The 206518-nt window shown below is 35.5% G+C and overlaps 32 protein-coding genes, 1 long non-coding RNA gene, 4 other non-coding genes and 1 pseudogene across 62 annotated transcripts in view; 17 read left to right on the forward strand and 21 right to left on the reverse strand.

The window, feature by feature from the left end:
- Nucleotides 1-731, forward strand: part of LOC111790602 (UDP-glucuronate 4-epimerase 3) — a 3093-nt gene extending 2362 nt beyond the window's left edge. Inside the window, exon 2 of one of the 2 annotated variants that reach the window (XM_023671569.2) lies at nt 461-731. The gene's annotated coding sequence lies outside the window, so the exon portion shown is untranslated. The remainder of the gene's footprint in view (nt 1-460) is intronic. The other variant, XM_023671570.2, reaches the window with a different exon arrangement.
- A 3521-nt stretch (nt 732-4252) lies between these two features.
- On the forward strand, nt 4253-7482 carry LOC111790598 (proline-rich receptor-like protein kinase PERK9). The gene is made up of 4 exons (XM_023671566.2): nt 4253-5168; nt 5446-5706; nt 5795-6670; nt 6786-7482. Exons 1-4 carry the CDS (start codon nt 4739-4741, stop codon nt 7286-7288), a joined length of 2070 nt encoding a protein of 689 aa, XP_023527334.2. The 5' UTR covers nt 4253-4738; the 3' UTR covers nt 7289-7482.
- Nucleotides 7483-10815: 3333 nt separating this feature from the next.
- Nucleotides 10816-11790, forward strand: LOC111791547 (uncharacterized). The gene is made up of 2 exons (XM_023672932.2): nt 10816-10962; nt 11057-11790. Exons 1-2 carry the CDS (start codon nt 10903-10905, stop codon nt 11648-11650), a joined length of 654 nt encoding a protein of 217 aa, XP_023528700.2. The 5' UTR covers nt 10816-10902; the 3' UTR covers nt 11651-11790.
- A 979-nt stretch (nt 11791-12769) lies between these two features.
- LOC111789650 (putative protein S-acyltransferase 14) lies at nt 12770-15936 on the reverse strand. Its single transcript, XM_023670287.2, has 7 exons — nt 15393-15936; nt 14690-14909; nt 14495-14586; nt 13927-14050; nt 13771-13856; nt 13316-13381; nt 12770-13224 (listed from the first exon to the last, which is right to left on the reverse strand). Exons 1-7 carry the CDS (start codon nt 15600-15602, stop codon nt 13099-13101), a joined length of 924 nt encoding a protein of 307 aa, XP_023526055.1. The 5' UTR covers nt 15603-15936; the 3' UTR covers nt 12770-13098.
- A 3044-nt stretch (nt 15937-18980) lies between these two features.
- On the forward strand, nt 18981-26309 carry LOC111791813 (uncharacterized). The gene is made up of 10 exons (XM_023673296.2): nt 18981-19265; nt 19937-20042; nt 20988-21048; nt 21129-21424; nt 21844-21983; nt 22347-22421; nt 22814-22904; nt 23361-23564; nt 24569-24613; nt 25369-26309. Exons 1-10 carry the CDS (start codon nt 19059-19061, stop codon nt 25446-25448), a joined length of 1305 nt encoding a protein of 434 aa, XP_023529064.2. The 5' UTR covers nt 18981-19058; the 3' UTR covers nt 25449-26309.
- A 902-nt stretch (nt 26310-27211) lies between these two features.
- On the reverse strand, nt 27212-27284 carry TRNAK-CUU (transfer RNA lysine (anticodon CUU)). The gene has a single exon. It is a non-coding gene; the product is annotated as a tRNA-Lys (tRNA).
- Nucleotides 27285-27414: 130 nt separating this feature from the next.
- Nucleotides 27415-32928, reverse strand: LOC111790668 (uncharacterized). Of its 2 annotated transcripts, none has more exons than XR_015420242.1 (11): nt 32812-32928; nt 32561-32657; nt 32189-32245; nt 30857-30963; nt 30380-30486; nt 29949-30007; nt 29445-29551; nt 28837-28912; nt 28612-28677; nt 28349-28448; nt 27415-28158 (listed from the first exon to the last, which is right to left on the reverse strand). It is a non-coding gene; the product is annotated as an uncharacterized LOC111790668 (long non-coding RNA). The 2 variants fall into 2 exon arrangements; XR_015420241.1 differs by having other exon boundaries at nt 29445-29596.
- Nucleotides 29901-29973, reverse strand: TRNAK-CUU (transfer RNA lysine (anticodon CUU)). Its single transcript has one exon. It is a non-coding gene; the product is annotated as a tRNA-Lys (tRNA).
- TRNAK-CUU (transfer RNA lysine (anticodon CUU)) lies at nt 30380-30452 on the reverse strand. Its single transcript has one exon. It is a non-coding gene; the product is annotated as a tRNA-Lys (tRNA).
- On the reverse strand, nt 30857-30929 carry TRNAK-CUU (transfer RNA lysine (anticodon CUU)). The gene has a single exon. It is a non-coding gene; the product is annotated as a tRNA-Lys (tRNA).
- Nucleotides 32929-33576: 648 nt separating the features above from the next.
- Nucleotides 33577-36462, reverse strand: LOC111790667 (proteasome subunit beta type-1). The gene is made up of 7 exons (XM_023671666.2): nt 36301-36462; nt 36103-36210; nt 35502-35583; nt 34825-34954; nt 34601-34743; nt 33923-34009; nt 33577-33845 (listed from the first exon to the last, which is right to left on the reverse strand). The coding sequence occupies exons 1-7, from the start codon at nt 36345-36347 to the stop codon at nt 33771-33773; spliced, it is 672 nt and encodes a 223-aa protein (XP_023527434.1). The 5' UTR covers nt 36348-36462; the 3' UTR covers nt 33577-33770.
- Nucleotides 36463-37447: 985 nt separating this feature from the next.
- On the reverse strand, nt 37448-42561 carry LOC111790666 (AT-hook motif nuclear-localized protein 7). Of its 2 annotated transcripts, XM_023671665.2 has the most exons (7): nt 42261-42561; nt 41880-41942; nt 41362-41799; nt 39715-39782; nt 38495-38626; nt 38189-38350; nt 37448-38112 (listed from the first exon to the last, which is right to left on the reverse strand). In XM_023671665.2, exons 3-7 carry the CDS (start codon nt 41723-41725, stop codon nt 37792-37794), a joined length of 1047 nt encoding a protein of 348 aa, XP_023527433.1. In that variant the 5' UTR covers nt 41726-41799; nt 41880-41942; nt 42261-42561; the 3' UTR covers nt 37448-37791. The 2 variants fall into 2 exon arrangements, with proteins under 2 accessions (XP_023527433.1, XP_023527431.1); XM_023671663.2 differs by lacking the exon at nt 41880-41942 and having other exon boundaries at nt 42261-42560.
- A 7081-nt stretch (nt 42562-49642) lies between these two features.
- LOC111791671 (uncharacterized) lies at nt 49643-52083 on the forward strand. Its single transcript, XM_023673110.2, has one exon. It carries the CDS (start codon nt 49864-49866, stop codon nt 51784-51786), a length of 1923 nt encoding a protein of 640 aa, XP_023528878.2. The 5' UTR covers nt 49643-49863; the 3' UTR covers nt 51787-52083.
- Nucleotides 52084-55334: 3251 nt separating this feature from the next.
- On the forward strand, nt 55335-56367 carry LOC111789813 (LOB domain-containing protein 19-like). Its single transcript, XM_023670515.2, has 2 exons — nt 55335-55717; nt 55806-56367. The coding sequence occupies exons 1-2, from the start codon at nt 55352-55354 to the stop codon at nt 56169-56171; spliced, it is 732 nt and encodes a 243-aa protein (XP_023526283.2). The 5' UTR covers nt 55335-55351; the 3' UTR covers nt 56172-56367.
- Nucleotides 55793-59099, reverse strand: LOC111789812 (Tetratricopeptide repeat (TPR)-like superfamily protein). 3 transcript variants are annotated; one of them, XM_023670513.2, is made up of 3 exons: nt 58364-59099; nt 56805-57582; nt 56071-56207 (listed from the first exon to the last, which is right to left on the reverse strand). In XM_023670513.2, exons 1-2 carry the CDS (start codon nt 58820-58822, stop codon nt 56806-56808), a joined length of 1236 nt encoding a protein of 411 aa, XP_023526281.2. In that variant the 5' UTR covers nt 58823-59099; the 3' UTR covers nt 56071-56207; nt 56805. The 3 variants fall into 3 exon arrangements, with proteins under 3 accessions (XP_086978018.1, XP_023526281.2, XP_023526280.2); XM_023670512.2 differs by having other exon boundaries at nt 56072-56210; XM_087121892.1 differs by having other exon boundaries at nt 55793-57582.
- Nucleotides 59100-60070: 971 nt separating this feature from the next.
- On the forward strand, nt 60071-68622 carry LOC111790129 (brefeldin A-inhibited guanine nucleotide-exchange protein 2). Its single transcript, XM_023670956.2, has 11 exons — nt 60071-61522; nt 62510-62827; nt 62905-63250; nt 63343-63765; nt 63836-64128; nt 64357-64630; nt 65427-65929; nt 66045-66366; nt 66453-66831; nt 67005-67687; nt 67905-68622. The coding sequence occupies exons 1-11, from the start codon at nt 60327-60329 to the stop codon at nt 68520-68522; spliced, it is 5355 nt and encodes a 1784-aa protein (XP_023526724.2). The 5' UTR covers nt 60071-60326; the 3' UTR covers nt 68523-68622.
- Nucleotides 68623-69404: 782 nt separating this feature from the next.
- Nucleotides 69405-79788, reverse strand: ARK2 (armadillo repeat kinesin 2). Its single transcript, XM_023672098.2, has 19 exons — nt 79167-79788; nt 78607-78707; nt 77937-78059; nt 77542-77727; nt 77147-77368; nt 76859-77009; nt 75689-75838; nt 74232-74320; nt 73839-74042; nt 73033-73155; nt 72412-72543; nt 72181-72312; nt 71745-71883; nt 71555-71647; nt 71037-71162; nt 70793-70918; nt 70306-70449; nt 70089-70217; nt 69405-69992 (listed from the first exon to the last, which is right to left on the reverse strand). The coding sequence occupies exons 1-19, from the start codon at nt 79339-79341 to the stop codon at nt 69832-69834; spliced, it is 2706 nt and encodes a 901-aa protein (XP_023527866.2). The 5' UTR covers nt 79342-79788; the 3' UTR covers nt 69405-69831.
- Nucleotides 79789-81015: 1227 nt separating this feature from the next.
- Nucleotides 81016-83948, forward strand: LOC111791537 (4-hydroxy-tetrahydrodipicolinate synthase, chloroplastic). The gene is made up of 3 exons (XM_023672922.2): nt 81016-81355; nt 82062-82151; nt 82842-83948. The coding sequence occupies exons 1-3, from the start codon at nt 81270-81272 to the stop codon at nt 83767-83769; spliced, it is 1104 nt and encodes a 367-aa protein (XP_023528690.2). The 5' UTR covers nt 81016-81269; the 3' UTR covers nt 83770-83948.
- Nucleotides 83949-85413: 1465 nt separating this feature from the next.
- Nucleotides 85414-86370, reverse strand: LOC111790955 (protein LITTLE ZIPPER 1). The gene is made up of 2 exons (XM_023672097.2): nt 86030-86370; nt 85414-85930 (listed from the first exon to the last, which is right to left on the reverse strand). The coding sequence occupies exons 1-2, from the start codon at nt 86119-86121 to the stop codon at nt 85696-85698; spliced, it is 327 nt and encodes a 108-aa protein (XP_023527865.2). The 5' UTR covers nt 86122-86370; the 3' UTR covers nt 85414-85695.
- Nucleotides 86371-93132: 6762 nt separating this feature from the next.
- LOC111790985 (SMAD/FHA domain-containing protein) lies at nt 93133-101943 on the reverse strand. Of its 4 annotated transcripts, none has more exons than XR_015420402.1 (14): nt 101505-101943; nt 101063-101226; nt 100853-100956; nt 100494-100574; nt 100185-100288; nt 99986-100072; nt 98102-98304; nt 97363-97564; nt 96901-96951; nt 96698-96796; nt 96536-96595; nt 95322-95443; nt 93608-94858; nt 93133-93524 (listed from the first exon to the last, which is right to left on the reverse strand). XR_015420402.1 is itself a non-coding variant. In XM_023672137.2 (14 exons), exons 1-13 carry the CDS (start codon nt 101805-101807, stop codon nt 93670-93672), a joined length of 2772 nt encoding a protein of 923 aa, XP_023527905.2. In that variant the 5' UTR covers nt 101808-101943; the 3' UTR covers nt 93133-93524; nt 93640-93669. The 4 variants fall into 4 exon arrangements, 1 of the variants encoding a protein (XP_023527905.2); XR_015420401.1 differs by having other exon boundaries at nt 95322-95446; XR_015420403.1 differs by having other exon boundaries at nt 95322-95446; nt 101519-101655.
- Nucleotides 101944-102763: 820 nt separating this feature from the next.
- On the reverse strand, nt 102764-105509 carry LOC111790002 (peptidyl-prolyl cis-trans isomerase CYP18-1). Its single transcript, XM_023670757.2, has 5 exons — nt 105406-105509; nt 105212-105286; nt 104234-104395; nt 103840-103998; nt 102764-103095 (listed from the first exon to the last, which is right to left on the reverse strand). The coding sequence occupies exons 1-5, from the start codon at nt 105406-105408 to the stop codon at nt 103012-103014; spliced, it is 483 nt and encodes a 160-aa protein (XP_023526525.1). The 5' UTR covers nt 105409-105509; the 3' UTR covers nt 102764-103011.
- A 1536-nt stretch (nt 105510-107045) lies between these two features.
- Nucleotides 107046-110336, forward strand: LOC111791912 (growth-regulating factor 9). 2 transcript variants are annotated; one of them, XM_087121919.1, is made up of 4 exons: nt 107046-107282; nt 107385-107753; nt 108606-109244; nt 109706-110336. In XM_087121919.1, exons 1-4 carry the CDS (start codon nt 107240-107242, stop codon nt 110083-110085), a joined length of 1431 nt encoding a protein of 476 aa, XP_086978045.1. In that variant the 5' UTR covers nt 107046-107239; the 3' UTR covers nt 110086-110336. The 2 variants fall into 2 exon arrangements, with proteins under 2 accessions (XP_086978045.1, XP_023529192.2); XM_023673424.2 differs by having other exon boundaries at nt 107047-107282; nt 107385-107729.
- Nucleotides 110337-111696: 1360 nt separating this feature from the next.
- Nucleotides 111697-140290, forward strand: LOC111790049 (WD-40 repeat family protein / beige-like protein). 2 transcript variants are annotated; one of them, XM_023670825.2, is made up of 32 exons: nt 111697-112000; nt 112867-114948; nt 115458-116245; nt 117219-117932; nt 118579-118713; nt 119923-120027; nt 120206-120319; nt 122661-122737; nt 124368-124449; nt 124826-125158; nt 125542-126104; nt 126536-126620; nt 126810-127004; nt 128257-128802; nt 128889-129032; nt 129174-129650; nt 131038-131177; nt 132579-132648; nt 132777-132860; nt 133239-133295; nt 133434-133502; nt 133632-133718; nt 133805-133921; nt 134780-134929; nt 135028-135112; nt 135193-135313; nt 135508-135604; nt 135685-135798; nt 137297-137666; nt 138405-139177; nt 139297-139419; nt 139701-140290. In XM_023670825.2, exons 2-32 carry the CDS (start codon nt 112926-112928, stop codon nt 139776-139778), a joined length of 8916 nt encoding a protein of 2971 aa, XP_023526593.2. In that variant the 5' UTR covers nt 111697-112000; nt 112867-112925; the 3' UTR covers nt 139779-140290. The 2 variants fall into 2 exon arrangements, with proteins under 2 accessions (XP_023526593.2, XP_023526594.2); XM_023670826.2 differs by having other exon boundaries at nt 111697-111959.
- Nucleotides 140291-140431: 141 nt separating this feature from the next.
- On the reverse strand, nt 140432-144189 carry CYP704A2 (cytochrome P450, family 704, subfamily A, polypeptide 2). Of its 3 annotated transcripts, XM_087122771.1 has the most exons (7): nt 144052-144189; nt 142970-143188; nt 142402-142617; nt 142029-142331; nt 141638-141958; nt 141084-141287; nt 140432-140932 (listed from the first exon to the last, which is right to left on the reverse strand). In XM_087122771.1, the coding sequence occupies exons 1-7, from the start codon at nt 144076-144078 to the stop codon at nt 140732-140734; spliced, it is 1491 nt and encodes a 496-aa protein (XP_086978897.1). In that variant the 5' UTR covers nt 144079-144189; the 3' UTR covers nt 140432-140731. The 3 variants fall into 3 exon arrangements, with proteins under 3 accessions (XP_086978897.1, XP_086978896.1, XP_023526604.2); XM_087122770.1 differs by lacking the exon at nt 144052-144189 and having other exon boundaries at nt 142970-143370; XM_023670836.2 differs by lacking the exon at nt 144052-144189 and having other exon boundaries at nt 142041-142331; nt 142970-143366.
- On the reverse strand, nt 143157-156864 carry LOC147793330 (polygalacturonate 4-alpha-galacturonosyltransferase-like). 6 transcript variants are annotated; one of them, XM_023670827.2, is made up of 11 exons: nt 156488-156864; nt 154895-154929; nt 154548-154673; nt 154272-154472; nt 153771-154111; nt 153291-153648; nt 152562-153149; nt 152122-152425; nt 148994-149098; nt 148266-148381; nt 143164-143188 (listed from the first exon to the last, which is right to left on the reverse strand). In XM_023670827.2, the coding sequence occupies exons 1-8, from the start codon at nt 156645-156647 to the stop codon at nt 152150-152152; spliced, it is 2085 nt and encodes a 694-aa protein (XP_023526595.2). In that variant the 5' UTR covers nt 156648-156864; the 3' UTR covers nt 143164-143188; nt 148266-148381; nt 148994-149098; nt 152122-152149. The 6 variants fall into 6 exon arrangements, with proteins under 6 accessions (XP_023526603.2, XP_023526602.2, XP_023526595.2 ...); XM_023670828.2 differs by lacking the exon at nt 143164-143188 and adding an exon at nt 145153-145411; XM_023670835.2 differs by lacking the exon at nt 156488-156864 and having other exon boundaries at nt 143157-143188; nt 154802-154930.
- On the forward strand, nt 144202-145327 carry LOC111790051 (putative carboxylesterase 8). The gene has a single exon (XM_023670838.2). The coding sequence runs from the start codon at nt 144202-144204 to the stop codon at nt 145213-145215; it is 1014 nt and encodes a 337-aa protein (XP_023526606.2). The 3' UTR covers nt 145216-145327.
- Nucleotides 145462-147880, forward strand: LOC111790052 (glyoxylate/hydroxypyruvate reductase HPR3). The gene is made up of 2 exons (XM_023670839.2): nt 145462-146951; nt 147089-147880. The coding sequence occupies exons 1-2, from the start codon at nt 146490-146492 to the stop codon at nt 147608-147610; spliced, it is 984 nt and encodes a 327-aa protein (XP_023526607.1). The 5' UTR covers nt 145462-146489; the 3' UTR covers nt 147611-147880.
- Nucleotides 147847-152139, forward strand: LOC111790055 (glyoxylate/hydroxypyruvate reductase HPR3-like; annotated as a pseudogene). The gene is made up of 4 exons (XR_002814436.2): nt 147847-147921; nt 148965-149238; nt 150142-150431; nt 150593-152139. The product of XR_002814436.2 is annotated as a glyoxylate/hydroxypyruvate reductase HPR3-like (transcript).
- A 265-nt stretch (nt 156865-157129) lies between the features above and the next one.
- On the reverse strand, nt 157130-160288 carry LOC111790054 (MADS-box protein SOC1-like). Its single transcript, XM_023670840.2, has 7 exons — nt 159958-160288; nt 158768-158861; nt 158591-158643; nt 158368-158467; nt 157697-157738; nt 157552-157593; nt 157130-157361 (listed from the first exon to the last, which is right to left on the reverse strand). The coding sequence occupies exons 1-7, from the start codon at nt 160137-160139 to the stop codon at nt 157227-157229; spliced, it is 648 nt and encodes a 215-aa protein (XP_023526608.2). The 5' UTR covers nt 160140-160288; the 3' UTR covers nt 157130-157226.
- Nucleotides 160289-163353: 3065 nt separating this feature from the next.
- On the reverse strand, nt 163354-170606 carry LOC111790986 (lysophospholipid acyltransferase LPEAT2). The gene is made up of 14 exons (XM_023672141.2): nt 170064-170606; nt 169578-169758; nt 169329-169388; nt 168519-168682; nt 168370-168433; nt 168201-168269; nt 167101-167196; nt 166689-166733; nt 166479-166540; nt 165411-165477; nt 164725-164775; nt 164080-164184; nt 163939-163986; nt 163354-163778 (listed from the first exon to the last, which is right to left on the reverse strand). Exons 1-14 carry the CDS (start codon nt 170513-170515, stop codon nt 163647-163649), a joined length of 1596 nt encoding a protein of 531 aa, XP_023527909.1. The 5' UTR covers nt 170516-170606; the 3' UTR covers nt 163354-163646.
- Nucleotides 170607-172004: 1398 nt separating this feature from the next.
- On the reverse strand, nt 172005-174318 carry LOC111789791 (RNA-binding CRS1 / YhbY (CRM) domain-containing protein). The gene is made up of 5 exons (XM_023670482.2): nt 173669-174318; nt 173313-173440; nt 172912-173137; nt 172687-172814; nt 172005-172427 (listed from the first exon to the last, which is right to left on the reverse strand). The coding sequence occupies exons 1-5, from the start codon at nt 174207-174209 to the stop codon at nt 172209-172211; spliced, it is 1242 nt and encodes a 413-aa protein (XP_023526250.2). The 5' UTR covers nt 174210-174318; the 3' UTR covers nt 172005-172208.
- A 694-nt stretch (nt 174319-175012) lies between these two features.
- Nucleotides 175013-178982, forward strand: LOC111790989 (putative galactose-1-phosphate uridyltransferase). Its single transcript, XM_023672147.2, has 4 exons — nt 175013-175636; nt 175816-176106; nt 177271-177543; nt 178626-178982. Exons 1-3 carry the CDS (start codon nt 175154-175156, stop codon nt 177529-177531), a joined length of 1035 nt encoding a protein of 344 aa, XP_023527915.1. The 5' UTR covers nt 175013-175153; the 3' UTR covers nt 177532-177543; nt 178626-178982.
- Nucleotides 178277-181925, reverse strand: LOC111790988 (UDP-galactose/UDP-glucose transporter 2). 2 transcript variants are annotated; one of them, XM_023672146.2, is made up of 7 exons: nt 181534-181920; nt 181177-181205; nt 180886-181087; nt 179620-179862; nt 179437-179538; nt 179199-179306; nt 178277-178800 (listed from the first exon to the last, which is right to left on the reverse strand). In XM_023672146.2, exons 1-7 carry the CDS (start codon nt 181657-181659, stop codon nt 178552-178554), a joined length of 1059 nt encoding a protein of 352 aa, XP_023527914.1. In that variant the 5' UTR covers nt 181660-181920; the 3' UTR covers nt 178277-178551. The 2 variants fall into 2 exon arrangements, with proteins under 2 accessions (XP_023527914.1, XP_023527913.1); XM_023672145.2 differs by having other exon boundaries at nt 179437-179862; nt 181534-181925.
- Nucleotides 181926-184116: 2191 nt separating this feature from the next.
- LOC111789914 (Protein kinase superfamily protein) lies at nt 184117-188332 on the forward strand. Of its 2 annotated transcripts, XR_002814416.2 has the most exons (10): nt 184117-184251; nt 185606-185759; nt 185841-185931; nt 186060-186134; nt 186223-186311; nt 186444-186562; nt 186848-186988; nt 187307-187383; nt 187882-188112; nt 188191-188332. XR_002814416.2 is itself a non-coding variant. In XM_023670635.2 (9 exons), exons 1-9 carry the CDS (start codon nt 184155-184157, stop codon nt 188026-188028), a joined length of 990 nt encoding a protein of 329 aa, XP_023526403.2. In that variant the 5' UTR covers nt 184117-184154; the 3' UTR covers nt 188029-188172. The 2 variants fall into 2 exon arrangements, 1 of the variants encoding a protein (XP_023526403.2); XM_023670635.2 differs by lacking the exon at nt 188191-188332 and having other exon boundaries at nt 187882-188172.
- A 2359-nt stretch (nt 188333-190691) lies between these two features.
- On the forward strand, nt 190692-191558 carry LOC111790308 (uncharacterized). Its single transcript, XM_023671167.2, has one exon. The coding sequence runs from the start codon at nt 190762-190764 to the stop codon at nt 191476-191478; it is 717 nt and encodes a 238-aa protein (XP_023526935.2). The 5' UTR covers nt 190692-190761; the 3' UTR covers nt 191479-191558.
- A 2513-nt stretch (nt 191559-194071) lies between these two features.
- On the forward strand, nt 194072-197544 carry LOC111791145 (uncharacterized). 2 transcript variants are annotated; one of them, XM_023672377.2, is made up of 4 exons: nt 194072-194249; nt 194405-194533; nt 194641-194726; nt 195391-197544. In XM_023672377.2, the coding sequence occupies exon 4, from the start codon at nt 195439-195441 to the stop codon at nt 197116-197118; it is 1680 nt and encodes a 559-aa protein (XP_023528145.2). In that variant the 5' UTR covers nt 194072-194249; nt 194405-194533; nt 194641-194726; nt 195391-195438; the 3' UTR covers nt 197119-197544. The 2 variants fall into 2 exon arrangements, with proteins under 2 accessions (XP_023528145.2, XP_023528144.2); XM_023672376.2 differs by having other exon boundaries at nt 194072-194533.
- A 486-nt stretch (nt 197545-198030) lies between these two features.
- LOC111789682 (F-box protein At4g00755) lies at nt 198031-201896 on the reverse strand. Of its 4 annotated transcripts, none has more exons than XM_023670328.2 (6): nt 201745-201896; nt 201070-201243; nt 200393-200812; nt 200130-200302; nt 198747-198865; nt 198031-198526 (listed from the first exon to the last, which is right to left on the reverse strand). In XM_023670328.2, exons 2-6 carry the CDS (start codon nt 201194-201196, stop codon nt 198241-198243), a joined length of 1125 nt encoding a protein of 374 aa, XP_023526096.2. In that variant the 5' UTR covers nt 201197-201243; nt 201745-201896; the 3' UTR covers nt 198031-198240. The 4 variants fall into 4 exon arrangements, with proteins under 4 accessions (XP_023526096.2, XP_023526097.2, XP_023526098.2 ...); XM_023670329.2 differs by having other exon boundaries at nt 201729-201888; XM_023670330.2 differs by having other exon boundaries at nt 201657-201887.
- A 478-nt stretch (nt 201897-202374) lies between these two features.
- LOC111790885 (F-box protein PP2-A13) lies at nt 202375-205349 on the reverse strand. 2 transcript variants are annotated; one of them, XM_087122436.1, is made up of 4 exons: nt 204591-205349; nt 204357-204475; nt 203331-203433; nt 202984-203124 (listed from the first exon to the last, which is right to left on the reverse strand). In XM_087122436.1, the coding sequence occupies exons 1-3, from the start codon at nt 204912-204914 to the stop codon at nt 203355-203357; spliced, it is 522 nt and encodes a 173-aa protein (XP_086978562.1). In that variant the 5' UTR covers nt 204915-205349; the 3' UTR covers nt 202984-203124; nt 203331-203354. The 2 variants fall into 2 exon arrangements, with proteins under 2 accessions (XP_023527763.2, XP_086978562.1); XM_023671995.2 differs by lacking the exon at nt 203331-203433 and having other exon boundaries at nt 202375-203124; nt 204591-205344.
- Nucleotides 205350-206518: the final 1169 nt, after the last annotated feature.

Raw genomic sequence — 206518 nt, forward strand, 5'->3', positions numbered from 1 at the left:
TGGGCCCTTCAAAGGGTGTGGATTGTGAGATCCCACGTTGGTTGGAGAGAGGAACATAAGAGTGTGGAAACCTCTCCCTAGCAGATAAGTTTTAAAATTGTGACGTTGACGGCGATACGTAATAGGCTAAAGCGGACAAAATCTGCTGATGGTGGGCTTGGTTTATTATAAATACGGTTCCCATGTCACGTTTTTGATGAATATTTAACATAACTTTAGGTGCTATGCAAAGCTAACATTGTCAAACCTTGTTTCTGGTTGTGTTCTTGAGCTACCCCTTAGCAAGCACATGATTTCTTTTGGAAGGTAGCAGTTTTTATTTTTGGGTCGATTTTTCGTGCAGAAGTTGAAATGCAAATATGCTGCTTAGAAAGAACAGTTCAAAATTAGATGTTCATCAGTTTTAATCTGTTTAATGACGAACCTTATAGTCTTAACCACACCTTTTTGATACCGTAAGAATACAGCGATCGAATAGCTATTATCCGCTCGGCTGCATTTTGACTGAGGGAGCATGTGGCAAGAGTTTAGGTGGGTGGTAAGCGGAAGCTGTTCGGGCAGCAACAGCTATGTGGTTTCACAACCCTACATGTTTGATATAATTTTTAATACAATGAGCTAGATCTTTGAAATGAGATTTTGAGGATATAGGTCAGTAACTCGAGCATAGTTTAATGATTCAAACATTAACAGTATAATTTTCAATAAAAAAAAAAGTTTTTGCTTACAAATGTCGGTATCGTAAGGAAGCAAATCTGAAATAATAGAGGGTTGTTTTATCCCTCGAAGGATTCATATAATCGAAGGATTTTGTAGCTTTGGAATTAAATGATATCGAAATTCACTTTAGGATTGACTTCTTTTATAGAATTAATGTATTCCTTGAAGGTCAACGTCTTAAATTTCAATTAATAACTTCAACTAATCATGATCCATATGTTGTCTAGAGATGCTTACGGGTAAGGGGAAGCCTTCCCCGTCTCCTGCCTCCTATTTCATTTCTAATTTTCGCAAAATTTTTCATTTATTTTTGTAGGGATCGGGGCAGGGATTCTCCGCAGAAAACTGATCCCCACGGATAATTTTTCTCCGTTTATGATGTTATTTTAAAGTCTTTACTTTTTAATATAATCTTTATTAAAAATTTGTAAAACAAAATTCAAATAAATCGATATAAAATATATATAATGTTGAACCTAATTTCTTATATCCCTAGTTATTTTTTTTAACTAAAAAAGGCTTAAAATGTACATTTATAGGTTAAATCATCAAAATTCCCCCATTAAAATTTTAAATTTTTATAAATTAATTAATTTAAAATCTCCTTTAGATTTTCATTTAAAATTATTAATTTATTTTGAAAATAAACATTTATTTAATATGATAAAAAAAAAAAAAAAAAAAAAAAAAAGGAAGAAGCAAATAGACCGTAGTTTCCTTATTTATTTTTCTCTATTTATTTTTAAAAAAAAATTACGTGATAGTTTTTCAAAAAATAATTATAATTTATTAATTGAGTAGTAAATATAATTCTCCCTTATTATAACTGTAAAATAAATAAATAAATAAATAAAGAAATATATATAATTCATTTTTTACTGTGAAATAAAGTTTGGGTGTATAACCTTTGTGAGAGGATTGAACATGACAGGTTCCTAAAAACAGCCCAAAAGGAATCTGTCCCACCCACTATCCTCTAAGTGATGGATTCACATGTTGGTAACAAGGGGCAATTTCGTCCTAAAATATTATGTTCACATGAAGCACTGTTCACTTTTTTTCTTTTCTTTTTTATTTTTCTTTTTTTCTGGAGGGAAAAAATAGGAAGGTTCACATGAGCTATAAGAATGAATAATGGGACCATACTCATAAAAATAGATGCAATTAAAATTTACAACACACTACAGATTTGATTTGCCACCTACTCAATCAATCAAATTATATTTTGGTGGGTACCCCTCCTTTAAAAAAAAATCTTAATAGAATTAAAATTAAAATGATATCATATCATCATTAAAATAAATCATAATAAAGATTACCATAATCGAGTCGAAATATATGAACTATAATGATTCGACAACTTTCAACACGTTTATTAGAAAAATCTTTCATACTTATATACCCCTAATCTTCCTCTAAATTAGTCAATGTGGGACTCCAAATCCTCAATACGTTTCTCCGAGAGCTTTAACCCTAATGGGTCTTAAAACATTATTTTAATTTTTTTTTTAGTTTAATAATATATGAGAGTGAAGATTCGAACCTCCACATTTAGTTCAATATGTTTTAATTTGATTAACCATTAATTTTATTTATAAAAAAAATTGGAAAACTAAATTAATTTTGTTCCAAATATTAGTACATTATTTAAAACAGGTTCCTCAAAATTAGAAGAAAAAAAAAAGAGAATATTAAAAATATATTAATGACAAAAAAAAAAAAAATGGGTAGGCAAAAGGACAGAAGAAAAGGAGGCACACAAGGTCAATGAATGGGCTCTCCTTGTTGGGAATCACTAACCATACCCATACCCAATAAATAAATATATATATATATATATATATATATATATATATTTTTTTTTTTTTTTTTTTTTTTTTTACACTTATTTTAATCCAACAAATATGTTAGACGGGTGAAAATCGAACTTTTGAGTCTCGAGTCACATTTGAGACAATGTTTTATAAATAATTAACAATTAATCACATCTTCCATTAATGGACGAGCTAACATGGGATCTCCCCTTATCATTTGAATGATCACCGGCAAGAGTATTTGTGGATTCATTGGACCCAACTTTATATATATATATATATATATATATATATATATATATATATATATATATATATATATATATATATATATATTATCTTTATCGATACAATATGAGTTTTTTTTGTCCCTAATACTTTTGGGATTTAATTTTTTTTTAAAGAAAATAATATTTATTTCTTATTTCCATTTATAGATATACCTTAACTTTTAAATATGATTTTAAATTTCATATTTGAACTTGGAAAGTAATTTTAAATTATTTATTTTGTCTGAAATGAAAAAGGAGTTGAAATAAATATGATTAAAAAAGAGGCAAAAACAAAAAAAAAAAAATAACAAATTTTTTCTTCCATTTTCTTTATATATATTCGCGTTTTCGAAAATAAATCAATACATAAATATTTTCTTTTATTATATATAAAAATATATTTATAAAAGGAAATGTTAACTATTTTATAGAAAAATAGAAATTATATAAAATTACAGCTTCTTGTGACAAGCTGACAGACAATTGGGATATATTAAAGTAACCCGTAACGTCAATAAATACATGAAACAGACGAGTAGGATTTACTGAAAGCTATATCTAAGGTTAGGCATATTTTTTATATAAAAGGCTTTCATAAAATGACAGAAAATTATTTAAATAAATTGAGTTTAGGCAGCCAAGGGGGAGTTTAATGAAAAATAACATGGGTGCCTAGAAAATAAATAAATAAATAAAAGAGAATCTTAATATTTAAAATAATAATAATAATAATAAAACAAAAAAAAGTTTTATTATAATATATACCATTGAGTTAATATTTAAAAAGTTTTATTATAAAAGAGTTATTTGAGGTTTTGAAACATATACCATTATAATATATATATATACATGGTAATAACTCAAGCGTAACTCAAACGTACGTAAGTAATGGATATTGTCCTTTTTTAATTTTCTTTTTCGAGGTTCTCCTCAAAATTTTGAAAACATGTTTGTTAGTGAGAGATTTCTATGCCCTTATAAAAAAAAATGTTTTGTTCCTCTCTCCAACTGATCTAGATTGATTGGAGGGAGGAACAGAATGCCAATAAGGACAGCTATGAAGGGGTGGATTGTGAGATCCGTCATTGGTTGGAGACAGAAACGAAGCATTCTTTATAAGAGTACGAAAACCTCTCCCTAATAAACAAGCTTTAAAAATCTTAAGTGAAACTCAAAGAGTACAATATCTAATAGCGGTGAGCTTAGACGATATATATATTTTAACATGTTAGCTCCAAAAACTAAATAGAATTATAATTTTTTTTTAATTTAACATGTGAATAATAAAATTATATTTTTAAGTTAAATAATATGGTGAGGTAGATGATTTAATAATGTTTGAGGTATAGTTAGGTTAATAATAAAATTATAATATATACTTTGTAATTTCACTAGACTATATAATATAACGTGCATAATGCATATAAATATTGTACCAAGTATGAAGCGCCCTGTTTCACAGCTTTTACTGAGACTGAACTCTTGCATATGAATCAGTACAAGAGACAGAGGGAAAGAGAGAGAAGAAGGAATCTCAAGGCTATGGGATTGTGAGGCGTTTTGTGGCCGTAGGTTTGTCAGCGATCTCTATCGTATTCATTCACAAGATAACGCTCTTCATTTCCATTTCCATTTCCATTTTGCTCCCACTTTTCTCGCTCAATCTCTCTCTGCTCCGATTCTCTGACTCTCCCGCCACGATCAGTCCTCCATTTCCAACGCCATTGAAGACCTTTCACTGTTAACTTCAGAATCACAGACGACTGAATTGAAGATATCGTTTAATCCCTGATTTTTGAGCGCTGATTCGTCGGCAAGATAGTGATTCTAAGCACTACCTTCGAGTTCTTTCCATCGCATGCGAGAGATTGTGTATCGGTGAAATCGATTACTCATTTGTGTGAGAATTTGAGAGATTCCTCTGTTTTAGCCATGTCTGTATTCAACTCGTTCTTGATTTCCGTTTTCTTTCTGGTTTTTTCTTCCCCTTCTGCGATTTCTGAGTCCTCCGAGCTTTCCATTTTAATGGCGATTAAAGCTTCTTTAGACCCGCAGAACACTTTGTTGACGTCATGGAGTCCGTCTTCAAATCCATGTGGTGGTTATTTCGAAGGAGTTGCTTGTAACGAGCAAGGAAAAGTGGTGAATATTTCTCTGCAGGGGATGGGGCTTTCCGGCTACATTCCGGCAGCCGTCGCTGGACTTAAGAGTTTGACGGGGCTGTACTTGCATTTCAATGCTCTAATCGGCGAAATTCCTAAGGAAATTGCGAGTTTGACTGAACTGACTGATTTGTATCTCAATGTGAATCAACTCTCCGGGGAGATTCCTTTTGAGATCGGGAATATGGTAAATCTTCAAGGTGAGTTTAAGTAGTTCTTGTTCTTGTATTTGCTTGAGTGAAGAACTTGAAATCTGCTAGAACTAGAACTTATGTAGCATGAACTTCTTTTATTTGTTGCATAATGGTTAATCTGCTGAAGGGATAGATTAGATAAACTTAATGTTGAGGGCAGTGGCTGCTTGTTTTGTAAGCTTTTGGATCAGTGTATGTATATCTAAAGCTGAATTGAAAGCTTGGCTTGGGGCTTTTTTTTTGTGGTTAGTAGTTGATTTGAGTTGGGGATCTTTATTTTCAGTGCTGCAGCTTTGTTACAACAAATTAACTGGTGGGATACCGTCACAAGTGGGAAATATGAAGGTGCTCAATGTTCTTGCTGTGCAGTATAATCAGCTAACAGGAGCAATTCCTGCTAGTTTGGGGAACTTGACTGCGCTAACACGGTTGGACTTGAGTAACAACAAGTTTTTCGGTCCGATTCCGGTGATATTAGCTGATGCTCCTGCTCTTGAAGTTCTTAATGTTCAAAACAACTCGCTAACTGGTAACGTTCCTCCAGGTAACGTGTTCTTGTCTATGGCAAATCATTTGTGATCTCTCTTTGTGTTGAGTTAGTCATTGTGTAATCATTCTCAATGGAAATTCAGGTTTTAGGAGATTGAAGGAAAAGTTTGTGTACGATAACAACCCGAGTCTTTGTGGAGTGGGATTTCGGGACCTGAATCCTTGTAGTAAGTTGAAAAGTTTGAATCCAAGCCGACCCGAACCATTTCTACCCCAACTACCTACTAATCTTTCTGCAAGAGACATTCCCGAGTCAGCTAATTTACGCCACGATTGCAATGGAAGTAACTGTTCGAGACAGTCGAAATCTTCAAGAGTCGGAGTGGCTCTCGGAGTGATTGGAGTTTTTGCTGCTTTCTCGGCCATTGGTCTTGCAACGTTTTCATGGTATCGTCGTAATGAACATAAATTCGGAAGTACTTCAAATGGTATAAGTAGACGGATGATTACTAGCCAAGTCAGGGAAGTCTACAGGAGGAACGCTTCTCCTCTCATCAATCTCGAGTATTCAAATGGATGGGATCCGTTAGCCAAAGATCACGGTGGTAGTGCATCGTCACGAGAGATATTCAAGAGCTTCATGTTTAATCTCGAAGATGTCGAGCGAGCAACCCAATGCTTCTCAAAGGCTAACTTGTTGGGGAGGAACAACTTTTCTGCTCTTTACAAGGGAAAGTTGAGAGATGGATCAGTTGTTGCTATCAAGTGCATTGGCAAGACAAGCTGCAAATCTGATGAAGCTGAATTCTTGAAGGGCTTGAAGATACTTATCTCGATGAACCATGAAAATCTCGTTAAGTTCAGAGGCTTATGCTGTTCGAAAGACCGAGGAGAGTGCTATCTGATCTATGATTTCGTCACGAATGGAACTTTGATGCAATATCTTGATGACAACAATGGCAGCGGGAAGATTCTCGATTGGTCCACCCGAGTGTCGATCATTTGTGGAATCGCTAAAGGTTCGTGTTACTTTTTTCGTGAGATATGAACTCGAGTTATTCATGAACGATATAATCTGCATTGATTCACGAATGGTTTCACTCATTTTTGCTTCGAAAACGTTTTTTTCGCCAGGTATAGGATATTTGCACAGAAAGATTGGAAAGAAACCTGCATTGATTCACCAGAACATATCAGCTGATAAAGTGCTCATTGATGCAAATTACAACCCCTTGCTATCAGATTCTGGCCTGCACAAACTCCTTGCAGATGACATAATTTTCTCTATGCTAAAAGTCAGTGCTGCATTGGGATACCTCCCTCCCGAGTATACGACGACAGGTCGATTCACGGAGAAGAGCGACGTCTATGCATTTGGAATGATTGTACTTCAAATCATATCCGGGAAAACAAGCATCATGAAGTTGAACTACAACACTATCGAGTCACGTCGGTTTGAGGACTTCATCGACTCTAAGCTTGAAGGAAGATTTTTAGAATCAGAAGCAGATAAACTGGGGAAAATTGCAGTGATCTGCACCCACGAATATCCCGAGCTTCGCCCGACAATGGATGTCATCGTCCAAGAACTCGACGAAATGGGAACGTTTGGGATTTCTGTAGAGTCAATGCCTTGAAGCTTTCAGATGAAGCCATATAGAAGTTAAGCAGAGCACTGACTACTAATATATGCTGTAAATGAAGGTTTATTATAAGTATTTTTCGTGCTACTGTGCTGTTTAATGCAGAAAGGTACAAAAAAATGGCATGTCTTTGTAAAAACCAGGTTGCTTTGTTGAAGAATAATGTAAATTAGAGCAAATTACTGTCATTTTTAATAATTAAATTTGGCATAGAAAGGTTAGGAAAATCAAGATGAACTAATTTTCATCCTCGACTATGAAGCTTATTTCTTATCGTCTCATTTACCGACCTTGTCAAAAAAATATTTTAACGTCCAGTTTGTTTAATCCAAAATTTCTGTAAATTTGGAATGAATTTTGGTTAGTGTTCAATAATTTTTTTTTTCTCTAAAAAATAGCAATATTAAAAAAAAATTATGATGTTTAGTTATTCATTAAAAAATTATAGGAATTTTTTTTAAGTGGTTTGAAAAAATTAAAAAAAAACATTTTATGATGTTTTATTATTCATAAAAAAAAGTGTTTTTAACAACATTTTTTAATAAATAACCAGACATCATTAAAAAAAAAAAAAAAAAAAAAAAAAAAAAAAAAAAAAAGGGAACAAATTGTTTTAAATCAATAAATAAATTTTAAAAAAATCAAAAAGAAAAAAAAAAGTGGGAATAAGAGCAATTCATTATGGAGTGATTTGTTTAAATAATTTAGAAATCCAATAATTTTGCAACAATGGGGAATAATAAGTCCTTTGGTATTTGCCAATAAATTAAATTAAATTAAATAAATAAAAAGGTTCGAGAATTGTAAAGAAATCCAAAATTCGACAAGGGCGGTGATGTCGGAAGTCTTGTCGTTCTCTTCGGACGACAGGTGAAACGGAGTGTGTATTGTTAGACTTGTGAATATTATTTGTCGGAACCCTTAGGAGAAGGAACAAAAGAAGAAAGACAAAAGGACACTGCTTTTTCCATCTCTAATTTTGTTGCCTGTGAACAAATTTTGTCATCTCCTTTCTCAAATTTCCTATTTTTTTTTTATTTAACGATGACTCAGCCTCCTCACTCTTCGAATAATTGCATAAATGATTGGTCGTGTAATAGCATGACCTCATTCTCGGTCCCAATCTCGACTCCATCATCATTTAGCCTTTGATTTGAAAGGCACTGAAAATTATCGTCGGGGGTGATAGCAGGTCGAAATTTGATCAGAGATAGAGTGGGAAGACGGAGGGAAGAGTGAAGAGATTTTTTAATTATTATTTTAAATTGAAATGTTTAAAAATTTATTACACTTTTAAATAGTTACGGGTAAATAGAGTTTTTTAAAAAATTCAATAATAAAAATAGATATTTAAAAAGTTAAAAAAAATAATAATAAAATTGAAATAAAGGGACCTAAAATAAATAAAAATAGGAAATAATTGTTGAAATGAAAGGGTCTAATAATGTGAGTGGAATAGATGGACTTTGAAGGCCCAAATGTGAATGAATTGGTTTAGAGTCCCTTATTTATTTATTTATTTATTTTATTTATTTTTCAAAATCGGCAGCGAAACGCAATCTAACATAATGGATCAAATAGACTTTGGAAACCCTAATCAAAAAGCTGGATTTTAGCCTCATTCTCAATGCCTTCAATTTGGACGCTATTAAGACTTCTGAACCCAAGTCAACAAAGAACTACACTTTATTTTTATTAAAAATAATAATAATTTAAAATTTTAATTTTATATCTAATAAATCTGTAACGATATAAAGAAATAAAACACAGACGGTGGGAGATAATAAAATATTATAAACACTTAATTTATAGATTAAAGAATTCGTATTAGAAAAACACAAGTTGTGACATGTCTCTTCATTTGATTAATTGAAAATAAAATTAATGTCGACTTATTTAATTATTTAGCTTAATTAAGTGAAATGTTAATGTAACTTTTTTTTTAATAAATTGTCTCGGAATAAAACAAAATGTAAATTAAATCAAAATATATATGAAATTTGAATAAATATATTAAAATTAAATAAATAAATGTGATGGTTTATAATGCATTTTGTCCTTAAACAAAAATTGGAAATTCAGACACTTTTAACCTTTTAATCGAGAGTAAATACATTAACCATTTTTTTTACCGTGAATATATATATATATATATATATTATTTATAATGCTGAATTTAAAACACATGAAATTAATTAATTTATTTTAAATTAGGGTTTGTTAGATTTTGTTTATAAAAAAATGGATTTTTTATTTTTTATTATTGTTTTTTTGTTTCTTGATAAGGATTGGATCCGATGACGTAGGTTTTTTGGGCTGTGTTTTGGTTTTTGGAAGACTTTTTGGACTGTATAAACAACGGTTTTAAGTTGTTTTGTACTGCAACTAGAGACGTGTTTGACTTTACAAGAGGAATCATCATCATCATCCCCATCCCTTCGTTTCTCTCTACTTGATTTTGTAAAGAAATTATATAATTATTTTGTTTATTGAATAACTTAAAAAGTTTGTTTAGGAAACCAAAACCAACACATTCTCGTTCTCTATTTATTGATTTATTAGGAATAAAATTTTCAAATACTCGATAATCTGATCAACTTAGACTATCTAACTCAAACCATAAGGGTTAAATTCGATTAAATATTTTTTTTTTGTTTGAGTTAGATTAAATTTCAAGTTAATTTGCTGGTTTACATTTTTTTGGTCGAGTAATCTAACAAAAAAAAAATTATTATGAATATTAAGAATATTTGACGTGCGAGGTTAACAATAACTTGTGACTTGTACTAAATTAACCTATATTGTAAATAAATTGACTTTTTTTAAATAATAAAAAATAACCGGACAACCCAACCCAATAAAAAAATTGAGAGTCTTGTAAACTCTTACAGAGTTACTCGAGTCACCAACCCAACTAACTCAAAATTTAAGGTTGGTCTAAAAAAATTTCTCAACCGACACCATCTGTGAACACTCGTACTTGAAAACGTTTTTTCTCCCATTTATTATTTCAAATTATATTTAAGTAAACTTCAAATATGTTTTAACTTTTAATTTTAAATTTTTATTTATTTGATTTGTTATTTATGTGCTAAGTTTTGTAAACTAAAAAATAATATTGAAATTTATGTCTATTAAATCAATTATTTAAAAAATAATAATTAATTTATCAAAGATTAGACTCATTTTTAAAAATGCTTTTAAAATAAAATTATTCTTTCATAAATGCCTTTAAAAAAATGAATAATTTAATTTATGTTTAGTATATTTTATCGAATAATTTTAAATGTTAAAAGCAGCTTGATAAAAATATTAATAAATAAGTGATAAGAAACAAAAGTATATTTATAATATAAATAGAATCACTTTTATCAAACAATTTGTCACTTAAAATAGTTTATAAGTATTTTTTTATTGTTTTTTTTTTAAAGAAAATATATTATATTATTTTTTTGAAGAATAATCTCAGGTTTATTGCCTATCCAATATTCATATGCTTAGTGCAAATGTCAACTCCCATTATCGAAACGCCCCTTTTTCTCTCCATCTCTCTCTATATATATTATATGAAAATAAAAGCCTAAAAAAAAAAAAAAGGCTGAGAAATTATGAAGCTTGTTTGGTCGCCGGAGAGAGCTTCCAAAGCGTATATCGACACAGTCAAATCAGTAAGTTCAATTCATTTGTTCATCAATCATATAATCCTTATGCGATTTTTTTTAAAAAAAAAAACGAATAAATTTCGTTACCTTTTTGCTGTAGTGCGAGATTTACAGCGAATTCGGCGTCGCGGAACTTCTCTCCGCCATGGCCGCCGGCTGGAACGCAAAACTCATCGTCGAGACTTGGTCGTACGGAGGTCCGGTAGCCACGAGCGTCGGCCTCGCCATCGCCGCTGGCCACACCGGTGGACGTCATCTCTGCATCGTTGCCGACGAACGGTCGAGATTGAAGTACGTGGAGGCGATGCGGGAGGGCGGAGTGTCGTCGCTGCCGGAAATTGTGATTGGAGACGCTGAGGCGGTGGCGGCGGAGGTGGAGGGGGTGGATTTTCTTGTGGCGGATTGTAGGGGGAAGGATTTTGCTAGGGTTTTGAGGGTTGTGAGGGCGAGTGAAAGAGGGGCAGTTTTGGTATGTAAAAATGCATGGGAACGAAAGGTGTTGGGGTTTAGATGGCAAGGGGTGCTTCGAAAAGGGACACGTGTCGTTAAGTCTATTTTTTTGCCGGTGGGACGGGGGTTGGAAATTGCTCATATTGGAAGCGCCGGTGGAAGTTCGAACTCGGCGGCGAATGGTGGCCGTTGGATCAAACATGTTGATTTACGGTCAGGGGAGGAACACGTGTTTCGTGAATGAGATCCTTAACGACCATGAAAGCGTGGCGAAGTGGAGAGAGATATTTATTTGCCTTCTTTTTTCCTTTTTTTTATTATACAAATAATGTAAATTACATGTGTTCAAGGTTTTGAAATTGAAATAATTAGATTCAAACTTTTATACCAATTAATTGAGCAATACTCGAAAAATTGCCTAGAATATCTGGACTAAAACAAAAGGTTACAAAGAAGTGCACTTTCCCGTCGTACGACGATCTGATAGCAACTAGCGTCAACCTTATCAGTATTGCTAGCCACAATGGCAGATACCATCTCTGCATCGTCTCTTATGAGCCATCGAGATCGAAGTACGTAGAGGAGATTTGAGCAGTCAGTGTCTCATCATTATAAAAAATTGTGATTGGATATGTCGAGATGATGACAACAAAAGTTGCACCTTTCTAATTGTTGAACTGAAAAGAAAAGAAAAGAAGAAAAAAAAAAAAAACTTAATTTTATTGTGACCGTGCAGTTTATATTCAACCATAGGTTATACAAATTTAAATACAAACTATACAAAATTACACTTATTAAATACAGAACATAAAGTTTTAAATTTTGGTATCTAAAATTAAAACTCAACGTTCCTTCCCTAACAAGATTTAAACGTGTTCTAAATCTAACAGCTAATTAATTAGTAGGAATTAATGGGCAAAATAGTAGGTAATTAGTATGGGGACCAGATTCGATAATTATAGGTTTTTTTTTTTTTTTTTTTTTTCATTTGCTCCTTGGGACCTATTTAATAAGGGTAAAGTTCAAGGGTCAAATTTAATATGATAGTTGTCTGAGGGTATATATGAAAATATGAAAATTTCCCTTGCAACAATTTTGGGGTCAGGGTCCAATCCACTACTTATCATGAAACTTTAATCATAATAAATATAAATATAAAGACCTAAAAGATGAATGAAATGTTTTTTTAGTTCAATAATAGCAGAATAAAGGATCCGATCGATCGAGTTTAAGATGGTAATTTGACTTTTTTTTTCTTTTTCGGGGATTGGTGACCCGAACGGAATGCTTACAACTTCGAAAAAGAGCAAAACCAGATATCCCGACTAAAACAAAGGGTTATGGGAAAAAGAATCTAACACACTTGGAAATGTTGCTATGTACCCATTGATGATATCCTGAGGTTCTCTGACCGTCCCAAAAATATGTTATTTTAGAACAAGTAACGAACTCGAGCTAACCCTACTACTTTAAAACTTGTTCACATTACGCACATCGATCGGTCGGCGTCATTATACGACGCCGTTCTTCCTATCCCTCAGCCAAGGGGGACGAGAATGTAATTGAGCTAGAATTAGCAGTAAGATCAAGATGTAACTTTAGAGAGATGGCTAAGGATTGTGTTCGGTTTGGTTGGGGACTCTATAATTTCCTTGCACGACGACAAAGTTGCTGGGTTCGTTTGAGAGCTTACTAGAACTCCTGGGATTCTAACTCGGGCTTCGATGGGTACTCGAGACCTTGAAGCGCTGGCATCCGTCGCAAATCTTCTTCTGAATAAGCTGGGATCAACCAGTAGCGCTTGTCCATCCCAAAAACCTACATCAGATTGTTAGCAATTAAGCTTGCACAATACAAACTTTGTTATATACTTTCTTATGGATTCTTATCCTCACAATATTTAACGAACCTGTTCAAAGTTTCTTCTCCGACCAAGGTCGTACCGCCATTTAGGAGTCGTTTTTTTCTCATAAGCCTGGGAAAACAAAAACTTTCATTAGCATTCAAATGTGTTCAAATCTTCTCGATTTCGACATACAACTAACATGCTAGGAAAAACTTCGGAGCTCAACCATCCCAAAACTATAAAGAGCTCGTGCACTGTTGTTTTATCGATACTTTCTAAAGACGAGTCTTCTTACTTTCTTTACTTTGCTTTTATGGATGACATATTCATGAACAACTAAAATTCTTTTGCCATCCAAAATCGGGCACAAAAATAAAGATCCGAAAACGGTTTTGGAAACTAAAGCAGAAACGTAATCTCTAAAACAGATCCACAACGACGTCTTGCTAGCTAGCCTGTGACGGCATTTCGATTTTCAGATATTTTCTGGCCATAACTAAGTGTATGAAAGACAATACCTCAATTGTTGTAGTATTTGCAGCCACCAGAGATATGTGCATGATTAGGAACCCCATAACACTCAACGTAAATGCGAGATTCAAGACTGAACGAAGAAGCAATAGTCATAAACTCGTCGAATGGGTGAAAGTTAAGTGAATGCTCGTTAAGCTTACCGAAGGCGATAAAGGTCGTAGCGAGGGTACTGGGTGTTCCAGGTATCTCTCCTTCACTGAAGAATGCAATAAAGTGCGGTAACAACGACAAAGTCACAACGCTCGTCTCTAGAAATGTGTACAGCTGCAAGGGAATAGATGAAAGATTAAGAAATGGTCATAATAATTTAACAATTCATTCTTTCGAGATATCAAGAGAAATCGACCAGTAGCCACGCCCGTGGAAAACAGAACACTCGACCTTTTCATATACTACAAAATTGTAAAATCATGATCTTCGAGGAGCTTTAAGAACATTTCGTTAATAGAAGAAATGCAGTTGTCGGATCAGACTTCACACCGTGTTTTATAATTTGTTAAGAGATAGAAATATGATACAGTAGCCCAAAGCCAACTCGTACAAAATCCTCGAGAAATTAACATCTTATTGTATTCGAACCAATAGTCGCTTTCTAGCATTGTAATAGTCCTAATGTCCAATGGTTCACGAATAAGGCTCGTATCCGATTATCTTAGCAAATTAATAATGAAATAGCACTGCCCAGCCATATGAAGTAGACAAACATACCAGAAACAAAAGGAAGTATTTGTAATTCAGAGCTCCTACACAATTAACGACCCACACGCAGTGATGGTCCATCTTCAGCACGCATCGCCCACCTGAACAAAGAAAAGAAGAACGTAAAATTTCACATCCAAACAGGCAACAACATACAATAATTTAACAGAAACGTATGAAGTACCAAAAGCGAGCGCTACTCACAAACAGAACAGTGATGGCAGCGTGGTGGTTTCAGGTGATTGCATTTTCGACAATATCGTATTCTTTGATTCGATAGCTCGGGGTGCAAAACACTAAACTCCATTGTATTCAACGGGTCGCCTTCTGTTTGTTCTTCATCGACAGCAGGTCTCCAATTGGGCGCCACACTACCCGGATCAGTCAAAACAACAGAAAAGTAACTCCATAACAGCATCACCAACTGCATAACATCAAATACATTTACCTTCAAATTTTCTCAGCTCTATTATAACCTCAATCGAATTCCGAACACGAAAAAAATCAAACGAAAAACCTAAACTATTACCAAAATCTAAATTACAATCCACAGAACAAACGAAGAAACTAAAAAAATTCAATGATTTATGAGCAAAAGCTGTTCCAATTTCCACAGGAAAGCAATTTATATATAATAGAAAGATGAATTTGATCTTTACCCTACAAATAAAACTCCACTTTATCAAATATTAACTAAGAGAATGTGAGATAAATAAGGACAAATTGACAGTAAAATTCAGTACGACAGAGATTGTTAAAGTGGAAAAGACGACAGAAAACAAGCCAAACAAGGCGCTATGTTATTTATATAGCAGCACAAGAACAACAATCAGGTAATGATAAATTCCAAACAGAGAAATACGAATGAAAATCTTTAAAGAAACGAAGCCAAATACGAAGCACTTACCAAACCATGGAAGGAGATCAAAACGGCGAGAGCAATGAGAGAATCGAGGCCACCGTCGTAGAGGGCGGGGCCGTAGTTCGTCAAAACGACGGCGTAATAGGTGACGCCGACAACCCCAAGAACCAGAAGGATCATGATCGAACCGAGACCTCGCAAGGCCGTACAGAACTTGAAGACATTCCAAGCCATCGCCGGTCCAGATCTATGCATAACTCGGGAAAATAAGGCTAAACAACTCGCCGGAAAATTCTCGAAGCCGAAACGCTGCCGGTTCCGGCGGCGACTCCGACCGAGCCCTCGTCGTGATCCGAGAGGTCCCGAAAATCAGCTGCGCTCCTCCAGGTTTGGGGCAAAAACAAAAGGGAAACAAAAAATGAAAGTCAGTTGAAAATCAGAAGATTTTCGTGTTTCTCAGTGGATCTCTTTCGTGGAGACTGCAAATTTAAGAGCGAAGGGATCGAATTTAGCGTATCGTTTTCTCGGCATTTTGACAGAGGAGAAGTTGGGATGGGCTCTGGATTCCACGGCGAAAAAACGAAGAAAAAAAGCAAAAATAAAAAATAATAATATTTTTCTTTTTCAGGTTAGCTTTTTTTTTTTCTTTTTTTTTTCTTTTTTTTTTTTTTGTAATTTTTTTTTTTTTTTTATAAACTTGAAAATCATCCACTTTAATCTTAAATTTTAAAAATCAAATATTTGATGGTTACTTTGATTTTTCTTTTAACAAATTTCTTACCCAATGTGGTCAAACTTTCAAATTTTTAAAATTAAAATAATTATTTTACATAGTAAATTTGCTTTCATGTACAAAATATATATATATTTAAAAATTTTAAAAATACGTTCCATTTTTAATCCCAAATTTTAATTTGTATATAATAGATTCTTTTCCAATATTTTTTTAAAATTTTGAGAATTTATAATTTCATTCTATATAAAATTTAAATTTAAATTTAATTAATTAATTGATGTTAAAATTTTTAAGGGATGAGCGGGGAATTGTAGGATGGGTGCGCAGGAGGGGTGTGTAGAGGGCAACGTCCGATCGTACTCCTAACCGCATCAGGTCTCCAAGGCGAACAGCCTCAGATCGATGGAACAATGTAGATGAGGGAAGTCGGCAAAATGGATTCATAACTTCGAAATAAAGGATTGGCTCTGAGGGCGGGACAAATCCCGAACCCGTTGATTGTTGATAGACGGCTTGAGCTGGTCTCACGTCAAGATTAGGTAGATGCGGCGCGTGAAAAAAAAAATATTAAATACTTTAGAATTTATAGATTAAATAAATAACCAAAATAAAATAAAAGTTGAGTAGTAAACGTTTTTCTTTTAAATGAGTAGTTGGGAGCCTTGCTCTTATATGGAATGAACGGATCAGCTGTTAGGTCAGCTATGACATTAAAACATTTGCAATTTGCATCATGTTCTAGAAAATTAAAACAAACCCAACAAAACTGCCCTTTCTTTTCTTCCCAAAACCAATATAAAATTACGTCAATAATTTTTTATTCCCTAATTCTCCTCATGGAATTTCACCATTAATTATAATTTTCATTCTTTTTAATATTTTTTAAACTCAACCTCTGGTTCTTTCTTCAACAATTTCTGATATCTAGTCAACCTCTCAATAAAATTCGAACCCATATAGAATTTTGACCATCTGTTAGAGAATTAAGAACGAAGGGATTTTGTAGGATTTTCGAGAAATTCTTCAATTTCTTCCGAAAGCGGATGATTATTCATCTACTTCTCACCTTTCGTGAATGGTCGAGACATTGAGAAATATCCAGAAAAGCAGGATTTTAGTATACTTTAATTTGTTTTGTAATTTTATAAAATAATAAAAAAGAAAAAAAAAAGTAAAATTTGTAATATTTTTGGACTAAAAGTGTAATTGGATCAAATTAAAATTTAAGAGTAAAAATTAAAGATAAAAAAAACGATTTTTTATAAATAAATATTATTTTATATATTTAATTTATAATATAATTATACTAAAATTGAGACTTTGAACCTACCACTTAAAAAAATATATACTTAACCATCAAATTTTACTTGGGTTCCCATTAATGCTTAAATTATAAGCCATTTATTTTTAATATGAATAAGAAAAAAAAAAGTTAATATTTCGTGCAATACACGTTATTTTGAGAGAAATGATGAATAAAATTATATAATATATATAATTATTGGCTGTACATATTCAATGGATCGCTTATTTTATATTGCTTAAGCGTTGGAAGTATTAGTTGTTACAGAATTTATGGACCTTAGAGAACAAAGATTCGACTTGTTTTAATGCCTTTTCTCTAAAATAATTTATTATTTTATTTCTGAAATTGTCTTTTTTTTATCGTAGAAATATCTGTAAGAGAGAGTGATATCGAACTTTGAGTAGATGATATTATATCAATGAGGAGTTTCCTTGTTCAAAGAAGAAACAATTGTTAGCTGCATCCATGTTCTGCGGTTGAAGTTTTTTATATAATTAAAATCAATCCCGTCAATTTAAGTTTTGATAGTACAGTGAACTAAAGATATCTGTTTAACCCATGAGGTCGGGATAGAAAATGGAGGATGACCTAAAGATGTTCGTTTAACTCGTGAGATCAGGATAGAAAATGGAGGAGGGAGCGGGCTCCCCATTAGCTAAATGGGTCTCGTCTTGTCATCTGTTTAAATATATTGCTTGGTAGGGCTGATAGTAATACACTGTGTGGGATGAAGTACTAAGGGCTCTTCTCACTTTCTATGAGTCGTTTGACGGAAAATACTTTATGAATGGAGTAAAAGAACTTGAGATTGTCGATCTCTTCCTTCAAGATTGAGATGAGTTGATGTCGGTCAATGGTGTGGAAACACTTCCTGATGTCGAATTTCAAAAATCAGCAAGAGGCTCCCCACTCTTCTTTGATCCGTCTTAGGGTCGAGTGGCGGGCTCACCCTGAGTGAAAGTGCGACGTGTCTGGAAACTCAGGATCGTAAATGGAATCGATTACCATTTTGATCGCCTCTTTCATGATATTTTCTATAGGTCGAACTAAATTAGCCGATGTGGGACTTTCATCATCCAACACCTCCCCCCTCGAACAAAGTACGCCTCCTCTTAATCGAGGCTTGAGTTCTTTTTCTTTTGGAGTCTTTGTCATTTTTTACTATGCCTTCGAGGAGGAGGCTCGACTCTTTCTTTTTTTGGAGTCATTTGTTCGACATTTGAGGATTTACCAATTTATTGGCACAACTAAGTTTAGGGCATGACTCTGATACCATGTTAGATCAACACAACTCTCCACAATGTATGATATTGTCCACTTTGAGCATAAGCTATAATGACTTTGCTTTGGGCTCCCCGAGAGCCTCGTACTAATGAAGAAAGTATTCTTTCATTATAAAACCATCGTCATTTCCTAAATTAGCAGATTTCATCGTCCAACACCTCACAAATTTGAAAACATAAACTAAAAAATAGTTTTTTTTTTAAAATTTTATTTTAAATAACTTGTCTAATTTTATTTTCCTATGACTAATAATTTACCAATTTCCTATTTTCCTTCCTCTATTTATATGACCGCCTTTACTCTTACCGCCCTTTTTCCATAGTCCTCCGTGAATTTCTTCTTCTTCGTCTTCCTCTTCGTCTTCGTTGCCGCACTGCATCTGCCAATGGATTCTGCGCTGCTAATTCCGATTGCTTCAGTGATTCTCGGTGCCATAATCGCCGCTGTCTTCTTCAGAAGCTACTTTTGCAAGCGAAGATCGGAAGTCCAAACCATTTCCCATCCAGAGCTTCCATCGGATCCGAAGAAGCACCAAAAGCCGTCTCAGACTAAGAAGTCTCACTTCAAACCTCACTCTCACTCCTCTGATAAGGTACGTTTGGATCATGAGAAACTGCAGACAACGAGAACTGAATTCTCGCAATTTTGTACTGTATTGTTCGGTGCACAATTTTCGCTTAGATTACAGGTCTAGCTACTTTATATTATGCTAAGTTTCGAAGCTAAGACTAAGCCGGAGTGATTGCATTCTTCATCGATCATCGTCCTTATCGCGAATATGATCTCATTATACGCCGTGGTTAATCTTGCGCTGGATGCATGCTAATTGTTTAAAATGATCGATATCTAAATCTTTTTGAGTCGTATCTTCTTTGTTTAAAGAAATGTATCAGAATCATATCATGATTATTTGCTGATTTTTCATCGTAACCTCGCTGAAAATGTTATTCCTCTTGCTTGTTACTGGTTCATCGCGATATTCTGCTAACATTTCAGTAAAACATTCATCGATAGCTTCATAAGAACTACTCGAGCTTTGTGCTGCATTGAGTTCAATGAACGTCGTCTGTTTCCTTTTTACATTTGCTCTTTTTAGATTCAGAAGGTGCATGACAGTCGGCATGCTCTCTTTTTTATTCTATTATCATCTGTTGAGGAAGTTAGTTGTATTTGGATTGAAAATTTGCAACTCCGTATATTCTTTGCATGATGAATCGAACAGCCTTGATATTTCTCTTACACTCGGTTTTTCCTCTTTTATAGGATCAAAACAAGAAACATCACCCGTTGGACTTGAATACGTTGAAAGGTCATGGAGATTATGTGACTGGATTATGCTTCTCCTCAGACGGAAGTAGTTTGGCGACTGGTAACATGGTTATCTTACTATATCGAACAGTTTTTCACACAATATTACCGTTTGCTGTCATTGATTAAGAATGTCAGAATGTGGATCTTGCCTCTGTCTGCATTTTATTTATGCTCACGGATGAAGAATTTTCAATTGAAATTCCCTCAGTAGAATCATTTTCCATGCAAGCCTTTAATTAGACTAAATATTTCAAGGTTGCATGTGTATCCTTGTCTAGTCCATTTACTGGATTCAACGTGTTTCATTTGATAAGATATGTGTTTTCTATATTTATCAGTTAGTGATTTCAATTATTACTGCTCTCTTTTTCTAGTACGTAACATGTTCCAAGTATTTTTCTGTTCTAATGGTCTGTGTTTGAATCTTAGTGGATTTTTGTGGGTTCGTTCACATATAGAGTCTTAACAGTTTAAGTCAGACTTCATTCTGTTTTGATTTGATGCTCATTTCTCCATTTCATAGCAAATTTTCATTTCTCACTTGTTCTTAAAGCACATTTCTCACTTGTTATTAACAAAATTTCCTATGCTATTACATCCTAATACTCCAATTAGAGACTTATTTTTCCAATATGTTTTCAGCTATGACAAGCAACTTCTGTCTTAGTTTGTTGTACATTGGTTTTGTTTTCTAGACAAAGTTTTAGCTATACTGTATTCTGTTTCCTCTTGTTATTTCTCAACTTGGCAATAATTGGTGTGGGAATTGATTTCTAAATGGTGGCATCCAAATTTATATCAATTGGCGTTTTTAGTTTCTGGAAGTAGAAAGTATTTATTCTCTATTCATTAAGATGAAAATATTTCTGTATTTAACAGTTTTATCATAATTAATACACTGTTTGATCAATGTTTAGTATAAATGCATTTCAGAATAATATGTTAAAGATTTTTTTTTATCATTTTTTATTCATTGATATTGTCTTATATCATCCTATAACAGCCTGTGGTGATGGAGTGATCAGGGTATTTAAGCTGGACGATGCATCAAGTAAAAGCTTCAAGTATGTAAATCTATCTCTCAAATCTGAGTGCTAATCATGGTTTTTCATCTATTATTTATACATCATTAATATTTCTGCAGGTTTTTGCGAATTAATTTGCCTGCTGGAGGTCATCCAACTGCTGTCGCATTTGGTGACAATGCAACCTCTATCATTGTATCCTCTCAAGGTCTGTCTGGTTCTTCTTTGTACATGTATGGAGAAGAGAAACCCAAAGCTTCAGATGAAACTAAACAGCAAGCTAAGCTCCCTCTTCCTGAAATCAAGTGGGAAAATCACAAGGTGCACGATAAAAAATCTGTTCTGACCTTAGTAGGTGCAACTGCTAGTTATGGTAGTGCTGATGGGAGTACAATTGTGGCTTCTTGTTCAGAAGGTATGATAATGTCTACCATACAACAATCAAGCGCAAGGCATGTTAACAATGTTGTACTTTCTTTTATTAGACCCCTATGGTTTGTTTAACCATTTGTTTTTGAAGATTTAAAATCTACTACTCACTGTTGAATGTTTTTTTTTTTTTTTTGTCATACAATCAATTATGGAACAACATAAGGGCTGATTTTCTAATTTTCAATAGTATTCATGAGTACTAATAGAATCTCTAAAAATATTATTCTGCCGATGTGTTGAATCATGATCAAATGATTCAAAATGTTTAACTTCGTTGTGAAAACTATCTTATTGATTTCTTGTATGTGCGAACGAATCTGCTCAACAATTTACTGCATTCTTTATCATAGTTATGCCTCGAGTAGAACTTAGAAGTACTTATATAAGAAAAATACATTTCAGGGACTGATATCAGACTCTGGCATGCAAAAACGGGAAAGCTGCTGGGTGATGTTGACACTAATCAATTGAAAAATACCATGGCTACTTTGTCACCAAATGGGCGTTTTATTGCGGCAGCTGCTTTTACTGCAGATGTGAAGGTGACTAGTTCTGGCATTTGCATATTTAATACTGAGAATTTTCTTTGAAAGCAAACATTATCAAAGATCAGCCTCGAGATTCATTTCTTTGCAGTGAGACATTGTTTATGTGTACTAGTCCAGTATCATATGTTATGACCTCCTTAAAAAGGATAGACAAGTGAATATGAACTGCAATTGGTTTTAGAGTCATTCTAGCTCATGGTATATTATAACGTATTGAAGTCATTTCAATTTTACTGGGAAAAGAAGTTACTACTATCAGAATATTGGTCTTGTTTTATAAATACCTGATTGTACATATATATTCAATCAATAAGACCACTCTTTGATGTTTTTTTGTCAATATATTGATCTTGGCAGGTATGGGAGGTTGTTTACTCAAAAGATGGTTCAGTTAAGGAGGTTTTGAGGGTTATGCAGCTGAAAGGACACAAGGTTGTTGTTTAGATATTTTGTGAAATTCATGATGTGATTTAGTTGGTTAGATCTTATCAAAAACGTGCACGACTGTATCCTTTTTCATCGTTCTGCTTCCACTCTTGTTTTATCACTCTTCTATAATTCCAGCCACCCTAATTTTGTTAAAAAAGGTTTTTCAACTATGGTACTTGCACAGCTTTGATACATGAAAATATACATATGAAATCTTCTTCTTATGGAGGGCCAACAATATTCTGCTTCTGTTGTGCTTACTATGTTTTGACTTTTGAGTTTGCGTTCGATTTTCGGTAAATGCTAAAATCGTTTTGTAGGATTCCTCATCTTTAAAATTTCTTCTTGACGATTTTAACTTTCCTCTCAATTAATATGTTCTTTCTAATGTCCAGAGTGCAGTGACTTGGTTATGTTTTACCCCAAACTCAGAGCAGATCATCACTGCATCAAAGGATGGTTCAATGAGAATTTGGAATATTAATGGTATGTAGAGTGGTATCTATAATTTTCATGTGTAAACACCTTGCCTCATTTCATCTGATGGAGCTAAGATAATATTAGTAGAGTACATGAATATTGGTTTCCCCTGGTGAATACAAAATTAGTCTCTATTAAAATTGCATTGTGTTTGCTAGATATATCCTTCATCTAATTAGTTTTTATCACTTCTAATTGGCATCTTTCCCTTTCCTGAAAACTTCATGTAATTGTAAAATAAATAAATAAAAAGCACTCATCTAACATGTAAAAATAGAAATTAATGCTTAAATTTAGCAACTAGCCATTAAGTAAATGTTTGATTTATAACTGTGATGCTGTAACACTATATATTATTTTACCAATCAGATTAAAACTTCATTTGATTGATTGCTGATTTTTTTTTCTGTTTCACGACTTCTAATTGGCATCTTTCCCTTTGCATAATTTTCGTTTTTCAAGTGCGATATCATCTCGATGAGGATCCAAAAACTCTCAAGGTGTTTCCAATTCCATTACATGATTCAAATGGTGCTACATTGCATTATGATCGTCTCAATATATCCCCTGATGGGAAGATACTAGCAACAACGCATGGTTCCACACTGCAGTGGCTATGTGTTGAGACTGGAAAGGTGTTGGACACTGCTGAGAGAGCTCATGATGGTATGTATAAGTTTAAATTATTACCGTTTCTTTTCTTCCCCGCTTATAGGTTATATTAATATTAATTACTCCCTTGAGAGCAAGATTACTTCTGTTAAAATTTTTCTTAGCATCATCTATAGAGTAAACCTTTTCCTCAATACGACTAACAAAAAATACTTTTCAAAAATTTTACGGTGTTCATAGACACATTGGGAAGTGTTTAACAATACTTGTATATACATCTTTTGTAATGGCCCAAACCCACCGCTAGCAGATATTGTCCTCTTTGGCTTTCCCTTACGGGCTTCCTCTCAAGGCTTTAAAATGCGTTTGTTAGGGAAAGGTTTCCACACCCATATAAAGGGTGTTTCGTTCTCCTTCCCAACCGATGTGGGATATCACATCTTTTCTTCGTTAAAACTAGGAGATGAAAAAGTATTTTATTTAAAACACTACCCCTAAAAAAATCTGTTACACATTCTGAATCAGAGGACTACTTTTTGTAGTGAGAATTGTGATTACACTACGTTGGGTCTCATCTTCTTGTTAATAGGACAATCTAAAAGAACCTGGATCTCTTAACTTCCCTTGTTAGGATACTGACCCATTATTTATCAATCAAGTGGTTGTATCCGAGTCCACGTGTTTGCTAGTTCGAACATTTTGGGTCACCTCGTTGGGTTGTTTTTGTATACATGGTTAAGTTTTTTCTAGTTTCTATATTTTCGTTTTTTTGTATCTCAGGATGACATTTGCCGTGTCTCCATAGGGTACATTAACAATTTCCCTAACCTAACGAGATTATCTTATTTGATTTGCACAATTCGATATATAGTTAAGAACATTGTATTGATAATATTGTGTATCTTTTAACTGCCTATAGTACACGGGCTTTAGTGCATTGTCGAATTTAAGTTAAAAACTTGTGAATTAGGTCAGTTTTATTTACCCTAACGTAGTTCATTTCTTCGGAAATTTGAACTTCCAGCTGACCGAGTACTGACTCTCAATTCCTAATGCAGGTGACATCACATGGATATCGTGGGCACCTAAGCCTGTTCCATCAGGTAAAACCTCGTCCCATTTCTTCTTAATTATCTCATTTCGCTTTCTAAGATAGGGAAATATTAGAGAAATTAATTTGACAAATATAAAAACGAGAGAATTAATATATATATATATATATATATATATATATATATATATATATATAAATTAACGACAACCAAAAAGTAAAATTTGATATCTGTGATTTTATTTTTAATTTGACAAATTTTATTTTTATTAAATTATATATAAAAATTTGATGATTCTTTCAAAACTACATTATTGTATTATGTCATTTAGTTAAAAGTTTGTACAGAAAAATTACGTGAGCATGACTTGAATTGAAATGATAGGAATTAAAGTAATGAGTGGAGAATAAAATACAAAGTAAAAAAGAAACGATTCTGGTTTTGACCATATCTGTAATTTAAAAAGCTAAAAAACATTGTTCCGATTCTAGGCGCTTTTGTAACTATTCTTGTTGGTCTGTTTCAATCAACTCGAACTCCTTGTAGTATAGCTCATTTTTGTGGATTTTCACGTTTTTGTATGCCCCAGTAGTCTTTCATTTTTTTTTCTAGTCAAGTGGTTTTCATGAGTGGAAAAGAAAATTGGGATTTTATTCAACTTAAAATATATATTCATTTTTGGCACACACCAAAAATGTATTACTCAACCTTGCCTTTCTATTTTACTTTATAGGGGAAGTGGTTGATCTGTATAAAAAAATGACGTAACAATATAATAAAATATCTAATCGCTTCTTTTGGAACAGGAGATAAAAATGTATTGGTTTTGGCTACTGCGAGCGTGGACAAGAAAGTAAAACTATGGGCTGCACCCTCGCTGAGTTGAAGCACGAAATGGATTTGTTGGCTAAGATAAAAAAGTAACTTCGGCTACGAGCCTCCTGATTTGGTATGTCGAGTGGTTTTGTTGAAAAAGGGTTTTGTCTAAATTCCATACCGGAAGTCAACATTTTCAACACCTGCCGCCGAATCTAACAGGTAAGATTACTGGATCTCTTTGTCTTAACAATAGAGCGTTTTGGTAACATTATCGCTTTCAAACGTGAGAAGCTTTTTGAAACTAAAACTTTTTGGATGCATAAAAAGTGAGGAAATTAATAGGGGTTTTAGATTTCAAATTATTACTAGTTAAAAGAGATATTTGTTTGTTTACGGACGTTTGCGTTAAGGTACGGTTGATTTGAACAACTTTAAAAAGATTTGGTTGTCTTTTGTTTTTTTGTTTGTTTTTTATTCTGTGTTTTATGCTGGAACTAAGTGATTTAGGGTTTTAGGGTTTAGGAATTTTGCCACGTCTCATACCAACATTACTTTGTTGTCTGTGTAAAAATTAATGATGCCTATGAACTTTGCTCGTGCTATTTATGTATGCATTAATCAGGTTAAGTTGGAGCAAATTTGTGGACCTAATTTAATTATTTTAGAACCTAGTTGAGGTACATTTGGTCTAATTCATTAACGAAATGTTTGTGTTTGTGTGTTTGTGTTTGGTTAAATATTAGTTATTAGATCCATTAATGATTTCCTCGATGTATTATATTTAGTTTCGTTATTCACGCTAATTTCTGTGATGTCATGTACAATTTAGAACATTAGACCCTTTGTGTTAGATTTTTTTATTACCTTCAAAATTTGTTTGTTTGATAACCTTTTTCTTTTGTAATCTACTTTCAAAATTGTCATTTTACTTTTGTTCTTTCTTTCATTTATGAAAACAAGTGATGCTGAATACATCGTCAATTTTCTATTTAAAAATTTTCAAAAGTGCGTGAACTCATTTTTTCTTCTTTTTAAAAAAATGGTGACTAAATCTTGGAAGAAATTGATGAATGTTTTCAACAAGTGAATTTTTAAAAATAGAAAGAAAAACAAGGGTTTAAAACAAGCATAAAAATTATTTTTAAAAAATTGGAGAATTTAAATTTTAGAATAATTACCGGATGAGAGGTAGAAAGTTCACATCCTAAATTGTACAATGATGTCTATAATCTAATCTTGACATTTTGTAAAAACAAAATTAATATGATCCCTACGCTTACAAATTAAAATATGGTAAAGTTCAGTTAGTAGGACTATCTTTTCCTTTAAACAAATAAATATGGTTTTACATGGGATTATTTTTTGACCTAATTCATTTATTAAAAAATCTAGTAAGATAATATTGAGGATCAATTTAATCTAAATATGTTGTATTTAAATTAAATTTATTTGAGTTAGCTTGGGCCAATCACCTAAACATTGAATTAGGAGTAGTGTTTAACTATTTAAAGCATCTGTGAAAAATGGGTCCAATCTATGAAGAGCTAAGTTGATATAACCCAAATAGCCTAAGCAAACTAAGCTCAATTCAATTCAACCTATCAGATAATCTAGTCATGTAATATTTTTGACAAAATGGTTTTAAAGTATTCACTACTTAAAAGGGCAAAAATTTATATGTTTCAAGTCTTAAGTCATATGTTTTCAACCTAATTTCTAAAAAGAAGAAAAAAAAAAGAACACTAACCTCTTCGTGGTAAATTATTTCTAGACAAGTATTGTATCAATAAAAAAGCTAACACGTGACATGACAAAAGGAAAAAATAATAACGCCCACCGTGAGGTTCAAACTCACGACCACAAGGTTAAGAGCTTTGCACTCTACCAACTGAGCTAGACAGGCCTTGTTGGAAAGCAACAAGGTCAAACCTAAAATTAATTTTACTCCAATACTTTGATTAATAGTTCATATAATGTTTTCGTCACTCAACTATATTAATGGAGAAATTTGCTAAAAAATGAAGTTGCTCGGCTACAAAAACACAATATATATATATATAATAAAGTTATATCTAATGACACAGAAATCAAGTGCCAAAACAAAAAAGGCACACACAAAACTTCTAAAAAATGTGGTTGTTTAAAGAATATATCATTCACTCTGTAATTTTCTAGAATTTTGTATTGGATGTTCAGAATTTATAGAATCCAATCGCCTACTCTCTTCAAATACCGAGAACAAATCTGCCTACACTAATTCTAATGGTTTTAAATATTACGTGTTCGAAGCTTTAACCTAAATCAAAAAAGAAAAAAATCTCAACCTCTTCTTGGAATAGATTTCTTTTTATTCCGAGAATTTTTTGGCGTGGCTAATTACTTTCTTTTTCTAAATAACTATTATTTGTACTAAAAATTGTCAAAACCGAATAGAATACACAAGGTTGAGAGCCTTGTGCAAGATCAACGGACCTAAACGGGTAGAATTGCTATTTGACATTTTATTCAAAAATACATATCTTAACCAATTTATCTATTTCTAGATTTGTTTCTAATCTAATTGCATTTTTGGGGAAAAAAAAACATAATCGAGATTAGTAATCAACCTACCAAGCTTTGAGAATACCTTTTGTGAAAAACATAAAAACAGAAGAAAAAAATTACCTTTGCCCACCATGGGGTTGGAACGCACTATCTCAAGGTGAAGAGCCTTATTCCCTACCGACTTGAAGCTGTTAATGATATCACATGTTTTTGCGCCTCCGCCTTGTAGACACCTAAAAGTAGAAAATTAAATGGTTAAAGAAATAGACAGGAGAAAATATCCCGTATGAAAATTTTCAGGGAAGCATCAATGAATTAAGTCTCCATGACGAATGAGTTGAGCATCTCCATGTTTGCAAGTAAAATAATACCAAGTTCAAGTAAATGTGAAATGTCTAATAGTACAATGAGGAGACGAACGACCTAAAGAAGGGCGTTGGGTTGCTTATCTGGTGACGAGGCTAGGAATTCTCGCAACTTCTTGTAAGATCCATAAATCCTTGCTAAAGTAGGAAACTTGGAACTGCATTTTCCAACAGCAGAAATTTGTTACACGAGTGATGGATTATCTTTGCAGAGAAGTGCAATAAAAAATTTAACCCAACGTCGAGTTACAGTTTTTTCTAATCAATGTGATGCATGGTGATAATAAAGTGAGATAATAATTGGGAGGTGAGAAATAATACCATGTCATATGTACTTATCTCCAAAAGCATATTGGCCAGAAAAATCCTTCAGCAGTTTCTCACGATCTGTGATACACAACCGATGCAAAATTGAGGACCATTATACTTGCCACCTCACACAATGGGTCAGTGCATAAGTGGTTTTATTCTACACGATATTTCTTAAACGGTGTGTTTTTCACGCATAATTACTACAATGAACACCAAAATACTTCACAAACGTACCATTGAAACCTTTCTGTAGATTGGACTGAGCTCATGGTAGTTGCTATTCTGGACCAAATTTTTCCTCCATAGTTTTCTGATAAAAAATGTATATAAACATGAACTAGATTCACTTTAGAAATATAGGCAATTAGGCAACATAGCTAATACAAATACAATCTAACAGCAATTCCATCATAATAATTAATGACTGATTAACAACAAATTGTATGCTTGAGCTGACGATACTTGGCACATACAACATGATTTCCTGATCAACATATCATTTTTTATATGAGCCTATCAATAAAATGATACACAAATAACCCGACTAAATTATAAGTAAATTCTTGTGGGTAGATATTGTATCACCTAACCATGTAATATTTAACCCGACTAAATTATAAGTAAATTCTGGTCGGTAGATATTGTATCACCTAACCATGTAATATCTAACCCAACTAAATTATAAGTAAAGTCTTGTTGGTAGATATTGTATCACCTAACATGTAATATTTTTGTTAAGATGGTTTTGAAGTATTCACTACTAAGGGTAAACAAAAAGTAATAAATAGAATGTACACCAACAGTGGGATAACATGACAAAAAGACAAAGAAGAAAAGAATACACGCCCACTGTGGGTTCAAACCCACGACCACAAGGTTAAGAGCCTTGCACTCTACTAACTGAGCTAAATGGCCCTTGCTGTATGCGTAAGCTGACGATACTTGCCACCTGCAACATGATTTCCCGATCAATATATCATTTTCTATATGAGCCCTGCATAATGGTACACAAATAATCCGACTAAATTATAAGTGAATTCTCATTGACAAATAATCTATCAACCATGTAATATTTTTGTCAAAATGGTCTTAAAGTAATCACTACAATGGGCAAAAATTCATATGTTTCATGTGAGCCTTAAGTTCTCAACCTCACTTCCAAAAAAGAAAAAAAAAATACCAGCACAAATTACGTTACTTGTCAATGAAAAAGCCAACACCGAATGTAATATATAATTACGACAAAAAGTAAAAAATAAATGGAGCTACATGACAAAAAGACAAGAAGAAAAATGCACCGCCCACCATGGGGCTCGAACCCACAACCACAAGGTTAAGAGCCTTACACTCTACCAACTAAGCTAGACAGGCCTTGTTGGTTGCTTGAGCTGACGATACTTGGCACCTACAATATGATTTCTCGATCAACATATCATTTTTTATGTGAGTCTATCAACATAATGGTACAAAAATAATCCGACTAAATTATAAGTGAATTCTCATTGACAAATAATCTATCAACCATGTAATATTTTTATCAAAATGGTCTTAAAGTATTCCCTACAAAAGGCAAAAATTCATATGTTTCATGTGAGCCTTAAGTTCTCAACCTCACTTCCAAAAAAGAAAAAAAAAAATACTAGCACAAATTACGTTATGTTTCTAAACAATTATTACTTGTCAATGAAAAAGCCAACACCGAATGTAATATATAATTACGACAAAAAGTATAAAATAAATGGAGCTACGTGACAAAAAGACGAGAAGAAAAACATACCGCCCACTGTGGGGCTCAAACCCACAACCACAAGGTTAAGAGCCTTGCGCTCTACCAACTGAGCTAGACGGGCTTTGTTATTTGCTTGAGCAAACAATACTTGGCACCTACAACATGATTTCTCGATCAACATATCATTTTTTATGAGTCTATCAACATAATGGTACAAAAATAATCCGACTAAATTATAAGTGAATTCTCATCGACAGATAATCTATCAACCATGTAATATTTTTGTCAAAATGGTTTTAAAGTATTCACTACAAAGGGCAAATATACATATGTTTCGTGTGAGCCTTAAGTTCTCAACCTCACTCCCAAAAAAGAAAAAAAAAAATACTAGCACAAATTACGTTATGTTTCTAAACAATTATTACTTGTCAATGAAAAAGCCAACACCGAATGTAATATATAATTACGACAAAAAGTATAAAATAAATGGAGCTACGTGACAAAAAGACGAGAAGAAAAACATACCGCCCACCGTGGGGCTCGAACCCACGACCACAAGGTTAAGAGCCTTGCGCTCTACCAACTGAGCTAGACGGGCTTTGTTGTTTGCTTGAGCTAACGATACTTGACACCTACAACATGATTTCTCGATCAACATATCATTTTTTATGAGTCTATCAACATAATGGTACAAAAATAATCCGACTAAATTATAAGTGAATTCTCATTGACAGATAATCTATCAACAAACTATGTAATATTTTTGTCAAAATGGTTTTAAAGTATTCACTACGAAGGGCAAAAATTCATATGTTTCGTGTGAGCCTTAAGTTCTCAACCTCACTTCCAAAAAAGAAAAATAAACACTAGGCACAAATTACGTTATGTTTCTAAATAATTATTACGTGTCAATGAAAAAGCCAACACCGAGTGTAATATATAATTACGACAAAAAGTAAAAAATAAATGGGGCTACATGACAAAAAGACAAGAAGAAAAACGTAATAATAGGTGGTATGCTTGAGCAGACGATACTTGCCACCTGCAACATGATTTCCCTATTAACATATAGTTTTTTATAAGAGTAACAGCATAATGATATACAGATAACCAGACCAAATTATATGTGAATTCTCATTGGCACAGAGCTATAATTTTTGGTTTCCTTCTCTGAGAATGAGAAACCACAGATTTTATTGCTCAATTTTCACTAGAGTTCACAGCGTTCTTGCATTAACAGGTTATACACTGAAGCTAATCATTTAATTGATGCAAGCTAATCATTCTCGTATGGACTCAAAACATAGAAAGTAGGATCTCATAACATATATATGATGCAAAATAAAATGTTCCTCAAGATTTTAAAATTCAGTTGGTGGACTTGATAATCCGCAGTTCAGAGCACACGTTAAAAATGAACTGTAGGCCAGTAGGAGCACCGTAGGAACAAGTAGTTAAATGCGAGGACATTTTTCATAGATCTAGAGAGCTCTCTTTTAAACGTCTCAATTCGTAGCTAGCCATTACTGATCTTACACGAAGATTAAGAGATTTTAGATGAAGATCAGAAGGCAGCAGCGCCTTCTGCGGATGTTTCTTCTCCAGATACTTAACAATAACAAGAAGAAAAGTGTGACGGTGTTACAAGCATAATTTAGGAGAGTAAGAGAAACAGAGGTTCAAAACGAAGCAGGAGAAAAGAAGGATGACTAGTATATTCAGATCCGTGAGGATCCAAAATCTTCTGAACAGGCATTTGCTAAGCCATTGGCCAATTCAGAAGTTCAGAAGCAAAAAATTCGTTAGGCAGTTTTTGGTTCTGTCGATTCGCATAAACACGTCAATCTCAAGGTTTACCTGGAGTTAATTGTTCTCCTCTCCCAAGGTTTACTGCTCTGTACTCGTAAGAAAGCCCTAAGCAACAGTTGCAAAACATTTCAGTAAACAAAAGTATCAAGTTCCACAACTTTCATTTGTTTGATTTACTATCACAACCTTCATTTCAGCTCAGAATCAATTTAAGTAATGTCACTATGCGTTTAACACGGATCAAACTCCTAATCTTCTATACTTCAAACTCAAATCTTCTATACTACAAACACAATCTCCATATCCGCTAAAAATCGATCTAAACAAGATAACGTGTATTTTACAACAAATCAAACTCAAATTCTTCTGCACTTCAAATCGAAGATGAATTTTCCAGTAAACTCAGAGAAGAAGAAAGACCTTTAAGATTCAACGCAAAGCGTACACGCCACGAGCAGGAGCTCCGCCAGAAAGAATAAACAAGCAGCTAATACGTTGAAGAATCGTCCGAACTTTTCTGTAATGACAAAAACAGAAGTATAATCAGCATTATACTACATTGCCTAAAGATTTCGAGTAAAGAAAGTGAATCCGTCTCTACAATTATTTCATCTTCAGATCAAACGATTTCAAGAAACCGCGCGCGCTCGAGAGAGAGAGAAAGAAGATACCTGAGCCTGAGCTTCGAAGTCCATGATCATCAACGAGAAGAAGAAACAGCAGGAGACGCTGCTTGAACTAAAGCGGTTAGTAATTAAAGACTAGTGCGCTGCATTTGGCATGCGTTGTATTTATAGTCGGAATAAATACAAGAGGGAAAGAAAAAAAGGAGTAGATGATCGTGAAAGGAAAAAAAAATTAATTTTCTTTTTCTTTTTTTTTTTTTTTTAAATGAACGTGTCCAATATTTTCCCTCCAAGCCCTCCATTTCATCGGATTATATAAATTAGGTATAATCTTTTTAACTGTAAAAATGGTTTTAAAAAATTATATTATACGTCTAATGAAATATAAAATATGATATGAAATTGAAAAATATATATATACATATATATATATGGTGAGATAGAAAAATCCAAGTAATATGGAATATATTAATAACTTTATTTTATTCAACTTAATGAATTTATGTCATAATTTTTACAAAATAATAAAGATAAAATTAAAAGCAAGTTTTGCACCGTATTTAAAATCTACAAATACATAACTTCATTAAAATATAAAAAAGCCAGCACAAAATACATTAATTTATATTTTTGTTATAAAAAATTAGAACAAATTACACTTTTAATTAATGAAGTTTAAGCTTATTATCTATGTAATACCTAAAATTTAAAAAACCATTGGTCTGGTTGAATTTCTATTAATAGTTGACTTTCTATGCATTTTAAATTTAAATTCAAGTTCTCTTCTAGAAAAGGGGAGATCGATCAACATCAGCCAACAGCCCTGCAGATTTTACAATCCCATGTTCAACAGAGGTCATATTACAATGAAAAGCTAAAACTTAACCATCCGTAAATATCACAATACAATAATCACCGGGACGGGGACGGGGACGGGTATGGGTACTGTCGATGGGCAGTTCATACGGTTGTTGCAGCAACATTCGATCGAGCCAAGCACCATACTAATCTTTTCGGAGGTCCAGGTATTCGCGACGAATGCCATCAGCATTAAGAATGACAATTTCGAGCTTGTCACCCTGAAAAAAACAAATTTTCAGAATTGGAACCTACATAGATACCCATAATAAGGATATAAATGGTGGAAGAAAATTACGGTGTAGATATCCCTCTCAGTAGCAGATGCAAAAACAGTTTTCACCAGGTCAATTGCTTCAGCTTCTGAAAGAGGGGTTGCAGAATCCTGTTCATCATAATTTGTTGATTGAGATAGAGAGATACCAAATAGGAGTGCATGCCAAAATAGGAAAAACAACTCAACCCAGCCAAGTTCGAGCGATTGGTATGAATTTTGAACTACCAGATAGGCAAAGTAAACGTCATACACGCAGGGGGGCACGAGGCGGACTAACATGAGAAGAATAGACAAGTTAAGAGGGCAGAGGGAACTATCTGGTGTTATCTGTTTCGGGATGAATCGGCTCCTTTCGGCTATGCTTCATATTTACAGATTACAGGACTAGTGTATTTTCAGAGAGATCGAGCTCTCCGAATGTCCGAGTTTGTTACCTTTTCCCTTCTATAATGCCTAATAGAGCATTTCCAGTTTTCTTACTCCAATGGTTCTATCGTTATTCTTGTTCGTATCGAAAGGATAAAACTAAAATAATAATGATACTAACTATTTGGTTCAGTTTGGATATCTATTGGGTTCGGTATATTTTCGCCAAGCAGTCAGCGTTTAGTTTCCAGGAGGAAGAAAAACCATTGATACCGATTTCTGTTTTTCTCGTTTCCATTAACATTCCTCCCAAGGAAGGGTAAGAGATCATACCTGTGCAGGCAATAATAGAGGGCTGGGAGATTTCAGTTGGTTATCTAAAAAGGGCGTGATGAGGGTCGAACCAGAACCCTGAGCACTGTATCCAACTCTCTCATAAGAACCAACAGCATCATAGGTGAACACACAACCCTTTCCTATTTCAAGAAGAGAATAACTTTATAGTTAATGGGAAAGGGAAGCATAAAACTGGAACGACAAGCAGGGAAGTCACGTACCTTCATTATCAAGTCCGCCCAACACATTAAAAGCATAATAAGGAAAGAACCGTTTGAAGTACAATGTATTCGAGAGCAGTTGAGCCATCGCAGGGCAGCTCATTTGCTTGTTGTGTTGATGTTGGTAGGTCTGTAAGTAGAGCAAGTAGCATATGAGACATCAAAATAATCCTCCAACCCGAAACCTTATGTCTATAAAATACATAATAAATTTTAAAAATGAAATTGACAAAACGCTTTGTCCATCAGCTTCTCCCAAAAATCGTGCAATTGAGAGTCAAAGTACTAAATTTACACCACAAAGTTCAATTCAAAAGAAAAATGGGGTTCCATTATGAACAAAATTAGATTATGCGTGAAAGACTAGGATCAAAACTCCAACATGAAAAGGGAACACATATTAAAATAGAAGCAAATTGCAAAACTTGCTAGTCTCTTCACTCCTAAAACCATTGTAAGATCGAAACATCATTGTGACATCGAAAACAAAAAGGAGTCGTATCACTGAATAGATCAATATTCAGGTTGAAATCGTAACCCACACACTATCAAACTCGCATAAAATAAGAACAATCAGGTGCATCAAAAACTCAAAACCTTGTGAATGAAAGCTTTAAAGCATAGCATTTGGCTAATATGCATTACAGAGATCAACTTCATTAAAATGAAAGTCTCACCAAATGTCTAGCCGCCAGAACCTTTTGTAAGGCTTTTACATCAGCTTGAAAGCCAGAAGAGGCCATCACTGCTTTGTCAGCCCTGCAACATCAAGAATCATAACATGAACAAGTGCATAAGTTACACGTAAACATATGTGGATAAGTGAGCTTTTACAAGAGTGGAGTATACTAGTAATGTCACAACCATAGAATCGAAAATGCATGATGTTTCATGGAATTAACATGAATGAGATTTGATATTAGATGAAATACAATAACAAAATATGAGGAAACCTTTCTTGACCAGATTGAAGAAATCATGTAACAATCGCATAACATAACAAGAGAATACAAAACATCAAACCATTAGTTATATTAGCCACCTGAATTACATTACAAATTCAGTACTAACCATGAAAACATAAAAGAAACCTGAAGCTAAGTATGATTTGGAGGAGGAAAGAAGATTACTATAAGGGGGGAAAGAATCCATTTCTAATATCCGTGGAGAGTACAAGAAACATCAAACCAGAGATTTCGAAAAAATATTCCGAAACTCGACTAAGCTTAAGAATTCAAATTCCAGAAGAAAGTTAAATTCGATAAGAGATTGACATACAGCTTACAAATTTTGGAGTAATCGCGAGTGAGGATGTTGTAACCCGTAGACAACCGAGTATCAGCGGCGATTACACAGTAATCGGCACCGGCAATCGCAACACAGGATCTGTACAAAGTTCGTCACTGATTCATCACCGGAACAGATAATAAAAGCATCAAAACACTGCATAGAGAATGAGGGAGAAAGAGAAAGTACCCGCCATTGTTGTCGTAAGGGGACCAGTTGGCTTGCTGCTTCGTCATGGCGAATAGGTCAGATAAAAGCGAAGGCGTCTTGAGAGAAGCGGAACTTAGCAAAGCAAACCCACAAAACTTGCTCTCTGGTTAATGGCTTTCTCGCTTGTTTTCTTTAGATCTCGCGGTGTCTTTTCGCTCAAGAAAAATGAAATGGGGACAAAAACGACGGCGTTTCGTCGGCCCGACCCAAAGGCATGGGTGGGCTGTTCCAACAAATTTGGGTAACCATCAATTCATATCACAAAATGAAGCCCAAGCCTTTTTTGTTTTATTATATTATTATTTGTTAGGAAATTTTGAGAAATCCAAAAACCTAAGATAATTCACCCCTTTGGGCCTAACGGACTCGTACACCATTCGGTAACTGGCTCTTATACCATTTGTAACAACCCAAATCCACTGCTAGCAAATATTGTCGGATTTAATTCAGTACGTATCGTTGCTAGTCTCACGGCATTACGTATCGTTGCTATCCTCATGGTATTTAAAACGCGTTTGTTAAGGGGAGGTTTCTATTGGATGATGAAAGTATCACATCCGCTAATTTAGGGAATGATCATGGATTTATAATCAAGAAATGCTCTCCCCATTGGTATGAGGCCTTTTAAAAAATCTAACTTATGCTCAAATTAGACAATATCATCTCATTGTGGAGAGTCGTGTTCATCTAACATGGTATCAGAGTAATGCCCTAAACTTAATAGGCTCAATTAAGGGGAGGTGTTGAATGATGAAAGAACTTTCATTGGAGATTAATATAGGCTCCTCCCCTTCGACACTATTTCCTTCACCTGTGCTATAACAACGTAAGCTCACCACTAGCAAATATAATTCAGTTTTATATTTTCAATATATATATTCTTCTCTTTTTTTAAAGGTAATGACGATCACATGGAAGGCAATCCATTGGCAGTTGAAAAGAAGAAAAAAACCCTACTTTTCTTGTGACATAATTAGCATTTATCACAAGAAAAAACATGAAAAAAAGAGAAGAAAAAAAAGCCATTTAAGAAAATATGTAAGACAGAAAGAGAAACGCCTGGCATTTCCAAACAACATAATCCAAACAAAAAAATCCATAAAAGAAGAAAATTGTCGAAAATAGATGAAAAGAAAACAGAGGACATTCATTCATTACAGCCATCATCATCCTAATAACAGGTACAGAACAAAACCAAACTAAATCAGGCATGTCCTAATTAATCAAGATTAAGAAAAATGTGTGAATCTAACCATGGAAAGTTGGTATTAAAACCTTCCCTAATTTTCACTGTTGTGGTGGTGGTGGTGGTGGTGGTGGTGATGGCGGCGGCGGCGGTGGTGATCATAGTCAAATCTCAAATGGTAATTTGGTAAGAACAATCAGAAAGCCTAGATCATGTTCATATCAGATCAATGTGGTCAGCAAGGAGGATTATCTGATGTTTTTTTGGGTAAGCAACTAATTAGATTAGCCCGGGAGCGATATATTGATGTCGGTGGGCGAATTTCTCGGCTCCTGCAAGGAAGAACGCACGGCAGCATTGGCACCCCAATTGTCTCTCTGGAAAGCCGAAGGAGAAAAACTGGCCGGTTTTAGGGACCCGGGATTTGGTTGACCGTTTCCGTTTAAACTGTCGTCTGTATCGGCATTGGAAGTCGGCACGGTGGTGGCTGGTGTTGTGGTCGGGGCTGCAACAGGGGCTGCAGCTGGTACTGATTCAGGCTTCTGTTTCTTTACTTTCGGCTCCTGTTGTTGGCTACTAGTTGGTAGAAAACTCCCTACCACAACCTAAGTTGGAGGAAAGTTCAAAATCAGGATTCCATGGAAATGCTTCAAATTGTGGCAATAAAAAGAGGTTTGATACCTGTACAGGGCCTGCAGCTATGAGCAAACCAGCTACCCCTCCCCCAACAACACGACCGTCTGGGCTCGCCAAGGAGACACTCATCCCACCTGACCTGCTTCTCGATCCTTGATTTTCAGTAGGCATGAACGATCCAGACAATGAAAGTATCTCGAAACGACCCTGACAATATATTATCCTTATTGATCATCTTGACGAAAACAATGCAAAGGCAATTTATACATACACAACAAGTTAAGAACATCTCCCATTTCAAATTTACGCAGTAGAAATAATCCGAGTAGAAAACTAAATGACTTGACGTACCTCATATGTTAAAGTACCACCCGAAGAATCGGGCTGCCGGAGAGTGACATTCGAAATTACACCATTCGCAGAAAGAATACAGATCGCTCGAGGACCTTGTTGGGAAAATGATATGATCTTCATAGTGACATCCTTTTCAACAGCCAAACATCCAAAAAAAAAAAACGACAATATTCAATTATCTAGTATGACAGAGAGTTCAGAGCGGAAAATAATAATTCATGACTTTGTTGTTTCGGGTGTCTCGATTTAGAGGAAATTTATGCCTCCTTAAGGCTGTCGGATAATACTCCTTGGTTCTATTTTTGTTTTGTTGGACTAGAACCCTTTTTCGTGGCTACTTCTGGGCACCCTCTTACCCTTACTTTTGTCAGGTTCTTTTGGCGTTCTTTTTGCACGCATTTTGTATATTTTTTTTCAAGTGCAGCACCGCTCTACGAAGTCATAATCGAATTTTTCTGTTGGCTTTCTCAATTCTTTCGTGAATCATAATGAAAGGGCTAGAGGCTCTAGCTTCTACCTACTTCGCCTGCTTATTATTATGGCGGAAATCAACATGCTATTTTCAAATCGATCTATGGATAGCCTGATTTATATGAGGGCATTCAATACCATTCAACTCTTATCTTGTTTTGGTTATAACAGGAGCAATCACTCTCAAGTAAAAGGACAGTGAACCTAATGGCTTGTGTGGGAGACAAACCTGGCGGGCAAGGTGAAATTTTTCCTTTTGAGAAATAGCACATAAAGCCATAAAACAAGTGAAAATCTTCCAAGAAGAATGCCGTACATGACTCTATTTACATGACTCTGAAATTCAGAGACAATGAAACACAAAGCCACTTATTTATGCAATGCACATATTCTAGAAATTTCTCGACAAAAATTCTCAATATTTTCATATGGTATCTCATATTTCCTAGGGAGGTCAAGGATTTATTGGACACAACTTTATCGTACCATCCTTTCAAGAATGCAAAAACCCAACTATGCAAAAACCTTTATCATGGCTTTCTTTTGTACAAAACTCTTCGATAACATTGTTTATCAAGCTATATCTTGGTGTAAACGGTCCAATATTTTCGCTTCCTACCGCTATACCTCACTCATTGTAAATTGGGAAGGTCTTTCTCTAAACATCATGGATATTATATCCCTTTGGTAAATTTCAAACATCAATGAAACTGTCTCTTATCAAAAAAAAAAAAAAAAGAACATACCTCGCCAGCATTGACCGTGATGATATGAGGCATGAAATTTGTACCGACAGAACACGCATTCCATTCTCCTGTAATAATTGACCGAGAATAAATATAATTTCAGAATACCAACAGCTGAAAGCCAATAAGGTAAAGAAATCAAAAGGCTCTAAGTATGCTCCACAGTCTCATGTTGTTGTAGCAAGAGTAAAACAATCCTCCTTTTTCCACAAAAAGAATGCGAAAACTAACTGAAACTTACTAAAAGGAAGCAAGAAAACCAAAGACCCGACTCACCGACACAATAGATTACTTGCCTATTTAGCTCATCTACTTTTAAAATATTGGCATGCACATCAAACATACCTAATCCTTAGAAGCCATAACGAAAACGTATAATCAGTAGAAATGATCATGACAAAAACTCAAGTTGTCTCGGTCCTATTATCTTCTTAAAGGTATGGTAGCCGAGATCTGAAGCAATCGACTCCAGAAAGGGAACTAAAACTAGTTTCTTCAATCAGATTCTCTCCAATTCAACCAAAAGTACTTAATCGAAATGCTTAACACGAAACAACTGTTTATTGAAAGATGTTCAACAAGGTATCAATAACAAGAAAGAGATTTCGAGCCTAGACGAGAAGCCATATGGTAGCAGCAAAATCTCCAACAGTTACTACATTCAACACCTTAGTTTGGTAATCACTACAGTTAACAACAATATAAAGAAGAAGTAGAAGTAGAAGACATGCTAGAAATCAAAAATAGTTGGTTACACACGTGACGAAAATTTAAACGAATCTCGAAGAACTTAAAGGACTTTTTAGTAATTTAAACGTGATTTGAGATTCAACCTACTATAAATACCAAAAAGATTCTCATACTGATGACCATCTAAGAAAGGAAGATGTTTAAACTACTTTAAATTGGATTTGACCTACTTTAACTATATCTTACACTAACATAACCTACACTTTTAAAAAGGAAACTTAAAGGTTCAGATAAGACAGATTGAACCAGCTAATTGGTGACTTTCAACAGAGTCGAATCGTTCTAACCGTTAACATGAAACGGAAAGGGTTTCTATTTTTCCACACAACTTTCAGCTCATGTAACAAGGATTTGAAACTACGCTATATCCCAAGTAATGCCAAAAATAACTCCGAGAAAAGCTCGATCGCTCAGCATTAACTTATGATCTAGACTTTAAACTGTCAAAAAACCATTTTAAGATCAGGCATCTACAGAGAACAAATAGAATGGTGAAAAAAAAAAAAAACATTACAATTTTGTTAGGAATTTGTAGGAAGTGACAAACAAAAAGGCTACGTGAGAAGAATATTCTAAGAACCCCTAAAAGGTCAGATCTCAGTATAAAGGCAGCCGTACACATCTTATTTGTTGAATGAGGACATATCCCAACATGTAAGGCCCCACGTGAATTTTGTAAGGCAAAATTCAAATGGGAACCTTTTTTGATAATATTCTTCATGATATTCAGAGATCATTTCAAGGAAACCAAATCTCGAACCCGCCACCATTTTTATACACAAACTGCAAATTATGATGAAAATCCAACAAAGACTATCAAAAATTAGTGGGAATTCTACAGTTCTAAGGATCCCATCTGAAATTATATATAAAAAGACAACATCGGTTGCCCATTACCTATATATTCCATTCCCATTTTCTTGTGGTGCTTGAATTCAGAGCCGCCGAGCCGGCCCTTCCCCCGCTTCGTGATGGAGAAGCCGCCGGCCCCCGGAGCTGAGGAAGAAAGCGGCAATGGTGACAATGCCATGGTTACCGATCCATCTGGACCGTACTTTCTAGGTCTCCCCCGCTTCTTTTTCCCTGTGGTTTCACTTCCGGGTAGCCCCACACTGACCGGCGAGGCGGCGACGGTTGGCGAACCGCCACCGCCGCCGCTAGCCGGCGGCGGGTTCTCGGTTCTCGGAGCTACGTGGTAAGCCGACGGAGCTTCGGCTCCTATCACTGTTACTCCTGTATTTATGGCTTCTCTCTCCTCCATCGCTCTGAACTTCGAATCTTTTGGGGTTTTTTTTTTCTGTTCTTATTTTAGGCGAAGGATTTAGATGCTCATTCCTGCTTTGAAGAAGAAGATTAGTCAATACCAAGAAATTAATGATAATACGCAAAATTAAACCAACAGTTTTCTTCCTCACTTTCGAAGAAGAAAAAAACCCTTCGCTCTACGATAAACAAGGGGGAAATTAAATAATCAATTTCTGCAACACAAGAAAATAAAAGGCAAAAAAATCGAAGTTCCTCTCCAAGATCATGCAGGATGTTGCTAAGAACAATGAAAGATGAAGCCACCGCCGATTCCGGCCGGAAGTTTCCGCCGCTGTTGAACGATCTAAACTCTTGTACTGAATCGCAATACTAAAAGGAAACAAACAACAGAAATTCCAAAACAAACCATACAAAAAACAACAGTTGAAACTCGACATTTTAGAGCAAATAGCGAAATCAAAAGGCAATAAAATGAACAGAGAAATGGAAGAATGAAGAGAATTTTCAACGATGGAGCAAAAGATCGCGACCTATGACAGAAATAACTTCCTTCCACAGTGCTGCACTGCCACAAACAAAACGACCTCGTTTTCTGTCAGGAGTTTTCCCTCGCTTTCGGAAGCAAGGCGTTCTTCCGAGATACCAGGGAAGAAGAAACAACCGCTAGATTTCGGAAGGAAAAAGGAAAAGAAAAAGAAGAAAAAAAATCTGTTTGTTTCCTGAGAAAATTACAGCCGCCGGAAAGTAACGACCGGCCAGTGGTTTCAGGCCAGAGCTGTCTGAAGCACAAACCACTTGAGAAAGCAAAAGGGAAAGCGAAGTAAATAACAAAATAAAATTTTCGAAATAGCAAAAAAAGAAAAATTATAATTATTTTTTATAAAATCAAGATTTTCTGTATTTTTCTTTTTTTTTAATAACAAACGCTAATTCCGATAAAATTACAATCTGGTTAATGAAAATTTTCACGTCCGATAGAGAGGGGGTGGCAAAAAAATATATATTAATTGATGACTTTGAGAAAAAGAAAAAGTAAAATAATAATACAAAATAATAAATAAATGGATTAAAAAATTTACGGAAAAAAGAAAAGCGATGTGAATAAGGGAGAGAAAAAGTAAACGAATTTGTTAAATTACATTAATTTTGTTTCTATTTAAAGCTGCCAAGGCAGCAAAGGTAGTGTTAGCGGGCCGACCTTTTTGTTGCCGCTGACCTGCTTTTTGTCTTTTTCCCAACAAATCATATTTTTTTCTTTTATTTTATGCCCTTCAATTCGCATTTAATTACTAAACTTGCCATCCAAATCTACTCCTAATCCTCTTATTTTAATTTTCTAGCCTTTCTTTTACCATTCGTATTTTCAATTTTAATTCATAAACTTTTTCTTTATATTATTTACATTTCAAAATATGATAACAAAATTCAAATTTCCTTTTTTTAGACTCTCTTTCAGCTTATATAAATTTTATTTATAATTTTATATTTCGAAATATGGTAACAATATTCTAATTTCCTAATTATAAATATTATATTTCACCTCCAACTAATTTTATTTATTTTTTAATTAAAATTATTTTTAAAAATTAATTATTTAGATAATCATATGACTCCAACCTAATTTAATTTCAGATTTGTTATTAACTTATTTGAGATGGGTTAGTTCCTGACAATTATTATCCATAAAATCAAACAAACTCGAATTTATTGTTTTTTTTACCTGTAATACAATTATATATATATAATTTTATTAAATTCTATAATTATTTAAAAATAAATTTCCATTTTTTAATGTAATTTTTAAAATAGATATTTAAATTAAACCGCAAATCTTAATTTAAATTTTAAAAATAAATAATATAAATTTGAAGAAATTATCCAAATAATCCAAAACCACCTAATTCAATTTTTTTATAGTTCCATTATTTGGTTTATTATTTTACGAGTTATTTATAATAATTAAAAAAAATTATGTCTTTAAAATGTATCAATTCATCAAACTCCACTCATGAAAATTCGTAATTTTAGCTAAATTTATACGAATTCTTTAAGAAAATACAGTAAATTGTATATTTGATATTTTTTTAATGGTGCATTCTAATTGAATATATATGAAAAAAAAACTATATATATATATAATTGAATGCTCTTCTCTCAAAGTCATTAAATGATACATTTTGTGATATTGGGATTGACGTTTATGAAAATTGAGTATATTTGATTATGTCAAATTGGTAATAAATTGCATTATTTGATTTTATTGGTTCCTAATGTCTGTTTATTATAAGCAATTTTTGACAAATTGCATCTATCATTCCTGTTGAAGAAGGAAAAAGAAAAAACCAATATTCACCTTCAAATATTAATTTTTTTTGTAGTTCATATTTATTTTGTACTAAAAAATTTTAAAAATTAAAATTATATTCTAAATTTAGTAATTATTAAAGGAGGGCTAAAAAAATATTATTAAAAAAAAGTAACCTCCATTCCCTAAATTTTTGTATTCTTTTTGTTTGATAAGTCTCGTCATTTCAAAAAAAAATATATATATTTATCAAATGTTTTAACATTTTTTAAAATTAATTATTTTTCAGATATGTGATTAAAATTTGTATCTAATATAAATTCAACTATCAATTTTATATTAGAGAGACAAAGTTTTAAAAATATTAAATAGGTAAGAAACTAATTATATACAAACTTGAGAATTCAATAATTCATTATATATTTTTAATTTTTAAAAATTATTTAACGAAAAAAACCACAATAGATTTTCTATTCATTTTTAGAATAAGAAATTGTTTTAAGTCGAAATGAAGATGAAAAAGAAAAGACTCGATTACATCACCGGTGGGTGAGGATAAGTTTGTACATCTGATTAGCTGAGCGTGGACTTAGATCGACAAAGTAAAGTTTTGATTTATTAATTTATTTTTTAAATAAAAAATAAAGATGGTATGATTATAGACATATTGAAGAGATTTTTGTCTCCCGGATGATATTTACCTTCCTAATAATGAAAATAATAGGCGTACAATATGACGTAATTTGTCACGTTGAATTTTATTTTAAATTATCGTTCACACTATTTTTCAACTTTTTTCCATTTTATATTATTAAAATTCAACTTAATTTCTCAATTAAATATTTTATAAAAAAAAAAAGTTTGTTTTTCTTCCACTTTTCCATTTTATATTATTAAAATTCGACAAATTAATGTTTGTTTGAATAAAAATAGCTCTAGTCTCACTTATTAATTTGATTGTTTTATTATTTATTTTTTTTATCAACACTTTAAAAAATAAAGTCATGTTTAAAAAACGTAAGAAAATGATTTTTTTTTTTTTTTTTTTTTTTTTTTGAAGTTTTGTTATGGAGTGAATAATTCAGATTGTAAAAATTATATTAAATAATTGTGAAAAAAAAAAACATAAAACTAAAAGGAAGTATTATCAAGTAAGACCTTTCACTTTTTACTTTTATTTATTTATTTATTATTCTTATGTATTTAAGTTAGGTCATTTTCGTTTGATACTTTTTTGAAGAACAAGAGTGTCGGGATTTAGTTTAATGTTCTAAATCCCCACATGTTAACAACTATGCATGGACAAAACAAGATATTAAAAAATATAGAAAGATAAGACAAACATAAATCTAAAATTACAAATTAAAATATAAACTTATATCAAAATATGGAAATTATAATTTTAAATATGGTAGATATCCAACATTATTACTTAAGAAATCATATAAATTAATAAACAAACAAAAGTCATTAATATTAATATTATTAAAATAGTCTCATTTATTATTTGCAAATTGAAATTTTAGAATCTATGATATAAATATGTAATATCTACAAATCGCGATATATACATGTATCAATATATAATATTTAGCTCGTGATTTATTTTTTAAATTCACGAAATTATTAGATATAAAATTTTAAATTTCTTATAAATCTATCCAATATTTTTTAAAATTTAACATGTTTTTCATAAATAAAAAAATATAACCAACCCAATGATAAAATTTGAAGAGTAAATTTATAAGTTGTTATTATGAAAGGTGGACACGTGGACAGTGTCTCATGGGCTTTGGCGCGAGGAAACGTCTAAACGAGGAGTAGATTTTTTTAAATATTCCCCGTTTCTCTCTGCTCCCGCCTTTTTTTTTTTCTTATTAAAAGAAAATTATTTTATAAAATTAAAAATAAATAAATTTTAATTAGGGGGTGCCGCAGGCGTGATATACTTTCCCCGCCCTCCGCTTTGCAATGGCCTCGCGTATCCCACATCCCTAACCCCAATATTTATTTATTTATTTATTTTCCTTATTTTAATTTCGGCGCTTCTTTTTAGGCACCCTATTTTGTCTCACATTTATAACTAAAAAAAATAAAAATAAATAAAAATTTTCTATCCTTCCCTTCTCTCTTTCTTTATTTATAGTTTCTGTAATTTTTTATATTTTTAGTTAAAGCAAGTACAGCTGGTAAACTATATAATAAAAAATGACCAAAAATAAATTATATATATATATATATAATTATATAATTATATAAAGAGTGAACGGTAAATAATACACTTTCACTTTTATTCACATGGTCGATACTATTTGAATAAGATTGTAAATATTTATATTTCTTTAAAGGATAAATTATGTGTAACTATGATGTCTCACATTGGTTAAGGAGGAGAACAAAACATCATTTATAAACGAGTGGAAACCTTCCCCTAGCATACACGTTTTAAAGTCTTGAGGGGAAGCTAAAGAGGACAATATCTGCTAGCGGTGGATCTGGGTTGTTACAAATGATATCAAAGTCAAACAACATCGAATTTGAGAAAGGAACGAGTGCCAGCGAGGACGCTGGGCGCCGAAGGGGGATGGATTGTGATGTCCCATATTGGTTAGGAAGGAAAACAAAACAACTGTAACGGAGTGGAAACCTTCCGAGACCAATTTTAAAGTTTTTAGGAAGGTTTTAGTAATAAGGCATTTAAACTTGATAAATATAACTTGTTAGGATATATTAATAAATAAAGTGAAAAATAAAATAAATTGAATTTTTTTAGTTAATTGATTTATAAAAAATTAGGAAATTAAATATATTTCTTTTAAGAAAAAATTATATGCTAAAATATAGTATTAAAAAAAAAACCAGCTAAATTGGAGTAAGTATAAAGGTTAATATTATTTTGAACTCCTTTATACTAATTATTATTATTATTACTCTAAAATGCCATGATTATTGTTTTTATTTCTACTTTTGACTGGGATTTTGAATTCTCTAAAACTAATCCGAAAGGAAAAAATAATTATAAGATACCATGTGCTCGGTGTTTGAGAGCCGTTGGGAAATGTTAATAATAAAAGTAATAATAATTAAAAAAAAAAAAAAAAGCTTAGATTTATTTTTTTGTTTAAAAAATTAATAGTGAGTATTATTAGTGTTATTATTTTGTTTGTTCGAGGAAAGGGCTGGTTGGTAACTTAACTCATAGCTAACTTGGACCAACCATACTATATATTTCTTTTTGTAAATTATTTTATATATGACTAAATTAATAAAAATATTTCGTAAAATTTATATTTTTATCCCTAATATACGTTAATTATTAGAAATTGAAAAAAAAAATTAGGAACAAATTTTATATAAATATAATTTTAAATTTACGAATATATAATATTTATAAAAAAAGAGTTGAAAAAATTTGGATATTTATGTGAATAGTAAAAATTAAATAATATATAAATATAATATTGTGAAATTGAAAGGTGGGATTAGAATGACACCGAATTGATTTAATTTTGTAATTTTCTCCTCTAGCGACAGACAATTACTAGCTGGAAAATGGGCAATATTATATTTTTAGGCAAGAAAAGAGTGGGAGCCTTTTGAACCGTGTCGGTCAGCTTCCCGAATTATTCTTTATTCATTAATTCAGCCGTATCTGACCTGGAAATATAGCCCAAAAATAACACCCTTTTTTTCCTTAAAATTTTCAATTATTTGGGTATTTTAAATTTTTTTTGGCAAATAAATAATTGACCAATTAAATATTTTTTTAAATTTAGGGTTTCATTAAAAATAAAATTCAATTTTACGTATAATAGTTTAATTAGATTTAATTTTAAAAAATAAATAAAGGAAAATTGATGGACTAAATAGACGGATTTAAATAAAAATTTGAAGACCCAAATAGATGATTAGGGGGGCGTTTGTAAAATTTAGTTGTTGGGCTTTAATTGGTTTGGCCCACAAGCAAACGGCCCAAATAGATTTATTTGCCGGCCCAATCTCTGTTCAGGCCCAAGTTCAACCTACAGCTCCTATTCCATTTTGCATGCAAATTAGACCCTAATTCTAATTTTATGCTTGAATCCATAAAACAAGTCCAATCCCATCTCCAACTAAGACCACTCGGTGACTCCAAATTCCCGAATGATTTACTTGTTTAGCTTATCGCTTATTTGAATGTGTACAGCTCGAGCGAGCAAATGGTTAGCAAGGCCGAACATAAAAACCTGAAAAAGGTGTTTAGCTCCATGAGAAAATTCCGTGTGGATCGTTTTTTAATATTCTATTTCATTTTCCAGTTGGATTAGTGCTTGATTCCATATGAAATACAAAGCTTATAGCTTTGTCAACACCATGAATTGTATACTCGAGTCTCTTATTCTATAGATCGTGCATATCTCTGTTCAAATATACGCGGGTTTTTATTTGAATGAATTGAATCAAAATCGACTCGAGTTGATCTCGTAAAGCTTGGAAGTATTGAAATAACAATTAAATTCAGAACCAAACAAAAGGGAAATGTCAAATCAGAGAGCCATAGCCCATTGGCTGAAGTACCTTATTCCCAATTAACACAAAATGCCCACACCAAAGAAGATGGCCACTACTGCACATGTTTTATTTATTTATTTTTAGAATTAATATCTTTATTTTATCGTTGTATAAATAATTATATTATTTATGACGTTAGTTGAAATAAATAATAAGATGTCTAAGAATCAAATAATTATATTTCCTGAGATATAAATAAAAATTTTATATAAAATTATAACACGTGCTTCCAATAATTTTATCACATGGATTTTAAATAAATATTTTTTTATTAAATTAAATTATTAATAATAATTTAATTATTATACAAAAAAAAAAGGAAAAAAAAAAGAAATTAGGAGTGTAAAACAGTGATAATACTGTTTGGTCATTATATTCGCTGGACAGAAGGGCGTGCATTGTACCCATGGCTTCTAGGGACCAACAAATCGCAACATTTTTTCAATTAAATTTTTAAATTAAAATATAAATTTAATCATTCAATTTTTATATGTTTATTTATTTAGTCTACAAATTAAAATAAAATATATATTAATAGGTGGTTAAAAATCTATTTGATTCAATTTTAGTATTTTAAAACTTGAAGATCTTAAATAGATGTTAATTTTTTAATTTTTGAATATGATAGAAATATATTAAATATAATAATTATTTAATAACCACATTTTTTAAATTAGATTTGCTAATTTTACATTTAAAATAAATTGGGATAATTTTTATAAGATTCAACCTTTTATTTATTTATTTATATATTATTTTTATTAATCAAATTAGGTTTAAATTAATTTGATATAATTTATTTCAAAATGTTGTCTCGTACACTTGAAAACTTAAAATCGTCGTTGAATTCAATATCACGTGGGAGCGATTGGAGAAAAAGTGACCCGAACTAACTAAATATCGACCATATTTAGAGATTTTCGAGTTCGAGTTCGAGTTGAGAGTAAGAACAAACCAAAATTACGTGGTTAAACTTAATTTTTTAATTAATTTAATTATTTTAGGAGGAAAAAAAAGAGAGGGATAAATAGAATCCAAATCAATATGAACCAAAAAAAAAAAAAAAAAAGCGAAAAAAGTATTGAAGACTAAAACAATGAGGCTGCAGAAATAGAGAGGGAAAGAAAAGGGAAGAGAAGAAAGGGAGGGAAGAAAGTCACTGTGAGAAGAGGAGAGAAAGAGAGCTGAGTTCCGCCAAAAATGTCAGACGAACAAGCCAAAGATTAGAGAAGCGATAGCAGCAGCAGAAGAACAGTTCCATTTTTTTTTTCCTCCAGATGAATCCGAGTAAAATTGAGGAGGATCTCTTCCATCATCATCGTCTACACGATGATCTGGACCCACTCGCGAACCAGATTATTGAATCTCAGGCGTCCATTCCGGATTCGCACCATGATGAGCCGCCGTTCTCGTTGCCGGAAATCGTGCTCTTCCGGTCGCCGTCTCCGTCGTCCCCTAGCCACTCGTCCTCCGACGATTCGCCGACTCATTCAACTCGAATGAGTCAACTCGCTCAGAACCCTACATCGACTTCCCAAAATCTTCATGAACCGCCTCTCTATATATCGCCGGAGCCGCATATATCGACTCAGTTTTATACCTTTAATCCTGAGTCGCACTCGCTGATGATCCGTTGCATTATCGAGCACCGCCTCGCGACGCCGAGTGAGATACGCGCTGCTACATCGCGTTCTGTTCTCAAGTCGTGGCGGACCGTGTGGAAGGACCGGAACGAGGACACTGCGTACCTGACGGCATGGAAGAGAATCCAGGACAAGCTCACGGCGACGGTCGACGAAAACGGTAACGAATTTCTCTGTTTCAAGAACAATACTCAGCAATTCGTTTCGCATATTAGTCAATGGCAGGAAATTGTTACGAGTTTTCATGGAGATACGGATTTGAAACATTTAGGGTTGAAAGAAACCATAGAGAGAATTAAGCAGGTTTGGACTGTAGGTGCTAAATTTTATGGGATTCCTGAGAGTTACATTAGGGTTTGTGTTGCTGCTTGCCCTGTTTGTAATTCGGCATCCTCAGCGTCGGGCTCGAGGAGTAAACGACGCAGGTTCGAGTATACGGATACTCTTGAGGTGCCTGCAAATGAAGTGCCCCACAAGCTCCAGCAATTGGCTGCTAAGCATAAGGTTGTGCTTTGCATTAGGCAGAAGTATATTAGGTATAAGCCTTTCATGGCGGAGGTTAAGGATTATGCTTGTCATAGGGCAGGGGAACCTGCTACGAAAAAGTCGAAGGTTCTGAAAAGAGAGCCATATGCATCGAAGCGATGCGGGTGTGGATTTCGTATCCGGGCCATTGTGCCCATTACCAATTACAATGAGAAGGATAAGACATTTGTGTATCAGGATGAGGGTATGGCTGTGTTCAAGTTGTATGCTGTGCATTCAGGGCATGAACCCGGGCCGCTGGATGGAAATGCGAGAATTATGCATCGTGTGATCGGACACAAAGGTGGCCTGTTAATGGATCACGATACAGTGTATGGGGTGAACGATGACATGGAAAATGAAGGATTTAGATTGATGGGGAAGGATGAAGGAAATCTGCAGCTTTCTATCTTGCAGCAGTTGCATGAGGTGAGAAATGAGCTTGACTTGTTAGAAGGGAAACTTACCAAGGTCCCACACGAGCTATTGGGTTCAGTATCTCGCGATTTGTTCGATGTTTTAAGTAAGCTTAGGAGTACAAGGGAGGAGAAGTTGGAGCCAATAGAGCTGCTTGCAGATAAGCCACATTCAGACGACGTTTTAGATGGGGAGAATGATTTGGGTCATTGGACCGATCACCATCATGAACGTTTATATGGCAATGCCAAAGATGGGGAATTGATTGAGGACGATGTGGACAGTTTTGGTCACTCCCTTCGAGATGTCGTTCCTTGGGAGGACCATATGGGGGCAGACTGTAGAAATCAGAAAGAACTGACGAGCGAGCCTTGCAAACCCGAAAGATGGTTTAAATGCACTGACTTTAACGATAAAAGCATTCTTGGCTGCGAGGATACAAAACTAATCAAGCCCATGAGACACGACGAGAGCATGGTAGCAGATGTAGGTCTTGTTGGTATACATGTTGACGGGTTTTACCCAGAGAACCCTAAATGGTACGATTCTCCTTGTGATCTGGACTCTAATGCAGATTGTGGAGATACTGGATTTAAGCACGGGGAGATCGTTTAGGCTCTCGAAGGGCCACGTGATCTTCTCTAGTATAGTGACGAGCTTACGGATCTCTCACTTGCACATCCCCACTGCTGGAATCAGAATGGGGGGCTGTAAATTATGTACACAGGAGATTGAAGCCTCAAGTGAGCATTTTGGCATCCTTGTTCAATGTATTTTTTGTAAAGTTTGGCTAACTGACTCCTCTATACAAACTCTACTCAACAGTATTTGTTACTCTGGTCTTGGCCTTCAAATTTTTTTGATACCACTGACCATTTCTATCCAAATCTTGTTCCGTTACTTATTCGGATACATCGAGATTTTTTTTCATTCTTTTCTCTCTTTTAGCTCTTCTAGATATGGTCTCTCTGCTCTCTCTATTCCTATGACTGATAACTCGAGATGCTCGATTTGCTCGATTTGCCTATGCTTCATGATGGGCCTGTTTTAGATGCAGGATGTACAAACTGCTATCTGTACAAATCTCTGACTGCTCCGAGGTGAGAGAGATCTGTGATGTGTTTACATTTTACTTTTATTTAGAAAATGTTCTTCAGAATTGTCAACACTTTGTTTATGTTCATGATGTAAAGAAGACTCTTCATGCTTCCCCTTGAATGTTGGCTTCTCATTTTATGAGGTCAGATATTGTTGCTGTTTTGGGCACTTTTCTGAGGTTTTGTTTAGTGCATATGATAAATCTGTCTCTGGTTTTTTGGCTGATTATAAAAGAAAATCTGAATCAGTTCATACTGCACAGCCTTTTAGCAGAACGTAAGCAAGAGTTTTACCCGCCCGATGGCCAGCTTCGTCGGGTTTGGGAGGCTAAGTGGCTGTAAACTGAGAGGAAGCTGGTGAGACCTATTTCTCTCTGGGTCTAGGCGAATTAATTTATTTGTAACCTTGGCTTTGGCTATGGCTAGCGAAGCTTCGTCGGGTCGAGTTTGTGGTTAAATGGCTTCCTTTTTTTGCAGAGCTATCCAGCCTCGAGTATGCAGGTCAAGTGGCCTGCTGATGGTGCCTTTGAATGGAACCCCAGTTGCATCAGCTGGCTTTAAGGTTGGTTTATAGTACATAATTTGATTCTGGTTTGTTTGTTTGTTGATATTTTAGCATTTTCTCTGCAAAATATTGACAAAAGATTTGATATGGATGAAGTTTTTATCTTGTTTTTGTTAGGGTTGAATTACAAATTTGCTTCATGTTCGGACAATTTGTTTCTAAACCTGGAAGTTCAAAATTTTCACTGGGCTCAAATCTCTTTTCTAGGCTTAGTGGGCTTAAAGCCCAATCAAAGTACGAGATTTAACTTCTGGGCCAGAAAAGGCCCATTAATATGCAGCCAAATTGGGTAAATAGTATAAGATATAATAATTTAATGGCCATGTGTTAGTGAAAACTGCATATGAACAACCCTACATTTTCTTAAATCATTTACCCATTTCATAGCCCTTTGGACTTTTCCCTCTTTCCCCCAATTATTGTCTTATTTGACTTCCAACAGTATTGTCTTAAATAAGAAAAAGATGCATCAAAATTGCTTAAAAAATACCGTATTTTCATTTTTAGTATTTTAACACATCATTTTATACCTCTAGTTTACTAATGTCGTCTTCATAAATTTTTAGAAATAGTATCAATTTTTACCCTAAACTCTAGAGCTCGTATCGATTACAACCCTAAACCTTTCTGTGTATAAATTCAGACTCTATATTGCTACCGTTTGGATAAACATAATCTGAGACTTTTGATTTTACCAACTAGACTTGTAAACTTTCATAACTAAATCAATTTAGACTCTCAGTTTGGATTTGCTTTGAAAATCGTCCATGCATCAATCATAACCTACACATGGAAGAGCAAATGTATGAACGATTTACTCACAAAAACTTAGGGGTATAAATTATTTTTTGTGTTACAATATATTTACATCTTTGCCACTAAACTTTCAATGGCTAACTTATAGTTGAAGCTACATACAATAAATTTAGTATTGAAGTTGAAAATAAGTTACTTAAAGTCTCATGTTAAATAAAAAAAAATATTCAATAGTAATCAATAAGCACTAAAATATTAATTAAAAGAAGTTTTAAGGACAGCGTAGAGTGTATAGGGCATTTTTTTTTCAAAGATTTGATGTCAAGTTGTAATTTTTAATACATAGTTTTATTGAAGATTGAAAATTTTGTTGAGTAATGATAGTGGTAGTAGGCCATAGTTTTGGTAATCTCGAGGCTAAATCTTTTACTAATAAGCTCAAGAAAGCTTCTAAGATATTGCATAATTCAAGCAGCATTTTCTGTACACACCAAAAATAATATATATATTTTAAAAATATATATAAATATATTTTATTTCTTGCCCTCTTCATTTTTCTTCCCTCTCCCTCTCTAGATTCTTCTTTTTCCACGCTTTCTAATAATTTTTAATTTTACATTTAGACTTTTTAGAGTCGCAAGATGCCATTTGTACTAGCTCTTAATGCATATTTCAGCTAATTTGTTTTCAGTGTCTTAATATTTTACTCTTATAAAATGAGCTAAATTAAAAAATATTATTTATAATTTTGTACAGGGTTTAAAAAATATTCTTATTTTTTAAAAAAGAAATTTTAAAAATTTAATTTTGAAGGCAAATCATACTCTTCAATATTTAAAAAACTTGAAAAGTACCCTTAATTTTCTTTTTTTAAAAAAAGTTTAAAAAATATCATTAGCTAGTACAATAGATACTTACCAACTTTTTAAAATAATTTTGAAGTTTTATTTTTGAAATTTTTTAAAAAAATTCAGAACATTAATAAAATTTAAAATTTTGAAAATTCAAAGAGAAATACTTTCAGATTCTCATTTATAATTATTTTTTAAACTTTTTTAAAGTTTGGTATTATTAAATTTAGGGATACTTTAGAGAGAAAATACAAACTAGAGGATATTTTTTTAAAATTAATTTAACCTTAAAAATATTTCTATTCCACGTGATAAATTCTACAATTTACAAACTACAAGCATACTCCATCTATGATCAAAATTCATATTTGATAATATTGTATCCATTATATTATTAACACTCGTCTAAACTAAAAACATTATTTAGAGACAAAATATGAATTTCTTCATAACTAATTTTAAAATGAATTCCATTAAATAAATAAATAAATAAATACATAAATAATAATAAACAATTATCCCTATAATCCACCTCGTTGTCAACACAAATTTATTTTACAAGTAGGTTCATATTTTCTATACTTTTTTTTTTTTCATTAATTAGCTTTAAATACATTTTAAAAAAGATTTATTGGCGGTCCTCGTATCCTCCACTCCACGTAGCTTTGAAAACATGGAAGGTGGCGGAATTTTAATAATATTAATTCATTAATATTATTACAAAAATGGACCTATGTTTCAATCTTCCAAAACCTACATTTCCTTCTAATTTGCAAATCCCATCAAACAACTAAGAGATAGAGTAAAAGAAAGTGTTATATACCTTGTGATCCACAAACCTCAAAGTCAGCTCCATATATATATAAATCCATTCTTGTCTTGTTCTTCCAGTAAGCCTTGCTTAGCTTTTGATGAAAGAACGGCAAGAAAGCAAGAAGGCCGAGATGAGCTCGAGGCACGGCGGTGGAGGTTGCAAGGAGGGCAATGGTGGTAGTAGAAGCAATGGCAGCGGTGGACCGTGTGGGGCGTGCAAGTTTCTGCGGAGGAAGTGTACACCGGAGTGTATATTTGCACCTTACTTTGACTCTGAACAAGGCACGACTCATTTTGCAGCCGTGCACAAAGTGTTCGGAGCTAGTAATGTGTCGAAGCTGCTTCTGCATATTCCTGAACACAAGCGCCTCGACGCAGCTATAACTATATGCTACGAGGCACAAGCTCGTGTTAGAGAGCCAGTTTTTGGTTGTGTTGCTCATATCTTTGCCCTTCAACAACAGGTAAAACAAAATTAGCTGAAGCTCTATTCGATAACTATTTGGCTTTCGAAAATTTAAACTAATTCGAGTTCTATACATTATCTTTTAGGCTGCGAGGTTGCAAGTAGAGCTTGCATACTTGCAAGCGTACCTAGCAGCATCTGAGCTTTCAAGAACCGCACCACATCCACAGGCACAGCCACAAGATCTGGTCAAGCCAACAATACCCTCAATTGTAAACCTTCCATTAGATTGCTCTTCTTTGCCTTCTGCTGCATCAGATCTTTCACTACTTATCGATCCTGTGGAGCAAGCTTCGCCGGCAAAGTTGCAGTCTCCATTGGAATTCTGTCAAATTAGAAGCAACAATTTCCCATCCATGGGCAGCATTGATCAACAAATTGTCCAAAAACAACTCTCCACGATGCAACGCATCGGTGCCTCGCTATTTCCGTACGTCCCTAAAGGAGCCTAACTGGTGATTGGACTGCTAATAATCTCAGGGTTCTTCCTGCTGATCAATAAGTTAAACTTCAGCTTACTTATATCATGTTTTGATCATCATGAAGGTTTCAATAACAAGCTTGTAAAACTCTTTTCTCGTCTATTTCTATTTGAAAATTATGCAACCACTACCCTTAAAAGCAGAAATGAAGCAGAAATTTGTGTTCTTTATACTTCAATTCACATGGGAAAAGTGAACTTTGCATCCAAGGAAGTGTTCGTAACTTGTCCTGTGACATCTCACATCGGTTGGAGAAGGGAAACGAAACACTCCTTATAAGGTTGTGGAAACAGTAGACGCGTTTTAAAACTGTGAGGCTGACAGTGATACGTAACATGCTAAAACGGACAATTTCTACTAGCGGTGGGCTTGGGCTGTTACAAAGGTATTAGAGCCAGACATTGGGCGCTGTGCCAGCGAGGACGCTGGGCCCCAAGGGGGTGGATTGTGAGATCCCACATGGGTTGGAGAGGGGAATGAAACACTCCTTACAGCTGTGTGGAAACATCTCCCTACTAGACGCGTTCTAAAACTGTGAGGCTGAAGGCGATACGTAACAAGCCAAAGCAAACAATTTCTGCTAGCGGTGGGGGCTGTTCGTACCTTATCCGCTGGCTTCTTTCACAGCGTATTCTCTCAAGACAAGTTCTACCTCTTCTACCACCCCTAGTCTTTTAAGCCAGGCTGCCAGTACTTCTGAAGCTTCCTTCCCAACCATGAGCTTCTCCTTCTCCAAATCTATGAGAAGTTCCAACGCAGCGTTCAGCCTGTTCTCCTTTTCATATGCACTTAATACCAACGCTATGCATTTGTCACTAGGTTCAAGACCAGCCCTCCTCATATTGTCAAAAGCAATTTGTGCCTTTTGGCTTTGGCCTGCCATCAAATACGCATTGATCAGTAGACCACATAACTTATCATCAGGAGGAATAGCAGCCAACTGAATAGCATCGAACACCCTTTGAGCTCCTTCGGCATTGCTAGCCATCGAGTACGCTCTTAACAAAGCCTTGTAAACTTCACTTCCTGCATATATGTCTTTCTCATCCATTTCTTTGAGAATGTTCTCACCTTCCTCGGGCATCCCAGCTCGGATAAATGCCATAATCATCGCATCATACGATCTTCGATCCAACGGTTCCTCGAGCAGTTTGAGCTCTTCAAAAGTTTGTTTGGCCAGACTAAGTTCGTCAGCCTTGCTATAAATGTGGATCATTGTGGTTAATGTTATTTGATCACAAGCAAAACCCCTTTCTCTCATGCTTAAGAGAATTCTTTCAGCATCCTCGAGTTGGTTTCGCTTCCCATAGTAATGAATTATCTTTGTGTAGTCCCGAGTACTGGCTTCAAATGTTCTCTCTACAAGAGCAGCTTCTGCCACCTAAGAGCAACAAACAAACTCATCGACTTAGATTACGAGATATCATCGATCGCTAAGGTCACACCATTTGATAACCATTTGAATTTTGAATATTGTGTTTGTTTTTGCATAATTTACTTACCATAATCTTCATCTTTGAATTCTTAAACAAAAATATGTTTTTGAAAAACTTTCTTTTTTTTAATTCTTAAAATTTGGTTATAAATTTAGTTTTCGGAAACACAAAATTAAATGGTTACCAAACGGAATCTTAATAAATAGGAAACTTCATCGTATCAACCGAGCCAGTTCGAATATGCAAAATAGTCTCTTAAACATAAGCAAAGAATCTAGATGATATTTGCAACTATATTATACAACTTCAAGAGAAATTTGGATTGCTTCTGTCTAACTCAAAGAAGGGGAAGGAACTTAACAATCAGAATAGGTTCCTATATAACACTGATGTTTATCAAGAATAAGATGAATCCCGTGTTCGTGTTCGTGTTCATTTGGTTCTTAAACTTTCAAAATTATAAATTTAGTCCTCAATTATTAAATTTTCTTAAATTTAGACATAAATTGCAAGTTTAGGATTCAGTCAAACATAAAACTAAAATTTATGTTTAATAGAACCATTAATTTTTAAAATTTTCGAATTTGTCAATCTAACTGTAAAATCTTATAGATTTATTGAACAAAAATTTGCAAAAAATTGAAAGTTTTGAGGATTAAGAACTTGTACTTTGACCTTCAGAATATTATGCAGTAGATTTATGAAACTATACGAGATTTAACGTACCTCGATGTAAAGTGGATGATCCAAAATTCTCAAATGCTTAAGAACTGAAAGCCAATCAGCTCTTTTAGGCTTCATAATCCTCACCCACGCCGCCAACATATCTGATAAATTACCATTTTGAGGCGAAAAACAGATAATTTGCTTCATCACAGCCTTACATCTTTTAGTCATCTTGGGAGGAAGCTGAGATATAGCCTGCTTTTGCATTTCAGTAATATCAGAGCCTACCTCCACCCACCGAAACCTCGGTTTCTCTCTTCCACTCTCTAACGTGTGAACTTCCTCAACAATGGCGGCAACAGTAGCCAATTGATAACACCTTCTGCGAGGACTTAAAACTCTGAGTCTTCGCCCAGTTAAGCCTCTACAGTAACAGGAATACGAACTCCTTGCAGTTCCATTAACCAGCGGCTGTTTTGGATGAATTTGATAGAGAATGTTACAGACGGAGGTTCCCATAATCAACGAGAAAACTCAAAATCGCACAAAAAAGAAACAATGTTGTTCGCTCAGTATGAACAAATTCTACGATACGATTAAGCGGCAGAGAGAATCGCAGAACGATAATCCAACGTTTGAACAAAAAATCGGAAAGCTGTGTTCAAGCAAAGAGGATAGAGAAGAAGAAATCCGACATTGGAGACGTTAATCCTTATCTGGGGAATCCGGCGCGCGTCGAATCGTGGAGCTCTGCAAGAAATCCGTACGACTGAACAGAGAAATCCATAGAATGGATCAAATTCTCGGGACTATACCCGATAACTGCAATCGGATTGTTCGGAATATGGGCTTTTTTGGGCCCAACTGTCCCAGTTGGGCCTCCATTTCCTCCTGGATTTTCTGCAGGCCCAGTCTGTATCAATTTTTATTACATATATTCAATTTCTCGTAAAATATTGCCACCATTTATTTAATTTCAAGTATTTCACACACTAATTTAAATAAAAATAATTATTAAAAAATTCATAAATTTCAACAAAAATCTAACTCAAATATATTAATAAATCCCTTTTTGTTTTTGTGGCTATTAATAATCATTTAATTTTTTATTTTTGGGTTCTCAATAGTGATTTTAATGATTTTAAAATTATTTTTAAATAACTAATTACGACTTTATGAAAGCGTCAACGTGAGCATAAATTTAATTAGAAATCATGAAAATTAATAAAATAAGTTTTAGTATATAGTTTAATTTGAATATGATCGTCTCTTTTTTTAAATATTTTTTAAAAATAAAGTTAATGAAAAATTTATAATAATTTAAATTTATAACCAATCATAGAAAAATATGGAAATTATTTGGATTGTTAAATAAGAGTTTCGTTATCTAAGAAAATGCTTAATTAGGATGTAATTGATTATTTTTTAATATTAGATAAAGATAAAATTTAAAACTTTAAAATATTAAAAACAAATTAAAAACAGAAAGCAACCAGTGACACTTCAGCATATAACAATTTATTTATTCATATAATAATTCAGGCAACGTTAACGATTTACGAGGACGAATTTCCCTCCCCGAGTATTATCTTACCCGCCGATCCGAACAGCTAAAAACGCGCCATTAAAACATTTATTCCCAAAAGCCCTGAGCAAACAAGCGTTGCTGCAACGTTCATGAGGTGTCTCCCCGCTAAATTCAAAGGGCTTATTGGTCATTTCACTTAGAAAATAAAACTAAATCTAAATAAGAGAAAAGTAAAGACGGCTCAAACGCGATCTAAATCTCAACCAACCCTTCTCCCATTTCCACGATCTCTCTCTTTCTGATACAGAGAGAATGCTCTCTCCGGAGCCGGCGACGTCACCGGCGGTCATTGCGATCTAATCCGACTGAGTCAAATTCCGCCATTGCCGGAGCGGGTAACATTCCGGTGACCAGAGTGGAAGCTAAAACCCTAACAATTGTTCATTTCTTGGTAGATCCTGACTAGCTTGTCCGGATCTCACAAACTTGGTGGGAATGGCTTCTTCGGAAGCCGCTTCCCGTCTGAGCCAGGTCATAACCCCAGCTCTTGAGAAGATCGTTAAGAACGCGTCGTGGCGGAAGCACTCCAAGCTTGCACATGAATGCAAATCTGTTATTGAACGCCTCGCGTCCTCACCAAAGCCTTCTTCTCCATCTTCTCCGTCGTCTCCTACTGATTCCGAGGTTGAAGGTGCGGTTCCCGGCCCCCTCAACGATGGCGGTCCGGATGAACATTCGCTCGCTGAGTCCGAGTCTATTCTTAGCCCACTCATCAATGCTTCATCCTCGGGAGTTCTCAAGATAGCTGATCCAGCAGTTGATTGCATTCAAAAGTTGATCGCGTATGGTTATTTGCGTGGCGAGGCTGACCCCAGCGGAGGCGTTGAGGGGAAACTACTGGCGAAGCTGATCGAATCGGTGTGCAAATGTCACGATTTAGGTGATGACGCTCTCGAGCTTTTGGTGCTCAAGACGCTTTTATCGGCTGTCACGTCGATCTCGTTACGAATTCACGGGGATTGTTTGCTGCAGATTGTTAAGACTTGTTACGATATCTACTTGGACAGTAAGAATGTGATTAATCAAACTACAGCAAAGGCATCGTTGATTCAAATGCTAGTGATCGTGTTCCGGAGAATGGAGGCAGATTCGTCTACAGTTCCTGTTCAGCCTATTGTTGTTGCGGAATTGATGGAACCGATCGAGAAAACGGACGCAGATGGGTCGATGACGCAATTTGTACAAGGGTTTATCACGAAAATTATACAGGACATTGACGGGGTTTTGAATCCGGCCACGCCCGGTAAGGTGTCCATAGGTGCGCACGATGGTGCATTTGAGACTACTACGGTGGAAACAACGAATCCTGCTGATTTGCTGGATTCAACTGACAAGGATATGTTGGACGCAAAGTATTGGGAGATTAGTATGTACAAAACGGCACTGGAGGGAAGGAAAGGGGAATTGGCAGATGGGGAGGGCGAGAGAGACGATGATTTGGAAATTCAGATTGGTAATAAGCTGCGGAGGGATGCATTCTTGGTGTTCAGAGCTCTTTGCAAGCTATCCATGAAGACACCACCGAAGGAGGCAATGGCGGATCCGCAGTTGATGAAGGGGAAGATTGTCGCATTGGAATTGCTCAAAATTTTGCTGGAAAATGCTGGTGCTGTTTTCAGAACGAGTGAGAGGTATTTTATACATTCTTATGATTGGAATCTGCATTGATATATCAATTTTTTTTAACTCGCAATCTTTTACCTCTTGTGGATCTTTACCTTGCTCTGGAAGATTAAAAATAAGAAAATCAAGTTCTTTTCTTGCTTGGTTACCCTGCGGAGGTTAAATTCCGTGGACTAAAGATCTTTTTACCTGGTTCTGGGTCCTTTATGGCATGTGTTATGCTGGAGGGTAATGGAGGATCTAGACCACTTGCTTTGGAGTTGCCCCTCAGAGCTGATTATTGGCTACTTGTGTTATTAGTTGGGTGTCTCCCTGAGGTTGTAGGGAGCTTCTCAAATTATTCATCCCATGTGGGGTAGTAGGGACTCCATAACGGTTGAGTTGTGCTCGTATTGACAAACTGTATTTTGGTTTTTTTTTTTTCCGGGAGGGGAGGGGAGGGGAGGGGGAGGATAAGAAGCACGTTACTCGCAAAACGATGAGAAACAACTTAGGGGCTAGGGGTAGAGAAATCCCCTCCCAAGGACTACGGAGGATTACAAAGGAAGAGTCTTCTAGTCATGATAATAAGAAAGTCTATAATTACAGAAGGAATGAATTTGTTATGATTAGTACATCACCAAAAAGTTGTTTTCTGTATGCTACGACGAAAAGAATCCAGTGAAGTCGACATATTTTTGGTTTAGCTTCTACCAACTCCTTATTGAATTGGAGCCGAGAATTACTTGAAAATGGATTAGTAGGTGGCATGGGCTACGAGTATAAAGCCAGGCTTTTTGTATGATAGTTTTCAATTATACTTGCATTTTTCTTGATGAAAACTAGTTGAAATTGGTGGTAGAATTGTCCACTCTGATATTGGTTCTCCTTGCTTGGTGTCCCTGTCGTTGCATTTTGATGAACTTGCTTTCTCACAGGCAAAAAATGTGCATTAGATTTTCTCTTGTTGTACTTCTGGTGGCAAATCATTAGTACTAAAAATGTCTATACAACAGGTTTCTGGGTGCCATTAAGCAGTATTTGTGTCTTTCATTGTTGAAGAACAGCGCTTCAACTCTTATGATTATATTTCAGCTATCATGCTCCATTTTCATCAGTCTGGTATCACGATTTAGAGCTGGATTGAAAGCAGAGATTGGAGTCTTTTTCCCCATGATTGTTCTGAGAGTCTTGGAAAATGTTGCTCAACCAAACTTTCAACAGAAGATGATAGTGCTTCGATTCGTAGAAAAGCTGTGCGTCGATTCCCAAATATTGGTGGATATTTTTATTAATTATGATTGTGATGTCAATTCATCCAACATATTTGAGAGGTAGGTATGCAACTTTTCAAACATGGTGCTTGAGATTCTAGCAATAAGAATTCTCACCTGATGCGTGATCCTTTCAGAATGGTCAATGGACTTCTTAAAACTGCTCAAGGTGTTCCACCAGGTGTAGCAACTACACTATTGCCACCTCAGGAGTTGACCATGAAACTTGAAGCTATGAAGTGCTTAGTTGCTATCTTGAAATCAATGGGAGACTGGTTGAATAGGCAGCTAAGGATTCCAGATCCCCATTCCACCAAGAAAATCGAAGTAGCTGAAAACAGCTCGGAATCTGGTAATGTTCCAATTTCTAATGGTACTACTGATGAGCATGGTGAAGGTTCAGATTCCCATTCTGAAGTTTCCACCGATATTTCTGATGTTTCGACAATAGAGCAACGTCGTGCATACAAGCTTGAACTCCAGGTAAGCTGACGTTCTATCTTTTGTTGCAACATCTCTATCTTTTTCTGCATTGTTTATTAACTATTGTGGAACTACTTGATGACTTGTGGCAGGAAGGTATATCACTTTTTAATCGCAAACCTAAGAAAGGAATTGAATTTCTTATCAATGCTAATAAGGTGGGAAGTTCACCTGAGGAGATAGCTGCTTTTCTTAAAGATGCGTCTGGTTTGGATAAGTCTCTGATTGGTGATTATTTAGGGGAGAGGGAAGACTTATCACTTAAAGTAATGCATGCATATGTGGATTCCTTTGATTTTCAAGGATTGGAGTTTGATGAGGCCATTAGAGCACTCCTTAAAGGTTTTAGGTTGCCCGGTGAGGCACAAAAGATCGATCGTATTATGGAAAAGTTTGCCGAGCGTTATTGCAAGTGTAATCCAAAAGCTTTCATAAGTGCTGATACGGCCTATGTCCTTGCATACTCCGTCATATTGCTTAATACTGATTCCCATAACCCAATGGTTAAGAACAAGGTCTGATCCCTATCTCTGATAATCTGGTTAATGTTAAAGAGAGAATGCTTATATATTTCTCTTTATGCAGATGTCTGCTGAAGATTTCATTAGAAATAATCGTGGCATAGATGACGGTAAAGATTTGCCGGAGGAGTATCTGAAATCATTATATGAAAGGATATCAAGAAATGAGATTAAAATGAAGGATGATGAAATGGCTCCTCAACTGAGACAGTCTACAAACTCCAACAAACTCTTAGGCTTCGACAGTATCCTAAATATTGTGATTCGTAAGCGATGGGAGGACCAGAACATGGAAACGAGTGATGATCTTATCAAGCATATGCAAGAGCAATTTAAAGAGAGGGCTCGCAAATCTGAGTAAGATTGGATGGCTTTCCATGAAAATCTTCACTGCTTTAATTCTTCTTCTTAACGATTTTTTGTTCTATATTATCTGCATACAGAACTGAACTTAAGGTGTGGCTTGATCTATTTCCTTTATACCCAGAATCTAATGTTTTCCTATAAAAATTATAGGCTTCATTGAAGTTCCTTTGAAATGTGACTCTGGTTGCTTCATAATAGATTTTTCTTGTACTTTTTTAGGTCTGTTTATTATGCCGCGACAGATGTTGTCATTCTTAAATTCATGATTGAAGTATGCTGGGCTCCTATGCTGGCTGCCTTCAGTGTTCCACTCGACCGAAGTGACGATGAAGTAATTATAGCTTTATGCCTTGAAGGCTTTCAATACGCCATTCATGTTACTGCAGTAATGTCCATGAAGACTCACAGAGATGCTTTTGTGACTTCACTTGCAAAGTTTACCTCCCTCCACTCTCCTGCTGATATCAAACGAAAAAATATTGATGCAATTAAGGTTTGTTTTCGCATGCCCTGTCTTCTGCTTTTGTCTTGTTATCAGGGTGTGAGTGTCCTACTCCTTGCATTAATTATGCTCATGGCTCATCGCTCCTAAACTCAAGATCTACTTCAGGAGATAGTTTGAGTTTTGAACTATTAAATTTTCCATATCAAGGCTTGAACTAGGACCATGGAGAGATTCTTCAAATATCCCAAGCCCGCAGCATATGCTAGCTAGCGCTTTGGGTACTTTTTAGAGTTTAAATTACACAAGTCGAATAGGTCCATCGCTACAATGAGGTGATGGGTCAATGTAGTCAATACAATTTCCAGCTTCTAGTTGGCTTGGTGATCTGTTACTCAACCTCTATGGATTAATAATTATCAGGTGATATAAACTTCAAAACAGGCCATTGATGTAGGATCCTGCCAGTACAGCTGAAATTACAGAACCATAAACGAACCCACTTGCCCATAATGGGGCAAGCTTTTTGCATTATTATTTCTGGAAGGAAAACAAATTCCAGTGTAATATGATGGAAGGTGAGACGAATACTCTAGTCGAGTTCAGCTGTCTCAGTAATAATCCCTGACTCTACTGTGTATGGATATTCTGACTTCATCATTCGGTGATAAATAATAATCAACGTCCTCACCTTGGATTTAAAGACCTTTAACTTGTTTATTTTGCCTAGACGAAGTATATGAGAATGAAATATCTTTTGGCAAATATTTCTGAATGAACTGATTTTAAGTTGTTCATTTGTGGAATATGAATCTGATTGTGAAGATATTATCTGAATTTTCATTAGGCAATAGTTAAGATTGCAGACGAGGAGGGAAATTTTTTACAAGAAGCATGGGAACATATTTTGACATGTGTTTCTCGGTTTGAGCATTTACATCTCCTGGGTGAGGGTGCTCCTCCAGATGCCACTTTCTTTGCTTTTCCTCAAAATGAGTCCGAAAAGTCGAAGCAATCCAAGTCAACGATGCTTCCATTATTGAAAAAGAAAGGAGTTGGGAGGATTCAATATGCAGCTGCTGCTGTGATGAGGGGTTCGTATGATAGTGCTGGTATAACTGGCAATGCTTCTGGAGTCACATCAGAACAGATGAACAATTTGGTTTCTAATCTAAACATGTTAGAACAAGTTGGAAGTTCTGAAATGAACCGCATCTTCACCAGGAGCCAAAAGTTAAACAGTGAAGCTATTGTGGACTTTGTTAAGGCACTCTGCAAGGTTTCCATGGAGGAGCTGCGTTCCACATCCGATCCTCGTGTCTTCAGCCTTACAAAGATTGTTGAGATTGCGTATGAACTTTTGCCCTTTTCATTTAATGGAAATCTCAGTTTTTATTCCTGCTTAATGATTAGTACAAGTTTGTTTATTTACGGAATTCGTAAGGCAGTTTGCTCAACATTTCAGGCACTATAACATGAACCGCATCCGGCTTGTATGGTCAAGCATCTGGCATGTGCTTTCTGATTTCTTTGTGACCATTGGATGCTCTGAAAATCTTTCAATTGCAATATTTGCAATGGATTCCTTGCGTCAATTATCGATGAAGTTCTTAGACCGAGAAGAGCTGGCGAATTACAACTTTCAGAATGAATTTATGAAGCCTTTTGTCATTGTAATGCGTAAGAGCAGTGCTGTTGAGATTCGAGAATTGATTATTCGATGCGTCTCTCAGATGGTTTTGTCTCGAGTTAATAATGTTAAATCTGGATGGAAGAGCATGTTCATGGTATGGGAAGCCTATGTGAACTCCATCCTACTTTTTGTTCTATTTTGGTTGCTTCTCGATGAATTGATGTTTGTCTTTATTTTCAGGTCTTCACTACAGCTGCTTCTGATGACCACAAGAATATTGTTCTTCTCGCCTTCGAAATAATCGAAAAGATTATAAGAGACTATTTTCCATACATTACGGAGACCGAAACGACCACCTTTACAGATTGTGTAAATTGCCTAATCGCATTTACCAATAATAGGTTTAACAAAGACATTAGCCTCAATGCCATTGCCTTTTTACGGTTCTGTGCAACCAAACTTGCTGAAGGAGATCTTGGATCCTCATCAAGGAACAAGGACAAGGAACTCTCTGGAAAAATTTCGTCTCTTTCGCCTCGGAGAGCAAAAGATGGCAAACATGATACCGAGATGACCGACAAAGACAACCATCTCTATTTTTGGTTCCCTTTGTTAGCTGGTAATGACACTGCCTAATTTGCCTTTTATTTAAACTGTCAAGCATTTGTATCCAGACAATATCTAATTATTCTATTCTGTAAGAAGTTTTGAGAAAGGGAAATCTAACATATGGCGTTGTAAGGGTTACTTCACTTCTAATGACACTCAAGTATTTTGTTTCGGACTTTGCAGGCTTGTCGGAACTGAGCTTCGATCCCAGGCCCGAGATCCGAAAAAGTGCCTTACAAGTGTTGTTTGATACCTTACGCAAGCATGGTCACCATTTCTCGTTACCATTGTGGGAACGGGTTTTTGAGTCTGTCCTGTTTCCAATATTTGATTATGTCCGACATGCTATTGATCCATCAAGTACTTCATCGGAGCAGGGAGCCGATAGCGAGAATGGGGAACTTGATCAAGATGCGTGGTTGTATGAGACATGTACCTTGGCTCTGCAACTAGTTGTTGACCTTTTTGTCAAATTTTATAGTACTGTCAATCCCCTTCTGAAGAAAGTCTTGACGCTTCTGGTTAGTTTTATCAAGCGTCCTCACCAAAGCCTTGCTGGCATCGGTATTGCTGCGTTTGTTCGCTTGATGAGCAATGCAGGAGATTTATTTTCCGAGGAGAAGTGGCAAGAAGTGGTTTTCGCTTTAGGAGAAGCAACATCTGCGACGCTTCCCGATTTCACGTTCCTAGTCAATACCGATTCTACAATAAGAAGCCACAGACTTGAGTTGAATGGGGAGAGTAATGCAGAGACTAATGGTTCTGAGTTACCCGACGATGATACCGAAAGCCTAAGAACGCAACATGTTTACATTTCAATATCGGATGCCAAATGTCGAGCTGCTGTTCAGCTTTTATTGATACAGGTAGGTTCTGTAAGCTCACCTGTCTCTTTGTGCTTATTGTATTACAACGTCTGTGTGAGTCTTCAATATTATAGTTGTGGATGCAAGAGGCCTCTTTGTTTTGCTGATAAAACTGAATAAGCTGCTCATTTGTTACAATAACTTGCAAATATGCAACTTTTCTGCTGTTCGGATTTCTATTGATAAAATCTGACAGTTCTCTTGTAAAATTTGGCAGGCAGTTATGGAGACCTACAACATGTATAGGTCTCACCTTTCGACGAAAAACGTGTTGGTCCTATTTGATGCTTTGCACGGTGTAGCATCTCATGCTCATAGCATTAATACCAGTTCGGCCCTACGTTCAAAGCTACAAGAGTTTGCGTCCATAACGCAAATGCAAGACCCTCCGCTGTTACGACTCGAAAACGAGTCATACCAAATTTGCCTCACTTTTGTACAGAATCTTATTTTGGATAAACCTCATAGTTATGAGGAGGCCGAGGTTGAATTGTACCTTGTTAAGCTTTGCCACGAGGTGTTGCAGTTCTACGTTGAAACAGCGCGGTATGGCCTTGTGGTCGAAGCATCAGCTAGTAGCGGCACACAACCACATTGGCCAATTCCTTTGGGTTCTGGGAAGCAAAGGGAGTTAGCTACTCGGGCGCCTCTGATCGTAGCGATTCTTCAGGCCATTTGTAATCTAAATGAGGCTTCATTCGAGAAGAATTTGGCAGGGTTCTTCCCTTTATTGTCTAGCTTGATAAGTTGTGAACATGGATCGAATGAGGTCCAAGTAGCTCTCACTGAAATGCTCAGTGCTTCGGTCGGTCCCATTTTGCTTCGGTCTTGTTGATCCTTCTCGGTAAGTCCAGATCTCAAATTTTGAGATGTATGATAAAATATTTATTGAAGCCTTCAGTCGTTTTTTTTTTATTCCAGTCGATTTTTCATTACATTTCCCTTCTCGCTTCAATGATCATAGCATAAGTTTAGGCATGTAGCATAAGGAGTTAGCGATGGCTTTGAATTTTTGCTAGTAATACTTAACCACATTGAATCTTAATTTATTTTGGACAGCCCCATCCATTCAGAATTCATAGGGATAGAGTTTCTTGCCTATGTTCATAAATATATTTTCAAGCTGTAAATTTGCATGTTCGATGAGGCAAGAAGTGTCTCAACATGAGCATAGCTCAATAGTAATTGGCATATACTTTCTATTAGATACTTTTGAACGTTCAAATTCGAGGTTGAGAGACTAAATTTTTTGGCACGAATATATATGGAGATTTGAAGCATATGAGAACCGGAGAAAAATTTTAAATTTATATGGATAGTAATCAAGCAAATGTTTAAATTATGAAACATACATTGTGTTTTCTTTGATTACTTTCAAGTTCCTTGAACAGGGAGGTTTTGATGAATTACAAAAGGAAGTCTTAGAATCCAGGACTTGCCTTCAGACTTAATTTATTGTTCTTAATACATATTATAATAATAACAAACTGTATATATGGTAGCTGTTACTGCACAAGTTTCATTGAAATTAATTAAATTTACCCTAACTCATAAGCTTCAAAGACGAAACATGGGTGAACGAACTCCAAGCGATACTTTTTTAATAATCACTTGATATAAACTCGAGATAGTTTCGAAATTTTGTCAGTCTTTTCTGCTTGTTCCAAATAACAAGCAGAAAACCGCTAGGAAAGACTTAAAAAAGAAGAAAAAAAAGGAATGAAATGTGAACAGCTTGCATTTCAGATCAATTTATACAATATTTGATCCAAGTTTCCAAATACTAAGTGGGTCCCAGTTTAAGGGAGTAGGGACTCTCTCACTCTACAAGACTTTTCCCCTCTCTTTCTCCCTCCTTCCTTTCTCTCCTGTTCCAATAATTTCCTCCCCATCCATTCCAATCAAAGGCTTTTAACGCTTAAAAAAAATGGAAGTTTCCCCCAGGATTAAGCATCAAAAGCCTCTCTCATTCATACAGCTAATGTATTAATGTGTTAAGAAATGAGTTCAACTTACTTACTTGTGATTTCGTTCAGCTGGAAGACTTGAGAAGGATTGAGATGCAACTGTGATACTAGGAAGTTCTTCCATCCTAGCAAGTCATGTATGAGTTAGAAAGAATTCCCAATATGTATTTGAGAAACTTAGCATTCGATTCTCAGCCTTCGCATTTCGGATCGGAACACGGGACTGGAAGTTAGTGTTCGACGAGCAAGGTTCCTTATGTCCTCTCTGGAACAATCCCGTGATATGCGAATTAGCTCCCAAAGTGCACCTCCACTAATCATCTCCTTTGCATTCACTTCTAGAAAATTGGAAAATTAATGAAAAGATTAAAACGGGATTCAAATTTGATGCAGCAGATGACTTGTGAGTGTTTGAGAAAGAATAAAAGCCTGACCATGTTGTGCTAAATGGCACAGAGCAAGCTCGATATGGCGTCGGATTGGTGCTACTTCATTGTTTGCATTTTGTATGATCCAAGGAAGTGCTCCATCTTCTATCAAAAGAGATCTGCCACTGCTCATCCCTGCAAGAAAGAGCAATTAATCTAACTAGCCTTGTTCATCAACATGTCACTAAGTCGTCACAAAATTGTTATCGAAATCGAGCATTACCATGACTAGATGCTCGGGACTCGCATTTTGCAAAGTTTGCTACTCCACGAGCAACTTGAGAAAGAACATCTGGGTGTCCACATCGCACCATTCCCAGCAAGGCTTTTAAGCCACCTTCAGATCTCAGTTTCGTCTGTAGTTTTTCTGGTAAAATATAAGACCAAAACATAATAACTAATATGATAAGATACCCATAATGCTAAAATTAACAGACAGATATATCTCAGGTAAAAACATCAAAAACATAATAGGGAAACATACATCAAACCAACATCTCATTAAACCTGCGTTTCTGACCAAGGTGGCTGATTCTTCTCAAGATTTGGTGACAATTTCTATTTTAATTTCAAAATAAGAAAATATTTTAAAAATGATCTTCGGTATATTGGGGGTTATAGATCAACAGACAAGAGATGAAGTTCTATTTTAATTTCGTAATGTAACTCAGTGATGGTACTGCCAAGAGATAAAGTTCTACTTTTCTCACCGTTGCCACATAAATTAGCAATGGCTCCAGCAACCATGCGCAAAGTTTGTGGATCCTCGGCAGCATTGGCAGTTAATGACAGTAGACTAATTCCCCCTTCAGCCATTATTCGTTCTTGATTGGCTTCTATTATGTGGAAAAGGTGAAATATAAACACATCAAATCAAAGAAACTGAACCGGAGCAAGCAAACACATGGTCGATAAGATGCTGTCAGTAGCAAAAAAGTATCGATGACCATTTACCATTCATAGCGAGATTGGCAATTGCACCAGCTGCTACTCTTCTTACCGTTTCATCCTCATAGCTTCTAAGAAGCATCAGTAAAGAAATAAGACCACCTGCCTCGACAATCCTCTTCTGATTCGACTCTGCTTACCACAATGTCAAAAGCTACCGAAAACTCAGAAATAAAGTAGAGATTGAAAGAAGAGACAGTAGTATCAAGACAGTAGTATCAATGTCGCTATTATTTATAAATATTCATCTGAATAAGAAACTGACCCGTGCATTGACATCACAGATGGACAAAAAATGAGAATTTTTAGGGATTAGGAGATAATCCAGACCAATAACAAGGAGGTTATGGAACACCCTCTATAATAGGCCAGTCAGTTCCATGATGTTGCATTTACGTGAATGAAAAGATAATCATCAACAAAGCTTGCTAGTAACTAAACATATCAGCAACATATAAGAGAATTCTAAAAATAAAATTTGAAATATAGTGAACATGTAATAAATATCCTCGAGAAAAACTTGCCTTCAGCAGCGAGATTGGCTAATACTTTAACAGCATGAATTCGTACACTGGCATCTTCTGAGTCCAGCAAGGACAATATCTTTTGCAAACCAACTGCCAAGGAGGCAAGAAATAACAGAAATATAAAGAAAAAAAATATGAAGCTATGAATAACCTCGCTGAAATACTAAATTGCTAAACTCTTGTTTACCTTGTTCAAAAAGAGTGGCAACTGGTGGCTTGTGACCGCTCTTTGTTTCTTTAAGTTGAGAGTGTCTAAATGGAGACGTGGGAGTCTCATAAGCAGAAAATCCACTGTCAGCTCCACCCCTATCAAGACACCTCCTCATCTGCATGGAAGCACCAAAGCCATTTTGTTTACAAATTATGATGCCATCAGTACATGCACATCTTTCTTTCAGTGGTACTAGGTCAAAGAATGAAACGACTACCTAATCCTAGCGACTCACTGGCTCTAAAACACAAAATTTCATCTAAAATGAAATATAGTCTATGCATGGTCTACTACATGAACTTAGCTTCTAAATCAAGTTATAAATTGCAAGAGCATAGTGAATTGGCCGTACGACAAAAACTAGCCCAAGGTCTATACAAGATAATGAAATTATTTTCTACATAATAGGTACCTGTTCAGCTTCAAGGGTCAGTTGCGACAATTGGCTTCGTAATATTATTACTTCTTCTTCAAGTTCCTTTTTTTGACGAGCCTCATCTTCCAAAACTTTAGTGAGTTTTACAACATCAGATTCTTCACCTGCCTATACACCATAAAGCACATTCAGTTGTCGTGTATGCACATATATCAACATAAATCAAAAGTTACCGCTGAAGTAATCCATTTTAAGACGAGTACACACATTTGGCTGCCTGTTTAGTTCTAGTTGATGTCTAAGCCTGCTGACCTCCTCTTCTGCCGCCTTCCTAAGGTTTACTTCATTTTCAAGCAACTTTTTCACTTCAACTTCTTCAGCAGCAGAAACATAGCCCCCCTACACAATCCTCCAAAACCATTTCTTGAGTGTCAGATAAGCGTCCTTCTCCCAGAGACAATGTGTAGTTTCCACATCAACAATGGATGGGGAGCATTCATACCATGGAGTCGCATAAACAGTATATTGTGAGATTTCAAACAATTCAAATTCAGAATGCTGAAACATTAATTGGATATCAACTACAGCAGTAGATTTGCATGTGGCAGCAAGACAACTATTAAAATTTTAATGACTAAAGTGCTTCGACGGAATGCCTCAACAGTTATTTGGTGGTTTATTTGATTAGAAAGGAGTATAGAATTTTAAAGGACGCTCCAAGAAATTTGGGAAAGGTTTGGAAAATCATGTAATATAAAAAGGGACTAACTTAGTAGACAAGTTCTAAAATGGTTAGAACCGCATAACCATATTTAAGAACACTAATATTCTCTTTTTTTCCCCCTCATGAATAGTAAAAGACTCCTGCTGAGAAAGCTATAATATTACCTGTCCACTCCAATTGTCACGAACAGAATTTTCATGATCAATCTTTGACTGGTTCAAGACCAACTTCTCTTCCAGTTTCTTGACAGTGTCCATATAATCCATCTGGCATTTTTTAGTTTCCTTCTAGAAAAGACATTAAATTATTTCATTCAACAATGAATGGTGCTAAAATGCCCTCCCTGACCCTCTCCACATGTAGCCAAAATAAATAACCAGAGAGACCACAAGAATTACATGGCCAAGAAAGACAAAAAATAAAAAAATAAAAAAATAAAATAAAAAGTTCTAATGATCAGAAAATCGAAGAGAACTTATGTAAAAAGCTAAGAACTTAGATGAGAATGTTGAAAATACTTCGAGAACCAACGGGGGGGGGGGGGGGGGGGGGGGGGGGGGGGGGGAGAAAAAAAAGAAACAGAACTGTCCTAAACAAGCCAAAAGCATTTCGTAACATTTCAATCTCTTTAGAAATTACAAAGCAAGATAAAGAACATGTAATTCAAAAAATTACAAGCTAGAACAGTAATAATATACCCAGCCATTAAACATGTAATAATGGTTCCAATATCCCTTAGTCAAAAACAAGAAATTATCAGTTGGTCATGAACAGGAATACAGAATTTCAATTAATGACAATTTTCTCAGCATCAAATTATTCACAAATAGACTACTCAACGATGTTAAAACTAAAGCAGAAGGAAGCCCAACTTTTACTGTGACATGTAACATTGAATTGATTGGCCGGCAAAAGAGTTCAAAGGTTGTGCAACACGATACTCAAAGCTACTAGAAGAAATTAAACAAACCTCCAATGCATCAGCAAAATTCCTCTCAGCCTCAGATATGCGGTTTTGAGCTTCGAGATGTATCTTTTCAACTTCATCTTCAAAAGCCTTCTGTTGTCTTTCATTTTCAGCAATCAGTTTGTCCAGCTGTACCTCAAGCTTCCTAGACAAACTTCTATAATCAAATTCCTCTTTTATTTTCAACATATTCTCCACCTTCATAGCCTGTAACAGAAGGGGCAATTGAGATTATTTCATCTAAGTAGAAACAAATAAATTTTTCAAATAATGAAGTTAAAGATAAGTGAAATGAAATGTAAGAGCTGATAGAGATACTCCAAAAAAATGCCAGTTTAAAGAAAAGTAGTCTGAAATATGAACCACATTGTAACTTAGAAAACTCAAGAGACTCACCCTTTGGCCAAATAGAATGGTACTAGCAGTCTCTCCCCGATGGCGTGGAGATGGACCAATTGTCACAATTAGAGAAGTTCTTGCTGAACCTGTTTTACACAAATAATGACCTTAAAAGAGGATAGGCAGTGAGAGTAAACAATTTGGCAAAAGTTTTGCCTGATAAAAAGAATACAACTTTCACATCCACTAAGGTTCATGAAAGTACAAAAGAGTGCAACTAAATGGGGACAGCAAACTCAAATGATAAAAGAGGCTATGAAAACTTCTCAAAGCTTTGCACAATTAGCTAACACAAAATAAAAAAATAAAGCAAGTTAACATATATATTAAGATAGCAGATCTATCCAGTAGGGATGATCAAGAGATATGGGCAAATCAAGCCAACCAACTGAACCAACTTCAGTTGGCCAATTTATGAAAATAGTTTATCAGGGTCAGTTTTCATCTTTTCTGCTGATCGGTGAGTCCAAGAAGGGTTCAAACCGACTGATATTCAGGTCATTTTTAATTTATATATATGCATACATATGTATAATATGTATAATTATAATTATAATAAAATAAAATAAAATAAAAATTTGCAGTCCATCACCACTCAACATCCCTCTTTCTCTCTGAAGACTTTCCCTTTTGACTCTCAGAAACCATTGCTGACTGACCAATGACCACCCCTACTGTCCAGACACTAGAGGAATGGTCAGCGATAACATTTTGCTGTCTGACAAATGAGCCCAAAGGTTTACTGAACTCTGAAGAAGTTATTTCTCTCTCAAGAATAATCTGAAGATATAACTAACCACCATTGTTTCACCGTCTGACAAATTTACCAACTAATTACTAATGTGCCCCTTATAGTATCTTTAATAATTGTCCTACCACGACCTGAACATTCCTCCAACCCAACATACACCTTACCCTCAAAGTGTAGGTTAAAAACGGCACTTGACTAATATGGTGACTTGTCCACTCCATGGCAGCCAAGGATAAGGCGCAGCTCAAGGACAATTTGGCCTATTCCATTACAACTTACGGGTGTAACTGAAATCAGTTGATGGTCTCTTTATGAGTATCTGTTGCTATTATGTTTGAAGTTTTTCCTTTTCATGTACTCAACAATTGGGAGCAAAACTTCAGAGAAATTTTATTCCATTTCTATCCTTTCTTTTTCGTCATTCAGATGGTAACCATATTTTTTGGTTCCATTGTTATTGGTATACAATCGAATACTAGGACTGGATATCTTTTCCAATTTTCTCTGTATCTTCTTTAATTGATCAAAGGCATTCCTAACCATTTTAAAACATTCAGAGGAATATTAGATACATGAGATGCTATACTTGATTCTTTTCCGCTGTGCTGACAAACACACACACGTCTATCTTCAGCATTCAATAGTATTGAATCATAAATTACTACATTAGAGCAAATAGAAGATCATGACCTGTAAGTCTTACCTCCAAATGAATCTCTGAGCAATCTCGTAAGTTTGGAATCTCGTATAGGAACATGAGCACTACTTTCTGCCAAAGCATTAATGCACTTTCCTAGAGCAGTAAGTGATAGATTAATCGACTTAGCTTCCTCCAACAGATGTCCCTCACTCCCTGCAAGAAAGGTTCAGAGATGAGCATATCTCAATTATTCTCAAGGGACCAAATTCTACTATATTTTATTGTCAAGGTAATTCGCAGGATATCAAATCCCACCATGGTTTGAATCCACTCTCTCTAAGCTCTTTAATAAATTAAATATTAATCATATTAAAATCATGCAAATAATTTAACATTTTAAATTAGAAAATAATAAATTGATGTGCCAACTATTGTACTCTTCGACTTTTAATCTCTCCAAAGATAAATTTTATCCATTTCTAAGTAGATAAAAGGTTGAAGTTTTAGGGATCAATACTCTCTTTCTTTTTTTTTTTTTTGAGAATATCACATGACAAATATGTGGATCAAGTTTGAACCGACAACCTGTAAGTAGAAATTTCTTAATCGTTAAGGATCAAGGCTCTTAAAGATACTGTTGTGTGGACTATCGTTAGAAAGAAATCAAATAAGGAAAATGTGTTGAGCGAGAATAGAGAGTATTCCTAGCTCTATTTGCAACTGTTGTTCATTTTAATTAATTCCAACTCGGAGGCTTTTTTATGTAAAAATCCCATAGGAATAGTTTAACAACTCAAAGAAATATGTCTCTTGATTTAGAATAAAACTAGCAAACAACAATAAGTTTCTTAACCGTAATTACTCAGCTCTCACAAACTAGGTTAAGAGGATATTTTACACTGAACTACTTTGTCGACAAAAAAAAAATGATCCTCCATGCATCGTTATGACTCTCACCATTAACCGGATAGGAAACGAAAGACTTTGTTCCACTAGGAACACCCTTTATGGAAAATTAATAATCAATAGCAACTTCCCCTTTTTGTTTATACTACACCATTTCAGACAAAATAAAATAAAATATCATAAAAACAACAGCAAAACCTGATGTTTATTTCAACCACACTGCTAACGGAAGATTATTAAGGCACATCTCAGCCAACAAAAGTAAATTCATACTAGATTTCAGAGGACGAGTACAAATCTATTACAGTCGCTAGAGAGGGAACATACCTGACTTGTGAATGCGCTCTGATCCTGCCAAATCCACTACAACCAGCTTGCTCTTTCGAATAAGTGGCCTGAAAGGTCTACCTAACTCTGAAGGTTCACCCTCTTCACCTAAAAGAACCTCTTCCCTTACAACTGATCTTTTAACCTGTACCTGCACTACAGCGTTGATATAATTTGAATTATGAAGATCCAACAAAAGTCTCCTTCCTGATAAATAAATTGTAAATCATGAAATATTAAATCGGAGTCACATAAGGATATATAGACAGTAAGAAACTGATTATTCACCATCAGAATTGCATGGCTACGAGAAGACTCGGTATTCAACTTTGTATTGGCAGCAAACCGATGGGCCTCTCCAAGACGTAGTATCTCTAGAAAACTGCTTTGGTTCCTGATTTCCACAACAGTTGCTCCAGGTACGGAAACATCACCCGTTTTAGGATCTTCCACAAATGGGATATTATCATTTGCTGGATCAAGCAAGTCTTGCAGAGTCTCCATATAAAGCTAAACAACAGAAGCCCAAAAATATGAGTAAGTTGCTTGCGAAGAACCAAAAGACTTCAATTAAAAATTTGGAGCTTCAACAAATTATGAAGGAAATAAAAATCCAGAAGATATATAGTGTGAAACAGCATAAACAAATAATACATGTACTATTTTGTCCTGTGAATTAACACCTGCAAGTAAGAGACTGAAACTGAATCTGCTTCATGAGATACATCAGCTAAAATATCCTCCATAGCACGGACCATAATGCCGCGATCAGACATATCTTCATCCCCTAATCGTCCAAGCGTAAATGTCTTCCCTGTACCAGTCTGGCCATAAGCCATCACGGTCCCATTATAACCTTCCAGAACACTCTAAAAAATGAAGCAGGTCATCACCATCAGAAGAAAAAGAAAATGAAATAAAATAGAAGTTCATGATGGAGTGTAAAAATGCATGCTAGTGTGAGTCATGGAGCATGATACAGTCGGATCAGAAGAATGATAAAAACTACTGCTTTTGGCATGACATGTATCTGGTTCTCAACAACTTTAAAACTAAAGAATATTGCAAGCATACACACCTCCACTACCGGCTTTGCAACTACTTCATACACACGCTTCTGTGATGCAGATTCAGTAAGCACCTCATCAAATTCATATGTGTCAGAATCCCAATTGTTCTTTCGAAGTTTCAATCTTTTAAGCTGCCATGAAGTAACAAATCAGGTCAATGTCAAATCCTATAATATGAAAAGAAAAAGTTCATTCAGATTTGGCCACTAATAACGGGAAGCTGATTTCCTATGTCTTTTGTTTCCATCATATTTAATCTCTTTTTTTATTTTCGATAACTAGGTATTGGGGTCCCAGCCCCACTAATCCTAGAAAACATTTCACCCGCCCCATGGCCCAGACCCGAAGAAATTTAAGGGTTTTTCTTATTGAGCTCATCCAAATGTTCGAATACACGACTTCTAAGTAGATATAACCAATGAACCACGTAACTTTATTTCAGACTTCAATTTTAATAAACTGCCGTTGGCCCAGAGGAAAATTTTTATTCCAAAGTAATCTAGTTATTCTCAAATGTGCTACTAATAGCAACTGAATCTTCGTTGTCTTCCATTATCACGAGACTGTAATTACTTCAAATGAACACACAAGCAACATGTTTTTGCTTATCTCATGGCAGTAATATTTGCTCTATTATTCTACCCAAGATGAGCTGAGAATGAAATAAAATATATTAACCTCTGGCTGCAGTTCCACACAATCAGCAAAATCTGCATCTGCCACTTGCTCTTCTGCATTTCGGGGTCGTAATCTAACAGCCACACGAACTCTTCCTGGCACTGACCAAATCATATACAACATGGACGAAAATAAGCAAGGCTTGGTCATTGCACGCTACATATAGAAAAGAGGGAGAGAAAAATGCAAAAATAATTCCCATCAAGCAAAACACTAAAAATTCGAGGTCCAGTTTCCAAAAATCCTCCTCCTAATTAATCCTGAAGTACTGAATGTACCAACATTGGAAGTGCACCAATTCAATTTATTGAACTATGATGCTTAAAACCACAGTCGCACAGCTGAATCTGATAAATAGACCACTTATTTGAGGAAGCGAAACTCGAAGATCAAACTGCTCTGAAGAAAATGCTGAAGTCAAAGCAACTCTAGATGGCAATTACAGGACACTTTACCAGAAAACAAAAATAATAACTACGAAAACAAGCAAAATAAATCAGCTCTATGTCCATTTGATTTAGCAAGTCATAATTTCAAAATAAAGATACATTTTCACGTACCTCCATCCCCATCCTTATTTGAATTGGAGCCAAAAGACGCAGAAGTAGACCGACGAATAGATGGCCTAGCCTTGAACGACGAACTCCTGAGGTTAGAAGCAGCATGCGACGGCCGATCCACCTTGAAGGATCCTCTATGAGAGCCGCCATTCCTATAAGCACCATTCAAAGCCATACAATCCGAATATAAACAACAGAAAAATCACAGTCGATCAAGGATTCAAAGGCGTCTGGTCCTTGTTAGCTTTCTGAAGCTGCTCGGTACAAGCAAGCAGTGAAAGCGAGTGAAAAAACCAGAAGTTATGGGACAAATATAAAGCGTTTGCTTGTGCTTGCTGGCTGGCTAGCTTGATTACACTGCGAAATGATGGAGAAAAGGAGTGGAGCCCAAATAAGTGAAGAGGAGACAGAGATGGTCGCAGATCGGTAGGTCCAACAAAGAAGAAAATCGAGAGAAAATAAATCGACCACGACGTGAAACCACCCGTCGGAGAAAACTGCGCGGCGGCCAAAACGCCCCCACGTCGCCGACCACTCTTAAATATCGCCGACGGTTTTCACAGTGCCTTCGTGACGAGTATTTCTAGAAATTAAAAGAAAATGGAATTATCTTCAAAGGGAAAAAAGATGCTGATTTCGCGGCAAAAACCACAAAGTAATTTCAGTGTTTATTAATAAATTATTTATAATAAAAAAAAAAACGAATTAAAATACGTGCTAAACCCAAGTGAATAATAAAAAATAAATTATTAATTAACGAATAGACCTAAAATAGTTAATTAAATTAGAGAATCTTTCAACTATTATTCGTGTAAATGCCCGATAATTATTTTCATCATAATTGATCGAAAATTACCTAATGTAACGACCCAGATCCATCGCTAACAGATATTATCCTCTTTGAGCTTTCCCTTTCGGGATTCCTCTCAAGACTTTAAAACGCGTCTGTTAGGGGATTTCGGGCTTCCCCTCAAGGCTAGATATTGTCATCTTTTGACTTTTCCTTTCATATTGTCCTCTTTGAGCTTCCCTTTCGGGCTTCCCCTCAAGGCTTTAAAACGCGTCTGTAAGGGGATTTCGGGCTTCCCCTCAAGACTAGATATTGTCCTCTTTGGGCTTTTCCTTTCATATTGTCCTCTTTGAGCTTTCCCCTTCGGGCTTCCCCTCAAGGCTTTAAAACGCGTCTGTTAGGGGATTTCGGGCTTCCCCTCGAGGTTAGATATTGTCCTCTTTGGGCTTTTCCCGCTTTAAAACGCGTCTGTTAGGGGATTTTGAGCTTCCCCTCAAGGCTAGATATTGTCCTCTTTAGACTTTTCCTTTCGGGCTTCCCCTTAAGACTTTAAAACACGTCTGCTAAGAAAAGGTTTTCACACCCTTATAAATGGTGGCTTTAAAACTCGTCTGCTACGGGAAGGTTTTCACACCCTTATAAATGGTGGCTTTAAAACTCGTTTGCTAGGGGAAGGTTTTCACACCCTTATAAATGGTGGGTTGTTCTCCTCCCCAACCTGGACATCACATAATCAATTAGGTCAAACCACAAATATTTATGGATCAACGAAAAATAATATTATATATATATATATTTATTTATTTATTTGATATTTTTCATTTTAAAATTATAATAAGGAAAAAACCAAACTAATTTTCCTTTAAACGTTTGGGCCGATCTCGGCCCATTCCAATATATCGTTATTGGGTTTTGCTCTCGCGGCAGCCCAATTTCCACTTACCCACAATCAAAAGCCCATCCAACAATTTGGCTGTCCAAACCCTAGCCTTAGCCATGATCAGCCATTTCCACTTCCCTCCATTAAAATCCTCATCCGCTCCAATCAAAAGCATTTCTCCATTCAAAGCCAGTCACATCACATGGACCTCTCCGTCTGCTCCCTCCGACGTTCTGTCACCGGAACTATTTCGACCACAACGACGACCACCGCAGCAATTGCAAACATCGCCGTCATCATTCTGTAAACTTCTGCACCCTTCCACATATCCTCCTCGGCGGTTTTCCTTTTCCGGAAACGATTCCAGTAGCTGGTTGGTCCGTGAAGAAGGTTCATCATCTGCGAAAGTTTTGTTATCGGTTGGGTGTTCCAAATGACCAGTGTTCAAGGCTTTGGCGCGTGCTTGCAGGAGCATGCTCTTCAGTTTCCGCGTCCCAGTTACAACGACAGCTGCAGGAGGTATACATACCACTTTCAGTTGAATTATTAAACAACGATTTAAGGTTTTTGGATTTACTTGAAATGCATTCACATACGCCATTTTAGTAGCTGCCTTGACATATTATTTTATTTGAAGTAATGAATAATTTATTCGTACTGATTGATGCTGGTCATTAAGCATCCAGCTGACTTTGACCAAAGTTGCTCCATCGATGATTATTGCAACCAGTCGTGGCTGTGTGTTTCTACTTCTTAATCGGATTACTTCTCGTACTGATTGATGCTGGTCATTAAGCATCCAGCTGACTTTGACCAAAGTTGCTCCATCGATGATTATTGCAACCAGTCGTGGCTGTGTGTTTCTACTTCTTAATCGAATTACTTCTATTTCGCATCTCCCTGCAATTTTTCGTTTCAAACATACTAGCAATACATATAATTCCATGTATATTCTGTCTGCATGTTCGTTTTTTATCACTTCAAGTATGTAAGAAAACGAAAGGAAATAATCTTAAGTCATGTCGCCAATGATACTGCCGGCGAACGTTAGGTTCTTCCTATTTTGTGCAATAGATTAATTGTTTCCTGAAGTGTAAATGAAATGTAACGTAGAATATCAATTGGGTTCACCGTGAATGAATGGTTCGATTTGAAATGGAGGGCTGTCTGAACACTACTTGTCAAATTATGTACTTACCAATGTTACTTCCTTCGTTACTGTCAGACGCAAGAGGACTGCCTTATGGAGATCTCCACAGGCTGCCATCCTGCCCAATGCACACCTTCCAATGCGCAGTTTCGAAGTCAAGAACAGGTGAGCTATTTAATTTTTTGAATTCGTTCTTATGGAGGTTAAGTTGGGAAGGCCTCTCGCCTCTTAGTGAACTGGTCAATGTCTGTAAATAGGATTTGTAATTGCATTTTTCATGTCGGCTGTTTGCATTATGTAGCGTTTGGGTTTACTAGCGTTTAGGATATTAGTTATTGCTGTCTGTTTACTTCAGTTCATAATAATAGTTTTTCTGTTAAAATTATTTTTTTATCACCGATCTCAACTTTCCTCAGTTGGTAGATATAAGATAACAAAAGATGTGAGCATTTTTTTTTTTGCATGCTTTCTCTCACTGATTAGACACAATGTAATAATTGACTGGTCTTCATTCACCATCACGGTCCGAGGAAGAATTAAACGACTAACTTGCTCACACCCCCCACCCCAAATTTTTTTTGGGAGATACTGGCCGGGAATTTTGATATGGTGTGAACCCTTATAGTAAACATTCTGAACTCAACAACTGCTGTTACACGTTACTAGCAATTAACATTGTGATCGACTTATGTAATCAGTGTCTGAATGTTTTTTGGCTCTACAATATTTATGATTATGAATCTATGCTGGTGTATCCGCTGGGTCATAAAGTGTTCTCTCTTAGTCATTGCTGTCTGTTTATTTCAGTTCATAACAATCATAGACTGGCTCAATTTCTCCAGCTCTTATTTGCAGGACATCAGCTGATGATATCAAATCTCTCAGACTTGTAACTGCCATTAAAACACCTTATCTTCCGGATGGTAGATTTGATCTTGAAGCATATGATGCCTTGGTGAATCGGCAGATCGAAAATGGAGCTGAAGCTGTGATTGTGGGCGGTACGACTGGCGAAGGTCAGTTGATGAGCTGGGATGAGCACATAATGCTTATTGGGCACACTGTCAACTGTTTTGGTGGATCAATCAAGGTCATAGGCAACACTGGAAGTAACTCTACAAGAGAAGCAATTCATGCTTCGGAGCAGGGATTTGCTGTTGGAATGCACGCTGCCCTTCACATAAATCCTTATTATGGCAAAACTTCGATCGAGGGAATGATCTCACACTTCAATTGTGTGCTTTCTATGGGCCCAACTATTATATATAACGTACCACCTCGAACTGGTCAAGATATCCCCCCACATGTCATTCAAACTGTTGCTCAAAGTCCCAATCTGGCAGGTGTGAAGGAGTGCGTTGGAAACAATCGTGTCGAGCAGTACTCCGACCAAGGAATTGTGGTCTGGAGTGGAAACGACGATCAGTGTCACGATGCCAGGTGGAATCATGGAGCAACTGGAGTTATTTCTGTTACTAGCAACTTGGTGCCTGGTTTAATGAGAGAGCTCATGTTTGGAGGGAAGAACCCTTCCCTAAATGCAAAACTGATGCCTTTGATGGACTGGTTGTTCTTCGAACCCAACCCAATAGGCCTCAACACGGCGCTTGCTCAACTCGGGGTCGTGAGGCCTGTGTTTAGGTTACCATACATACCTCTTCCAAAAGCAAAGAGGGAGGAGTTTGTGAATTTAGTCAAGCAAATTGGGCGGGAAAACTTCGTCGGTGAAAAAGACGTACAAGTTCTCGACGACGACGATTTCAATTTGGTTAGTCGGTATTAACAGCACGGTTCCTTGGTCCTTGCTGCCTTGCTGCTTCAGATTTTTCAGGTCTGTACTCTATTCCCCATGCACTTAATCTTAAGATTTCTTGTTGGTTCTCTGTAGTAAGGCAGACTGTTATTGAGTTTTGTGGTGTTGAATTTGTAGTAATAATAAAATATGAATTAATGGACGTGAAACCCAAGTCTTCAACTCGTTTCTTGGCGTCTAAATGGATGCCTGTTGCTGTTGGTTGGGGCCTCATTCTGTTGAGATATCCAATTCCAAATTTTTAAAAATTATATTAAAGGTTTCCCCCTTACGTTACGTTCTTGTTTGTTGATTATATTCTCGTCTCTATAAGTACATTGAGAATATATTAAAGGGGGGTTTTTTATTTTAATATTTTCAATTATAAAATTCTATTTATTGTTCTTATTCTCCCACTTTATTGACTGTTTTATAACTATTTCATTATTGTTTTTTTAATAGAAAAAACCCACTTTTTTAAGTTTAAATAAATGTCTGAATTTTGTTTGGTTATTTAAATCAAATATGTGTGTTATTACTATTCATTAGACCACATAGAACACTTTTTCAACCTTAATTGGAACAAAAACCAACGCAAAAGTAAATTTGCAATGCTTTTTTTAAATTTTAGAATAAAATTATAGATAGCATTTATCTCAATTTAATGAAATTAAATATTGGGTGTTTTTTTTAATCAATATTTGAACTAGATTTTTTTTAATGATGTGATGGGTTTGTAAATAATTATTGATTTAGACTTAATTTCAATTTGGTGTTTTAGGTTAGAAAGTGTAGAGGAAAAATGAAATAAAATAATTTTAACTCCCAAATTTGTGTTTTATTAATTTTAATTCTAAATTTGAATTTAGCAAGTTCTCCCTTAAAATATTATTTATAAAGTTTTCTCTTGAATTACAAAATATGGCTAAATACACATTTTAAATTGGGTCAATTTTTTTTCTTTTTTGTGAGAATTTTATTTTATTAAAATTAATGATTTAGGCAAAAAAAAAAAAAAAAAAAAAAAAAAAAATATGTTGCTTTTAATTAAAATTAGACGATAAATTAACAGAAATTAAACCAAAGATAAAACCTCCACAGATATTTAAGTTTATCCTACTCGAAATTGAAATTTTAAGATAAAAAATTACAATCTCATGCATTTCACTCATTTTCTAAATTAATATTTTAGGTAAATTTAAATTATATTAAAAAATATATATTCAGTATTCAAGCAAGACGCTTTGTGAAGTTTTTTTAATTTTTAATTTTAATAATAATTAAACTAGCGAGGAAACCACGTAGGTTTTTTAAAATTATCCTTTTTTTTTTTTTTTTATTGAGGTAGAAAATAGAAAAATAATTTGAAGAAATTACTATAATATATTGTCAGAAAATGAAGAAAATATATATTTTTAGTTGAAATTACTATCAACTTTGATTCGAGTAACTTGTCATAACATGATTTCTTAATCCTATCCTCTTACCAATATAATTAAAATATATAAATCGATTCGAGAGAATATTTTTTAAAAAAAGAATACAAGAATTTTAAGGAGCGAGAGAGTCACAACGCGCTCTTGAACAAAGCACCAACCAAGCTTCTCCAATGGAGTTTGATCACATAAACAAAGGTTCATCAATGGAGAATTTCGATAGACCGAATTTTACAGTACAGACTACAGAGTTTTGCTTCATGATACTTCATAACATCACTATGTTCTGAAAATCTATCCCCTAATAACTGAATTTTACCCTTATTCCCCTCCCCTCAAGATCTAAACCTAACTTATTGTCAAAATAACAGATTACATACCAAGGAATCGTAGGAAAAAAGAAAGAAAGAAAGAAATCGGAAGGAAGAAAATTATCAAAGGTTGAGAGATCCTCTACTTGATTCTTTGTTACAGACGATTTTTAATTTTCGAGCCAGGCGCTCAAATTGGAGCTAGGCAGTGGTTTTTGCTTGGAGAAATTCTGGAGTTGAGATAACAAAACCTGATTCTCTTTGTGAAGAAGAAACGCTTTCTTCCTCAGCCTCTCGTTCTCCTCAATAATGCTCTGATTCTCCATGTACAGTTTCAAATTCTTGATCTCCATCTCTACCTTAACGCCCGCCGTATTCGCCTCTTCCTTCTTGAATCTCATCCTCCTGAAAACAAACCACAAACTCTGTAAATACAAAATCAGAGAAACCGAAGAATCAAATCGGAAAAGCAAGAACAAAAACAAAAACAAAAAAATCAATCACCTCAAAAGCCTGTAAACTCGAATCGGCCGCCGGCGATGGCGAGAATCTAAAAACGAACGAGTGAGGAGGTTCAATCGAGAAGAATCGCACATACTTCGGCTGCTGCAGAGAAGGTCGAATTGGAAGAACTGGTTAGCAATGGCGGAGAAGGAGATTGGAAGTATAAATAGAAGAGAGACGAACAAAAAGGGGAATGGCAGAAGAGAGAGAAAGAGAGGCTTTCCATAGCAATGATTACAGTAAGACTCATGATGGCAAAGGGGCAGCAAGTAGATGACGAACAATGCAGAATTAGAAGACGATCACTGTGAGAAATTGAGATTTATTTATTTATTTTGAAAAAAAAAAAACTCTAAAAAAACCTAAAGCCGTAGGCAACAATTAGGATTCAGTTCGGTTCATTTGCTCCAATTAAATGCTTTATTCGTCGCATTTTGTAACTTCCATTAAAGCAATTAATATTTCTTAATTTATAAATTTAATTTATTACATATAAAATTTAACTTTTATGTCATAATAATTATTAACTTAAAAAAATATATATTAAATATTTATTTTAAAATTTAAAAATTAAATTTGTAATTTAATCTTTATTTTACTATTATAAGTTATATGTTGAGACGTGGCGAGGGCGGAGACCGGAAATATAATCTTCGTCCCTGGTCCTATATATCTTATGATGAAAAATATTTTCCAGCTCTAATGTTTAAATGTTTAATTTGTGTCTAATAAATGTTTAAATTTTTAAATTTTATGTATATACAATTCAATATTTTAAAATTTTTACAATTTTTACAGACTTTTTAAGCATAAACTGAACACCTAAAACTCAGTCTTCAAAGGACTACTAAATACTCTCGAAAATTTTATTAATATATTCAAACATTTTTTAAAAATACTAATATTCTCGAAACTACTGAATAACCTGATTTATAAGATATAAATAAACGACATAAATTAATTTTTTTTAAAATGTTAAAAAGTATTAATGCAACTTGAATTAATGTGATACTCTTCGCCCAATATTAAGTTTTTTTTTTTTTAATTGAAATTCATTATTTATTGCCTAGGAATTCTATAAATAAATAAATAAAATATCTGTTTAAAAATTTCTTTTTTTAAAAAAAAAAATCAATTTTTAAAGGATGAGGGGAGGAGGAAATTTCGTGTAAGATATAATAAAGTTTTTGAAAAAAAAAAAAGAAATTTATAAGAACCATATGGTAAAATAAAAAAGCATATGGTAAAAAAAATATGTGTATATAATAATGTTAATATATGCATAGATACGTAACATAGCCGTGTGGAACAATCAAACTTAGGGCAATGATGAAGTTGGAATTGTTTGGCTTGAAATTAAATGTTTGAATATAATTTGTGTGCGTTCAAAGTACCAAACCCAGCAGCTGCCTCCCTTTACCCTCCACCATTCATACCCATAACTTCTTCTTTCTTTTTATTATTATTATTATTATTATTTATTATTATTATTTTTTTTTTTCAACTCCGGTTTTGAGAATGTTTTATCTTTCAGCAAACAACTCATCCTATTATTCTTACACTTCAAGCTTTTCCTTTATAAGTATAGTGTTTCTTCAAGCAATTCTTATTTTATTACCAATTTTTCACTTTTTTATTTTATTTTTTTATATTCTCGAGTATTTTGTCCGATTAATTATGCCCATTTTGACTATTTTTTTTTCAGATAACGGTTTAAGTAAGTGACCATCTGTAACAACTTATGTCCTTCAACACTGATGGCCCCGATATTCACCTGTGACATGGTCACTCTACTTACTTCTCGCTTCTAAGAGTGAATCCCATCCCCACAAATCAACACGAGTCCTTCCAGCAAAAAACAGGACAGTGCAACTTGTTGGCATGGGTAGTAGCTTTCAATTCTTTTAAGTCCTTCTCAATCATCCTATCCTTAGAATCGCTCTCATTCAAATAAGGTCTTGATTCATTCATGTACCCCTCTTTTCTTCGAGTGTAACACCATAATGTCAATTTGGGCATAGTTTAGTGGATAAAGATATCAATCGCCCGAGTGGAGTTTTAACCTTATTTTTTTCATATTATTATTATTTTAACCTGTCGAAATGTCCATTAGACCAACTATGTAATGTTCAACATGTAACAGATTGGATTTAAATATCTTTTCGACCATTCTTGGTCAAAAGTATATATTTTAATTAATTTACCTTGCTCAAATTTGACTAAGACAGTTTTAAAAATATATTTTAATTCTCATAATTATATTAATTTGAGATTGTATATTAATAAATTACCAAATTTATGTTCAAATAAATAAATTACCTAATAATAATTATTATTATTTTAATTTATGAACTAAAATATATATATTTTTAAAATTTTAGATATAGCTATTAAAATGTTATTTATTGATTAAGAAAAAAAAAAAAAAAAAAAAAAACTTATAATTGTTATGGGGAGGATGTGAGAAAGATAAAAGATGAAGAGAGAAAGGATGTTTTTGAAAAGCAGACACTTTGCTCTTTCTCTCCTTTCACACACTTATTTCTTTTATTTTTTATTTTTTATTTTCAGTAATTTTGTCGCGTTGGCAAAACTGGCACGTGGGAGCTTTGTCAAGCCATATCACATTTAATCATTTAATTTATTTTTTTTTATGATTAAATTAATTTAGATATTATATTTCTTTATTTGATATTATCCACTCCAAATCCTCTAAATAAATATTTTTAAACAAGTACATAAGAAGTCTTTTACAAATTAATTTACTTACACATAACCATTTCTTCTCGAACTATTTATTTGAGAAAAAAAAAAAAAGTAAGTGTCGAGTCAATATAGTTAGGTCCACTTTTTGTCCATTTTCTCGATGCAATCGAGTACAAAACCATGTCTCGTTAAATAACAAAATAAAATATATCACATACATAGACACACACGTACATATCTGTATATATAATATATAAAAGTTTTAAAATTATTATTTATCCGACAAAAACTGAGATTTGAGACTGGGTATTATTTTAAATCACTATCGAGACAGTTTTATACTCTGAATCTATTTTTGAAATTTTAACGACGGGCAGAGGATAATATTGTAAATTTAAAAAATAAAAGTATTTTTGAAAGCAATTTAAAATTGGGTGGGTTGTTCTTGATGATAATGATTCATGAGCACCACATAAATAAGTGTGTGTGTGTATGTGTTTGTATATGCAAAAGAGGGATGAAATGAAATAATGATGATAAATTGACGGTGTTCATAATTTGTCTAATTTAGCTCACCCACCTCACATGGTCCCCCATTTCCCACGTGCCACCTACACCTCCAATTTCTCGCTCATTTTTTTTATAATAATTAATTTCTCTTTTTTTTTTTTTCCTTCCAAAAATTATTATTTTTTAAATAAATACTCCAACTCTAAGCTAAATATTAATATATATAATTTTTTTTTTTTTTTTGTAGAGTTTTAAAAAATTTACTTGAATTTTGAAAATAATAATAAAAAAAATTATACGTGGAAGTAATGTTTAAAAACTTAAATTCAAATTATTATGATTTATTTTTTGAAAAAAGAAAATGATAATACAAAATTTGAAAATTAGTAAAACATTCCCTTTTGCATGTATGTCTTGTCACTTTAATTATTTACATTATTAAAGCTTTGAAGAACAAAAAAAGATGCATTATTGGATTCATTAGTAACTAAAGTTTTGAAAGTTAAGTTCCATCAACTAATCCAATCATATGCCTAAATTTTATTTTTCTTCCCCTCTTAATTATAATTTTATATACGTCCCAACAAAATTAATTTATATTCATAATTTTTGGCTCTGTATTAATTAAAACGCTAAATTAATGCTAAACTTTATAAATTTAGAGGTACATACTAAATTGATATAAATTCAAAAAATTAATTAATTAAAATAGTATTATTAAGATAAATAGTTATTTTTTAAAAAAAATAATCGAATTTAAATATTTTGGGAAAATAAATTGTAGAAATATATAGATAAAAATATGGGGTTAGTTTGAAAATGACAAAAAAATAGTGATGGAATGGAAGCATATCATATAATCGTTGAGGATGTGAAGACAAAATAAAAAAGGAATTTATTTTTAATTTTTGTTTTTTAATAAAAAAAAATAAAATGCCATGGAATTCAGTAAAACTTAATATGTTCACAAGTGGGACCCACAAGACGAGTTCTATTGATTTTGTTCAATTAAAATATTAAATAGTTAATTAAAAAGTTGTAATATTTAATTTAAGTTAAGAGTTTATTTTCTGAAAATAGAAAGAGAAAAAATGAACAAACAAAATGATTATTATTTGGAATCTAATTTTCTTCTAAACAAAAATTCATTAGTGTTATCATTTTCTTGTTTATTTAATTATTTTATTTCAATTTTGTTAAATTTAAAATAATTAAATTATTATATGTTAAAGGTCGATGGTTCGATTTTTTCCATAAAACTAATTTAATTGTTCGAGTTTGGAAAAATCAAACTAACTATAATATTTATTTTATAAAATATTTTAAATTATATAATTACATAGAAAATATATTTGTATTCCCAAACTATATTTTAAGAAACTATTAATTCATTTTCTTCGTGTATTATTCTTTCGCCCTTTAACAAATAGCAATAAATCATCATTAATTTTAAAATAAATATGTGAAAATATATAATCAATAAATAAATAATTATTAAGATATGCATCTTCAATGAAAGATAAATCTCTTCATTATTTATTATTATTATATTATCTCTAATTTTCATTTTTTTTTTATTTGCACTTAATTACCAAATAAATAATCTAGTATGGAATACAATTTGGTTAGTCTAATTATGTAAGCTTAAATTCTCGCTCATTCATCTACCCGAGATATTGAAAAGATTAAAACTCGAAAATTTAAGTCATGTTCAAAATATCTCTCGTAATCTAACTAACAAACCGGTTAAATTGAAAGTTTTTAGTCAGTAAATTTTTAGTTACATATCTATTTAGCCCATAAAACTTTAAAAGTGTTTAATAAATTTTAAATTTTCAGTTCAATATATTTAAGAATTTACAATTTTATATACAATAAATTGGTTGGATGAAAAAAAGAAAAAAAATTGTAATGTATAGAAAATTGAATAATTAAATGAAGTATGTACAAATATTTAATTTAATGGGTAAATGATTAAGATGAAAGGAGGTAAAAATAGGTTAAATTAAGGGAAAATGAAGTACTTTTGAATGTACCTCTCATTATGAAAGAGGGTGGTCCACATCATCAGCATCCTCCACCAAATTCAAACTAGAAATCCATGGTTTCTTTTGTTGTGCCACTAAATTCAATTATTAAATTATATATTCACTGCAATTCATTGCTTCAATTTTCCTTTCTTTTTTTTCTTTTTTTCTTTCCATCTTTCCTCCTTCTTCTTCTCCATCGTCTCATCTCTTTCCATCATTGCAATTCTTCTTCTTATGCAATTTTAAATTTTCTCTTATCATTTTTTTTTTCTCAACCATAATAATGAATATGAGTATCACCAATGTAAGCCCGTGAACCCCATTTTTTTTAAAAAAAATATTCTAACGTTATTTGTCAAATTACCAAAATACCCCTCCGTCTTTTTTAAATTTTAAGTAATTTTTTTGTATCGTACTTGATAAATATGAATAGTTATGATCAGATAAACATTATTGTATAATATATTATTTAGAAAAGAATTATATTACCTATAAATGGAATATTTATCTATAATTAAATTAAAATAAAAACTATATTGGAATTTAAAAATTAGGAAGAGAATTTAAGAGTGGGCATGATAATATCAAAGGGTTTTCTTCCAAATCTAATTAAGGTGCACCCCCACCTATACCTATAGGCTATATAGTAGAGGGAGTTAATTCAACTTTTACATTTTTAAAATAATGATTACACCATAGAAAATTATTGTAAAGATGAGAAAATAAAATTTCCAAAATAAGACAAGAGCTTCATCAATTGTGTTTATATATAATATAAAGTTTTTAAAAAGAAGAGTTTATATTCATAATTTTTATATAAATTTAAACTCTTATTTTTAAATATTAAATATTAAATATTAAACTATCATATTTAATTACTTGAATGGATAATAAGTAAATAGAGAAAAAATATATGGATGCAAGGGGCTATTTTGATAATATAATAAAATGAAGGGGCAGTTAAGAAAAAGTCCTGATCTAATGCACTTTTGTCAATCAGTTCACTTTAGTCTACTCGACTTAAACTCAATTCCGATATTATTTTTAAAATAATTTCATAGTTCTTAAATATAATCGCATTAATTTATTCTTTTTTAAAAAAATTAGGGAATAAAAACAAAATTGAAACCCTTTTTAAAGGGAAAAAAATACTATGATTTCTTTTCATAGTCTAACAATGCTTGAACGTTTTCATGAAAGGAATATTTCCTTTCAAAGTAGTGATAATTTTTAAGTTGTTTTTCTAATAAATAAAAATGGAAAGTTGACTATTGGAATAAAATAAATATCATAAATAGAAAATATTTATATATACAAAAAAAAAAAAAAAAAAAAAAAAAAAATTGTCGGTAAGAATTGAAGATTTGTTTCCTTTGTCTAATTATTATTTTAGAATAAAATTTGTTGGAGGATAAAATGTTGAAGACAGTGGGAGGCCATAATAATTTCAAGAACCACTTTGGTGAGTGAAGTCAATATCTCTGACAATAAGGAAGCAAATCCGTGAGATGAATTGGCAGATCCCAGTGGTGTTTGGGTGTTATGCTAACCCAATTGACTTTCAATGGAGCCATGATTGAATTAGTTCTTGGATCTTAGTCTCCACTTCTATAAAAAAAAAAATAGAACAATTTGATTGATGGAAAGAAAGGCATCTTTAAGAGATGATAGCTCCTAAGAAGATTAGGCTAAAAGCTCGATTTCGAGATTCCATTTCAAGTGAAGTGGCTACATGAATAGACAGGAGTTATAAAGACTAAAAATCGAAAGCCTTCTAGATCTTCACAATTGAGTGTTGTGGGATCAAGTTGGCTCGTGACTTAAGTTAAGGTATGGTAGTATAAATGACTCAGATACTCATGGTCTAGACAAGTAGTATAAATGACTTAGATACTCACGGTCTAGACAGGTAGCATAAATTACTTCGATACTCACAATCTAAACAGGTAGTATGACTTAGATACTCACGGTCTAGACAGGTAGTATAATTGACTCAGATACTCACGGTCTAGACAAATAGTATAAATGACTTAGATACTCACAGTCTAGACAAATAGTATAAAGAATTAGATACTCACGATCTAAAATTGTTGTCGGAGACATTGCGGAGACGGTTATTTTAATGATTCTAGGAACATGGTACCTTGAAAGAAGTCATGTAGAATCACTTCCTATGTTCAATAGCGTCAATATCATCTACATGGCATAGCACTAATCATTCACCGCTAACAATCTCATTCCAGGAAGAGCTGTGAAAAAGAAACGAAAAGAAAATTTCAGATATTTACATAATGGATATACTTTCTAACATCGATGCACGTAAGGAAGATACCTCAAGAAGACATGAGAAGATAAGAAAGTCACCATATTTACAGCTCCAGCCTCTCCAAACTTTTATCCTACAGAATCTTCTTGCGTTTCTTGATCATCTTCATCCATTGGATCATCTAGTTTTGGATCCATGGCATCAACTCCTTGAGTTTCTGAATCTGAGACTCTCCCATCCTTGGCTTTGCTTTCGCTATTATCATGCGCATCGTTGTCGTTGTCCGAGCACTTGTCCGTGTCTGAGCCAGATGTAGAGTCTTGTTCTCCTTCACGACCGTCCTCCCTAGAGCGAAAAAACTGTTCTGATTCAGGAGCAACTATTCTGATCATCTCGCTGACAGTTTGATATTCAGAGTTCCGTCTTGTTGCAACAGGCTTGAAAAGAGTACTTCGATTCCCTGGGCTGTTGGAGTCATGAAGGGCTCCACCACCTCCTCCTTCATTGCCTCTGCTTCTTTGAGACTCGTTCTCACCGTGAACTGATGGTGCAGTACTGGAAGCCCAGCTACCAGCAACTTCAGAAGCTAAAAGGTCAGAAGTTCTGACTGTTCCACAAGCTTCAGTGTCCTCCACGGCATCGACAGCACAAGCTTCAGTGTCCTCCACGGCATCGACAGCATCACATATTTGATTTGTCCGAGAGTGACAGTAAGCTTCCCGACAAACCATCTTAGCCTGCTCGTCCATCTCTCCTGCACAACCTTCATCATCAAAACATATCGTTTCCCCAGCTAAGATCATGCCCTTGTTCAAATCCATGTTTCGATCACCACCATCAACTCCAGGACTTTCGGTCTCAAGAATCCGTTCAGTCCCAACCACGTCTCCTTCCAAAACAGGAGCTGTGCCAACGCCATCAATGTCAGAACCAAAACCTCCCTTAACACCAGCATCAGCACTTGTGAATTCTGCCTCTTGAGTATTCTGACAGTCTTGACTTCTGAAATCACAGTCGTTCTTCTCAGTGCTGGCTTCGTCAGTAGACGTCTCAGCTTGGACTGGCTCAAACCTCTGAGCTGACATAGCGGAACTAGTTTTATCAGATTTGTTACAATAGTCCTTCCTTATATTATCTCCTAGTAAAATTCCATTTGCATCCTGAGAGGGCACATTGAGATCAAAATCAAAGGAAGTGTTTTCATAATTCTCTTCATCTTCTAGAGTCCTTTGCATTGCTTTTAATTGCTCTTGCTGCTTGCCAAACAAAGCTGAAATTTCTTCGGTGGTAGAATAAAATGCTCGTAGCTGTGTTTCTCTGCATGCATTTATGCAATGTATAGAGTAAATAACGCTACTGAACTACAATACTAAAGAGCAGAAAATTGCAATAACACAATAAATTTAGCGACAAGAAGGGGGAACCTATTCAGATTGTCAAACGGAGACGAACAATTTTGAATTTTAGTGAAGGAACACACCGGCAGTTACTAGAATAAAAGGAAATTAGAATATCAACACATCCACCAAGAATACTAGATTAGTAAAGTAAGCACGCGGATTACTAAAAGGTGACTTCAAACTTGTATCATCAATACTCATTCACCATTATCAAGGTGTTTGTTCAAGGACGTCCACCAGACCTCTTTCATAATGAAGAGGTCTTAAAGCTCATCTGCTCACCCATTTAATATATTTTGAATCACACGATCAATCATGTGAACGATGCTATGATTTGAACAGAAGTAAATACATCATATGTTGACTGGAGAAATTCTCACCGAAGCATAATTCGTTCCCTAGCACCTTTTAACCTCCTCCTCTCAAAATCAAGATCCCTTATTGCAGCATTTATTTCAAGCTCCAGGGATGATACCTTAGCCCAAGCCTCTTCTCTTGCTCCCTGCTACCGACAGTAGGAAAACCTCAGATTAAGAATGTAAGAAGTGAAAACTCTTTGCAAAAGTTTGTGCAATTATGCCAATTTTTCCAGAAACATAGTAGTATGAAAAGGGAAGGTATAGAACAAAGGTACTTAAGAAAGTATCTTCACCTGAAAATAAACCCAAAAGAAAGATAACATTCAGAGTGCTTTTCTTTTCAATAAAAAAAAAAAACAAAGTACAAGAAATTCCTTTTTTCTTTAAGAAACCAGTTTCAATCCAGAAAACTAAAATACAAAAGGGGAATGCAAAAACAGGCCAGCAAAGGGATCCTCCAAAGCTAACTAGCTACAAATGCTCCAAATCAAGAAACTATCTAAAATAGTGAGATTGGTAACCATATGATGAGCAATCCACCGTTAAGAATATATTAATAACAAAAAGTCAGGAAGAGAAAACTTAGATCTTTTTTTTTTTTCTTGACCATAACCTTTCTTTTAGATTAAAAGAAAAAAGAGAGAGAAGAGAGACGGGAACCAAAGAAGCATGGACACAGGAGAAGCAGTGATCGCCATGGATGCCAGAGGACTTTGTACAGTTTCTGAGGTTAGGTTATAGGTAGATCACGACTTTAAACCCAGCTTCTTTTTAGTGTTGGATTCTTTGTTCTTTTACCTAACTTGCAGTTACTCAGAAATTGAAATATTACTTGGTTGAGGAACCTAAAAAAACTAAATCAACCAAACTGCGTTTTAACTTTAAAGGATATCCTCCTAGAATGTTATTGGGAAAGGACGTCAACCAACCAAAACCGTCCAGCAGCAAATTCGAAAATCTTAGTCAAAATCACAAAGCTTTTCTTGAGGAGAAATTCTTGAGTAGCTTAGCTTTACTGGATCAAAACTCGTAAATAAAATATAATACTGCACCATCTTCTTTATTCTTTGGGGAGATAATTCCAGAAATATTTTCCTAACTCAACACATATAAATGTATACCTGTAATACTTGCGTATTTCAGCACAAACCTTAAGAAAATGAGAAGGAAGTTTTTCACATTGGCAGTGATCTAATTCGTTGAAATCAACTCTGTTAAAAACACATTACAACTACCTTTTCACTCTCAAGCTCTTTCTGCAGTTCTTTTATTCCACGTTCAAGCTCTTCAACTTTCTGCTCCAATTTCAACATTACCATAAAGGGCATTAGAATCTTTTTGCACTTCTAGTTCTAGTAGATATATTAAAAAACATAATCAAAATGCAACATCATTACTTTTCTTTCATTCGTACAGGATAACTGCTCTTCACCAAGTTGGGATTCTAGCTGACGAACTTTATTGTCCGACATAACTAATTTCTGTCTAGTCTCCTCCTGCAATAGATATGGCAGCTAAGTAAAGCAACTAATATACGTTCAAATCTTAAATAGTGAAATTGCTTGAAAGTGAATAAATAAGAGTCATTTAATATATATACCAACTTGGACCTCAACGTTTCCACCTGAAAACACCGTTCTTTTTCGGCTTCCTGATTGATGATAAGGAGATGTGAAAAATACTTCCAACAAATTAAAAAAATAAAATAAAAGAAGAAGAAGAAGAAGAAGAAGAAGAAGAAGAATGCATTCTATAAGAGAGGCAGTAATTACAAAACACTATCATAAGAGAATCTCCGAAAACAAGTCCCGAAAACTATAATTCCACACATTTTCCTCCAATCCTATTCTCTTCCTAAAAAGTTCTATTTCTTTCAAGCAGTATATTTCAAAAGATCAGGGAGTCTAATAAATTTATTATACTGAACCATAATAAGCATGCATAAGACAGATCCACTCTACTCCTCCCGAAGATCAGATGGATTTTTAAGAGACACTTTACAGACTTTCTGTAAATAAGGCATTACCACAAAAAAAAAAAAAAAAAAAAAAAAGGAACGAACCTGAAGTTTATTGATTACTTCTTGTTGTTCTCTTTCACGCCTTGAGGCAGCATCAGAAATGCGTTTTAATTCATCTTGAGCCACTGCATGAGCTTTCTCTACAGCTGCCTTCAGATCTGCAGCAGCCTTCTCTCGCTCTTCTCGTCTCTGATCACGCTCTTCATCAATTTGAACCTTCAATTCGCTTAAAGAGGCCTTCTGGCTGTAAGAAAATAAAAAATAAAAAAACATAACTACATTTTCTCATATCATGCAAATGACAGAGGTTACTGTTAGATTCACTTCCAGCAATGTCAAGAGGATCAGTTTCAACAAAAATAAAAAAATTTGAACACATTGAAACAAGCTAAATCTGGAAAGTTGGTAACTAATATATGATTAGGAAATAGGAAGAAAAGTGGCAGGTTCTAACCCTTTATTTTTTTTATTACAACAGTTGAGGAATTTCTCTAATTTGCAGAGCCACACATCTCATATGCGTAAATCAACCCACAGAATTATTGGATCCACATAATCTTTACAGAAATTAAGCAGGTTTTCAATGATTCATAAAATGTGTTGCCGGTTCCAATCCATCAAGAAACAAGATGACTTAATAGCATAAATGAGTTCAAATTGGTGACAAGTAATTATATACAACAATAATTTTTTTGGTTTCAACTAACATCCCAAAACTAACCGAAATCGATGGAGTAAGAAATTTCAAACAATTAAATTCAGATACAAATAAGTAAGATACCTATTTATTATTTCATTTGCTTCATTACATGACTGAGCAGTAGCACTGAGTCTTTCTTGAAGATCTTCTATAACATGTTTTTGTTCAGAAGATATTCTTTGAACCTCCACAAGCTCCTTCTGTTCATCATCAATCAACTGCTGCATCTTAGTCAGTTGATCTTCATAAGATTTTGATATGGATTCTTTAAGCTTTTTCACCTCCTACAAGAATCAAGACTAAATTCATTATCAAATGCTGCAGTAAATCCTCGGTTCCTGTTCTGTAAAAAAAAAAAAGAATAATACCATTTTTGTCATCAATTTACAAAACTATAAGGATATGGATGGAGGGAAAAAATTTATGTTAACAACTAAAGCATTAACAGAAGGAGAAAGTCTAGAAATAACAATTTCTAAAGCATTAAAAATACTTTCCACTTCTGAAAAACTTAGTATTTCGTTAAAAGTTCTAAAAAAAACTGTGTTTTTTTTTTCTCAAACCACATAGACCAACGTAAGGTTCTAATACTACTGAGCCAAAGAGGTCGCTTGAAATCTCATTCTACCCATAAAAAATGTAACAATTCCTCTCCAACCACAAATTCCACCATAGTGTTCCACTTCCGATGACATCAATCAAAGGGCTCTAGCCTTTTGAAGCAAAGGGAAACTGCATGATACAATTCGATGCAAATACTACACCGATGCCACTTCTGGGACTCCCAGTGATTTCATTTTGCCACTTCTGGGACTCCCAGTGATTTCATTTTGCCACTTCAAGAGCTTCCTTTGGCATATGAAAATTCAAGATGAGCACACACAGCTGGCCTCACATGCCTACAATGAAATGCCCCACTCGACTTCTGAGCAATGACGTACCGGTTTTCTTTCTTGGCTTGGGCATATGAGGAACCAAGATGAGAATACATAGTATGTGTTACTGCCTACTCCTACACTGATGCTGCCTCAACTAACGTCCTGGTCTCTTTCTACTTGACCAAGTCTCTACCCATGCTTGAAATTGAAACCATTGATACAAACTTCCATTGTATTCTTGCTGGCTGGCATAATCTTGTCCCACTAATTCTCAAGGCAAGTGACATGAAAAACTCGTGTTCTTCCCACTAGTTCTTGCAGAGAGAACTAACATCAGAGTTATATTACTATCCTTGCAGGGGAGGAGGAAGAACTATATGCACATTCACTAGTTTTTCTATTCAGAATCTCATTGCACTCTTGCAGGCTGAAACAATCTGTTCTATAATATTGTAGGAAACATTTTAATGGAAGTACCTATTCTATCATGCTCTTTTCAGCAACAAGGCTAGGCTACTAATCTGCATAATCTGTACTTATTGGGCACTAGGTTAGCAAGATTTTGATACAAAAACACCATCGCAAATGGAAGGCTTGTCCAGACCTAGGAGAAATTGAGAAAAAATGAACGAACCTGTTAATTACACCATCTTCTAAGATTTAGTATAATCATTAACTGTGGAAGAGGCCCTTGCATCAAATGCTACACTACATTCATCAAGTTTCATAGCCACCACCCATAGAAAGGAGTGATGAGTGAAAAGTCTAATAAAATATTGGGTGCGGGAAAATATAATAACATGAGCATAGCTCAACGGTTAAGGCATCTCTACGTCCTTTAAGAGGTCGTAGATTCAAATCCTCCCACCTCATATGTGATTTAATTTGTAGGATATTGTGATGTAATATTACAAAAAAGTATAATAACATTCATATTTGATACGTGCTATATACTAATACACCACCTTAAGCAATAAATCTGAAAAAGTTCTAAAAGTTTCCCCAAAATCGTATCAACTATCAACCACCACATGCATTCAAATATGTACGGCATACTGGGAGAGATAAGTGATAGAAGTCTAAATACACATTCATGATGCTCCACAGATGCACGATTTTCATTACGCAATGAATCTATCATAAGCACGTGATCCTCCAACTGCTTCCTAAGCTCCTACATATAAAAACACAGGACAAAAAAATTAGTAAACATTTGACAGAATTTAGGATCAATAAGGACGCTGAAAATCAACATCATTATAAGAGATCCTGAAGAACAACAATACCTTATTTGATCGTTGAAGACTTCGAAAATCGTCAAGAGATATCGGACCATCAGGAGCACCAATTCCAAGACCTCTTAACCTTTTGTTTTCAGAAACAAAATCCTCTGTAGAACAGGGTAGTAACAATGTGCAAACATTATATTAGTCACGTCATATTAAAGTTGACATTCGACCTGTCAAGAAACTAGATTGGGAAGCATGCTAGAAGCATATTACTTTCCAAGCTGCCTATACTTTTTCTATCACCCACCAAATAATTATAACAGTATGCATACCAAGAAAATAAATCTACTTTCACTCTACTCTTACCTGCTTTTCTTTTTGCAGATCCAACACCTGATGATGAAGTAAATGCAGCCACTTCTCTATAGACAAATGCAAATGCGACCTCTGAAATTATGTGGGGGGGGGGGGAGTGGTCAATGACTATTAAATGATGTCATCTTGAACTAACACTAAACCATTTTCAAACTGAATTTCCAGCAGAAATAACAGAAGAAAAGGATGGCTACTTGAATAATTAAGAACGGTATATAAAGGAAGACGTGACACAATTTAATCAACAAGGACAGATCATTTCTACGCTATCAATAAAATTGCGGCGGGGAGAGCTATGTCGGCTAAATGCAGGTATAACCACGGTAGTAAAAAATGAAAATTTAAGTAACCATGCTGTGGAGCTGCAGCAAGTGATATGATGTCCCCATGGCAGATTTTAGCCTCCTGACTGTTCTTCTTCAACCTCTCCCAGTTTAGATACGTTCCATTTGTGCTGCACAATACACAAAAAAGACGTGACCAAAGTATTATGAGGGGTAACGTAAAAAAAGTGTACGCCAAAGTACATGGAGAACCAGAGACGCTTTGCAAAGGACAACCTTGTATCTTTGAGGAAAACTGATGGACAACAGGCATCTTCAATGCTCTTCCTATAAATTCTGCAATGTTTTGCGCTGACTGAATTAGAATCAATCTGGTATCGACTATCTGGCGCCACTCGACCGAGGCAGTGTTCATCATCGGTCAAAAGGATATTTATACCCTGGTTTTCAAACACATTTCATCAGCAGAAGTTGACGTAGTTAAATTACCGAAACAAAAGCTTTAGGTTCAAGTACCCCACAGTTGTCCCTCATCTAACCGTATGTCCCATCTCCCGCCACAAAAGTTAAAAATAAATTTGGGACTCCAAAAAGAACATTACCAAGTCGACAAGATAAATATATATCAAGGAACGACGAAGCATCAGAATCGTAAAACCATAACTACAGGCAGGCGATTAGTTATAAGAACTACAGATGAAGGGGGTCTGACAAAAACCTGTTGGCGCTTACGGGCATTGCCGGAAATGGCAGTGAGAACGCCCCAGACGTTAGAATCGAAGTTCTGCAGAGGCTGGGAAGCGATCTTGGAGGCGACTGAGAGGACGAATTCCCGAGGACTCAATGGCTTATTGGAGCGCGTTTCATCAACAGAGTTGAGAGGAGGAGGATGAGGAGGAGAATGAGGAGAATGAGGAGGATGAGGAGGATGAATGTGGGAGGAGCTTGATTGGGAGCCACTGCCATGTTTAGGCAATGCAGTGGATTTGGGAGTTTCAGGATTAGCATCTTCGCCATCCATTGCCGCGACTGTGAGAAACGAAGATCGGGAGGGAGAATTTTGGCGGGGATTTTGAAGCCCTAGTTGATACCTGTAGCTTCCGGAACAAGCTCAAGTGGGTGTAGTGCCAGTCACTCAAACACTTTACCCTCATTTGCCGGGTAAGAGAAGTTTTTATCTCTTTTAAACAAAAAATTTAATTTTAATTTAAAATATCATTCTGTCTATATAATTGTATGCAATTTCAATAAATCTTTTAAATAGTTATTATTATTATTAGTTTATTGTTGGTTTTTTGTACTAAAAAAAGTTTTTGCTTATATCCTATTGATAAACTGTCAAATATATTTACCTACTATTTTTAAAATATTTATTATTATTTAATGAATTTCAACCATTCAATATTTATTAAAACTATAATTAATTTGATTGATGTATTTTCAGTTTCGTATTTGTACTTTCTGTTATCTAACTTCATTCTTTGTATTTTTTATAAATTTTATCAATATATTCTCGATAAATTTTAAATTTTTATAAATTTTATCAATATATTCTCGATAAATTTTAAATTTTTATAAATTTTATCAATATATTCTCGATAAATTTTAAATTTTTATAAAGTAAATTCACCATATAAATGAACCTAGTACAGATGTGGACTAAATTTAAGATTTTTTAAAAATATATGTACTCGGTTAAAGTATTTAAAAGCATGATCGAAGTGAACCCAAACACATATTATCAATATATTTTTTTAATGTTCGTACTACTGATAATTTAAAATTTTGTCCATCAGTTTACATAGTGAGTAAACGTAACTTAGTGCACGAAAAAATAGTTTTCTCTTTGAATATTCAGCATCGTCGTCTTATAACAATCAAACGTTCAACTTCTCTGTATCGTTTCAATTTTGATCAGATGTCTATCTAGCAAACCCGACATTCAAGATAATAAAGGTAAAATCCTTAAGTGGAATATGGACGAAATACGGTTCAAGATATGCATAAAACCAGTTTAAATAAATGTACACGAAAGTCAATAATCCAAAAGCAAATAACGAGAAAGCTCCCAAATACACATAAGTTAACATCTGTTTAGTTATGTATGGTTTACTTCCAATTCTCTGTTTTTGAACCTGTCATGTTATTTCGTTACACAGCTTCCAGCTGATCATAGCAGCAGCTTTTAACACTGACGTTTCAACTGCTCTACTGCTAATTCAAGGTTAGCCTGCAAGAGGATTAGCGTGTATCGTCACCCGATTGAGCCTGATCTCCGCGAGAGGACGATCTCCCGGTCCAGTTTGAGTCTGCAATAAGCAATACATCAGCTTAAGACATATGCAGATGCAAAGAAGGTAAACAGTTTTAACCGCTACGAAAGATATCGAAAGACAATAATTCACTAGATAAAGACTATGCAAGTAGTAAATTTATACGTGAGATCATACATGAGAAGCTACCGGCAAAGTATGCACGTGAATCTTCTCTAGCTATAGATTTAAGACTTCTTTCTAAAGACAAGAAAAGCGATATGTAACAACCAAAGCCCAAGGTCACTACTAGCACATATTGTCCGTTTTGATCGTTTACGTATTGCGTCAGTCTCACGGTTTTTAGAACGTGTCTACTAGGGAGAGGTTTCCACACTCTTATAAGGAATGTTTCGTTCCCCTCTCCTACTGATGTGGGATCTCATAGTCTACCCCCTTGGGGGCCCTGCGTCCTCACTAGCACACCGTCTGGTGTCGGGCTATAATATCATTTGTAACAGCTCAAGCCCATTGCTAGCAAATATTGTCCACTTTGACTCATTACGTATTGTCGTCAATCTCACGATTTTTAAACGCGTCTACTAGGGAGAGGTTTCCACACCCTTATAAGGAATGCTTCGTTCCCCTCTCCAACCGATGTGGAATCTCACACGATATGACTTTCTTTTAAAATTTGCGAGTGCCCGGCCTGCTCCTAGGCAATTCAACTAATTTCACAAGCTAATTACTTAACCTAACAACAATGGGTTATCGAAGCTGAATCCATGATGACAACGTTACCTTTTCCATGATGTCAAGTACTTCAAACCCATGAATGACTCTGCCGAACACAGTATATAATCCATTTAAATGTGGCTGCTTTGCATATGTTATAAAAAACTGGCTTCCATTCGTATTTGCTCCACTATTAGCCATTGATAATATCCCTCTTGCATTGTGCTGTAGAACCAAAACAGAGAAAAAAAAATTTAGAATAGGAATCAGATTAGATAATATTAGCAGCATGGGACAGGAAGGCTAATCGAACTTCCGACTTGAACGTCAGCTTCACCAACACAGTCAAGGATGCAATGTTTCACAAAATAAGCATGTCAACCATTGTATTAAGGTCAGAACAAGAAGCTCGAGTGTTTGTAAAACTGTTACATGGCATGGTGTTCATCTCATTACATACCTTGAGTGACTCCCTTATCTCGTCATTAAACTTTTTACCCCATATGCTGGTTCCCCCTTTTCCCGTGCCTGTTGGATCTCCACCTTGTATCATAAAGCCTTTGATGTTGCGATGGAATATGGTTCCATCATAGTAACCACTTGCACACAGTGCCAAAAAGTTCTATAACCAATAAATATTGGAGTCATCAGTACAGACTTGAAAATGACAATAATCCAGCAACAGAACATTGATGGAAGAAGAATTCTAGTCACTATTTCCTGAGCCTTCTAACATCAAAAGTTCACTCATTATAGGATAACAAGCTGAGCTACAATAGAAGTATCAAAGGAAAATAGTCCAACATACAAAAAAGCTAGTACATAATCTAGATTCTAAGACCGATGAGAATTCACTGGTAACATCTCGATGTAATTACCAATATATGGCATATCAATATTGCTCGGGTTAGATGAACGCTGCCATCATTTGGACCAACGAAGGAGAAAAAGCACCATAACTTTCATCAACTTAATTTCAATTAAACCATTAGCCCAGGAACTACTTGCAATCTCTATTAACATTTCTTGTTATTGCACACCACATTGTGAAGCAAAATGAAAATGACAAGCAATAAACCTCTAGCAATTAGCAAAAACTGCGCTCTCGAAGATTTGTCGAACTTCCAATTAAATGCAATTCCAGATATCCCTTTCAGAAGTGCAGTGGTTGCAAAGACTAATGAACGCCGCCGATAACGACGCTTTCACAACAAATTGCAATCTAGCTCCTTGAGTAAGCACTTTATCTCGATGAATTAAGTTCTAGTCGTGGCTAAACGCCGTGAAAATCTAAGAAGAATCTGGTCATCTTCGCGTATACAAAGGATGAGGAAATCAAATTATCGCTAGCAGTAGGCAATAACTTCTTGCATAAACTAAAATAGTTTTCCAAACAAGTAGCAAAACTAATAGCAGAAAAGACGAGCGATGAACTTGCCTCGGCAGACTTCGGGACTTCATCGCAAGAAATCTCGCACTTGATGTCTCCGAGATTGGTGTGCAAAGTAACAGACTGCGAACACGAGTGGAAATAAGGGATTCAGACGCCTGTAATGAAATTCCACCATAGACAGATAATCGAAAGAAGAAGAAGCCAAGGTGTTCGATCAAATGACCAAGAGAATTACCCACCATTTTCAGAGCTTCTCTACGACCTTGCGGTTCGGGTTCCCAACTCAATACAAAGCTCCTAATGAAAATGCAATTCGAAAAATAAATCTTAAATTACAAATTTATTAACTTTATCGATGTCATTTCCTTTTAAATTTACAAATTTAGTATTTTTTAAATTTTTCATATATTTTAAAATTAATAAATCTACCAAACCCAAAATAAAAATTAAATTCATAATTTTAAACTTTTTCATGTTTTTCAACAATGTATAAGACAATATTTGTCTAATTTCGTTTACTTTTAATATATTTTATATCTCAAAAGTTTAGTTCATTGTAATATTAATTATCGAATTAACATAGATTTTACTTTATTTTTCAAATATAAACAAATATTTTAAATTTTAATTAAAGTCGTCGTCATCATGGTATTGTTGGACACAATTGTTACAACGTTTCAATTGCTTATAAGCTTCTCTAAATTTTATTTATAATAGTATAAAAAGTCACTCGCGACATTGTTTTTGTTGGATGTTGAAAATCCCACGTCGATTAATTTAGGGATGATCATGGGTTTATAATCAAATAGTACTCTCTCAATTGGTACGACGCCTTTTGGGAAACCCAAAGCAAAGCCGTGAGAGCTTATGCTAAAAGTGGACAATATCATATCATTGTGGAGAGTCGTGTTCGTCTAACATAGTATTAGCCGTGCCCTGCAAGCTTCCTCAAAGGCATAGTAAAAGATGACTAAGACTCCAAAAAGAAAAACGAGCCATGAATGATCATGGGTTTATGATCAAATAACACTCTCTCCATCGGCCTGAGCCCCTTTCGGGAAACCCAAAGTAAAGTTATGAGAGCTTATACTCAAATAACACTCTCTCCATGGGTATGAGCCCCTTTCGGGAAGCCCAAAGTAAAACCATGAGAGCTTATACTCAAAGTGGACAATATCATACTATTGTAGAGAGTCGTGTTCGCCTAACAGTTTCGTATTTTTCTGTTATTTCTGCCGTAAATTATGGACTTTCCATTTCTATAAAATAGTCTTGTTGTTGTTGTTATTATTATTTTTTATACATGAGATTATAATTTTATTTGGAAAGGTATGAGATTATAATTATGTATGATATATTTAATATTTAAAAGACATCTAATATAATTAAGATTCACAAGCTATAAATTTAATGTTTTATTTTATATATGTGAAATAAGATAATTGAAATTGTAGAAATAATTAAATATAAAGTTTAAAATTCATAAATTTATTAAATATTAATTAAAATTTGACATGAAGCTTTTAATTTAACCTAATAATGAACTGCGATAAATTTATTTGGAAATTTGTGAAAATTTAAAATTAAAAAAAAAAAAAAAATTAAGAAGGTGACAAAGAAACAAGAATATTATAGCAAAAGGCAGAGCATGGGGCCCACACTGAGTGATTAGACGGCTCGATGAATGACGTGTCATCTGATCTAATCGCCACGTAAGCAAGCACGACAAGAGCGCGTGACTGACTAAACCAGTCCTGCCAGAAAGGAAAAACTGGCAGTTCCACCAGTAGAATCGTGTGTTTCACGCGCGATTTCAGAAACGCGCGAACCTTGTGAGGTAGATTTTGGAGGCAAACCGCTGAGAGGAAATGGAAAAAGGCCAAAAAAAAAAAAAAGAGAGACTGACAATATGTCAGAAGACTCTGTCACCCTCTTTAACTCTCTCTTCTCTCTATCTCTCGCGAGAGAGCTTCAAGATTTTGGCCTTTTCCGATTCGAAAATTTGTTCATCTTCATTGCATTTAAATCCCGCAGCGATGCATTGAGATTCGAGCTCATGTTTACGAAATTCCTATGGAAGTTCATCCGCTTCAGAGCTTTCCTTCTTCGGAAACTGGTATTTCTGTCTCCTTCTCTGTTCTACTACTCACCATGTTTGGTTATGTACTCTGTTTGTTGTAGATTTCTTTCCTTCTTTTTACTCGTTGTGAATGTTTAGGGAGAGGATTAAGACGGCGGAAGACCGATGAGGCGGCGACGGCCGCGATGATGATGAAGGTTAAAAAGGAGAGTAACCAGACGGAAAACGACGAGCTATCGGCTCCGGTATCGCCATCTATTAATCTCGGGCTACAAATTGGCACGAATTCGGCGGGAAGTCGAAACGAGAGAACCTCGATTGTTCACCGGTCGAGGGAGTCGCTTATTACGGTTGGTCAATTGCAGGAGCTTGAGCAGCAGGTTCTTATTCACAAATACCTTGCTGCTGGTCTCCGTGTTCCTACTCACCTTCTCGTTCCAATTTGGAAGAGTGTTGCCAGGACCTTGGGCTCTAATGTCAATGGTATCTACGAGCGCTACCGAGTTTAATTCTTTGCGATACCTAAACTGTTTCCAATTTCTTGCTGCTGTGTTTATGAAGTTATTGCTGATGATTTCTGTGTCGTATTTCAATTCAAACAGGTGTGATTTCATAGAATAGATGCTCTGAACTTGAAAACAGTTGCCATGCTAGAGGTCTCATAATGTATTGTATATATTTCTTCTGAATTTCTCTGTTCGCAAGTAATTCTAGCAAATGCAACCGTTCTATTTTATCAGAAACTTTGATCGCGTCATAGTTTTTGAAGTCTTGATGAGATTTCTTTTTCCATTAACGATGAACATATTGATGCAAGAATCATGCCCGAAACTTGTTGATTAGGTAGAACTATTCTTTTCACAGATCTTAATACGGTTAGGGTTCAAAATCAGTGGTTTGTTTTGTGTAAACATCCCAGCAGAGACGAACGGCCTAAATGACCTTTTTGTGCTTTGTCCTTTTTCCAATACCTATTGGGTGCAATTATTTGATTGTTTTGGCATTGTATGGGCACAGCCATTCTATGTGACCCATTGCTGGACTCAGGAAGGAACCTTTTGTTTGCTAGGAAATTGAGTACCCTTTGGATTCTTGTGTTTATGTTTATAGTGTTGGGTGTCTGATTGGAAAGAAATAACACATATTTCTATTTATTATCATCATTTGAAAGATTATAGACAGTTGAGTGTATTGAGGATTCAGCGAAGCTGTAATGAGTCATTTCAGAAGAACTTGATTTCAATAACTTAATGAGGTGCTCTCCTGGTTTGAAGACATGAACAATAATCAGAATGACTTGGATTTTGCTTTTTTAGCCAATCTTTTTAATTTGTTTGTAAATTTTGTCTCTGTCTGCAGTTATCGGATTCAATCCTGTGGGATTTGATTACGGAAGTATGATGGAGCCTGAGCCATGGAGATGCAGAAGAACTGATGGGAAGAAATGGAGATGTAGCCGGAAAACTGTCCCGCATCAGAAATACTGTGAACGGCACATGCATAGAGGTCGACAGCGTTCAAGAAAGCCTGTGGAAGCTTCAGAAAACGACTCTTCATCAAAGAAAATTCTGCTCAATAATCCAGATAGAGATATAAGATGTACGCTTGATGTTACCACTGCTATCCCCTTTCCCCACGTTGGAGCTGTAGTCCCTGAGCCCAAAACAGTTTCCTACGCCAGTCCGAAATCAGCTACTGAAACAATTACCAGCAGCATGCGTGGTGCATTGGCCATCGGTATGAGCTGTGGTGATGCAACTAAAACCATCAGAATGATCCCTTCCAGTGCTGCTACATGTATTACAACAGTTCCCAGTATTAATCCAACTGCTACTACCAGCATTCCCACTAGCTATATAGTCAACTTGAAAGGTGCTTGCAACATGAATTTTCGTGAGAATTGCAGCAAGAGCCGTAATGACTTTGGAAGAAATGATATCAATATCCAGAAGATCACATCTCCAGGTCTAGGGTTCTCTCCTAACAGCGTTCTTCAAGGTATTATTTCAGAATTAAATGTTCTTGTGCTGCATAATGGTTATTTTTTTCAAAAAAAATTATTTTACAATAATAATGGTTTATTTATTTGATCTTTTTATAATGTATTGTTTGGAAGGCTATCAGTTTTGCCAACGACTAGTACTTGATTATTTTGTCATGTCACAAACTATGCAATTTATCTTTGATGATTTGGATAGAAACTGCTGTACTTATGATGTTCTTGCTATAAAACGTTGTCTGGTATCTGAAAATGGAACTTGACAACAAAATATTTGAAACAGTTAATTGGTTTATAACGAATCGTGCCTTATTACACTCGAGATTTGCTGCTCGTATGCCATTTTGTATGCTTGTAGAATGCCAAAATTTTCTTTTTGGGTTTGCTGATCTGAATCCCTGCTGCTTCTTTATCGAGTCAAACTAATGTTATCCACCCCCCCCCCCCCCCCCCCCCCCAGTTTCTGGCTGCAGCAGCTCGTTATGCGACAGTAAAATCAACCTTGAACGTGAACCCGGACGGTGTAGAAGAACGGATGGGAAGAAGTGGCGATGTCGGAGAGATATTATTCCAAATCAGAAATATTGTAGTCTGCATATGCACAGAGGTTCAAAGAAGCATTTGAAGCCTTCCCAGAATGCACCCGTCCTTGCCCCTTCTGCTGCTACCTATGGCTCTTCTCTGCTACCGACACCGCTCAAAAAACTCGAACCTGCAACCCCAAACACAAATCTTTCAATGTCAATCCAGGCTGACGACAAACAGAGACACAATGAAGCAAGGAACAACGCCAGCAGTAGCAGTGAGACCACCATTACCGACACCACGATCACGGCATAAGAAAATGTTCCTCCCCGACAAGGTATGAATCGGAATCCAATCTTCTAGTTCTGCTGCTTTGTTTCGGATTTGTACCATTTAGGCACATAGACAAGACCGGGACAATCTTGTTTTAGGAGGAACAAAAAAAGGAGTAATGGTTGAGCTTTTGAGCTACACGGAATAATCAAAGTTTCTTGTACTGAAAAGGGAAGAGAAGTTTGGACATAGGTGGTTTATAAATATGCTTTGGGTTTGGATAATTAACAAAACTGCGCTTAAATTTAAATTTTTTTTATAATTAAATAATATTAACCAACTCCAAATATTTATAATTTAACGAGCAGCCAAATTGTTCTTATTTTTCTTCAACCGAATTGGATGGATAACTATGAAATTTGTAAAGGCTAGTAGCTATTATTAAATTAGTTTATTCCGGTGACTATATTAGTTTCGTATTGTTTGGGATTCTGAAGATGTCAAATTCTTACCGTTGATAACTACATATAAAGTCCATTTAAATATTTAAGCTGTCTTAATCATTGTACTCCAAAGAAATAATATACTTCGTATTTGATCGTTCTCCAGTACGAAGTTATGAAACTTTGCTGTTTATCGAACTAATTAGACTGTAATACTTCTTCTAAGGCATATGGAGAGCCCTTGAACAATCTCTCCTCTTGATCGAGACCAATTCGAACAATCCTTCTTGTTCGACACTCGAGCGCTTTATCAACCTTCCTGAGTTAAGAACTTGACTTTAATTGTTAAGTTCGAGCATAAACTCTCATCACTTTGTTATTTTTTATTTTTTATTTTTTGAATCCACGATATTCCCTTTAATTACCTAACGTGGGACTTCTCCCTACAATTCTCGATAACATCAACCTCAAATAAATAAGTATGTCAACTACTACTTAGTTATGCTCATGTCCACAAAGATTATTATAAATTAGTCTTTAAAATATCAAATTTAAAGGAAAAGATAAATCATTTATTAGGTTTGTTTAAAAAAAAAAAATTATTGTCGGGTCTATTAGGTATTTGAAATATCAATCTCAAAAGATAAATACACATAAATTACTGTTTAGTAAAAAAAAATCAATTGTTATTGTATTTGATAGAGATTTGAAACATCGACATCAAATGACCAAAATTAAAATAAACTATCGATTAATTCTATTAAATTTCATAAACTATTTTAGACATCCTTCCCATTTCATTGATTAATAATATTAAATTCAACTCAATCCAAAATGGTAAATAAAAAAAGAAAAAAAAGAAAAAAAATTTATTATTTGGATTTGTTAGATTTTGGAAGAAATTTGTAATTAAAAAAAAAAAAGTAAATTATTATGAAATTGGTAATATTTAACCCTAAAATAATTGTAAATATTTAACCTTAAAAAAAAAAAAAAAAAAAAAAAAGGCAAAAAACAGCGGAAACCGAGATTTAGAAATGACAGAATATATGCTTATCCTAATTTATTTAGCTTAAAGCGCACACCTCCCTGGCCTACGTTGTAAAAATTGTATTTATTTATTTATTTTTATTTTTTGGGAAAATTATTTGGATTTTAATTTTTGACTGGGCAACAAATCCAACGGGCGGAGCCTCATAAAATAGCTCCGTAATCTTCCCTCCCTCTCGCGCTCATTTCGCATCATCTCTCTTTCTCTCTCTTCCATCCCCGCTAATTTTCTTGAAAGACCTATTTTCTCAATTTTCGCTTGGTCGGAGTTGCGAATCGAAGAAGAAGATTTCGAGCCTGACTTCATAATTTGGCTTCCCAATCAAGTTTTCGGTTCCATCTCCGTCTCTCCTGCCGTCTCTTATTCATTCCTCTGCAACAACAATGTCTGAATCACTCTGATTCTCTCGCATCGTCGCATTCGTATGTTTTCCGCTTCATCGGTTTTGGATCGTTCATATCTCGTACGTATATTTGCCTTTTGTCGATTCATCAATGTGCAATGCATCTGTGGATGAATGGTGTGGCACCTGCTTAAGCTTGATCCATTCACTACGTTGTATCGATAAGGTCAACGTGAGAATGAATTGATTGTTGGTGATTTTGGAAATGGAATGTTTCAGGTGCTACTGGCATTTGTTATGCAACATAGGTGCAGGGATCTTCTCGTGCATGCTTTATTAATCTAGATCTGCGTCTATTTAGAATTAACATTTATTGATCTCGTCCAATTAAACCACTTGCTTTCTGACCTGACATTCTACTTGGTTCCGAGAAAGTTGAATTAGGTTGAATACAGGAAGACGATTGGAAATCCTTTTCTGTTCCCGTAGTTTGCTTGTGATGGAAGCATCTTAAGCTTCACTAGCTGCACGGTGGTGTCTATAGTTTTATATTCTCTCAACGGGAGCTCAATTTTCCGAACATGCTGAATACAAGCGTCAATTTCGTTTAATTTTTAGTCTGTTTCGCTAAATTAGTTTGTGGGTTCTATCTTTTCGTGAAAATCTTACTAGCCAGGTTGGGTTTATTTTGACTGACCTGCCTGATAAGTGTTTAAGAACTGCCATTCGTAAATTTTGACCTGCCTGACGAATTTTATTCTATCCAAATGTTTGTATTTGGTGAATTGCTGTTGATGAAGTCTTGGCTTAAGATATATCTTTTTTTTTTTTTTTTCAATCCATATTTAGTTTAAAATATTATTTTCTTATGGTGTTAATTACTTATTGAAGGGACAAGTTAGAAGAGGGGAATTCAATGGATTGAATAGTATATTTCTTGAAATGGATCTATTGTTGTACTCAGATAAACTATTTCTCTCTTGTAGATGGCCTTCTCTCTACAAATATGAAAGAGTGATTTGCTAGATTTCTAAGACAGAAAACCATGGATGAAGAGGAAGAAACTAGAAAAGCAGAAGAAAATTATGAGAATGATTCAGACAATGAAGTTACAAGTGATGCACAGAAAAGCTCCCAGCCATCTCAAGACCACACGAATATTGATGGTGATAAAGCTGATATAGTTAGTGATGGTGTAGTCTTGGAAGGGGTTAATAATGTGACTACAGTTGAAGATGAAGACCAGTTTGAGCAGGTGTGTTTGAAAGACCAGGAGAAGACTGCTGGTGAATTATCTGGTGGTCTTTTAGATTCCGAGCGATCTTCGAATTCTGAAGATGCAAGACTTTCTTCTGGTGCAGTCCAAGAGTCTTCCCAACATATGACTGGAACATTTGGTGCGGAATCTGACGACTCTCCAGTTGGTCAACTACAATATGAAAGCCATTCTTTTAGTCCAGGGGCTGATAAAAGACTGGGTCATTCTACTAAACCATCAACCTCATCAGCTAGTTTTGATTCGGGATATTCCCCTGTTGGTTCACCACAAAAGTTTAAACCAAAATCTGTGATGCCCAATGTGTCTCCAGAGTTGTTGCATTTGGTGGATTCCGCAATAATGGGGAAGCCTGAGAGTTTGGACAAATTGAAGAATGTTGTGAGTGGTAAGGAAAGTTTTGGCAGCAGCGAGGAAATGGAAAGTGTTGCTTTTTCAGTTGTTGATTCTCTCCTTGCGACAATGGGTGGTGTTGAAAGTTTTGAAGAGGATGAAGAGAACAATCCTCCTAGTGTAATGCTAAATTCTCGTGCTGCCATAGTAGCTGGGGAGCTTATTCCTTGGCTTCCTTGTCTGGGTGATAATGAGATGATCATGTCCCCAAGGACAAGAATGACCAGGGGACTGCTTGCTATTTTACAGGCCTGTACCAGAAATAGAGCCATGTGTTCTATGGCTGGTCTGTTGGGAGTGCTTCTAAGGTCAGCTGAAACAATTTTTGTGCAGGATGTAGGTTCCTCAGGCAAAATGAGTTGGGATGGAGCTCCTTTATGCTATTGTATTCAGTACTTGTCAGGGCATTCACTAAATGTTTCAGACTTGCGTTCATGGTTTCAAATTATTACAAGAATACTTGCCACCAAATGGGCAGCTAAACTATTGCTTGCATTGGAGAAGGCATTGTGTGGAAAAGAGTCTAAGGGACCCACAAGTACATTTGAGTTCGATGGTGAAAGCTCCGGTTTGTTAGGTCCAGGGGAGAGTCGTTGGCCATTTTCAAATGGTTATGCATTTGCCACATGGATTTATATTGAGTCATTTGCAGACACATTAAATACAGCTACTGCTGCTGCAGCAATTGCTGCTGCAGCAGCAGCCAAGTCTGGAAAATCATCTGCCATGTCTGCTGCAGCAGCTGCAAGCGCACTTGCTGGTGAAGGGACAGCGCATATGCCCCGCCTTTTTAGTTTTTTATCTGCTGATAATCAGGGAATTGAGGCATATTTTCATGCACAGTTTTTGGTTGTTGAATGTGGAAGTGGAAAAGGAAGAAAGGCTTCATTACACTTTACACATGCATTCAAGCCACAATGCTGGTACTTTATTGGTCTGGAGCATACTTGCAAGCAGGGGCTTATTGGAAAAATTGAGAGTGAGTTAAGGTTGTATATTGATGGGGCCTTATATGAAAGTCGACCTTTTGAGTTTCCTCGAATCTCCAAACCACTTGCATTTTGCTGCATTGGAACAAACCCACCTCCTACAATGGCTGGTTTACAGCGCCGTCGTCGCCAATGCCCTTTGTTTGCTGAGATGGGGCCCATTTATATCTTCAAAGAGCCAATTGGTGCAGAAAGGATGACACGCTTAGCATCTAGAGGAGGAGATGCGCTACCTTCTTTTGGTAATGGGGCTGGACTACCATGGCTTGCGACGAATGATTATGTGCATCATATGGCAGGAGAGAGTTCTCTTTTAGATGCAGATATTACAGGATGCCTTCACCTTCTTTATCATCCGAGTTTGCTTAATGGTCGTTTTTGTCCAGATGCTTCACCCTTAGGTGCTGCAGGTTGGTGAATTTTCACGTCTGAGTTTGTTATTTTAGAAATGATAGGCAACATATGGATCAGGAGGGCTATATAATGTTTTTGTCAATATGTAGTTATATTAGATACTTAGAGCGAGTTTGGAGTGTGGGTTAGACTTAGGGTGAGCTTGACTTACTAAGCATAGTAAGCCCTGCTTGGGGTGAGAGTTTCTAAGTTAAGGTTTGACTGGGCTTGAATTGTAACCCACTGTTCAAGCCTCCACATAATTTTTCCTAATCTAAAGCTTCCTAAACCGACACCTGAAACACAGTTTTCCTAAATCCTCTAGGCTCAAGAGGTTAAATCTGTGTCCCAACAGCCCGTAAGTACCTAAATATATTGATGTCTACATGCATACATGTGAGAGAGATCCTATAATTTTTCACCCAGCTGACATTCGTGAATCTTCAGGGACTTCAAAGCTTCTTTATGGAATTTTACATGATATTCATTTTCATGTTGCTTGACTCATCTTTCTTTCGCGATTCAGGCACACTAAGAAGACCGGCTGAGGTTCTTGGGCAAGTCCATGTTGCTACGAGAATGCGACCGGCGGAGGCTCTGTGGGCCTTAGCTTATGGAGGTTCTATGTCTTTACTTCCTCTGGTAGTAAGCAATGTGGATGAAGCTAGCCTACAACCCCAAGAAGGGAGCACTCCTCTTTCTTGTGCTACAACTAATCTTGCTGCCCCAATATTTCGAATAATCTCCATGGCTGTTCAACATCCGAAGAATAATGAAGAATTCTCTCGTGTTAGAGGACCCGAGATTCTTTCGAGAATTTTAAACTATCTCCTGCGGACTTTGTCTTCGCTTGATCCTGGAAAACATGATGGAGTTGAAGATGAGGAACTTGTTGCTGCTATCGTCTCCTTATGTCAGTCCCAAAAGAGCAATCACATACTTAAAGTGCAGCTTTTTAGCACCTTGCTATTGGATTTGAAAATATGGAGTTTATGCAACTATGGACTACAAAAAAAGCTTTTGTCAACACTTGCTGACATGGTTTTCACAGAATCATCAGTAATGAGGGATGCCAATGCTATTCAAATGCTTCTTGATGGCTGTAGAAGATGTTACTGGACAATTGGTGAAAAGGATTCTGTCAATACATTCTCTTTAAATGAAGATCAACGTCCAGTAGGGGAAGTGAATGCATTGGTTGACGAACTCTTAGTGGTTATTGAGCTTCTAATGGTCGCAGCTCCTCCCTCACTGGCATCAGATGATGTTCGCTGTTTGCTTGGTTTCATGGTTGACTGTCCACAACCAAATCAGGTATACATACTTTATGAATTCTAAATTGGCACTTGAGAACATATATGGATAATCTTTCTTTTATTCTTCTTTTTCTCCCTGGGATTGGTATATAATCCGCTAGCTTTAAACACTGAAATATCAGCAGTTACTTGCCTATATCTTGATCTTCATTTAACTCACCTTCGGCTTCTGGATGGAGATTCTGGAGCTCCTGTGGCTGGATTTATCAGAAAGTTTAAAATTTTCCCAGTAACCTCTCTATCCAGAGAAAGCTCTAACCCCTTTTCTGCCATCTAATAGGAAAAAAGTGACAGAAAGATAATATGTGAAGAGGAAAAAAGTTATTTGAAAAGTTAACACCATAGATTTTGTCCTTTTTTTTTTTTTTTTTTTCTCCTCATGCATGATTTTACCACTACTTATGTTGAAACATTTGAAATTTGGAAGACTTATCTGCTTTTCTATTTGATTTTTGATTTAGAATATTCATGAGCTTTGTTGTAGTCTACATTCTTCCTTGGCTTTCCTATTGGCCAAGCTTTTTGATTGGCAAGGAGCTGTCCCCTCCCCAATCCTTGTTATTGATACATTCCTCTGAGATGTGCTCCTTGTTGGGTAGCTTTTATGTTGTTTTTACTCTTGGATAATTTGGGGAAAATTATTTGGCACTTTCATAAATCAGGAGATGGTTTTTGGCATAAATTTTAAATTAAAAGAAAATCTGAAATCTGATATGGGTGTTGATTTTTCTAGTTGGTTGTTGTTTCAAATGATAACTTTTCACTGTTATTGGCATTGGCTAATTTTGAGAGTCCTTTTGATATCTCTTGGTGTCAGGCTGAGGTAGGATCTCTAATTCGTATTTTATTGTTGTCTTAACGTTTTTTATGGAAAGAAGTGCCCTCCATTCTGTGCTTTCTTGTTTTTGGTTCTTCTACAGACAAAAATGATTTGGAAATTTCTAACATCTTTCTAACTTGGCTCTTGCCAGGTTGCGAGAGTATTGCATTTAGTGTACAGGTTGGTGGTGCAACCAAATACTTCTAGAGCTCATACTTTTGCTGAGGCTTTCATAGCATGTGGTGGAATAGAGACACTTCTTGTTCTCTTACAGCGAGAAGTCAAAGCTGGCGATGTCACTGATCCGGAAGCTATGACAATTCATGAATCTTCATTTTTCCAGGAATCTGGTGTTGACAGTGGGGATGGAGTCTCCGAGAGAATCCTTGATGGTGATGTAGGATCTGTGGAAGAACAGAAACCAAATGTGTCTGAGAAAGATTGGCAATTTGAATCAACTGAAATTGGTGGTGTGAGACGCTTTTCTTCTGCTTCTGGTGTGAGAATTGAGAGGACGCTATCTATTTCTGAGAATTATTTTGTCAAGAATTTAGGTGGCATAAGTCTTTCAATTACGGCTGACAATGCAAGAAATAACGTTTACAATGTGGACAAAAGGGATGGAATTGTTGTTGGGATCATTGGACTTGTAGGTGCTCTAGTGGCATCAGGCCATTTGAAATTTGATTCTTTTTCTCCTTCAGATGCAACGACTAACATTTTGGGTAGTGGGCTTCATGATGGAGGTAGTAGCATGTTTGATGATAAAGTTTCACTGCTACTATATGCTCTTCAGAAGGCTTTCCAAGCAGCACCTAATAAGCTTATGACGAACAACGTGTACACAGCTTTGATGGGGGCATCGGTATATCATCTTGTTTTATGTCTAATAATTCATACCTTCCTAATAAACTCCAAAAGGTGAACTCTATGAATGTGTCTTCCATGCTTTCTTGTGCAAGTGTGAGACAAAGGTACAACTGGAGTGGGGGATTAGAGTCTTTCCTGTTTCTTTTAAGATAGACTTATTTAGATCACCTAATTGGTTTAATATATATTTTTTTCTATGTCATACATTTGTATATATCATCTCATGCCCCCTCATGGACCTACCTTTTAATTCAATGTCTATTTGGGTTGGAACTCTTGCCTAAAAATTGGATTTTGCACTCGTTTCATTTTTGCCTTTGTTGAAAATGTCTTTTTTAATCTCCAGGAAAGGAGTTTATGAAATTAATTACAAGACATTAGCATTTTTTGGTGGGTAAGAAATAACGGGAAATCATATGAAATATGAAGAAAACTTATAGATTTTTTGTGAACCAAGATGCCAAGTATCTGCAAAGAAATAAAAGAAATGTGTTCTCATGCCTATGTGCTTTTTGCATTATCTCATGTCCATGACTTCACTTTCTTGAGTGAGCATCTTCAAATATTTTATGACATTTCTAATAATTGTTACTTCTGAAAAGATCAATTCAAAATTGCCTCATTCCTTTTCTTTTTTCCAGATTAATGCTTCTTCAACCGAAGACGGGCTAAACTTTTATGATTCTGGTCATCGCTTTGAACACCTACAACTCCTGTTGGTTCTTTTACGCTCACTTCCCTATGCATCCAAGGCTTTCCAATCCCGAGCATTGCAGGTATGCCCAATGATAATTTGATGTTGTGGTTATTTTTTTTGTTACATGCTACAAACTCTATTATTCAAGAGCTGTAATGAATATGATTTCTTATCTTCTTGTTTGTTCATCCTTTTAAAACTGGAAATACTTTTTTGGAACTTTTGGTAATGGGATGGACGATAGCCTTCTCCATCATTATGTTTTGTGTCGTTATTCATCATACTACATAGCCTCTCATCCATAAAACGGAAAAGGTATCGTGTAAGGAAATTTGTGTGGCATAGATTTGGTGCAGAACTGGAATCTATCCATGTACATTAAAAACTTTTCCTTTTTCTTTTTGGTTGGCTATGGTGATATATTGTCATTGATGTAATGAAAAGTATTAAAATTTGTGTTAGTTTGAATGAAATAAATTACAATTCGACCAGTTGTTTGTTCATAATTAGTTAGGTTTAGGACAGTTGGCTGATCGTTTAGTTATTGTGGTCGGTCGATTGACAAATCTAATAACCAACCCAACCTCTTAATAGCCAAGACTTACCATTTTCCGAAGATAAGAACTTAAGAATACAACTAAGAGGCGACCGCATCATTCATTGTGCACCTTAGTAGTTATAGTCGATATTCTTTGGTTTTAATTATTATTTTTATGTTTGAAAAAACTGAGAAGCCAAACTTTTATTGTGGAAAAAATGAAAGAATATACGAGAACAAAGAAAAGGGATGTATCAACCCAGGCCAACAATAAAGATGGGCCTACACAAGGGTAACTGAAAAAGGAGCCAAACTAAACTAGATAGATAAGAAATGGCTATTTATACCTGAATTCACATGATTTAAAAGATTTTAAGGCAAATTCAACCGATGAAAATTTCAAGAGTTCTCTATCACTCCTTATTCTAGACTTTCTAGTACAGCCAAGAATACTCCCATCTACTCGTGATTTTCCTTATATACTCTGATCCTACATTTCCCGGATGTCTCCCCCATCAGTCACTGACTAGCCTCACTGAATGCATCAAATTACTAAAGCAAGTTAATTTCCCCCCAACACATGCACGTTTCCTACTGTATACATCAATAATTGAGATCTATCAATGTGCTTATGTAAAGGCAACATAAGTGTTTGATTTCTGATTCTCAGTTCATATTTAACTGATTTATTGTTGATGTTTCTATTGATTATCTGTTGTAGTTTCTGAACTTTTTGGTATATGATTCCAGGATCTTCTGTTTTTGGCTTGCAGTCATCCAGAAAACAGGAACAGTTTAACCAAAATGGAAGAATGGCCTGAGTGGATTCTGGAGATTTTGATTTCCAACTATGAGGTAAGGTTATCTGATGTAAGTTTAAAATTTGTAAATTTTATTCTGGTAGATGAATGGTAGTACATGTAAGCAGTAATAAACTTGTATTTCTGGGAATCTTATCCTGCTTGTTCGTTGAAGGCAGTGAACGGTCCTTTTATCGTATTTCATTTTTCATTTCTGGCTCATTCTTTTGCAGATGGGAGAGAGCAAAAATTCTCAGACTGTAACTGTAGGAGACGTGGAAGATCTCATACATAATTTTCTGATCATCATGTTAGAGCACTCAATGCGCCAGAAGGATGGATGGAAGGTAAAATTTTATTTTTCCATTCTTTCACATAAAACTGGTTCCATTTTATTGTAAGGGACAAAAATTACACAAAAAGGGTGACAGGGAATCAACCGACCAGCCAAGATAATTACAAAAAACTTCTCCATGTGGCATTGATAAAAAAGGGATCATCATTAAAAAATAACTTAGCAGTTGAGCTCCACAAAAAATATTTATAACGAATTACCTCCCGAGCCTCTTTCTCATCTCTAGCCTTGTTAATAAGAACACAAAAGTCTCATTCAATTGCCGTTGATGAAAATAGAATCATAATTTGAAAATAACTTAACTGTTGAGCTCCACAAAAGAAGCTTTATAACGAATGACCTTCCAAACCACTTTCTCATCTTTAGCCTTGTTAATAAAAATACAAATGGCTCCTTCGATTTGTGTTGATGAAATTGAAAAATTATAAGTAGAAGATAACTTACCTGTCAAGCTCCACAAAAAAGCTTTATAATGAATGAAATGACCTCCCACTCCTTAAATGTTATCTTTCAAGCTAAATCTCCCTAACCTTTGAGAACATTCTCCCGGAGAATTCTGCCGTCCCTTTTAAAAAAGTGACCCAAAAGTAGCTGAGATAGTGATTTCCGGATGGTAGAGGAGAAGCACCAACGCATACCAAAACAATCCAACAGTATGCTCAAATATTTGGGCCATGGGGCTAAGGGAAAAAAAACGTGGCTCTATGTTTGTGGGTTTAGGAGATAATTCTTCTGATTGTCAAGCATATACAGTGACAATTAGGGAGATAAAGCCTGGTCAAAATTTATCCTTCGAATAACGCGCGAGCTGTAGTGGACGAAGCGGAATTGAGAATATCGACTTGAGTAATGCAAACATCGGTGAGAATCCAATACCCTAAAAACCAAAGGGTTCCTCCGCAATCATCAATATCGTCACTATCATCAATAAGAAAACCCTTAGGCTTGTTCAGAAGTATTGTATTGAAAGGAAGATGTTTGTTGGTTGATATTTGACCAAATAGGATTGTCCGGTTCCTATAAAACCTATCACTAAAATACCCATATGAAGGCATACCACTAAAATACCCCTATGAAGGCATACCGCAGCTCCTGAACCTTTATGGTCAAGCATATTCAATCCTGAACTTTTTCTTTTCCTCTTTTCCCTTCCCCGATTTCACGAGGTATAGCATATGTCCCTTCCCCGATTTCATGAGGTATATAATATTCTTTCTCCTTCACCTATTTGTTCTCGAACTGTAAACAAGATTATTGTGTGTGGGTTTTACAGGTGGCTGAGTATTTATTTGATAAGGGCTTATTCGATTTAATTGTACCACATAATCCTTTAAAAGGTGTTTTGAGTGAGTACAAGGAGGAAGCCAATCCCACCAACTTGAATGACTTTTATTAGTATACCCTTAGCTTTTAATACGGATGAAGGAGCTCAACAAACGTGACCGGGCTGCTCATGAGAGAATTTGGAAAATCTTTTCAAGCAGTTTCAGATGTAAGATCTTGGTCCTCTAACCCCGGGGTTGAAGTTTTGAAAGTGGCTATGCATCTAACTTAGCAGAAGAGAGAATTTGGAAAACCTTGTCAAGCAGTTTCAGATGTAAGATCTTTGTCCTCTAACCCCGAGATTGAAGTTTTGAAAGTGGCTATGCATCTAACTTAGCAGAAGTATGCCATGGATCTTCTAAGCTGTCATGGACTTTATCTGCTGGGTTACGGGTGGGCATCATCCTCATTTATCCCTTCTTTAATAAAGCCCGAGATGGTTTTTCCCAGTAGCTTCCTAGCTGAACCATCTTGACACCTAAGCTCCTCCCCTCAATAAACGTGACAAGTTAAAGGAAAAGAATTACAAACTTCTTTATCAGAGGCCACAACCTAGTTGAAAGCATGAGTAAAAACATGCTGAGATAAATGTTAATGACGAGAACACAAAGGAAAATTGGAAGCGGGAATGAGAATGGTAAAGAGAGGGTCTTTTGAGAGAGAGTGCCATCCTTGTCGCGAGAACAGTAGGTATAATTTTTAGTGCCCTGGCATCATGAAGGAATGTGTTTGGATGCCTACCAATTAACCACAAGCATCTGTTACAGGCATTGTGAACAGCATATTCTATCTTTCTTTTTTTTTTTTTTTTGCTTCTTCTTCCATTTTTTGCGACATATCTCAGAAAGGTATGAAACACTTGGATGCGTTGTAAAATTGCTTATCTATCACAGAAATTTCACTCGTCTTAATAGCAAAATTTCTTATATATCTGCTGTTGATCATATTACTTACCTCTGGTTTCTATAAGTCATATTCATTTTTGTTCTGTTATCACTTCCATTTTTCAGGATATTGAAGCTACAATTCATTGTGCAGAATGGCTCTCGATTGTGGGTGGTTCAAGTACCGGGGATCATCGAGTGAGGTACCATATCACAAACCCTTTTTCTTTTTTGAACATTGAAAACACCTTTTCTATTTCAAAATAATAGCTTGATCGTTGGATCTCCTCCATGAAAAATCCTCGCTCTGAAAGAAAAGTGAATGGTTTCAGATTGATTATTTTCCAGATCTGTTGAACTATCTTCACTTTGATTGTTGATACATCATAAGTGCGTTTTTGTGCCTGCGAGGAAGAATACTAGATATACTCTTCTATGTTGAGCTGATACAAAAGCTGGGCCTTAATTATCAAATAAAAGATTATAAATATGTGAATCACATCCACATGATAAGCCCTCTTTCTCACTTTGACCTCTCTAAGTCTGCAAACTGAAGTATGGTCACCTCTTGTCCTCAAGCCGAGAACTTCTACGGCCAAGATTATGAGTCTATGACAAATTGAATGATCACATAAACAAGCCTTTTGCCTCCAATTTGCAACTTAGAACATATAAATTGAATGATCCAATTTGCAGCCTGAGAGAAATTGGATGCTCCTTCCGGACTGTTAGCTACAACCGGCCTCCATTAGCAGAGATGTACTTGGAGACCATAAACATGCATTATTAACTAACTTTTTATATGAAAAGAAAAACGAGAATAGTATGAGAGACATAGATATGCAGGTGTCTTTGGTATTCTTGTTCAACACAATCATTCAGTAAAACTTTATTGGGATCAAGATGTGTAGAATACATGAGAGGAGGCCTCTATTTATAAGGAATTAGAAAGAAAACTAAAATCCAAAAATATTAAAGGATGGTAAATGAGGATTAATCGAGGAATTACTCTAAATAACCTATTCTCCCAACATCATTACTTTAGGAATCTTTAAGTTTCAATGGAGACGACAAATTCTAGTGAAGGATCATATGCCACTAGCTGGTTTGGCATGATAAATGAAACATGTGGAATTTGACCAGCATCTTATTTAGGAGAAGCTAGGAATTAGGTAGACTTTTATGCCACTTTTCTTTCTAACCAACATTTAACAGATGCTGTTAGTAGAAAAGACAATAAGTTTTTATTTTTATTTTAAAAATAAATTTTCGGTTTCTGTTCCCTACACACATGCATATTAAAGAACTTAGTCACAAGCTTTCTCTTTGATGTTGCATTAGCTGTCGCTACCATAAAGCATCCACATTCTTTTTGATCTCTCAGAAGTTTCATAAAATGGAGTTTCCAGAGATCCCCAATTTGAAGATAGAGTGTTTGAATTGAAACTAAAAGTTCTTTACGAGGAGTTTTTATTCAATTAGGAGTATATGGTTTTTTCCACTTCATGTGTCTGCTTTACAGAACAGTTCTCCGTGCCTTTAAAATTTGCAGTGAAGAAAGTCTAGTTATCTGTCAAAATTTTCCCTTCCCCCCACTTCCATTCAGTATTATTTTTTGTTTTGACATCAGGTGTTTCTGCTTGGTGTTTGGATTTTAGTGCATTTAATGTCTAGTAATAATCATAGCTTCATTCTGGCAAGTTATGCAGAAGTTTTTTTTCCCTTCCATTATCTGCCTTCACATAAATTTGACAATAGTTTCTGTCGCTTATTTTTATTTTTATTTTTATTGCAACTTTCATCTTTTTTGTGCAAATCTCTTCTTATTTGAAGACGCGAAGAATCATTGCCGATATTTAAAAGAAGGTTATTGGGTGCTTTGCTGGACTTTTCTGGGAGGGAATTGCAGGCTCAGGTAGCTCTCTTTCTTGGAGGTTTCCTCGGTTCGAAACATGCAATAATCTGATGTGGTGTCACAACATTCATTCTTATCCCTGTTTGGTTTTTAAGTATGATATGTGCCGTCCCTATCTTCATCATGCTATTAACCAAAGTTCAGCAAAGCTGAATCATTTGAATTATTTTAAATCATTAGAAGAAAAATGTTGAATTTCTGTTTATGCTTCATTCTTTCTTCTTTTGTAGTTAATTCCTTTGCATTTTAGCCTACTAATCTCTCACATCTGCCAAATATCTCAACCTGTTCAGTAGGAGGATGCGTAATTTTAGGCTCTCTTACTTTTCTCTGTTCTTTTGTACAATTTATCTTAATATTAGTTTATTACTGGCAGACTCAAGTTATTGCTGCAGCAGCTGCTGGTGTGGCAGCTGAGGGGTTATCACCAAAAGATGCTAAAGCTGAAGCAGAAAATGCTGCGCAGCTTTCTGTATCTTTGGTGGAAAATGCCATTGTGATATTGATGCTTGTTGAGGATCATTTGCGGTTACAGAGTAAATTATCAAGTGCTTCAAGTGTTGGAGATGGTTATACATCTCCTCTTTCACTAGTGTCTCCGCTGAATAACCGCGCAAATTCTTTGACCAGTATTGGTGGCAAAGAGCCACAAGAACCTGCGAGTATCCGTGGATCAATATCTAGTGCGCCTAGTGGACTCCCTATTGATGTATGTCTAAGTTTCTTTATTAACTTTAAAGGCAGACATCTAAATAGTATTTACTATCCTATTCTTCTTTAAAGTATGTTACGTTCCTATTATTATAATTATAATTTTTTATTTTTATCATTTTGGCCCATTCTGTTGTTATCAAGTTAGCCGCTTGAACATATGTTTTTTTTTCATCCTTCTTGTCGCTGTCCTCCAATTTCCGAGTAGTGGACTACAAAAGAGGGATCCCTGGGTAAAAAAGTGTGTTTTCTTGAGCATTGTTAATTTATCTTTAGACAAGCTGGCAAGTTTATGAAATGAACTGTATATTTATTCTTTTCATTGTTTCTTCCTTGGTAGACTAAGATTCTTTGAATTGATGTTGGTATTGTTTGAGTCAGGTCCTTGCTTCAATGGCCGATGCAAATGGGCAAATTTCTTCTGTGGTGATGGAGCGTCTCACTGCAGCAGCAGCAGCCGAACCTTATGAATCTGTTTCATGTGCTTTTGTATCTTATGGTAGCTATGCAACAGACTTATCTGAGGGTTGGAAGTATAGGAGTCGGTTATGGTATGGTGTTGGTCTTCCTTCAGATAATACTCTCTTGGGTGGTGGGGGCAGTGGATGGGAATCTTGGAGGTATTTGGAAAAAGATTCTAGTGGGAACTGGATCGAACTTCCTCTGATAAAGAAATCTGTGGCCATGCTCCAAGCTTTACTCTTGGATGAATCAGGACTCGGAGGTGGCCTTGGAATAGGTGGAGGATCAGGTACTGGAATGGGGGGTATGTCTGCACTTTACCAGTTGTTAGATAGTGACCAACCATTCTTATGCATGCTCCGAATGGTGCTTCTTTCAATGAGGGAGGATGATGATGGTGAAAATGGTATACTCATGAGAAATATAAGCTTCGATGATGGAATTCCAGAAGGAAGAAAACCACGGTCAGCTTTACTTTGGAGGTATAAATTCTGAATGCTTTCTTAGGAGCATGTTGGTAAATTTCAGCTTATGCAATTTAAATGGGGAATTTGAGATGGATTAGGTGAAGATAGTTTTGGATCAATATGACACAAATAACTCAAATGTTGAATTATTTTATAATACAAAAAATTCTCAACGTGAATGACCAATATCTCCTAGACCCACTCTTGTAAGTTAATTAAAGCAAAGACAATCTGACAGTTCCCATTTCTCTAATTATTTTCAATTAGTGGTGGATTGTGTAGTGTAAAATAGTTGGTATGAAGTTTTAAGGTCTCTTCTCTATTAAGAATATTTTCTCTTATCCAGAACATATTTCAGGGTTATAATTAGCCTCACCACTGCAATCTTTTTATCTAGTGCTTTTTCCTTCAGAATGATGAATCTAACTGACATTATTTGTGGCCAGTGTGCTTTCACCTGTTCTTAACATGCCAATTTCTGATTCCAAGAGGCAGAGAGTGTTGGTTGCTTCTTGTGTCCTCTATTCTGAGGTTAGTGATGAGAATAATTATTCTTCGAGGTTTAGTTTTACTCATTTTGTCTGCATCTATTGCAATATGTAGTTATTATTGCTTGACCAAGAATTCGTGATGGAAATATTTGATTGCTTGGTTTTGTATTTTTCTTCTCTTTCAATAATTTCTCTATTACATTGCCTTGTTTAAATTTTTATCTTACAGGTTTGGCATTCAGTGAGCAAAGATAGAAATCCTCTTCGAAAACAGTACCTTGAGGCTATTTTACCTCCGTTTGTTGCCATTTTGAGGAGATGGCGCCCTTTATTGGCTGGAATTCATGAACTCGCCACCGCAGATGGTTTGAATCCTCTAACTGTTGATGACCGGGCATTGGCTGCTGATGCCCTGCCAATAGAGGTATTCAGAACATTTTTAGTGATAACAGTCTTAAGATGTTACGTACCTTGTTTCTTTCAGAACAAAGAGAAATTCTTTCAATGAAATGCTACCAATTTCAACGTTTTCCAATTTTTCTTCTGAAATTCCGTTCTCTGTGGGAATATCTAATTGTGGCTCTTCAAGCTAGATGCCTCATTTGAACCATTTTACTTCTTGTGTTTGAAAAAAAAAAAAAAAAAAAAAAAAAAGAAAACTAGAGAATGCAAAGGAGTAGACTGTTGTTTCGTCGAATATGCTCCCTTGCCCCTGGTCCTAGTAACATTTTCTTAAGCTTTTTAAGAACAATTTGTTCCATTATCTATACATTTGTGCCCAAGGTTTTCTTTTATTCATGCGTTTCATTAAAAAAATTAGTAAAAAAACACGTGTTATTCATCTTTACCCTTCTATTTTATGTGGTTTTTTTTTTTTTTTTTTTTTTTTTTTTTTTTTTTGTCGTCGTCGTCGTCTTTCTTTAAGTGTATATATTTCTTTAAGTATATATATACGGGAACTATGGCTTCTTTTAGAAACATTTATTATTTTGTTAAAAAATATATGGAACTGCAAGATTGGGAAATTTCTGGATGGTTATCTGTGTAAGAATTGGTTGTGAAGACCCCCGAAACTTAAGCTGCACTTAGTTAGGGTTGAGAATGAACGCCAAAGTAAGCCTTTTAGGAAAGTTAGATATAATTTAGGATTTGATTAGATTAACGTACCGTCTTGTTAGACTTTCCTCTTTGCATTTTATGTGTCAGAACCTTTAGTTGGATTTTAATGAAGAAATGTTTGAGTTCTTTGTATTTTTTTAGTTAGCCTTTAGTTGGCAAGTTCCCGAGATTTTCAGAATGTATTCATTGGTCAAAACATAGATACACCAATTATTTTTCCCTCCAGTGCTAATGATAAACAATCTTATCATTCTTTTGAGTGATCTTTTTGTTTGCTATACTTGACCTATTTAAGAGAGTATTTTCCTCTTTTCATATATTAACATGTTTGATTATTTTCATTTTATCACTAGTAGTTTTCTTTTCCCCACTCAGGAGTCGGGCATCAAAAACTATTATTATTTTTTCTGTTATTGTTTGAGTTTTTCTAGTGTTTACTAAATGAGATTTCGTTGCAAATAGGGATGTAACGAGAGCAATTCTCTTTGGCTTTTCATGGAATTTATTCTGATTTGATATCACTTCATGTTGTCATAATCTCATTTCATTTCTGTCAGGCTGCTCTTGCCATGATCGCTCCAGCATGGGCTGCTGCATTTGCATCGCCCCCAGCGGCCATGGCATTAGCAATGATTGCTGCTGGTGCCTCTGGTGGGGAAACTACAGCTCCTGTCACAACATCACAACTACGGCGTGACAGTTCTTTGCTTGAGAGGAAAACAACTAGGCTCCATACATTTTCCAGCTTTCAAAAACCGTTGGAGATGCCGAACAGAGCACCTTCTTTACCGAAGGACAAGGCTGCGGCAAAAGCAGCTGCCTTGGCAGCTGCACGTGATTTGGAGCGTAATGCAAAGATTGGTTCAGGAAGGGGTCTCAGTGCTGTGGCCATGGCCACATCAGCACAGAGGAGAAATGCTAGTGACAGGGACCGTGTAAAGCGATGGAATAATTCTGAAGCTATGGCAGTTGCCTGGATGGAATGTTTGCAACCATTTGACACAAAATCAGTATACGGGAAGGATTTTAATGCTTTATCTTATAAATTCATTGCTGTCCTTGTAGCAAGTTTTGCTTTAGCAAGGAACATCCAGCGATCTGAGGTCAATATCATTTCTCTACTTCTCTCTTCCTCTTTCTGGTTTTGTCCCTGGGTACAATGGTTTTGTTTATGTTTTTGATTCTCCAGGTTGATAGGCGAGCTCAAGTTGATGTTATTGATCATCATCGCATGTGCAAAGGAATTCGTGCATGGAGGAAATTAGTACATTACTTAATAGAAATGAGATGTCTCTTTGGTCCAATTGGGGAACAGTTTCCCAAACCTTCACGCGTATGTTATGAGATGTTTTTCCAAGTGAAGCTTAATATTTTACATTTTACTGCATTCATACTCATCTTAGGGACCATGCCTTGTCTTTAGCTACAACTTTTTTGGACTGCATTTGTCACTGATGCTTAAATATTGATTTAGGTTTTCTGGAAGCTAGACTTGATGGAAAGTTCTTCCAGGATGAGACGATGTTTGAGGAGGAATTACAGAGGGTCCGATCATTGTGGTGCTGCTGCAAATTATGAGGATCAAATTGACTTGAAGAAAGATCGGGAAGATGCATTGAGCTCATCAAATGCCTCTATATTAGCAGCAGATGCAATAGCTATAGAGGCAGTGAACGATGATGATGTACAAATGGAAATTGATAGTTTAGATGGTAGGGCCGATGATGTAGAACAAAGTGTTGTGAACTCAAACTTGACTGAAACATCTGAGCAGAACCTCCAGGCGTCTGCAGAGTCTAGTAATACACAACTTGTCAATGACCAAGAGTTAATTCAGGGTTCATCACCAGTTGCGCCAGGTTATGTTCCTAGCGAGCTTGATGAAAGAATTATTCTTGAGCTTCCTTCAACAATGGTCCGGCCACTAAAGGTTATACAAGGAACCTTCCAGGTGAGGTCCTAGTTTGAAATTCTTATGGTCTCATTTCTTTCACAGCTTATGAGAATTTTTACCATAGGCATATAAACACTGTTTGTTTTTGTAGTTTTAACTTTTAAAACTTGGGTAATAATTATCTGTGGATAAAAAATGTGCTTCAATTATTCTACCAGAAAGTGAGATTTTAGTTCAGAGAGTTGAGTAGTAAACAGGAGAGAGATATGGACTAACTAGTTTTAATTCTTAATTTACATTAGTTTTGATTAGTTAATTAATTATTTAATATCGACATTTGGACAAAGTAATGCTAATACATTATTTTCTAGTAATTAACTTAAATTTAAGAGATTTCATTTGGATGGTGGCAAAGTTAAGAATATTAGTCGTTTAGTTAATTGAGGAGTCATGCCTTACCATTGGAAAAAGGAGGCGTTGTAGTTTGGAATGTGAGAAGGTGGAATAGCGCATTGCTTGCGAAGTGGCTTTGGAAGGTTCCCTAAGAAAAATGGGAACTTTGAGTTGATATTACTGTTAGTTACCGCATGGAGAAACCTGGTAGGTTCATTAAAGGAAGAGAAGTTCTTGCAACTTGTGGAAGACTATTTCAAAACTTTCTCCATTTGTTTTCATTGTTTCTCAATTATAGTGTTGGAAATGGGGAGAAAACTTTATTTTGGAATGACAAATGGGTGAGATTACATCCTCATGTGCACTCTTTTCCTAAAATATTTGTGTTAAGGTTCAAGATAAAGAAGTTTTGGTGAAAACATTTGGGATGAGAATAGAGCTAGTTTCAAGCATTTGGGATGGGAATTGAGATAGTTACCTAAATTTTTTGGGTAACTTTTTGTTGAGTTTCTTTACCGTTTAAGCCTTATTGAGAAATATAATGGGGGAAAGGGTGTCAAATTTAGAAGAAATTTGCCAAACTGAGTATGGCTTAACTAGTTAAGGCATATGTCATCTATCAAAGATGATAAGTTTGGATCTCCCGCCCCTAGATGTTGTTGAACTCTCAAAAGAAACTTCAAAAGAAATTTGCTAGGCAAGGTCTTCCATGGTTTAGAATGAGAACTTTAAAGCTATAGTTCAGCTCATGATCAGAAAATCTAATATAAGGATGAAGGTTTATTTACTCTATTGAGCAAGAGATCTTATCTCGGAGTTTGAAGAGGCCACTGAAAATTTTGTTATTAGGTTTGGTGGTTGCACCAACGAGCCAAATGACATGCTCCATCCGATGCATCCTAATCTAATTTCATAGAATTTGTCTAGAAAATGATTTTCTACTTTTAGTTTTTTCTTCCCGCACTACCCATGTTATAAGTTATCGTTGTCCTATTATAACTTACAAGTTATCCATTCTTGTTTAAGCTTAAAGGACATTTCATGCTTGCAGGTCACAACAAGGAGAATCAATTTTATAGTTGATAGCAATGATCTCAATACAACAATGGATTCCAGCTGTAAACCAAAAGAAGACCAGGAAAAGGACAGGACCTGGATGATGTCTTCCCTCCATCAGATTCATAGTCGAAGGTGAAGTTAGGACAGTCTTATCATACTCTATATTTAGTTTCTCTCTCCTTGGTTTGAATTTCTTTAAGCAATTCTTTGATATAGAACTCTTCCAAGTTTTAAGAAAAAATTACTAAATTTCTCCGAATTATTTTGGTAGGTACAGTCTAGTCCTTCAATTCTTAATTTGATCAATTATTTGGCATGTCATCCGTAGCATTAAATTCTCCACTCTTCCACTAAATTACTATGTGCTCCAATATAAGTGCTTGTTTTCATAGATCCTTTAATTCATCTCCATCCATAATTATGAAAGTAAAGAAAGATCTTTTGATTCCTCTCCAACCATAATTATGAAAGTAAAGAAATATCCTTTGATTCCTCTCCAACCAGAATTATGAAAGTAAAGAAAGATCCTTACATTCCTCTCCAGCCACAATTGTGAAAGTAAAGCTTTAACTGCGTGCACCCATAATGATCTTGAGATACGAGCTGTAGAAAACTCAATAAAAAAGTTGAAGAACATTGCCCTTTGAAAAACCACTGAACCGGCATTCCAAATAAAATATGCAGAAAGCCTCCCATCCTCACAGCTAAGAGGGGGGAGAGCACAAGAGAACAAGCTGGGAGCTTTCTTTGAATTTGAATTTGCATCCTAAGTACTGAGGCTGAACATAATCCATATAAGATAGTAATTCTCTCAGGGTTTTTTAACTTCCGTAAAGCTGAAAACACTTGTTTTTGTATAAGAGAAGAGGCTGCCAAATGTCTTGTTAATGATTTGACTGAAAGTTCTCCTGGAGGATCTAATATCCACTTCCTTGAAACCTTGAAGGACCCATCTTAACAGCATAAAGCCCTTCCAATAATGATTGTTTGGAGACTCGTGAATTATACAAAATAGCATCCCATTCTTTTGATACGAAGAATCTATCCATAAGATACTATTTTTACCCTATCTTTTAAATGTTATTATTGTTTAGAGAATTTTATAATTATTTTTTTCATCGTACTCACACTTGTTGGATAGCTTATTATTATTATTATTTAGTTTAGTTTGAGGGGAAGTTCCTTATTTTTGCCCTTCTACTTTTATAACTTGACGAGCCAACTTGACATGAACCTGATACATCATCCTAAACAAACACAGTTGGTGGAGTTGGTGTAGTCTGTAGCTGGATAATACGAATGCTGTTGTTTAGAAATCTAACAAGTTTCATATTGAATTTCAATGTACTTTTTTTAACGATAACAACGGTTGGAATAACAATTTCAGTACGAAAAAGTTGGTAGCCTTACCTACAGTGCTGCGTTTATTTCATATCACTCTCTTCTATCAGAAGCTTGACATCTACCTCGAGACTTATTTTATAACCGTGCTTTATTATATTTTCTTAACAGTATTCTACTTTCCTGTTTCAGGTATCTCCTAAGAAGAAGTGCTCTTGAACTGTTTATGGTTGATAGATCAAACTACTTTTTTGATTTCGGGGTAGACTCTACATGCCTTTATTTGCATTTCCTTTTTTTTTTTTTTTCCTGTTTGCTCCTCTGCCCCCATCACCTTTCAGTGGAATCTGACTGATAATTTTTTCCTGTATGTCCTTTTCTGCTATTAAGAGTACTGAGGGACGGAAAAATGCGTATAGAGCAATTGTTCAAGTGCGACCTCCTCATCTGAATGATGTATATCTAGCAACTCAGGTTCATATCTCGGTCCTTATAACTCCGGCTAAGTTTCTGCATCTATGTGTGCAGTGTGTTACATTGACTATTGTACGGATAAATCATTCTCTCCATGCATCTTACATAAAATTCAACAGATATTTCAAATTTTTACACGTTTTTTCTGATCCAATATTTTAATCGATATCATGTCTAATTACCAGATTCCTAATAAAAGAACTGTTTCATGATATCAATCAATATGATCTCAGTGCACGTGACTGACATGTGAGGAATCTGGTCAGATGATTGGTGGTTGGTCTTGTATCATGAGTGTTCACAGATAGAATAAAGATAAAGAACTTTATCTACTTACTTTCTGTATTACAGTAGTTATGATTCATTTACATTTTGTAGAGGCCCGAACAACTTCTCAAGAGAACTCAGCTTATGGAGCGCTGGGCTAGATGGGAGGTATGACTTAAGTTGGAATAACCATCATCTCATAATGGTTTTTGTTTTTATATTTTTTAAGGCAACAGCTTTTATGTTTGGATCCCACAAGTTGAACGTGCATGTTAAAGATAGCTAAAAAATCGGTATCTTTTGCAGATCAGCAATTTTGAATATCTAATGCATCTCAATACCCTGGCTGGGCGTAGTTATAATGACATTACCCAGGTAGGTCATTTGGACAATTTTCTTGTTTTGTGGATATATATATATATATATATATATATATATATATATATATATATATATATTATATGTATGTACGCATATATTGCACTAAAAATTGCTTTCTTTCAGTATCCAGTTTTCCCATGGGTTCTTTCTGATTATAGTTCAGAGAGTTTAGATCTTTCTGATTCTTCCTCATTCAGAGATCTTTCTAAGGTTCTCTCCTTCAAACTCTTCTGTTCATTCTTTTTCAACGTTGGAAGGCTGTCTATTTAACCATGAAGCCTCAATTTTTTTTGCAGCCTGTCGGTGCACTGAATGCAGATCGCCTTAAAAAGTTCCAAGAGAGATATTCAAGCTTTGAGGATCCAGTAATCCCGAAATTTCATTATGGTTCACATTACTCAAGTGCTGGAACTGTACGTTTTCCATTTCATCACCATTTGGTTCTCTTTGTTTAGCACTTTTTGTTTCTAAGTAGTTTTAAACTGCTGACCTGAACATTGCTCAATTGGTCAAGCCATTACTTCCCCTTTTTTGTTGAACTCCAAAAGGAGTTTAAAAACACGTAGTTTGGCCTTCTAGAATCATTTTCTGAAAGACTTGTTTTTTTAAACTTAAATAACAAATTATCTCATGTATTTAGTTCCTTATGTGGAGCCTAAGGGACTATGATGATGCTGGCCTGATATTTCTCTTTTCAAGAAATTAAGAAAATTATTTAAAATTTTTGGATAGAATATTATTAATTTAATTATCTTTCACAAGTGTATGAGAGAAAGTAGAGACTTGTTCTTGCTCCCACTGTTACTTTTTCTTCTCTGGAATGCGTTTGAGCCTTTATGTTTATTGTTGATTCTTATTGTTGATTCCTCGAACACTTGTTTAAATCTGGTTGAAAAAATTTATCAATTTATCAACTTTAGATATTTGCAAAAATATTAGATCAAGTTGGAGTTGTGCGGGTATTCAGGAAAAAAAATACCTTTGAATTTTTTAAACTTATTTTGTTTAATTCAATCACAGCATTATCTTTTCGTTCTTTTTATAGTGTTAGTTTGTATTTTGTGAATTAGCCTTGTCTCTATTGAGAACCCATTGTTTGGTATTGTGCTCTGTTTATTTTGCTATTCTGTATGGTTATGGACAAAGTATTTTCCCCAGTTTTGCTTTACTCCAAAGCCAGTCACTTCGTCTTCTGTGAGTTATTTGTACATCTCTATCAAATCAATTGGATCATACTAATTATATCTGAATTTTTCTTATTTCTCTTGCAGGTGTTGTATTATCTTTTTAGAGTTGAACCATTTACAACTCTCTCAATTCAGTTGCAAGGTGGAAAATTTGATCATGCTGATCGCATGTTTTTGGATATTTCTGGTACTTGGAATGGGGTTCTGGAAGATATGAGTGATGTGAAGGAATTAGTAAGTTCGTCAAGTACGAGTGTTGTTTCTCAGTATATATTGCGTTATTGTTGATCTGTTTTAAGAATTCATCTACTTTTTACATTTATTTCCTGCAGGTTCCAGAGCTTTTTTATCTTCCTGAGATCTTAACAAATGAAAACTCGATTGATTTTGGCACCACTCAATTAGGGGAGAACCTTGGTAATCCTTAATGAGTGTACTTCTCATTGATTATTCTTAAGCCAGTCTGTTTCTTGTTTTGATGTATTTCAACCTGCCAGATTCTGTCAGACTCCCTCCTTGGGCTAAAAATCCAATTGATTTTATTCACAAACATCGGATGGCTCTTGAGAGTGAGCATGTATCAGCACATTTGCATGAGTGGATTGATCTCATTTTTGGGTAGGTTGTTTACTTCAATGAAGGTTTTTTTTTTTTATTATTATTTTTTTTTAATCTTGTTTATTGGATGTTTTTTCCTTTGATTTTCAGTGTTTGTAAGTTGGTATAATTGGTAGGGGTAACAATGTCGCGAATTCCTTTTACTTTGTGCTGTTTTTGTTTGATCTGACATCTATAAGGATTTGTTGAATCAGGTATAAGCAACGAGGCAGAGAGGCTATTTTGGCTAATAACGTCTTCTTTTACATTACCTATGAGGGGACGGTTGATATTGACAAAATATCTGACCCTGTATGTTCATCTTCATTACATTTTTATTCTTTCAAATAGCAGGATTTCTGTTAAATTGTTTTTTCCCCAATTTGAAAAAGGTACAACAACGTGCCACACAAGATCAAATTGCCTACTTTGGTCAAACTCCGTCTCAACTCTTAACTGTGCCTCATTTGAGGAAGAAGCCATTAGCTGATGTCCTCCATCTGCAGGTATAAGCAAATGTCATGTTGGTAATTCTGATAATGTACATGCATCTGTTATTCTATGTGTCAGCATACTCTTTTAGAGTTGGGTATACAACCGTGGAAGAGAGAGAGAGAGTTCTCTCGAATAATACACATCGACTCTTATCAAACTAGATTCAGGGAAATCATTATTGAGTATGGATCTAGCTATTGGAACATTGTTGGAAATTCACTGTTGGCTGGTAAAAAAAATGTATTGGTATAATAAATTCCTTGAAAATAGAGACTGCGAAGCTGATTTTTAAAAATCTTTGAAACTAGGCTAATAAAATAATTGGAATCCATCTACCTGGGACATTGGAAGAGGAGGAAAGGGTAGAGCATAGGTAGGTCTTACATCTGTTGACGGGGGTGGGTGCTATCAAATCAAAGTGGGTTGGACAAAAGATATAAGACTGAATGTTGAAAATAACTAATAGGTTTGGGTCATTTGAAGAAACTCGACACAAAACGAATTCTGTCAGAAGGGCTCACAATTTAATCTGCATATTGGAAGTGTCGCATGGTATTGAAAGACATATTAGGTGTGTTTTTTGGGTTGTTGAAGGTGGTGAAAAGAGGACGTGGTCCATTTGGTAGATAACATTTTATAGAAGTGATAATACCAGGCCAAGAAGATATTAAGGTTTCAAATGGTAGGTGGGGCCTACTTGGTTTAAGTTGATGTTAAGTAGCTATAAAAGTATTCCCAAAACCAAAATTTTTATTTTTAAAGCCAGACCACAATAAACAATTCAATCAATTTTCTGGGGTAATATAGGATCAAGTTCTTGGAGGATGCTACTCCAACTAGAGGATGGGTGCAACTGCCTCTGGACTCTATAAAGCTCATAGACAGGGAAGTGCCAGTGTCCGCTTTCAAAAATGGATTTGGCTGAAAATAGGGAAGTGGTTAACTCTAATAATTGAGAATTGGAAACAAAGGAGAAGAAAGAGCTATGACACAACATTCCAAACGGAGGGGGGGACCTCTCCTCCCATGGCCTTTAGGTTGTATCTTTCTTTCTTGGTGTAATCCTTGTTCGTCCTCAGTAGAAGGTATTCTATTCTAATGTTTGGGTGACTATGGCTGAAACCTTATTCTATTGCCAGGGAATTTACAATAGAAGAAGAAAGAGATATCCTAAAAACCAAAAACACACTAGAAATCAACATGTGATCCTTTAATATAGCCAAAAGAGCAACATCATTGTCCTGAGAATAATTAGTTCATCTGTGTTCGTTGAAGAATATGTTTTCTTGTGGTTAGATCAAGATGTGATGATGTTGCCATATGTGTCAAGTCTGAGATTTCTTTTCCTTAAACCATCACATGGCTTTGTTGTGCATATATGCATCTTAACATGTGAATATTGGGGGGAAGTACCCTTATGCATTAGGGACTCAAAGGATATCAGATCATACTCATTGGTTTTTTCATGTGACATGTACTCATTGGTTTTAAATAAAATTTTCATATCAGACAATCTTTCGGAACCCAAAGGATATCAGATCATACTCTGTTCCCACCCCAGAACGCTGCAACCTACCTGCAGCCGCAATTCATGCAACTTCAGATACCGTTGTTATTGTTGACATAAATGCACCTGCGGCACATGTAGCACAGCATAAGTGGCAGCCCAACACACCTGATGGCCAGGGTGCACCATTCCTCTTTCAACATGGAAAGGCCTCAATGAATTCTACCAGTGGAACATTCATGCGCATGTTCAAAGGGCAGGCTGGCTCTGCTGCCGAAGAGTGGCAATTTCCCCAGGCACCAGCATATGCTGCATCTGGAATCAGGAGCTCGTCTATTGTTTCCATTACTTTGGACAAAGACATTATCACTGGTAAGCATTTATTTAATTATCTATCTACGACTTTATCCTTTAATTCTCCTCTTTAAACTTTTCTCTTTGAAAAAATCCCTTTGAGAAGGAAAAAAGGATCCTTGAGCTTAACATCATTTTGGTTTTTTATGGTCTATATTGAAAGGAATTCTCGCATCTACACCTATAAATAACATGATTATAAATCTCACTTCTCTTCAAGTTTATACCTATCTTTATCACGTGAAAATTTACTCCATTTTGTAATCGTAGTTTTTCATCCCATTGAGCTTAATGGAGCAGTTTTTTATACTCCTGTTGATAGGACCTTCACACTTTTTTGTGATTTCTTGATATCAATGTAATCATCGTTCCCTATCAATCCCTAACAAAAGGAGAAAAAAAAAAGTTTCCTATTGGAAATTTTAAGACGAGGAAAAGCTCTACAACGAAAAATGGTCTGGTTAACTTTCTCGTGTTTTCATGTCCAAGTGTTTCTTCCCTACAGATTGTAGAGCATAAGTGAAAATTATATCAGTCATAATCTACTTCAATTGCTATGAAAACATCTTCTGTTTGATCTCTACTTCTATAGCTAACTTAAGTTAACTGTTACTGCATAAGTAGCTAATTTCTCGTTCAGGACATATTTTCTTATGATTATTCAAAGGCATGCATGCATATATGGTTTAGTTTTATACTCGTCTTTGTATTCTCTATAATAGTTTACCTAGCTCCTATTTTTTTCTTTGGAAATAGGCGGACATGTTGACAATAGTGTGAAGCTAATATCATCAGATAGAGGAAGAACATTGGAAACTGCGTATGGGCACTGTGCACCAGTAACTTGTGTCAGTGTTTCTCATGATAGCAATTATCTAGTCACCGGATCCCGTGATACCACTTTGCTAATTTGGAGATTACATAGATTGTCAACCAGTCGTTCAAGTGCCGTGTCAGAAACTGCCATGGGGACAGACATGTCCACATCAGGCAGTGGTAGTAATTTATCCTCTATATTGGCAGACAAAAGCCGGAAGCATCGAATTGAGGGTCCCATACATGTTCTTCGGGGTCACCACCGTGAAGTTGTGTGCTGCTGTGTGAACTCAGATCTTGGTATTGTTGTTTCATGCTCCCAGTCATCAGATGTTTTGATACATTCCATCAGAAGAGGTCGGTTGATCAGAAGGTTGGCTGGTATAGAGGCCCATGCTGTAAGCCTTTCTTCCGAGGGAGTTATATTGACTTGGAACGAATCACAATGTACTCTTTCAACCTTTACTCTGAATGGAAATCTAATTGCTAGAGCACCATTTCCGTACTCTTCCAGCATCAGTTGTATGGAAATATCTGTTGATGGGGAGAGTGCCTTGATTGGAATAAATTCATCAGCCCAAAACAATAGAACCCCCACTAATAACTGGGAGTTTAAGTCCAAGGATTTCTTCACACCTGATGAAACTTCAGAAGACGAGAGATTAGATGTTCCGGTTCCTTCTGTTTGCTTTTTGAATCTGCATACTTTGAAGGTATTATTAAATTGAAATAAGTAGCTCTACCTAATTTCTGTCCTTAGCTTTTCCACTTTATATGACTGCCATAACACACTTTTCCAATATGATTTGATGCACTTTCCTTTATCCTACAGGTTTTCCATACGCTGCGACTCAAAGAAGGGCAGGATATCACTGCGCTGGCATTAAATAAAGACAACACAAATCTTTTGGTGTCGACTGCAGATATGCAGTTAATAGTCTTCACTGATCCCGCTGTAAGAACCTTCCATATTTCCATGGCTAATTAATAATTCTACCTGATTTTTTCCCTATCTTTTAATACAATTTCTCGGGACCGTGTGAAGTGAACATTGTAGTAAAGAAATTATGAGTAATCGAGTACAATTGTCAAAAGCAGAAAACTAAAAACAATATCGTTATCAAACAGATTAACCTACCTGTCTAACTTTATGAAAACAAGTCAAGTAGCTGAATATGTAGATTATTATCTTTTAAAATCCCACCTTGTTTTGACACTTATCATTGTTCTGTTCAGTTGAGCTTGAAAGTCGTAGATCAAATGCTGAAGATTGGCTGGGAAGGTGAGGGGCTCAGCCCTCTTATAAAATCATAGCCTTCTGCGGCAACAAAAGAGTTCAATACTTGTATAGCTGTTGGACAAATTCTGCATCATATATATTTGCTAGCACTGAAACGTCGATGGATATATCTTGTTGCTCTTATTTTTTTTCTCTCAAGCATGGAGTGGAAGGAGATCTAAGCCGAGGCCCTATGCTCGATGGGTTTGCCTCTTTAATTTCATGCTATATAGAGCTATCAGGTAGTCGTCGTTGTTGCTATTGAGATGTAACTCCAGTCCTCACACTTGCTATCCAAAATCTGGCCCTTTGTCGGTTACACGTTGTAAAATATGTGATAGACTAGCCCCAAATCTTATGAATATACATTAGCTTCTAGATACTAGAATGTTACATGCGGGGCCATTCTTTATGGGATCAAGTTGTATGTATGTCACTATTTGTTGAAATTGTGAGGCCTTAGGCACTGGGCTTGAGATTGAGCTTTCCAGTTTTGTCCATTCTTCATTTGAGAAGTAAATGACCAAGAGCTCTTCCATTATTTGTATATTCTATTCTATTATGTTACTAACTCTTACATGTCAGCCAAATTTTTAAAGGGCCAATTCCTGGGTATGCTAATGTGACGCTGCTACGCCTCCCAAAGCAGGGTGCAATTATAATTTAAGCTTCAACTTGCAAAGAAAAGGAAAACAAAGAGCAGCAATTCCATTAATTTCCACCCAACTTGGGTGTGTCCATAATGAGCCTTCACTATTTTTGCTGAATAATTGGCAAAGTACTTTTATGACACTGTTTCAATACTGTCAGTTCAATAATACAGAGTACAATGAAGATAGGGATATGATGTTCATATTCATATTATTAAAACTGTAAATATAGATTAAAATTTCGACTCCACCACCATTACAAACATGATATCCATCTTATTTTAGAGGTTAAAAAAGGAAAAGAAATGAGGTGTCGAAGTTGATAATACCTTGGAGGTTTAGGAATTGAAGTGGTTGGGAGATCTAGGAATGGCACAAACTTGCAGGCCTCCTTTTATGAGAAGATTGATCATTGGTTGATATTTCACAATTTTCTTCTCATCACTCATTTTGAACTTAAAACTGCCCACTAATACAGATAGCATAATCTTTATCTGCCTGTAAGCAAACTCTTTTCCCATGCAAATGCGTGGCCCAGCCTGTACATTATTTCAAAATGTACATTTGTCATTCGTCATTGTCAAAATCAGGTGTGTTTTGGAGTGACTTTAACTATTTCAAAATCACGTTGAAAGAGGAAAAAACACGATAATCATTCGTAAGTATTTGTGTTCCATGGATTTCACATACCTGAAAGGCTGTAAATTTGAAAGGGCTCTGAGGCTGGACGTTTCCATCTCCATCTAACCATCTCTCTGGTTGAAATTCCTCGGCATCATCACCCCATATGAATTTCATCCTACCCATTGCATATGGCTGGTACGACACCATATCTCCTTTCCTTACACTGAATCCATCTGGTAGTGTATCATCAGAAAAGCAAATCTTCGCATCCTGCAATTCAGTCGATTCGTTCAGCCAAGAACTTACAACACTTGCTCAATTTGGTGATTTAATACACTATAAGTTTGATCTTGTGTTTGAACTACTTGTCATCTTATTTTCTCGCCTAATTAATATCGATAAGCACGTAAAGACGGTAGCCCGTTCTTAGCATTTCAACAAATGGTTAGAAGTGACTATGAAAGTGCTTTCACTACCATCAAAAGAGCAGTATTCAAAGTCAATTGTCATAGCCTACACATTATTTGAGGAGGTAAACTGTTAAGTCAGTGCAATTACTTGAGAGTTATTTGATGTATTAAGCAATGACTATGTTCAAATTTAAAGAGGAAATGCCTTACCACTGGAACAGCAGGATAGAGTCTCAGAGTTTCATTAATAGTTGCAGTAAGAAACTGCATCTTCTCTAGAGATTCTTCAGTCAATCTTGCAGCAAACTCTGCAAAATCGGTAACGTCTTCAACGTTCGTCACTTCCTTGATCTCTTTAGCAACTCTTTCCTGCACTGCTGGATGTTTGCAAAGCATGTAAATGAACCAAGCAAGGGTAACTGCTGTTGTGTCCTTTCCAGCTATGACAAAATTAAGAATAATATCTCTTAGATACTTCGGATCGGTTGTTTCCGCTTGCAGAAACCTCGAAACTATGTTCTCTCTTCTCATCTAAATTCACATACCACAGAAGAATCAATGTCATGTTCCATATATAAGTTTAAAAGCAAAACAAACATACAAATTCATCTACCGAAGTTTTGTCGCCTAACTTTTGTCTCTGTTCGAGTGCGTTGTGAATGAGCTTATATATGTACTCATCAACAATCTTTATGTTTTCTTTTAAGGTAGCTTCTGACCCAATATTCAGAATCTTCTTGAGTGGCCAAGCTACATCAACATATCGCCATAGTGTCATTGTACTTGATGCTTCAAAAGCATTGCAAAACTTGCCCGTTTCTTCATTTACTCCATGTAAGCTATCTAGATCAATTCCAAATGAGACATGGAATATTGAATCTAGAGTTGATTTCATAAACAGATCCTGCAAACAAGTAATTGAATGAGTTTAAAGCTGACCCGTGTTTGAAATCACTAGCAGATTGTTGGCTTACTTGAATATCAATTGCTTGACCCGAAGTAGAAGCTTTGGACACGATCTTAGCTAGCTTAACTGCATATCTCCGAAAGATGACACTGCTATATTCCCTCAGAACTCTTGTAGAGAACTCATAGCTTGAAATCTTTCTCTGCTGACGCCACTTCTCTCCATCAACTGTGAAAATTCCATCACCAAGAAGATCCCTGAGAATTCTGTGGTTATGTGACCCCTAAATAAAACGGTGCAGAACTCAGTCAAAATCATGGTCCTTGAAGAACATCATGTTTGAAGCATCAACAATACAAAATAAATCACATCAATCCAAAAGCTTAAAACATGTTCAACAGATGAAAATCAATAGTAATTGGAAGAAAAAATGATATCACAAATTCAAGCACAAAACCTCTAGTTCGATACTATGTTAAATCACCACTAAATCCAAAAGCTCCCTCCATTATTTGAAATTTTACCTGTCTAGCTAGGATGAAAACCTCATTCCTTGGTAAATGCAAGGTCCATACAGGGATTCCAACTATTATAACCCAAAAAGAACAAAAAAGGGTTTAGAAACAGAGAGATACCTTGCCAAAATTCTCGAAGTTGGTTCTAAGCATATACTCCACATTTGATGGGTCAGAAGTATAAATCTCATTCCTGAAGGGCCCAAGAAGCCTATACGTTTTATGCTTTCGAGCGAGATCAGTCATGTAATCATGCAGCCGGTGGAAATTGAGGAGCTGGTGAAAGACAGTGCCTGCAATTGGATGATATTTCTTCTTCCTCAGCTTTCGAGTTAGAATCTGCCAAACAACAATGGAAATCAGCAGCAATAAAGCTGCAACTGAAATGGGGTTTGACAGAAATTTCGCAGCAACCATGGTAGCCACTGAACAAATCATTCAGCTGTGGAAATGAATGCTTTCAGTGCTTGGCCAATTTAATAGGAAGCTCGAAAGGTTTTCCAGTAGACAGTAGCACACGGAAATTAAAAATTAAAAAAAAATAAAAAATAAAAAATAAATCAGCTAAATACTATTTCTAGTCAGCTTTTATTTCTAAAATTTTAAGGTTATACTCCATTATATCCTATGATATTTTTGAAAAGGGTTAGTTGAACATAAAATTTGATCATTTAATTCAAATGCCTTAAAAGTCAATTATTGGATATGATTCCATTGGAGAGTACTAAAGATAATGCCAACTCCCATCCATTGGAGAGTACTAATTTTTTTTCAAATGTAGCTATAAATTTATGTAAAAGGATTTTTATTGTGAGTAAAATTTATGCTTAAAATTTGTAAATAGGATATAATATAATCACTTTTTAAAAGTATGCAACTAAAATGAACCAAATTAGTATAAAATTCAAAACAATATTTTACGAAAATACCCCTGATCAAAGTAAAACCTGATAAAGTAGCAATTAATTTTTCCAATAAAATACCATGAAACAATACAGATAGGAAGCACGTGTCATTAATGACGGCAGCTAACTTATCTGGCAAAAAAAATACCTAATTTTAAAACTTTCAATAATGTTTGAACTAAAAGAAAATTATTAAATATGAGAGCGCTAAATAAAATAAAAATATATTTCAATTTTGTAAGCAATGGCTTAAAGGTAAATATAAGAAGTTTCCTTTCCACTCAAATAGTGAATTACTTGATCTTGGGTTGAAAAAGAACCCATTCGAAAACCATTTATATTGGACTATTCCATTTTGTCATCTCACCGAACCCAATAATTGTTCTTCAAAAATCAACCACCAACCACCAACCACCAACCAAGCATTCACCTTTTTCTCCATCTTCAATGGCGGAATCCCTCTCTGCAACTGCGACGACCTCCATTATTGACCCCTTCGAGCATCTAAACATCAAGCTCAACCCAGACGGCTCAATAACCAGACACAACCAATTACCCACAGTACCCCCAACAGAAACCCCCACTCCCAACACCAATAATCTTTCTACATGTTGTTCTAAAGACATTCCCCTAAACCCTTCCAACAACACCTTCATCCGCCTCTTCAAGCCCCACAACATCCCCCAAAATCCCACCAATAAACTTCCCATTTTGATCGACGCCCATGGCGGCGGATTCATTTTATTCAGCGCAGCTACACAGCTATTTCACGACACGTGTTGTCGCCTTTCTGCTCATCTTCCAGCTCTCATCGTATCCTTTGAGTACCGCCTCGCCCCCGAACACCGTCTCCCGGCGGCCTACGATGACGCCCTCGAAGCCCTCCGTTGGCTTTGCCGCCAGGCCAATCAAATCCACGGTGGCGATTGCGACCCGTGGTTAAAAGATTGTGCCGACTTTTCGCGGTGTTTTTTGCTCGGCACTAGCGCCGGCGGGAACATCACGTTCTATGCAGCTTTGCGAGCACTGGATTCCGATCTCTCGCCGGTTAAAATCGTGGGGCATATTTATAATCAGCCGTTTTTCGGTGGGATTAAACGGACAGAATCAGAGCTCCGGTGCGTGAACGATCGGATCTTGCCGCTGTCGGTGAATGATTTAATGTGGAGTTTGGCGCTACCAGAGGGTTGTGATCGGGATCACTGGTTTTGCGATCCAACGGTGGAGGGTCCGCATCAAGAGAAGATCAGACGGCTGCAGAGGTGCTTGGTGAGAGGGCATGTTGGGGATCCGTTGATTGATAGGCAGAAGGAGTTTGTGAAGCTGCTTGAGGCACGTGGGGTGAAGGTGGATGCCAGATTTCGCGAGGGAGGGTATCATGGCGTTGACCTATTTGATCCTTCCAAACTCCAAATTCTTGAGGATGATGTGAAGGATTTCATCGATGCTTCTTTGGAGTGATGCTTATCCGTTACCCACACAGAAAGCCAATAAAATCTGATTATGTATCCAAGTTTTTTGTATGGGTGACCAAATAAAATTATATCTACTTTTTCAAATCAGAAATTTCTAACTTATGGAGTGATGCTTATCATTTTCTTGCTCCCTCTACTTGTGACTTCCTTATCATTCTCTCACCCCTTTAATCATTCGTACCCTTCAATAAGAAATTCAGTTCAGGAAGGTAAATCATCCCTACCCTTTAATAAGAAATTCAGTTCAGGAAGGTAAGATCTAAAAATTTACGGACCTACGGAGCATGCTCAGTGGGAAAAAAATGGTCCAAACCAACATTTCTTTTAGTAGAGAGTTAAAAAAGAAAAAAACTTCCAAGATGAGTTGGGGATGCGGAAGGGGAAGGGGAAGGGGTGCTCAAGCTAATATTAAATTATAATTTATTATATATATCATATTTGATATTTTATTACTAATTTCATATGGTGATAATTTATTTGATTATGAACAGATAACTTTTCCCTTTTGCTTTCATTAGTCACCTGGATAATCGATTTAGCTTTCTGAGTCTACAACAGATGAGATGAGGTTGCTTTATCGGGCTCAGGAGATTTCTTTCATTAGTCAATGGTTGGGCTGGTTCTAGCAAATATTCTCATGCTATCATAGCCCTTTCTATGGCTTGTGAATCCCCTACTCATCTTCTTCTCCATTCCATGGCTTGTGAATCCCCTACTCATCTTCTTCTCCACCACCTTTGCTGGCTTTGACGCCCCAAAGGCAATCTCCATGGCTGCTGCAAACGGAGTCGATTGGTTACTCTTCGGCTCAGAATTCTCATAAGTGTTCCCATCGAAAATACACAGAATCTCGAGAAACCTATCGATTGGTTACTCTTCAGCTCAGAATTCTCATAAGCGTTCCCATCGAAAATACACAGAATCTCGAGAAACCTATCGACGTTCTACAGAGATTTACCTTTGGAATCTGGACGCTGCATTGGCCTCTTCGCCAACTAACTCTTCCGGCTGCCCTTCTTGCCAAAATTGGCTCCTTTGCCCAATGTGGCCACTGCTTCAACATTGTCTTTGTTCCTTTAGATTTTCCCCTTCTACTTTTTGGGTTAGACATATTCTTGCCGGCAAAGTCAAAGCAACATCGTGGCGACCATCCTCTACTTTACTAGTAATTTATTTAATTATAAATTGAGAAGTGTTAGGTCCTATTGGGGTTCACTCTCTTTCTAATCAGGGAGGCGGCGGCACTCTGAGAAAAGTAGAATGGGACCCGAAGATCAGGCGAACCAGCTTCCTCAAGTGTTGGTTCTAGGTCCGCCTCCGGTATTCCCATATCTGGAATCCCAATTCCCAAACAGATTCCATTTCCTAAAACCATGGCTTTCCCATCTCCCTCTAACCCAATTCCTTATCTCTTATGCCCAATCCGCCACAGCCTTACTTATCCGAGGCGGTGGAACTGTCCAACTCACATCCGCCATTCTCGACTGCCTCCCCTCGCTCCAGCTCGTGGTCACTGCCAGCGTAGGTGTCGATCACTTGGATTTGCCGGAATTACGCCGGCGTGGGTTGGCTATTGCCTATGCAGGAAATGTGTTCACTGAAGATGTCGCCGATATGGCGATTGGATTACTAATCGACGTTCTTAGGAAAGTGTCGGCGGGAGATCGGTTCGTGAGGCAAGGGCTTTGGTCAACGAAAGGGGATTTTCCTCTCGGATTAAAGGTTAGTACTGGCTTTTATTTGATTCCAATTCCGTTCTTTTTTTCCCCATTTTCATTTTAAGTTATTAAAGCTAATCATGGAAAAGGTGTAGTTTGATTTGAATGTTTTGGTTGGATGAATTTTGGAAATTTTCACAGTTGAGCAGCAAGCGAATTGGAATCGTTGGATTGGGGAAAATAGGCTCTGAAGTTGCTAAAAGGCTGGAGGGTTTTGGCTGCAAAGTCTCATATTACTCGAGGATCAAAAAGTCAATGGCTCCATATTCCTACTATTCCAATGTATATGAGCTTGCAGCCAACTGTGAAGTACTCATAATTTGTTGTGCGTTGACTGAGGAAACCCACCATATAATCAACAAGGAGGTGATGGTTGCATTAGGAAAAGATGGAGTGATTGTCAATATTGGTCGTGGTGCGATCATCAACGAGAAGGAGATGATTCGGTGTTTGATTGAAGGGGAGATTGGTGGAGCTGGGCTGGATGTGTTTGAGAATGAACCCAGAATTCCTGAAGAGCTCTTTCATCTTGATAATGTTGTATTGACACCGCATGTTGCTGTCGGAACATATGAATCTCGAATGGAATTGTCTAAGTTGATGGTGGAGAACTTAGAGACATTCTTCTCAAACAAATCTCTTGTGTCTCCCTTTGTGGATTAATTATGGTGCAGTTTTCGGCTGAGGGAGGTTGGTTTCTTGACAAAAAGGAGACTCCTAAAACTTGACAACAAAGCCACGCTGATGTATTGGTGTATTTGACCATTTCTTTTAGCTCATCAATACAAGGATTCAAACTTCTCCTTTTGGTCAAGAGTAGAATGTCTAAGAGATTTTTTTTTCATCCATTAGTTTCTGAATTTTCCATCTCAAATTCTGATGAGAATAAAGCTTTTTAAATGCGGAATCTTGTTTCTGGGATTATCATTTCCAGCAAGAAGCTTTTCTTCCAGAGCTCTTTGCGGAAATTACTGGTGGAGAGGAAGTGTAGCGGTGAAGATTGAATGATAAACCAGTTCCTTCTTTAAAAAAATTAAATTACTAATGGAATAAACTGAAATCAATGTACAGCAAGAACTAACCAAATCTGACAAATTATGGATAATTCCTATGGTCCAGATTGGCTAAATGAGATCGAAGAAATAGGAACTGAATAGAAGTAATAGTATCTATGCTTGGAGGAAGAATATGAAAGTTTTGCTGTAAACAAAATAAAGCTAAGAATTAAATGAGATTTCGCCAACCCCATGTCATGCAGTGAACTAAGTGGAGCAATTTCAACGTGGAGAGAGAGAGAGAGAGAGAGAGAGAGAGAGACCTGAAAGCTGCAATCCAGATACTTTCTCCACTAGGAGTAGGGGCGATGCTTTATCCTCTGTCCTCTTCTCCTTGGTCGGTATCTATTTCCTTGGACTGCAGCCATTTGGCTTGTGGCTATAAGCAGAATCACAAGTAATAGAGTACAGAGTCAATAACGGCACAAAATGAGCTTGAGGTTTGCATAACAAGACTCTGGTTTGGAATTAGAACTCTTCACACACTAGTATGATATTATGATATTGTTCTTCCCCGAAATGCCTCGTAGTAATGGGATAGTATTCCCTACTTATAAATCCATGATCTTTCACTAAGTTAGCCAATGTAGGCTCACTCCTAATAATAATCCTCAGACCCCACCCAAACCCTAAAACTATTACTCCCCATCGATTTAATATTTCGATACAGTTCCGTATTGTTTATCCTAATTCGTCCTAGTTCTCGAAGTGAACACTACATTTATTTGGCGCTAACAAAGAATTAATCACTATTAGAAAATCGTCGTGAAATTGCCAGTTCTAAACTCCTAACCTGAAGCAGCCGTAGTTCTTCCGATAAGATAAACATTATAGCAAAGTAAATTAACCATGGCTTTGAATCTACGCAGAGGAAAATAATGAGAAACTGACTGGAGTTCTCTAATAACTAAAGAGCCGAAGTAAAAACTACACTCCATTCCATTCATTTTCCTAAACCACAGAAAGATTTGAAGTATGAGAAGAGACGCACCAGTTTGAGGAACCCATTTCTCCTGCATCGCCATTTTCCTACTTCGTCCTCGTGCTTGGCCAAACCAGAGGTCGATCCTTTCTTCAGCTCCAATGTCGATGATCACTACAAAATCAGTACGGAGAATCACAAAGCGAAGAACATTATAGAAGAATGGGAGGAGAATTCTTTCGCTTTGTCGCTCAAAAGAGAGCGCGAAGTTAGCAGGATGGATTCTTTTGACGGTTCACGAACAGAAAATGAAGGTCGGTCCTTATAAGTCCCCGCCCAAAATTATTGGCAAAATATACCCAATATTTCGTATTCTTTTAGGGCATAACTTAACTTAAATTATATAAAATAACTGTTAAAGTCGTAGCAGCTTATTTAGTTAGTTCAGACTATTTTAATTTAATTTGGATTTTTTCCAAAAAATATAATTTTGGCTCCACTTTTTCTTGTTAAATTATTATACACTTTTGCTTTGCTGCACTTGAAAGTAGCTTTTAAATTATGTTTTTTAATGACGGTTATTTTAAAAATATCCTTAATTTCTTTTAATTAAAATACATAAATTGACATAATTATTAATTAAAATAGAAAAAAAGACGTACACATATATAGAACATCATTTACAACCTCATTCACAAAATCAAATTTTACAGCTACATTAATTTACATGAATGTCTTGGATGCCTTTTAATTTATAGACATTAATCATAATGTCAATTTTCATCCATCATTGCAATAAAATTTACATTAAATCGATTTACTGTAACAGGAAAAAAAATTATGGATACCAACTTTTAGATTTAGCTTTTATAAAAGTTTGCCGCCACCTCTAAACTTTTATTTTTCTAAAATTTTTATTAAATAATTTGGATTAAACAAAATTAGATGTGATTTATATTATACAAAAGTTTAAACAATTACCACATAGTAAACTACAAAATTAAATTTTGACATGAAGTAACTAAAATAATAAAACCTATTTTCGACCTTATAGCTAAATAAAGAATTTTTTTTTTCTAATTTAAAACTGATTTTTTGGCTGCGAATCGCAATCTTGTTTTATCCATCCAAAGGAAATCTAATTCGTCTTCCTTAGTAACAGGTAAAAATGGCACTGGAAAGACAGGCCGAAGAGCTTCCTCCCTGAGTACTGTCAGTTTCGGAATCCCAATTCCCAAACAAATTAAATTTCCTCACTTCTTTTCTCGACTGCCTCCCGTCGCTGGAGCTCGACGTCACTCCCAGCGCCGGTGTCGACCACTTGAACTTGGCCTAATTGCGGGGCCGTGGGATAGCCATTGCCCATGCAGGAAACTTGTTCTCTGAAGATGTCGCCGATATGGCGGTTGGATTACTAATCCATGTACTTAGAAAAGTGTCGGCGGGAGACCGGTTCGTAAGGCAAGGACTCTGGCCTACCAAAGGTGATTTTCCTCTCAGATTAAAGGTGCAATTGATTTTTTTCCCCCCCCCCCCCCCCCCCCTTCATCTAATTGCAATTTCCACTTTCTATTCTTCGTCTTCATTTCCAATCACCTCAGTAACAAAAGTGTAGTTGAATTTGGATGTTTTTAGATTGATGAATTTGAAGGTTAAAAATTTTCACAGTTGAGCGGCAAGCAAATAGGGATTAGTTGGATTGGGAAAAATAGGCTCTGAAGTTGCCAAAGGACGAAGAAGCCAGTAGTTCCATACTCATTAACAGGGAGGTGATGCTAGCATTAGGAAAAATTGGAGTGATAATCAACATTGGTCAGGGCGATCATTGACGAGAAGGAGATAGGGTGCTGGGTGTCACAATCGCACTTCGAGCATGATGACACTGAGCTGGATGTGTTTGAGAATGAGCCCGAAATTCCAGAACAGCTCTTTAAACTAGATAATGGTGCTATCATAACACATGAATCTTTTGTGGGAATGTCTAAGTTGGTGGTGGAAAACATGGAGGCACTCTTCTCAAACAAACCTCTGGTGTCTCCCTTCATGGATTAGTTAAGGAAGGCTGAAGAAAGGACGTCTATTGAGAAAAAGAGACTCCAAAAACTTGATAACAGAGCCACCTTAATGTATTGGATTAGGGTATTCAACCTTTCTCTTCTTTTTAGAGGACTAATATTTATGGATATACCCAATTGTTTGTTTCTGTAACCACCGACTCTTAACACTCTTCAAGATTATCCGTCTTCTTTCTCAATTCGATGAGAAGAAAGCTCCCTAAAAGTGATTACAGGCTTCTGAGGTTATTATTTCCATCAAGGAGTCTTTTGTTCTACAGCTCTTTGCGAGAGATGGTCGATGCAGAGCGCGGGAGAAGGTGTGGGTACACTAGATTTAATGGAAATAACCAGCCTTTCTGTCAGATTCCAGAGCGGTTGAAGAAGAGAACGAAACATTCTTTATAAAAGTGTGGAAACCACCCCAAGAGATGCGTGTTAAGACCTTGAGGGAAAGCCGAGAACGAAAAGCCCAAAAAAGACAATACAATACTTGGTAGTAGTGGACTTGGGTTGTTATAAATGGTATCAAAGCTAGATATCGGGCGGTGTTTCAGCGGGGATGCTGGGACCCCAAGGGAGTGGATTGTGAGATCCCACATCGGTGGAAGAAAGAAACGAGACATTCCTTATAAGGGTGTGGAACCCACTCCTAATAGATGCGTTCTACAACTTTTGAGGGGAAGAAAAGAAAAAGTAGAAAGATTGATTTGTTACCATTTCTCTTTTCACCTTCAATTTTGACTTCTTACTATTAGCCATAGGATTCCCAAATCCCAACCTTTCCAAGGACACACAAAGTTTTAAAATATTAAAGCATCAACTTATTAAGAATGAAGCAATCCAAAATTAGAAGAGTTCAACCTAAAATAAAGAGTGCTTGAAGGCAGAGAGCCATGGACAAAAAGAAACAAATCTTTTACTCTACACTAAGTTGGGATAAGAATTTCTCACATGCTAACGTGACTTGTTTCACCTCAAGTATAATGCATGAAGGCCAGTGAGAACCAATTGAATGAATTACAAAGGTACTTAACTGTGATGTGAGATATCCCCAACCCCATGTCATGCAGCAAACCAAGTAAAGCAAATTCAACGTGGGGAGGGAGAGAGAGAGAGAGAGAGAGTGAGAGTTAGAGAAACCTGTAGCTGCAGTTATCCACAGTAAGTTTCATTTAACGAAGTTGCACTGGCGAAGATAAGGATGGTCGTAGTCAATATATTTTGTCCAGTAGGGGCGATACTTCGTCATTGCCATCTCCATCCAAGGTTTCATGTTGCCATTATAGTGAATAACAGCTGCATTTTCTATCTCTGATGGGTTGATACTTGGATTGTAACCCAATCCAAGCACATGCCAAGACTTATTGAGGGAATATGTCAGCCCATAAAATGTCATCAAACCTGGAGGCAAGGTACCCAGCTTCCAAAGCAGCCTATCTTCATTCTGAAAACAACATTGCAAAATCCACGTAAACTGATGTGTGTATATATGTAGTAAAATTTATCCACCGAGAACACAGTTAATCCGGCCAAGCGTTTAAGAAAACAAAACACAAAGGGGATATGGGTGCAAGACTTACCAAGTTCTGCCATGTATGATATACGCCAGTGAGATTTCTCTTTTTCCACTCCTTGAGATCAAATATATTCATTCCATATGCCCAACCGCATGCATTTGGGTCGAATTCTCTAGCGATAAAAGAGTTTGAGAAGTTAAGGTACTTGTCAAAACGATGAAAATTCTCAACACAGGTTTCCACGGCACCATTGACTTTTCCCTCAAGATCTACAAGCCACAATCCAGTCAAATCTTTCTGGACAACAATGTCATCGTCCAGAAATAGAATTTTATCTAACTCGGGAAAAATTTGAGGTAGATAGAACCTCAGATGATTTAGCATTGAGAGATATTTTGGGTTCCTGTACTTCAAATTAGAAGCACTAGATGAACGAGTGGTAGAATGTCCTGCCTTGAAATAATACTCTCTCATTGCTGCAGAATTAAGCTGGCGGAGTACTGGACAATAGGATGAGTTCAGCCACTTAAGTTCATCTAAATTTTCAACGTGGATCGTAGCCTCTTCAGGAGGATTTAAGAGAAACCACATTTTCAATGCTCCAAAATTGAGACTATCAGTTACCAGGTGGAATACATGTTTTGAAGAATCCTGTCGTGCAAACAAGGAAGTAAGTTAAAATAGAACATAAGTAGACAAATAAACTTGACCATTATCAAATATGCAATTGATACATGTTTCAGAGAAGTCAATTATCATGAAAAAAGCTCTGAATTGGTGAGTTGAATTCACCTTAGCATTCATTACGGTTGAGTTCACAACTACTGCGGCAGCCAAGACGTTGTCAGTGGAGAGAGCATAATGGTGGAATCTTGGATCTTCCAAATTTTCACTTCTAGGGAAATTTCTCCTCTCCGGAGGAAGAAGGTAGTAATCGATGGTGAGGCGCAAGGACAGGCAGCGAATACCACCTGGAATACCCTTAACTCCCAATTGAATGAGAAATGTATTTTGCCTTTTCAACCTTCTAACCTTTTCTTCTTCAGTTAGAAGCATTGCTCTCAGCTTCCTGGTCACCAACTTGCAATCAAACAGTTGATCTCTCGCCTTTGAAAGAACATCAGCCATAGCTTTTATTTTCTTGGGCGCACTATAACATAGTGTATGGCGTAACATAAAAAGAGCCCTTACGATCGTTATGAAAAATAAATTACAAGCATAGAATATTGCAAATAATATCACGATGGACACTGAACGACCGAGTTCTATTACCTGTAATGCAACTCAGCATCAATATTTGCCTCTCCTAGTACACCACGACTCCTTTTAAGACAAATTTGGAGCTCTTGAACCAAATCAAGTTTCCTTTTCTTTTCCGAAATGCTCAAATATATTCTTGCCATAATAATCTGGTCTCGCATTAGACGTATAGTAGAATCTTGATTCTTGTTCTTGTTTTCTTTCTTCCATTTACTGTATTTTCCAGTGATTGAGGAGTCAACTAGTTCAGAGGCCTGCATATTTGCATTCTCAAGTTTTACAATGGTATCTTCATTCGGCGGATCCAAGTCCAACTCCAGCAATTGATTTTCGTTTCGTTCTTCTCTTGCTATCTACAAAATAGGAACGACAGGGGCAGGGGGCCAAATAAGGTCAACAACGTGCAAAGTCGAATATTCTTCTCCTCCATCATCTAAGCAAGGGACGTATTGGACCAAATTTATTTTCAACATAGAAAACTAAGTAATGAAAAATATAATCAATCATTATTACCCTTCTGGCTGCTTTAGGGAACACGGGCAAATAGATGAATTCCGTACGATAACATGTAAAAGACATCAGCGTCAATAAAAGAGCGCGAAAAACAAGAGCTAGCAGTTTATCATAAAAATAAGATGTCCTAGTATTACCACCCAAAGAAGTGTCCTCTTCGACCTGGAGGGTTCCTCTCGAAACTACAGTCGTTTGGCTTAGCTACAAGCATAATCACGACTCAATAACATCAAAACCGGTAATGTCAGAACAAGAGTTTGAGGTTGTCCAGCGTACCATGGAAATCGCATCAACTGAGGAGTTCCCAACCAAACTCAAAGATAAGGTAAAATTATTGTTCACCGAAGAATTAACACCAATAGTTGCCGTATTGTTTGTGCTGACTGGAATATCATCAATTACCTGCAGCGGAATAGAAATCAATATTTCACACGGAAAACAGTTCCTAAATTTCAAAATTCTCGGGGCTCAAGGATTAATTGCAATATGATGAAGTCGAGTAAGGAAACTCATACACAATTGCACGTTACCAGGAGTCTCGACAAGTTTCGGCAAATATTTTTTTCCAATCCACAAGAAACAACACAAACCAATGCAGAATAGAGAACGTTTTAATAACGTACCCCTTTGCTTGGACTACTTGAAATAACCCCTTCACCTGCAGATATTGTAACAAATTAAACAAATAATAAATGAGCAAACGCAAACCACGTCATCACAAGTATAGCCATGCATGTGTGGATATATTTTTGTTTTTTAACCATAAATAATCATTATGCTCATGAGTAACACATTTTCAGATGCAATTGCAATCTTCTACATGCAGATTAATGAAAACTGAACAAACTTGAAGAATGGACTGCCTAGAGACTTCAAAAGGCTAAAGTTAATGTTATCTTGAAAATGGGAAAAAAAAAAAAATTAGAGCTACCATTAATGTCCCTAAAAAACTGTAATAAATTTTGGAGGAAAAAAATTTGTTTGAAATTCAAACCAACTACACCTCAATGAGAAAGAACCATAAAACTTCACAATTCTCGAAAGAAAACATTGACGGGAAGTACAAAAACAGTAATCCATCAGAATTACCGAGTATCCTTCCTAACTCGTACGCCATGCGATTTTCAAAAATAGGCAATGATCTTGTTCAAGGATAAAAACAAAAAAGGGGGCAACACATACACATGAAAACGTCAGGCTAGATGTGCTAGTTTTCATCTTCGAATCAAGTAAACTATATCTACACCCTACATCGTCATCTCACTCTTCAGTCTCTCCATGGTTTGACGTGAAGCACAGGCAGGATGTATTTTGTGTCAGCAAATTCCTGTTGATTACTCTAGTTTGACACTACTTTATTTGCAAGAAGAAGTGGGGATTCATTTTCTCCAACAATCACACTTGATTATATACAGGAGAGTCGCTCTTGCAGTTACACAGAGTTAGGCGGGCAAACTCTTGACCATCATTCTGTTTAGTGTTGGCTCAGCCAAACTTGACGCATAAATTTTGTAGCAAACGAATCAATAATGTTCTAGTAGTTGCTACAGGCGAAAAGCCTGGAACTCATAATGATATTGTGCTGTTATCGAAAATTCCTTGAACGAAGAGGTTTTGTGACTATAATTACATCGTTCTAAAAAATTCAATTATTTGTTCTTCATACTTTTTTGCCTCTCACAAATACTGGAGCCTCTCCATTTGCCTAAGAGGCAAAATGACGTGAAAAATCAATCCGAAGAAATGATGACCGATACATCTTTCTGGAAACATGAGTGCAACTCAATATCAAATTTAACGGATTCTAGGACAATTCCTACAATGCGATTAACATTTCCAACGCAGGATACGATGTTAAACTTAAACCGTGTAGTTAACACTTATACTTGCGTTACAATTTTTGTTTCGTAATCCCTTCCACCTCTGTCAATAATTCAAATAATCCGAACGCTATACCTATTGAGCTCTCAAAGAAATAATCAAAATAAGAAGCTCTCGTGAAAGAGCCAGTTCTAACTCAGAGTCTGAAGTGGCCGTAGATCTTCGGATTCCGTATAGAAAACGTTATAACAAAGTACATTAACTAAAACTTTCAACTACTACTGAGGAGAATAAAGAGAAAATTGACTACAAGTAAAGATCCAGAGTAAAAACTACACAACATTATTCATTTTCTTAAATCACACAGGGAGATCAAAGTTGATGAATAAACGCACCAATACTGTGGAAGCCGCTGACGACGACAAAAGGCATGGACGCAAGAACAGAAAGAGCGACGAGAACAGCCAAAACTAACCTATATCCTCCGATACCACCATTACCTCCTTCATCCTCGTGCTTAGCAAAACCAGACACCGATCCTTTCTTCAGCGCCATCGTCGATGAACACAAGAACGGAGAGAACTGTAGACTGGAAGGAGAAATTTCGTAGCGCGGTCAAGTTAGAGAGAGAGCGAAGATAACTGAAGAACGGAATCGTTCAGTTAAGTCCTCGTTGCTATAAGATGCCATTTCTGTGAAGTGTGAACTACCTAACGCCGGGGGCTTTTATACTCCCGCTTTTCTCTATTTTTCTTTTCCCTTTTTGCCCTTTTAAGTTTCCCGCCCTTTCGCCCGAGCGAAAATAATCATTTTATATTTAAATTATTTTAAAAATAATGGCATAACAATTAAATATATATTCACTAATTTTATTTTAAATTATATATGTATTTATAAATTGGGTCGATAAATTTGGTTTATTTTTTTCAAAATCATGAAAAATATTATGTAATTATTACAAACATAGACAATTAGAAAATAAAAATTCATTTAAATTAATGAAAAATTGCTATTATCAATTTGATTATGATATTTCCACTTTGATTTTTATAAATAATGGTACATTATGAAAAAATAAGATTATTATTATGTAATTATTAGTTTATACAGTAAAATACAATCCCTAAAAGAGAGTCACTTGATCGATCTGGACTTGGGAGGTCCAATGAACAGCTCTGTTTCTACGTCAAAAATCGAGCTATGCTCTAGATGAGTTGAAATTTCACCAACTTGAGTTGATGATTGTCGAAGCTCACGTTGGACAAAACACTGCATTACATGTTCAAAAATCGACGTTGAATGTATCAATAATAATTAAGTCAAATTATAAATTTAAAATTAGCCTACTCAATTTTTTTAAAAAAAATAATAATTAATTTATTAGATAAATATTTAAATATGGCATCTAATAATAAGTGAGTCATTAAATATAAAAATTAAAAATTAAATAGGAACTCACCTTTTTAGCAAGCTTTGCATTTTCAGCCGCCAAATATTTCACCTGTTATTTAGAAAATAAAAAGAATATATTCATGCCTAGAATAATAGTCATAATTCATTGGAAGCATAAGTTTTGAAGGATTTTTTTTTTTTTTTTTCCTTACCTTTTCTTTTAGTTGTTCAATCTGTTCCTTGTAAACCTCGTACTGAAAATCAGAAAAAATGAAAATAGGTTAATTCTAGTCGGACCTAAATTTAATATTGTCAGTTACAAGAGGTTAGACGTGAGATTCCATAATCCACTTTTTGGGAGACCCGTCACGTATCGTCGTTAGCCTCACAATTTTAAAACGCGTCTGTTGGATAGAGATCTCCACACCCTTATAAGGAATGTTTCGTTCTCCTCTCTAGCCGATGTGGGATTTCACAGTAAAACTCGTAATTCTAGTCCGACCTAAATTAAATATTGTCAGCTTTGGTCTGTTATACTTCAGTCTTACAGTTTTAAAATGTTATAAGAGGTTAGACGTGAGATCCCACGATCCACTTTCTGGGAGACCAGCATCTTCGCTGGCACACTGCCCATGACTCAAGTCAACCACTAACAGACATATTGTCAATTTTGACCCGTCATGTATCGTCGTCAGCCTCACGATTTTAAAACGCGTTTGTTGAATAGAGGTCTCCACACCCTTATAAGGAATGTTTCGTTCTCCTCTCTAGCCGAGGTGGGATCTCACAGTAAAACTCGTAAAACATTTAATAAAACGTTTATTAAGATTATTTTATTCATATTTAAAGAGTGGAGGAAGAATTGTAGTAGAAGTTTTAGAACCTTTCTAGCTTTAACATGAGCCAAGCTCCTCTCTAGCTGCTTTTCTATTTGTTGAAGTTCTTCATAGGAGCTTGATCCTAAGCCTTCTCCCAACAATTTCCTGGTACATTACAAATCCAAGTTAACACCCGAACTAAAACCGACCTTTCAAGTACTTAAAAACGCTTTATAATCATTTGAAAAGCTATTCTAAACCGACCCATATGAACTGTAGTGATTCTACCTCTTCGAAACCTCGAGTGACTCGATCTCGTCCAACAGACTTGTAGCCTCATTCTTCATTTCCAAGCAAAGACAAAAATATATAAGCAGAACCCATTAGATTAATACTATTTTGATCGTGTCGATACATTCAATAAATCTTAAAATTTTGAAATAATCGAACATCACACAAACAAACCTGAACCGGTTGTAAGTCGTGTTGATGAGATGGAGGTTGAAGACGATGAGTTGCTTTGGTATGCCTTAGATATCGCCCCACCGTGGCCTGCAAGCTGAGGTACACAATTTAAGGATAACAAATTATGTTCATAAGGTTAATTCAATTAAATAATAAGATAAGGTACAAAAAATAATTAACCTTACTAAATCAATCATTTAATTAGCATATGATTAACATTAATATAATCCAACTTTAAATTAAATTGGTTTTGAAACTAATTAACAATTAAACGCAACTAAATATGGTAAAATGTCGAGATTATATTTATCTTCCTAAGATTAACGATAATAAAAAATTTATCCATTCATACTTTAGGTTCGTTTATGGAAAATTTGTCTACAAATTTAAATATGTTTATTTAATAAATACGAAGAAAAAAAAAACATTATCTATAACTAATATCAATATTCCTCGTTCAAATTCCTATCGACCAGTTATAATAGAATCTACTAAAAAAAATCATTATTGGAGCGTTGTGCTTCTAAGAGCCTATTGAGCTTGAGGAACCTCATTAGAGCGATCTCGGAAGAATTGGGTTGTGGTGCTTACTTATTACGATTACTCAACCTAAATGCTGGAATAAGTCAAGTCAATTGTACTGATCTTCTTATTGAAAACTCAACGTATTCTATTAACTAAATTTAAATTTCTACTGATCACTGATGATTGAACCTACAAAAGGAATCGCTACTGTTACTCGAGTGTTCTACCTCTTAATGTCCTTTAAGTTAGAACAACTTAGTCGAGACAATCCCATTACCCGAGAAGAGTTGGGTTGTGCTTACTTGTATGATAACGCAACCTCGTATAAAAGCCCGAACAAGTCAGATCAATTGTACTAATTTTCATATTCAAATATAAGTCAAACTTAACATATTCTATTAGCTTCATTTAAATTCCTACCAATCACCAATGATAGAACGTACAAAAGGAACTGTTACTCGAGTGTTGCACCTCTTAGGATTCTTTTAAGTCAAAACAACCCAATCAGGGCAATCCCGTTACCCGAAAAGAGTTGGGTTGTTTGGATTGTACTTATTTAGTATAAATCCGGAATAAGTGAAATCAATTGTACTTGAACATATGCGAAACTCGACCTCGTGTAGTGTACTAAAAAGGTAAGAAGAAATGGAAGGAAATTGAGATACCTGGAGCTAGCAAATTCATAAAGCTTTCCAGTAGAAGAGAAAATGATAAGAGCGAGTTCAGCATCACAAAGAACGGAGAGCTCAAACGCCTTCTTCAGCAACCCGTTCCGACGCTTCGAGAACGTAACTTGACGACTCGTCGCATTCTCGATTCGCCTCATCTCAGTTTTCCCTCTCACCATTTCTGCATATATATTTAATTTTCTTCGAAATCCGTATAAGGAAGAACAAGAACACGAACACGAACGAGAAGAAGCCCTAAGGGAATGTGGTTGGGAGAGCAAAAAAGGAAAATTTGGGGCCAAATGTGAAAACCCCAGAAGAAGAAAGGGCTAATAAGTAAAAAATATCAGAAAAAGGAAATATAGAAAGAGACCATTAGAAGATGTGTTTTCATTGCCACCACCAAAAATAGGTGGAAATTGCCACGAAATACACCCACGTTTTCTCCCCCTTTTTTATTCTTATTTTTTCTTTAATTAAAAAAATAAAAATTATATAATTTTACTTATTTGGATTAATTCTGGAAAATACCTCATTTGGGAAATATATAATTTTTCTAATCTAAGAAAAAATAATAGAGTTTTAAAATGGAAAAAAAAATTAAATAAAAATAAAACAACAGATATTATACACAGAAGAGAGAGGAAATTTTTAATTTATTTTTTATAATTTTTTTAAAAAAGGCTAAAAAAATAATGCGTCACGATCATCCGTACAGAGCGTACGATGGGGAGCCAATCAAAATCGAAGAGGCAGAAAGAGGTTGTTGCTCGGTTTGGGTGGAGCGTGTTGTTCACGAGCAAAGGGAAATGGGGGATTTCAGCGCGTGTTTATCACTTTTGTGAATGTCGAGTGGGTGCTTTTATTTTTATTTTCACGAATGGTACAATGCAATTAATTCAGAAATATCACCTCAGATAGATAAATCATATGAAATTTATTTATTTTTTAATATCCAAATAAATATATATATATATATATATATATATATATATTTTTTTTTTTTTTTATTCAGCCTTGTCAGAGTATAATTGGACTTTTAAGGCTCCGCTTTCCAATGACTTACTCTATTGTTTAGTTGTCTGTTTTTTTTTTTTTTTTTTTTAATTATTTAAAACATATTTTATCTCAATAACTAAAATTTAATAAATTTTAATATCAAATATTTATAAGTTTTAATTTTTTTAAAATTAGGGTATAGTTAGATTTTAACCATATTTCTGAATTGATTGTTGACCGGATCAAAAAAATAACCCGCATATCGACTAAATTTTAAAAAACATTCAACTAACCTAAACCGGAAAAAAAGAAGTCTAACACAACCCTACCATTACAGGGTAGTTCAAGTTTTTCGAATTATCAATATAAAATTTATTTTTTTTAATTATAAAGTAAAAAATAAATTATCAACCTATGGAATTTTATAAAAACTCAATAATAATATAACAATTTTGTTATAGTATTTTTTTTTTTTTTTTGATAACTTAATTAATAAACTAATACGTCAATCAACAATGAATTATATTTGTATGCTATTTAGCAAACATATTTTTACTTTAGGAAATTAAATAATGAATATTTAGTAATAAAATTAAATGAAATTTTATAATCTAACAAAAAGAATATGGTTATTTTATTTAATTTAATTTATTAAAAAAATGTAGATAAAGGAGATAGACAAAATGATAAGAATGTAAAATAATCAAAGAAAATGCAGTGGAGCCCACGGAACAAACGAATGAAATTGATAAAGTTTGGATAAAAAAGGGAATAAGAATATAATTTTCAAACTGACTATAGATTTTATCGTTGCATTTTAGTAACTAAAATAAAAGTTTGTATTCTCATTTTTTTTATTTTTTTATTTTTTTAATTTTTTATTTATCGAAGCACAGAGGTAATATATAATAATTTCCAACTCAAATTTCATAATTATAGGTTTAAATGTTTTACTAAAAAGAAAATTAAAAAAAAAAAAATTATTTCCTTATTTAGAGAAAGTGAAAAGGAAATAGCAACCGACAATACCAGAAAAGAGTAAGTACCAAGAGATTACAATAGACACGGCCGTAGAGGAACAAAAGCCATGTAGCCAGGCGTGAGCGTGACATGAAAACAAATCACATGGGGAGGACTGTTGGGATTTATTATTATTTTTTAGTAAATAAATAAATAATGATAATAATAAAAAGTGTGGAAAAGTGGGGAAAATATGATTGGATACAGCAAAACGTTGTCGATATCTGATTGGTTAGAGCTACCAACGTTGTTGGAGATGGTGAGTGGGGACCACCATGCATTGCCACGTGTAAGAATTTCCCATACGCTATTTCTCCCTTTAATTTTATTATTTCGTGTGTTGTTTGTGGCTTTCCTTTTTCTTCACTTTATTTCTTTCTATGCATTTTTGGTTGGTTTTTTTATATTTTAAATACCGATAATTTATGCGTAATTACCATTTAACCCTTTGTAATTTAAAGAACCCCTTTGTAATTTAAAGAAATTCCATCATTGTCACCTTGGAATCCTATATGAATTAGGTTATTTCTAGAAAGCAAGGTAATACCTAAATAACAATGATTAGGCATCCCATACATACCATACTTACGAGCCTAGGGTTGGATATCTATATAGTTTGGTTTGCACATTCCTCAGATTTGATTCTAGGTGTTCTATTAGTTGAACGTCGAGATTACGAGAAATTTTCTAAAGAAATAATCAAACCGTTTAGTAAGATCTCAAAGTTTAATTTAATAAAAGCAAACTCCAATATCAATTTGAACATAACTCAACTGTGAATCTGAACCAAATCACCTCGACATTGAAGTTAGAACAAAAACAAACAAACAAAACAACAGATGAAACTCCTGGTTGGAAACTTGCAAGTATGGCACTTCTTCCCAACATAGTGTATATATATATATATGTATATATATAGGATTAGTTTGGTTCAAAGAAGGTACAATGAGTGAGAAGGGAAGAAGAACCGTACACTGACAAGTGATGAATGAACAGAGAAAGGACGACAGATAATTTAAATACAAAATATAAAGGAGAAAAAAAAAGAAGATGAGGCTAAATTCTTAATCACCTTTACATGAAAAAAGTACAAAAAATGAATAATATAATAAAATTAAGTGAATAGAACAAACACTTACAATCATGTTGGTCAATGCTCCCTTTGATCTTCAAATCAAATATACCCCCAAAGAGGAGTTTGAATCACTTCGAACTAATAAATAAAAACCAAACAAGTTAATGACAGATTATGACAGAGATACAGTACCTCCAGTTTGGGGTAGCAATGGAGAACAACCTGAAAATCCACAACATGGGCCTGAAGAAGTTCAGCAAATTTTACGATCATCAAACAGCTAGCTTGTTTAGATTAAGTTAAACCACAAGGCTGTAAGTTTTGTGACATTGCAAGAACTCGTTATCAAAATACATGTAGAAGTTTCAGGTGTGCGTAGATAATTTTTCATAGTGGGGAAGGGCAATGTAGCAAAATATGTTGCCCGCCCCAATACCCTATTATATTTAAGGAACAGCCCAACCCTCTCCTATATTTGGGTTCCTCCTAATAATCAACACATTCATGGAGGTGGTAGCAATACAATGACCAAACAAGACATGGGAAACTCATTCATCAAACAACAACGTTAGACATATTATGTTATTTCCAATTACAAGCTCGGTAGCAAACACCGTGAAAAAAGTGCGATCAGTAGCGGGTTCCTTCTTAAGCAGCCACATAAATCATTCTTGCTGATCTTTCCGTCGCCATCGGTGTCAAATAGTTTAAAGAGCTCATGAGCCTGCAATCACTCATTTATAACAGAGATCGAGTTATCTGACACTTTTTAGAATAGGAGAGAGTTTTGAATTTCGGGATTTATTTAAAATATTCAATAACTTAGATTTATAATAATGAGGTCAGTGTCAATGAAAATGGAATGGTGCTATGAAGTTAAGTACCTTGTCGGTATTCAGATCTGATATAGCTGGCCTTATCAATTCTGCTAACTGATGCCAATAAGTAACCAGAGAATGAATCAGCATTCATCCAAATGCACAAAGGCACTACTAGAAAAACCAATAAAGGAATGAAAAGTTTACTTTTTGTTCTGAAATTTTATCTCCGTTGCTACATTCAGTAAGGATCAGCTCACAGGATCGCTGAAAACCTTGCAGCTTCATAACATGCAAAGAACCGAACAGGTACTGAAAGAAACCAATAACTTCAATTATAAACAATGTGGAAACTTAAAAGAATTAGCAACAAGAACATACTAAGGTACCAGATGCAAAGAACTTCGAAGGACACACTGAAGACAGTCAATGCAAAGCAAGTAGGACAAAGTAGGCATAACGCATCGTATGGTTCTTAATTAGTCAAATAATCAATCAGCAATAGGGAGTCACATGAGCCAATTTCTTCAGAGGATAAAAACTGCAACTTTTCTTACAGCAGCTAGCAGTTTCGATTACCATGTAACGATCCACTTATGTGCCATGGTTTATGTCACTACAATTTTTTTAAAATAGGAATTTCTTGAAGCATGTATGCCCAAAAAGAGAAAAAAAAAAAAAAGAAAAAAAGAAATCTGCATAGACATGCATACAAAATGGTGATTGTTCTATACTCTGCAGTTTCTGACAACAAGCTGATGACGCACTGTGAAAGGTTTGGAATAGAGAAAATATTTGCACTCTGGGAGAATAAAGAAAAGAAAAAAGATTTGCTGAGAGAAAGGAAAAGACCTGCTTGAATGTTATCGTTCCCATCTTCTCTATATCAATAAAAGAAAATATCTGCAGCACATAAAGAATAAAAAAGGATTTAAAATCATTCAGCTTAAAAAAAAAAATCTGAAAGAACAAGGAACGAAACAAATGAAAATGAATAACTAGGAGTGGAACAGATAGAGAGAAAGCTAAAATCGGTAAGAGCCAAGAACATTAAAGCATCGACATGATTACATCAACACTGATAGTTATGACCATTACGCATTATACACTATCAATTACCTGCCACCGAGCAAAGCTTCATAATCTAATGATAACATCGCTGCTGCTTAATTTCTAAGGTAACACTTTAATCTCAATGGAGGGAGAATCTTAACGCTCCAGAGAATAGACACAGGATCAAAGAAGCACAATTTATATTATTTTCAATATTATTTAGATAAGATTATTTTTTTTTTTTAATTTTAAATAAATAGAAGCATCAAAACACTCAAATTTTGTATTGCAGAATGCATGTTGCTCCAGTGAATTTATTTTATTGCTCATACACCTGCAATGATCGGAGTACCTACCACTTCAAAAGTTCCCACTAGAAGAAACTAGCAAATTTGTATTTATTTTAAGTTTTAAGCATAAGCAACGTACATAAACCATTTGAAAAACAACTTCGCATAAAGGTTTTGAAGCTAGAGTAAACTCACCTCTTCAGCAACCGCACAAGCCTCGAGTCTTAGAGCTCTTATAAATCCATTATATGTAGCACGGCCACTGTAAAAGGAACAAGACAACGGTATCAGAATTTTTTTGCTGGGAAGTGCTTTATAATTCATTATTACAACTTTTCTTTTTTTTTGGGTGGAAAAATTAGCTTTAGTAGCTAAGTGTTTAAAACAGTAGGGAACTGTTTTTTAGCTTTGATTGAATTTTTGTATTATAGGCATGGAGGTGCAATATATATTTTAGTCCCTAGTTTTTTTTTAAAAATTTATTATTACTATTGCTCTCTAATCTTCTACAGGTTTCACTTTTATCCCAAACTAAAGTTTTTCAGTTAAACTCTTACAATCATTAAACAATCGAAGAATGACAATGAACTAGACGTACTAATATTATGAGCTTGGCCATCATCAGAATATGAATAATTTACTGATCAACTTTCTTTAGTAATAAACAATTTTGAGTAGAGTAAGTACCATATGAAATGAGTTAATTTTACGGTTGAGTACAATGTCTATTCCAATAAACATAAGAGTACCTTTAACTCAATTATTAATGTTTATTTTCACATTACATCATCATTTAGTCCATTGATTTTAACATTAACTTTTAATAGTGAAGCAGAAGAGTGCCACATCTGAGGGAGATATTTCAGTGTCACTAATTTCCACACCAAAAGTGGTCCACGGCTCAATTTTTTCCCCCCAATAAGAACATAACCAAATTTCAATTCAATAATCACATCAAAAGTGACAAGAGTGCCATGTTCATACTTCAGACTGTTTGTTCATGGGAGGACAAGTTCTTGAAAGTCAAGGCTGATTATAAGAATATTATTTAAAAGAATCTCCAATTCGTGAATAATAAGCAAATGATGGGATAATAAAATTGGAAAGAAATTTTAACATGCACTATAGCACACATATCATCAGCAGTTCCCAATCTATATTCTCAAAAATAATTATATTCCTTACTTTATCATGTCCAACACTACCAACAAAATAGAAAAACCTTAAATATTTTACACATGGAAGTGAACAGTAGAATAGTACCTGGAGTCGGGATTCATCGACAGAAACTTGTCGAGAAAATCAACAACTTCAAGGCTGCTGACCTGGGACAAATTGGAAAAGAAACCAAATTTTGTAATATAGATTCAGAAAATCGTGTGAAATATAAGGGAGATATTTCAGAAGGTGATGAACTAAAACAATAAAAATGTCATATATACTGGACCAGTTGCTATGTTAACAAGGACTTACTTGTTCCATCTTGGACATTCCAATCATATAATCAGAGGGTGTCTCCTGCAAAATTGTTATCACAATCACAACGGGTAAGGATAAAAAATAAAATATAAGCATTAAGTTCAAGAAAGTAAACCAAAAGCATAAAGACCATTAACATTACCGGGAAGAATATCATGGAACAAAATGACATAACAAATAGTGTTAAAAATCACAGAATGAATCAAGTGGATTCTAAACCAGATCCATCATTCATATTTAAACTCGAATAAAATATTCATTATATTTCAGTCACTACTGGAACCTGCTTATAAGTGAAAATATAAGTTACGGGTTTTAAAGGAAACGATAGAGTGAAAATGTGAATAATCGACTACTGAAAATATGGATATTAAATGCAACACAAAAATGAAAGAAAAGTACATACTTGATTTGCCTCAGCAGCCTTGGTCAGAAGAGTCAAATCTCCATATGAATGAGGCGTTTGGACAACATTTAGTGCAGTGGCCATTGCACGGCTAGTCTGCATGAATAATTTTTCAATTCTCATCAAGAATAAATATGAACTGTCCGCTAAATAGAACAAGTAACCAAACACATTAGTTATTAGGTCATAAATAACACGTACTAAAATTTGATTGAGTGGAGAAAAAATGGGTTAAAATAAAGTTTTTGTCCTTGAACATCAGAACTTGTTCTATTCTAGTCCCCTACTTTCAAAAGTCTACATCTAGCCCCGGTATAATCAATAAATTTCCCTAATATTAGTATTTTTTGTTAACTTTTCTAGAAAAATTATAATTCGTATTCCCTCTATAAGTTTTGGAAATAAATTCACATTGTGTCTTTTATTAAATGGAAATTATCGTTATTATTTTACCGGGTTGAATAAAAAATTAACTTCAAATGAATAATAAGAACTAATTTTAAGATATATTGAAAGTGCCTTAATTAAATTTGGACATTTGCAAGTACAAGGACTAAAATGGAATGAGACCCAAAGTGCATAATAAAAATATAGTATTTTAACCAAGCATAAGTAGTTTCCCACCCAATTAGGCATGAAGCGTTAGCTATGAATACTTTTCAATCATTGTTCAAGCTCCTTGATTCGTCAAACATTAAGTGGGTTTTACTCTACTTAGGTTTGGAAATTTATCAATTGTGCACCTGAATTTGAAGTAATAGTTAAATCCTCGAGTAAGGAAAGTACAGAACAAGACTGGAAGGGGTCTAAATGCATCCAGAACAAATTGGAACTGGGAACACTAAAAAAATGAAATGATAGCTTCTAATAACAAGAATTAAGGAATTAGGATCTAACGTCCACATTCAGATTGAATTTTTTTTCAAACGGACTGTTTCAGTTAAGGAAATTTACATGATGAAAGAAAAAGGAATTAGACTATCACTAAGTATACACAGATTAAAAAAAGTGAAAGTAACACCCATGCACTTCAAACTCCATAGAATTGCTAAAGGAGAAAGTAAGAAAGAAATTATAAACTCGAATGAGCAGAACCTTACCCTCTTAGCAAATTCAAGAGTGCTTTCTTTTCCGTTATACCGTGGTGAAATAATAGGAAGATACTCAACCTGGTCAGATAATAAAGTGTGACATTAACATTGCCTCAATAAAATGAAATGAAAAGTTTGTAAACAGGTGAAGGATACAAAAAAGATCGGAAAAAAGTACCTCCATGTAATTGTGAAATTGCATGAACATTCTAATCATGAGCTTTGGCAAAGAAACAAGTCCCCTAAACAAAATAGCATTTCACAAACATCATAGTAAGACAGAGTTGGGGCACCAAATAAACAATCAAATGAGGAGTAGACACCTACCATGATTGGTCAAAGTGTACATGAGGATAACGAACAACAACAGGTTGAATTGAATAACCAGGAAGGAAAGCACCAAGTTGAAAAGAAATGAGAGCCCTTCCATTCGTAGTGGTTCCCTCGGGAAATAACAGAACTCTTGGAAATTTATTACAAGAAGCCTTCCTCTGTTTTCACATCCTTGAAAGCACAGTTTTCTATCAAAAATCTTATCATGTTGATTCAAGTGAATCATCAAACAAGAAAAAGTGGGAAGAGAGATACTAAATAATTCATTCGTCGGTGTCCTTGTAAATAAACCATGTCCTTAACTTTTAACCTCAGTTTAAAAAACAATAATCTTACGAAACAATTAATGTATTATACATATAAAATATAATGTGACTTGTGAGTAATCAAATAAAGAGGTGTTAAAAAAGTTAGTTAGAGAATGGGAAAATGATTTTCCATTGTTTTAAAAATAGACCTAGATGATAAGAGCTCTTTACTGAGGCACACACCACCCAAACAATGTTTTAATTTTTCAAAAGAAATAAGAAAAGGTGTTAGAAAACAACCTTACTTGAACAGAGACTATGTTCTATAGGCTGTACAACTGTCTTTGAGTTCGAAGAAAACGTGTTACAAAAGCCCCCAATTCATTCAAAGGTCCATGGAAATATTGATCTTATAAGGGAGTATGTTCATAGGAATATCACTTTTAAGGTCGACAATGGTTCCATTACTCAGTTTTGGTCTGACCATAGCTAAACAACATGGAATTACATGCAAAGTGGTGCACGATTACATGTGAGAGTTACAGAAACTTTTTACCTTTATTTCACTAATGGCATGCTTCTTTGATGCAGGCGAAAATCTATCAACATAAATCACCTGAGAAATGTAAACAATAATTGAGAATTTTCTTTTTCCACAAGAAACAGATATTTTATCAGCAGATAGCTAATTAATCATGAACAGTGTTTTAAAAAAACCAAGCGCGCCTATGCCTTAGGCCCGACCCCTGCATCACGCATCTTTACTTGGAAAGAGTTAATCGGGTGGAAAAGGACATGAAATGACCTGCATGGCTCTGATGATGGTCCCAACAAAGGGTATGGAATCATGGGACTCAGCTGCGACCATAGTTGGAAATAACTCATAAAAATAAAAGATCGGTTCTATGTATGATACATGATTCGACACAACAATTGGAGCAATTTCCCTGGGAGCAGGCTTCCCTTTTCTTGTTATCCAATGATATCTGAAAGAGAAAGACAAACAAATGAAAATCATTAGATTAGACAAATAATAGCAGTAGAAAAAGTTGGATGTCAAGGAAGAGATAAGCTATCAAACAGAGCTGGAAATCTATTTTCCACAAAAAATTACAACTATTTGGCATACCAAAATAGCATGATAACAAATCGTAAGAGTACCTGATTATTTTTTCTCGTGTTTGTATTAATTGAAAGTATTAACACTCAAGATATGGAAAGAAACACGAACAGCCATGATTAAAGAGGGAGTACGAGTACCCTAATTTTAGCAAACAGAAGCATATCTCACCCAAAAGAAAACAGAATACACCGTCCGCAAAGCCTCGTAACCCCCATGAGTCTACACCTCCACTTAGGCATCGGATTCTCCTTATCCTTCCACCCATGAAGCGCCGTCTTGGTCGCTAAATATCCAACCAAAAGACAAATCCCGAAGAGCACAAGCCGAGCAAGCGCAATAGGTATGCAAACCACAATCTTAACCCACTCATACACCCCATCGATACTCGGCGTATTATTCCGAAATGGATCCACAGTGGTCATCTCGGGAACGGAGAATCCATCGGAGCCAAGAAACCCATACGGATTGCTAAAGCACAATCGAGGATCGTGATGATTGCCGTTCTGGTTGTTGATCTGCACCGGTGGACCACCGTCATCGTCTTCAATTCTGAGGATTACGTCCACACGGTCAGAGGACTCGGCGGGGAGCAGAGATGAGGTGAGATCGTGGTCCGCCATTGATGAGATGGGAAGAAGAAGGAAGGGAGAAAGAGAGAGGACTGAAGAATGTGAAGGCCAACTGATGGAGGGTAAAATTTTATGGTGGCAAAATGGTCAATTGGTTTGCGGCGTCTGTGAGTTCGCCACTCGTCATTTTCCCGGAATTTATTTATTTTATTTATTATTATTATTATTATTATTATTTTATAATAAAGGAGATCCATCTCGTTAAGAAAACTAATATATTGGCACGTGCATGCACGTGATGGCTCACTTTTTTTCCTAGTTGATGTTTTTTTATTTATCCAAATATTTATATTTGGCCATTTAATTCAATCTCAACAATGTGAAATTTCTCATTAATATTAAATTTAAAAAATAAAAATTTTTAATTTAAATGAATAAAAAAATGTATAATAAATCATTTAAATCTTTGGATATACTGAATATTTGATAAATGGGAGATTTTCTAGTGATGAATTAGATATAAATTTAAATTTTATGCTTAATAAATATTTAACTTGTATTTAATATATCTATTAATTTTAAAATAAAAATCAAGATTAAATTTATAATTAAAAACAATTAAATAGAGTATTTAAAATGGAAAGATAAAATTTATAATTAATAACGAATTAAATCTGAAACAGGTCGGCGGAAAGATGCCGAGGTGGTTGCTTACGTGGGGAGAGAGGCAGAGGCTTTTGGAGGCTCTGGGCGGCCACGTATTAAGCCTTGCGACCTTCTTTATCAAATATTATCTTAATGGACAGGTGTATTTATTTGTTTTTTATTCATAAATTTACGCATTTTAATTAGTAGTAGTTATAAAAACTGTATTATTAAACATAGTATTTAAGTTAATTTGACCGTTATTAAATTAGTCAAACATATAATTTAGATTAAGGGTGAAAAGTTCATATCTATCTATCCTAACTATAACCATAAAAAATATATATATATATATATATATATATATATTAAAATTAAGAAATTAGTAAAATATGTTTAATGTGAAAAGATTGATTAAAAGATCGATCTAATACTAAACAAATATATATCTCAACACATGTATATTATTAAATGCAGTAGTTATAAAGATGAACATCGTTAAAGATGTTAAAGTTCACGAGCAATCTCAAAGCTATTAGTCATGTGCAGCTTTCATCGAGTAGAATAACAACAGGAGGCAATGAAAAATGAGGGCAATAATCGTCTATGGACTGGACCAGACTACAAGAGAAGAACATCACAACGTTTTCGTTGTCAAACCGGAACAAAAAAGGGAAGAAAATTAGTCGTTAGAGGGAAGTTGAGACTCGTGGGTTGCGATAACAAAAATTTGATAAGCCAATATAGGCGTAGAACAACTCAACATGAACATAGTTCCGCTAGCTAAAGTATACACCATTGTCAAAAAGAAAGTTAGAAGTTCAAACCTCTATGCTCTACGGTATTGTTGAACCCGAAAAAAGAACGCCCTGCAGAATTTTGACTCCCTTCTTCATGGGAGAACAGAAGAATGAGGAAATAAATGATATGAACAAACAATATGGGTCAATCTACAGCATAGTGCATTTGAATCATCAGTCTTTGGGATTTTGCTTTGCAGCTGCAATATTAATATGTAGCCTTGAAAACAAAATCACAAGCTCAAAAGATCATGATGTTTTGGTACAATGATTCGCATAGATGTGAAGCAACCAAGGGACTACTCGTTATTACTAGATTGAAAGCCCGCATCGGAGCATTCATCGTCAAAATTTTCATTGTCGTCGTCATTGTCGACACAATTCGTATTGCCATCAACATCATCAAATGACTCTCTGACTGTAAGAAAACATTCAGATTCTGAAGGCTGGTAATCCTTGCCTCTCCACACTACAATCTGCTCCTTCTCAAACGTCACCAAGATACAAGGCACAAGGTCCTGATTTAGGAAGGAAAGTTGATAAGAAAAATGAAAAGAATTCAAATTTTGGCACAATAAGCAACTCCCTCCTTAGACGAGCACGGGGCTTAGTCAAGTAGAACCGATTTTTAACGCCAATGCATGATGCCTCGAAACAAAAATCTAGGTACACATGAAGAACAACACTCATGGCATGGTAAGAGTCCTTCTTCCATTCTTTCTATGATTTAAGAATTTAAGAATAGTTACGTAAAGGCATGAAGGAAACGACCATTACCCGAAGCTTGCAGCCAATTTTCTTGTAATCACTCTTCTCAAGGCCTTGACAATCAATCCGAACCAACTCGCAGCAGAGAAAAGCATCTCGAACCATGGGTACCAAACTACCATAGTAACCATTTTTTGCTAAAATCCACAGGCATGATGCGTTAGTCAATGACGTTATGATGAGACGGTAATATTACTCGAAACAAGCTTTAAAAAAAAGTTCTCAAACACATACCAAGTCTTGTCAAAGCAGGAACAGCTAGTCCTTTCTTTCTCATTTCTTTTGTTTCATTAATGCTCAGTCCATCAATTGTAGTTTTAATCAGCCTGGGATATATAGGTTCATGGGGTCTCCATAACATTAAGGGAATGAATGGCCTTTTCTTGGGATTATAATTCCTCCCTCTGTATAGAACAAGAAAACCACCATGCCTATGAATGATCTTCCCAAAGGTTTTCTCCTGCAGGCATGAACAAACCTCGAATTAAACGTACACGAACAGGTGGGTGTGACTCAAAATACATTTTCAATATGTTGAATGTAATTTGTGGAACAATCTCAATAGGTTAAGAAATGAAGAACTAAAACATTTGCCTATAACAAGAAAACTCCACCCAAAGAAATGAAAGCCATACCTCAAGCTGCGTGCACACATTTTTCATATCAACAGTGGGAACACCTAAACATTTGATCCTCACTGCCTCAGCATGTTTCCAGTGATTATAGATATCATTTAACATATTGTGAGTTAAACCATCTCTTCCTACGAACGCATAGAAGTTATGTAGTTAGAAGAAAATGCAATTATCCCAACGGAGCCGTTCAATATAGAGATCGTATTTTCAGATTCCTCAGTAATTTAAGCACAGAAAATAAGATAATCTCAATATCCATGAAGCATCTATCAATTAGAAATGATGAGAAAACAGCGTCCAAGATCAACAATTTTATATGTGCAAACAATAGATTAATAGAACTTGGTATCCCATACCCAAATTAATCTGCCTCTTTGTTTTCTTCTTTTGACAAGTTTCCACCAAAGTCTTTCTCTCGGCTCCTGTCAGTGGCTCCCCTTGAATATTCTCCCACATGACCCTCCTCTTCTCTTCCAGTTTTGGATCTTCCGTGCTCTCTAGAGAGCTCACCTTCGGGTCCACCGCCGGGGCACACACCCCAGTCCATTTCCGGTCAAGCCGCCCAGGCCCAAACGGTGAAAACTTCGGTTCTCGAAGCCCGATAGGCCTCACCGAGAGGCTAGTCTCCGTGTAACTGTACTGGAAATCAAATGGCAAGTCTGAATGCTTTGGCTTCTTGTCAGCGAGATCGAGCGATGATGGTGGTTTGTACCGCGGTTTCAGTGGTTTGTTTTGCCGCGGTTTGAGCTCCGGCGGTGGGGGTTTAGGGGAGAGAGAAGGTGGAGATTCAAAAGCGTAGTGATCCCGGAGTTTGGAGTAGCAGAAACATCGATTGGAAGGTGTAGGAGGATGAGCAAACGGAATTGGATTCTGGCGGAAGAGTCTGATAACGAACATGAGGTAGATTGCGCATGGATGAACAATGTCGCGCGACCGGAAATGGTTTAGGGTTTATCGGCGAAATCGGTTTAGACTTTACAGTAATATGAAATTCGCGGTCTTTTTTTTTTTTTCTTTTTCCTTTTTATATTTTTTTAATGGGTAAATAACTAGTTTACCCTTTATTTCATAATTTTTTTCTACTGGGCCACGATTTTAAGGCCCAAACCCGAGTATGTGAGTTTTTAGGAAGATGGGCCTGAGCCCACTTTTCTCACAGGCTACTGGGCCTATTCAAATGGAATAGGCCCAAACATCCAAATTAATTAATAATTCTTATTTTCAATAAAATCAATAATATTTTATAAAAAAAAAATGTAATATAATGTTTAATATATTTTTTAAAAATTCAAAAATTCAATATATATTTATTTAGTTATTAACGATTAATCTCTATTCGATGTCTCTTTTACACCCTTCAAACTACTCGGGAGCAAATTCTCCATTGAAAGAGGGACAAAAGACAGACCGTCTCAAGGCATAACACAACGTACAGGTAAGATCGACGAGACCTAGAAAGGCAACTCGTCTGGAAGTCGTATGATCCATAGTACCTACAACTTCCACGGACTGAATATTCATCGTTTTAGAAAGCAGGGGTCTCTTTTATGCAACGAAAAAACGAAACCAATTTGACTCGGCACAATCCAACGATGCATTCAATACCAGTAATATGTGCACGAGTTTAGGTCGATAGACCTACAAGACACTTTTAAACTTATAAACAATACTCGATTGATCGAAACCGAGCAAGGATCGAGATTGGATGATGAATATTTGATCTTAAGAGGAATTTGGAAGAGGAGGAAAATAGGCTCGTGAAGTGATCTCCCGCCGAAACTTTCCTAAAAACGATTTAGGTTATCCAGTCAAAATACTCCCAACCTTTCACGCCGTAGAAAATGGCGTCGCCGGTTGAATCCCGCCGTCCCGAACTCCGCAAGGACTCTGTTACGAATCGTTGGGTCATATTCTCACCCGCACGAGCTAAACGGCCCTCCGATTTCCAATCGAAATCCCCAGCTCCTTCTTCTTCCGATCCTCCCCAAACGTGCCCCTTCTGCATCGGCCAAGAGCACCATTGCGCTCCCGAGATCTTTCGATTTCCTCCTCAAAACTCCGATTGGAAAGTTCGCGTCATTCAGAATCTCTATCCTGCTCTCAGTAGGGACAAGGATCTCGATTCTTCGGCTTCCTTGTGCTCAGATTCTCTCGTCTGGGGTTGCCTTTTGGACGGCTATGGATTCCACGACGTCATTATTGAGTCCCCTGTTCATTCGGTTCACCTCTCTGATTTGATCCCCGAGGACGTCGCTCAGGTTCTTCTCGCTTATAAGAAGCGGATTCTACAGCTCGCAGGCGATGACAGCATCAAATATGTTCAGGTTCTCGTTCTTCTTTCTCCTTTCTTTAATTTTTTTCTCTGCATAATGCTCGTTTCTGGGGATTTTAAGATGATTTTCCATCTGGTTTCTTCTGCGCTGTGCCATTTTCATTTCGTCGAACACGTGGGGTGCATCAAGATTTTGAATTGCTATCTGGTTTCATTCTGTTGATTCGGTAGGTGTTTAAGAACCACGGTGCCTCAGCTGGGGCATCCATGACCCACTCCCATAGTCAGATGGTGGGTCTTCCAGTCATTCCTCCCTCTGTTTCTACTCGACTTGATAGTATGAAGCAGTATTTCAATCAGACGGGGAAATGCAGCATCTGTGATGTTCCTACAAAGGACCTTTTGGTTGATGAATCAGTCCATTTCATTTCAGTTGTTCCTTATGCAGCCTCGTTTCCTTTTGAGCTCTGGATCGTTCCCCGTGATCATGTTTCTCATTTCCATGAGCTGGATCAGGAGAAGGTAAGTCAAATCTTAAACTATACAAGTTTGGCTCTGAGTAATATTATGTCTATTTAGTAGCTATATCTATTTTGGAACATATCTTAAAAGTGTTTTGTATTTGTGTCTAATAAGACTCTGTTAGTTATTCCAATTTAATGCTTATATAGTTAAATACTCGAATACTAAATTGGGTTAGACAAAATGTGAGATCTCACATCGGTTGAACGAAACATGGCTTATTAGGGTGTGGAAGCCTCTTTCTAGAAGACAAGTTTTAAAACTTTGAGGGAAAGTCCGAAAGAGAAAGCTCAAAGAGGACAATATCTACTAATGGTTGGCTTGGATGGTTACAAATGGTATAAGAGTCAGATACTGGGTGGTGTGCTAGCGAGGACGTTGGGCCCCCAATGGGAGTGGGTTATGAGATCCCATGTTGGCTGGAGAGGAGAATGAAACATGACTTATTAGGGTGTGGAAGCCTCTCCCTAGAAGACAGGTTTTAAAACTTTGAGGGGAAGTCCGAAACAGAAAGCTCAAAGAGGACAATATCTACTGGTGGTTAGCTTGGACGGTTACAAATGGTATTAGAGCCCGATACTGGGCCTTGTGCTAGCGAGGACGCTGGGCCCCCAATGGGAGTGGATTATGAGATCCCATGTTGGCTGGAGAGGAGAATGAAACATGGCTTGTTAGGGTGTGGAAGCCTCTCCCTGAAGATAGGTTTTAAAACTTTGAGAGGAATTCCGAAAGAGAGCTTAAAGAGGACAATATCTACTGGTGGTTAGCTTGGATGGTTACAAATATTATTAGAGCCCGATACTGGGCGTTGTGCTAGCGAGAACGCTGGGCCCCCAATGGGTGTGGATTATGAGATCCCATGTTGGCTGAAGAGGAGAACGAAACAGTACTTATTAGGGTGTAAAAACCTCTCCCTAGAAGATACGTTTTAAAACTTTGAGTGAAGTCCAAAGAGGACAACATCCACCCGTAGTGAGCCTGGGCTGTTACACACAACACCTTGAGAATTCGAAAACATATGTAAAACATTTAAACTACATGATCTGGATAGGCACAACTTAGAACTTCAAGGATCAAACATGTAATTTTAAGATAATTCAAATCATTACACTCATTTGATGACCACGACAAAGTATGATGCTGACTGATTCATGTGCAGTGCAGGCTGTTGACCTTGGTGGGCTATTGAAAGTGACACTCATGAAGATGTCTCTGCAGCTGAACAAACCACCATTCAACTTCATGATTCACACTTCTCCCTTACAGGCTTCGGAATCAGATTCAGCTTACAGCCACTGGTTTTTGCAGATTGTTCCTCAGCTCTCTGGTGTGGGGGGGTTTGAACTTGGAACTGGTTGCTACATCAATCCCGTTTTTCCAGAGGATGCTGCTAAAATCATGAGGGAGGTTAACATTTCAATATAGGCACAGGCCCTGGTACGTTCTATAATGATCTCTCCCTTTTCCTTTTAGTGTGAGATTAGAATTGGCCTATCTTTTTCATGAAGAAAATGTTGAGTTCATCATACAATTTGACATATTTGCATGAAATGAGATTGATCCATAGTTTTATTTTGTGAAAAAATCTTTTCCATGACTTCATTTGGGATGTTTCTGGGTAATTCTTCATGAGTAGGGGCTACTTGTTTGTTGGTGATTCTCCTATTTGGTACTAAGAGAGAGATCTCGCGCTTCGAAATCTGATCTGCTCGGGATAGATATTGCCTAGGAAACACAAATAGAACAACCAAACTTGGATACGAGATGACATGTACATGGTAACACTCATTTCTAAAAATTATTAGAGCACAAACACAATATTAACGCTTTTATTATAGGGTACAATTTAATATACATTGTGAAGATTCTCTCGTGCCAAATGTTTATTGTAGTTTAGGATGCTTCTCATTCATGATCTAAAGTTATTGTCAAAATAGTCTTGATACATCACAAACGTATCCAAATTCTATTGAATTAACAACTTTGAGAGAGATGGAGAATTTTGAAAAAATGTTGTGTCAGGGACTGCAAGACAAAGCTAAGTGTATATCCATAAATATTAGTTCTCTAAGAGGAAGAAAAAGGTTGAAGACGCATACATGAAGGTATCTCTGTTATCCAGGTTTCTCCCATTTTTTTCCTCAATAAACAAGCTGTCATCAACCTCCAATGGTTAAATCATACAATATATATTGAAATTGATCCGTGTACATTGAAATTGTTCAAAAAAATAGGATATAAATTGACATGGTGATGGGTGATCGTAAAAAATGGAAGACCTATATGACCTCATTTACAACTCATTTCAGCTATTTTGAACATTGAGATTGCTATCATCAGAGCATGTGGAGAAGCCATCTACTGAAATTGTATTGTTGAGAGGCATCCTTCTTACATTTATAACATGGGATTTGGGGGGAAAATACAATAAAAAAGTATCCTAATTTAAACCAATGGCCTTCTTTCTTCATCTTTCTCACTTTCAATTTGAGGAGTCATTTCATTGTCATTGTTAGCAGGTCTGGAAGTTCTGGCATTTGAAGAGGCTCTGTTTTTGGGCTTGTAATCAGGTAAGAGCTTCAGCGAGATCCCCATGCCTATGAGCAGCAGACCAGTCGCATGTTGTTCGCTTAATGGCTTTGTGAATATCAAGTAAGATAGCAATAATGTCACTGCCTTTCTAGCAGTTGTTATCTGTGGCAGAATTCAATTGTTTTGAGTTGTTACTACTAGGATCGCAATAATTCAAAGTTTAAATCATCATCTCATTCTTTAAAATCTATGTTTATTCCATTTTCAAAAGATCCATTCTAGTCCTAGATATTTATGGATCAAAGCAAATGAATAGAGAAGTTTATGACCCAACTATGACTTAACAGTTGCACTCAATGTGATTCACTGATCATATCTTCTTTTTTGGAATGCTGAAACTGAGAGAGCATCATTTCTGAAAATGGTTGAAAGAAAAAGCTAGGACAACATTGATGTAGTGGCCATTTATGACATGCTTGAAAATGCATTCAAAACTTCCTACCATTGCACATGGAGGAGTGTCAAGTAAAGTGTGAAATGGTTTAAGAAGTGAATAGTACCATGGCTGTAGTAGCTGCCCCAAATAGGGCAATGAGTGAAAGAACAGAGACTTGGCCGACGTAGGTTGCCATGGCTTCAAAAATTAACACACCGTATACGTATTTGTGCTGCATAAAACATGGTATTCTTAGAATGTGTGTTTCACTTAGCACAATAGGGGTTGAAAAGAAGGAAGAAAATGGAGAAAAAGGTAAGAGAAAATGTAGTTCTAGAGAGAGAGAGAGAGCTAACTGTTACCTGAGAACATGAAGTCCATGCTTTAAACAATTCTCCAGTGAGAAGCATGGGTGGGATCAGGAAAGGCAAGCCAACTACAGTAGAACAAAAGAGCATCTCCATCTGTTTGGTCAGTTTGGAATCAGCTTTCTTTTTCACATGTAACCAACCACAGAAACAAGGATAGGACCAGTGAGGAATCACCTGTGTGGTTTCAGGATTCATGGTAAAGATGGCTTCTTGCAGATTTCCAAGAAATGAGTCCATGATTAGTGCACCCGATATCATGACCACGCCGAGAATACTGAAGTTTGGAGATGTTTGTGCATCTGCTAAAGTGAAGATGATCAAACCCACAACCAAAAGTACAGCAGAAACGTATTCATGAGCAGGATATTTTCGTCTGAGGCCGGGTATGAAGGCACCCATTATCATCACTGGCAAAACCTGAAACATCAAAATCTTCATTAGCTTCAGGTGACGAATAGTTGAAACTATGTACCAAGTTTCTAATCTTTTTCAATTTTTAGTTTTATTAAACCTTTGATTTATCCTCTTTATAATGTTTTATTCCCTCCCAGTTTCACACAAGTAATACAAGTTTTGACGACATGATGCCTAAATAATGTACTTGCCTGAAATTACAAAGTTGTGATCTTTCATAAATGCTTTAAAACTACTGTTCAAATTTTGGATGAAATTGAAACTAGTGTGGCAATGACATGGAATAGAGTAATGGTGTTTGAGTCCCAAATTTTGTTTTTGTTTCAAGTCATTGCACACCATTTTAGATCCTAATTTTTGCCCTGCATTCAAAATAATTTATGCCCAAATGGTAGTTTTAGAATAATTTTGAATGATCAAAGGTAATATTGCACGATACGAGTACTTTTCCTTTTTTGTAATTTAGCAAATATTACAAAGTTGGAAGTACTATGCATACACAACCATCAAATAAAAAATCTACCCACTGCATGATCTATATAGTATTAGCTTAAATGAATCCATTGCATAATACAAATGACAGCCTCATAAAAAGTATACTTTTTGAATATTTGGTAACTATGAGGACTTAATTGAAAAGGGAAAAGTCAACTCAGAAAAAAGAAATTGAAATTCTAAAAGACCAAAAAAGATGAAACTAAAAATTTTAAAAGCTTTTAGATCAAAAACAAACATTTAGAAAAAATAATAAAAAGGCTAACTATTCAATTCATTGGATGGATGCTATACTTACCGATCAACATAAAATTCAATCACAACAAGCTATCACATCATTTCTCGACGCTCGAGACATCGGCTAACTATTCAATTCATTCGATGGATACTATCCTTATTGATTAACATAAAATTCAATCATGACAAGCTATCAGATCGTTTCTTGACACTAGACATCAACTTGCAACGACCCGTTGGTTTTTAGTATCTATTCCGAAATCCCAAACAAACAAAATTTCAAGGCAAATTTACCTTTGTAGATTTGAACATGAGCTGAGCAGGATAGTTAAGAAAGGCCAAAGACCCCTTGGTGAGGCCATGGGAACCCATCAACACAGCAGAAAGCTTGACATAAGTCTTCCAAGGGTTCACCATATGCTTGGCAGTGAAGCCTTGGAGATATATCAGAAACAGATACACAAATCCTTGAATAAATGTGAAGTACCATCCATAGCTACACCAATAAACACATAATAACATAATAAATTGGGGATATGAAACCTCAAACGGAATGTTATATGTAGTTTCTGTCAAAAGGCTCACCTGAATTGCAGCTTGTTATATACATATTCCTAGAAATTAGGCAGAAATGGAGATTCAGTTCACTTGAATTTGGAAAGATTTCATGTAATAATATAATTTAGCCGCAACTCTTTGATTTGAAAACGAAATGTAGGTGAAGAATATTCAGGTTGAATGCCAAAATCAAAGAGTATCGAGTTTTCTAAGTGGTTTTCTTTCCCCGAAACTTAATTTTCTCGAGAAACAAACAGCCAAACAAACACAAAATCCTTCCAATCAAACACTAAAACTAAAAAAAAAAAGAAAAACCGTAGAAATCCACTGATTAGTCCAGCATTTTCTCAGGAACCAAACAGAAAGGGAAAACACGAGAAATACCTCGCAGATGCCGTTAACTAAATAGCCGAAGAAAAATCCAGAAGAGCAAATGAGGAACTGGTGCCATTTAGGCCTATCCGTGAGGGAAATCCCAAACAGAGTCCGAATCTGCTCCTCGTTCTTCATAACGCTGATCTTCCCCCAATGAAAGAGGCGGAAAGAGGTGAGAAACGGAACAATGAGGAAAGAATCAGAGAAACAAAAAATCGATGGAATCAAGAACAGGAATCGAGCATAACGTTGGAGGGTGAAGGAACTTGCATGTTAGAGAGAGAAAATCGATTGAAGAATGGGTTATAAAGAAACGTAAGCGATGGGGACGGTGGCGAGGACTGGAGCTCTATTCACGTTACACTCTAAGCTCTGCGCTGGCCTTTCTCGTAATGCACACATACACGCACACTAACTCATGACACACACAAATTACTCCAAAAAATGTCTTAAAACTATTTATTTTACCCCTAATCATAATTATATCTTTTTTTTTTTCTTCAATTTATTCCCTTTTATTTTAAAAATTATAAATAATCCCTTATATTTTTATATTTTTTAATTTAATCTCTAAAAAAAATCATCACTAGTATGAATAAATAACATGTACTAATTCTCTTAAAATTTAAGGTTCAAATTATACAGAAAAAAATAAAATTAACGATTATATTTATTATTTTTTCAAAATTATAGAGCTACGTAGTTATTTTATTTAAATTTTAAAATATTATATATAGAATTTAAGTCTGTTAAAACTTTAAAAAAAAGTTTTTTTTTTTTTTTTGTTTTTTAAATTTGGCTGATAATTGAATTTTCAAAATTTTAAAATTAAATAGTTACCTTGAAATTTCTCTTTTAGTTCTTTGATTATTATTATTTTTTTAATTTATGAAGTATTATTAAAAAAATAATTTAGACATATATTTAACTAAAAAAATATTGAATTTTTTATACATATCAGCAATATTATTATTATTATTGTTTTGGTATAATAAGTGGAAATTTTGACTAGGTTAATAATATAAGGTGCTGGATACAAGGATTGACTCTGACTTTTGACTTTTTTGCGCCACAGTCTATTTGGGCCGTTCGATCATCCCTTTTTGATCCGACGGCTGGATGGAGACTTGAGTATTGTGGATTTGCGCGTGCTGAATCTAAGCTTTTTTGCCGTGTCCTTTACATACATGGCGAGCAGGGGTAGATAAGTAATTTCATGTTTCACAGTTTTATATAACCAAAAATGAACGGATATTAATACCATAAAAGAAGAAGAAGTAAATGTGGGTCTAAATTTAGCTTTTTTTTATTTTTATTTTTATTTTTATTTTTATGCATAGGTATTTTAGTATTGACATTTTTTTTTCAATATTCAGCAATAATTTTAGACCTACTAATGTTCAATTATAGATTAATTACAAAAATGGTTAATGAAATATTAACATTTCCTTATTCAGTCATTGATTAATAAACCTCTGATATTGGTAAGGTCGGTATTGTGGTCATCCATCTCTAATTTGTCGGCTGATAAGATCTTTGAGATTGACTAGCCAACTGGATTGGTTTGGCCGTTCCTTTCTATTGAAAAAGAGTGTCTGTGCGAGTCACTTTCTTCTGGCTTCGTTGGACGACACGACATTCTCATTCAAACACAGGTCGGTTGTACTTGTGATGGTTCCCAATGATCCAATATGACCACTTAAGCCTACGTCGGGTAGAAATTCAACCCGATTTTTTTTTTTTTTTTTTTGAGCAAGTATGCTCTTAATGTATTTAACATAAATTTATTACACACTTTTTTAGGCATTAGGCATTGAATTCCAATGAATTTATTAACAAATTTAAGTTATGAGGTACAAAAAAGTCAACTATGAGAGCTCCTTGCCAAATACATGCTAAAATACAAAGTAAAATTGATTGGTGACATGCTAAATCAAACTTGTTAATTTACTTGTCTACTATAGATCTTCATCTCATACTACCTTGAAAACCCGTAACCTAATTCCTACAAAAATACTGTTTTATTTAAATTACATGTTTGAATAGTTTCGATTAATCTTGTCTTTTTGTGACAAGGATCCGTACGATCTTTACAAGGTTCATCTTCCATATGAATTTCAACGAAATTCAAAGAAACAATGTATTTACAGAATCCCGAGCCCCAAATACTTGGATCAATCAAAAGTTCAATTGTTTTAATAATACTATATTTTGACTCGATAAAAAATTAAATCACAAGATAGGTCAGGTAAATACCGTGCCTTTAGGTTTAGAGTATTTAAAAAGAAGAAAAAAAATCTCCCATAGGGATTGAAGAAATAAAATAAACTTTGAGAATAGAGAGATTATTTAAAGAACAAGCAATGGGACATTTAAATACTCACTTTTACCTTCCCCAATGACCTCATAGGGTAAACCCAATTTAACCTTTTCTCTATTTCTAACTAATTAATTAATTAAATGTATACAATAATATTAAAAAAGAAAAAGTCAAAATATATTTTTCTGACTCGGAGATCGGAGAAAAAAATTTATAAAGAAAAACGACGTCGTTTATATCGACGCAACCACTAGAAACCAAGCGGCAATCGGCCTTGGGCATTGGCCTCGTGCCGTCCTCCAAGAAGATAATGGCGGTACACGTGGGTCTCAGTTACTTCCCTTCCTCTTCCCCTTCTCTGCTTCGTCGTCCTCCTCTCTCCTCCGCCAAACGCCGACCATTTGCCGGTGAGTTCAATTCTGAACATAACCTACACTGGTTAGCTGCAGATCCACTTCATTGTTTCCTTCAATTTCGTGTTTTTCCATTCTAAATTTGAGTTTGAGGGGTTTGTGTTCTTTGTAAGATGAGCACTTTGGGATGGGATTGTAGGCATGTATGTGCATTGCCATTCTGTTCTGTTTTCATTTCCTTTGACGATTGAGTTATGTTAATGATGCTTTTCTTATATTGTTTGAGATTTTTTGGTTTTGATGTTTTGGGGATATCAGAGATTCCCAGTTTATATCTGGGTTTCTTTGGATTATTGTAAACTTCAGTAGCTGATTCCATCTATATGCCATTACTGCTTTTAATGGTGTACTTGCCTTCTGCCTGTGAAAGTTTCTTTACTTACTTCTGTCCATTCCAATTACTGATGATCTTTGTGTCGGTGGATTTGAGAGGTCATTTATAACCACCCAACCCCATCGCTAGCCGATATTGTTCTCTTGGGACTTTTAGGGAGTGGTTTCAACACCCTTGTGAGAAATGTTTTATTGTTCTCTTGTGGCTTTTAGGGAGTGGTTTCAACACCCTTGTGAGAAATGTTTAGTTTCCCTTCCCAACCGATGTGGGATCTCCAATCTACTCCTCTGAGGCCAGTGTTCTCGCCGGCACACCGCTCAATGTTTGGCTCTAATATCATTTGTAACAGCTCAAGCCCACCGTCGATAAATATTGTCCTCTTTGAGCTTTCCCTTTCAAATTTTCCTTCAAGGTTTTTAAGATGCATTTTAAAATTGTGAAGCTGACAACGATACACAACGGGCCAAAACAGACAATATCTGCTAGCGGTGAGTTTGAGTTGTTACAAATGGTATCAGAGCCAGATACCGGATGGGGTGCCAGCGAGGACGTTGGGTCCTCAAGGGGAGTGGATTGTGAGATCCCACGTCGGTTGGAGAGGAGAACGAAGTATTTCTTGTAAGGGTGTAGAAACCTATCCCTAGTAGACACGTTTTAAAACCTTGAGGGAAAGCTAAAAAAGGACAATATTTTGCCGGCGGTGGACTTAAGCTGTTACATTATTCTTTGAACTGCATGCTTGCACCGCAGAAGTTTGATATTAATGAACTCTCTAACTTACTCTCTAAGTGACATGAGTAAAAGGAACTGATTGTCCTTATTGAAGAATAACTAGGGCTTTTAGAAAGCCTTACAAAACAGAATAACAAACAAACACAATAAAAAACAAATCAACTTCTACCAATTAGTTATATGAAAACAAATAGAAAACTACTACCCATTTAATTAACGTTGCAAATCAAGTCAGAGACTTCACAATGAGTTGATTGAACTTCCCATTTTCAATGGTTTCAGTTGCAGCAATGGGAGATGATCCTATAAAAGAATGGATTCTCTCTGAAGGAAAGGCAACACAGATAACAAAAATTAGCCCAGTTGGTGGTGGTTGCATCAACCAGGCAAATCGCTACGACACGGATGCTGGGTCCTTTTTTGTAAAAAGGAATAGGTAAGAACTCTTGAGTTCTTATAGTTGACTGATGATAAAAAGAAGTGAGAGAAATTATGAGCAGTTATGTAACTCACTCAGGAGCATTGGACCCTCAATGTTTGAAGCAGAAGCTCTTGGTTTAAGTGCAATGTACGAAACGCGAACTATCCGTGTTCCTAAACCATTCAAGGTTTGAAGAATTTCAGTTCCAGGAAGAGTTATACTCTATTATCCAGTCATTGTTCCTTCATTAAAGTTTAGTTCATTCATCCATTGCTTGACTACAAATAAGAACTGAACTTATTTTTCTCATTACAGTTCGGATCATTACCTTCTGGTGGCTCATACATCATTATGGAATTCATAGAATTTGGCTCCTCAAGAGGCAACCAGGTAAGAAATGGACCATCCTCTTTTTCGTTGGAATCGAAACGATGAATATGGCAACAGAACTTCTAAATCTACCCTTTACTGACCTCAGTTTGAGCTGGGAAGAAAGCTTGCTGAAATGCACAAAGCTGGAAAATCTGACAAGGGATTTGGGTTTGATGTCAACAACACCATTGGCAGGTGAGTTCTTATGAATCCTATCTGCTAATGCTGTAAGTATATGCACAGGTCATAGATAAGTACCATTATCAGCAATTGAAGCAGCGTTTTATAAGTGAGCTCTTATTCTCTTTGTATGTCTTATGTTCCTAGTACTCCACAAATAAACACTTGGTCATCAGATTGGGTACAGTTTTATGCGGAGGAAAGATTGGGGTTTCAGCTGAGGCTAGCACTTGACCAGTATGGCGATAGAACCATTTATGAGAAAGGTGAACATTGCTGTTTGGAGAATGGCACTAATGTTTGTTGGTTGACCGCGTTTTCGATCTTAGTTTTGTGTGATAAAAAGGCTTTTATGATCTTGCCATATGTTCCAAAAGGGGTAACATAACCCTTGATTGCTTTTGAAGATTTGGTATTCAGATAGGTATTACAAGATTTAGTAACTTGTTATCATCACTTGAAGATGATGAATTATGGCTTTATTCTTTGTATAGACAGCTGCCCTTGGCTATCTTTCTGATTGAGCTTTATGTTGTTTTTGCATTTAACAGGACAAAGGCTGGCAAAAAGTATTGGACCCCTGTTTGATAATGTCACGATCGAACCGTGTTTGCTACACGGGGACTTATGGAGTGGAAATATCAGCTCTGATAAGAATGGAGAGCCTGTTATACTTGACCCAGCATGTTATTGTAAGTTCAACTTTCCTCATACTTCATGCATTTGCAATTACAAAAATAATGCTTGGATACGAAAAGATCAGTGATTTGAAATGAATCGCTCGAAAGTAGAAGTAGAGAACGGCATAGTAGATCGTTGGGGTAGATGAATCAAAGTCGAAATGCTCCTGCCTCTTATTCAATTGGGTTTTTTAGGATTTGTTTCTACTTTTATTCTTGCATTTTTATTCAAAGAACTAGTCCAGGAGAGGTTTGGAGCTTCAACAACTTATCTTTAAAAGAAGTCGTTTATCTTAGCAAGTGTTTGGTTTCTAAGGCTACATTTTTCAGATGGACACAATGAAGCAGAATTTGGAATGTCATGGTGTGCTGGCTTTGGAGGTGCCTTTTATGATGCTTATTTTCAGGTACTATTGTTTTCCAAGTTAATAGATTCCTGATTCCACTTTATTTGTCGATTGTATATTTTCTTGTGAGATCCCAATTGATGGGAGAGCGAAGAATTTTTTATAAAGGTGTGGAAACCTCTCCCTAATAGACGCGTTTTAAAACCTTAAGAGAAAGTCCAAAGAGGACAATATATGCTAGACATTGGGTGGTGTGCCAGCGAGGATGCTGGATACGCAAGAGGGGTGGATTGTGAGATCTCACATTGGTTGAAGAGGAGAATGAAACATTCCTTGTAAAGGTGTGGAAACCTCTTCCTAATAGACGCGTTTTAAAATCTTAAGAGAAAGCCCTAAGAGGACAATATCTGCTAGCGATGGGCTTGAGCAGTTACATTTCCCCTTTTCACGTTACGATGATCTTCTTACAAGTTAGAACTGCCGTTACTACTTTTCCTTTGCCTTTTCAGCTCATGCTAACTAGTTTTTACATTTGAAATGTTTGGTCATTTTGTCCAGGTTATGCCCAAGCAACCTGGTTTTGAGAAGAGGAGAGATCTTTATCTGTTGTATCATTATCTGAATCATTACAATCTCTTCGGTTCCGGGTACCGTTCATCTGCCATGTCTATAATCGACGACTATCTGCAGATACTTCAAACTTAGAAATGATTTTTCAAGTGAGATTTGTTTGAAGGTTCCTGGTTCGTAGTCGATTTTGCCGATGCCTGTTGTACCTAGAGCTCTACAGTACGTATATCCATTTCTCCCTCCTATTCATGCTTCTAAGCGACATTACTGATTTCTTTATATATTTCCCAATTTCAGTAATCCAAAAGCAGCTAAAAGAAATCAGCATCATACATAGCTTAAATAACTAAGAGATAATTCAGATAGACACGGACCTTGGAATTGAGAGCTCTTACAGTGGAATGATAAACATCTCGATTAACTCCTCCAATTCTTACTGTAGCAGCGGAACGAGTTAGAAAAAGAGTTGCCGGCTGCCGCCGTGCGCTGGCGGTGGCAGTACTCGCCGGGAAATAGGATTTAGGGCTTTGCTAGATCTCGCGGCTGAAAATGGCGGGAGGAAGAGAATTGGAAGGGCCGGTTGAAATTGGCGACTAATTCATCAGAATAGGCTGGAATTGCTAATATTCTTTATGCAATTAAAATAAATTATATGAAAAAAAAATAAATAATAATAATTCATATTTACTCGCGTGGAACTGAGTTATTTTAATTACTTAAAACGGAAGCGGCATATCTTTAGTGGATGTTCTCTATTTTAGCCTATTATCTATCGTCATCAATCTCAAGGTTTTAAATCGCATCTAATATGGAGATCGTTTAGTCCTACTTCGACTAGTGTCTCGGACTGTTTGACTCTAATATCATTTGTAACAGCTCAAGCCCACCGCTAGTAGATATTGTCCGCTTTAACCCGTTATTGCCAGTCAAACGCGTCTTATGAGGCTGACTACGATACGTAATATATCAAACATTTTATGCATCTTCATCTTCAAACAATTGAAATTTTAAATCTTATGCACCCGAGACGCTTCCAAAATGTCGAGTTTAATGTCTACCAAATACCCAATAAACTAATTTGATTAACCGAGCGCTTTAATATTAGTCATTATCAAATTTGAACTAAAGGACACACATGATTAATAGAAATGAGTGAGAGAGATGATCAAATGTTAATCTTAATTAAAGACTTAATTAATTAAGAGTCCAACCTCTAAAGCAAGTTGAGATGGCTCCCGAAGTGATTTCCCTATCCAAATCAAAACGACGCAGTTCTGGAGCCCACAAAAGTATAATTCTCCATCCAACTGCTATATTCCAAATTTAAACTTTTTGTCATTTTCATTAATTATTTTATATTGCCGGATTTCCTTTTTATATTTCCAATTTAACGTTCCGTTTTTGCAAGCCGACAAAATCGAACGGCCCGTTTTGTGTCGGCTTCCTCGTGTACCTTTCAACCCACGGAGCCGAGCCGAGCCATATAGCCATATAGCCCGTTTTGTAATTTAACTTTTTTTTTTTGTGAAAAAATAAAATTTAAATATTTATTAGATAATTAAATTATTTAAAGAGCATTTTAATTAAAGAAAAGGTAAGTAAAGAAATTAGTTTCAAATATAATATATTAAGCATTTGTTTGATTAGAATATAAAATTCTTATAAACAAAATTAAAACCATATAATTATTTATAATAAAAAAATGTAAATAATTGAGGGAATCAATATCCATTTAGCCACTGAATAATATTTATATATATGAGAATTAAAGTTGCTTCTTGTCCTCTTCCGGCCAGCATTCTAGTGGTTGTTTTAGTTCTCTTTTCACCATTTTAGCCTTTTATTTTTCGCAACTTAATATATAAATATTAAAAAAAAATTACTCGAACCGATAAGACATCAATTATCATTTCAAATGTTGAAGGTTCAATTTTCATTCTCGAAGTTGTTGAACGAAAAAAAGTTTTAATATGTAATAAGATAAAAGACTTTTACCACTCAAATTTTAAACCAATATCTATTTTATTTTTAAAAATATCTTTAAACTTTTAAAATTTTAATAATTATATAAAAAAAAGTCTCAAAATGGTACTTAAATTTTAAAAAATATATAAACTTTTAATATTTTATTTAAAAAATACTCAAAAAAAAAAAAAACTTTTGAATTTGTAAAACTTAATGCTATTTTAAAATTTTTGGAATATTTTTAATTAATGATTATCATGAAACTTTTTAAAGTTGACTTGTGGGTGCTCACTCACTTCATCAACAACTCACTTCATCAACAAGTGAGTTGAGTTAAGTCTATTTGTTCTTGCGTCACCAATGGCCAACCGATTTATACTTTAAGTCTCTGGCCCCATTTCAAAAAGAAAGTTTTAGAAAATGAGGAATGTAAACAAAAGGTAACAACAGCTGCATATAACTACTAGGCAGGGAGAAGTTGACAAAAATAGAAACAATATTAAAAGTTAAATAATATTTTTTAAATACATACCAACAATTCCAAACAAAAAAAAAAAAAAAAGAAAAAATGACATAAAATATAAAATTTACAGAATATTTTTATTAATTTAGCCTAAGATTAAATATATATTTTAATCCTTAATATTTAAATATTTTTAAAATTATTAAAATAAAGAAAAGAATTTAAAAACAAAAATTAAATGATAATAAAAGACCTCAACTTAAATATAAAATTTTAAATGTAGAAATTAAATAATTATGGTCGATAAAACAGAACAAAAGCTAACAATAATTGATTTGAGATAGGTATATGCCCACCGAAAGATCCAAAACTTTTCATTAATATAAAAACCCATCAAAACTCTTCATCTTCTTCAAAATCCAAAAACCAACAAATCAATCATGGCCGCCGCCGGTAGAGAACCCAAAAGATCCGCCGCACTCTCCCGCTGCCAACCCACTAAATCTCCGGCACGGCGGTTCGTCGGAGTCCGGCAGCGGCCATCCGGCCGCTGGGTGGCAGAAATAAAAGACTCATCTCAGAGAGTCCGGCTCTGGTTAGGCACTTACGACACCCCAGAGGAAGCCGCCAGAGCCTACGACGAAGCCGCCATTGCGCTTCGTGGCGAGAATACAAGGACCAATTTCGTATCTCCGGTGATCGGCCGGTCATCGGAACAAAAAATTCCCGACATCGGCGTATTGAAAGCGAAACTTAGTAATATTACAGCGAGAACGAACGAACAGAGCAAATCGTTGAAAAACAGAGTAAGCGATCGGTTCACTTTTGGAAACATTTTCAATTTCAGAAGCTACCAACCGGTAACAATGGCGGATTTTACCGCCGTTGATAAGGTGGCCGTGCAGCCGACCATAATTGTGCCGCACGTTGAAACCGATCAGCCCTGTTCGTGGGACGGCAGCTCCGGCGACGGCGATGGATTCCAACGGCTGGGTTTCAGCTCCGATGCGTCGGAGGGCGGCGGAGAATGGTGGGTGGATCAAATTTTGGGAGATGATTATCGGAATGAAGATTTGAAGAGTAAGAGATTGAGGGTTTCTTCTTCGGTGGTTGTGCCACCAACGTTCAGTGGGTCTCCCAGCTATGGTGAATATTAAATATTTTATAATAAAGTTAATTTTGGATTAAGAAATTGAAATTATGTGTATATTATTTTAATGAAAAAATGAAAATAATTGGTAAATTACAATTATTTGCTCTAAATTAACAATTTCTCTCTTATAAACTTTAAAAAAAATTCACTATCTATAAAATTTTAAAATATTTTTAAAGTTTTAAAAGTTTAATAATGTTAATGAAAAAAAAATTAATGGTATTAATAAAAATTTAAAATATTTAGAATATTTTTAAATAATTTTGAAAGTTTAATAAAATAAAATCTTAATGTCCGTAATTTTTTTTTAATTTTTTTTAGTTTAAGAGTATTATTAAAATTTGAAAAATAATATTTTTAAAATAAATACAAAATTCATGAATATTTTCAAAAAATAATAAATTTATAGAAATATTAAAATTTTATTAGTATATATTAATTTAGTCCCTTAACTTTCAAATAAAATATTTAAAATGAGATATAAAATTTTTATTTTTAATTTATTGATGGGTCTTAAAAATTAAAATATTCGAGACAAAAAGAATTTATAAATAAAATATTGATTACATTGAAGTTTCCATACGACTTCTTCTACACAATTTAAGTAATAATGACGCCATAATGTTCCATTGTGAAGACTTGCTCCACTTTATATATATATTAAACTAACTTCATATATATATATATATATATATATATATATATATATATATATATATATATCATTTTATGTTTATAATATTTTGATTAGTCACATTTTTGGACTAATGATTTGGACTTAAGGCCATTTGACTTCTTTTTTTCTTGTATTTTCTTGCTTGGCTATAAGTGGTTAACATGACTTGGCTTGGTAATCAATATAAACACAAGAAGAAACGGGGATGATGATGAATAATTAGGGTTTACGAGGACCGAACTATCGAGGTTTGAGATGATAATTAGTGTTTTATCTTTCGAATATGTTGGAATCAAAATATCGACCTTTCAAGACTACTACGACCATATATGTTGTATAATAGCTCAAGCCCACTGTTAGCATATACTGCCCGCTTTAATATGTTGCTTCTTGATGTCAGTCTCATGGTTTTAAAACGTGTTTGTTAGATAGAGGTTTCCACACCCTTATAAAGAATGCTTTGGTTATCTCTCAAACTAATGTGAGATCTCACAATCCAATTCCCTTAGGGGCTCAGTGTTGTCGCTGACACACCAATTCCCTCAAGGGCTTACTAGACATAAAATCATATTTACCGACTTATTAAATATTTAATTATTATATTGGAATTAAAAAAAATGATTATAATGGGAATGATCCCAACATAATAATCTAAATTTTCATTCCTTTTAGGAATAATAATAATTAATTTCATATAAATTGAAATTACATGAATTAACAATAATTTGATAAAAACCATGCCTCAGACAAGAAGCTTGCGTTGACTTTTAGATGACATTGAGAATTAATTTATGTTATAATGTATTAATAATCATAAGGTCTATTGACTGTGTGCCCCCACAGACATAATATTGCATTTTTCATAATTTTATAATAATCTTTTTTCGGGTATTTATTCCATTACTTTATTTTTATTCATTAATTCATGTGCACATTCATCATAATTTCGGGTCCCTATATTCTATTTATTTAGCATAAATATATTTTTCCATTTTTATTTATTTATTCCAATGTTGAAATTATATATTACAAAAATGACATTTATTAATTAAATTTTTTTAAGTTATTATTAATTTTTTAATATTCACCCTTTCAGCTTCAAAAAAAAAAATAATAAAAAAATAAAAAAAATAAAATATATATATATATATATATATATATATATATATATATATATATATATATATATATATATATATATATATATATAATATGTCAATTTTACTTTAATAGACTAATATATAAAAATGAACGTCTAAATATTTATTATTATTATTATTTTGATCGAGTTGCTAGAAATAATATATAACGTACTACATGGCTCACGAGAGAGAATAAATCTTTAATTTAGTATGCTCGGTTCACTAGACTCTACTATAGTGGAGTCCAATCTATGATCCTGGCTCATAAGGAACCCTAGCTATATGCTTAACACGTGCAAGTAGAACGTTGATTAATAAAAATCTACACCAACGTCGTTAATGATGTGAATTATTATTTTTTAAATAGATAAAGAGAGTCGAGAGGGCTTTTGCAATCGATTCTTTAACGGCAGGTAGTTCAAACTCGACAACACAATGGTCGAGCACGAGACCAGTTCAATGTTGAGTCGGGAATACAAATATAATGGCCGCTAATTTCCATGCTAATTTATTAAATAATTTTTAAAAAATATTATAGAGTGAACATTCAAAGGTGGGAGACAATAATTGCTTTAAAACCAACCAATTTTTATTTGTTTTCACTGTTTTGGAAAGGAATATACTGTTATTATTTTTATTATTTTCTGTTATTTAATTCTTTATTTTCAAATCAATATAATAATAATAATATTATAATAAAATAAATAAATAAAAGTATTTATTCTGGAAAAATTTTAAATTAAATACAAAAATAAATGAAACATCCTTGGCCTTTCCTTCACAGTCACAAGAAGCCCATAGATAAATAATTGTTTACCAGAGAATCTCAGGCGACGGGACAGTGGGGGCTGACATTTATCTGCTACCAGAGAGTTAAATCGGCGTGAGATTTCAAGAAATTTGATTTTTGAATGCGATTGTCCTTTTCGGCGTCGATTTCTGTCGAAAAAAGCTATGGTACTTCTTCCAATTTATTCAAACTTCGGTTTCTCGATCTTCTGTCACTCTGTCCTTTCGTTCTTTTGCTGTTCTTCATCTTCGTCCTCTTCGCGAGCCGATTTCTCGACCGTTTTCTCCATTTCTTGAACTAAGAACCGTTATATGGCTTCTAGGTTTTCTTGATTTTGTAAATTAGAGTAATGGATTTTCTAGATCGAGCCCTTTCTCTCAATCACTGCTGTTCAAGCCGTTTCTAGGTCACTTCAAATAGAGAAAAGGTGCATAGCTTCTGATTCTTGAAGGTTCGCCCTAGAAATTTCACTATTGCTCAGCCGTTTTTGGCCTTTTCTATGTGTATAACTAAGTTCTTGTTTTCTGGTATTGATAGGCTTCGATGTTTTCTTTGCAGGTAAAGGAGAAGCTAAGCATTTGGTGGCTGTTGTGTTAATCATGCTGGAAATTTTCCATTTCTAAAGCAAATCATATCAGTTCAAGGTATACTTCTTGCTGGACCCAGCTGAATAAAAGGAAGAAATAGCTTTTTTCATCAAATACAACTCAAGATTCTTACAAAGCTTTCATTAAACAAAGTAAAAAGTCCAAACCATTGTCTTATCTTCTAAGTGAAGTCTTTCTCTCAAGCCAAAATCAGCTAGTTTCCATGTGATATAAAAGGGAATACAGCTAAGATAGACTCCTCCAACTCATATCTTTCCTTCTATTCCTTTGAGGTATTAACTATGGATGGGGACCAAGTAACCGGACATCTTCCTGGTCGGATAATGAAGCTATGGCTAAGATCCAGACAATTTGAATGGTCCTGTTGGGTTTTCTATGTTTTAAGGGTTGTGTCTTAAATGCTGACTTCTTTATTGGACGGCTCTGCTTAGCCAATTTGCTTTCCCTTTCAGTCAACTACCTTCTTTATTTATAGTAAAACTTTTTCAAGGCATTTATTGGTAGAGAGAAGAGAACTCATTTGGTGTTCTTTGGTTGTCTGTTCATTGTTTCCAGCTGAATTTTGAGCTTTCTTTGATAGTTTTTGTGTTTATGTTGCAATTGTCAATGCCTTTCGATCCGATTAGCGTTGTATTTTTGCGTTGTTGTCGTTTGGGTCATTGGTTTAACTGCAATGTTTTGTCTCAATTTGTCCTGATAGTTTAGCTAGAGCCCTGTACTGCTCAATCCTTATCCAATTTGGAGAATAATGGTGGAAGATAGTATGAAGGGACGTCCCGGAGACTGCCAGTTGACTGAAGATTGGTTGTTACGTGCGCAAGAGCTGGTTCCACTGGCACTACAGAAGGCTATGGAGGTCAAAGTGTTTCCGGGCAGGTGGAAGATGATTATTTACAAGACGGAGCAGATCCCGTCTCGTTTATCTGATTTGTCTAGCCACCCCTTTTTCTCCAGGAATGCTCTTTGTAAGGAGCTATTGCAGGCTGTCTCAAAAACGATGGAAGAAGTAATTGAATTGGCAGAGATCTGTGTGCAGGACAGATACGAGGGGAAGCTTAGAATGCAGAATGATCTCGACTCGTTATCTGGGAAGTTGGATTTGAATTTGCGAGATTGTAGCCATTTGATCAAGACAGGAGTGCTAGGTGAAGCCACTTTGCCCGTATCTGTAACGGGTACTTCGACTGAACCTGAGTCTACCGACCATAAAAATGTGAGGGAATTGCTTGCCCGGCTACAGATTGGGCACTTGGAAGCCAAACACAGAGCTCTCGAAAGCCTTGTCGAGGTCATGAACGAGGATGAAAAGACCGTCCTGGCTGTCTTAGGACGTAATAACATTTCTGCTCTAATCCAATTGCTCGCTGCAACATCTCCCTGCATTCGTGAGAAAGCAGCAATGGCGATTTGCTCGATTGTGGAATCACAGAGTTACGAAAATTGGCTGATTTCAGAGGGTGTTCTGCCACCCCTCATACGGCTTGTTGAGTCTGGCAGTGCTCTTTGTAAAGAAAAGGCTGCAATGTCCCTCCAAAGGCTATCGACATCAGCTGAAACTGCCCGCGAAATTGTTGGCCACGGAGGAGCTCAGCCGCTGCTCGAGATCTGCCAAACAAGCAATTCAGTGTTGCAGGCGGCAGCTGCATGCACTTTGAAGAACATGTCAACCATTCCTGAGGTTAGGCAATCTTTAGCCGAAGAGGGAATCGTTCCGATAATGATAAATCTCCTCGGCAACGGAATTCTCTTGGAATCAAAAGATTATGCAGCCGAATGCTTGAAAAATCTCACTGCAGGCATTGAAAATCTTAGGAACAATGTGATTTCAGAAGGTGGCATACAAAGTCTATTAGTTTTCATCGATGGCACACACGCCAAGGAATCTGCTATCGAGGCGCTGAGAAATCTAGTCAGCTTGGTTCCGACCGAAGTTATAACATCTCTCGGTGTTCTTCCGTGCCTTCTTCGTGTACTTAGAGGAGGATCTTTAGGTGCTCAGCAGGCAGCTGCATCGGCCGTTTGCGTCATTAGCAGCTCACCAGAGATGAAAAAGATACTCGGGGAAGCAGGGTTCATTCCTCCGCTAATCAAGATGCTCGAGGCAAAGTCGAACAGTGTCCGAGAAGTGGCAGCGCAAGCAATTGCAAGCTTGATGACACTGTCCCAAAACAGCAATGAAGTGAAGAAGGATGAAAACAGTGTCCCAAATCTCGTTACGTTGCTCGACTCGAGTCCTCATAACACAGCTAAAAAATATGCAGTTGCCTGCCTTGTTAACCTTGCGTTGAGCAAGAAATGCAAGAAGCTGATGATTTCACATGGAGCTATTGGGTATCTCAAGAAACTTGTAGAAATGGAGGTTCCTAGTGCTAAGAAGCTATTAGAGAGATTGGAAAGAGGGAACTTGAGTATATTCAGCTGGAACTAAACGAAAACCGAGTCGTTCCATTGTATGCTCGTGATCGAAAGCTCAAGCTTGAGAGTGGATTCAGCAGGAAATAAACAAAGAGTGGAGTCGTTCCATCGTATGCTCGAGATCAAAAGCTCGAGCTTGGGTATATTCAGCACAAAATAAACGAAGAGTGGAGTCGTTCCATCAATGCTCGTGATCAATGCTCGAGTTACTTTTGTTGATCTTCACTGTTCGAACCGTTGCAGACTGTACATAGATTACGATCGAAAAGACTGAACCGGCTTCCTTGTTTGTGAGGATCTGACTGAAATTTGCATCAAGTAACCTCTCAATCTCTTCCCTATTTCTGTTGGTTCTTTTTGTGATGAATTCAAGAACAAAATCTGGAATTCTATCTGTATTTACTTTGATCCAATAAATTATATTAGAAATTCTCTTTCATTTTGGATTGGTTAGGTTAGTTATCCGAACTCAAAAAGTTCACAAAACAACCCAATTGGGTGAGGGAGTTGGGTTGAGTCGTTGGGCGTTTTTTTTATTTACAAAATCTATCTATTCACAATACCTCTTTGAACTTCCACGCCCCTTCCTTTCCGACCGATGTGAGATCTCATTCCTTCCCGACCGATGCGAGATCTCACAATCCACCCACTTTAGGGCCCAATCTCCAATAGATGTGAGATCTTACAATCGCACTCGTTCCTTTCTCCAATCGAGGTGGAATCTCACGTAACACTAAAATCTCATAAAACTCTAATTTACGAACAGAAAGATTTATGATTGAGTTCATTATTTCATATGAGTTGTTTGGGATGAACAAATTTTCAGCCTAAATAATTGTGTTTGGGTTTAAAAATGTCTCAACCCTACGATCGAACTCACGAACACCCCTACATCTAGATGCATTCAGAACCCATGAGAGAAACATAAGGAAAAATATTGTATGCTTTATAGTGGTAATATTACTAACATTATTTACTACACTTCCATATTATAAAGCCATAGAAAAAGAGCTGTGCTTTTTACATTCATCTACACAAGCGCCAGCAAAATACTGTATGCACAGAATATTTGTCACAATTCTGGATGGTTAGGAGCCTTCCCACTTTTCTTCTTTTTTGGAACAAGATGATTGATTTAAGCAACAAAATCTTCATCTGATTCATCTTCTTCATCACCCCATGCATAATACTCGCCTTGAACTACGTTTCCCCGAAGCATATTCACAATCTGTCGCAACTCGATTACACGTCTCTCCAAATATGTGGGAAGGATTGTGAGTGGTTCATTGTCGAGCATGCTTAACTGGTTATAAGCCTTTGCCTGACGGTTACATTTTAAAATGAACTCCCATGATGGTTCAAGGATTTCGATATCAAAGGCAGGCGACAATGACCGTCCGATAACTTGAACATGAGAAACGCTGCAGGGGAAACACGAGCTGTTAAGACATCACTAGTGGTGCAAGATTCAACAAACTATATCTTAATGCTGCAGACAAAGGGGAGAGCATGCTGCTCTTGTTCGACCCGTCCGAGGTAACGTTGCTGGGCAGCTGTTTCTTGGAAATTCTTTCGAGCTAAAAGGAAACGCTACGCCAGACAGGCAGAAGGAAGAAAAAGTATATATACGAGTGAACATACCATATGTAGAACAAAGCATCGGTTTCTTGTCTTTGTACCCTCCCAAGCAGCTCGATTTGCAAAATGCCTCCTATGCAAAGAACAGGTTGAGGAAGTTTGAACTTCTGCAAGCAATTTTCCTGTTCAGTAAGATGTCATTTGACCCATCAGTTACGGAATTAAATGGATTTTAACCATGTTCAAGTGAATCAAACAAAACTAACATTCTTGTATTATGTAAAAATCAGAGCTCCAACACAATCTGATAGCTGATGAAAGCTGGAAACAGATAGAAGATATCAAGTTCGATAGGTGAAAAACCGCCCAAGCCCACCGCTAGCAGATATTGTCCTGTCTGGGTTTTTCAGGCTTCTCCTCAAGGTTTTAAAATGCGTCTGCTAGGGAGAGGTTTCCACACCCTTATAAAGAATGTTTCGTTCTCATCTCCAACCGATGTGGAATCTCACAATTCATCCTCTTTGGGGCCCAATGAGGTGTCCACCCTCTTCAAGGCTCAGCGTCCTCGTTGGCACACCGCCCAATGTTCACCTCCCCTTCGAGGCTCAACGTCCTCGCTCTTCGCTGGCACACTGCCCAGTGTCTGGCTCTGATACCATGTGTAACAACCCAAGCTCACCGCTAGCAGATATTGTCCTCTCTAGGCTTTCCCCTTAAGGTTTTAAAACGCGTCTACTAGGAAGAGGTTTCCACACCCTTATAAAGAATGTTTTGTTCCCCTCTTCAACCGATGTGGGATCTCACAATCCACCCCCTTTGGGGCCCAACGTTCTCGCTGGGCCCAGTGAGCATCCCCTTAAGAGCTCAACGTCCTCGTTGGCACACCGCCCAGTGTCCACCCTCCTTCGAGGCTCAGCTTCCTCGCTGGCACACTACCCGGTGTCTGGCTATGATACCATTGATAACAACCCAAGCTCACCACTAGCAGATATTGTCTTCGAGGCTCAGCTTCCTCGCTGGCACACTGCCCGGTGTCTGGCTATGATACCATTGGTAACAACCCAAGCTCAACACCAGCAGATATTGTCCTCTTTGGGCTTTCCCTTCTAGGCTTCCCTTCAAGGTTTTAAAATGTGTCTACTAGGGGAGGTTTTGACACCCTTATAATAAATGTTTTGTTCCCCTCTTCAACCAATGTAGGATCTCACAATCCACCCCTCTTCAGGGCCCAACGTTGGGATCTCACAATAAGGTTCAAGATCATGGACAGAGTATTACGCTGCATAAATTATTAGACTCGGAAACAATAACCCTGAGTGATTGCCCCGACTAAAATATAAAAAGACCTTACCGATAGCAGAATGACGGGCAATTTGAACAAGGAAATGGAATTCGACAATAAGAGAAATGCAGAATGCATTAGCAAAGCATGGACTTACGACATACCTGAGCCATTGGAAATTCTGGAGAAGTATACGTCCACGTAAACATCTCTTTTGTAGATCCACGGTGTAACTCCCCAGCCAGATCGCTCCTAAGATCCATGACATGTTTTAAGTGACCAAATCGAAACCGCACGGCTTTAGATGAGTATATCGGTGAACCAGACTGAAAAAATGCTGGACAAGAAAATAGACATTCATCATCAAAGCAAACAACATAGAAGGCGAAAAAACCTATACAGGAAATCAGCCAAGCCAAAGAAATACCTTGGAAAGGTCGTATATTAATCTCAGTTACAACACATAAATTGGAAACCAGTTTGTATATCAGTGTCTCGGATACATCAGGTTTAAAGTGTCCTTTACTTGACCAATACGAAGCTCTCCTTGCAATGAGATCTCTCGCTTCCAACGTGTTCGTAATGCTTTCTTCAGGATCATTATCAGTGCTCGAAGCAGTAATTGCCTCTAAAATGCAATTTCTCATAAGAAACGATGCAGATGCATGAGCGAGATATGAATAAACTCTGTGATCCCTCTGCACTGATTTTGAATCTCTTGAACTACTACATGCTGCTTCTTCGTTTCCATTCACTTCCGAATTCGTTACTTCAACAATCGAAGCTACTCTCGACAAATGAGGGAATGATCTAAAGCAGAGGTGCTTTGATAAACCATTTCCTAACACTACGAAAAGTAAAACATAAAGCCTGTCAATAGAATGAAACTACAAGGTTTCCGCTGTCTCTTTCTTCTTCGTATCGTTCAGTATCAAACATTCTTCACAAAATGCATTTCTATTACTGTTTACTTTTCCTTGATCACTCCATATATCAGAACTAACTTATAAGTTACATGAATCTGACATCAATATCATGAATACATAACATATGCAGTTTAATCAATACTGAAAGTTGATATGAACTTCTAACACATGTACTCACCTAAATGTTGCCAACGCCGTGAGACTGCACTCGCTCGAACGATATCAGAAACATCATCGAAGCACATTAAAATCTTTCTCGACATGTCGAGTGGAAGCAAATCCAATAAATCCAAACGGACTTCCATTTCTGGCAACTTACCATAAGAAAATGCAGCAGCTTCCAAAACTAGACCTGAGTTGAAAGGGAAGAAAACATAACTTATAATGATACAAATTCAAGATTCTGGTCGAGCAATGAACTAAGAAACTCGAACATAATTCCGATGAACAATCTTCAAATATACAAAGAACACACCAAATTTAAAATAATGACAAGAACTTGCAATTATGGCGCTGGATTTAACCACTCGAAACGAAAGAAAACTCTATTGAAATGCGAAACCAAAACTTCCTCGATAGAAAGCAATAAACGGAGAAAATTAAAGCGCCATTTAAGAATCATCGAACAGAATTCATTCAAAAACCCTCAATTCACAGAGATGCAAACAACAAAAGAAAACCTCAGAAGATTCAAAGAAAATGGCGAAAAACATACGAAATCAAATAGAATAATCAGATAAACGAACCGATCGCCCAAAATTTCACCACATTATGAGAAAAATTCGGAACGAAATCAGTAACAGATAGCCATTTCATGAAATTAAAAGGAAGTGATACATTTTCCAGTGCTTACTTTCGTCAGAGACCGAAAGTGTCCCTCAAGAAAAAAAGGAAAAAGAATCCTTGAAGAAGAATCAGAGGGACGGGGATTTGGTAGAGAATGATGAGCTCAAATAGATGATTATGAAATCGGAAAGAGAGTAAAATTGGAAAGCAGTTCGAAGGACAGCGAAACCCACTTTTGTTTTGTAATTAAATAGTTAATCCTCTTGCATTCCCATCACCAACCCTACACCTGTTTTTTTTTTTTTTTTTTTAATTAATAAAAAATATATATCTTAAACTAATATATATATATATATATATATATATAAATTCTCTACCGTACTTTTGTTTAAAAAAACCCAATAATTTTAATAGAAAATTATTATTGAAATAAAATATTAACCATCTTCGTCTAAAACTAATGTGACGAGTATTTTTAATTTTTTAAAAGTTTTATTAATTTAGCCTTATTTTATTTTGTCAAAATATAATTTTAGTCCTATAGTTCTTTTAAACGACGGAATTTCACATCTCTTGTCACAACTTTTGACTCAAATATTTGTAACAGGTCAAATAATATGACGGTATCTTCAAACATATATTCACCAGTACATCGTGATATGTCATATCGATGGTTTAAATCACATATAAAAAAAAAAAAAAAAAATTACAACACTTTATTATATAACCACTCACACAAATAGTAGTAATTAGGCAAAGGACGTGATTCTGTCCATACATATCTCCATCGTTATATCACGATGTTTCATATTTATGGTCTAAATCATACTCGAAGTCCCGAAACATAAAGTGACACCAAAACTTTCAAACAGAACATGTCTGAAAATTGAAAAACTAGGCATTTTTCCAACTAGTGTGTGATCCAGCTCGGTCTCCGAGCGACTCGGAGTCCTCGTCTCAAACCCCATCAGACTTCCGATCCAATCCGATCTGACCCGTGTTGGTCGATTAGCTACAAAATCTGTACTTTGGCTGGTTTGGTTGAGTAGAAGGCCGTATCAGCACAGAGTCAAGGCAGAGCCCTCCTTTGGTGTGTGTGCAGTCAATCTGAGTCAATGAGAATTTCAGCTTCATCATACTGTTGTTCTTCCCACTACTTTCAACCGTGAAATCTCCCACGTGATAGTTTAGCCAATTCCCAGGGCTGCCCAAGAAACACCGCGATTCGGTATGCTGATTATCGGACGTCGTCAGCTGAAACCTCACCGGCTTTATGTCCCAGCCATGGACTTGATCTGTGTAGCAAACTCGACGACCGAGTCTCTTCGATGGTTTCCCGAGATGGAGCCTGAAGAACACCGCGTATCTCCCTTCTGGGAATTGGAACTTGAGCTCTCCGTTCACCTCGAGCCACCATGTTTGTTGAAGATAAGCAATCGTCTGAAATCTGGATTTAGGAACAAGAAATATCACTCCAAGATCTCGATTATCAAGAACTTTCGACGTATGAAAGAATGAAAATGTCAAACAATTCTATATCGTCGTATGTTCGGTGATATAATGATCAAATGAGCAAAGGCTGTTAAATGATCAATGCTTTTGAAAGTTTATAGAGCTACGTGATCGGCTAACTCGTAAAGGTTTTGAAATTACTGTGTGTGAATCGGAAGATCGAGGTCACTTGATCGTTTTCTCGCCACAGCTACACTTGAAACCATTGTTCACAAGCTCGAGTTCTTTGAAAGTCGAACTCCGGCTGTTCTAAAAGCACAGGTCACCGTGAAAACACATTAAACAAAGAAGACAACTACTAAAAAGAATAAACAATCTCAAAGCTCATTTCTCAAAACATCCTCCATTGCAATGGAACTTTCTCCGGTCCTGGCGCCTCTCGAGCTGCCCTAGTTGTTAAATGGGGTTTTGATATAGGTGGACGGCCTCAGGAACTAGTAGCAGCGTGACCTCTGGAGTGACTATCTTAGTCGTGAGATCAGCCTCCCCTAAAGCAAGTGCACGAAAGGGTGAAAGCAAAACTCTAGTTTTGATAGGGGTGGACAGCCTCAGAAACTAGTAGGATTCACGGGCAAAGCCGGAAGCTGTTACGTGACCTCTGAAGCGACTATCTTAACCATGGGATCAGCCTCCCCTAAGGCGAGTGCACGGAGGGGTGAAAGCAACACTCTAGTTTTGATAAGGGTGTACGGCCTCAGAAACTAGTAGGATTCACGGGAGAAGCCGGAAGTTGCTGTTTAACCTCTAGAGCGACTATCTTAGTCGTGGGATCAGCCTCGCCAAAGGCGAGTGCTGGGACAAGTGAAAGGAAAGCTCTAGTTTCGATAGGGGTGGACGGCCTTAGGAACTAGTAGGATTTGCGGGCGAAGCTAGAAGCTACTGCATGAGCTCTAGAACCACTATCTTAGCCGTAGGATCGAAGGGTGAAAGCGAAACTCAAAGGAATTTACTTCTTTTTCTATTTCTTCAAAGCTCGAAGCTCAAAGCTCGTTCGAAATGACTTTACAAGTGCTTAAACACGTATAAAATCGCTCCGAACATACCCTAAAAGGCTAAGTTTAGGCTAAATCATACTCGGAGTTGATCAAATCCCAATGGTAAACAGTGTTAGCTTATTCAATAACAACACAAAATCAAAGTTCTACAGAGCTTCTAAAGTAATCTCACCTGGATTCCTCTGTTGAAATATGATTCCAATATCTCCGATCATCAATTCCAGTGATACTCAATGCTTTCCAAGAGATAGCCATTGATAGCCCTCCAGTTCTCTTGTTCAACCAGAACTCCTTCACCAAATAAAATAAGCACCCATTTCAGAAGAACCCTAAACCCTAAACCCTAAATCAATCCAAATCCAGAATTCAAATTACAATTCAAAACAGATCAAGAACAGAGATAAACCTTCCAGACGCCATTTAAGGTATTTCGTTTGCAGAGCTTAGAATACACATCTTTCTTCCTCAAATTCACTGTTCTTTTCTCTTTCTCGTTAAACTCGAATGCTTTATCCATCAGAAACTGATAATTACAAGGCAATTTAGACTCCCAGATGAAATCCGCCGACGCAGCGCCGCGAAACATCCGATTAACTCCGGCTAATTTGCAAATCTCCGGCGGGTCCATATGCATTAGAACCAGAGCCACACAGTTTTCCGGCATATCTTCAAGCCCTGACATTAATGGCGGACCATTTCTTCCACTGTTATTCGACAGATTAGCACCCATTCGATTGAACCGCCTTAAACCCTAAAATTTGAAAGAAGAATCCGCAGAACCTAGTTCTTAAATTCAACTTAGAACTTGAATTTAAACCTGAATCTGAAGATCTTCACCACGAGATTCAAAGGGAGGAACGCGAATAGAACAACACCCCACCCCAAAACCAAATCCAAACTCATTTATTTCAAGAATCATAAACTCCCAAAGCGATTTTTCAAGATAATCGCCACTTTCAAGCCAAAAAAAACCCAGAAATTGAGAAGAAAAGATGAAGAAAATTGAAGAACTCCCGAGGATTTAATAAACTCAAAGACAAAATAGGATCAAAAGAAAGTTAAATCGCTTTAAACTCTGAATTTCTTTATCTTCTTGTGTTCGTCAGGATTGGCATGGAATGGAGGCAGCGAGGGCGCATTCAGTACAGTACGAACGAGGAAAACGAAACGGATTCCGCTACAGAACAATCGTGCAATACACGCGCCAAAAGGGGAGAAGAAACGGAAGCGCGTGTTCTCAATCAACGCTGTCATTTTGGCGCGTTGTTAGTTTATAGTTCTTTTCCTTTTCCCGAGGCGATTTTTATTCCGTTTTAAAAATTGTTTTGGATTTGTCGTTATTTGTCTTTGTGGATAAGATTTTTTTTTTTTTTTTTTTTTTTTTTTTTTTTACTAAAACGTTAATTAAGATAAAATGATAAACAAAACTAGTCACGATCTTAGTCGACCATCGTCTATGGGCATGGGAAGCTAAATCACGAGTAATTAAATTACATTTACGATTGCAATTTGAAAGCTATAGACATAATTATGACTGTCGGTTGCAGAAGGAACCGACAAAAAGTCGAGTCTCATTAGTAAATCTAGCTTTTTCTTATTAAGAGATTCCAATCCGTATACGACGAAAAATGCCAGCTTTGAGAGCTTTGAAACTGCCTTTGTGGAGGATTATTGCCTCAACGAGTTCAACTGATCCAAAGTATTTGTGACTTTCATAGTCAAACGTGAGTCCCTTTTAAAATTACGAACAATACCTCCGATGTACCATTTTTTATATAATAATTTTAATTGAAACATTGAAAGATAATTAATAATAATAATAATAATAATAATAATAATAATAATAATAATTATTATTATTATTATTATTATTATTATTATTACGTAGGATTGATGGATGAAAGAAAAAGCATCATTATATATATATATATATATATATATATATATATATATATATATATATATATATATATATATATATATATATATATTTGTTAAAATTTTATTTTAAGAGCTATGAACATTCATAAAGTTGAAGTTTATTTATAAATAATATATGATTGAATTTAAAGTAATGGTAAAAATAAACAATAATAATAACAACTTTTTGGAAATTAAAAAAATAAAAATAAAAAAACTCTCAAAATATTTTAAATGTATATGTAATTTTAAATATGTGGTTGACGGATTATGTGCTGACTCAGATCCACGTAGGATCCAAATCCATGTTTTTTTTTATTGTTTTTTTTTTATCATTTGCTTATTGACAGAGAGACAATATTTTAATATATAAATTAAATAATACACGTTTGAATAATTTTACACTATTGTTGT

This window comes from Cucurbita pepo, chromosome 3 (assembly GCF_057944985.1).
Source record: "Cucurbita pepo subsp. pepo isolate OVF chromosome 3, ASM5794498v1, whole genome shotgun sequence".
Lineage (NCBI taxonomy): Eukaryota > Viridiplantae > Streptophyta > Magnoliopsida > Cucurbitales > Cucurbitaceae > Cucurbita > Cucurbita pepo.

Coding starts and splice junctions, on each gene's coding strand:
- LOC111791671 (XM_023673110.2), top strand. CDS start 49,864: ATGAATCCGAGTAAAATTGAGGAGGATCTCTTCCATCATCATCGTCTA.
- LOC111790052 (XM_023670839.2), top strand. CDS start 146,490: ATGGGACCCGAAGATCAGGCGAACCAGCTTCCTCAAGTGTTGGTTCTA. Junction 146,952..147,088: donor ATTTTCCTCTCGGATTAAAG/GTTAGTACTGGC, acceptor AAATTTTCACAG/TTGAGCAGCAAGCGAATTGG.
- ARK2 (XM_023672098.2), bottom strand. CDS start 79,341: ATGGCTTTGAATGGTGCTTATAGGAATGGCGGCTCTCATAGAGGATCC. Junction 77,728..77,936: donor TTGCAAAGCCGGTAGTGGAG/GTGTGTATGCTT, acceptor TTCATTTTTTAG/AGTGTTCTGGAAGGTTATAA. Junction 74,321..75,688: donor GCTCAGAGATTCATTTGGAG/GTAAGACTTACA, acceptor TGTGTAAAACAG/GTTCAGCAAGAACTTCTCTA.
- LOC111790051 (XM_023670838.2), top strand. CDS start 144,202: ATGGCGGAATCCCTCTCTGCAACTGCGACGACCTCCATTATTGACCCC.
- LOC147793330 (XM_023670827.2), bottom strand. CDS start 156,647: ATGGCGCTGAAGAAAGGATCGGTGTCTGGTTTTGCTAAGCACGAGGAT. Junction 154,930..156,487: donor CAGCGGCTTCCACAGTATTG/GTGCGTTTATTC, acceptor CAATATCTGCAG/GTGAAGGGGTTATTTCAAGT. Junction 154,473..154,547: donor CAGTTGATGCGATTTCCATG/GTACGCTGGACA, acceptor TTATGCTTGTAG/CTAAGCCAAACGACTGTAGT.
- LOC111790666 (XM_023671665.2), bottom strand. CDS start 41,725: ATGGAGGAGAGAGAAGCCATAAATACAGGAGTAACAGTGATAGGAGCC. Junction 38,351..38,494: donor GTGGTACTTTAACATATGAG/GTACGTCAAGTC, acceptor ATATATTGTCAG/GGTCGTTTCGAGATACTTTC. Junction 38,113..38,188: donor TAGCTGCAGGCCCTGTACAG/GTATCAAACCTC, acceptor CCTCCAACTTAG/GTTGTGGTAGGGAGTTTTCT.
- LOC111790986 (XM_023672141.2), bottom strand. CDS start 170,515: ATGGCGGACCACGATCTCACCTCATCTCTGCTCCCCGCCGAGTCCTCT. Junction 169,759..170,063: donor TGTATTCTGTTTTCTTTTGG/GTGAGATATGCT, acceptor TTTCTCTTTCAG/ATATCATTGGATAACAAGAA. Junction 166,541..166,688: donor GAATGTCCAAGATGGAACAA/GTAAGTCCTTGT, acceptor AATTTGTCCCAG/GTCAGCAGCCTTGAAGTTGT.
- LOC111789682 (XM_023670328.2), bottom strand. CDS start 201,196: ATGGAAGTCCGTTTGGATTTATTGGATTTGCTTCCACTCGACATGTCG. Junction 200,813..201,069: donor ACGGCGTTGGCAACATTTAG/GTGAGTACATGT, acceptor TACTTTTCGTAG/TGTTAGGAAATGGTTTATCA. Junction 200,303..200,392: donor TAATATACGACCTTTCCAAG/GTATTTCTTTGG, acceptor TTTCTTGTCCAG/CATTTTTTCAGTCTGGTTCA.
- LOC111790049 (XM_023670825.2), top strand. CDS start 112,926: ATGGATGAAGAGGAAGAAACTAGAAAAGCAGAAGAAAATTATGAGAAT. Junction 132,861..133,238: donor ATGTATATCTAGCAACTCAG/GTTCATATCTCG, acceptor TACATTTTGTAG/AGGCCCGAACAACTTCTCAA. Junction 133,503..133,631: donor GTTATAATGACATTACCCAG/GTAGGTCATTTG, acceptor GCTTTCTTTCAG/TATCCAGTTTTCCCATGGGT.
- LOC111789650 (XM_023670287.2), bottom strand. CDS start 15,602: ATGCATAGATCTGGACCGGCGATGGCTTGGAATGTCTTCAAGTTCTGT. Junction 14,051..14,494: donor AATACTTCCTTTTGTTTCTG/GTATGTTTGTCT, acceptor ATTCCCTTGCAG/CTGTACACATTTCTAGAGAC. Junction 13,857..13,926: donor TACGACCTTTATCGCCTTCG/GTAAGCTTAACG, acceptor TTCTTCGTTCAG/TCTTGAATCTCGCATTTACG.
- LOC111791145 (XM_023672376.2), top strand. CDS start 195,439: ATGGTGGAAGATAGTATGAAGGGACGTCCCGGAGACTGCCAGTTGACT.
- LOC111790002 (XM_023670757.2), bottom strand. Junction 104,396..105,211: donor AAGTCCCGAAGTCTGCCGAG/GCAAGTTCATCG, acceptor TATTGGTTATAG/AACTTTTTGGCACTGTGTGC. Junction 103,096..103,839: donor TACTTGACATCATGGAAAAG/GTAACGTTGTCA, acceptor TGCTTATTGCAG/ACTCAAACTGGACCGGGAGA.
- LOC111790054 (XM_023670840.2), bottom strand. CDS start 160,139: ATGGTGAGAGGGAAAACTGAGATGAGGCGAATCGAGAATGCGACGAGT. Junction 158,468..158,590: donor TCACTCGAGGTTTCGAAGAG/GTAGAATCACTA, acceptor GTAATGTACCAG/GAAATTGTTGGGAGAAGGCT. Junction 157,739..158,367: donor CTCATGTTAAAGCTAGAAAG/GTTCTAAAACTT, acceptor TCTGATTTTCAG/TACGAGGTTTACAAGGAACA.
- LOC111791537 (XM_023672922.2), top strand. CDS start 81,270: ATGACCAGTGTTCAAGGCTTTGGCGCGTGCTTGCAGGAGCATGCTCTT. Junction 81,356..82,061: donor TACAACGACAGCTGCAGGAG/GTATACATACCA, acceptor CGTTACTGTCAG/ACGCAAGAGGACTGCCTTAT. Junction 82,152..82,841: donor AGTTTCGAAGTCAAGAACAG/GTGAGCTATTTA, acceptor TCTTATTTGCAG/GACATCAGCTGATGATATCA.
- LOC111790989 (XM_023672147.2), top strand. CDS start 175,154: ATGGCGTCGCCGGTTGAATCCCGCCGTCCCGAACTCCGCAAGGACTCT. Junction 175,637..175,815: donor ACAGCATCAAATATGTTCAG/GTTCTCGTTCTT, acceptor TTGATTCGGTAG/GTGTTTAAGAACCACGGTGC. Junction 176,107..177,270: donor ATGAGCTGGATCAGGAGAAG/GTAAGTCAAATC, acceptor TGTGCAGTGCAG/GCTGTTGACCTTGGTGGGCT.
- LOC111791912 (XM_087121919.1), top strand. CDS start 107,240: ATGGAAGTTCATCCGCTTCAGAGCTTTCCTTCTTCGGAAACTG. Junction 107,283..107,384: donor CTTTCCTTCTTCGGAAACTG/GTATTTCTGTCT, acceptor GTGAATGTTTAG/GGAGAGGATTAAGACGGCGG. Junction 109,245..109,705: donor TCCTAACAGCGTTCTTCAAG/GTATTATTTCAG, acceptor CCCCCCCCCCAG/TTTCTGGCTGCAGCAGCTCG.
- LOC111790955 (XM_023672097.2), bottom strand. CDS start 86,121: ATGTGCGATTCTTCTCGATTGAACCTCCTCACTCGTTCGTTTTTAGAT. Junction 85,931..86,029: donor CGAGTTTACAGGCTTTTGAG/GTGATTGATTTT, acceptor GTTTGTTTTCAG/GAGGATGAGATTCAAGAAGG.
- LOC111791813 (XM_023673296.2), top strand. CDS start 19,059: ATGGATTCTGCGCTGCTAATTCCGATTGCTTCAGTGATTCTCGGTGCC. Junction 21,425..21,843: donor TGTGGCTTCTTGTTCAGAAG/GTATGATAATGT, acceptor AATACATTTCAG/GGACTGATATCAGACTCTGG. Junction 21,984..22,346: donor CTTTTACTGCAGATGTGAAG/GTGACTAGTTCT, acceptor TGATCTTGGCAG/GTATGGGAGGTTGTTTACTC.
- LOC111789812 (XM_087121892.1), bottom strand. CDS start 58,822: ATGGGAACCTCCGTCTGTAACATTCTCTATCAAATTCATCCAAAACAG. Junction 57,583..58,363: donor ATCATCCACTTTACATCGAG/GTACGTTAAATC, acceptor TGTTGCTCTTAG/GTGGCAGAAGCTGCTCTTGT.
- LOC111789791 (XM_023670482.2), bottom strand. CDS start 174,209: ATGTTCGTTATCAGACTCTTCCGCCAGAATCCAATTCCGTTTGCTCAT. Junction 173,138..173,312: donor ATGTGTGCACGCAGCTTGAG/GTATGGCTTTCA, acceptor TCATGCCTGCAG/GAGAAAACCTTTGGGAAGAT. Junction 172,815..172,911: donor TCCTGCTTTGACAAGACTTG/GTATGTGTTTGA, acceptor TGTGGATTTTAG/CAAAAAATGGTTACTATGGT.
- LOC111789813 (XM_023670515.2), top strand. CDS start 55,352: ATGAAAGAACGGCAAGAAAGCAAGAAGGCCGAGATGAGCTCGAGGCAC. Junction 55,718..55,805: donor TCTTTGCCCTTCAACAACAG/GTAAAACAAAAT, acceptor ATTATCTTTTAG/GCTGCGAGGTTGCAAGTAGA.
- LOC111790885 (XM_023671995.2), bottom strand. CDS start 204,914: ATGGGTGCTAATCTGTCGAATAACAGTGGAAGAAATGGTCCGCCATTA. Junction 204,476..204,590: donor CCTTAAATGGCGTCTGGAAG/GTTTATCTCTGT, acceptor TATTTGGTGAAG/GAGTTCTGGTTGAACAAGAG. Junction 203,125..204,356: donor ATTTCAACAGAGGAATCCAG/GTGAGATTACTT, acceptor TCCTAAATCCAG/ATTTCAGACGATTGCTTATC.
- LOC111790129 (XM_023670956.2), top strand. CDS start 60,327: ATGGCTTCTTCGGAAGCCGCTTCCCGTCTGAGCCAGGTCATAACCCCA. Junction 63,251..63,342: donor CATACAAGCTTGAACTCCAG/GTAAGCTGACGT, acceptor GACTTGTGGCAG/GAAGGTATATCACTTTTTAA. Junction 65,930..66,044: donor ACAAAGATTGTTGAGATTGC/GTATGAACTTTT, acceptor TCAACATTTCAG/GCACTATAACATGAACCGCA.
- LOC111789914 (XM_023670635.2), top strand. CDS start 184,155: ATGGCGGTACACGTGGGTCTCAGTTACTTCCCTTCCTCTTCCCCTTCT. Junction 186,563..186,847: donor TAGAACCATTTATGAGAAAG/GTGAACATTGCT, acceptor TGCATTTAACAG/GACAAAGGCTGGCAAAAAGT. Junction 186,989..187,306: donor ACTTGACCCAGCATGTTATT/GTAAGTTCAACT, acceptor TACATTTTTCAG/ATGGACACAATGAAGCAGAA.
- LOC111790985 (XM_023672137.2), bottom strand. CDS start 101,807: ATGGATGGCGAAGATGCTAATCCTGAAACTCCCAAATCCACTGCATTG. Junction 100,957..101,062: donor GTTTTCCTCAAAGATACAAG/GTTGTCCTTTGC, acceptor TGTATTGTGCAG/CACAAATGGAACGTATCTAA. Junction 94,859..95,321: donor AGGGAACGAATTATGCTTCG/GTGAGAATTTCT, acceptor AAATGCATGCAG/AGAAACACAGCTACGAGCAT.
- LOC111791547 (XM_023672932.2), top strand. CDS start 10,903: ATGAAGCTTGTTTGGTCGCCGGAGAGAGCTTCCAAAGCGTATATCGAC. Junction 10,963..11,056: donor ATATCGACACAGTCAAATCA/GTAAGTTCAATT, acceptor TTTTTGCTGTAG/TGCGAGATTTACAGCGAATT.
- LOC111790308 (XM_023671167.2), top strand. CDS start 190,762: ATGGCCGCCGCCGGTAGAGAACCCAAAAGATCCGCCGCACTCTCCCGC.
- LOC111790667 (XM_023671666.2), bottom strand. CDS start 36,347: ATGACGAAGCAGCAAGCCAACTGGTCCCCTTACGACAACAATGGCGG. Junction 34,955..35,501: donor TTCTGGCGGCTAGACATTTG/GTGAGACTTTCA, acceptor CTCTACTTACAG/ACCTACCAACATCAACACAA. Junction 34,010..34,600: donor CTCTATTATTGCCTGCACAG/GTATGATCTCTT, acceptor TATGATGAACAG/GATTCTGCAACCCCTCTTTC.
- LOC111790988 (XM_023672145.2), bottom strand. CDS start 181,659: ATGAAGAACGAGGAGCAGATTCGGACTCTGTTTGGGATTTCCCTCACG. Junction 179,863..180,885: donor TCATGTTCAAATCTACAAAG/GTAAATTTGCCT, acceptor TTGATGTTTCAG/GTTTTGCCAGTGATGATAAT. Junction 178,801..179,198: donor GGGCAGCTACTACAGCCATG/GTACTATTCACT, acceptor ATTCTGCCACAG/ATAACAACTGCTAGAAAGGC.
- CYP704A2 (XM_087122770.1), bottom strand. CDS start 143,287: ATGATTTGTTCAGTGGCTACCATGGTTGCTGCGAAATTTCTGTCAAAC. Junction 142,332..142,401: donor GTCAAGCAATTGATATTCAA/GTAAGCCAACAA, acceptor ACTTGTTTGCAG/GATCTGTTTATGAAATCAAC. Junction 141,288..141,637: donor TCTATCCTGCTGTTCCAGTG/GTAAGGCATTTC, acceptor ACTGAATTGCAG/GATGCGAAGATTTGCTTTTC.
- LOC111790598 (XM_023671566.2), top strand. CDS start 4,739: ATGTCTGTATTCAACTCGTTCTTGATTTCCGTTTTCTTTCTGGTTTTT. Junction 5,169..5,445: donor GAATATGGTAAATCTTCAAG/GTGAGTTTAAGT, acceptor CTTTATTTTCAG/TGCTGCAGCTTTGTTACAAC. Junction 5,707..5,794: donor AACTGGTAACGTTCCTCCAG/GTAACGTGTTCT, acceptor ATGGAAATTCAG/GTTTTAGGAGATTGAAGGAA.